General features: G+C 40.2%; 25 protein-coding genes, 1 long non-coding RNA gene and 1 other non-coding gene across 44 annotated transcripts; 17 read left to right on the top strand and 10 right to left on the bottom strand.

Moving 5' to 3' along the window:
* Positions 1-14,878: 14,878 nt before the first annotated feature.
* LOC111608121 (B-cell receptor CD22-like) lies at positions 14,879-24,630 on the top strand. 3 transcript variants are annotated; one of them, XM_023330957.1, is made up of 19 exons: positions 14,879-15,017; positions 15,109-15,174; positions 15,878-15,976; positions 16,219-16,330; positions 16,401-16,546; positions 16,628-16,748; positions 17,359-17,492; positions 18,151-18,273; positions 18,876-19,022; positions 19,173-19,278; positions 19,489-19,652; positions 20,379-20,528; positions 20,644-20,775; positions 21,542-21,623; positions 21,739-21,787; positions 21,992-22,078; positions 22,159-22,292; positions 22,819-22,937; positions 23,864-24,006. In XM_023330957.1, exons 2-18 carry the CDS (start codon positions 15,126-15,128, stop codon positions 22,913-22,915), a joined length of 1,932 nt encoding a protein of 643 aa, XP_023186725.1. In that variant the 5' UTR covers positions 14,879-15,017; positions 15,109-15,125; the 3' UTR covers positions 22,916-22,937; positions 23,864-24,006. The 3 variants fall into 3 exon arrangements, with proteins under 3 accessions (XP_023186725.1, XP_023186726.1, XP_023186727.1); XM_023330958.1 differs by lacking the exon at positions 22,819-22,937 and having other exon boundaries at positions 23,864-24,630; XM_023330959.1 differs by lacking the exon at positions 23,864-24,006 and having other exon boundaries at positions 22,159-22,308; positions 22,766-22,912.
* A 463-nt stretch (positions 24,631-25,093) lies between these two features.
* On the top strand, positions 25,094-29,878 carry LOC111608122 (B-cell receptor CD22-like). Its single transcript, XM_023330961.1, has 9 exons — positions 25,094-26,281; positions 26,377-26,715; positions 26,791-27,015; positions 27,731-28,021; positions 28,098-28,176; positions 28,890-28,920; positions 29,094-29,237; positions 29,318-29,406; positions 29,532-29,878. The coding sequence occupies exons 1-9, from the start codon at positions 26,242-26,244 to the stop codon at positions 29,593-29,595; spliced, it is 1,302 nt and encodes a 433-aa protein (XP_023186729.1). The 5' UTR covers positions 25,094-26,241; the 3' UTR covers positions 29,596-29,878.
* Positions 29,879-31,036: 1,158 nt separating this feature from the next.
* Positions 31,037-45,075, bottom strand: hpn (hepsin). Of its 2 annotated transcripts, none has more exons than XM_023330960.1 (13): positions 44,632-45,075; positions 43,463-43,644; positions 34,821-34,976; positions 34,676-34,717; positions 34,337-34,466; positions 33,701-33,820; positions 33,498-33,538; positions 33,115-33,280; positions 32,757-32,947; positions 32,065-32,160; positions 31,814-31,956; positions 31,546-31,710; positions 31,037-31,312 (listed from the first exon to the last, which is right to left on the bottom strand). In XM_023330960.1, exons 2-13 carry the CDS (start codon positions 43,497-43,499, stop codon positions 31,268-31,270), a joined length of 1,332 nt encoding a protein of 443 aa, XP_023186728.1. In that variant the 5' UTR covers positions 43,500-43,644; positions 44,632-45,075; the 3' UTR covers positions 31,037-31,267. The 2 variants fall into 2 exon arrangements, with proteins under 2 accessions (XP_023186728.1, XP_005799063.2); XM_005799006.3 differs by having other exon boundaries at positions 34,869-34,976; positions 44,632-45,070.
* Positions 45,076-45,292: 217 nt separating this feature from the next.
* On the top strand, positions 45,293-50,144 carry LOC111608123 (sialoadhesin-like). The gene is made up of 8 exons (XM_023330962.1): positions 45,293-45,602; positions 45,719-45,861; positions 46,050-46,120; positions 46,216-46,421; positions 47,522-47,785; positions 47,948-48,250; positions 49,345-49,438; positions 49,702-50,144. Exons 1-8 carry the CDS (start codon positions 45,551-45,553, stop codon positions 49,796-49,798), a joined length of 1,230 nt encoding a protein of 409 aa, XP_023186730.1. The 5' UTR covers positions 45,293-45,550; the 3' UTR covers positions 49,799-50,144.
* Positions 50,145-51,355: 1,211 nt separating this feature from the next.
* LOC111608036 (carcinoembryonic antigen-related cell adhesion molecule 6-like) lies at positions 51,356-56,799 on the bottom strand. Of its 4 annotated transcripts, none has more exons than XM_023330288.1 (8): positions 56,546-56,799; positions 55,473-55,596; positions 54,250-54,594; positions 53,944-54,165; positions 53,023-53,310; positions 52,783-52,861; positions 52,639-52,675; positions 51,356-52,548 (listed from the first exon to the last, which is right to left on the bottom strand). In XM_023330288.1, the coding sequence occupies exons 2-8, from the start codon at positions 55,507-55,509 to the stop codon at positions 52,510-52,512; spliced, it is 1,047 nt and encodes a 348-aa protein (XP_023186056.1). In that variant the 5' UTR covers positions 55,510-55,596; positions 56,546-56,799; the 3' UTR covers positions 51,356-52,509. The 4 variants fall into 4 exon arrangements, with proteins under 4 accessions (XP_023186056.1, XP_023186054.1, XP_023186057.1 ...); XM_023330286.1 differs by having other exon boundaries at positions 54,250-54,597; positions 56,546-56,798; XM_023330289.1 differs by lacking the exon at positions 56,546-56,799 and having other exon boundaries at positions 55,473-55,634.
* A 445-nt stretch (positions 56,800-57,244) lies between these two features.
* LOC102234509 lies at positions 57,245-59,830 on the top strand. 2 transcript variants are annotated; one of them, XM_023329456.1, is made up of 6 exons: positions 57,245-57,433; positions 57,961-58,071; positions 58,808-59,034; positions 59,131-59,278; positions 59,373-59,495; positions 59,612-59,830. In XM_023329456.1, the coding sequence occupies exons 2-6, from the start codon at positions 57,996-57,998 to the stop codon at positions 59,656-59,658; spliced, it is 621 nt and encodes a 206-aa protein (XP_023185224.1). In that variant the 5' UTR covers positions 57,245-57,433; positions 57,961-57,995; the 3' UTR covers positions 59,659-59,830. The 2 variants fall into 2 exon arrangements, with proteins under 2 accessions (XP_023185224.1, XP_023185217.1); XM_023329449.1 differs by having other exon boundaries at positions 57,247-57,433; positions 57,948-58,071.
* Positions 59,831-60,597: 767 nt separating this feature from the next.
* Positions 60,598-67,763, bottom strand: LOC111607607. Its single transcript, XR_002752368.1, has 4 exons — positions 67,677-67,763; positions 67,527-67,595; positions 63,214-63,296; positions 60,598-61,849 (listed from the first exon to the last, which is right to left on the bottom strand). It is a non-coding gene; the product is annotated as an uncharacterized LOC111607607 (long non-coding RNA).
* LOC102234682 (FXYD domain-containing ion transport regulator 11-like) lies at positions 65,922-69,785 on the top strand. The gene is made up of 7 exons (XM_005799007.2): positions 65,922-65,970; positions 67,693-67,748; positions 67,928-67,960; positions 68,633-68,647; positions 68,867-68,941; positions 69,070-69,094; positions 69,203-69,785. Exons 2-7 carry the CDS (start codon positions 67,715-67,717, stop codon positions 69,231-69,233), a joined length of 213 nt encoding a protein of 70 aa, XP_005799064.1. The 5' UTR covers positions 65,922-65,970; positions 67,693-67,714; the 3' UTR covers positions 69,234-69,785.
* A 252-nt stretch (positions 69,786-70,037) lies between these two features.
* Positions 70,038-81,931, top strand: LOC102234943 (phospholemman-like). The gene is made up of 8 exons (XM_005799008.3): positions 70,038-70,221; positions 76,892-76,949; positions 78,277-78,318; positions 78,516-78,539; positions 78,703-78,777; positions 78,886-78,922; positions 78,999-79,042; positions 81,258-81,931. The coding sequence occupies exons 2-8, from the start codon at positions 76,916-76,918 to the stop codon at positions 81,275-81,277; spliced, it is 276 nt and encodes a 91-aa protein (XP_005799065.1). The 5' UTR covers positions 70,038-70,221; positions 76,892-76,915; the 3' UTR covers positions 81,278-81,931.
* LOC111608118 (killer cell lectin-like receptor subfamily F member 1) lies at positions 81,296-86,057 on the bottom strand. Its single transcript, XM_023330955.1, has 6 exons — positions 85,969-86,057; positions 84,642-84,745; positions 84,417-84,446; positions 84,030-84,312; positions 83,694-83,830; positions 81,296-82,944 (listed from the first exon to the last, which is right to left on the bottom strand). Exons 2-6 carry the CDS (start codon positions 84,673-84,675, stop codon positions 82,598-82,600), a joined length of 831 nt encoding a protein of 276 aa, XP_023186723.1. The 5' UTR covers positions 84,676-84,745; positions 85,969-86,057; the 3' UTR covers positions 81,296-82,597.
* A 26-nt stretch (positions 86,058-86,083) lies between these two features.
* On the top strand, positions 86,084-91,213 carry LOC111608119 (synapse differentiation-inducing gene protein 1-like). The gene is made up of 4 exons (XM_023330956.1): positions 86,084-86,166; positions 87,333-87,503; positions 89,015-89,230; positions 90,870-91,213. The coding sequence occupies exons 1-4, from the start codon at positions 86,104-86,106 to the stop codon at positions 91,014-91,016; spliced, it is 597 nt and encodes a 198-aa protein (XP_023186724.1). The 5' UTR covers positions 86,084-86,103; the 3' UTR covers positions 91,017-91,213.
* An 8,834-nt stretch (positions 91,214-100,047) lies between these two features.
* Positions 100,048-114,702, top strand: LOC111608206 (proline-rich transmembrane protein 1-like). Of its 2 annotated transcripts, XM_023331592.1 has the most exons (4): positions 100,048-100,346; positions 103,128-103,352; positions 113,627-113,755; positions 114,477-114,702. In XM_023331592.1, the coding sequence occupies exons 1-4, from the start codon at positions 100,218-100,220 to the stop codon at positions 114,480-114,482; spliced, it is 489 nt and encodes a 162-aa protein (XP_023187360.1). In that variant the 5' UTR covers positions 100,048-100,217; the 3' UTR covers positions 114,483-114,702. The 2 variants fall into 2 exon arrangements, with proteins under 2 accessions (XP_023187360.1, XP_023187359.1); XM_023331591.1 differs by lacking the exon at positions 114,477-114,702 and having other exon boundaries at positions 113,627-114,245.
* A 4,353-nt stretch (positions 114,703-119,055) lies between these two features.
* On the bottom strand, positions 119,056-127,476 carry sdha (succinate dehydrogenase complex flavoprotein subunit A). The gene is made up of 15 exons (XM_005799010.2): positions 127,401-127,476; positions 125,230-125,313; positions 124,955-125,116; positions 124,680-124,823; positions 124,331-124,495; positions 124,088-124,236; positions 123,881-124,005; positions 121,918-122,086; positions 121,639-121,834; positions 121,371-121,542; positions 121,144-121,262; positions 120,937-121,048; positions 120,717-120,847; positions 119,833-119,946; positions 119,056-119,752 (listed from the first exon to the last, which is right to left on the bottom strand). The coding sequence occupies exons 1-15, from the start codon at positions 127,461-127,463 to the stop codon at positions 119,666-119,668; spliced, it is 1,992 nt and encodes a 663-aa protein (XP_005799067.1). The 5' UTR covers positions 127,464-127,476; the 3' UTR covers positions 119,056-119,665.
* ccdc127 (coiled-coil domain containing 127) lies at positions 119,972-131,126 on the top strand. Of its 4 annotated transcripts, none has more exons than XM_023330727.1 (4): positions 119,972-119,992; positions 128,311-128,445; positions 129,477-129,721; positions 129,810-131,126. In XM_023330727.1, exons 2-4 carry the CDS (start codon positions 128,316-128,318, stop codon positions 130,254-130,256), a joined length of 822 nt encoding a protein of 273 aa, XP_023186495.1. In that variant the 5' UTR covers positions 119,972-119,992; positions 128,311-128,315; the 3' UTR covers positions 130,257-131,126. The 4 variants fall into 4 exon arrangements, with proteins under 4 accessions (XP_023186495.1, XP_005799068.1, XP_023186493.1 ...); XM_005799011.3 differs by lacking the exon at positions 119,972-119,992 and adding an exon at positions 127,725-127,803; XM_023330725.1 differs by lacking the exon at positions 119,972-119,992 and adding an exon at positions 127,729-127,803 and having other exon boundaries at positions 128,308-128,445.
* A 683-nt stretch (positions 131,127-131,809) lies between these two features.
* LOC102221107 (telethonin-like) lies at positions 131,810-133,768 on the bottom strand. The gene is made up of 2 exons (XM_005799039.2): positions 133,513-133,768; positions 131,810-132,340 (listed from the first exon to the last, which is right to left on the bottom strand). Exons 1-2 carry the CDS (start codon positions 133,644-133,646, stop codon positions 132,001-132,003), a joined length of 474 nt encoding a protein of 157 aa, XP_005799096.1. The 5' UTR covers positions 133,647-133,768; the 3' UTR covers positions 131,810-132,000.
* A 2,458-nt stretch (positions 133,769-136,226) lies between these two features.
* mrpl32 (mitochondrial ribosomal protein L32) lies at positions 136,227-138,074 on the bottom strand. The gene is made up of 3 exons (XM_014468752.2): positions 137,896-138,074; positions 137,504-137,700; positions 136,227-136,694 (listed from the first exon to the last, which is right to left on the bottom strand). Exons 1-3 carry the CDS (start codon positions 137,990-137,992, stop codon positions 136,443-136,445), a joined length of 546 nt encoding a protein of 181 aa, XP_014324238.2. The 5' UTR covers positions 137,993-138,074; the 3' UTR covers positions 136,227-136,442.
* A 400-nt stretch (positions 138,075-138,474) lies between these two features.
* On the top strand, positions 138,475-142,106 carry psma2 (proteasome subunit alpha 2). Its single transcript, XM_023330899.1, has 8 exons — positions 138,475-138,562; positions 139,061-139,137; positions 139,313-139,445; positions 139,726-139,848; positions 140,528-140,609; positions 140,777-140,850; positions 141,178-141,235; positions 141,338-142,106. Exons 1-8 carry the CDS (start codon positions 138,522-138,524, stop codon positions 141,452-141,454), a joined length of 705 nt encoding a protein of 234 aa, XP_023186667.1. The 5' UTR covers positions 138,475-138,521; the 3' UTR covers positions 141,455-142,106.
* Positions 142,107-142,199: 93 nt separating this feature from the next.
* On the top strand, positions 142,200-159,602 carry atad2 (ATPase family, AAA domain containing 2). 2 transcript variants are annotated; one of them, XM_014468762.2, is made up of 30 exons: positions 142,200-142,795; positions 143,903-144,057; positions 144,136-144,173; positions 144,258-144,435; positions 146,250-146,337; positions 146,441-146,522; positions 146,699-146,857; positions 147,030-147,150; positions 147,418-147,426; positions 148,276-148,377; positions 148,556-148,664; positions 148,954-149,069; positions 149,328-149,502; positions 149,676-149,764; positions 149,923-150,082; positions 150,619-150,709; positions 150,823-151,000; positions 151,081-151,217; positions 151,303-151,435; positions 152,239-152,425; positions 153,493-153,678; positions 153,762-153,897; positions 154,645-154,841; positions 154,942-155,101; positions 156,070-156,192; positions 156,502-156,669; positions 156,754-157,404; positions 158,887-159,020; positions 159,127-159,255; positions 159,423-159,602. In XM_014468762.2, the coding sequence occupies exons 1-30, from the start codon at positions 142,598-142,600 to the stop codon at positions 159,450-159,452; spliced, it is 4,419 nt and encodes a 1,472-aa protein (XP_014324248.1). In that variant the 5' UTR covers positions 142,200-142,597; the 3' UTR covers positions 159,453-159,602. The 2 variants fall into 2 exon arrangements, with proteins under 2 accessions (XP_014324248.1, XP_023186666.1); XM_023330898.1 differs by lacking the exon at positions 147,418-147,426.
* On the top strand, positions 152,561-152,694 carry LOC111608214. The gene has a single exon (XR_002752603.1). It is a non-coding gene; the product is annotated as a small nucleolar RNA SNORA5 (small nucleolar RNA).
* A 2,734-nt stretch (positions 159,603-162,336) lies between the features above and the next one.
* Positions 162,337-175,999, top strand: zhx1 (zinc fingers and homeoboxes 1). The gene is made up of 8 exons (XM_014468766.2): positions 162,337-162,829; positions 164,844-165,148; positions 165,707-166,179; positions 167,145-167,363; positions 167,451-167,666; positions 168,390-168,554; positions 168,769-170,022; positions 171,154-175,999. Exons 2-8 carry the CDS (start codon positions 164,947-164,949, stop codon positions 171,436-171,438), a joined length of 2,814 nt encoding a protein of 937 aa, XP_014324252.1. The 5' UTR covers positions 162,337-162,829; positions 164,844-164,946; the 3' UTR covers positions 171,439-175,999.
* Positions 176,000-178,635: 2,636 nt separating this feature from the next.
* On the top strand, positions 178,636-181,501 carry LOC102221904 (fucolectin-5-like). Its single transcript, XM_023331353.1, has 5 exons — positions 178,636-178,846; positions 179,099-179,125; positions 179,201-179,507; positions 180,288-180,433; positions 180,899-181,501. Exons 1-5 carry the CDS (start codon positions 178,813-178,815, stop codon positions 181,246-181,248), a joined length of 864 nt encoding a protein of 287 aa, XP_023187121.1. The 5' UTR covers positions 178,636-178,812; the 3' UTR covers positions 181,249-181,501.
* A 22,228-nt stretch (positions 181,502-203,729) lies between these two features.
* Positions 203,730-206,849, top strand: LOC111608076 (fucolectin-4-like). 2 transcript variants are annotated; one of them, XM_023330493.1, is made up of 6 exons: positions 203,730-203,826; positions 203,925-204,002; positions 204,198-204,227; positions 204,318-204,600; positions 205,032-205,177; positions 205,351-206,844. In XM_023330493.1, the coding sequence occupies exons 2-6, from the start codon at positions 203,969-203,971 to the stop codon at positions 205,371-205,373; spliced, it is 516 nt and encodes a 171-aa protein (XP_023186261.1). In that variant the 5' UTR covers positions 203,730-203,826; positions 203,925-203,968; the 3' UTR covers positions 205,374-206,844. The 2 variants fall into 2 exon arrangements, with proteins under 2 accessions (XP_023186261.1, XP_023186260.1); XM_023330492.1 differs by having other exon boundaries at positions 205,032-206,849.
* Positions 206,850-207,103: 254 nt separating this feature from the next.
* Positions 207,104-210,524, top strand: LOC102222167 (uncharacterized protein C8orf76-like). Its single transcript, XM_005799043.2, has 8 exons — positions 207,104-207,336; positions 207,503-207,604; positions 208,057-208,200; positions 208,767-208,817; positions 208,897-209,041; positions 209,128-209,239; positions 209,832-209,964; positions 210,058-210,524. Exons 1-8 carry the CDS (start codon positions 207,232-207,234, stop codon positions 210,214-210,216), a joined length of 951 nt encoding a protein of 316 aa, XP_005799100.1. The 5' UTR covers positions 207,104-207,231; the 3' UTR covers positions 210,217-210,524.
* A 948-nt stretch (positions 210,525-211,472) lies between these two features.
* Positions 211,473-215,399, bottom strand: LOC106699617 (protein FAM83A). The gene is made up of 6 exons (XM_023331380.1): positions 214,776-215,399; positions 214,576-214,692; positions 213,904-213,998; positions 213,616-213,783; positions 213,371-213,495; positions 211,473-212,754 (listed from the first exon to the last, which is right to left on the bottom strand). The coding sequence occupies exons 1-6, from the start codon at positions 215,071-215,073 to the stop codon at positions 211,563-211,565; spliced, it is 1,995 nt and encodes a 664-aa protein (XP_023187148.1). The 5' UTR covers positions 215,074-215,399; the 3' UTR covers positions 211,473-211,562.
* Positions 215,400-215,582: 183 nt separating this feature from the next.
* tbc1d31 (TBC1 domain family member 31) lies at positions 215,583-229,017 on the bottom strand. Of its 3 annotated transcripts, none has more exons than XM_023329494.1 (23): positions 228,623-229,017; positions 228,293-228,433; positions 227,716-227,831; positions 227,391-227,569; positions 226,592-226,743; positions 226,327-226,486; positions 225,131-225,331; positions 224,871-225,041; positions 223,850-223,929; positions 223,619-223,765; positions 223,384-223,517; positions 223,162-223,295; positions 222,591-222,770; positions 222,260-222,492; positions 221,306-221,378; positions 221,107-221,186; positions 220,886-221,021; positions 220,671-220,763; positions 219,777-219,905; positions 219,440-219,634; positions 219,173-219,242; positions 218,225-218,338; positions 215,583-218,103 (listed from the first exon to the last, which is right to left on the bottom strand). In XM_023329494.1, exons 1-23 carry the CDS (start codon positions 228,691-228,693, stop codon positions 217,961-217,963), a joined length of 3,132 nt encoding a protein of 1,043 aa, XP_023185262.1. In that variant the 5' UTR covers positions 228,694-229,017; the 3' UTR covers positions 215,583-217,960. The 3 variants fall into 3 exon arrangements, with proteins under 3 accessions (XP_023185262.1, XP_023185254.1, XP_023185248.1); XM_023329486.1 differs by having other exon boundaries at positions 218,225-218,377; XM_023329480.1 differs by having other exon boundaries at positions 218,225-218,380.
* A 1,408-nt stretch (positions 229,018-230,425) lies between these two features.
* On the top strand, positions 230,426-238,297 carry derl1 (derlin 1). Its single transcript, XM_005799014.2, has 8 exons — positions 230,426-230,758; positions 232,708-232,819; positions 232,896-232,960; positions 233,542-233,568; positions 234,947-235,042; positions 235,165-235,217; positions 235,329-235,439; positions 236,328-238,297. Exons 1-8 carry the CDS (start codon positions 230,606-230,608, stop codon positions 236,476-236,478), a joined length of 768 nt encoding a protein of 255 aa, XP_005799071.1. The 5' UTR covers positions 230,426-230,605; the 3' UTR covers positions 236,479-238,297.
* Positions 238,298-241,004: 2,707 nt separating this feature from the next.
* Positions 241,005-267,080, bottom strand: zhx2 (zinc fingers and homeoboxes 2). 3 transcript variants are annotated; one of them, XM_005799045.3, is made up of 13 exons: positions 266,569-267,080; positions 249,782-250,194; positions 248,880-249,599; positions 247,875-248,087; positions 246,909-247,160; positions 246,554-246,769; positions 246,310-246,394; positions 246,004-246,189; positions 244,657-245,063; positions 243,410-243,662; positions 243,161-243,317; positions 242,843-242,959; positions 241,005-241,413 (listed from the first exon to the last, which is right to left on the bottom strand). In XM_005799045.3, exons 2-12 carry the CDS (start codon positions 249,878-249,880, stop codon positions 242,845-242,847), a joined length of 2,703 nt encoding a protein of 900 aa, XP_005799102.2. In that variant the 5' UTR covers positions 249,881-250,194; positions 266,569-267,080; the 3' UTR covers positions 241,005-241,413; positions 242,843-242,844. The 3 variants fall into 3 exon arrangements, with proteins under 3 accessions (XP_005799102.2, XP_023186903.1, XP_023186904.1); XM_023331135.1 differs by lacking the exon at positions 266,569-267,080 and adding an exon at positions 265,512-265,604; XM_023331136.1 differs by lacking the exon at positions 266,569-267,080 and adding an exon at positions 264,603-264,623.
* Between the last annotated feature and the right edge of the window lie 9,840 nt (positions 267,081-276,920).

Below are 276,920 nucleotides of genomic sequence, written 5' to 3' on the forward strand. Positions count from 1 at the left end.
TCTTGGTCTTCTGGTCAACTCCTTTCATTTCCAGAGCCAACCCTGGATGCATCAGCCGGGTTGTTGGAGCTGACAGAGATAAACTAATGGCTGCTTCAACCTTTAATCATTGGCAAATGATTTATGTTAACCGGGTCTGTCTACTGTAAAAGGCAACAATAAATAAAATCCTGCACACCACAGTTTTCCAAACTTTTAGGGCTTTGGTTGGCTCTGATATATTCCATGGTGTAATGACTGGCTGCCTCGGATGCCAGGGAGCTCACATCACCAGAGGACAGACAGGGGGGAACAAAAAGGGAGAGTTTACAGGGAAATGGAAATAGACATGGGTACAAAGTGATTATGATTTGACTGACTGAGACTTGCAAACCAAATTGCAGTTTTTATGATAGAGAAGGAGAAAGAGGGAGGGAGAGCGAGAGAATAAAGACACGAGGCACAAGAGAGGCACTAACTGTCAGTCTTTCTGGAAAAAAATGGATGACAAATATTCACATCTAGACATCAAAAAAGTAAACCAGGCTTATAGTTGGGAGATATAAATATATACAGGCTATTTACAGATAAGATATAAGCAACATATTATAAGTTAATATCTGCAGTCTTCCTTATTTCCGTTCTAGAAATAAGCCAATCAGCGCCAAGAAAAACAAACACAAGTCCCGGATTGGCTGCTTCACAAACGCCAGCCAATAATGTGTAAAGGAGTATTGTGCATGAAGAGCTGCACTTGATACATATTTTCTGAAAATATTTGTATTTTCAGACTCTATATTGTTAATTTAATTGAAAGCGAGTGATTAGGCTGAACCTGGACTTTTATAGAATCTACAAATAATCTATCAATAAAAACCCTAATATGTTTTAATATTTAATTTAGTAAGGATGCAAATCAAAACATAAAACAAAAAAATTGGCAACTCATAAGAGAAAATTCTGATGTCTGAATGGCGTACAGAGTGAAACTGAGCATCACCGTCTGATCAGAGGATTCATTTTATCAAATATAAACAATTGCTACATTAACAATTGCCACATGCAGACTGCTAAGATTGCCGAAGTCTGCATCTAGTTTTTTAATTGTATTTTATTTAATGGAGATGCATTTTATGCCAAAATCAACACGTTCAAGATGGAGAAGAAAGACACTGTAAATGTCAGTCACCAAAGAAAGCTTTCGTTATGTTACAAAACTTAATGTGGATATGTATTACAAATATCATAAAGTGTGAAGGCAGTTTTAAGGCAGGTCAAGTGCAAACATTTCATACTTCATACAGAGTTTTATGACGGTTCCACTGCTGCGCCTCAGTCAGGCGAGTTTCACAGAAACGTCCAGCGAGAGTGAAAAGTAATCCTTCTTTAAAAGTGTCACTGACATCACCGGACTGCAGGAGGCTGAAGAGACGAGGTTTCGTTTTTCCTTATCAGCTGCACTCATGCACCTGCTGAGCCCGACGCTGAATGACGGGTTTGTCTTAGATCATCGCCCTGACTATAACCAGTCTGCATCTCTTTACTCACAAAAAGGACAAATAAATCCTGTAAGCTACACTGGACATGACAAAAGCTGTGTTTAAAAATGCTTCCGGAGAATGAACGGTATGCTAGGAATGGATGAAATAAGATGAGCTCTTTTGATGAACTTGTTAAGGGACTCTGAGGGATCAAGTAAAAGATGTGTCAGACCCGCGTGCTAAACGCGCGAGAATGCGTGCGTTTGATGTTACACCCTTGTAAACCCGCAGCTGGAGAGGGCTGCACCCTGTGGACCATCGCAACCTTCTAGTAAACCTCACAAAGACGCGCGCACCCCCCCCCCACACACACACACAAGCGCAGACCTTAATAAAGTTGTTGCTTGGGGAACAGGCCCGACACGTCCAGTCTAAGGCAGAAGTGACGTGGCTGCTATTGAATTCATATCATTACAAACGATTCTTCAGTTATAAACAAAATAGACAAAAAAATGCTGTTATATTTCAGCTTATATGTGCTGTTATAACAATTTATCCCTGGTTTAAGTGTATAAAACAGTACATTTACTGCAAAACTCCACCATACAGATGTGGAGTTATAGCTACAAGCCTCACCAGGAGGGGACACGCAGTCTTTAGAGAAGGGGAACACCTGGCAGACCACCTGAGCTGAGCGCTGCACTGTTTTACAGTGCAAAAGTATCCACACTCCTTGTACTTTTTCACATGTGGTTACAATGTCACAGTAAATGTTGGTTTACTTACACCAACATAAGGTGGCGTGTACCTGTGACGAGGGAGGAGACATGTTTTGTTAGAATTTTCTACAAAAGTGTGAAAATTGTGGCGTGTGTTTGCATTCAGCCTGTCTGAGTCAACGCTTTGGAGAACTTCCTTTTGCTGCAATTACAGCTGCAGGTTTTCTCGCTTATGTCTGATTCTGAGTCCCAGTTGGCTCAAGGCTTCGACTTTGACTAGACCTTTACAACGCTAAGAGTCATATTTGCCTTCAGATAAGATTTCTTTAGAGATGCGAATGTTAGAGGATCTTCACAAAAAAAAAAAAGAGAGAAATGTCCATTTCAGGAAATGTTTTTAATTTTTTAAAGAAACCCATTTTAGTTTTGTTTTTAAGTTTTAAAATAAATAAACATAAAACATTTGCAGAAAAGAAGATGGATACTTTTTATTTTGTGGGATGTTGAGACTTACTGGAAAAAAATAAAAATTAAAAATTAAAAAGTAGTTTCCAGCTTATGGACAAAAAAAAAGTATCCAACACAATATCACTTGTACTTTTTAGTGTGATTCTAAAAAACTGCTTAAACTAGCATTTATTACTAAATTTATATATAAAACATAAGCTGATTCTTTATCCTTTTAAGCCAACATTACTAAGAGCCATTGTGGAAGGCCTGAAGAGCCACTTGCGACTCCGGAGCGTCAGGTTGCAAACCCCTGGACTAGACCATTCTAACACATACGCACATTCCTTTGGTTTAAAAAATATATATTTTTTTGCCCATTAATTCTGGCAAGTTTTCTTTCTAGAGAAAAGCTTCCCCACAACATGATGCTGCTGTGGCCATGTTTGTTTTGGTAGGCTAGAAGTTGTGCCACACTCTGTCCATTTTATGTTGATAGAATAATAAACATCATGAGTCATTCAAAGAGCAACATGTGGCCTTATAAACTCCCTTATGCTTCTCCACATCGTTTGCCCTGGCCTGTACGATGTCGACCTCGGTCTTCATGATGCTGTTTGTTCACTGACTAACCTCTGAGGCCTGCAGGTGGGCTGTATTCACTAATTAGGTGCTCTTTTAACGCATTTGGGTGAATTAGATTTTATTTAGGTGTATCAGAGTAAAGGGGATGATTACAAATAAGCGCCACACTTTGGGGGACGCTGGGGACTGAATACCTTTTATGCGTTTTAATTTTGGACAAATATTAACGGTGTTTAAGACATTCTGAATAACAATAGGAAAACAAAGATGCTACTTTTGTTTTTGTAGCAGTTTATCCCACACAGAACACAAAAGTCAGGTGCAAAGCAAATTTACAGCAAGTCTGTGTTTAGACAAATATTAGTGGCTGACAGAGCTCTAAATCAGTCAGCACAACAAAAATCTAAGACATTAAGTAAACCGCTGTGCTTTGCAAATTCACCCATTAAATATCTTTTATTTCCCCTGATTGTAGAAATTATATTGGATGAGGTCATGCCGCAGCTGACTGCGAGCAAACACTCCTATTTTAAAGCGGTGGATTGTTTCCAGGGTGATGATATAACGCAGTCCAGATGAGTCCCTTCAAGGATTGCCTCATTATCGCACATGCTGCAGCTGCACCCACTCTGTGTGTCTATGAGGAGCTATGTTTATGTGAGAGCACGTGCATGCATGCAAGCTGAGCTTGTGTGCATGTGTCTCTGACTATTTAAACTCTACTTGCAGTCAATTACCAGAAAATGGCTTGTGCGGTTCGCTTTTTCCCTCCATAAGAGCTAATTATAGGGTTTGGGTTAAGGTTAGAATTGGGGTTGGGAGAGCAGGAAAGTCCTGGCTGGAGGAGTCTGGTCCATCCAGAGGACATGAAACCAGGGGGTGTAGCCGAAGGACCGCCAGGGAGTGACTAGGCACCAGACGAATCTGATAGCTGCCTCTATGTGGCACTTCAAAGTCTGCTTTTAGCTGGGGTTAGGCTGTTGCCATGCTCGTGTTCTCAAAGCCAAGAAAACACAACTTCGTCCAAAATTTACATTGCTGAATCACAACAATAATATCCAAAGCAGCTAGAGGAGAGTTTGTCAAAATTAATGTCTAAAGATGAGATCAAAACTTTAAAATTGAGAAATCTCTTTTTCAGCATACAAGCAAAAGAAGTAGCACTTTATGCCTGTAACTCTTACCTTATGACCTATGCAGCTCTAACTTTGTAAGGTAAAACTTAAGAAGATGTCTATAAAATGTCTGCTGATGCTGTCACCACCCCCATTGACACTTGTTCCTGTGAGATGGTTGGTGATGCTAATGCCTAATTCATACCTCCCAATTTATTTTGCTGTCTGCTCGACCACAAAGCCCAGTGTGACTTAAACTACATTATTTTCCAGTGTGGATGATTCGTCCTTCAAGGTACAGCAAGGACACTAAAGCTACCTTGATATTCTGGCGAAAAATCATTTTATTCTACACGTTCTTTTATTTTTCTCCTCTTCCGAGTAGAGAGCTTATAAACCAGCGGATTAAGAGCCTGTAATAAAAAATTTTATACAGTGGATTTCTTTTTATACGTTCAATTCCCAGATCCTGTCTGTGTTTTTGCTGGGTGGAAATCATGATGCCCTAAAACTATGGTCTGGACTGGGTCCGGATCTGGACTTTCAGAACCACTGAGTAAGTGAGTGTTTACAACTGTCTCTAAATGATGTAATTAAAACACACTATAATCAGCCGCATCATTACTGAGTCATACTTTCCTCTAATAAAGTGCTAACAATGATAATGTTGTTAGTGCAGTTTGTGTGAAACACAAGAAAAAAAATAATAAAGTCGACGGAAGATAGGGGAAAAAAACATATATGTGCTATTTAATTATATTATTTAAGTTCCCTTTGGGATCAATAAAGTGTTTTTGTATTTGAATTTTCTATACAACTCACCATTTTCTCCCCTCATGGCAATTCTTGAGGGAGATTTTTAAAGTTTTTCGACCTGCAATGGAAAGCTTGAAACTGGTAAGGTTGGGACCAAGTGATTAAATTACCAAAACCAGTGACTGGTAGGATGGATGACCTTCCTCGATAAATACGACTGAATAACAACAACACTTAGGGCCTAGTTCAATTCCTTACCAATACAAATTTAAAGGTAGAACGGTAAAAATAAATAAAGTTCTACGGCTGAACTTCTTATTCTGAAAGGATCCAAACTAAACAGCAAATCTATAAAAGAGTGGTTTAGAATGGAACGTGGCCAGAATGTATTTAACGTACTGAAGCAGGGTGATCTCATCTTTTTATTTAGTGATAGTTTCAGTATGTGCAATGAGTATAAAACCTATTTATAAAGCCAAGAATGAGCCAGCAGAGGGAAAGGAGGACGTAGTGCTAGCAGAGGACGGATTTCCGACAGTAGCCTGGTCCTGACAGCTTCCGTCATATCCGACTATACTCAACCTCATGCAGGGACTCTGCACATGGTAAAACTATCACAGACAGAACACACACACACACACATTGTCTCCCACATACAGTGGACACACATGTTCTCTCTCAGTCTCAGCCAGGAAACGGCTTTCATTTATATTTGAACACTGAAGAAATAAAAACGGACAGCTTCAGAAACAGAAAGTCATTCGGCTCCCAGCAGAGAATTTGTGCCACTGCAGGCCGGGATCTGGATTCCCAGCTGGGAATATTTAGGAAGCAGACAGTAGATATGAACAAGGTGAGCTGAGTTCTCCCCACACAATCATTTGTCACTGAACCCCAGATTTTCCTGAGACAGCTTAATTTGTTTGTGGCTGCAGAAAGGCTTCTCAATAAAACACGTGGCTGGGAATTCATTGCCATCTCTGCTGAAAAAGTTCCCAAGCCGAACAGAAAAATCTAATTGACTCACATAATTACCTTTTTATTTATTTTTTTTTATTGCGCAGCTAATATCAAATCATCTGGTTATTTTGAGAATTTGATGATAACTGCACGTAACTTAAGCACCAGCTCAAAATCTTCGAAAGTATGTCCGTTTCTTTCGCTGCTGCTACGAGGCACTCTGTGGAAACAAAGGCCGTCCTGCACAAATTAATATTATGTTTGGATTTGTTCGCGCTACCAAGAAATAACAGCCTGGGGTTAGTTTGTATTTCTTGGACAAGCACTACTGATGAATCAACCTGATGACAAGACCTTGGAAAGTTGAAATGTATCCAATATAATAACATAAAAATCATTTCAACAACTAATTAGGGAGATGCCTGGGGTTGGTAATCGTCCGTTGCCTCAGAACGCAGGACGTACATCAATGAGTATATCAAAAATGTTTAACTAAACAACAGCTTAGCATTCACTAAAATGTTAAAACATTACTCTATGTTTTCATGTCAAACATTTCTTACTTTACCATGAAGCCGATGATTGGACAATAATTTAGGGTTTCAATAAACAATTGCTGTTGAGCGACAAGACGAGCTGTTTTCTACTTCATACAGCAAAACCATTTAATAAAGTTCCTGCTAACGTTGGACCCTAAAGGTATCGTATGGGTTGTAAAGAAGATTTTCAAGAAAGAAAGTCCAGTTTCAAAATGGCTGCTACTAGTTTTTCTCACAATGCTGCGAGAAATAGAGAGATATTATTAGCAGATTTGGGAGTTTTGAGTCCCATAGGAAAGGGTGACAACGAGAACAAAACATTTATGCTTTCAATCTTCAATCTGCGGTAAAATTGAAATTTCAAATGACTATGGAAGAATCTTGTGTTAGGTATTCGGATAATTCATAAAGTGGATTATGTCAACTCTGAAAATTACTGAAATTGTTTACTGCAAAGTAATCAGAGTGAATCGAAAACTTAATGTTTTTTTAATTAATACAAAAAAAATCTTAAAAAGAAAAAGATAAAACAGGAAAGCTTTAGTCTGATTTGATATTAGGCAGACTTTTCTGTCCTTTTCAGTTTTGCAGATCTCAGATGAGTAGTTCTTATGAATCAGTAAGAACTGGAGAATCAAATAAGTACAGTTTGTTCTGTGTTTTAAGGTACAAGATTCATTTTCATTTTAAATTTGTGGTGCCACAATAACAACAATAAGGGCCTGTGCATTTCTTGTCCTTTTCTCCTTTTACAAACATGCAAGTAAGACATTATGATTCCTACCATCTAAAACATAAACTGTACTGTGGAAAATATTAGACACGCTTAAGATGCTTGTCTATTTGTCATTAGCCATTAAACTTGCTGTTTTTCAAAGACAAAAGGTTCTATTTTTAGCTTAAATTAGTTACGAATTCAGTAAAGTTCTATGTTTTCGTTTTACAAATTGCTCATTTCCAGGAAGCTCACTGTGAATATTTCCTTTTTTAGAGCTTTCTTTGCCATCTTCGATGCTGTCAGGTATTCTTACATCACAAGGCAAAAATGCGCTCTTAACTCATCTTGCCCGGTTAAATGAGAACCGCTCTTCGTCAGCTTAACTGGACGAGGCTCAAAAAACATCATGTAATTTTTGTCTGCTGCCACTAGACGGGGTGAGAGTCGGAGGGGGTGAGCCAAACGCCTGCCCCATAATAACCACCAGACATGACTCATTCAGCGTGGAATACCACAGCAGCCACAAACAGGTCTCTGGCAGACAAGGAGCAGAAATCCGACCCCACAGCAGAGTTTGTGAATGGGACAGGAATGAGCGAAACCAGGCTAAATTTAATAGAGCTCCAATACGTTTCAGAGATTTAGGAGTTTTAAGAAATCACCAAATGTTTAGTTTGGCTTATTTGTAAAGTCAAGTGTGTAAGTGACTAAAGGCTGTGTGTTTTAGCTGTTGATATTAGTTTAACCGAGAGGAAACTCGGCCTTTCTCTCCACCTCACAGTTTCTCTTTATTTCCTTTCCTAAATTCCCCCGCCGGCTCCGTGATTCTTTTGGCAAAACGTCCTCTCATCGAGTCGTCACGCGCAGCTTTTTAAAAGACAGCGCAGGGACGACATATCACCTTGTCAGATATGATTGCAGCTCTGATCATCGTCATCCTTGCCCCCACCGAGCGCGCCGCTCAGTATGAGGACTAACACATGTTGGACGGCCGAGTCGTTATTCGCGGCCGTGGAGCTCGTCCAAGCCTGGAAGGGCCTGGAGAGCTCTGAGTCCATTCCGCGGGCATAAGAAATAACACAGAAATAACATATTGTTCAGCTTAAAGTATGGCGGCCCGGGAGGGGGGGAGAGCAAACTGTGAGTGGTCACATTACATGAAAACAGCAGGCAGGAAGTGTTTTGCAACAGCGGAAAATCTTCAGGTCCAGTCTGACCACCAGACGGTCACACTTCATCTGGCCTGCGGTCAGTGGATGGATATCATCCCTACTGTACAGGGCTGGAGACGCTGCCCGGCATTCGTCTTTTACCCTTTTTGCACGCTTTTCAAAGTTTACACCTTATCCTTCCATCACTTCCTCTGCCTCTCCTGCTACATCTTTCTTCTTTTACAACTACGTCTGATCATGTTTAGTGCCCCCCCTTTACCTTTCACCTCAAGCTTCCCCCCCACGCCCCTTCTCTCTCTCTCGCTCTCTATCTTACCCGCTTTCTCTCTCTGTTTGTGGTCAGTCACACTTAATCTAGCTCCATCCATCTGTTTCTCTTCACTCATTTAGTCCGGGCTGCTTTCGATTAAGATTACATCAGGCTTTGACCTATTAGTGTGCCATGATCCTTTTGAAGTCATGCTGTGGTTACAGGTTAAGCTCAAAGCCCACCAATCTTCATACTCAGTCTAACACAGACAGCAATGGGAAAGTAAAGAAAAAAAAATGAGCATAGGTTTGTAAAAGTTTTCAGCCCGGGACCAAAGTCATTGTTTTTTTTTCTCTCTCTCTCTCTCCGGGATCTGGGATCATTAAACGGTATAAGAGTCGTGGTAATGTGGACACCCAATAGAGACCCATTTTGGACTCTAACCCATAATCCAACCAACCAAGCTGTGAACTGGAATATATTGTTCATTTAACCCCATATCCTGAAGATTTTTTGAGACTTTCTGTTCCCTATTATGGTTCCTGTTTAAAATTGGACTCACAGTTTCCACTAAACATAATCCAGACCGCTTTCATAGCTTTAGGAGCCAAATGAGGAACATATTGAGGCTTATCTACTAGGCTAACCCTCCACTTATAAGTCATTTTAATAAAGCACTAATACTTTTATTTTAATGATACAAAGACCTATAAAACCCGGCAGATGTGAAGTTCTCCCAGATTAAATAATGTTTAAGTTGTGTCCCCTGCTCGTTCTCATGATTCACTTCTAACTTCATCTCTACGAAAGAGAATTAAACATGAGGCGTTAAAATTATTTACATTTAAATGAGGTGTATTAAATTACAGGCTGCACAATCACACAGTTGTTGAAATTGGTGCCTAGCATAAAGAAGGTTGTGGGTTTGAATCCTGGCATAAAGTCTTGATGTATGTATGTTGTTTTTTTCCAGGTAGCCTGGCTTCCTCCCCCAGTCTGAAAAAGGGGATGATAAGGACTGGAGACAAAAAAATAATAATTAAAAACATGTATTTTCCCCTTTAATAGCCTGTAATTTAATTGTTTAGTTTTGGTATTTTTTAAGAAAGGAACATGTAGACCTGTTTTTTTTTGTTGTACTTTTTAGCATATGCTAAGATCTGCATACTGATTGAAACAAAGGTGCTATACTGAGAGTATCAGGTTTAATGACTTGGCATCCAATGCTTTGTTAACGTTAGTGTTTGATAATAACTGTTATGCTGAGTTGAAAAGAAAGAAGAAAAGAAACAGTTACATTTCGGTCCAGTTGTTGGAAAATTAGCTTGTTTTTGACGTTATGACCGTTATTTTTTTTAAAATGCGATGATACACATTCGGTATCCATGGATACGCTGAATGAAATGCATTAAATATTTAGTATTACTTTAAAAAGCATTTTTAAAAATGTATATTCCCTATGACAGACTATGATTTAATTGTTTAGTTTTATTATTTTTTCAAGATAAGTGTTGATCTGTTTTGTTTTGGGTTTTTTAGCATAGCCAGGAATGCTAACATGGGTGAATTGATTTGAAAAAGCTAAGTGGTGCTATTTAATCTAAGAGTATCAGGTTTGGTGACTTTGTAGTCCAATACTTCACAATTTTGTTGACTTCTTGGAAATATATAGCTTTAATTGGTCTCTTTTGCATTTGTGGGATGAAACAAATTTGTGAGTTAAATGGTTTTGTGACTTATTTGTTAGCTTATTGAAATTTGTGGATACATGTCTGGGATGTTAGCACTAGCGTTTAAGAAAAATTGTTATGCTGGTTTGAAAAAAAACAAAACGGGAAAGCTAGCTTGTTCTTGACCGTTATTTTTCTTTTTAAATGCCCTGACAAAACAAAATTTGGTTTCCATGGCAATGACATCAGACTTGTAGAGGTTTATTAGGACACTCAAAGACGCTTTACATAAAATCAGTAATTTCCATTCATGCGCACGTTCAGACACTGATGATGATAAGCTAATGGATTATAGCCACAGCTGTTGTATCAAGCCACTGGACCTTCTGACCAACACCAGCAGGAAAGGTGGGAGAAGTGTCTTGACCAAGGACACAACAAAAGAGGCGGGCCATTGCAGGGCAAACTCCTACCATTGTCGCCCCCAGTAATAAGCATTTTATGTGTGTGTGTGTGTGCGCGTGTGTGTATCTGTGTCGTAGTGATCATCAATCAAAGCTGATTTTCATAAACAAAATAATGATTTCCTTGTGAAAATCAGCTTTTATGTCTTTGGTGTCCAATTCTTAGCAAATTGAATGGTCCTATATTTTGCTCCTCTAAAACAGCACTATTCTCAGGGTTTTGTGACGGGAACAAATCCATTCGTATGTCCCGCTGACTCACTTGACTTCACCAGGTTGACCATCACATGTCGAACGTATGATTCACTTCATGTGCACATATGCCACAGAAGTGAGAAAAGACAATCAGCCTCAGACGCTGACATGCTATAATCAATAATCACAAGGGTCAAGCACTGAATACTGCAAAGTATATAAAATGCATATATGGCAATTTCCTGAATCCTTGTACACAGACCTGAGTGTTTGCCTCTCGTGACGGCAGCGCCGTCGTAGTCCTAATCTAGTCTGGAGTGGTCTTGAAAGCCACCTTTTACGCAAAGCTTTCTTCCAGTGGGGGAAGCCACTTTCTGCACTGAAAACAAGATGATGCATCTCCAATTTTAAAAATAAAAAAGCATTAGTTAGTCACAAGTACTTAAATGAAATTTGTAGAAGTTACTTCACTTACGTTGGTTTACAATGACAGCTTAATAAACGTAATAAATTAATGTGAATAAACTTCTTTTTTTTTAGTACTTGTGATCAATTAAAGCAATTTTCTTTTCAAGCTGGAGCTGGATTCACTTTTCTCAGTGTGTTCTAAATACCAGGGACTTAGAAGTCCCTGGTATGAAGTCCCTGGAGAAATGGCAGCCGGCATAACAAAACACCGATGAGGTACTCCAACCTTATGTAGTCGACTCACTGGGCGACCTCTTGCTGTTGTCATGTTGTATCTTGGACAGGCTTCACAAGACCCCCCGCTCTTGACTGCAAATCAAATAAAGGATTGGAGTCAATTAAGCATATCCCTCGAGTTTTCATTTTTTACTGAAATTCACTGGAATTTCACTACAATTTACACAATGAAAAGCATACCACCAGGTCCCAATGGAGCACATCATCCCTTGACGCCTACACAGAAGACCATGCTCCATACTGGAAAAAAAAAAATAGAAAAAAAAAATATATATATATATATACAGTATATATATATACCTGGGAAATAAATATATTTCCCAGGTTTCTGCTTACCATCTTACAGAATTAGCACTGAGAGTTGACTGGTGGCTCAACAGATCGGAGGGTTAAGTCCCCAGCTTTACTCTGGTTGTCAGTATCAGAGATGCTCCTGCCCCAGTTTGTGGTAAGAGCAGAAATATGTGTCATAATAGAATCCAAGCATGTATTCAGTTGAACCAGGACCACATTATTATTCATTTAAAGCTGAAGGAAAGACTTAAAGAAAATATAAAAGTAGTTAGACATGAACGTTTTCACTATGTCTAATGTTAAATCATATACATGTTTGTAAATTGTATTGTGTGTGTCAATATTACTGTAATGTTTGACAGTGACAGAGAATATGTAAAAAAAAAAAAAAAAAAAAAAAAAGCACGTCTATGTATCAGGCAGGAATTAAGCAATATTTGCCCACTGCCAGCTCCTGAAAATGAGGTTGAGACAAAAAGTTGGTAAAGAGCAGGGCACCTCTTCATCAGGTCAGAAATAATTTAGAGTAATAGCATTCAGCGATGTAAACTCTGAAATGTCACATTGTAATCTTATGAAATGACACTTAAGCTCAGTGAATTCTAACACCTCATGTTGATAAGACTGACCTTTAACATAATCGCTTTGATTTTTATTAGTTTTATTAGTTATTTTTATTAGCGCGCCACCAAATCTAACCCTACAAAGGGCCTTAGTTAGCATTAATGTTATTTAACGTTGGCTTTGCTTTTTAATTTTCTGTTTGTCAAACTTAAGCTCTATGAAAGCTGTTAGTAAACAGAGATTTATGATTTACCAACATATTATTCCTGTAGACTGGCATGAATTGGTTGAAAGATTTTCTCAGATTGTCGTGAAGCGATCGGTACACTAACTATCGACGTGTGAAGCAAGTAACATCAAGTCTTGGAAAAAAGGGAAAGAACAACATATTTTTATAAAAAACAACAAATATAGACAAAAAGAAGCTAAATTTTTTTTTGAGATCTTCCATCTTAGCATGTCTTATTTACACCAATCTTGTTTGATTAGGGAAATATGCAGCAGCTGGTGGACTTTTGATACCTACGAGAAACTTTTAGTCCTCCCTTCAAAATGATATTGGCACAAATGTTTGACACAAGTTTAGTTAGTTTTGGCCAAATAAGATTTCGACTGGCTAAATTCTACCAGGTTGCTTTATCTGTGCATCCACGGTTTCATTTCCGTGGACGGCTTGTGAGTAGAGATTGACAGAAAAGCTAAACTGCACATCATCATTACTCCTGGGTCAGAGCTGGGCTAAGTAGCCAATTGGCTAAAACTGACATCTTTTGGCCAAGCCGCAGCAGGGTAGGATGTTAAAGTCATTTCGACTCATCAGGCTAAGTGGACACAGTTGACTGAAAGGTCTCGAACCTCCACACGTCTGGCTGCGGGTAGCTTTCATTGCCAACAGTTCTCAATTAGAGCAGAGGATAAGAGGACATCTGGGCGGCGGAGTCAAAGTCTGTTTGACTTATGTATATTAATGTCCGCCCACAGGCCTGGTTTCATTTCATAAATAAACCTTACATGGAGCTGCAAATGTCAGTCACTCTGTTTACAGCTTGGACTGATGCTGAGACAATATCCAAGCAGAGGGAGAATCTACCGACTTTTACTATGATAACTTGCCTCACTAACTCCTTTACATGAATAAAGTCAAAGTACTTTTGCATAATATACTAAAACAAAAATACAAAGCCTGCCAAAAAAAGGCAGACGATCCAAAGGCCAGATGTTTACACAACATCTGTTAGTACTAAATGAATTTTTTTACAACCTTAACTTTTCAGCCTTTTTATGGTTGAGATTATTTTCTTAATTACTCAAGAATTAAAACTTTGGTTTTCATTCGAATTAGATAATGTAAGCAAAAAAACCCCCAACAAATTCTAATGTACAGTGAGCAATGATGAAACACTTTTATACATGCAATGCAGTAAACTTTCCACTGTTTTGTTTTTTCTTTGCATTTTGTTTGTTAATCCTTGCTGTGTCTTTTGCACGACTCAAAGCACGTGCAAAAGATGCACATGCTTTGAGTCGTGCAAATACCTATGTGCAGGTACTATGCAGATAGAAAGATGCATAGCACCTGCATTTTTCTATGTGCTTCTAAAAAAATAGCTGTAGGTTTGTTTGTATTTTTAACACATTTATTGGGAGCTTTAGTGCCAAAACAATCATAAAAATTGTTTTATTTCTCAAATTGCAGTGGCATAATAACACTGAAAACTTCAAGAAAGTTAGGAATCACGTGTAACTTTGTACATAATAACTGATGCAGTATTGAAAGATACTGAATATCACTGAACCATTTTTAATGCTTTATTTTAAGGTTGATCAGCATTTAGGAGCTTTTACTTTGGAAAGCTGTGAATTCCCATGAAGATGCCAGGCTGTCTGTAGCCCCCACCTGTGAACCCACTAAAGTAGTATTGAGCCTTTTTTGGTGAAGTTAGCTTTAAAAAACCTACTACGAGTACGTTTTTCCTACCCAAGAGTGAAGGAGCAGAAGAAAAGGGAATAAAGGACTGTTACATAACAAGTGAATCTAACACGTACTACAGGTTAATGACATTTGACTTGTAGCACAGTCTCTGAAACCGCTGCGGAAGTGATAAGATCACATGGATGTCACAGTTTCTCCTTTTAGCTCATCTTTTGAGACAGATTCAGATGGAGAAGTGGAATAAAAAGCAACAGTGGAAATGGGTCAAACAATGACGGATGAGGAGCTGATCACTTTCACACCCACCTCTCACCCCATCCGCCTCACTCCTCCTCCCATCTGACGGACGCCAAACACTGAGCCTCCCTCATCGCTATAAAACCTCCTCACCTTCATGACTGTCAGGGACATAAACATCCTGAGGTGTCCGTGCTTATCTGACTGGCTGAGGTGGATGCAGATACTCTGAGGGTGAGTTCTTGAGATTGAAATAGTTTGATGACATATGCTGTGATCAGTGAGTTCTTCAGCTCTCATCTAATTGTTTATGGTGACATAACAGAGCTCGTGTCAGCGGAGATGTTGGCAGGTGCGCTAGTTCTGGGCACCATCCTCACAGCTTTACCAGGTATGAGACGAATGGTATTATTCTTTAAAGTGTTGTTTTTTTCTTTGCATTTTGAAAACTAGAATCAAGGCGTGTTGAGCTCGCAGATTTTTTGGGGGGAAAATTGTTCAGTTACAGATTAGTTTTTAATTTAGGATTTGTATTATTTACTTTTAAGTTTTAAAATCAAGTGGCAGATTTTTAAGAGCCATTATGTCGACAATATCCTGCAGCCAGGTGCCCTTCTCTTTACACTCCGACTTATTTATAAGTATTGATTGTCTTTTGTGCAAGGTAGTCAGCCAGGCCCACAGTCAGCAGCACAGGACGACACCACGGCTGCACATCAAGGAGAACGCTTCCTGCTTAACTTTGAAATGCTACTCTCTGAGATTTCATGTTTGAAATATATTAGGAAAACAATTGGCCATGTACTTGTTGCATGTCATCACCCTGCTTACAGTCGAGAGATGGTAATTCAGGTGAGAATTGTAGAAAATGCGGTGGAATATGTGCTGATTTTTGTGCATTTTTACCAATGGCATGCACATACATTTTGAGAAGAGGTACACAAGTGGACAATCATGTAACCATGATTTTTACTGTAACATATATGTAACATATGTATACTGTAACATATGTATATGTTTGCTTGTATTTTTTGTGCTTAGATTCCTAAATTAGAGCCCTGACAATTGAAAGATTCAAAGCGTTTGTCTCCTAGGTGCTCAGAGCAGGTGGAGTGTGTCGTTTTCCAGAAGAGTGATCTGTGTGTGGGCAGGAACTACAGTGACTCTGCCCTGCCGCTATGACTACCCCTCAAGTTGGTCATTTGTTCATTTTGCACTTCTATAGATGGACGGTTCAAATTTTTGTGAAAACAAGTAAATGTACTTTGTTGGGGTTTTATGTAACAGAGTATAAGAAATCTGAAAAGTTCTATTTTTCTATTCACTAATAGTAGGTTGTGTTGGTGTATCTCATTAAGTATCAGTAAAATATGGTGTTGTTTATGGCTTTAGGATATGTTTAAGTGAACAACAGCATTGTGTAAAACTACCCCAGGTCACACTGTGAGGCGCGTTATGTGGTTCCGTGTTTCTACTGAGGGCCGCAGGGAGTTTGCTCACCACACCGACCCCAACCAGATCAGCCCGTCCTACCGCGGGCGCACGCGGTGAGAAGAACTGCAAGTGCTGTTATTGTTACAGTAAAATTACGTTACTGAATTGCTGCCTGGATTCTAGCTACACCGGGGGAAGCTATTCCAGCTGCTCGGTTCAGATTCGGGGTGTGCAGCTGGGCGATGCGGGCCAGTATCACTTCAGGTTTGAGACAGACCAACCGCTGGGGAGATGGACCTCACCTGACACCATTACTCTGGATGTAACAGGTAGGTGAACAGAAACTAAAACTGCTGAGACATCTCAGAAAAGTTGCCGTATTTAATGACGTGTGTTTCTGTGTGTCACAGAGCTCCAGGTTCAGGTGCATCCAGCTAGGCCAAGCAACATGTTTGGATTTGGAGAAACAGTCTTTGTAGGTTGCCAGGCCAGAGGATGTGCTGCCCCGGGGAGAAGCTTGGCACTCTACAGGTAAGTCTACATAAAGCCTGTTTTATTATTACAAGCAGCCATCTACTGTGACCAGACAGGGGTCAACAGGACACGAAGGAGACACAAGACACACTGTTAAATAATCACTGGGTCAGAATTACTTTTTAAAAGTAGGTTAAAAAGGCAAATATAAATTGGTAGCAATAAGTCAGTCAGTGATTTTATCCAGGAAAGAAGATGAAGCAAAAGCAATAAACCAGGAGTACTTTCTGTGAGAAAAACAAAGAGAATACACACAGTTAATGTCAGCAATAGCTCTGTCAGTGACTGTGTACAGGAAAGAGGCACAACTAAACCCTGGTTAGGTGTATCTTTGGATGCAAAAATAAGAGAGAAAAAGGTGAGAGATGAGAGAAATGGCACTTATTTGACACAACTAAAAAGTGGCACCATTGAGCTAGTTCAGGCCATCCACTACAGCTGTGCTATCTGCCTAGCTAGCCCAACGCTAACTGGCTAGCTAGCTGGCTAAGTAGCCCAAAGTTGGCATTGGGTCGGGTTTTCTTTCCACCCCCTATCCCTATCTCTTACTAGCTAATGGAAAGAAATCACAGTTTACCGTCAGTTCCCTTATCGTGTGATGTTTTAGGAACGGATTGAACCTCGGCTCGTATGAGAAGAAGATGATTAACCGCTTTGACCCGCAGCACGCAGGCGCGTACACCTGCCGACCAATCCCACCGCAGAACGTCCAGTCACCGTCGGTCTCCCTGACGATGGGGTGTAAGTAATGTCAGCCAAGAAGAACAGAAACTTTTAGGATTTTTAAAGTTTTACACTGTGGAGATGCATCTGGAAGTAATGGACAGGGGGTAATATTTATTATGCTCTTGTTCATAGATGAGGACAAATGTCTTACAATTTGAAGAAAGCATGAAGCAAAGAATTTAGGAAATAATAATCATGCAATTTATTTCACATAATAAGCTGTAATACCTTGCAGCCTTGCAGCAAGTAGGTCCTGGGTTCAATTCCCGTGCTGGGGTCTTTCTGCATGGAGTTTGCATGTTCTCCCTGTGCATGCGTGGGTTCTCTCCAGGTATTCCGGCTTCCTTCCACAGTCCAAAAACATGACTGTCAGGTTAATTGGTCTATCTAAATTCTCCCTAGGTGTGAGTGTGTGTGTGAATGGTTGTTTGTCCTGTATGTCTCTGTGTTGCCCTGCGACAGACTGGCGACCTGTCCAGGGTGTACCCCGCCTCTCGCCCAGAACGTAGCTGGAGATAGACACCAGCAACCCTCCCGACCCCATTAGGGACAAGGGTGAACAGAAAATGGATGGATGGACGGACAAGCTGTAATATATATAAATATATATGTGTTACAAAAGTTATTCATATTTTGTCCTAAAGCATGCTTTTTCCATTGTTTCTCACTACAGATAGTCCTCGCTCCACTTCCATTGCAGTGTTTCCTGCCGGAGAGTTGTCAGAAGGGGGTTCAGTCACTCTGACCTGCAGCAGTGATGCAGCCCCACCTGTTGAGAGCTTCGCATGGTTTAAAGGTAAACAGCGGGGAATGTTGGTCAGTTGTAAGCGTTGAAGATTGTCTTACGATTGCATGCTATCCTGCCGACTCAACAAGATGTCGAGATCGATGTGGCTCCATCTGATCTAGTGGTCAGTTGCTGAAAGAAATAGGCCGCTGTGTCACATCATGTTTATAACCACAAGGAGACTTATTAAGAATTTCCAGAAACTTCAGCAACTCAGTAAAAAAAGTAATGTATAAAGAAAGAAAGTGCTTCAGTTGCATGTGTTTTGTATAGATAAATAGGAGTGACAACAAATGTACCACCAATAATCTTAAAGTAAAACATTTACTTCTTAGCCCATCCATCCATCCATCCATCCACCCATCCATCCATCCATCCAGCCATCCAATTTTACCTATTTACTTAAAAGTGAATAAATAGGTAAACAAACAACGTTCCAGTTTGTTTACCTACAAAGTGAAAGGGATGGGTGCACTTGATTCTTTGTAAGCCACACACCCATTAGGTGGAGATAGTAAAACCTTTCAAATTGTCAGAATTTCTGGTTTGAAATGATAGTCATCATATTTTCTGTCCACATGTAAACACACATTTTTCTCCTTTCTTTGCAGACATGGAGAGCGGCAGCATTCCAGACAGCTTCCGCCCTCAGCTCCACCTGTCCTACCTAAAGTACACAGACAGAGGAGAGTACTACTGCGTCGCCCGCAACTCCCTGGGAACAGAGCGCTCCGGATCACTTCTTCTCAACGTCAGCTGTGCGTGGTCCAAATGTGTCAGAGGGGCACAGCAGGAATATTTATGATAATTAAGTATTCCGCTGGCCAGTTGCTCAGCTGGACTGCGAAGATTAACATCAGTCTTTGCCGTTTAACTTTATGTTTTCTGTTCCTGCTCCTCCTGCGTAGACTCTCCCAAAAACACACACGTGTGGACGAGTCCTCAGAGGGACATCAGAGAGGGCTCGTCTGTAAACCTGAGCTGCAGCAGCCACGCCTCCCCTCCTCCCAGCAGGTAAAACATCACCTTGAATCAGCCCCATACAACTTTGCTACTTCACCATGTCATGCATTTGTTGTGGCCTTATTATTTTAAATAAGGCCCTCGTGTCTTCCTGACCAACTGTATTACATTTCTGTTGATTTGATGATGTCAAAAATCTGTTGAAATTACTAGGCCCAATGGTCACCATCATCATCATCACTTCCTTGATTTCCTCTGCAGGTATGTTTGGTATCGAATCACAGGTGACCAGGTGGTGCCTAAAGGTCACAATCAGAACCTGACCTTTCCTTCAGTGGGGGCTCAACATGCGGGTCAGTACTACTGCATAGCAACAAACCGACTGGGTTCCCAATCCTCTCTTGTTTCTTCGCTAACAGTCCTCTGTAAGTACAAGACGCATCCCTCCGCCTTTTTCTTTTTCATAAACCTTTTTTTTTTTTCAAACAAATTAACATTGTCTTGCAAAAGTATTCATACCTGGTGAACTGCTTGAAATCAGACATGTGGAAGAAGGCTCCTCGGGTTCTCTGCGATGTTTTGGGTCAGTAATTCATGGAGCGTCCAGCAGGAACTCTACGCTGGTTGTCCGTAAAGTTTCTCTGAGTCAACATGTGAAAGTCCTTACCCACTGAACTAAAACTGAACTCTGACTGGGATCATTTCAGATCAACCTGAAGAAGGAACTGGAGCTTTTTTGTAAAAAAAAAAAAAAAAAAAATCAGTCTTTAGATGGACAACATGGCAGAGACAAACTAAATATTGATTTTTAGATATTTTCAAATGTATCATTTCCATTTTTAGACCCATGACTATGTGCTACTTTGTGTTAGCTTTACATAAAGTACACATCACTTTATGGTTGTAACAAGACCAGATGTGACAAAGTTTGAGGGCTGCGAATACATTTGCATGACATTTGATGAGTTACTGTAACGGTATAACTACTGGCCTTTGCTTCACTCTCTGGCTTCGCTTGTCTTTGATTTTAAACAGTAACAAAACCAAAATGATTAGAACTGCATGTTGAACTTCAGCTGGTGTTTGCCTTGTTTTTATGAAAAAATGATTTATAAGAACATTAATCTTCTTTTCTTCCCTCCTTTGTGCAGATCCCCCTAAGAACACCTCAATTCTGGCGCGTCCTTCCAGCGTGGTGGACACGGGCCGACCTCTGACCCTGACCTGCAGCAGTCAGGCCTACCCAGCCGTGGACAACTTCACCTGGCACAGACTCGCTGTGGATGGTGGCACTGTACACTGTTAGCGCTGATTTTTTACTCTTTTTTTTTTCTTTGTGGTGGATGTTTGCAGTCACCGTTTGACTTAAATTAAAACTGTAAAGCTTACCTTTTTTTTCTGTTCTTCATGACGCAGCATGGGTCACCAAGTCTGGGCCCGTCTTCACCTTCTCCGAGGTCAGTCCTGGTGAAAGTGGTCAGTATTACTGCGAGGCCAGGAACCGAATCGGAGCCCACAGCTCTCCGGTCCTGACAGTCAGAGTCAGAGGTACAAATCAGCTCTGATGGATCATCTTGAATGTTGCCAATTTCTTGAAAATCTAATTTCTACTCTTACGATCAGTCCTGTTTTATTTGTTTAATTCCTCTTTTTATTTTCTAGCTATGATGGGCAATCTTTCTCTTTTAAATTACCAGTATAATCTATTAAAGTGCAACCAGCTTAGCATTCAGCATTCAAGTGTTTATTTCTGTTAAGTGAGAATGGGAATACTATGTTTCACTGCAGTGAAACCCACCTGCTGCATATTTACAGCCATGTTTCTGATCATCTCAGACGTTGCAGAAGAAGAAGAAAGAAAAAAAAAAAACGGCCTCTGAGTATTTGTCAGTATTTATATCACTGAAGGTTTTCAGATATGGTTTCTGTTTGTCTGCGGCGATGAGCGATGAAGCCTCCCGGTCACCGTCGCAGTGGTCCGTCCGGCCTCTGGCTTTCATTGTTTTTCTATGATTCACCGTGAGTCATGCAAACCACTCTCACTATTAGGAGAGGAGGTGATGAGGTGCTGCGGAAAACTGCTATTCGAGTCTAGACAGCTGAAGAAATGGAGCTTTGGAAAGAAGAAGTGGAAATACAAGACTCGAGTCCAGACAGGCGTTTTCTGATGTGCAGATCTTTAGCTCTTCAATCACTTTCCTTTTCTATTTTTATGACTTCTGTTCAGTTGTAGCCGGCTGAACTTCCTGCTTTTGCGTTTGGCGACAGCGTGTTTCTGTCGTGCCGATGACGTTTGCGATGTCTCCGACTGCAGGTCGTTTAAAGGCGATCGCCTTGGCTTCAGCGGTGGGCGTGTCGGCTGGTCTCATCACGCTGACGGTGGCCGTCATGATCAGGTGACTGGAAGTACCTTCGCCTCTGCAGCAGCTGTTTTGGTTTTTTTCCCTGTTTATTCATCACTTTTCTTCATCAGTCTTGTCACTGACTGCGTCTCTCTCTCTGCGTTCACAGCAAGAACATGCACAGAGTAGACACAGAGTCCGTAGACGATGTAAACAAGGTACAGCTGTCTTTGTCGTTGCTTTTAATCAGTCTTAAGAATAATCCAGCATTTTGTGTTTTACTGAAGCTGACAGTAGGAGAAAACATGGGTTTGAAGAATGACCCCGGTTACCGCAGTAAAGTCTGGAATGATTTTTCATGATTTGTGATCCTATTTATCTGGTTTATCCTCTGAGGTTTGTGTCTTTCCGTTTGACCCCAGCATCCAGCGGCGACATCCGACACCGTGTGCTGCGAGTCAGCCGAACAAACCCTCCCTGTCAGAAAAGGCAGGATGTCCGACATCCCGGTGAGCCGCGCTCAGCGTCACCTGGGGAACGTCCACCAATGAAAGGGAAGAGGAATTAGATGTTTTTCATGTGCACACAGGAGGAGTCGGAGGATTTAAGTGACACCTCCCATCCCTCCATCGTTCCTCTGATGGACGCTCCGCCAATCAAAGAAGTTTCAGGCCGCAGCTCCGCCTCCAACTTCATCACTGTGCATTACTCCAGGATGTCCAGGTAGACACTAACCAAAGTATCCTGCTGTTATTGTACTTAATGTTTTGGGGTTTTTTTTTTTTACAAAAAAGTACCAGCAACACCGACAAATTATTTCACTTATAAGTATTATTTTACATTGTGACTGAAAATGTGCTCCTATATTTGGTTGACAAGTTACCAGTTAGTTTTGTCTTATTTCAAGTGTACTAAGATATTTGCACAAGAAACTAGACGAAAAATACTTAGTAAGTTTTTGTGTTTTTGCAGTGTAAAGAAATGTTTGGGAGTACTACTAATTGTGACACCAGCGATCAAGTTTGTGAAAAATTGTTCTTCCCCCACTAAGTGAGCGTAGTCACATTAAAGCTTGGAGTTTGCTAGATTTGGGAACATGGCGCTGCGATGCGAAAGAATTTCATGTTCAGGCATTTTGCGCTTCCTGATCAGTCACTGTAGAGGATTTTTCTTAACGTCGTCTTTTTGTCTGGAAGATCGGGTTTTTGTGAACTTTCCGATTTGGTGGTGCCTCATCTGTTTCCTGCAGCCCAGATCAGGTCCAGGTGCACAACATGAGAGGAGAGAGGAAACCGAGGGATTCTTCCAAAGTTGTTTACACTTTACTGCCCCAGCCTGGGCACTAAGCAGGAGGAAACGCCTCGTTAGGTACGACTCCTCACAGCACACACTGCAGAGGATAAAACCCTCTTCTCTGACGTTTTTAGCTTTGAGATTGTTTCGTCAACATTTCACAAATGCAGCAGAAATGGTAGCATTTACGTAACAGTGGAACGAGTTTCCTGAACGATTAAAGTGGCAGAGTTGACCATTGAAAAGAGGAATCAAATTCCAATCTCATATACCCCTGTTAGGCTGTAATCTAGTTATTTTTGCATCTTTTTAGTTTAAATGTATTCAAATCAGGATAAAACTACGTTCCTAACAGTGTGTTGGTACGCCTTTTGCTATTGAGGCATGGGTTTCACAAGACCCCTAAAGAAACAAGAGGTTAGCAGCAAGTGCTTTCAATCCAATACGTTTTGAAAGAGAGCGTCCATACATAAGTTGTATGTGCAGCACATCCTGCAGATGCTTGATTGAGATCCTGGAGACCAAGTCAACGCCTCATATCAGCCACTTCTTACTGGTTCTTCAAAAGAAGATCTGCTCCAGCAGCGCTAGAAAAGTTAAACACTGCTCATACTAAAAGAAAGCTGGTGCTTAAGAACTGATTTAGAAATGCTGTGTATGGATTTAGTGAACACTGACTGTAAACACAGCTCTATAAGGTTGGTGTTAGTGCAAATCGGGTTATTTACTAATTGTTGAAACTGTTTTTACTATGTCGTCTTGATCCAGAATAAAGAAACTCCAGAGATTTAAACATGGCGCCTTCGTAATTCTGATTGGTTATTGGTCCCCACACTCCCAAATTGTTACACTCATCTGTTTTTCCTGCTTCTAACTCTTTAAGGACAAAACGTCCACCGTCTGCCCTGGGTACCACGAGGAAACATTCACTTTACCCGCCATGTTATGTGTGATTAGTGTTCCTCCTCCTGATCTGTTGCTCTGTTGTCTTTGTCCCACAGAACACCTGGACCAGCCTGGTGTGAACCGCACTCTTTGCTTTCATCACCTGGTGGCCCAGAGCGCTTCCTGTATCAGTGAATCATGTTACACCATTCCAGTTCAGGCAGCGGAGGACCTCTCGGTGAACCCGGCTCCTGAACTCTGCTGCATGTCTTCTCCTCTTTTCTTTCAGTGCATCCCGGAGTGGCATGCTGTCCAGTGAAGTGAAAATGCTTTAAAGTTCTTAAAGGGTAAAACACAAATATAAAAAAAAAAAACTTCACGCTGCCTGGCTTGCACATTTTGGCACTAAATGTATATTTGGTATGTTATTTTTTTGCTTTCTCTGATCATTTAGACTGCTGAATGTTTGTATTCTGACATAATTGTCTGTGATAAGACTAATGGTGTGAAATTAGGAATATTAGGGGAGAAAACCACAAGAACAAGGCTTGACATTATGTCAACCTTTGAGGTACATTTTGACATCGCAGTGGTTGGGATCTGATTCCTTACTCTCTGCGTCTTTGTTGAATGCAGATTATTTTAACTAACTGTAACCTAAAAGGTGAAAACAAGGATAGTGAGGAAATATTAAACTGAAGTGACTTCTCACTTTGTTCTTTTCTAGTTTACTACTGATTGTGAATTATAGTTTGGCTATAAATAAACGTAATCTGCTTATCGACTGAATTACTAATTATAACTGTCAATTTGACTTTTTTCACAACACATTTGAGAAATTCCTGTGACTCTGACCCGCTCAAGAATTTGTTGCCACATGGAGGTTTTGTTCTTTTTGTCCGTCTTACAACACAGATATGATGTTACAGAATGTGGGGAAATTAAACACGGCAGCTACATTACTTTCGTTTTGCAATGATGCTCTTTGGTTGGTCAAAAATGGAAACGAAAAGCAATCACTTGCTTACTCAACTTCTGTTTCCTCAAATTTTTGTCTCGACCTGATCGTTTTATTCAAATTTCATATGGCTCGACATCAAAAGAAATGAAAGAATATTAATTTCATGAAGTAGAAAAAAAAAAGCATTTTAATTTTTACATTTCCTTTATAATGCAGAGATTCAACTGCAATGTTTTAAGAAAAACAGTATGCATTGAATGAGTATGAATATAATTTAGTGGGTTTTTTTTATTATTATTACACCAAGATTATATGAATAGATTTAAACAAGAACTCAGGTTATATATATATATAACACTGGATAAAATGTGGAATCAAATATGTCAAAAAACTATGAACAAATGGTAAACATCAGACTGTCAATTAGACATAGTATTTTTGAATAATGCCTTATAATCCTACATGTGACAAGATTAAATAAATTAAAGGTTAAAGCTGAATAAGCCATTGAGTTTAAGCACATTAAATAAACTTACATACAGTAAAAACGGGGGGGGAAAAAACTTCATCAAACGAATGAGAGTAAAGCTCATCTTTAGCCGTGTTTAGGGATCTAAATGGATTTCTAATAGCGGCTGTGTGGATCAGTGTCTCCCCCTGGTGGACACAGAATAGATAAAGCTGGCATTAGTCAGCCAGCGGGTCAAAAGGACAGGGAGGGAGACGCGTGAGGTCGTGACTTTATTAAATCACAATCTTTACTTTTGTTTTTAACACTGGAGATTTTTATTGACCTGTCAGAATGAGAGATGCGCTTCATCCCAGATCAGTTCGCTGTAAAACCTGAAAAATATTTGAAGTACCAAAAAAAGTATCATACAAATCATACCAAACAGCCCACGTTGTTCATATTTTCCACAGTAAAACTGACTTTGTGATCTTTTTGGTAGCGGCTCTTTCTCTGTGTCAAGGAATTTGAAGTCTAGCAGTAAAATAGTGCTGAAGCACACATCCCACGGTGCAGCGGGCAGCTGTGGCCTGTCAGCAGATGAGTAGCTATAACCCTTCTAAAAACATGTCCAGTAGCCACATGTCTTTTACATATGCTACATAAACATCTCCACTGAGACATTTTCTAAAAGAAGAAAAACAGTGAAAACCAGTAAACCGTGCGTGTCTTGCTTTGCATAACCGCAGTGTTAACGCTGCTGGATGCTGAACATTCTGTACTCTGTCTCAATGCTGTGGTTCAACAAATCAGCTGAATCAGTCTTCTTTCTCCACATCTTAACTCTCTGTGTCTTTTGCCAGTCTATTTTGTGGTATGAAGGTGTTTAGCTGAAAGGTAATTGTAACTCAAAGTGTCCCAATATGATAAAAAGGAAGCAGGGGAAGGAAGACGTTCCACTTCTGCTTTCCACTGACCAAAAAAAGAAAAAAGAAAAAAACGCCCCAGGGATGTACAGAGTGAGTTCTTGCTCCTGTCCTCAGACTGTACTCTACAATTTCATGACTTACTGGCTGATTTAAACTATGGGAAGGTGGATTATCATTATTCTGGGATTAATTCCAGGTAAGATAATATTTTCTGGATTGTTTTTGCCAATGAGTTGACATTAATTGTATCTCTTTTGGTTTTGAAAATGTTTTTTTATATATATACCGAAGGTGTCTGGAGTGGAAGATGGGGAGTGACCTATGAAAACCAGTGCGCTCTAAGAGGGACGTCAGTAGATTTGAAGTGCAAGTACGGCTATACTTCAGGGAATTTGGTCACCAGGGTCAGCTGGTCTAAAGCCCAGCAGGTCTCTAACGGATGGGTTCAGGTTCCCCTCTCACAACTCCCTTCATTGCCAAACCACTTTACATACATTGGCGATTACCACGGCAACTGCGACCTGAGGATCAATAATGTTCAGCCTTCAGATCAAGGAGCATATTATTTCAAATTTGCCGGAACATTTGGGGGATGGACAAGTGACACATACGCTTTCTTGACTGTGAGAGGTAATAACACAGGAACATATAAACACACATCCAAGACTTTGAAGGGACTCATGTGTTTCTCTGTCTCTGTGGCAGAGCTGACCACAGTGGTGGAGCCGAGCATTGCCAGGGAGGGGGACGCTGTCAAGATGACCTGCATGTCGGGCTGTCCTGAAACTAAAAAGATCAGCTGGTTCAAAGATGGGCGACTTGTTTGGAGGCCACAGTTCCAGGCCAGGAGAGAGGATGCTGGGAGCTACTACTGCGCCATCCAGGGAGAGGAGACGGTCCGGTCGGCCTCTGTTGCTCTGACTGTTCACTGTGAGTGTATGAAGGATGTTAAATATTAAATATGTCAACTTGAAAGCACGTCTCGCAGACCCAGCTTCACAGTATAGTGTATATTTCTTATTCCTGCTCTGTGTGGAAAAAATGTTACAGTGCTTCCCCTTAACTTCCTGAGTCACGACTGCCTTCTTGCACAAACACAACTGACTCATTGATGGCCATCTTCTTGCAGAGACTTTGTGTTACTTGGGACGACCTGATGAGGATTATTTGGTCTAAATTTGTGGTTTTGCTCACAATCGACTCACTCACCGCTGGCGTTCAGAACGCTGCGACATCCATTTCTCTTGACATTGACATTTTTCTCCCGATAAAAGTTTCAGCAGGACGTACAGCCAACGTCTTCAATAAGCTAACCATCTGATTCTTATGGAGCACATTTTTATGCAGAGGATTTCCGAAGTGAAACATCAGCATGTTTCCTCTCATTGGTATTCAACTAGAACATGTGGTTTCAGTTCATCATGTCCAGGCAAAACTTACAGAAAAAGTCCTGCTTTATAAACTTTTATTTGAGTTTCTGCAGCTTTTTCCCTCACAGAGGTAACAGAAACAGAAGAGCTGCTGCAGTCAAAACAGTCTCTCTTTCATTGTGAATAATATTTTAAAGGCACTCATGATTGTGTACAGGCTAGGATCCAGCTCTGCCAGCCCTGTACGAAAAATGAATTACTCTTTTTCTCTCCAGATCAGCCGACGAATGTTTCAGTTTCAGTGAATCCAGAGCATATTGTTGCGGGCAGCGGCGTCAATCTAACCTGCGTCAGCGATGCGAACCCTGCAGCAGACAACTACACCTGGTACAAAAGGGCAGAACCGACCGACTCCCACTCCCAGGTCCATGTGGGCTCAGGACAGGTGCTGTCCCTTCACTCCATGGAGTCGTCCCACAGCGGCCTTTACGTCTGCTATGTGAGGAACAGCCTTGGAGAGGGCAACTCAACCGAGGTGGTCCTGGCCATGGCAGCAGGGCAGAATGGTTTGTGGCATTCCTCTTTCACTGCTGCTAACTATTAACTTTATTAAAATCTAAAATGACTTTGTTTGCTCCGCAGGCAGCCAGTCCCTTCCCATCTTAGCTGGAGTTGGACTACTTCTTTTAGTGGCGTTAGTTGCCGTGCTGCTTTTGTTCTGGTGAGTCATCAAACAATTAGGAGTTTGGGCGACTAATTTGAGTTATGCGGTTGTTACTGTTGGCCAACTTACAGCTTGTATGACTTCATCGTCTGGAAATCTCCTTTTCTGCTTGGGACATTGCCTTCCGACAAATTTCAACACACATCGTGGCTACGTAGCATGCATGCGTCGTTTGAATTTCTATTTTTGACAACCAGTTTTAGTCACAGCAGGCAAAGAGCGACATAGAGGTCACTCAAAGTGCCTTGCAAAAGTATTGATACATCTTGAACTTCTTGATTTGTGGTGAAGTAAAAACCACAGCCAAGCGTAAGTTGTTCTAAAAATCAGGAAGGGCCAACATTTCAGTCTCTGGATGTGCAAAGCTGTTAGACACATTTCCTGTACCTGGAAAAACACAAATCAGAACTTAAACCCCCAACCCCCAAAAAACACAAAAAAACCCCGTCTGTTTCACTCTCTATGAAAACATAACGTGATAATTCAGATGAATGATAAAGAAATATTTTACAAAACTGTATTTCTTGTACTTTTTCCACATATCTCCTACAAACAGTAAAACAATTATTTGTATGTAATCTGAGTGTCGACTAGCAGTCGATGTATTTACCAATATTGCAATATCGGTTAAAAAGATGGCACAAGATAAAGCAAAAGTAAGGAACACGCTGTTCAGTGAGGTTAAACATTAATTTCTCTTGTTTTTCCAGGAGGAAACAGAAGTCTGAGGCGGACAAAAAAGTGAGTGCATCTACAATAAGCTGTAAAATTACATCCCAGCTTTCCGAATTCAAAGAAGTGAGCTGTGGCTTGCCCTTTCTTCTCAAATAAAGTTTTATGTGGCGTTTTGGGGAAAAATTGAATTAGAATTTTAAAAAGGAAAAACAAAGACTTTTCTCTGGTTCATCCGTCAGACTCATTTAGTCTCCAGACTCCATGGAAGAGCATCAAACCCTGAAGAACCGACAGAAACTGTTTATTCCAACATTCACATGCCTCCATCTTCTCCTCCACCCGCCTCTGACCCCTACAGCCCTCCAGCTTCACGCGGGAAAAATGTAAATATGTTTGCATGCGTTTACAAATGACCATCTCTAATAGCAATCTGACTGAGATCGTTCCATTCTTTTATTTTTAGACTCCTAAATCTTCTGAGGCTGAGATTATCTACACCACAGTGACAATCAAACCCAGAGACCGGAGAGCAGCACAACACGAAAACTCCTGGTAGGTTTATATGTCCAGCAGTATGTTTCCATCATTAAACAAATAATTCACAATAAAATACAACAATAGCAATATCAGCAGGTCTTAATCGGTGGATTGATTGAGCTTCATGATCTTCTGCTCAGGTCTAAAGGCAGAGAAGACGACAGCTCTGTGATCTACTCCTCGGTCGTCAAATCCAGCAGATGATTCGTCTCCTGACAACATCTTTGTTTTAAAATACATGCTCAACACGTTTCGGGAGAAAGAGGCATTAAAAGCTAAAGAATTCAGAATTTTAGTCAAATATAGTTTTTATTTATTTCTTTTAATATTAAATTTGGTGATTAAAAAAACTGTTGCTAAAACTGTTAAAACTATATTGTGATTAAAAAAAACATTTTTATCTCATTTTTGGACAGCATGAACCACATCATGTCCATTCTGCACACCTGTAAATATTGTATTTGAAAATAAATCATATTTATTGTGATTTTGACTCTTTTTTTCAGAAAACATTCAATGTAGCAATATGTTTATCAAAGTTGAATTAAAAAAATGAACAATTTTCAGTGAATGAAAAGGAAACTATATTCTGCCTTCATCAGTCTCAGAAAATGACCAGTTTATTATTTATGATCAAAAACCATTTATATTTACAACTTGCTCTCAGGACACACACACTGATAATTCCACTGTTTTTTGCATATTAGGTTATGTCACTTTTATTTCTAAAAGGTATAAAACGTCATAACAATGCATTATTTGGTAAATGAAACACAAAGAGGAACAATATTACCTTGCTAAAAATATTTTTTTGTTTATGGTTTTGTGGTTCAAGTTTAATATGACAGTTCTGGGAATATCAATACACATACGAACAAACACATGCCAATATATTACATTCACAATTCTAAAAACAAAATCACCAGTAGAAAAATGTTTTATGAAACGGGAATTTAATTATTATTGCACACTTGAATGGCAAGATCTGTCAGTATCCTTTTTCCTTTCACCTTGCAATTATTCTCTATTATGTCAGTCACATAAGGCTCCATTAAATTACTTTGAAGTTTGTGTTTATAACATGACAAAAGGTGAGAAAGTTCAATAATTTGAACAAAGAGACAGGAACAGACTAATATTTACAACAACAAAGCACTGATTGGGGTGATTGAAGTGGATTTAAAGTATAAGGCACATACTGAATGCTATTTGGAAATGTTATAAAATATGTTGTAAAAGATAAAATGTGTATCACATGAGTGAATGTGAAAGCAAAGAAAACTAGCATTTCCTCTGTGAGGCAACCTCAGAAAATAATTAAGCATTTTTTAAATCTTTAGGTGTTTGGTTGTCTGCATTGATTTGTTAGCTTAAATATAGTGTCGAAGTGGACTTAGCACTCCTACAATACGCACTGAGTGGTGTGTCCAGCACTGAGGACAGCGACTCATGTAAAGAGTTGATCAAATCTTCTTTTAAAATCAACTTTACTTCCAGAATAGCTCTGATTGATTGAGCTTCATGGAAGTTCATATGTCCAGTTATCCATACTTCAAGTCCAAAGTCTACTTCACAGATATGAGAGAAAAATAAACTCAACAGATTTCTCAAAAGTAGAATTCAGTTAAGTGACAATATTTATGTGTCTTTTGCTTCCATATCTTCATAACAACTGGTTAAACTGGTTTCCTATCAGTACACCTTCAGTGAAGCATAAGGCTCAGGAAGTGGGGAATGTTTCCGTCATAATAAATGTCTGAAGCCATGATAAAAGGGGACGGTCACAGTCTTTCACTTCCCTGTCACGGGGTCACAGTATCAGCGACGCAAAATGTTCGTATTGTCATCCAAAAACAGAGAGATGGATGCAGGGGTGTCATGGTCGAGCCAGTTTGTGAACACCTGGTGAATTGTGATAGTTCTGCAGAAAGATGAGAGCAGAAAGGTTCGTTTACAAGCTAAATGAACGTTCTGGTGTGCTGGTGTAAAAAAGCTCAAATGAATCAGTTGCTGGTTTCACTAAAATTAGGATAAAACAGATTAGTGTTTTTAGAAATAAGAAGAAACATGTAACACTACATAGTTATTAGCATTTCAGATCCAGGTTCTGCTGTATTTGCGTCTAGAAGGGTACAGATAAGGCATGACTCTTACCCTCATGGCTGTGGATATCCACGGCAGAAACCTGGAGACTCTGGTGTAGACGCCTGGTTTTTTAGCCATAGCGCAGCCTGTTCCCCAACTCACCACTCCCAGCAGGCGATAGCGGCTGCTTTTAGACAGGCAGTCAGCAGCCACAAAAGGACCTCCGCTGTCTCCCTAATGCCACAAACAATTACAGCCAACACAGTGAAATAATCACACACAAAAAAATCCAAAGTTGTTGACACGTTTGAGTTTGATAAACCCATTGATATCCGACCTGGCAGGCATCAATGCCTCCTTTCTCATAGCCAGCACAGAACATGCTGGTGGTGATCTGGTTGTCATAGTAATCAGGAGCGTTACACACAGCATCACTGATGATGGGGACGCTTGCTTCCTGGAGAACGTCTGCCAGGTGACCTGTGGGAGAGAAAAAAAAAGAATGGCAAGAAAATGAAAAAAAAAATTGAATGTAGCCCTTAACTAAAAAATAAAAAATCTCAAAGTATGTTAAGGGTTTAGACCCACCGTAGTATCCAACGTTTCCCCATCCTGTCACTGTTCCCATCTGTCCGTCTACTAGCCGTTGTCCATATGCTGGCAGACAGACAGGCTGGATGTACTCTGCAAACATGGACAGATAATGCATTATTGCAGATTAACTGAACTTTTGTGTTTAATTCTTGTTTTTGTTACATCCCCTTAAAAGTTTTTCTTACTTTAATTCAGAGCATTTACTAAAATTTAAAAATAATTTCACAACAAGTCTATATTTAACAACACTAGATGTCATCCTACCCAGTTTTGTACTGAAACTAAAAACCAAACAGAACAAACTGAGTAAAAAGATGGATTGTCATAAATCTTTTTTAATTACATATTTTGGAATATTACATTTCAGTTTATTCCAGTTTATCTGGCACCAATTCAAAACAAGGCTTACGAGAAATATCCAGACCATCACCGTCTTATGATTCAAGTATTGATTTTGTAGTTATCCACGGTGAACACTAGATGTCAGTCATGTCCCACTGAAAAAGGTTGGTTTTCTATCCTGTACTGCAGCAGTGCACACTGCACTCTGAATGTAACTAAACTAATTAGTCAGAAAAGCGGTTGTTTCAACAATCTTCGCAATGTTGACAAGTTAAAGAAGGTGTTAATCATTACAGACATCAACATGTCAAAAGAACATAGCTTGTTTCTTTATAATGTCTTACCATTGAAAGTAAGCGGCTGTGCGAGGGCCAACACAGCGATGTCTCTGCTGTTGTCATCAATATTGGCATCTACAAAGGGCAGGTAGCTACTGTGGTAAACAATGGTCTTCACCTCGACCACGTTAGCATTGACAGGCTTGTTGTAGATGGAGCCCAGCAGCACGCGCCATCGATTAATAAAACGATTCCGCCTTGGAAAAAAAGAAAAAAAGTTTTTTTTAAGCTCTTCACAGACACATTAACTAAGCACACTTAAAATATCTACATGTAGATTTTGTAAGCTTATAAATTGTGAAACACTGTTTAACCAGTTCGTAAAACACAAGATGTCCAACTTAGCAATAATTGCCTCACTTACTCTGGGAAGCAGTGAGCCGCAGAAACAACCCAGCGATTAGAGATGATGGATCCTCCACACTGGTGAATGCCATCGTACTGTAAGCTGACCTGCCAGGGCCAGCTGCCCTGCCTGGCATCCACACCCCCAACTATACGGTCCGCCGCAAAACTACGCCTGCCACAGTCTGCAAAGGAGAGAAATAAGAGGGATGAAAAGGGAAGAAAATAAATTCAACTTTTAGAGATAAAAAGTTTTCTTAGGAATGAAAATGGAGTCTAAAAAAACAAGGTCGAAAAGAACCAGAATCCACAAAAACATGGTAATCTGGTAGCGGTGTAGGGTGGCAGCACTTGAATTGTGCCAGTGTGCCACACAGAATGAGTCCAGGCCTGACCTCTCACCTTGGCATAACAGTGTAAGAACTTCCCGGCTCTCACAGGCACTGAAACAAAGACCACCAGAATTAATGACCGCAGGATACTCAAAAACCTCTAAGCATCTTTCATAAATGTTAAAAGAGACCAAATTCATAAAAACACACAGAGAACCACAGAGAGGGCACTGTAGGAGACGGATTAGGAGATAAACCAGCGGTGTGAGTTACCATGGGTACAATGAGTCTTTGATTTTCTTTCCATAGCTGAGCTCTTCCTGTCTGACACAGAAGAACTCTCCAACGTCACCACTGGCTTCAGGCACCGATACGACCGAGTAGTTCACCACGCTGGAACAAACACTGATCATGAGTTATGTCTTCGAAATGACTGGATTACTGACATTTAAAAATGAAACCATGGGAGCGAACTGAGCCCACCGCATGAGAACATGATGATTCCACGTTGGCCCCTTGTCTATTTTCTGACTAAAAAAACTTTTACTAAATTTCATCTGTTGTGGAAAATCTGTTTTTGAAATGTTTTATTACAAATGCAATTTTCAAAACAAACAGAATGATGTGCAACAGATTAGTGATGCTGGTTTGGTCCTGGTCGTTTGTGCTTATTTTTATATCTATGCGATCTAAATGCCTGTTTGCTAAGTTTCACTCTGGGTAACTCTTGTTCTTTTAATTAAAACAAATTGCATTGGGAGAAACTTTTTTTTAAGCAGGATTTGCGACCTTTATTGAAAAACAAGCAGAGTGATCAGTCACTCGTAAGGCCAGCAAATTAAATTCCCATTATATTCATAAAACCAGTGCATAAATAAAAAAAACATGACTTGATAACAATGATCTCACCTGACAAATCCAACTTCCTCACAACTGATGCTAGCAAGAAGCTCATTGGTTGACGAGGAACACACCTGGCGCCACCTCCTCTGAGCAGAGTCAAACACTCTGAGATGCTGGTCAGGTGAATTTACCTGAACTGCAGGAAAACAAATGACTTCAGAGATACTTATTATTATTCTGTGGTATTTTTTAAATATATTAATTAATAACTAGATGTAATAGCTTCACTGTGAACAATAATACAACATTTGATGGCATATTTATGTTTGTGATTTAACACAACCCTTACATAAACTGTAATAAGTTGGTTAATATTAATGCATTTTCATATCTTATCCAACTTACCATCATACAGTCCTGTGTCCCCCTCCATAGTGCAGAATGTAACTACAGAAACACAATAAGCAACAGCAGGTCAGCACGTTCTGATTGGAAATCAAGTGAAAGCATTAAGAAATATCAAAAGCAGCTGATTATTGTCGTCACATACTTGGAGAAACGTGTGATATGATTACGTATGAAAGCAATGTAGTCTGACCTACGGCCCAGACTGCAGCACCGAGGGCTCCAATGGTCATGAGTGTTGCACAGACGCCCATCAACCTCCACGGGGTCAACACACAGGTCAGAGAGATGCCTCTGTTCCCTACACACACACACACACACGCACACACACACATAATGGACATTCAACTTAGTTCTGATGGTGATGGGGCATAGACTTCACAGATTGCGTGGACATGGGGATATTTACATCCAGTTGTAACAACACATAACTCTTTCGTTTCTCACTGTCTGACATTAAGTCAGATTAAATGTTTCTGGTTTTGGGTCAGTTTTAATTAAACAAAAATTATTTCTGTTTCTAGATGCAACAATTATGATAGACGTCATTTTGGGAGGATTTTTCTTCAAAATCAGCAGCTTTTACACACATTTCTGTGGTATTTGCCAGGATTGGCCATTAAACTGTAGTGGTCACAACAACTTTGACCAAATCCTAGAGAAAGAACTGTAATAAACGAGTCCACCTTGGTTCATGCATACGTTTTCTGCTCTTCTCACACATTTTCTGGAGTCATCTCTGAAGAAGAGTCTCTTCATTTTTTTCTCTCCAAATGTAAAAATTGTCATTATGGTCAAATAATTCAGTTGTAGTTTCCTCAAACCACTTGAATTGCCTCCAAAAATGACAGTCTCTGTTCCTGAAAGCATCTCCAATAAATAACCTTAGTTTTTATGCTTCATTTGAAGCAATGTTTTATTCCTCTACAAATGACCGTGTAGATACAGAACTTGTTCTGCTGATTAAAATGACATTAAACAGCCAGCATCTTTTGCTTTTGTTCTGGAATCACACATTTTGCATCCAAACACTCTCAACCAGAACCCGACTCCTTCCTGAACAGGATGGCTGAACATTCCCGTGCTGTTCATATGTCTGATATATTTAGACATCTAGAAATTATACTAAAGGATGAATTATACTAGTGCAGTTTCACATCCTGATATAATGACAGATTCATTACAGTTTCTTTAGGATGTCTCTAAAGGAATCGCTGTGTTTGGACGTATGTGTGTGGATGTGTTTGAGGCAATTGAAAGAGATTTTATTTATTCAGAGCCATGACATTGTCCTCTGGGATTTCTTTAATCTAATTATTCAGGTATTAGCAAAAATAATAACTTCTGTAATCTTAGCATCCTTTTTATGTCAATAAATCTTAATTGCCATATTGGTGGCTAATCTTTAGCTATAGGGTTGAAAATTACAATTTCAGTGAAATTCTACACAGACTTAATTCTCCTGTTGTAGCAAGTTTAGTCTGAATAGTTTTATTTACTCTATCTAGGTTAAAGTGCATTTATTCTGAAACACTGACACCTTTGTTTTACTTTGTACTTCTGAAAAAATGAACAAAAAGGTTGGACTAATGTTTAATTTAGACAAAACAATTTTTGGACTCCAAGCAGCCCAGATGGCTACCCCAATGTGAAGAGGCAGACAGTTCATGTGCTGGCACAACGTGAAGAGTACAGATCTGATCAATAGTCTAAAGTCTAGCATTTACCCACAAAGCAAGAACAAACTCCTAAAACTAGGATATAGTGCCATGTCTGTCCCAGGAGTGTGAACCTGTGTACCCATGCTGTTCTCATCAAGCCCATATTAGCGATGAAAATATTGTAATTTGAATTTTACATTTCAGTGATCAGGTTTGTCTGCTCATTGACTCTTTAAAAGGGAATTTCACATTTTATGTTACAAAGTGGAATATATATTTTATCCCTCTGACTTCATTTGGGGCTAAATTGAATTTTCTAAATTGAAGTATGCACATACACTTTCCCACACAGAAGTTTTTGATGTTTTATTTTTTTACTTTTTATATAAAATTTGAGTCTCCGGGACATTCTGTTTGTCTTTCAACACAGGTCAGCTGCTATCACTTTCCCACTTTACATCACATCCCATCTACGCAAACCAGTGGCCAGTATCGTTATCAAGGTTAGAGCAACAGAGCAGACAATAGCCGGGGCAACCCCTCCAAACACAGACGGACATTAAATCACATCACACAGCCTGACCGCTTTTTTGATAGTTCAGTATAGCCAAAGCTTTCTCTGCTCTGTCATCATCTGGAAAGGACAAAGGAAGGAAATGTAGCTTGTTTGTGTTTCCTTAAACATTTAACAATCATCTTTTTACTCTTCTAATTATTATCACTGGCTCTGAGAACCTCTGGAGACGATGGTGCAAAGAGGTATTCTTAATAAATTAATAAACAACCTCCTCTTTATCAGATGGTCATGCAACAACAGAGTCTTCAGTCAGAGGCTTCTTCAGAACTGCTTTAAAACAGGCTGCTACAGCAGGTCCTTCCAGCCTAAAGCAACTCTTTTAATAAACTTATAAAATATGAGTTAAAACAATATTTAGCTTCCCTTTGGGATTATTAAAACATGTTTATAAGTTGAATTCATTGTTTAACTCTTCTTCTAAAGTTGGTTGAAGCTTTAGATGTGGAAATAAGGCCTGCCTTGTGAGAAACTCAGCACACTTACAGTTGATGCTAAGCAAGTTCACTTTTGTTTAACAAAAGCTTCAATTTCCTTACTTCTTTCTTTTTAAGTCATCTCTTTCCTAATCTTTCAACTTTCAGTCTTCACACTCTGGATTCTTTCTATTAGCTCCATCACAAGGAATCCTCAGTAGTAACTTATGCAAAAGTGCTTCATAAAAGGTAATAACAGAATGAAAAGTATATCCAATTTTGTGGTGAAACATGCACAAAAACAAGATATCTGAAAAGAGTTTTAACAGCTCCTGGTTGTTTTCATGTCACCGAGAAAATGTTGTTACAGATTGATTCGCATCTAAAACCAGATATACAAATCAGGGTCAGATGAACACATAAATCGCAGATTACAGCCGATATGACTAATATCTGTCTTCCAGATATGAAGAAACTAAAGCTAAAAAGATGAATTAAAATAAGTTACTATATCAGGACAAGAATGAGGAGAGAGATTCACAGAGTTTCAAATGTACATTTTCAAAATGAGAGAACAAAAGCAGAAAAAACTTTTTGCATACAGTTTTACATAGCTGGAGGGAAACATATAGAGATTATGATTTTTTTTTTATTTAAAGTCTTGCAGCCAGACTAAAAGCCTAAATGCTCTCCTTTTGAAAAAAACAAAACAAAACATTGATTTATACAAGAACAACAAAGACAGAATCTCTCTAAACCCTGAATTATTAATTTAAAAAATTGCATCAAGTGAGCCTCACTGGTTTGTAAATATCTATGATTTCAGTATTTAATGAAAGGAATCATTGTTCTTCAGATCAAGCCATTTCACTGGACAATCAGGTATGTCGGTACACTAACAAGCCGGTATGAATTACAGGTTTATTCAGTAATGTAGGTAACAGAAAAAATGAAATCAGCATCTTCATAAAGTTTGTTGTGAGACAGAAGGATAAAATAATCAAATCTTTTTTGTAGACAGCTGTGCTGACTTTGGATTTTCAAATTACTTTCAAGTGAAAAGAGGATGTTGGACCACTGAACCAGAGTCGAGTACTTTTAGCATCGTCTCTGATTCAGGAGGCAACATGTGAAATACAAGAACTGTAGGCAGAATAGGTAGGATAAGAAATAAAACAGAATTTGATCAATAATAGTGACTCACAGCACACATTATTAGCAGGACATTCTTCCTCTGTTTGGCTGGAAGCATCACAACCTTTCCTCCACACCTCGGCATATTTATTCTAACATGAGAGGAAAGCCTGCCTAGAACCAAAATGTCCATTTTTCTATCTAACCTGCTTTTTTCTCTCATATGACACAATTTCCAATAACACAAAACAAGCTATATTTTCTGTCTACCTCTACCTGAGATCGTGTGTGTGTCTATGTGTGTGCGTGTCGGGGTGGGAGTGGGGGTGTGTGTGTGTGTTAGAAAGTATGAACCTATTGGTGGAATCACACCTTGAATTGCTCCATTGGCCAAGATTGTGTGCACAAACAAGGAATACGATTTTGGTGTTACATGTTCAGAGTGTAAAATCAAAGTCAAATTACAGAGAAACATACTAAAAGACTGGATTATATGGTAAAACACTCCAATAGCATACGTTTAATACATTTTTGCCAGAAGATGTGAACCAGAAAGACAGACAAAAACATTAAATTAACAAATATTGCCACCATTTCAACAGGATGTAAAAAAAAAAAAAAATCTGTCTGGTGCAGATATTGTTCTACACCAGATCTGAAAAATTATTATAGCACTCTGAACTTAATGCCATGCTGTGCTGATTATGTGGAAATTGGAAAGAAATATTATAAAACTGAGTCACGTCTCACACTTCAACCTAAACAATCAGCTGAACAAATGATTACAGAAAGTGAAACAGATGCCGGTTTAATATCACATAACCCTCACATCATTAATGATCCACTTTGACAACATTATCCTAACTTATTCCAATGAGAAACATATGGTAATTTGTCGTAAATCTACTAACTTATCAGCTCTCTGGCTCAGTTATTGTTCGATCAGCCATTGTCACTTAAGGAAATAAGTAATGGCATCAAGCTGTCTCGAACAGGCACCAACTCAACACATATTTTCCAGTTTTTCAGGGATTTCTCTTCACAACTTGTATCTATTCAGAAATTAATCTAGGATGAATCCCTGATATTAACTCAGGCCATTATCTCGTGTTTGCTTATTAAAAAGCATAGGGACCCATTTCAGAGGGGCTCTTATTGGCCAATTAGGCTTTTATGTTGCAATTACAAAAAGTCCTATCCAAACACACAGATGTTGTTCCTGGGAACCAAACATTTTTTAATGTAGGAAAAAATGCTTCACTTACACTCAGTAACACAATCTTAAATTATTCTAGGTGTTAATCGTGAAAAGCTGTGCTGTATTGTAAATCTGATGCTAATTACAACTCACTGCTCATTATTAACTAGATTAAAACATTCACTCTAGCAAATAGATTTTAAAGCCAGTTTAAAAAGGAAAGAAGGAAATATTTTCATAATAGTTTTTCAAAGAGTTTGTAACTTGAACACTTGTAAATAATCCCAAGGCTTTTATCTGGGTGAGGAGAAGTGGGATCAAGCAAAGACCTACCACTGACTCTCACAAAGAGTTGGAGTAAGAACAGACTGTGAGTCATTCATGCAGTGGTCATCAAGGAACAAAAGTAAAAATAAAAAACAACCATGTGAACGAGGAGTACTGCTCATGTCTGGGTTTTCCTGATTGCTCACACCCACATGATAAATAACTATGTCGCGAAAGATATAAACACAGATTGTCTATAAAAATAAATAGCAACTCTTTTGATTTTAGCCCAGAACAAACAAAAATAAGCCAGGCGGTGCGTGCCACTCCTAAACGAGGCTGTTTTTCCTCCAATTACATGCAACATGATTCACTCTGGGTAGACACCCCTCAGTCAAGCAGCTAAGCAAGTCATTTCAAGGGCTGAGACCATTTGCTGACAAACAATAGTAGAAGTTGTTTGTGGTGAAGACAACTTCATTTCATTACGGATTAAAAGGTACCGTATTTTCCGCACTATAAGGCGCAGCTAAAAACCTTCAATTCTCTCAAAAGCCGAGAGTGCGCCTTATAGATGGACCAATATTGAGCCACAACAGGTCTCGCAACTACGGTAAGCAGCCGCCGACTTCATTTTCCCCCGTAGAAGAAGAAGCGCGCGGAGCATGCTGGGTTTTGTGTAAAGACCCCAAAATGGCTCCTATTAAGAGACAAGCTGACGACGCAGAGTTTAAGCTCAAGGCGATCAGTCACGCAGTAGAACACGGAAATAGAGCAGCAGCCAGAGAATTTAACATGAACGAATCAATGGTGCGGAGGTGGATATATATTGTGATTGCACTAACGTTTGATTTACCGTAACAGTATCAGACTGTTTTTTACGTGTTTATTGAATCGAGGAAAAGTTTCCCTCCACTATATGTTACACCTTGCTGTTGTTAAAAGATAAACTGTGTCATGAAAATACCACGTCACTTACTTTACCTCGGGGAAAATAAGAAAACAGCTGTTTATTCATTTTGGGAATGAACAGAGTTTTCAGAACGCTGGTTTGTAATCTATTAATAAAGTTTGACTGACCTATCTGACTATTTTGTTGACATTCCCTTTAGCGCAGTTCCATCTAATGGATGCATAACGTAACCCCAGCCTCTACTGTAGCGTCTATTCTATGCGCCTTATAATGCGGTGAGCCTTATATATGAAAAAAGTTTTAAAATAGGCCATTCATTGAAAGTGCGCCTTATAATGTGGTGCGCCTTATAGTGCGGAAAATACGGTAAGTTAAGTTATGTGCATTTTGTGGTTGAATGTAGCAAAACAGCTAAAAAGGTGTAAGTACCTCACTTATTCAGACAGTCAGCTTTAGTTTTCAGTGCAACAGAAGTTTGATAAACATTTTTCTGTTCAAACCCGTTTAATAATTTCAGTTTATACAAACGTGTACAAATGTGCTTCCTGTACATACAGTGGTCTCACTTCAATAATAGCCAGTTATAAGAGTGAACTCGTTTGGAGTAATAAGACAGGAAGATATATAAACAGTGCTGCAGCTAGTAAAACTAAGACAGATTTTTGTTTCCTTCTCTGTCTTCCTTTGGGCTACAATGATGCTAGTAGCACTGGACTGAGATTATGAAGCAAATTGTGTCATTTATTATACAAGATGGATGATAGAGCAAAAACATTGTGTCATTTTTTTAACATGGAAATCACAAATCTGTCAAGCACAACTGAAATTTAATAAATAAGCCAACGTACTTAAAAAGTTATTTCAGATTTTTGTAATTTATCTTTTACTAAGTAATTATCAGTTTGAATATTAAGTACATCCTCGAAGGCGGTCGAAGTCTAGCAATCTAGTCAGATATCCGCTGTATCAACACAGCTGGCTTGGCGAGCCAGCTGATTGTGAGTCTGTCTGGATAATTTTTGAGATAACATCACTGATGCCACTAAACAGCTGACACAAAATCCAAAAGATGAATCTGTTCCTGACAAAGTTGAGGTACACATGGGTTGCAGATGATCTGGAGGAACCAAAACACCTGGCAGCATCAACCTACAAAACTTCACAAAGAAACATGGCGGCTGCCTGGCTGGAAACAACAGCAACAATTATAAGAACAGTCCGTTACGAAGTTGTATACTTTTAATATCCACTTCCATAGCGCTGTATTCCACTAATATTAACTTTTTCATTTTGAATAGATTCAAATTGCTAAAGTCTGCTAAAACAGGCAGTTTATGCCTGACAAAAAAAAAGCTCACAGTGATCTGACATTGTTTTGCTTCAGGTAATAAAAGAAAATCTGAACTAACTCTTTAAGACTTGAAGCACAATCTGTGTAAAACTGTTTAGTCTAACTCAAAAATATTCAAATTTAAAAGATAAAAGGTAAAGTGCACGGCTTCTACGTTTGCATACGTGTTATTCTTAAGAGTATCATCAGTTGTTCTATTAGTAATAATGTTTTTCTGTCATTTCACACAGACAGAAATTAATTCCCTCACCAACACACACAAATTATGTTGTGTGAAGAAATTACAGTCTCATCCAGGATGTGTTTCTATGAGCAGAGTAGACACTGTTACCTGCTTTAGAAACTTGTTTTTTTAATGTTTTATTGCAAAGTCTTGACGTTGTTTCTTAGTTCATCGTCTTGAGGTCAGACGGTCTGCTAACTACTTCAGGCATAAAGCACAAGGAATACTGATGGTTAATGCCTTCTCTATGTACTAAAGAAACAAAAAAATACAGGAAGTTGTCCTTGGACAGCTACATGTTGCTAAATACAACTATATTGATTATGTCTGATTGCTGACATACCAGTTCTTTACTTTTACTCACTTCTGTTTGCGTCTGTAGCAAAACCTCCAAGACCTCCTTCTTTCAATGATCATTCAAAGAGCCACAAATACATATTTAATGTTAACTTAAGAGCACTGGTGTAACATAAATGTTAGCTTAGAAAAGGAAAATTAAATACAGATGTACAGAATGAGCCCAGCCCAAGGCATGTTCTAATCTTTCACAATATGTCATCATCATATTTCCCAAAACTGGCAGAGAGTCATGTGGCCTAAAAGTTGTTATGGTATATTTAATAGAGCATGTCATTCTTTTCCTAAATATAATGAGTACTAATATTAACAGATGTTAATATTAATTTGCTATGATCATTATTACTATGGATCCTGGATCTATTTGGACTAAAGAGACAACTAAATGAAACAAATATTACAACATATACAACTAGTATACGCTGACCCAGCTGAAAAACAAACGTCATAAAAAAATTCAGGGAACATCAAAAAGACAGCAAAGCAGTTTTGAACAGGCCGGTTAATCGTTAACTGTAAGGTGGACTGATGTCTGGACACAAATACAGAAAACAGGCTGCATGGGCAGCAGCATTGCACAGCATTTTGATCTGTGCATGAACGTGTGTAGCATGGGGTGTGTGTGTGTGTGTTACAGGTGTTCTGTTGGGTGAACGGCACGAAAACAAGCGTGTATTTAACCAGGCCACTCACCCATCTTCCCCTCTGTCACAACTTTCTCAGCGTACATCTGAACCCAGGAGGAAGCAGAAGGCAGCAGTAGACAATGATGAGGGTAGTTCCCCCTTCCTCTCCTCTCTCAGTAACTACGCTGGGCAGGTGGTCTGAACTTTAGGCTGTCGCCTTTTAGCTTGGTAACGTAACACCAAGGGTCCCTAGAGAATAGAAGGATAGATCACAAAACATTAAATCAACAAATATTTACTAAATATATACATAAACAGACAGGATTAAGTGGGAGCCTTCATTTTTTGCTACATTGCTACCATTTTTTATTCAGTGTACAGTGAAATTCTATTTCAAAATCGATTTTGATGTGTATTTCAAATCATAAAACATAACTGTGTCCACGTTCACACATCTGCCATCTATCACCTGCAATGATGGTAAATTAGCTAAAATGTACAGGAACAATTCAGGAACTACTAAGGCTCAAGCCTGTCATAAACAACAAGATGCTGTAACCCAATGTTGCTGCATGCGGCAAATCATGATGGATAGAGCACATATAAAACACATTTTAAAACATATACAGAGAGCAACACTATCCATCTGGATCCGCATCAACCTCACCCCTACTGAATATGTATGAACTATGACTAAAAGACGCCTATGGCAGTAAGGAGTGGTTAAATATGCAGCCAGAGCTATACTTGTTGATGGCTTCAGAAACTATATGGCATGTTTGTAATTTGCCAGGGCTTCTATCTAAGTATTATTGGGGATGTGTAAATGTTTTTAGTACATAATAAAAATATACTAACCGCTGAACAGATGCTAATATTAATTTTGCTCCATATTAACCAGCACTGAGGAAATACAAATACATTGTCCAGAGGATGAGTGAGTGAGAGTGAGTGAGTGAGTGAGTGAGTGAGTGAGTGAGTGAGTGAGTGAGTGAGTGAGTGAGTGAGTGAGTGAGTGAGTGAGTGAGTGAGTGAGTATGTATTTATGTATGTATTTATGTTACGTTTCAAAGCATGAGTTGCTTCCACTCATAATTTCTGTTTAGTTTGTTTTAATTGGGGATTAGCTTAATCTGACCAGGATTAGCGCAGTGACTTAATTAATAATGAACTTAGTTGTTACTTGTTACATACTTTTTAAAGCCAGTAATGCGTTTTTCCCTCAAGGTGACTCACCTGTATATATTCCTTAACAGCAGGTGAAATGTTGTTGTTGTTTTTCCTCTTTTGAAGTAAAACAAAACTGTGCTTTGGAAGTCCCGTTTAATAAAAAACAAAAAATATTTGAAAAAAAAAAAATAGAATTTTACCCCTCCTCCCGACTAATTCTGCTAATGTCCCAACGCGGGCAAATCCTTGTTTTCCAGTAAATCCTCCTTTTTTTCCCCCTCTCTTCACAGGTTACTGACCCCGGAGGAAAAAGTGAAGCAACGTTTCCTACCAAAGTTTCGCCCGCGTTCATCAACCAAAACCACCAGCGCCCGCTTCTAGCTGTAAGGAGAACAACATTTGAAGGTCTGGGCTCGTAAAAACGATGTTTGCCGGAGGGGGGGCTTTGGATGAAGTTCGTCGCTTCTTCGTGTCTTCGCGGTCGGCTCCTTCTGTGGGCGCTCAGCTGCGCACGAGAGGGGTGCGAGTGACGTCAACGGTCCTGAGTGGACGAAGTGGACGCGAGCTCTCCCTCTGAAGTGACCGAGTGGATTCACTGTCCCACCTGAAAACATTTTCCTAATTAGGCACATTTTAATAGTGACTGTCGACAAACAGCAGGTGGTTTTCACTTGGTTAACTCAACAGGTGCCTCAGACACACGCAGACAGGCGCACTCTGCAGGAGGAAGAAAGCTTAACTTGGATGTGGTCATTTCTTTGTAATGACATGAAAGCACTGACATTAGCTAAGTTCGTCGTGGGTGGAGAAAATAAAGGGGAAGCTGGAGACACTGGACCTATTGGTTCTGAGACAGAGAAGTGAACACCAGACACTGACAGAGAGCAGTGGGAAAACAAGCGAAAGAAAAACTGAGGCTAGTACAGGTGAATTTAAAGGAGGGTGAACAGAAAACCACAGCAGGAGGAGAACATCAAGTGAAGTCATGGCACAGCATCAGCAAAGCTGCTGCTTTCTCATCATTCTGTGCGTGAGAGGTAAAAACATCGCTAATGTATTCCAGCATGACAAAGTCAGTGAGACTGTTACAGTTTGATGACTAACTCCTGAGTTATATTTCGTAGTAATGTAACACCTACTGTTTCTTCTGCAGGTGTTCTGGGTGGTGATTGGTCAGTTGTTCTCCCCTCTAGTCCCATTTGTGCTGCGGTTGGTTCTACAGTAATCTTCCCCTGTTCCTATGACTACCCACTTAACTCTGATGAAGTCCAGACAGATGGGCAGCTCTCCGCACAGGTAATAAAGGAGGCATTGTTTCTTGTAGCAGTAGAGATCACTTTCTGTGTAACCTTTCTGTGGTCAGAATAAGTAGATATCACCATGCCATGGTTCCTGTCAAACTCTAGCAAAATAAACTGTTCTCATAAGCTTTCTGGTAATACTTAGTGGGGATGTCTAGATTGTAATCTGCTGCTCTTTATTAGACAGGAAGCAGTGAAAAGAAGGTTTTGTCTAAGATGTGGTGTCTCGGAGACAGTCGCTGCTTAACGAAAAGGTACAACACTCATCAGAGAAAAACAAAAATACATCACAGGGCTTTCTGCAAAAACACACAGTTTCTAAGTTTACGTGTCTGTATGTCTGTGTCAGCTATGTGTTCCACAGTGAAGGTATTTTACAGGATCCATCTTATCAGAACCGGGTGAAGTACCTGGGACAACCAGGAAGCAAGAACTGCTCTCTGAGGATTTCTAATCTCAAAGAGTCAGACAGTGGAACATACGTGTTTTACCTCATCACCAACCATAAGACACAGAAGATGCCTCCACAGACTGGCGTGCAGTTCTTAGCGGCAGGTGGGCACATTCGCTCCATTCTGTAAGATGCATGACAAACACAGTTTTAATATTATTTCAAGACAGTTTTATCCATCTGTTTATTCCTTTTCCTAACCTGGAAGACTTTGAATTTATTCTTCCAGTGGCTGTTGCTTAATGTAGGTCTATTGGTGAGTCTCACTGTTGGCGAACAACACAAGGTCCACAGTGTGTTTGGTTTGCCACAAAAACTGATCGCTGTTAAATAAAAATGAAAACAACTGATTGATAGATATTTATATCTAAAATATATGCAAAGCAGAACATTAGTATTTGTATTTTTGTGTTGACATGTAACCGTTTCCTTTTTGAAAGCTTTGACTCCTCGTGCTTTTCGCAGGAAGCAGAACTGAAACCTGCCAGTGGCCTTTTGACATAATAATCACTATATATAAACCCCTGGCTTTGTATTACTTCAATAAAGAAAACCCAGTCAGAAACAAATGTTACAATGTTGTTGTTTTTTTAATTCAAATTACAGTATCAAACCCTGTGAAACCAAAGGATTTAAAAACTGAAATTATCTCCTGACACAAAATGAGTCAAGTCCTGGTGGGAAGAACCGCTTTCTGCTTTTGTCTTTTTAACCACACAGACATTCCTGTCTAACTGCACGTAATAACAAATACATCTGTAGGTAACAGCTTTGTGGCTTCCTTGTTTCTAATGTTGTTTTGTCTAATGTTATAAACCTCAAGCAACATTTTTAGTCTGCATTTTATAGGTGAAGCCTAATCTTTGTTTTGCTGTGTGTAAAATGCAAGCCATCGCCCCAAGCTTTGAATTATAAGCAATTAATTTAGCGAAACGTCTAATTTATTCCAGAGTAGTAACTAATATGTTATCAAAATACACAAATGCTTCTTAAAAGATTTATTTATTTACCAAAAAAAAACCCACTAAATAGAACTGATGATAAAAAAATCATCTTAAGTGATGATATTGCCCTTCATTGTTTACGATTCTATCAAGTCAAAATGAATTAAATTTGCTGTGTACCTTTATCGTTATGTAGGTACGCTCCTGAAACACGAGGTTCTTCATTCAGGTTCCTTTTCTCTCCCTTTTTGTCACTGCAGCTACATGCACTGCAGTTGCGGTCATGGCGAGTCCATCCCGTTTCGTCCTGGAGGGGACAGCCTTAAACCTGGCCTGTTGCAACCCAGCTGCCACTTCGCTAAGCCGCTTCACATGGTACAGTACCAAAGGTGCCAGGTTGGAAGGTGCTGGACCGGTGTGGAAGACCCGCAAAGTTACAACGGCTCATTCTGGCAGCTACTACTGCCAAATGCAGACTGGAGACGAAAAGCAACGCTCAAATGTTCTGGAAATCGATGTGCAGTGTGAGTGAAATGTAACTCTGAAACCAATCTACATCATATTTAATTATACTGAAAACATGTTTAAAGATATGTTTGCATCTGTCCACTACTTGATTCATTTTTCATCTTCTTTAAATCTCGTGATATTTGACGTTAATGACCTTTAATGCCAACCTCCTGTAGACTCGCCTAGAAACATAATCCTCTCCACCTGGAGAGCGGAGAAGGATCATCGTGTGACTCTGACCTGCAGCAGTGAGGCCAACCCACTGGTCCTCACCTACTTTTGGTACCAGGGTGCAGCATGTCTCCCAGCAGCAGACGTAAGCTTTTATCGAGGAAGATCCACCCAGGCTACATTGACAGGAAGAGTCCCAAAACTCACCAGTGCCAACATCACCACGGAGGACGATGGGGAGCACTGCTGTGTGGCACGCAACAAACACGGCTTTCAGAAAGCCAGCTTGATTCTGCCCAGCTTCGAAGGTAGGTCAATGCAGAGCCTCGAGATCACATTCAAGGGATTTTTTTTTTCAAGTTCTCTGTTATGAGTACAGGATTCAGAGTATAGGATCCTTCAAAATGTGTTTTATCTTTAGATACTACGGCACTGTGGATTCAGGTATTGTTGGTATAATTTTTCCGCATGTCAAATTGAACTATCTTTACATGGTAATCAACCAAATACGGCCAAATATTACCTTAAAATAGCAGTCATAAAGTTGGTAATGAGGTTGCAGCATAGTAGTGTTTACAATGCATCTCAAAAGTACTTATTATATTGAAAATATATATTTCAATATATTTTAGTGAGATCTCATGTGGCCGATTAACGCAAAGTACAGTATATTTGTGACGTCAGAAGAAATTGTTCATGGTTTTGATGCTTTTTTTTTTACAAACATAAATCTTAGAAATGATGAAACACTTTGACACCTTGTTCCTATTGGGTTATACAGAGTTAGCAGCATCATGCTATGGAGGTGCTTTTCTTAAGAATGGAGTGATCTTAGAAAAAAACCTGTTGTAAAGTACTTATGACTCGGGCAGAGACGGAGCCTTCAGCAGGACAGTGATCCAAAACATACAGCCAGAGCTACAATTTAATAGTTTAGATTGAGTGAGAGTGGCCTAGTCAAAGTCCAGAGCTAAATCTAAGTGATAAGATGTGGCAACATTTGGAAACCCATGTCCTATTTATACAATCCTGTGGGGGTTTACTTTCATTGGAGAGAAGAATAACCTTCGATTTCAGTCTCAAGATGGAGGGACGTGGTCTCAAAAGACCAGCAGCTGTAGCTGCAGCGTAAGATGTTTCTGTAAACTAGCCGGCTGAAAAAAAAGCATGTCACTCTATTCAGACTTTTATTTGTAAAATAATTGGAAACTATCTATCATTCTTCTTCCACTTCACAATCATCCACCATTTTGTTGGTCTGTCTCTTAAGATTCTCAATAAAACATCGAATTTTATTTTTGTATAATGTGACAAGACATTAGAGCTTCAGATGGTATGAATATTTTGTTAAGGCTCAGTGTATGTGTGCATTGAGTTCTCTGTAATCTTCTGCTCTTTGCAGTGGCCGACTCTCCAGAAAGGACAATTTTGGTGACTGGATTAACTATTGGGGTCGTGCTGGCTAGTGCTGCGTTAGCTGCCTTTTTTATGATAAGGTGAGTGATGTCTTTGCCGCTTTCACGATCATCAAGTCATATTAACAAGACCGGGACTGCTGCTTCCAATAAGCATCAGACATAACACAGTCCTATTTATAGACAGTATGGTTGTAGTTCTTGTCTGGATGAACAAAACAAATCAACTTTTGTGAAGGTGTGGCGTATCCAAAGCTATGCGTAGATGACCAAAAGAGTTACAAAAAAAAGGAGAAAAGAATAGTTACACTTCCTCTATAAATCTGTGTTTGTTCTGCTTTCAGGAAAAAGAAGAAAGCCAGAAGACAGCCAGACAGTGTCGCAGACACTGTCACAGTTGTCCTCACTGTTGTCCTCACTGGGACAACTGTGACAGAGTGAAGGAACTGCTTTGATTATGTGTGCCAACATACACGTTGGGTAACACAATGTTGAGACCTAATGGATGCATGAGATGTCGGATCATCCTGCCCTGTAAACCCCCCATATTCATAAAGTTACACAATGCAACCTATTTTGGGATTTTTGAAACAAAAAAGGACCAGAGTTTCCTAACCCTGGTCCCCAAAGCGCGCTGCCCGGCTTGTTTTAGAAGTGTCTCTGCTTTTACACACCTGATTCAGATCATTACTGTTCAGCAACAGGCCTCTAACTCAGGGGTGTCCAAAGTGGGTCCTGGAGGGCCGGCATCCTGCATGTTTCAGTTCTCTCCCTGGTGGTAGAAACAGCCTTCTCAGCATGTCAGTGTTCTCCTGAGGCCTCTAACGAGCCATCATTTGATCCAGGCGCGTTAAACCAGGGAGAGAACTAAAACACGCAGGATGCCGGCCCTCCAGGACCCACTTTGGACACCCCTGCTCTAAATGACGTTCCCTCTACGGAGGGCTAAAAGGGCCACAATTCCACCCAAAAAAATGAAATAGTAAATACAATTGGGAGATTAAATGAAAGCTAAAAATAGGTATTATATTGAACAAATATACATATTTTACCCAGTCCAAGTGTTATCCCTTCCCAGACTTTACATAAACCAGGTGACTGTAAATAATTAAGTGGTCCTTTTAATTATTAAATAACTTGTCCTGACCTGGTATTTATCTGTATATTTTAAAGGTCTAGATGAGTTATTAGAAGTACTTAGATGTGGGAATCTAATTTCATTTTGAAAATAACTATGCAGCATATTAATTTATATGGGTTTTTTTTTTATATATCCATATATATTTTTTTACATGAATAGATATTTCTTTTACAATTTTTTTATGTTTTGCATTTAGGCTGATTTGGCCCATTATAAATGAATACTTGAAGGTGCAAACTGTTTGTGTCTGGGATTACTGCTGTTGATATTTGAGCTCAACATGCCAAATATCAACATGGCATGGCATGTGTGCCTAATCGTACTTGTAGCAAATTCATTTATGATGTCTTTTCAGTCTAGTTTCTTGGGACATTGACTTTCTGTGGGAAGAAGAGTTAATTTTACTGATGTATGCATAACTTCTTCTTTCTCTACTTCCTAGCAATTTCTTGCCTATGATCAAGTCTAATCATGAACCTCTTATAAAAAATATTTCTCATAGTATCCTTCAAACCTTTTCTGTGCACCACATTTAAATGAACCTAGCATTTTAAACGTTACTTCATGGCTCAATACATTAAAAGTCAAAAGTTGTCAGTTGTTATTTTTGTGTTGGGAGCTCGGTGCTCTTAATCAGTTCAAAAGATATTTAGGAAAACCTAAATATTTCATAAACAGACCCAAATTGAAATGATTTGTTATAAATTGATGTCGGCTTGGACCAGTTGTACATCTGGTTTTGCTACTTTGAACTGCTAGCTCCTTGGAAACTGAATAATTTCTGTGTTTCACTATATGGGCGCTAATCTTTTTTTTTTTTTGTCAGTGGATAGCTTATAAGAAAACAAATAAACACATTTGTTGTATTTATTTCTTTAATAGAAGGAGTTTTAATCCTCACAGTGATCTAATGCATGGGTATTGTGAAGGAAGAAAAAAACAGATGTGAATACAGGAAGTCCTCCACAGATCGTTACAGATGCAGACCACGAACGACATGACTTGTATAAGAAAGCTATTTTCAATTTCCTGAAGAGGCTCTTACTGAAAACCTGATGTTTCATGTTTAGTGTAATAATGATGACAGAAAACATAGTCATCACAACCACATAAAAAAAACAACCTCACAGTCAGATTTATTTCTGTATTTAGAGTAAACTTTAGGGTTCAGATACTGAGCAGGGCCTGAAGAAGAGCAGGGCGAGGATGAAAACCTGCTTCCCGCCCAATCAGCTTCAGGAGGCACCTGGATATTTTAGTGTCAGTTTATTTTTAGAAGAGGCCTTTTCAACCAAGACTGATTATGTAAAGTGCTCTCTCTTTTTTGTGTGAATGAAGTTATATTATCTGTTTTATTCCCCCCATTTCACCTTTTCCATGCAGTAAATTCTCATTTTAAACTTTGAGCTGCAGTACGCACATTATGGAAAGTACAACATGTCCAATAAATTAAAAATAAGAAAAATTAAAGGTGTGAAAGTTATGTGCGTTAAAAACAACACATTTGTGAAGCTGTAAAATTTCAGTTACCATTATAAACAAACTATAATAAAAGATAAATCTTATCGGGTCTAATTGAGACCACTGGACAAATTTCTTAAATATTTCTATAGGGGAACACATAATATTTGGCAAAGTGACGGAACATTTTCATGCTTGCTGAGATATGCAGACATGAATTCAAACTCAAGGGGGCAGTGTTGCGTGTCTTAAAACTGAACCATTTCTACCAATGACTGCAGCATAAACCAATGTTTGAATTTAGCGTACAAATAACCAACCTACATAAAAAAACATCAGTATTGTTTGAAATAGCAAATATCCATTCTATGTTCAAAATCCATTCAATGTTGCAGAGAAAAAAGAAAATGCACAATGCAGATCGTCCATGCAGCTTAGCTAAGCGTCAGGAAGCATTTTCTGTCCACGTGTTGAGACTTGGCAGCAAAAAGTCATTTTGATTCCTGTCCTTTGATTCCTTACTCATGCTAGGGATTTTAAAGCAGTTCTTTCATCCAAAAATCCCATTTTCATAGTCATTGCTGGTATTCTGAAGAATAAAGGAGACTAGATTAGGCGTCACATGACTCTGGTATCATTTCCTGTTTTGTTTTTTTCAAAAACCTGTTCCTCTTCTCACCTCTTCGTTCGTTGCATGAGGACGAGACCGACACTTCCTTTAACAAGAAAACAAGAAGCTTCTATGAACAGAGTTTATTTTCTGGTGTCCCAATTCAGCAAAGCAACCAGAGCCAAATTCAGAATGACGTTCTGTGTTACCTACCAGACCCAGATGAGAATCGGTGGCAGCACAAGCAGAATAATCACTTTAATTCCAATACCAAGGACAATCAAAGGATGGACTGGGGGGAAAAAAACAAGGAATAAACCACTAGAAATAATTAAAAGTAGCCACATATGTTTTAAACAAACCCCCAGTATCTTGAAGCTCTGAAGTTCAAATTAACATGAATGAATTAAAGCTGTAAGAATGCGAGTTCTTCCCTTCCTCCAGGATTCCTACCCGTTTCTTCCACCGCCAGCAGCAGCTCAGCTGAACGGCTCTGGCCCGCGCGGTTCTGGGCCTGGCAGATATACGTCCCTGTGTGGGCCAACTCAACGGAGGAAATACTCAGCACCTGCCCTGAGCCCACCTGGAGCTCGGTGCTGGAGTTGGAGACGTCACTGCTGTACCACCAGGTGTAAGTAATTGCAGCAGGGCTGGCAGAACCTCTGCAGGTCAAAGTCACGCTGCTGCCGACCAGCAGAGGGTCAGAGCGGTTCACCTCAACGGATACGTTCAGCGGAGGATCTGGAGAAAGAACACAACCGTGGTTCCAGTAAAAATAGGTTGATAGTACATACACAGTGTCATGCAGAAGTAGTCATACTATTTGAAGTTTTCTTTTACATTTCATCACATTTCAACTACAAGCCTCGTTTTATTTTATTGTTTTCCGTGACAGTCAAAGCAGCACATGGTTGAAGTGGAAGGAAAATGAGAACTTTCACCCCATTTGCAGATCTTTTAAAGCCTCCAATAGGTTTTATTCCAGGATTGTCCAGTATTTGTTTCACCCATTTTTCTATCAACCCTTACCAGCTTCCAAAATATCCCCACAGCACGCTGCTGCCACTACCATGCTGCAGCATGGCTAAGGTGCGTTCGGGGTTATGTACAGTATAAAAGTCTTTTTAATATTCTTCCAGATTTGTGGTGGACAACAAATGATTGCCCCACCTGAGATTAGATGTTTAAAGCTTTGGATATTTTTCAATCATTTGTTTTTAAACATTGCCACGTCTTTCTCCTTGACCTGTCTGCTGTGTCTCTTGGTCTTCTTGATGGACTTTGTTCATTGATGTTCTCCAACAAACCAAACAAATTTGATATTGATTAATATCAAATGTATTCATCTTTATGTAGCATCATTATAGTGCTTACACCAAACATCCAGAGCCACAGGATCTGATTGCGAGGATTTTAGCCCCTCAAAAGCACATGAATAGTTTCCGGTATCTGTAGTCTGAGCCTGAAACGTTGGTTCTGCCACCGGACGTCCGTCTCTGAACCAGATTATTTTGCCGTTTTGGCACTCTGTCTGACAGTCAAGGGTCACGCTGTCTCCGAGTCTCACTCTGTCGGGGCGTACGGTGGCTCTCAGCCCTGGAGATAAGCAAAGGCAAGACTTACACCACAAAAAGACATTCAACCAGAAAACAGAAACCTGAGAACATAAATCTGCTTTACCTGTGACAGAGAGAAACACTGACGTCTTACTGCGCCGTCCAAACTTATCTGTGTCAAACCAGAAGTAGTAATATCCAGTGTCGTTCTCCTGCAGGTCACGCAAAACCAGGCTGCAGTTGTGTGCATGATCACCTTGATACTCAAAGCGACCATTATATGACGGAAGGCCTGAAAGCCTGACGCGTTCCCAGACGCCATTTTGATTCATTCCTCTGTCCCATGCGGTCCCTCTGACGGATTCCTCGTCTGGGTAGCTGTACGAACACCTGATCTCCACTGAAGACCCCCTCAACGCACAAATATCCGGGTTCTCAAAGGTCACCGACCAGGCAGCACTCACTTTCTCTGCTAGTGAAAACACAAAATTAAACTTGTGATGACCGTTTTTAAATCATTTATAAGATCATGGGGAAAAGAAACTCAATTGACTTGGAAAAAATAATACGCCCCATGATTCAGCAGAACAGCCTTCAATAGCAATAATTTATAAAGTCGTAGTTTTTGGCATGGCTTCATTGGACTCTTTCATGTACAGTAAAAGCAGTTAGCAGCAGGTGTTGCTACTTTCCCTCTGAAACTCTATAAATGCATCACAGGAAACAAACAAACAAAAAACAAAGCATAAAGAAAAACACACTTCCAGCCTTATGAGCCAAGCTTTGTGCTTGAAGTTCATTTCACTTGCTTGTTCCCCCCCTGAGCCAAAAATCATTTAAATAAACATAAAGCTAATTTAACATGACATTCATAGCATTGCATGTGGGAACAGTTTACACAGGAAGAGCATTTAAATAATACATATCATGTCATCAACATTAATTTTGCAGTGGGAGGTATGTGGGATGATGCATTTGTAGATATGAGAAAAACAACACTTTTCAAAGTGTTTCCAAGCCTAAAGTGAAACTTTGACAGAAAACAACGAAACTGAAGAGCTCCCATCACCATGGAAACGCAGCACTGTTGCAATAAAAGGTAACAGTTCAAGTTGAGGCTCAAACAGAAAACGCAGCTCCTCTTCAGTTTGTGTTTCCTAGCGTTGGTGCTTGATTCACAGACTGTATTTAACATATTTAACCTGGAATCAACGTTTTGAACAAATTCTTGGTCTAAGTTCAGAAATGATCAAACATTAAGATGAGCCTTAAGAGGTTTGCTGCTCTTGCAAATGTAAAAGATTTTCAAGTAGAAATAATATTTAGAATAACTATATATTTACTTACCCTGCTGCAGCAGAAGAAGTATCAGCACTTGAATCATGTTCTACAAGAACAAGAAACCGAGTTGATAGTTCATTTCTCAAAGCAAGCTGTAGTGATCGGGCCAACCCACGGCTGCACAGCACTTCTAGAAAATAAAACAGATTTGAAGAAGTTTTAGGTGGAAGTTTGTCACAAACATGATCAGTAAGCACTATGTAAATCAGCCAGGATAGGAAGGGAGGAGTTTGTTTGTCCCTGATCACATGGTGAGTTTGAACCAGAATCTGATATTTAAGGTGAAATTGTAGAATAAAGAATGAAGATCAGTGAATGTCCTAAGAGATAGCTGAAGAGCTGATGGAGATCAAATGGGGGCTGCTGATGTTTCTAGGGTGGTGAAGTTTCTTAAGTCTCCCGTTAAAAGAAAAAAAAAGAAAAGAAAAACAACAGGGTAAACTTGAGTTTTGTTTTGTTCTTCAGTTCCTAAAACAAATTTCGGTCATTATTTTTCCTCTTGTGGTGTTTGAGATATAATAATCTCTGTCAATGACACAGCAGGATCTTGAACGCAGGAGGTCTCAGTTTCAGCATGGATGACTGGAGCCAAAACCAGCTTTCATCTTTCACTACTGAATCAGAGTATTTTTAGAGTTTTTGTTTTTCTACTCCAACCGTTTTAAAGCGGCTGCCCATATGCCACCTACCCCCAATTCTGTGGCATTACAACTTCCAACTTCAGGATGTCGAATTGGGATTTTAGTGCAGTTTGAACCCCGTCTCTCAGTTTTCCCAGCCACCCCTGAACTCATCGCTTACTCTCTCCATGATTCCCAGACTGATCACACCTGATCTGAGGCGTGTAAAGCTCACCTGTTTTCTCCTGCCCTCTGCTGGACTCATCTGCAGCCCAGTCTTAGCGTTCCAGAAATTAGCTGAAGTCTCTGGACTTTGACTGGTCCATTCTAACAAGTGAATACTCTCTGATCTAAGTGGTTTATTTAATTTTTTGCAGCTACTACACATGTTTCCTCCAGTGTTTCCATTCATGACAACCATCTGCTCAATAGCGTGAAGCTTGTTTCTCATCTACTCACGTGAAAAGATGCCTCCGCCTGAGCCGTGGCTCTCTGCAGCTCCTCCAGGGTCGTCTTGGCTGCATCTCTGATTAATGCTTCCACGTTCAGTCAGTCGACCATGTCTTGATACGTTTGCAGTTGTGGCACACTCTTCCTGTTTTGATGTGTTGAACAAAACATTACGTAACCTAACCCTGCTTTGACCTCTCTGCTGCCGTCCTTGAGCTTCATTAATCCCAATGAAACTCTCAATAAAACACATCGAAGTACAAGTCAGAAATACTAAGAAAAAGTACAAGGGTTGCAAAAACCTTTAAAAGTCGATTGGGCCACACATGTTGATAGCTTGGTTTCATCAGTGGGCCTCTTAGCTTGGTATTTAGGAAAATGTTTAGCTTGTTAATTGTCAAGTGAATTCATCTTTCCTTCAGGCTGCAGCAGGACGATGAACCTGCTGAACAAGTACGCTGGAGGTGTTTATACTGTATGTAGCACTGTTGATGTTGGAAGCAAGTAAAAGTGAAATCTTTTCTTGGCAAACATGCATGTGGGCACTAATATAAAGGTTTTTCATGGAAGGTTTTTATATTTTCATTCTCAAGAGAACAAAAGGTTTTGTGATGTACTTTTGAGCGACGCAGAAAGGAAATGGAGAGCAGAGGAAACGTAAACATTTTTGACTGCGTAGCGTTTCTTGGTTGAAAAGCTCCACAGCTGCTCGACCTGTTTGCTGTTCTCAGAAATCTGCCCGGCTCGTCAGGAACTCTTCCACATTCCTCCAGGTGCCTCGGTCGTCTGACGTTCCTGTCTTGCTGGGGACAATTGAAGAGACCAAGGAGGTTTAGGCGCAGAGGGAGACACGAGGCGCCGGTTCACAGAAGCATCTGCATTCGGTGCATTTGTGAGGTCAGAAAAAAAAAGAGATAATTTTTATATCTGTAAATAGGGAAGCTGTCTTCAGAGCTAGGGAGGAATTTCTTGTGTAATCAGATTTCTCTTTCTTTATCTGGTATTTAACTAGAATGTGTCTGTGCCTTAATGTAGAAAGAAGGAAGCCAGGCTATAGTTTTGTTTCAGCAAAAGCATTTATGTAACATTATGAGTGCCTGAATGTGTTCTTAAATGTGATTCTACCAACAGTAACTTTGCGGCTGTTAATTATAGAAAATTAGTTGATGTAATTCATGTTGATTAATGAATTTACTGTATCGGTTTAATATTTTGGGATTTACTGAAGTAAAACCCAGTTCATTTCAGTTTATGCCAGGGAGGGTTTGAGTTGACAGAGGTGTCTAAAAACGCATACATGTCGTCACAATGTCTAGCTGCAACATTTTGGCAAACAAATGTGAAATTTATTGCCGTGTTGGTTATTTAATCTTTATGAAAAGAGCTGTGTGCATTTTTCTAACTTGCCCAGAGGTTATCTGTAGGGAATAAGAGAAACTAACTGAGTCAAGCAGAAGAAATGGCAGAGAAGATAAAAGTTTCTCAGATCTGCTGGCTGCTCCTGGCGGTGCTTCAAATCACTGCACCTTCTTCAGGTAAATAACAACACGAACGTCACAGACGCGTTAGCAGCTGCCTGCACTGAATGCTTTGCATTGTGTGCGTTGAATTTGAGGCGTAGATGTTATCACCGCAGCAGAAGTAAAGAGGTGACCTGGCATTTTTCAGTCTAAAGACTCATGGTGCAGAGAATCTTCATTATTACATGTTAAAAGTAACGTTAGCAGTATGTTACATTTAGTGAATAAAGTGCCAACTAGACTGTAAATCACAGATTATTATTATGACAACACATTTTACACAATGAAGCCAAAAATTATTCTTATGCCTTAAATTATTATTATTATTATTATTATTATTATTTTTTATGTTACCAGCATGTTTCTTAGGACTGGAACTAAATGTTTTATTTTTAAAGAGTCCCAGCTTAAATATGTTGAGGACCTCAAAAAACTTGAAGCTCTTGAATCCCCCCCCCCCCCACTAACTATTAAGATGGATATCAATCTTCTAAATGTCATTTTTTAAAATAAAATGTTAATTGTTTTATTCTTTCAAACCCAATCCTGAGTTTGCATTTTATTTTTCTTTGTGCTCGTCTCGTTTCTCCTCAAAAACAAATTTCTAGTTTAAACAAAAATTCAATTCAAATGCAAATCTGCAGTTACATTTCAGATGTATCAGCATGTTTTGGTTTTTTTAAATAGAAAAAAACACCCTTTCACCCTATTTTGATGTGCTTCTTTTGTTTTTAATCTTCACCTGCCTCAGCACAAGACGCCACGACCTCCTCGGCGAACTCTACCGACACCTCAGCTCCAAAGAACGTCTCTGGCTATCGGACTCTTCCGACTGATGTCAGAGTGGCCGTGGGCGAGCCTGCAGAGTTCAGGTGTGGAGTGCCTGAAGCCTCCAAAAGCCTCACATTCACCTTTTACAGCAGCCATGGAAACTACACCCTCTCCTGCCCCAACGGCAAGGTGGAGGACATTCCCCAGGTGAGACGGTCACGACGTTGAAGCTGTTCGTTCACCTCGTACAGTAAAGTTAATTTCTTCAACTGCGAGCTTTTTCTTCTCCCTCTGTCGCCTCAGGCTCCGTATGGGCGTTGTGAGGTGAAGGGTGGTGAACTGGTGGCGATTTGGACCCTCAAAGGAACCTCGTACTCTGACAACGACACGCTGGTCGTTTGTCATCAGTCAAACGATCCAGAAGACTGCTCCGCTGTCCTGCATGTCTATGGTGAAATCAGGAAACATTGTGTGAATTACACATTGCATATGTGATGTGATCAGTCGAAATCATTCTGCTTAAACTTCTTCACACCTGCCTGCAGATAAAGGTGCCAGCTATGCTACCCTCGTTGGATGTGTGATCGGAGGATTCTTTGGGGTCCTTTTGATTTTCGGCCTCATTTTTCTCCTGATGCCAAAATCCATGACGATTCAGAACTGCCTTGGTAAGCAGTGACTTAATGTTTATGTGGCAAATGTAGAAACAATAACAACAACAAAAAGGAGAGCAATCTGACAAAATCTTAAGGACTGATGCAATATGCAAAATTGTTGTTTTTAGATGAAGAGGACATCATCGATGACCTGGACTCAATCGTAAAAGAGTGAACCAAGAGAAAGAATCGAAGCAAAGCTCCATTCATCTGCCAGTTTTTACTTCTAATTCCAGTTGAACCATGTTATACAGATGATATTGGCTTGTCTCTACCTGCCGCACATCTTCCTTCTACATTCAGTCATTGGATGACGGCCATCATAATAATAAAAATAATAGATAATACTGATGAGCATTGAGTCACTTAAATGCACTACCACAACCTTTCCACTTGAGGGCAGCACTTTTATGAAGACAGTCTAAACCACAAAATGCAAAACAAGAAACACAAGTTGCTTTTCTGCACTAATATTGGGGATGTGAATAGTGATTATTATATTTTTTATTGTGGTTTATGTGCACAGCATCAACAAAGTCACAAGTATCTGAACTAATTTGCCTTTTTCCCCCCACTTTTCAGTATGAGTTTGGAGTTTATTTTAAAACAGTTCACAAGCGAACACATCAGTTTGATATGATCAAGTCAGCAGGCGAGTAGAAATGTACAAATTAAAGCGATCTGTTGCATTTATGGTCGACGCCCATTTACTGTCAAACCTTATCTCAGAGTCTTTGTTTAGGACACATTAGCAAGACAGAGGATACATGTACAATTCTTCAAACTAAGCTGGCCTCGCCACCAACTCAGTCACCGATAACTAACTCAGACCTGCGTATTTTACTGTTTTGTTACTTATTTAACATGCACCCAACTTTCATTTTAAATCAATAATTTTAGATTTTATCCAGTGATTAAATTATCTTCCCATTGTTATTGTTGATCCTGTCAACTCGCTCTTCCGTGGTTTAGGTGGCTTCTATAACAAAAAATAAAGCTGTTTACTGTCACAATAATGCCACTCAGCTTTTTGTCAAACCTTAAATTGTTGGGTAATGCAGCAAACCGTGAATTCTGAAATATCACAAATTCTTGTTGTTAAAGACAGCGTTAAAAAAAACCTAATAGCCCATCAGTAACAAAGTGAATTATGTTGAATATGTGAAATCTGAACTCTGCTGCAATAATGTTTCATATTTACATAAAAAGGCACACTGAAATGGAGTAGATTGTAAATGTGAAGGGAACAGAAGAGTGATGCCCCCTAGTGGTGACAGTGGTGATGTAGCGGTGATAGTGGTGTTTATATTTATAAGTTATTGCAATCATTCCTCAATTATTCTTAGATTTTTATACTCTGCAGGGAGAGTTATTATTCACAAATGATATAATCTTGAAGTTTCCAGCCTACTACAATTATTCCACGAGCACAAAGACCTGTCTCACATATCCCAAAAAGCATCTAATGTTCCACAAGACCTTTGAGGAAATATTCTATAAACTGCTAAGACAAGAGCGGAACTTTTAGGAAACTTTTTTTCTTTAGGAAAAGAAAATCATATCGACAGCTATACAAGGTGGTGGTAGCATGGAGGCCTGGGCCTGTGTTTCCTCTTGGGGACTTAAACAATATGTTGTAAATGATAGAAGCATTAATTTAACTCTCAATTCCTGAAGGATATCAACCAACTATTAGTTTGTGTTCTTAAGTTTAAGCCTACTTGGGTTATTTAGCAAAAATAATAATCCAAAGAACACCATCAAATGCAAATCAAACCTTAAACAAACTCTTAAATATGGTTTAATGAATAGTCTCCTTTCAAATGACCCCAAATGTTTGATGGAAGTTGTTGCTGCAAAGGTTATTGGGTTACTTTTTCACTCAGGTCCAGGTTGGTTTAGATAAAAAAAATCATCATTTGAAAACTGCATCTTGTATTTTCTCGGCTTGTCTTTGAATTGAAATTTGCTTGCCGAGACAGAAAGCAAAAGCAACATGTATGGGGGGCAAAAACACTCTCAGAGTACCATACCATGAGATCTGAAGTGGAAAAGACACACACACACACACACCCGCCCACGCACACACACACACACACAGGAGAGATTTCAGCGGGAGAGATTTCTCCCTGGCCTTTTAGCTGATACAACAGAGTTGGTGTGGAGCAATGTGTTGATTCAGCTGCTCATCAACTCCTTGGTTCACTGTGTGCTGGATTCTGTTCCTCAAATCTGATTCTGGTAAAGTCAGAACCACCGAATGGGAAGTCTGCAGTTGTTCCAGGACATGACAAAATAAAGGCATGTGTGTCGGAGTAAGAGAGGTCATGCTAGCTGCTGGGCTGCTCAAAGGGTTCTGGATTTGACTGTGAAAAAAAAAAACATCAACAAAAAAACAAGTCTTTTAAGTCTGCGTAAAAGTAGTACAATACATTCATTTGAAAATGAAAAGGAATGGATGAATTCCTGCACATCTGAATGGGATAGTAATATGAATTCAAAATGTAGCTGATGTTTTTCAATAAATAAGTGTATAAACATATTAATGCAAACAAGGGTAATGTTTGTGGCCAACACCTCTTCCTTTCAAGGTTAATTTCTGTGACATTTTACCAAAACCTAGCAAAGATCTTCTGCTGATTGACTCACTACAATGTGACTTAACCTGTGCTAGGACCTTTACTAGTGCTGTTTATGGACAAACACACTTCAATACCACCATAACAGAGGTGTGTGTCTGGCCAGTGAGTGTAAGATAACCTTCACTGTTTCCTGTGCACTCATACTGTGACCTTTCACTGACAATAAATGACTTTGGGGACATCATGTTTACCAAATATCAGGAAACAACGGTCAAAATATTCCAGAGGAAAGTCAAAAACAAACGGAGAAAGGTCAGAGGTGGAGCTGTTAATTAGTTTTTGCAACTTTTAGTAAAACTGTGACCTTCTACTGATCTCTGTATTTGTTTTGATTGTCGTTTTAGGTTACATAGTGAAGGCAAAACAGAGCTCTGCACGGTTCAGAATATTCTTTAACCTCAAAATATATTTTAATGATTAAATGTAAAGGACACATATGTTGATTGTAGCTTTAGTGTGTCTATAGGAATAATAACCTTTGATAATACTGTCACCAAACTACTGTAAGTGTTAATATGGACAGGAGCATCTGCAACAAGAGATCCACTCTATTCATACACCATAAACTTAATACTCATCAGCTATTCATGAAATATACTGATCAATATTCCAGTTATTATTAACTCTAAATAAATTAGTATTTAGCCTTGATTTGAAGAAACTCAGCCTTTCTGTTTCAGTTTTAACAGCAGTATTCCTGCATTGAGTATCTCCCGTACATTAAAGCAATCATCGTGTAATTTAATCTTTGGCATGAGAGATGTCTTAGAGCACAGTGACCATTATCTAATCTCATTAGCAGGAGCAGTCAGATAAATGGCCGTAGAGCATTCGGATGTTTTCCTTTTCTATCCCACAGAGGCGACACACGCTGGACTCGATTTCAGTCTGAATATTCCAGCACTTAAAGTCTTAGATATTTGGTAAATAAACCTGAACATTGTTAACATTTATGGAATAATGTGGTAACAAACAGCAGCAATGGCCAAACAATGACAAGGTGATTAACTCTGGGTTTTCTCTACTTTCTCCAATGTCATCAGGTATCAGCTGCTAAATGATGCTGATATCATCACTTGCATACAAACCTTGAGGTATTTCTTTGTCTTTGTCTTTGCGTCTCCTTCAGACGCGTCCCAGCAGCTCTCGCCTGTTAAGACGCTGCTTCTTTCTGCGTGACAGAGGCAGGTATAAATAGTCACGAGACTCAGACACACCGACCTGTATATTTTTGCACTTTGTGGTCACGTGCGTTGTAAGGAGAAGCGCCTGAAGATCTAACAAACTGAGAACAGACCGCTTCTCGCAGTGTTAAAAGCCTAATGCGTCTCAGACCATTTTTGTAGGAAGAAAAAATAACCGCTCTCTCCTGCTCAGGTAGTTAGAAGGAAAATGTCTGCCCCGCACCAGGCCAGCAGAGTGAAAATTACTCTACAGGGAGAAGGGCGCCGGGTGATACCTGGAAACCTGACAGAGCCCCAGAGACCAAAACAAAAACAATAGCACCTGTGGAGGAAGGAAAGAGAAAGAAGGAGTGGAAAAATACACAGTACAACACAAACTCCTTCCCTTGTGTCTTTGTGTTGCTTCTACATGAAACAATCTCACTGAAGATGAAAGCTTTAGGACAAAACACAAGAATATGACTGTAAATCATATCCTTATTCTGATGACTCAATTGTGGTGAATAGTTCATGGAGTTTCATGTTTTAGAGGAAAAATCTCTGGCAGTGATGGATTTATAGTTTGTGGCTAATGAACCAAAACGTTTGGTGATGAAGATGCAATGAGGTTCACGAATAGGAGAGGTTTGTCATTATTTTTCTGTGGCGATGTACTCAGCAGCTGAGGTAGGATGGAAATAGGATAACTCCCCAGACAGGTTGGGTGACTTCATCATCTGAATATGTGTTATAGTGAGCCATTAAAACAAAGACGAGGATCAGCTGAACTGGGCAGCAAAAAGATCATATTCAAGGATTCACCAACTATTTACACATCCTGCGCTTTATATTCGTGGACACATTTATTTCAGAAACATATGTTTGAAGTAAATAAATAAATGAGATTTCAGGTGTAGTGGAAAATAATACAAGAACAGAGATGATAAAGCCTGCCTGTCGGTTTTACGTTTCAGGTTGGCGTAAGTGAAAGGATTTGCAGCTGAGTGTGATGCTGACAGTGTGAAGCAGCACCTCTAGATCGCCAACACGTTCGCTTTATTGTGTTATTTTTTCTTAAAACTCGTCAGTGTTGAAGTGTACTTAGAGTCTCATGTACTGTATGTCAACTTAATTACTAAATGTCAATTAGGCTGGATGTCATTTGTCAAAATGACTTGAAATCTGTCAAAAAATAATGTTTGTCCAAAATGGCTTAAGCCTTTCTGTCTCTGAAAAAAATATTTATATTTATATTATATTTAAACAGAAAAGTTGTTAAATTGTTCATCAAAGTTTCTTTTACGGTAAATGACCTTGATATAATATTTTTTGCCCACCACCAAGGACACAATTTAGTTTAGTTTTTTTCTTCACCTTTTTCATGCTAATTGATCCCCCACTGATCTTGGGCTGACGGTTCGGTGCTGCATAATTTGTCTGAGTCGTATTTATTTTGAAGCGGTCAAATAACTATTAATGAATTTGATCAGAAAATAGGTCCAACTATCCTCCAAGCATTCGCCATGCTGAATTGAGTGAGTCTTTCTCAGCGCAGACAGTGCATCAGCATGAGATTTTTATTTAGTAACTTATGCTTGATTTAAACAGTATTTAAGTAGATATAGTTAGAAATTGGGTTTATATGGCTTACTAGTTCCAATCAAAAGTTACATTATCAGATGTACCAGTCAAAAACCCTCTGGCAACTTTGGAGGACAACTATTTGTTGAGCACAAATATGGCAAGAAGAAAGCAGCTGTTGAAAGAAAGCCAGAAGAATTGCTGTTTGAAGTTTGCAAAGCAAGTTTGGGGAACCACAGCAAACATATGGAAGAAGGTGTTCTGGTCTGATGAGGAAATAAATTTACCTACTTTCCGTGTATGTGTGGTGGAAAATAGCAGTGCACATCAATTTATAGCCATATAAAATAAATGCTAACATGCGTTCCTATGGGGCGACGTGACAAAAAGGTGAAGGTTCTTGTAGAACAACAACCCTAATGATAAAAACAAAGCTACAATAGAAGGATTTCTTTCACGTCTGAGTCATCCAAATCCCAATCCAATTAAAAATCTGTTGCAGGACCTAAATATTGATGTTTGCAGAAGCTCTCCATCCAATCTGACTGAATTTGAGCTATCTTGCATATGAAAGCTAGCCGGACTGCCCTAAATGATTTGTAGCTCTAGTGAAAGGTCATCACAAGGTCATCAGCAGGCTGTGTTTCAGATGCATGGCACATTTTACAAATATTCTCTAGAATATTCTCACCTCCCATTTACACTACTTTATGTATTTCTATCACATACAAAACATGTTAAAATACATCGACTTTGTTAGAGTGTGACAAAAAGTGACGTCAAGGGGTTTTTGCTACTTTTTCAATGGCCTGCAGTCTATCAGGTGTTAGTAAAAATACATTTTCTCAAGCCTAGCTTTCTGCTATGTAATCACACTCGCTGATGTTTGTGGAATAGAACTACAACTGGCCTTCGATACACACTCTACACATCTCAGGCCAGAAGTCATGTCCCGCTCCCAATGCGGTTGTGCACATACAAATGTTTCTACCCCAAACAAAGAGGAGGAGCTGAGAGTACTTATTCAGGTAAAAACAAAAGACACTTTTAACCTTGCACAGTCTTCACCAACGCTCCTCTGCTCCTGAATCGTCACCTCAGGTAAGCCCAGGTAGGGTGGGGTGAATTCGAAGTTAAACATGGAAGGTCAGGCTTTTCTTTTTTTTTTAGCACAGAATGAGTTTTTTGTTCTTTTATCGTTGTTTGATCACAAGTGGTATTTTTTTTTTGTGCAGAGGGAATACGCAAAAAAAAGATTGTGTAGTAGACCGTGTCTGTTTGTGAGTACGCACGATCGTCAAGTGCTTCAATGAAAATGTAAAGTTTCCTTCAGGAGTTAAAAAAAAACAGATGTATCCTCTCGTATGTATTTATTTTCTACGCATGTACATTTAATCGACGGTTGGGCAGATTCCTGCTAGTTCGATTTGGCAAAATCCACTGCTGCTTTAGGTCGCATGATAAATGTTTTCATGTTGTGCGAGGCGGGTTTTTTTTTCTTTTACACATTGCATCTAGAAGGCAGAAAAAGTCTTTGTCAGCCTTGGCTTGTTAAGTGCAACATGACACTGACATTGAAAAGTCACCTGACGAAGGTCATAATGGAAGTGACGCAAATAGAGTCACAACAAGCCTCTGCTTTGTCATGGCGCCCATTTGGTGCCCAGCAGGGAGGATGCCGATGCAAACTCTCTTTTTTCGCTAACGAGGACGCAGAGACAAAAATGTGTTGAGGTTTCAATGAATCTTCCCATCAAACAAAAAGAAACGCATTTCACGAATTCGCTTTTGCGTCTCCTGGTCAGAGTAACAAACGGGGTACTTTAAATCCCAAATGATAAATGCACTTTAGGCAGAGCGAAGACAGAAGAGACAGAAACCAGAACACATTTGATTTCCCACTAGCCCAAGGTCAACACCAAGTGAGAAGAGAGACTTGCTGCAGGCGGGAACAGGTTGGCCATCTGGGCGCCAACCCACATAGATGGTGTCCAGGTGGTTATTTATCTGAAAATCTATTTAAATCTTTCAACAAAACTAATGCACAGTGTTTTACTTCATAATGTTAGCAACCCACCTTTGCTTTTTGTCATGTAGCAGATAATTAGCGTCAAATGCAACATAAACTGGCAGAAAGCGTATTATTAAGCCCAAGGAAACCCGAAAAGTTTGTTATTAACTTGTACTACGTCCTGAATGTATGCTGGGCAGCTTCAATCACTGCAAAGCAAATTTACCAGTAAGTATTGATCAAAATCAAACTGTTACTGGTCGATAATTGCCGAAAATCCACTTTGGTTCATTGGCAAGCTCAAAAAACACATTGCAATACATGTGTAGTCAATATTGTCTTTCATTATAACTGCCAAGTTGACTGATATTTATAAAATGTCAGCCTAATGACAAGTAATATCCTGAAATAAATGCATATTTCCCATGTGAAGTTCCAAATCAGATAAAGATCCTGAGAGGTTGAACAGAACCTGTTCTGTACATCACATGACTGACTTGGCTGGATGCTACAACACTTTCCCCACTCAAGTGCGAGTCGTAGGAACGTTTTCTATAGACATGCTGGGTTTCGACCCATAACAAAAAGCGATCCGCTGTTTACTCTACAAATACCCAGAATGCACCCCTGCGGATGAGGCGCTGACCTCTCTCAGCACAAGGACGTTCTTCCCGAGGAAAGGGCAAAGTACACGGTGTTGCTGGTCTGCATGAGTCTAAGAGAGCGAGCAAAAAAGAAGTGATGAGAAAAATGTCTCACGATGCTGATATGTCTCTCTCTCTGTGTGTGTGTTTACCTTCGTCTCTTTCCAGCTGACTGTGTGTTGTGTTCAGGATGGGACGTCTCAGTCTGGTCACTTTGCTGGCAGGTAACCTAAACCAAGCAAGCATATGTTATAGGAGAATGTGTTAAAATGCATTTACAGCAGGAAAAACACTTTCCTGTGTGTTGTCATTAGAACAGATGGATGAAATGAAGAATTTTCAATCGTCATTAAGTTGTTTTTGAATAACGTGCCATTTGTTTTTTCTTTTTACTTTTTTTCAGTGCTGTTCTCCATTTTTATGGAAACTGAAGCAAGTAAGGCCATAACTTTTCTTTTTTTTTTCCCTCCATTAGCTTTAGCTGATCTGGGAATAAACCAGTTCAAATGAGACGTCAGACTCACATTAGAGTGGTAACATTGAGTGAAAACAGATACGATCAAATTGTTTTTATTTGTAATGTAGACGCAGCATCACTAACAATGTAACATTTATAATAATGTTATTGCTCAGTTTGAACTATTGCTATTTTTTATTTACATGAGACAATTTAAACTAGAGTTTGTTGTGCAGAATATGGTCTCTGTTTTGTTCTTCGTAGAGTAAGATGATGGTGGGATTTTATTAACAGATTAGTAAGTCAGGTTATTTGTTTAACCGGCATGCCAGAGCTTTCAATCCTAAAAGAGAGACTCCTCAATATTAAAGTGTGAGCAGCTTTTTTCCTATTCTTAACTTTTTGCATTTACGACTACTATAAATAACTCCAACCAGCTTAATTTGCCTTTTCTTTAAAGCATGAAAAAAGCAGCGTTGTACTCTTTCAGCTGGCTGACCCGTTGTGTGCAGCAAAAGATGGGATTAAGAGTCTGCAAACGCCTCATATGATATGAAAACTTCAGGATTTCCTCTTGGATCCTGACGGATTAAAAACTGTAACTAAACGTGTTGCTTTCTTTTCCATGTATCTCACTGCTGTTGTCTTCAGATCCATTTGTTTACAGTGAGTGTGAACCCTCTTTTTTCCCCCCCCCTACACGCTGAAATATGAAACACAGTCTCACATGATTAAATATTTGATTACAACTCCATTTGCGCACTGCAAATCACTGATTGCAAAAATGTAGAAAAGTGAAACTTATTCAGAGCTTTGCCTCAAAATATGACATTCAACAAAACTTCCAACTCAAACACTGGATGTGTGTGCTTCGTTACCTGACAGACTACGAAAGGCTAAGAATAGGAGGCCTCGTCTTTACCTGCTTGCTGATAATTGGAGCAGTCCTCCTTTTAGTCTGTAAGTGCTCCAAAAACAAATAAATATATACATACATTTTCATCTTTTCCTCTTGATCCAAACTGTCCAGATATGTACAAATCTTTTTTTTTTTTTTTTTTTTTTAAAAAACAACTTTTCTGTCCTAGACAAAGACTGCAGCAGGAAACTCAGGTGAGACATTTCTACGGATCTTGAGTTTGTCTGAAATTAAATTTGCCGGCTCTTTCTTTGCAAGCTGCCTTGTTAACTGCTGCCACTCCCTTCTTCCTCTTTATCCAGTCGAAAAAGGGATAATGACGGTGATATCTGATCTGGCTCCCGACAAACCGGTTCGGAAAGAGGAGCTGGGAGGCGGCTGGCTGGTGGAGAGACAAACGGTGGGAAGAACATCAGCTCAGAAGATCAGGCATAACCTGTACAGACATAAAAATAAATAAAATAAACAGCAACTGGAAACCCCAAATTTATATTTTTGAAACACCATCAGCAATCAGCCTTATATCATGGTTTAAACTTGTTGAATCTAAATATCCTATGTGACATTTGACCCCTAACACGAGACTTTATTTTGTCCAGATCTGTCCTTAAATGTCTATTTAATAACTATTTCCACTGTTTGTAAATATAGACTAATTAGACAGCATTATTATTATTATTTTTCTTTCATAGGCATTACTACAATGTCGCATTAAAATTATGCCGGCTAATTATAAGCTTTATGAAACGGTGTCATGGTGACATGCGATCAGTCATAGATACATTTAGTTACATTTGTCCAAGTATTTAAAGAATTTGGGAAATAAATGTCGCCGACCTAAATGCATGTAGAAATTCTAATAAACATCTCTGTTGTAAAAGTTAACAGACGTGTCAGTGTGTTTGTTTTTTGTTTCCCAGAGTATTGTTCAATGCAGTTCAAGGCACAATAAAGATTGTGTCTTTATTTTTAAGCAATTAAACGTGAATAGCAACAGTCTGCTCAGCTTAGCGCCTCTTATATCCGACGTTTTCCCGCGGGCTGACTCTGGATCAGCTTCCCCACCCACTCGTGTCCGGTCGCTCGTCAGCGGAAACCGACCCGGGACCAGAAACTCTTTAACAAAGCTGCAGCAGCGCGGCTCCCCCTCCTTCTCCTCCTTTTCTTTTTTTTTTTTTAAATGAAAAGCCAACCTGTTGAGTGTCAGAGGGACGTGTTGAAGGCTGGGTGTGGGCAGGCTCACTGGAGAGAGGACGCTGCTCCAGAGAGTCACGCATTGATATCCGCTCGCCTTCTGCTGCTGAATTGACCGAGTTTCAGGGTAAGTTTTCACCAAAAATGACCCTTTGGTCTCAAATGTTCTCTCTACGTTATCCGTGTTGTTTATTTCCTCTGACAAATTGGACAGTTTACTCCATTTTTTTTTTTTTTTGGAAAACTTGAAACGAGAAAAGGCGTGTTACGACTTTCTTTTTTTTTTTTAGATAAGTTGCGTGCGCGGAAATCTCTCCCAAAAAACTTGATGAAGCACGCACACAAAAAAAATCACATTAAATCATTTTTATCGGTTGTTTAAAGAGTAACAAAGGCTCAAGAAAAACATTTACCGCTACAGTTTAGTATTTAGACACATGGTTAAAAGTGAAATCTAGTCTAAAGCAATTTCTACCTTCAGTCCTGTTTAGTTTCTGTCGAGGCCACCAGTACAAGTGATCGCACGCAGAGGCGGTCCATGTATGAATAGGGCCCGGGTGGCCCCTTCTCCTTCTTTAATGGTGCCTTTTGTTGCTCTGTTTTCACTAACAGAGTAAAAGTTTCAGAAATTCAAAACTTGTGAGGAATCTATGATTTGCGTAGGATAATACATTTACATTAGGTTTATATTTTCTGCATTTCACAGTTTACATAGTTGTCAGTGAAAATGAGTTTTAACAGCTTAAGCTTCTGCAATCATTTAAAGACAACGATTCAGGAGTATTCAGTGTTTGTCAAATTTACAAGGACTTGAACGTAACGCCTTTGAGCCAGAGGTTGGCTTTGATTACCGCCTAAGACAGGACGGACAGCTCAAGATAACAAGTCATAAATCATCTTTAACTGGATCCAAAACTTTTTGTCTTCACCACATTTTCTCTCCATATTCATTCACACTTTGCTGTTGCTGCTGTACACAGTAAAAACAAAAGCCTTTAAATCAAGAATTTGATTAAAAGCACAAACAAAGAGGGAAAATTATAGAATCCTGTTTGAGAAGGGAGATTTTGTTATTTTGACTATATAGGAATTTAGAACAAAAGGGTCAAACAAATAATTACAAAGTGACCTTAGCATGCTTTCCCTGTAAGTGTCAGACAGTATAGTCCAGGGGTGGGCACTCCTGGTCCTCGAGGGCCGGTGTCCTGCAACTTTTAGATGCATCTCTACTTCAACACACCTGAGTCAAATAACGAGGTCATTAGCAGGACTCTGGAGAACTTGACTGCACTTAGGAGGAGATTCAGCTGTTGGATTCAGGTGTGTTGGACCAGGGAGACATCTAAGAGTTGCAGGACACCGGCCCTCGAGGACCAGGAGTGCCCACCCCTGGACTATACTGTATGTATCGTTAGTTTAATTTCACTAAAAGGTCTAACTGGAAGTGCTAAATGTTCTCTTATTTCAATCCAAATATATGAGCAACTGCCTAAAAATAAAATAAACCTGATATAAAATGTGATTTCAAATGATTCGATCCATTTGGAAACGTTTTGCTCCTAAACCTGATGAAGCTCTCCTGGTAGCCAAGCTGCAGCTTGGTTTCACGAGCGTATAGTGGAGTGTTGGTGTGTTTGCGAGTGTGTGAGAGACAGAAGGCCAGCTGATAAGAGCAATGGTGACTCGTGTTTGCCAAGTGTCACAAGGACAGCCTGGGAAAAGGACAAGGGGACAGAAACCGTTGGTGAAACTCTTAGCAGTTCCTCTGGTGGATGTTGATGAAGGATTTAGATCAGGATGTCGTCGGCAAATTCCTTCTGCATCAGTGGAAGTCAGAGGGAAATTAGTGTTGCTTAAAGTTGTCAGGTGGGATGTAACGATATTTACATTGGCAGTTCCTATCTGTGAGCCATCGTTGCTGCTACAAACTTTGCATTTGTAAAGAAAGAATCAAAAGAATCGCAAAGCAAGTTAGCAAATTTGAGCCAGAAATTAAGTTCTTGCTCCTAAACGTGCTTCAGAACAAGTTATGCTTATATCTCTTTCCCAGTAACTATGGAGTTAACAGCAGGATGGAGTTTGGGATCCAGAACGAGGTGATAGAGTTATTTATTCTTTCACAGATGAGACAGACTTAGCTCTCTGTCTTCACCTCGCCTCTCGTGATCACAGAGAAATCAACGAGAGAAACCGAGAGAAACACTTTGGCTTTGTAGGAGAGGAACAGAGAGCGCTCAGAGGCGCCCGCTCCCTCCTCACCTCTTCACGCGTCACTTTGCGGGCAAATTTAGAAACCCGGACGAGGAGGCATTGATTTTATATCGGCATCGTGGCCGTGACCTTCACTGCTTTCACCGTTTGACCTCAGAGCTGTAAAAGCTCTGCTCCGATGAACCACAGCTAATCCTTTCAAATTTAGCAGCCATAAACGTTGGCGGATAATGCTTTTAATTCTGTAACTATTGATTCAGATCTTGGACTGAGCATGTTTTTCAACTGAGGTCTGGTTGAATGAAATTATAGAAATGGACTCCATCCCTTCGTCCTGTGAGTGTGGCGGCAGAGCTAGGCACATGAAGTCTGTTGTTAGCGCTTGTGGTTTCCATGTGTGACTCATGGTTGGAGTATGCTGCACTCCCTCGTGCTTTCTGCCTGTGTCCCTCCTCCTTTCCTCGGTTTCTCAACCTCACTCTCCCTCGTCTTCTTGCCTCTCTCCTTCCCCGAGGCCTAAATTCCTCTCTCCTTCTTTCCTTCTCCTCTTCACTCTTTACTTCCCTTGAAATGTTATGAGCTTCTCCTTTTCTTGTGTCACTTTATCCTTTAACGCACCACCTCCACCGAGTCTGGCCTCTTCCTTTCTGTCTCTGTTGCGTTTTTTTTTTTTTAATGTCAACCATAAAAAAGTTGCTCCATTTGTTGGAGCTCATCCTTGGTCAGTATGGATTATCTGGTATCTAGCGGACACGTTTGACAAGTCTCCAGACTTTAAGGTTATCCGTTTTCACTTTAAAATCCTTAATTCCTGACTCTTCTCTCGTTCCAACGATTACTGGAAACTTAGTCATCAAAGAAATCGAAGCGGACTCAGCCGTGGTCAGTGTGTTCAGGCTACATCAAAAACCTTCCTCTGTATGTGTGTGTGTGCTCCCTGAGGATGTGTTGCACACTGGAATGCACTGATGCTAATTTAGGCATAAAAAGACACCGCTGAAAATAGACAGCTGCCTTTGTAGTGCAGGAACACAAACACACATGTCTGGGAGTTCAACACGTTGGAAAAGTACTTCCAAGCTGGACATACATGCTGTGCGCGTTTCAGTCACACCAACCGCGTGTGACGCAAACAGGGAGGTTTTCACCGCTCTGAGTCAGTTTGCCATTTCACCAAGTCATGCTCCCATTTCGTATTCTCGTGTTGACTTTTTTTTTTTTTTTTTTTTTTATCTATTCTTACTCCCATTTCATAACCACTTCGGCCCCCGAGTCACAGCAGCTGTGGACACCCACAGTCTGTTCTGGCCAGGCTGTTTTACTGCTGTGGGCGTGATCCAAGTGATCGCGTCTGTCGTCTACAACTACAACCAACAACAAGATCAATGTTCCACTAGAAACATTAAACCTGCTGTGTTTTTGTTTCCAGTTCTGAGATGGAAAAGGGTGATCGACTTGAGACATTGTGAAACATTTTAATCGCTTATTTTTGAGTTATTCAGCCACCTACCGATGTAATGCATCGGCTGAATCAACTGTTTTCTAAACTAGTTTACAATTATCTTACCCACAATGCACGTCATCCTTATCCTTGTTCATATCTTTGTAGAATATGTCTAATACTGTCTATTTAAAGCGGTCCTAGAACCGCTTTAAATAGGACCACTATGACCAGCGACCGCAGTGAAGACGATCTAGTTAAATGTAATAACACGATCAACTGCAGCCTTAGGAAAAACAACAGCTTTATATAAGTAGACTATGCAAGTTTGTAAATCTTCCACACGTTCCTGCATGTATGGTCTTCCGGGGGCGAGACAGGCTTGTTTATTTCAGCGTAAACATACCAGTTTTGCTTGCGTACCACCGTATAGGTGAGTTACGCCTGGATGGTTTGTGCAGCGTCACTGATGTCAGAGAGGAGAAGAAGAGAGGCTGGACTGCAGAAACTGATTATGGGCTCAAGAGCAGAAACCCTAGAAGCCCTGCCTCTGGGACTTTGTAATGAATAAATGGGTTGAAAAGGCTGAAGAGAGGGAGGGAAGGGGAAAAAAGGGTACAAGTAAAGGACAAGTTTAAACAGAGTGTAGAGCCAAAGCTGATCCAGTGAAGGAAAGCAGTGGGTTATAGTGGTTTTAAACAAACAGGCAATTCTTTCAGCTTTCAGATTTGGCGAAAAGAAAAGTAGTGAAAGAGATACGTGAAGCAGGAAAGAGAGAGACAGGAAAAAAAAGGGAAAAGTACTGCTGTGAGAGCTGAAAACAAAACCCAGTCAGAGACTGGCTTAGCAGCATGACAAAGCCAGAACAGAACCGTCTTTATTGCTGCAACAGGCGCGGCTGGAGTCGTCGCTGCGCAGGGGGAATTCAGGCCTTGGGAGTAAAACAAACCTCCCCATCAGCTGTGATTTCACAAGATTCATAATAAAGTCGCAAGGAGGACAAAACAAGATTGGAAGCTAATGATGCTTTTTAAAGGATTCAGCATGCAGACAGCAGAGCATAGATCTGTCAGGAGGGGTTTGGTGTGAGAATTTGTCGTATTTCCCACTAGGAAGAATCGGTAAGATGTGTGAGACATGAAAGGCTGGAAAATTATAAAACTCCTGCAAGATAAATCCCTGAGAGATTCATGTTATCCCAATGGGAAAGTCAGCTTATCTTTTAATAAGTGTTGCTCTTGTTTTCCTTCAAACGCTCAAAATGATGTGGCTCATGGTTGGAACTTTCTTGTACAGTCTTAAGATGTTCTTCTGACAGTTTTCACTTAAGCACCTTGTGTGACAGCACGGCTCTTTTCTTTTCAACCTGCTGCTTCATGACGTGTACTGACTGCACTCTGCTCTCCCATCAAGTTGCTGGACTTTTACCTTTGCTTGAGCACAAAGCCTCCAGCACTTTCCTCCCATGCTCCACCCTATACAAACATCTGCTGTAGAATATGATCGTGCTGGTGGAGGTGAGGTGGGAGCTTTCCTCAGGCTCCTCTCCGCTTTCCCTGCTGCGTGCTCTCCATCGCTCTTCGTCATCCGTCTCTTGCACGTCTCTCCCTGCTCTGTCTTCCTCTGCTGGTCGCCGGCCAGCTTCCCATCCTCTGCATTCCCCCGGCGTCGCCCGGGGTTGCTGTGGGGAGGCACCAGGAGAGAAGCGCTCATCCTGTTGTTTTCTTCCTCCCCTCCCCGTTGCCAAACTCCGACCAGCAGCCAAGCGGGAGGAGATACTGCTTTTATAACAGCCTTTATTCTGATCCCATCAGGCTCAGCTTTGGTTTGTTTTACACCTACAAACCTTGGCAAATTCATTTAGCTAAATAAATGAGACAGTAGCTGTCTTGGGGATTGTTAGGTTGGTTCTACAGAGCAGACTTTCTGCCGCTGTAAGTGTTGCATTTTCACATACCTCACTCACGTGTGTGAATCTGCTCCCGCTCGAGTCTGCTCTTCCCTGTGATGCACCCAACGCGGAAAAGTGCAGTAAGCGGAAAGTCGCTGTAGACTGAGGTGTGTCACCGCACCGTTCACATGGTGCGTCTGCCGTTGCTGCCCCGACGTGGCAACCACCGCAGCAACAAACAACATGGGAGCTGATCCGCTCGGATGACGCGTGGAATCTAAATAAAGCGCCAGGAAATGAGTTAATAAAGGAAGATTTAAAATGCCCTGCAAAAATGTTCATACCCCTTGTATTTTCTCTTTTTTGAAACTGTTTTTTTTTTTACATGGTTTTCAAAGTTTCTGTAGATATCAAATCTGTAAGGCTTGCTGTACATTATGTTTAACCCATTTTCAACCTGATAACCCCAAATAAAATGATGATCCCACTTTTCTTAAGCTAACTAGAGTTAATTTGAAGATAGATGGAGCTAAATGTAGGTCAATCCTGGAGAAAAACCTGATGAAGCCTTCAAAAGATTTGACACTGAGGTGGAAGTTCAGCGTCTAGCAGGACAATAACCATCTAGATCAAAACATATCTCTGTGTCATAATGGCCCATTGACATTCAGGCTTAGAAAGTAGTACAATGAAAACTAGCTCAAGGCGTACATGTAGTTGTCCAAGGCATTTTATTCCTGTTACAATGATTTATTAGCATCAGGAGCTAGATCTGAGAACATCTGCACAGACTGAGAGCTCTTCTAATAGAATATCAGCATTTTTATGCTGATGCATTGCAGAAAACAGGATTAATACATCACTTCAGAGCAAGAAAAGCTTTAAAAGCCTGAGGGCTGGATAATAACATTCTGACAGACAGCTGCACTGAAGCAGGCGCAAAGAAGATTACAGTTCTGAAGCTTTAACATGGGAACCTTGTAATGAATGCAGTTACCACGAGATATTTAAGGCCTTCATCCCTTTGTGACCATGAAAATCACCCCAATTTTCAGCCCATGTGAAATAATTGGATTTCTTTGCTTGCGAGCGAATGTTTATTCCTCAGAAAACGGTGATGTTCTACCTAGATTATCGAACAAATCATCATTTCCACTCAGTTCCTCAGGCTTTTATTTATATTTGCTGCCAGAGCCTGACAGAGATCAACAGTTTGCATCATAATTAACCTACTGTACTTATTGTCTTTTTCAGATCTAAACAGAATCAGGCCTGAAGATGTCAAAGATCCTCACTTTGGTGTTTATGACCTGTGAGTAAAACAGACTGTCTTGATTTCTGCTGAGTGGTTTTAAACTGTCTTTGAAAAATAGACGTTTTTCTTAAAATGTATTTTTAAAACATGAATAGTAACTCGTCACACACAGCACCCTTCGCTCTTTGCACCCCAGGTTGAACATGCATACTAAAAAACACAGAAACCTTTATTGCTGTTTTCTGTTTGTGACTGCAGGGTAGGCCCCTCGCTGTTTTTAATAAGTATGAACATCAAGACACATTCAATTTACTTAAATGTTGTGTTCTGTTGTCTTTCCCATTTTGAAGAGGAGCTAAGACAATTCTAATTGCCATATTTATAGCCGGGGAAACGGGATATTATAGACTCACATATATAAAAGTTTCTTTAGGCTCTGACAAACTCAAAAGAAAGATTTAGTTTGATTTACTTTACAGGATTTATAGGAAGGTTTTTGTTAAAAACATTAGAAATATTTAGTCATGTGAATCTTTCTTCTCACTGAAGAAGTCAAATTAATGGTTGGATTTTTCTGATTTTTTTTTTAGTGTGACATTATGAAGCAATAAAATGTGACTTTATTAGGGGTCCACCAATAAATCTGCCGCAATTTCCGTATTTTTTTGGGAGATGGCTGATCGGCTGATACGTACATATGAAGCCAGTCTTATCAACCAACCTTATTTACCCCGGCAAAGGTCTAAAAATCAACCGCTGTCCTATTTTGCTCCCCTGTTAGGGAGGTTTGACTGACAGACCGATCCACCAGGTCATGTCTGGACGTTTTCAGTTAACATTACTCACCCCACTTTTGCCAACTCCATGACTTCCTTGCTATATTTAGCAAAATTTCAGTCGAAACAGAAAATTTATCGGCCAAAATCTGATTTGCCAGATCAGACTTTTAAAAGATCAGTTCTTGCCGATTGCCCAGAAAGCTGCAGTCGGTACAAACACCTAGACTTTATTTAACCTTTTTTCACACATCTCTACCTGTGGTGCCGGTACTGTACTAAAAATATCACATTGACAGTAATGAGGGCACATCTGTGCACTCTGCTCTGAATTGTAATGTTTTAATTAAATATATATTGTTTATAGAGGACCTAAAATGTACTAGTAGTGAATATGCAGATTGCTTTTATTTTGTTATTGAAGTATCTTTGTAAGAACCTGCCTAAATTGAACCATATTTACACTAACATTAAATGTCAGCTGAAGTACTGATCCTGCAGAGGTTTGCATTTTCTGTGCAGCTCTTGTCTTGTTGGTGAAATCGCGTGAGACGTTTCAGGCTGTGGTTCACTGCACTGATGTGTATCTCTCTTTTTTTGTTTTTCAGTTTTGTCCCTGGTGTCTGTCAATGCAGAGGCCACGAACGACAGTAATGTTTTTAAAACATTCTTATGCCTTCAGATTAGGTTCTATATCAGTTCAGGACAACAAATGTGTTAATGCTGTGACCTATGAAAGGTTCAGAACGAGACCACCATGCTTGCTCATCACACTGTTTACATTGTGTCACTTATTAATGTCACTGTGCATCCTCTCTCTGACCTTTCTTCTTTTCTGCTCCAACAGACGGCGAAGACGCGTTTACATTTGGTAATTCATCGTTCTTCTACGACTACTGCAATAACAGAAGTTTAATTAGTAACATCAGCTCTTGAACCAAGATGTCTGGGGAAATTAGTTTATCCAGTCGGGACATTTTGCTAATATTTGTTTTAGCTTACTGTTTAATGATGAGCGCCATTTGTTTGTGCAGACTACCACAGGCTGCGGGTTGGAGGCCTCATCTTGGCTGCTGTCCTCTGTCTCATTGGCATCACTATTCTGCTCAGTAAGATGCATACTATACACACACACACACAGAGAAACGTCTTGGTAAACATGTGATATTACTCAGAGATACAGCCATCGTAAACAAAGAGCTTCTTTTGTCTTGAAGGTGGCCACTGCAGGTGCAAGTTCAACCAGAACAAGAGGTGAAGCTTTTAAAAGCACAGATATAGATCTGTGTGAAATTAGAGTGGAAACGCTAAAGCTCTGCTCTCTTTTCAGAAGGAGGACAGGAAGCAACGCTCAGCAGATGCTCAACGACCAAGGTACTCTAATTTACACCCATCTTCAGTTAGTTGCCCATCAGCCAACAGATTAATATCAAGATGTCCAAAAATAAAACCATAAGTATTCCTCGGAACTGTAATCTCGCTTATTCGCCTGTTTTACATCAGTATACCTTTAGTTGTCTTCTAAATTAGGTGAACAACACAAGATTTTTGTACTTAATATATTATCCTCCATATTTATTTACTCTATATTTATTGAGCTGTTTGGAATCTAATATATTTTCACACAATGACATATAAAGAAGTTATTATCTTTACTGTAATACAGTATTGCAGAAATTTTATCAGGGCATTAAATTCTTATTTCCAGTGCAGTATATAGTAAAACTATGTCAGCTGCATTTATTTTCTACAAAAGGCAGGAGAGTCATTAACTATAGCACTACTGATTTTATATTTTAAAATATTTAACATAGGAGGGGTTTTTTTTATGAAAAAATTGGATTTTTCTACAATCTGCCCAGTAAAATATTATTTATTTAAAAAAAAAAAACATTCCGTCTGTATTACGAATGCCAGCGATTGTCCATGAGCTGACAAAAGCTAAAAAATATTGCAAAGAAAACATCTCTTATTTAAAATTGTCAGTCAGATAAAACAAGTATTTTCATGGAATATAGTGTATCAGATTTGCCAAGTTAGGAGGAATATTGATGGATTATTAGCGAATGCAAAAGGCGTAATAGTGTCTTAGATATTCTGTGTTTCATCTCCAACCCAGTTTAATTTTTCCGGTTAAAAGCTGAATTTATTCCGTCCATCTGTTTTGCCACAAACACACACACACACACACAGCCATGCCAACACAAACTGGTCGGCGCTCGCAGAGCTGGCCTGAGATGCCTCGGACCTCGCTGTTCAACAGGTGGCGGGACGCCGGGCGTCCGTGAGGTGGAGGAGGGGCGCAGGGAGCGGACTGGGGCTGCTGGAGGTCACCACACTTGTGCTGCAGCAGCTATAAAAAGATTCAGCAGTGAACCCCTTGGCGCGCACTCTGCCTGATTGTGCATGACTCTGTCATTGTGCATGACTCGATATGTCCACAGGTTTTAGATCTTATTTACAAAGGTCATAAAATATCTTCTGTTTCAGTTAAAGTGGCGATTTAATAATTATTTGCACACCTCGCCTGTTGCAACGTTGCAGGGATTTTTACCCATCAGTTTTGACGACAAACATCCCAACAGTTCTTAAAAAACGTTCACAAGTCTAATAGAGTAAAAAAAAAAAAAAGAACTGGCCGGTCATGATAAATATATTTTCGTCACAGAAATCTACAATAAAGAATGTATTACATGATCCAGACATATTCACTATTTGTTTTCTTCTCAAACATACAGGAAGAGTAAATTGTATTGTTTTTTTAAGTGTTATGTGTTGGATTTCCTTATAATTATGATTTGTAATATGATTGATATTATCCATGTCTAGTAAGGACTCCCTCAAAATGAGATGAGACATCTTAAGAGGGTTATCCTTGGATTGAATGAGCAAAAGATAAGTGAGAGTCTGTGAACTTGTAGGCATCATGATTTCAAATTTATAAATTGGTCATCTGAGAAAACGGCCATAAAACGTACCGGTTCTTGTGAAAGTGTTGATCTTCAATAGCTGCTAATATAGCGTCACGTCCTACAACATTTTGTTTTCGATTTGCTTTAAAATATCCTAACCTAGAGGAAAACTATCACTGATAACTTTACCAGCTATCAAGTAGAAAGCAAAAACGGATCTTCCAGGTATTTATATATTCATATAACCGCACATGTATCGTAAAACAAAATGCAGATAGCCTATTGCTGCCTGTGCTTTGTGAGTTTAAGATGGCCTGACCAAAAGGTTGCACAGCATATCTTATGAAAACGTGTTTGGTAAAACCATGCAATTATTGCAGCTTTGATGTAAACAAAGTACAGCTGAGACCCACATGGAAACAACTGGGTAATGTGTAAGCATCTCTTCACAGCGCCTGCAGGGATTCACTGCAACCATATTTTCCACTTGCATTAGCGGAACCATACCTGCTCTGTCTCTGTCCTCCTCCCTACCAGCTTTGTCTTATTTACACATTTGTTCCTTCTTGCAAATAGTCTTATTTTAGAGTCAGTGTTGACAAATTTTTAGGTGAAGATTACGATTGGGGAAAAAAGTCGATTGGTCTCTGACTTCTCTTTCCATGTTGTGCTTACAGGTCGTGCCTGCGACTGCTAGACAGAAACCTAAACACACCAACTTCTCAAACGTCCGGCCAACAGAAGCCACAGAGCAGCAGCAGCGGGATTTATAAGACCAAGCACAGGCTTTTGCTGTTATTTAGAGAAGTCCACAGAGAGCAGTCGGCATGCACCGGATATTAGGTGTGAGGCCTTTTGCCTGACAACTGAACTACTGACCTGCAGCCTGTTACACTCAGACATATTGTGCATAAAACTGTCGCTTTCATTTCACTCAGCTGAACTCTTGTGTATTTGAGAACCTGCTGGGCTGGGATTGACTGAGAGACCCCAAAGGTTTGTGTAATCTTCCAAAAAGAGAGCAAACATTTCACAATGCGGCTTGTGTCGGCTGACTTGGCTGACTGAAATGAAAGTGGCATGGGATTATAATGCAAACATACCACCAAAAATGATCGTAAAGCTCCACATATACTGCAGGCTGTGTCTGTCGTCACTTCTGTCATGTATTCTGTATGTGTGAGGTGAACACTGATGTAGATATTAGTCACCAACCTAACCTGCAGTCTGTGTTTTGTGTCGAATCCGTGAAGTGAGTGATGTTCCTTCCCCAAGTTTCAGTTCATGGAGGAGAGTAGTGGATTGTACTGTTTAACGAATCCTGTTTCTATAAAATAACAGTTAAAACACATGTAGGAGTGGACCTTTCTTTTGTCTGTGTGCAGTGATGCTGCGTGTGACGCACCATAAATGAATTAAACTCTAAAGCTTTAATGCAACGTTGGATTCTGCAGAGCACATAATAACCACAAGAGGGAGCTAATCAAGTAAGTTTATAATTTCTATAAATCACAACACGTTAAAAATGGTGTACAACTTAAATGAAATAATTGATTCGATATCAAACTTTTCATTTTGACAGAGTGGGCTCAAGTCATTGTTTTGCTAATCCCAAGAAAAAAAAAGAAACTGGACTTATAAAGTAGAATGCATATGAAGACTAAATAAAATGTTTCTTCATTCTGAAAGTCAGCACAAAATTATATCACTGTTTATTTAATAAATTCTGACATATAAAGGTGATTTTGATGTTAGCATAAAAACATTACAGGTTGTAAAGAATTAAGAGCAGCAGAACTGCAAGACATTACTAAAGTAAAAATATTAATTCAAAGACTAGTTTGAAGGCTTAGAGTTACTTCATAAGAAGGCTACTCGAGTACTGAGTGACTGATCATAACATACAGTATTACGCAAATGTAACTGAGTAAATGTAATATCTTATTTATGATTACCAGAACATAATAAACACGCTACTGAAGCGGGTTTATTATGATCACACATTACAGTTGATTTTTTATGATGCACAGATAAAATTAAACTCTTCATCGTCAGACTTGCTGAACCAGCGATGGTCTCCTTCTTTCTCCATGCCTCCACTCATGTCACAGTCTTCTTTATAACCATCCCTACCCCAGCGTTTAAACTCTACAACGTTGTCATCAACCCAGAACCAGAAGTCCAGAGTGCAGGTGTAGCGAAGTCCGATCCAAACGAAGGGACTGTTGGCTTTCTCAGCCTCCAGCTCAGCGAAGGTCTGCATCTGTTCATCCAAGATGGAGGCCAGATCTCTGTGGTTATCCCTGCAGTAGTACAGGGCTTCTTCCCAGGTCTTGTTTTGGTCAATCAGTTTAAAGGGAGATTCTAGAAGAGCAAATATACACATAAAAAAAACATTAATTAAAAATGAAGAATCAGCACATTGTGGAATAAAAAGTACACATATGTTGTTCAACCAGTGGAACATTTTTTAGCTTTTCATATCCAGTCTACTCTAATGTTTAACCACCACATTTCAGTAAATGAAATAAGATGTGAGGATCTTAACTTGTTTTGGAGTTTGATTTGATTTTAGTGTCTGTTTTTGATTCTGTTTTAGTTTCTCATTTTGATTAGTTGAGTCTTGTTCCTGTTTTTTTTTTCTCTTTAAATGTTTTTCGACCTTCTTTTCTTTTTTCGTTAATTCACCAAAATCTGCTCAACTCCTCTGCCTGCTGCATCTGGCTCCACCAACACAGCCTGCAGGCTCGACACGAGAGACTTTAATCTGAATGTGACAAACTCACAGGCTGACTCAAAGGTCTGAACAGGACACTGAAAGTCCCTTAATGCAAAAGATCTGATGCACCTTAGAATGAAAGGAAGACTCGCGCAAAATTTTCCAGGTTAAATCCAACCTATACGCAGTCCAATACATACAATAGCATCCTTTCTGATTTGACTAAAGCTGGTAATTTGCTTTAAATCTTCTCACATTGCTCAGTTTGCCAACATTTAGCTTTCTTTGATATGCTCAATGTTCACACTGATGAATGTCGAGGTGTTCGACGCTCAATCTTCTCTCATATTTCAGCCAACGAGCCTCATTTATGGAGGGAGACATTAATCATTACCTATCTTTTTGCCTGTGACGTTCACTTCACATAGAACTAAAGGGTTTGCTGGCATGACGGTCACATATCGCCCCAGCACCGGATCAAATGAGCAGAGATTGTTTTGATCGATATTGAAGTCGGTGATGTTATAAACCCTGAAACAGAAAGAGGAGAGGTCGAGAATGGTGATGTGAGAATAATCCTGGCTTTATCCATGAAGTCATAGGTGTGCGCAATTATATTTAGATTCCTCGCTGTAAGATAATTCAGACTTTATGTTAGTAATGTTGGCAAGTGCATAAACATAAAGCTGGCAGCCTAAAAATACAGAATAAATCAATTTAAGGCTCTTACAGCTTGTTGTTGACGTTGTTGTTCTGTGGAAAGTTCCCAATGTAGATTTTTGCCCCAGATATACCAGAATGGTCAGCCTTCTTGTTGTATATTGAGATGCAGGAAATTTCGTAAACACCCTGCAGATCAACGCTCCACCAAGAATAAGGAAGTTCTCGAGTGTTTGAACATGACGACTGATTTCCATCAGTGGCTTTGGCAGAGCTGTAGTCGTCAGAAGAGTAAGTTGAAGACTGGGAGGATTTGGAGTTTGTTAGATCTACAGTTTGAGTGTTACACTGAGCTGCAGAGGAAAAAGAAACAATTTGATTTTAGAACTTCAAAATGTCTAAAAAGGTATAAGATGTGTCTACCAGCGACGCATCTGTTGGATACATTTGGTCCTACCTGTCATCTGCTGGGACATGCACAGCCTCCCTGTGAAAACATTTATTTAGACATATCCTCAAACTGGACTTATCATTCACCCATTTCATTGTTTAAACTATAACCTTCGTGGAAAGTAACAGAAGCTTTTCATATACATGAAAAACCTACGAAAAGACGGCAAAACTGTTTCATCATGATTTTCATTTTTCCTGGTGCCAGAAGGGATCAAAATGAGCCACTTACCAATCAAACCGATGAGCAGCAGACACTGCAGCATGTCTGAAAGCGCACTAACAACAAAAAATCAAAGTAGGAATGACGACGATTTGTGCATAGTTGTCCTCCGCCTGAAAAAACAAACAAAAAAAACAATAGAGAATAAAATAATATCTGTCAGAGCAGGTTATACTTGCTCCCGTAACTTTGGCAGGAGATTTCTAACTGAGGTGTTTGCCACGTGTCTGCATGTCCACAATAAGCCTCGTTTATTGGTCACTTTCTGAACTGCTTCTGTTCCATCTGCTCGTATGAAAGCAACCTTTTATCACAGTCACAGGGTCACGGTCAGACATGTATGTGGACATTTGCATTTTGTCTGCGATGGGATGCAAGAAATTTGCTTATTAGACATCAGATTACGTTTATTAGTCAACATCTAGTGAGTTGACTCTTTGTGTGAACTATCCTAGCTATTAAAATATTTTCTGAGCTGTATGTAAAACAGACTTTCCACAAAGCTACGCTCATCGTGTTTCTCTTGTACTTTTTTCATATGGAAATATTTGGGCCCTATGATGACCTTGAGCTGACCTTTGAACCAATTAATAAATAGCATAGAGATGGCTATGGAAAATGTGGCAACACTTTGACGGGGTGTGCATAAGACTGACATGACACACATAAGCAGGACATAATACCTGAAAAGTTGCATTAAAATGCATTAAAAATGTCAACTTTGCATTGTTTGGTAAATAACCGCACTTTTAATGCAGAGTTTCATTAAAACTTGGATTTTAGGTCTATTAAAATGGTCAACTTTGCATTAAAAGTGTAATTATTTAGAGAATGATACTTAATGAAACAGTTGTAAACATTCATAAAGACTCTTTCATGTTTATGACACAACAAGACAATATTTGAATATTGTCTTGAATATAAATATATATATATACTGTGTATATATATATATATATATATATATATATATATATATATATATATATATATATATATATATATATATATATGTATATATATATATATACAGTGTATCACAAAAGTGAGTACACCCCTCACATTTCTGCAGATATTTAAATACATCTTTTCATGGGACAACACTGACAAAATGACACTTTGACACAATGAAAAGCATTTCTGTGTGCAGCTTATATAACAGTGTAAATTTAGTCTTCCCTCAAAATAACTCTAAATACAGCCATTAATGGCTAAGCAAAAGTGAGTACACCCCTTAGTGAAAGTTCCTTAAGTGTCAATATTTTGTGTGGCCAGCATTATTTAACAGAAAACTACTTTAACTCTCCTGTTACCAGGACAGTTCACCGGAGCTCACCGGCTGCCACTGGAAAGCTTTCCCACTCCTCCATGATGACATCACAGAGCTGGCGGACAGTCAAGACTCGGCGCTCCTCCAACCTTCTGCTTGAAGATGCCCTAAAGATGTTCTATTGGGTTCAGGGCTGGAGACATGCTTGGTCAGTCCATCACCTTCACCCTCAGCCTCTTCAATAAAGCGGTGGTCGTCTTAGAGGTGTGTTTGGGGTCATTAGTTTCCAGAGGGAGGGGATCAGTGCATATTGAAGGTCAGGAAACTTAACTCCCCAACACCTGCTGCACTCATGCAGCCCTAGACCATGGCATTCCCACCGACATGCTTGACTGTTGGCATCACACACTTATATTTGTACTTCTCACCTGACAGCTGCCACACACGCTTCACACCATCTGGACCAAACAAATTAATCTTGGTCTCATCGGATGACAGGACATGGTTCCAATGATTCATGTCCTTTGTTGACATGTCTTCAGCAAACTGTTCGCGGGCTTTCTTGTGTACAGACTTCAGAAGACACGTCCTTCCGGGGTGACAGACATGCATGACAGACTAATCTGATGTAGTGTAGTTTGGTCTGAGCACCGACAGGCTGACCCTCCACCTCTTCAATCTCTGCTGACAACGCTGACAGAACTCCTGCTCCTATCTTTCAAAGGCAGCACTTGGATGTGACACTGAGCACGTGCACTGAGCTTCTTTGGACGACCAACGCGACCTCCGTTCTGAGTGGATCCTCCTCTTTTAGAAAGCTGGAGGATATTGGCCACTGTGCTGCAGGTCGGTTCCAGGGTGTTATCAATCCTCTTGTAGCCTTGGCCGTCTTCACGTAGCGCAACAATTCGTCTTTTGAGATCCTCAGAGAGTTCTTCGCCCTGAGGTGCCATGTTGGAACTTTCAGTGAGAAAGTGAGAGCTGTACTACAAAATATAACACACCTGCTCCTTATGCACACATAAGACCTAGTAAAACTTACTAGTCACTTGACATTTTGGAGGGAAAATGACAAGCAGTGCTCAATTTGGACATTTAGGGTGTAGTCTCTTAGGGGTGTACTCACTTTTGCTTAGCCATTAATGGCTGTATATAGAGTTCTTTTGAGGGAAGAATAAATTTACACTGTTATATAAGCTGCACACAGAAATGCTTTCATTGTGTCAAAGTGTCATTTTGTCAGTGTTGTCCCATGAAAAGGTGTACTTAAATATCCGCAGAAATGTGAGGGGTGTACTCACTTCAGTGATACACTATATATCCTGCTGTGTATTCAATGTGAAAGACATGACGGGAACCATGTCGTGTCTATTACATCTCTGCCGTCATAAACCTGAAGATAAGGACAATTTCTGATCCGACTCTCACAGACCAGCACCACAGCTGCAGAGAAGCAGGAGGGAAGAAGTTGTCTCACTCCTTACAGCTGCATCATGGATTACAGCAAGTCGATGGGAACTCCTTCCACCAACCAGCCGTCCGCTCCCCCATCTTACCAGGACATCTCCTTGCATCCCCCCCCGTACTCAGCACAGCCTCAGGTAACCACCAGCATCCAACAACACACCTCAGCCTAATAATTTGACCCATATTCTCTCCCGACAATGTAGGTGAACAGATTTGAGACAAAGGCAAGCTGGAGAAAACTAACATTAGAGATGGAGAGAACACCTTTTCGGTTTTCTTGCATTTCGCCAGATTGTTTCTGCTGTGATCTGTTTTGGTTTTCTGCAGCTGGATTCATAATAATTAATTGGAAATATGTCTTATTTAATATCTACTTCATAAAATATTCCATGACCGCTTCAGTGATGTAATCTGTATTAACTATGTTAACCACATAAATTGCCTAGAGAAGCAGGCAATTGAAGTTAACATTAAATTTCAACTTTTACTTGTTTTCTGCCTTGATAGTTCAGTGAGAACTGAACCAGAACAGAGCCTGGACTTTGGACCGGCCTGGATCATTTTATTAGAATTACAGGAAGCCATAATGATAGTGCTTATTAAGTGAGTACATGTGGAAACGAGGAAACGCAACACAAGAAAATAACGAACATAATTCCATAACCTGAAGCACAAAAATCCTGTAAAACTGGATATTTGTTTAGGCTCTATCAGTTTGTATTAAGTGATCACCATGCATTTGATATTTTCACAGTTTTTAACAGTTTTTCTCTCGTCTCTGAGCCACAACATCCACTTCCTCTAAACGACCAATGCAGCCACAGTTCAGATTTTCTCTAAGGTTTCAAATCCCATATTCTTGCAAACACGTCGTTTTCTTTATTTCGTAAACTGTTTTTGGTCTAAAGCGCTCACTGGCATTATTTTCTCTCAGCTATCAGAGTGTTGCGTAAAAGTCAACTTTTATTGAACATATCTAGCCTCACACTGTTATCAGTGTCTATGTCAATTTATTCCAGATATTCATCTAATCAAGCAGGTCAGCTCATAAAAGCTTCATTATACTGACTGAGTGTGGAGTCAAACATAGCGCTGCAATTTATTTATTTATTTTTTACAGTTTTCCTGCTGTCCTTCAGTCTAAAAATAAACAACTCACACACTTAACTGTGAGTTAGCTATGTCTGTTTCAGGTCTGATCCACCAGATTAACATGATTCAAAACAAAGAAACATTATAAAATACATAAAATGACCTGCAGTGAACTACATATTAAAACTGAGCGTATTATGGATTTTAACTGTACTATCCCATCTGACTGACCTGTCGTGTAAAAATGCTGAATTCTGATTCTGTATCAGGGTTGTAAAGGTACAGAACTTTTTCTTTTTTTGTAAACCGTCCATTCAACTCCAGTTGTATGACTTAAGCCTCCTCAAATGTACGCCACTGACATAAAGCCTTACTTTGAAGACAAATAAAACCTGATGCGAACTGGCAAAGGCGAATTAAAACACGTGAAAGGAGCAAAAACTATCAAAAAAAACTGAACATTTGCCTTGAAGGTTTAATCTTTTACCTCTGCCTCTTTGGGGAAGGGTCATCTTAGAGAGCTAAAGATGTATTTTATGTTGCTTTCCTTCAGGGTTACGGATTTTCACAGCAGTATGTCACAGGCATTGACCAGCAGCTGAATCAGCACCACATCCAGCAGCCTTTCTCCATTGGCCAGCAGCAGCATCCAAGCGTGGAGTCAGCAATGCAAGAAAGCCCCGTTAACGACTACTTTAGCTACTCCATCTTCACCATGGTCTGCTGCTTCTTCCCACTGGGAATAGCTGCCCTTGCCAACTCCATAGCAGTACGTACATCTTAACTCGTATTTTGTCAACGTTCTTGTTAGGCGTCGGAGAGTGTGACCCACACACAGGTCAGCCGAGGAGCGCGTGGTATCTGTGGCTGAGGTTGAAACTTTGAGCAGTTTTAAGTCAAATGTAAATAGAAACAACAAAAATGTTAATAAAAGTCAGAAAAGCTGTTAATTTGTTTTTATTTGGACATAATTAATTACCTATAGGATGCAGTGAAGATGTTATAATGGTATATATAAATATGACTTGCAGATCAAAAATAAAATAATAAAAGTTAGTTGCTTTGACGTTTCCTCTGTTCTAGTCGCAGTAATGATTGGATTGTCGCTTCAGGAGCTTGAGGAAGGATAATTATTATACCTTCTTGCATCTAAGATATTTGGTGTTTTTGTGTTTCGTCCGCATCTAAATTGCTTGTATCTGTCAGATCCGCAGTCCAAAACAAGCCAGAATAGACGTTGTACCTGGACTTTCAAAAAATCTGGGATGAAGAAAAAGTCCGGTCAGACGTTTTTATGCAGTCATCACAGGGATGAACGTAATGTTCATTTTTGCTTTCATTGCTGCATTTTAATCACATTTTAAATGTGGACCGCTATCACTATCCTGTTGGAGCAGCCATTCGGGTTCAACTTTTAAATAACTGACCCAATGTGTCACACCTAGGTAAAAGAAGTGGCAAGACTATAACCTGACATTAAACACAAATAAGAACAGAAAAATGCTAGTTTATGACCATTTCCATCAAAATTTTACTTAAAATAATTTTGACAAAGTTCTGATAAACTCAGATGAGTTGTAAAGTCTAAGGTCACTTGGCAGGAATTATTTTCCATAATCCAGATAATCAGAGCCATTAAATACCCGGATCCCATGTAGGACAGGACCCAAGCCTCATCATGTCCACGTCCTCAGGACCAAGAGGTTCTAGAGCACATGTGTCAAACTTAAGGCCCGGGGCCCAAATCTGGCCCGCCATAGCTTTTTGTGTGGCCCTCGAGACTCCAGATGCTAAATTACATCAGCGAGTCCACCCAGTTTTCTGTGACTGTGGAAATTCACATAAAATCAACAGATTCCCACGTTTTTTACCCGCTAATTCATAACTGTGAGTGTATTGCAAATTTTTGGCAAAAATGGTCAGAAATATTGGGTTGAACTGACCACAAACTCCTTCCTGTATTTTGAACATTTATGACACCGCTGCCTCAGCCTTATTTGATGTCAAGTTACTAGTTTGTCTGTGATCGATATGACAACAAACAAAGTCACAATCAACATCATACATAAACGCAAATATTGCAAAATTCCTTGAATTATTTCTATATTAGTCCCACAAAATTTGTCATTTTATTTGCAAAAAAAATATCACAATCGTAAAATCGTGAAGGGGCTGAACAACGTAAAATGATGTTCAATTTTAATAAGTACTTATAAAATGCAGAGATGGGTATTTATTTATTTTGTAACAAATTGTTAATGGGTATTAGCACATTCTGGGATGACCGGCCCTTTAAGAACATTCATGATCTTGATTTGGCCCAAAACAAAACTGAGTTTGACCCCCGGTTCTAGAGAGCAGATGTAACCATGTCCTGTTTGGTTTTCTTTGCTTTTTCTGACCCTCAGACTCGCAACGCCATTGCCAGAGGTGAAAGGAGGATGGCAGAGCTGAGCAGCAGATGGGCCCTCATGATGAACCACGCAGCCCTGGGAACTGGGATTGCAGTCTTTGCCATCTCGACTGCTGTGATTATTTTCCTGCTTGTAGAATAATAAGCAATTTTTCTCATGCTTTTCTCTGTCTGCATCAGACAGACTGTAGGAAGTCATCTGGCCATTATAATCTGACCGGAAGCTAAAAGTGATCTGATTAAAGATTTTTCCACTTGTTACTTTAATCTGTTTCAGCGTTTCTATCTTCAGTCTCCGAAGACAATCGCAATCAGTCATGTTTTCTTTAAAATTAGAATTCTGCAAATGTATTATTATTATTATTATTATTATTATTATTATTATTATTATTATTATTATTATTATTATTATTATTATTATTATTATTATTATTATTTCAGCCATAGTGGCATTTCTGAAAAACTTTTTGTGACTTTAATGACTGTGTCTAGTGTTCTCACTAAAACCAGGAAGAAGAAGAAGAAGAAATACCGTTGTTAATTTAGAAATCACAGAACAGCTTAGCGTTAAAATATATAAACTATTGCAACTCCCTTCTGTTTGGTCTCACCCATAAATCTCTTCATAAGCTTCAACTGGTCCAGAACTCAGCTGCCCGTATCATTACTAAAACCCCATCCATGCACCACATCACTCCTACCTTGCAAAGACTTCATTGGCTGCCTACCAAGTTCCGCATAGAATACAAAATTCTTCTGTATACTTTTAAGGCTCTTTACAATCTTTCCCCACTATATCTTTCCAATCTTATTCATATTGCCACTCCCTCTCGTTCCCTCAGATCATCCTCATCTATCCATTTGTCTGTCCCCTCTGTCCGTCTTACTACCATGGGGAGCAGAGCTTTCAGTCGCTCTGCCCCCCAACTCTGGAACTCATTACCACCTCACCTTAGAAACATAAATTCATTCCCTAAATTTAAAACCGAACTTAAAACACACCTTTTTAGATCTGCCTTTTCAACATGACACAATTGGTTTGCTTGATTTTTATATAGATTTTTTACATAGATTTACATATAGATTTTATATAGATACATTGTTGTGTATTTATTCTACCTATTTTTAATTGCTATATTTTATTGTTTTTGCTATTTTTCGTTCTCTGTACGGTGTCCTTGAGTGCCAGAAAGGCGCCTTTCAAATAAAATGTATTATTATTATTATTATTATTAAAGACCTGCTGCTGTTGCATGAACCTTCCAGACCACTCAGGTCTTCTGGTTCTGGTTCTGGTTCTGGTTCTGGTTCTGGTTCTGCTCTGCAAACCCAAGAACCAGAACCAAACAGTGGAGAGGCAGCATTCAGCTTCTACGCACCACAAATCTAGAACAAACTTCCAGTAAACTGAAAAGATGCTGAAACACCGAGATCCTTTCAATCAAGACTAAAGTCCCACCTGTTCAGAGTTGCCTTTGATAAATAGCTGGAACACTGATTAACATAGTTGATGCATATTTGACTATGATTATTCTTGATTTATATGGTGGTATTTGACAAAATGCAATGTTTATTACTTGTTTCCTAATTTTTTAAAGCATTTTTATGGTGTAAAGCACTCAAGTGCTTTGTTGCTGAAATGGGCCACAGAAATAAACTAGAGTTGACTTTACTTTAACTGAGCATAGTGCATACTTGATTAAAGCAAACATGACTCTCCAATGCTAATCTTTTCAATAATGTGATATGACCTGCTTAGTTCTGTGTAAATACTGATTATCATTGCTCTTAACGTTTAGCTAAAGTTAATGAAGATGTTTTATTTTTTTTTATGAGTGTCAATTTATCTTTGTTCTTAAATGATTAAATGTTTATGATGTATGAAAGAAATAAAACAAGTACCCAGATAATTCTGTTTTTTTCTTTGCAAGGATCAGTTTGTAGGTTAAACAATTACAGGAAATTAAAGTTGGAAAAATGGGTATTTCCCAATTTTATTCCCCATCCATCCATCCATCCATCCATCCTTCCGTGGATCAATGAAATTTTAAAGGTCATTTTGATTTAGCAAAAATGAGGGGCCTTGTTGACCTTTTGACCTTTAAACTTTCATTAATATCTTCAAAGCAGCACAAACGTAGTGGAGTTGATTGACACCAATTTGCTGATTTGCAGAAGGAGGAGGTGGAGGGGCCTGGTTGACCTTTGATGACCTCTGGAAACATTTATTAATGTCTTTAAAATGATAGCGACACAAAGATTTTTGCTGCATAAGCGCAGCACAAATGTAGCACAAACATTTGACACCATTTTTGTCGGATGAGAAGAAGGTGGAGGGTCAGCTTCACTCAGGTCACCAGCACCCCTGTGACTTCGCACGAATAAGTGGGAAAATGAGTTTCCAGATTGAAATCTAAGGAGCAAAGTCCCTGTTTTTTTTAAAAAAAAATAAAAAAATAAAAATAAAACAAAGGCTTACTGAGAGGTTCCATTATTAGAAGGATTTAGCGTCATGTTAAGATTAATCAAAAATCATTCCAGAAAAACAACCGATCCACATGGGATAACAGGAAACACTCTGCCAGCAGGTGTCACCCTCGGGCAAAATAAATGACATTTTCAGCAGTGAACCATTTTTTTAACCCAACGGTTCTAAAGTGTTCATAGATTCATAAAGCCTCGTCTCTCCATCACTGATAAGGAGTAATTAAGCTAAGGTGCTGATGAGAGACAACTAACAAACAGAACAGACACAAGATCTCCTAAAATAATAGACTATACCAAAATGTGCAGTCAAAAGAATACATGAAAGAGCTCAATAGAAATGAATGAACTGCTATGAAAAGATGTTAATGGCATTTACCTTTCCTTTGCAACACTGATTACTGATTAGGGACAGCAGAAAACCTGGTAAAGCCCTCAGTTATTTAAATCCTGACTGTCAACTAGCCTGTCTTGTCAGCATCTCCTGCACAGACATGGTGCTGCTTTAATAACTTTTAACTGAGTGAATGAAGATATTTTCTTTTATGAGTGTTAATTTGATATTACATATTCAATATGCAGTCTTAAATGATAAAATGGTTACAAGTATGAAAACGTAAATAAAACAAAACCTACTTAATTCTGTGCTTGCTTGGCCTGTATCGGTTTGTAAGTTAGACATCCATCCATCCATCCATCATCCATCCATCCGTCCATCCATCCATCAATCCATCCTCAGATTCTCCTTTTTTTCATAGTTCCATATTTAGAATCTAATCACTGTAGGAATTGTTACACATCCGTAGTTTCGGTTTCACTTATCAAAGTTTACTAATGGAGGTAAAGCATTTATCAGGTCGTGGCCCCCTCTGGTGGACACATTTAAAAGTGCTCAGCTTTACAAACTATTGATGACTCCCCAGTGAACCAACCAATTTAAATCTCTTGCTAAAATACAGTCAAGAGTCATCAAATAAATAAGGTGGAACTAAACTTAGTTCAACTAAGTTTAGTCTTCGGGACTGATGATTTAACCTCATCGGCCCCGAAGACTGAGATCTGTCAGTGTGAACCACAGAGGCTGTAAACCAAAAGGCCTTGAAGTGTCAGTCTGGTATTGTTGGGTAATAGCAAGTTTTGTTTTCCTGTCAATGAATGGATGTTGCCAGGTGTCCCACTTTAACTTCACCCACCCACCCACCTGCTGGTTCCAGAAACAATAGAGGAGATAAATCTGTATAAAGCAGACCCAAACAAGAACTAAATGACTTTAGGGAAATGCAGTGGAGTCACCTATCCATCCATCTATCCATTATCTAACACACTTATCCTTCCAAGGATGAGTGATACGTCTTTCTGCATGTCCCCTCCAGGCAGAAAAACCTCAGGCAGGGACATTTGCCCACTCTATTACACAACCGACTGACTGGTTGACCGACTGTAGTCAAACAGAAATCTAAAGCAGTTTCAAAAATAAAAACAGATTTCAACTTCGAATGAGCACAATTTTGGTGCAGTACTAATTTGCACCAAAATTGCAAATTAGCAAGCAAAAACACACACGCTTCTCTCACCTCACATCAAAATCATCGTTTCTCAATACTTTCTGGATTGAAAAATGGGTAAGACATGAAAGTCAAAGTCCAGTCACCGGAGAAAAGGAAAAAAAACTCAACCTCAAAATCAATATTAAAAAAATGCATATTAAGACTTTTATTTTGATAGAGACCAAATGAAACGAAACAACATATCCTCCATGTGTACATACAGTCTTAAAGATACTCTTATTGACCAATCAGGGAAAGCCAGTCATTATGCTGCTGTGCTTTTGTGATGACAGCCATGAGAGGAACCCTGTCATCTCTATTGCCCATATTGCTCATCATCATCATCATCATCATCGTAAACCTCAAGATAAAGATAATTTCGGATGCCTCCCTTCAACTTTCAAAGACTAGTAGCACAGCTGTAAAGAACCAGGGGGGAGAAAATTGCATAAGTCTTTACAGCTGCATCATGGATCACAGCAAGCAGATGACATGGAGCAGTGAGATGGAGCGGTGAGAATCCCTCCATGAACCAGCCCTCCTCTCCTCCGCCTGCCCAGGACTGCTCCTTTCCCTCGTACTCAGCACAGCCACAGGTAACCATCAGCATCCAGCAACATAACTTGATCTAATAATACTGTTGTAATTTGTTCCGGTGTCCTGAATCTGGATTTGTATTCATTTGGTTTAATGGAAAATATGTCTTATTTGACCTCTGCTTAACAACATCTATAACAGCCACAGTTTTATACACTGTATAAATTATATTAAACATATATGTACACTGTCTAAACTGGTGAAGTGTGCAATTTAAATGAACATGAAGCTTCAACTTTTTTGCTTTTTTTCTCCTTTTTTTTGCGTGATATATCCTCTATATTTCATTAAGTACTGAACCAGAGCAGAGCCTGCACTTTGGACCAGCCAGAGTAAATTTAGCCTCTACTTATAATTACAGGAAGACATGATGATAGATGTAATATGTTGGACATGTGGGAATAAGGGTAGGAATCACTTTGGACATAAAATTATAAACAAAAACACTGAAATCCTAAAAGAATATCTGCTTAGCCTAGAAATTCAATAATTTCCTGCCTAATCAACATTGTGTCAGTATTATATAGGATTAAAATAATAGAAAACCAAGAAAATTGATAAAACACATAAAATAACTGTGGCTTAATGCTGTGAAATTAACTTGAATAAATAGATTTTAAAGTGATCTGTACTTTCCCAAAGGACTGTCGTGTTATGTAATAATGTAGATTCCTGTTTGGTCGGTAAAATTTGTAAAATTTCTCCTTTTTTTAAATCAGGAAGATTTTGCCTGGGTTTGGTGCTTTCACTTTAGAATTTTCAACTTTTGCTTTTGCGTAAATTCGATTTTTTATTTTTTTATTTTTTTTTGCTGAAAAAATAATGTTGTTTGCGCTGCTAAGAGTGGCGACGTTGTTTCAGAAATACTCAGAAATACTGAACCAAAACCCACTTGCAGTTGAAGCCAGATATTTACATGCATCTTCCAACAACCTCTCCATAGGACTGAGATCAGGGCTTAGTGACAGCCACACCAAAACTTTTATAAAGCCACTTTCCCACAGGCCTTCTCTCCCACAGATTTGTCTTGCAACCTCACTGCCTAGAGTTACTGGAGCAGCATTCAAACAGTTAGGTTACTTCAACCTCCTCAAATGTACAGTGTTAATTAACTGGCGTTAATCCTTACTCTGAACCCAAATGAAAATTGAAATGAACAAGCAAAGTTTAAAAAAAATAGCACCAAATTAAATGTTTGCCTTTAATTTTAATCATGTTATTTATTTCTTCGCCTTTGATTCTTGGTGGAGAACAACTGAGAAAAAGCTTAAGATGTATTTCATATTGGTTTTTCTTCAGGGTTACAGACTTTCGCAGCAGCATGGCTCAAGATTTGACCGGCAGCCTTTACCGCCCCCTCCCGCCCCCAACCAGCAGCCTTTTGGGCCGCCTCTTCAGCATCCCAACCAGCAGCCTTTCTCCACGGGTCAGCAGCAGCCAGGACAGCCAGGCGTCTTCATCGTGCAGCCAGTACTGCAGAATCGACTAGCGGGCCGTGCTAACGACTACTTTTGCTACTCCATCTTCATGCTCTTCTGCCGCCTGCCAGTGGGAATGGTTGCCCTTGTCAGCTCCACTGCAGTAAGCCTATCTCTCTCTTATTTTGTCTACATTCTTGTTATGCATCAGAGTGTTTGACCCACACAGATCAGCTGAAGAATGTGTGGTATCTGTGGTACAAACATGTTTTCAACAATAGTTGAGGTAAAAAAAATAAAATAAAATTTAAACTTTATGTAATTTTCCTGAAGCCATGGTGGTGCCCAAACTTCTGGCTCTAAGCTAAATAACATTCACTTCACTCTGAGTTGGCTGATTTTTATCTTTATTAATTTGTCGACTCTCTGGTCTTGGTGAAATAAAAAAAAGCAAGAACACACAGGTTTATGGTGCATTTTGTGTTCATTGTAGAGCTACTGGTAGTTCTAAACTTATTGCTGTTTGTCTATGTGGTTGTTTTTTTTATGTAATGTCCTGCAGAACCAAGAAATATTTACCACATGCTGAAGTTTACAACCTTATAATGCTCAAACCTGGATTATCTAGCTAACTTGCTGAAGGCCAGACAGAAGTTTATTTTAGCAGTTTTTAGACTTGTAATAAATCACTGAGCACAACATTTGCACACCAGGCAGTTAAATTGGTTAAATCGAGACAGGAAATGTAGAAAAGGGTCTACTGTTTTATTATAGCCATCAAATAAGCATGTTAAGATGCAAGTGTTTGTGCTGGATTTTATTTAGGATCTGTTTTGTTTGTTTTCTCTCACCCTCAGACTCTTGACGCAATTGCCAGAGGTGACCGGCAGGTGGCAGAGCGGAGCAGCAGACGGGCTCTGGGAACTTAATTGCAGTTTTTACCGCCATCATTGTTGTTACTGTTATTATCTACACAATATAGTAAACTTTTTACCTCACATTTTTGTCATCGGTCATCCATCTGACTGACTAGAGATTTTTCCGCTTGTTAATTTATTCAGTTTGTCTTGATATGTTTCTAATTTCAAGCTCCTCAGTCGATCAAAATCTCAGATCTTTTGTTTGTTTGTTTGTTTGTTTGTTTGTTTGTTTGTTTGTTTTCGTCAGAGTTAGACACGGTCATTATTTTATCTGTATTGTTTCAGCCAAAGAGCACAGATACATAGACTTTTTGTCCATAAAAAAAAAATCTTTTCAATAATGAGGAAAAGATCTTAGCGTACTGTTGCCAATAACTTATCAGCATTTATTTATTATCAAGTACAATCATTTGCATTTCTCAACTTTTATGAAGTTTTATGAATGAGGATGTTTTATTTTTTTATGAGTGCTGATGTAACTTATACACATTCTAGTCACGGATGTAAATAATTGAATATTTAGGATGCGTGGAACAATAAAACGTAAACCAAATACCCAACATATTCTGTTTTCTTGGCTTGAACAAGTTTGTAAGTTAAAGACCTGCATCTGTATGAGAAAGTGAATTTACCAACTTTACTCCCTGTTATATTGCGCATCCATCCATCCATCCATATTTAGAATCTAACAACTATATAAAATAATTAGAAACAATAAAAATCAGCTGTTATACAGATCCATTAAAAAAAATAGAATATTACTGAAAAGCCCATTTAGTTCAGGAACTTTATCTCCAGCTGGCATTACCTATAATGAAAACACAACATTTGAAATTAGAATATTACGCCATAACAATAAAAACTTATTTCAAAGAAACACCAATGTTTGCTTAATAAAATAAATCTATGTGTAATAAAGGTTGTTATTTTTGCAAAAGCACTTTTAATCTGACAGACGGACCTCTTCTGAACGCATATTCTAATTTATCGAATGACTGTACATCCGTAGTAATAAAAAAAAGAAAGAAAAAACCAGGTAGATCTCTGGAAGTTGGTATGAAAGTGTTTACTTTTGGAGATAAAGGATTCCTCGGCCACAGAGGTCTTGATTTCCTCTAGCGGACACATTTAGCAGGTGTTCCCTGCAGAACCAACCAATTCCAGTCTGTGCTTTGAACGCAGTCAAAAAGGATCAAATAAATCGAGCCGAGGTAAAATAAATGAGTCGAGACAGTCGACAGTTCCTTAGAATGAGATCACTAAATAAAACAATGTGGTGGCTGTGAACTAAATTGCCCCCAGCGGGGGTTTTGTCATTTCCAGTTTTTCCTGTAAACGTGTGAATGGCGCAAGATGGCCCACTTTAACCCCACCCACCTGCTGCTGGCTCATTTGGGCCACCAGCAAAAAAAAAAAACAGACCGCAGGTACCTGGGGTCCAATATCAGCGGACCCAAACAATGGCTAAATTATGAATGGATATTCATAGAACTCTATTGTTTTCTTGTTGGTTTGTTTTTTTGGCCATTTCTTTTGGGCATATTCCAAACAAAAATACAATAGGATAAAACACAAATTTCACTGTTAAGATGAAAATCTAAATGTCAGTAAAGGTGGCCCACTTTCTGGGTGGGGTGAACATATTTGAAGCTTAAAGTCTGGGGCCCTGGGGAAGGAGTGTGGAGTTTGGAGAACAAGGTATGTTTCCCACGGACACACCTCAAAGGCGCACATCTTTGACTTTGAGTTCGCTCAATAAATGCTCGGATGCTCGTGTCGAGTGAAAACCATCCTAATAAATCTCCATCGGGCGTTTAGGATGCCGCTTTTCTTTAGGGAGGTTCACTCACTAATATAACTCCGCGTATCCAAAGCGGAAATGTAAAAAGTTTCAAAAGTAAAAGCAGAGTTCAGCTTCAATTTGATTTCAAATCAGCACGCGGGAGGATTTGACTCCTGGTTTTACTGCTTCCTCTATTTCATACTTAAATATATATACATATTTTTGGTTTTTCAAAAGTTTGATAAGAAGGCTAACTTACAAAAGTCATGGCCACTGTTTTCGTTTTTAGCACCACTGAGTGAGATAAGAGATGCTGCGACCTCAAACAGGCTTAACATTTTTGTGCAGGATTTTATTTTTGAGAGCCGGACCGGAAGTGTTGCTTTGAATTCAACACACTTGACGCAGCTTGTAATTATAATTTTTGAGCACCCCGGTTAGATCGTTTACTCCAGGTGCCTTTCGTGTGGAGGACAGTCTTAGCGTCCTTGGAAGAAGTGGTTAGCAAACTATTCGGGAGGGAAAAGAACGTTCCTTTTTGCTTTTTCTCTTTTTTTTAAAGTGATATTTCTGACAGGTGAACTCTGTAATTCCATGGATTCTGACAAGTCAGCGACTGCTCCATCCTGGGACAATGAGAAGTCCTCAATGGTCCAGAACCCACCTCCACCTTACTATGATAACCCGGGAGTCGCTCCGCCGGGCCAGGCTTACCCCCCGCAGGTAAGAAAAAAAAAAAAAAAAGTATTTATTAAACTTTACGACTTTGTCTAGTTTATTTGTATATTTAAAAAAAAATATTTGCAAAGTTTAACAGAAATAAAACTTAAATTGTCTTTGCTTTAGTTATTAATTCCTCACACTTTCTCTGTTTTATTCCTCCTACTTAAGTCTTAGATTGTTTTTTTTTTTTTTTGTCCTTCTAAACCTCAATTATTATTTTTAATTTTAAGAAAAAAATAAATGATCCAAAAACTATAAAGTAAACTTGTTATTTATAATAATCAGTTTAAAAAATGTTGCTGAAGCAAGACCCAGCCTAAATGATGGATTGCTCACTTCTGATGCCTAAGTGAGAATTTACTCTGGCGTAATCGAGACGGTTGGTCTGTGACCAAGAGAAATATACTTTTGGTTTCAGTTCACCTGTAAGGTTCAGTCCCTTTCTTAACCGTTTTCATCTCATTTTTCACTGTGGGAAAACAGCAGCATGGCGCCTGTGAATGAACGGGCGTGGCCGTGAATGATGACGCCATGGTGTGATAAACCTCAATGAGTAAAATAAGTTTCAGATATTCCATATATAGAGACTTTTCTTACTCACAGAAGACAATACTACATGTCAAATATGACATAAATGCAACCTTGTATGACGAAACATAAAGGAGTTATGAGCATCTGCTTGTTCTCATCCGGTGATGAAGGTAACAAAAACAAGTGATTATATATTTATATATATATACTGTATATTTATATATATATACTTTTTAAGATCCTTCCTTTTTGAAGGTAAAAATGTGTGCGTGCGCAATGGTCAGTTACCCGCTCATCGTTTAGTTTGGTGCCTCGCCCAGCTGGGCAAACAGACAACCATGCACACACGCGTGAGCAATTTGGAAACGGAACCAAATAATTTAGCAGTCCTGTTTTTTTTGGACCAAAGGAGGAGAACCCGCCCACACGTGGACGGAGAAAACATAGCAAACACGACACAGAATGACGCAGAACTTTGTTGTTCCAAGGCAAAGGTTTGAACCATTGCAGTGGATGGCAAAGTGATGAAATAAATAATAAAGACAGATGTTTTCTATCTTTCTTAACATCCCACATTGGTTTTTGGTCTCTTTCAGATTGTTAAAAAATAAAAAAAAATGTAAGTGTGCAAAGGTAATGTGATCAGGTTGAAGTTTTTATCCGTTCTGACAATGATTCATTGATTTTTAGTTTAAAATTGAAACTAAAAATCAAGTGAAACTTAGATTTTGGGTTTAATTACTGGTTTCTGATCCAGTTACCCAAACATACACAGACTCTTTATTTATCTACAGTATATTTCAGACCATTTATCTTTATAGATAAACTGCAATGTTTTATGTTTTGACTGTTAAGCAAAAAAAAAAAAAAATTTTAAAAAGGGACTTTTGGCAGCATATAATATGGAGGAGTTTTTGGTCAACTGAAATAGTCAATGAGTTGTCCAGGTGTCTCCAAATAAGTTCATCCAATTCTCGATCTGCAGCTCTATTTTTAAATTTAGTCTCTGCCATTTGCATACTTCCTTTATTCCCATGTACTTATGCTACTGTGTTATAGGTTAGTTTTTCTTTGTAGAAGGTATCGGAGTAATGTGTAGAAATGATACTGAGTCACAAGTTGGTAACTCATCTTATATGCATAAAAGGTACAATTGAAACCTCAAAAGACCAAATTTCAGAGGCCCTGTCAAAGTCCTTTAGTTTCAAAATGAGCACAAATCATCATCGTCATCTGACTTGCTGTGGAGTTGATACGAAGAGTTAACGCCCATATGTGTGTGCTAATCTGTATTATTGCCCAACAGCTTGGCTTTTGCCTGAACAAGATATTTTGTAGTTTGCATGGAAACGTAAGTCTAAACGTTGCTATGTTCCTTGACTCACCAGTCCTGAAAAGATGCAGGTTTCACATCTTCTGTTTCTCACTTTTAAATGAGGAATTTCATACTTTCCGACCTTCAGCAACACCTCTTTAAATGTTTGAAGTATTGGAATATTCCAATTAGGTAAAACCACCACAGCCTTCACCTTTTTCCAATCATGTCCGATCATGTGAATTCCCTACAGATGCTACTGCATTTTTATGACTGTAAGATATTTCTCCCAACTTACTCATAGGGAGGAAAGAAAGTGACATAACAGATTTTTGATGACGTCTTGTGTAAGAGCTTCCTTTGGTTTCTCCTGTGCAATGTTGGAGTTCGGAACGGTTCTGCTGTCCCAGTTTTGCATATTTCACGCAAGTCCAGTTTGCAAACCAAATAAAAGGTATGTATATATATATATACATATGTACCTTTTATTTGGTATATTATATTATATATATATAACCAATAGGATTCCAACAAATGATAATGCATGCACTCAATGCCAGTAAGTGGCTCTAACAGGAATGGTGACCTAGGTAAGTGCGCTGTTTGTAACCACAGCTCCTCTTCCTCATTCCCATTCTGCACACAACCAAATGAACACACACACACACACACATCCAACACACCCCACCCAACTTATTGTGCTTCTGATTTTCGTCTTAGGCAATCCTAACGTTGAAAAGCATTTTTTTGTTTGTTTGTTTGTTTCATTGAACCAACACTTGGTTTCAAGAAACTCTGGTTGATGTGGTATAAAACAGTTCTATACTTTAGAAACCAACACTGGTAGTTGCCTGAAACATAACAATGAAGAAATGTCCCCCTCCATTGTCATCCAGAAATATGATTCAATTGCATTTTATTCTTGCTGCCTTCAGGGTTATGGATACCCCCCGCAGCAAGGCGCCGTGTACAACCAGCAGGCATACTCACCGGGCCAGCAGTACCCGGGGCAGCCGGCCCCCATCGTCATGCAGCCCACCGTGTACGTCACCCAAGGCCCTCTGACCAACCCCGTCAACGACTACCTGGGCTACTCCATCTTCACCATGATCTGCTGCTGCCTGCCGCTTGGAATCGCTGCCCTCATCTACTCCATCTCGGTGAGTTTCTTCCACCGGTAATCGTTTGTTCTCTTTGATCCCTGCACCGCCGGTGAACATGTATCTGATTGTTTCACCCCAGGAAGAGATGAAACGCCAGGCTAGCCCCTGGTTGCATGTTCGTGCAGGCCTGTGTGTGCGCAAGCTGATGTTACTGCACTTGTTCAACCACATTATGGCAACAAAAGCCGGATTAGGAGGAGGATTCATTTTGTCTTGTAGGGTCTTACTTTCAGCTCCACTTTTGTCTTCAACGACAAAAAACGTTGTCTGCTCTAGCAGGTCCAGGTGATTTTTAATTATTTTTTAAAAGGGTATTTATTCAGTTTAGTTCAAACCAGACACCTTTTTAGTGTAAATATTACCAAGCAGAGTCAGGTGGAAGATGGATTGTAAAAATAAATGCTGTTTTTCACTGTGACTTTTAACTTCACTGCAACCAAATTGGATTTTCAGTTTAACTGCTAACTTAAGTTAATTAAATAGAAACCAAAACGTAAAGACGGTATGAGATTAAATTACTCAATTTACAACACAAGTGATATCTTAAAGCACAGGGCTTTATTATAGAAGTGTCAGATTAAGGACGCCCCTTCTTTTTAAAGAAGTTTTCGAAAACTGTGTAACCTTTCTTTCTTTTCTTTTTTTTTGCCAGTTTATGATTTACCACTTTATGTTATGAATTCAAAATGTCCCGTTTTGGAGAAGTAAATGGCATTTACTGGAAGAGGAGTGTGGAAGTGCACTGAAAGCAGAAGGTACAGAACGTGCATGGAGTTCTCCATTGTTGAGTTGACTTCTCCAAGCCATGAAGGCTTCGTGAAAGCTGAGGGTGTGACAAAACTGCGAGTTGAAATATGCTTCAGCCTTGCTAGTTTACTCTACTTCCCCTGCTGCAGCCAGCTGGCCCCACTGTGCATCAACCAAGGGTGGCAGGAGACGTGCTGTTGACAGACTGCTGGGCCGTTCCCTCAGCAGCAGCAGCAGCAGATGACGGTCCACATATAGCACCAGCAAGAATTAATGTCGAGGCTTGGAGCCCCACACTGCGACATAGCGCAGGACTCTCCTCCCGCCCTGGACATTTAAGTGGCTTTAATGTACAAACTGTCCTGCGGGTTTAAAATGCCTGCAGGTCGTTGGGAATATCTGAGGCGCTCTGCGGGAAACTGTGACCTACAGCAGTCATTGCCCTCAGGTGGCTACTTTATCAGTGGTATTTAATGAATCATTAACTTAAAGATAAACATAAACTCAGACACCAAAACATTGTGATAAGTAAGATTTTAACTTGTTTCAGCTGGAGACACTCCTGTTAAAAGTGGATTCTGAAAATGTCGACACGTATGTGACTTAGAAAAAAATACGGCTTTTTCATGTTTGTTAAAATTTTCGCCATTTTGTGACGGTTTAATATGAGAAAGACAATCTCCCTTGCCTTTACCTCGTACTCCTACTGCCATCTGCAGGAATGCATCGATCGGTCAGAAACAACCAATCACAGCCCGGAGGAGGGACTTAGTGCAGTCAATCATTCTTGTGTATGCTGCTCTCAACATGTTTAAACATAAAAAGTATATCTGACTCAGTAATTGATTAACAAATCAATAACGGCACACATGAGAATAGCTTGTAGCAACATTAATTAGCTTAACATGACGGGGCTATTACTAGCAACTAGCATGTTAAACAATTCCAAGCGACACATAAATATTAATATAACACCCTACATGAACCATTAGCAAAACTTTATAAATATTTTGGACTGTTTCTTTACTGTTGAGCCAATACTCACTTACTGACGACCCAAAACAGCAACGACTGAACCGCACCTCTAAAACAACGGTCAGCTCTCGACCAGACTTCACCACAGTAACGCTTGACTGACAAGGATGGCTGCCAAACAACATAGCTGGAACTGTTCTAACTCTTTATCACAAAGTTGGGTGATTCTTGCTCTCTTGTGTTGATTTGGTGATGATGGAGTGTTTTCTTTAGGGGAAAAAATAAAAGCGGAACAAAGCAAAATCCAACATAAGCCTACAACTGCATTCCCATTTAGCTTGTTTGAGTGAAGCCCTGTGGAAATACCCATCATGACTTTTGTGTTGCTGCGTTCAGACGTTTGCTGAGATGCGTTGAGAGTAAGCCCCGAGATGTCTAGAAAAAAATCGTCGAGTCGCTTCTCAATTTGAATTCTTCCTTTTCGGGAAAGAATTTGCTAAAGCTATGCAGAGACTCTCAGCTGTTTGGGCCTTTTTTTTGAGACGTCTCAACAACCTTCAAGGTTGGCTTTCCTTCCTCGATAGATAAGGGCTTTTTAGTTTTACTGTCCCAAAGCAGACAAAAAAAAGATAACGTCGCCCCGTCCGCTCCAGGTTGCAAACACAAAAAAGGTTCATCTGAACCTTAACTCTGAACAGCCCAGGACGTATCACTCAGATTAAACTTTTAACCACCAATGAATGGAGTTGTGTTGATGTGATCACATTACTCCACAATGACCTTGTTGCCGGTTAAAGAACATTACTAAGGGCGCAAATAATCTTCGACACAGAGGCACCAGTTCTCCTTTCTTCCTTGACAAAGAAAGGGAATTGACCAATCCTTGTAAAATAACACACTTCCTGTTCCCATGGTTGCCTTTAGACAAAGACCAGAGGTTTTTGCTCACACAGTGTTGACTCAGGTGACCTGCTTTATAACTGGACATTGTACAGTTTTTATGCCGTCCTAAAAGAATGTGCAGTATAAAGAAAATCTTTGTTTCGACTCAAGAAGTCAGTCGAGCATTCGTTTCAGAAAACCTTTGGAAATATCGGCTGAAGTAAGAGTTTGGTTTTGCTACAAGAAAAAAAAAAATTTGTCGTTTAAAATTACTGGTCACATTTCACTGTGAAATCAATTTTAAATCACTTTAGAAATGGATCATCTTTAGATCAAAATGACATGCACGGTTTTTACATTTGCTGATCTACTTACCTGTGAATTGTTGAATAACAAGATAAAAATCTTATCTTCCAAGCAAGCTCCTACCTCTGCTGACATCACACAAGGCTACTGATTAGAGTTCATTGGTGGTTTTTCTTGCTATTTTTCCCTCTTTATTTGAACATCTGTGAATTAAGTAGGAAATTTCTCCAGCATATGGCGACATTGTGATGGAAGTTTATGTCACGGGCTTTCATTTCCAGAGATCCAGGCAGCTCGGAAGTAGAAAACACTGTTGCCGTGCACTCCATCAGCAAACGATTTGTCCTTTTGTAACTCAAACAAAGTGCATCATCTGGTCTCTCTCAGAGTAATGGGGTAATTGGTAATGGCATAATGATGTTTATTGCATCTCTTCTGGGATCTGCAGTGTTATCATCTTACCAGAAGAGCATCGAGACAGGAAATGTTTTCCTTTCCACAGCAATACTTGCAGGAAGAGAGGCCGCTGGAATGCTGTTCGGAATGGAAAAAACTGGAGTTTGTTCGAAATGAACAGCATTTCGAAGAAACCGCGTTTGCTTTCGGGACCCTAAAAAAAACTTTATTCTCCTGCGTGTCCTACAGAAGAGTTTCCTGCTTTGGTTTATGCATTCTCCTAGGCGTCGCTTCGTAGTGGCTCTGCGTGATGAATATGTTGTTTAGGGTTGATATATACTGCCTTGCAAAAGTATTCAGAAACACTTGAACTTTTCTCCATTTTTTGTCACATTACTGCCGCAAACCTCAATGTAGTTTCATGTGATCTTTTGTGAGAGTCTCTAGTTGTGGTGTGCGACACAAATCTAGCCGGGGAAAGAGTAGCAAGAAGAAAGCCATCACAGATAAAAAAATAAAATAAAAAAAAGTCGTCAGATGTCTTGATTGCCCATTGACGCAGTTCATCTAGTGGCCACGGAAAATATGTTGAAGAAGGAGCAAAGACCAAAACTGAGATTTAGAAACATGCAAAGGCATGTCTGGGGGAGAAACTAGCGTAGCACGTTAGCCTGATGGGAGGATGGATGCAAAAGACTTCAGGCTGAAGTAGAGATCCACCTTTTAGCACAACAATAATGCAGTCAGAGCTGGTATCATCAGAGTTGGTTTAAGCTTTTTCAAATTGTTGTGTTTATTAAACAGTCCCATATTACTGAAAAAGATGGAGGAGCCGCCAGCGCAGAAAGTTAATCACATGAAGAGCTACTTGTCGGCTAAGACTTAATCATTTATGATCTGTTTACATTCAATTGTGAAGACGCTGTAAACACAACGTGGTTTGGGATTCGACCGTTAGGTTTTTCCCTTATTAGGACTCGCGTCTGAGGGCTGAGATAGCAGCAGGCGGAGACGGCAACAGGATGCTGCAAAACAAACTTCTTAATTCCACTGAACCCACGGCCATCGGGAAAACGTCCTGAGTGGTTTTCACTCGAGTTGGCTCCTTTTTTCTTTTTTTTTTCTTCCTGCAAAGACAGTAAAGTTGTTTTACACCGGAAAAGGAAAATAATGGCAAAAATGGACAAAATCTGCTGCAAATCAAGTTCAAATTAATTTTTTTTTTTTTTGTACTGTTTTGAACAAGTCTGATCTCAGATTCGGGTCAACGCAGTTTGTGCGGAACGTCAAGACAAGGAGCGTTTTGTTGGGAATCTGAGCTTACCGCAAGCCGCTCTCCGCCTTTTGTGTTAGCGCCATGAAAGGGTTGCTTTCTTCCTCTTCAAATCAGCCTTTTATTACTGCATCAAACCATTTGGGGTCAACTGTCATTGCGTGCGAGGGAGAGGGTGTTTTTCGCCAGGCGAGAAACTCCAGCCTGGGATCATTTCCTCTTGTCGGTCTCAATGTGCAACCCGTGGTTTCACTCTTGGTGAACACATGGGAAATGCAGCCCTCCTTTAAACTTACTGTTGGCAATTGCTCAAGAATTTCAACATTTGCAGTATGTTTCTTTATCATGAGCGTTTTTTGGGGGTTGGGTTTTCTAGAATGCAGATGTAAAGATTGAGTTTTGCAGTCTGGTAAATTGAGGCTTGAATAACCTGTTCATCTGGGGTTTTTAAATCAACTGTTCATCCTGTCCTTCAGTGTCTTTGAATATGTTTGAATAAACAAACTCAATTATTGTACATGGTTGAACAAGTATGCTTTTCCCTTTCAGCGCTCCAGGCTGTTACTCACAAATTACCAAAACGCACAATGGGGAATTTTATCTACAATCTTGACTACGTGTGGCACCTTTCAGTTCTCTCCCTCCCCCTCCAGCCTCTACTGGTTTTTCATACGTTACTGAGCTTGCTTGAAAATGACAAAGCAATATTCTTTTACAGCCAATATAAAGTTAGACAAGCTGTAGGTCTCTCCCCCTGACGGTAAGCATAATAAAAACCTGATATAAAAGTTGATGAGCGAAGGTTCTTTCATGTTTTTCATGATATTAAAGTTTTTCTTTCCTCTCCATTTTGTCATATGACAAACCTGAAAAATGCACTCCTATCATAAAAACCCAGAGTCCCAGCAGAGAGGTCAGGGAGGGACTTTAAAACTTTAAAAACAGGGTTCGATGACACTGCTCAGGCCATCATTTCAACGTGGAAAGAGTGTGGCACAAGAGCAAACCTACCAAACGGTGGCTGCCACACCTCGGGTTGACTGGATAAATATGAGCTGTTTTGTTGGAAGGCTTTTAAAAAAAAAAGAAGACATTGGAAAGCTCTGTTTACGTGTAGGGAACAATAGACGCTTGGAAAAAGACTTGTTCAAATAAGACCACAACTAAACGTGTTTTACCACAAGTGAAAAAAGCTACACACGTCGTTCCTACTGTGAAATATGTTGGTGAGAACTCTGTTTTTGTGGGCTGCAGAGGGGGGCGGGGGGGGGGGGGGGGGGTTCAAGGTTGTTTCAGGACTGACTTTCTGAAACAACAAAGTCAAGCTAATTTGTTAGTAAGTGGGGAAAATAACCTTCCCTATATGTAGTAAGGTTAAAGGAGACTCTTGGAAATTCCAAATGATGGTCAAAATGAGTAAAAAAAAAAAATAAACAATTGAGAAACAAAATCCCACTGAATGTAGCGTCCTGTTTTCTTCTGAGAACAGGACGCTCGAAGCTCATATCTTTCTGTCTTATTCAGATTTCTGTTTTATGCATTTTTTTCCAACCCTCTTTTTTTATTCATTTCTTTTTTTTAAACAAGGAGATTGAAAGCAGTGAGGCACATTGCAAAGACATGGATGAGTCAACCTTCCCTCGCCTTGACTCACATGGCCGAGCCACTTGTGAAATCTGATTTTCTTTTTGCACTCGCTCCTCTTTCATTTGTTTACATCTCTCGTAATGGGCCTTCCAGTCAGGCCGGCCTCTGCAGACCGAGAGAACAATGGCAGGAGCAGCATTATCGCGGAAGCGTTTAAAACTCAATTTAATAATGGAGCTGCAGTCAGACCCAACGGCTGAGCGAGCGTTTTTGTTTTTGTTTTGTTTGAACACCACATCCGTTCAGCATGGTTCTGTCAGACTGTGGGAGTGGGTTAGAGTTGGGTGAATAGCTCTGTGGATGCATCCTTACCATCTCATAACATTCCTCCAAATTCAAGGCCAGCAGCGTGGCAGCTTTAGCTGGGTATTCATAGAAAGACATCCACCCTGAAGCTAAATGGCATGCATGTTGTCTTTGTTCTGTTAACTAAAAGAAAACAGTCTCAGGCAAAAGAATGTATCCGATAGAGTTCTGTGGAAAGCTTCCTTCGCTCCCACACTCCCTCACAGATTCCTTCTGGGACTTTTTTTTTTTTGCTTTGTTTTTTTTTTTTTTTTGGCCGCACTTACATGTTTCAACTCATCAAACTGATTCAAATCATATCAAAGATAACCAGAGTAAATCAAAAAGGAGTTTATTTATCAAGAATGAAATCCGTCCACACCAACCTGGACCTATGGGAGAAAAGTGAACATAATGATTGTGACGTTGAGGAGTTGCGATGACTAGCAATGAGTCACCGGCGCTGGCCATGGGGGGATTTTGGCAATTTTGATCACAACTGTTTCAAAACCTTATAAATCTGGATTGATAGATATCAGTGAGTTTGTTTCCTAGTTGTTAATTTCTGTAGATCGGGCTGTGATCTGTTTCTTTTTTTTTTTTGTAACTCTTTTAGGCGACTTCATGACTCTCTTAGTGATCAGGATTGGATGTTTGGATGCTGCTTCTGAAATTAAACTCCGATTTTCAAACACTTTGGTTATTCACCTGTATTTTACGGCTTAACAAAAGAAGGGATTACTTCCTCACACTTGGATAGCGCTCCCTCCTGAGAAGTTAAGCCATTTAGTGTATTTTGTATTTTTTTCAGGTTGTTTTTATCTCAACACTTTTTGACGACTTGACGGAAAGTTCATAAATTTACGCAGCTGCACGTAAACCTTAATGTGTACTGAATTTTCCCACCCTGAGCAAATAGTTGAACATTAACATGTCTTTAGATGTCAGCTGGGAGAAATGAAATCACTCTAATGGTCAAGCAGCCTTTATGGTGGCTGCAGAGGGACATAACTCTGACCGGCTCGGCCACGTTTACTGTAAACGTGACGCTACTTCCTGGATTCAATCTTTCTTTGATCAACCTACATGCATTTTCACATGAAACTCAAAGGAGATTCAAACTCTTGCGGGTTTTTGAAGTTTTTTTATGCTCATGCACTGTAACATTGTAGCAGTGCAGCTTGTTGCGTTTGGCTTCATATCACTTTAAGATGAGATCCAAGTGACTGCACTGCAAAAACAAAAAAATCTTACCAGGTATTTTTTTTTTTGTTTAGTTTCCAGTGCAAATATCCTAGCACACTTGAAATAAGACGAAACTACATTACAAGTAACTTTTCATTAGGATAAAAGAGCTTGATTTAAATCAATAATTCCTTAGTATTGATTAAAAAGTTCAATTTACGGATTATTTCACCTGTAACGACATTTTTCCTGTTATAAGTGATGTCATATGTCATATCTGCACTAAAAACTAGACTAAAATGACTTGGTATGATTTTGTGTTTTTGCAGTGAATTCCTGAAGTCCAGTAAGTCCAGAATGCTTATATTTGTGTAAATGGTGACCTTTCAGTCTTGATTTTCATTTTTCTCTTCTTTTTTTCGCTTGGAACATGCAAGATTACGTAGACACTTTGCGAGACAGACGACCTCGCCAAGCTTTTGTGTTTTGTTCTGCTTTAGTTCGTCTCCACGTAATCATACATTCTACCCACATTAAACAGCTGCTTAAGCTCATCCACGGTGGCCCCGTTCTCTATCAGACAATGGAGAAGAATGCAGACTCGGACCGAGCAGATCATTGGAAGGGGGCTTACGGTATTTACAGCACTTGAGCAAACACAGCCTAATCCACGCGAGACGAGTGCAGAGGCAGGAGAGTGACGAGTGTTGCAGAAGCATCCCAGGAACGAGGCTTGCAGGAGACAGGAAGTCGCAGTCAGGCTGGAGCATAAGCAGACCGCCGAGGAGCACAACACGATAAAGTCAGAACAAAGCTGATGATCTGTTGTAAGCAAAACCCAAAACGTCGGCTGCTTGTTCTCATTGTGGTGCACTGTGTGCTGTACGCAGAAAATGTGCGGTGCAAAACTAAGAGTGTAAGAACACTGAACCCACCATGATGGTGGAAAACTAGAGCTACAGCCGCCCCGGGGCGTTCTGCCGTACACCAGCTGGCGAGAACACAACGACATGGGCGGACGGAGAGGGAATCGAACCGGCAACCCACCAACTGGGGGAACAAACTCCTACCACCGTCTCCACAAGACCAAAAAATAACGTCTTTCAGTCAGAATGTTCCCAGATGAGAAATACTTGGCTGTAACTGTTTTAAAAACATCTTGCCAACAATCATCAGAGAACGTACAATGAAAGAACAAATGCTTTCAATATCATTATTAAGGACAGTTGGTTTTGAACCTAAAAATTCAATAAGAAAAAAAAAAACCTCAAAACTTTGAAAAAAAAACTTCGAAGCTTGTTATAGATTTTGAAAAGTCTTCTCAGGGTGTAGTTTGCTATTCACACACACACAGTTTACATTTTGAAATTGATTTCAGGATGACCTCACTCTAGCCTGAAAAAAAAAGAACATTTCAAATCCATCAATAAAACCAGTGGCATTGATGCCCATGGTGGGGGTGTGTGTGTGTAAACTCTTCATTGGAACTCCAAGTGACAGAATTACACTGCGTGTTAAGTGGAGGCGTGTGCGTGTGTGTGTGTGTGTGGGGGTGTGTGTGTGTGTGTGTGTGTAGTGGGAAACCCTGCTTGTTTTTATACACACTACTGGAATACACACCACAAACATTTCATTTTCAGTTCTGTAAGGAGCAAGATGAATCACCCCTTATTTAAGAAAAACAGATATGCTGTAGTTGGAACAAAAATATATCATAAAAAACAAAAGTGCCTAAAACTGCTGTACCAGTCAAATCTGTGGTTCTCCTACAGATGTATGCTGGGGCAGAGCTGCAGATGTTTACAGTACAAACATCACATGCCTGTAATGTACTGTAAACAGCTGCACACTGTACAATTACAATTTTTACTTACCATTTAAGTTGCTATATTTTTCCCATTAGGAGTGTAAGTGCTGCGACCTGTTAGCTCCCCCCCTCCCACATGAGCATCCATTTAATTATACACCTTTGAGATCGTGGAGCCTGAAGATAAAACCATGCGGGTTCGGTGTTTGTTTTCCTTTGACTGTTTTGTAGTTGCGTTCGTTGTAAGCCGACTGATGGTAACTGGATGCTAAGTGCTGATTAGCATCGTTTACATACCAAACTCTGGGTTTTCTCATGGTCAACGTTTGTCCTCCTTCCTCTTGCACTTCTCCAGGTTGGTGTGTAGTTTCAGTGGCTGCAGTACATACAGTAGATGTTGAGGATTTCAGGTGTTTTTAATTTGTCACCTATACTCTGCTGAGAAGCATGAATCAAGGTTGAGATTTTTTCCCCGGATAGGCATATCATGTGTGTGTCTCCTGTCCAGGCAGCCGAGGCAAACACTGCGGTGGGTCTGGTTCCCTTGCAGTGTTGGTAAAAAAAATTCTCTATTAAAAAAACAGGGGGGGAGGGGAATGAGATGTTCCTCTTGTTGCACCATTAAACTCACTGACTGGATAAAGCGGCAGTTTAATATTCTTCCTTTGTGTGCCGTAGAAATGAGATTTACTTTCAAACTCCGATTGTATGTGCCCGTTTTATTTTATTCAATATTTTCTTGTTTTTTTTTTTTTTTTTTGCCTCCAGGCCCGTGAAGCCAACCACACCGGTGACCGAATGTCTGCAGAGAGGAACAGCAGGACCGCCAAGACGCTGAACCACGTGGCTCTGGGGCTCGGGCTCGGATCCCTCGTCCTTTGCATCATTTACGTTGTGGTAGTTGTCGTCATGGCTTCCGCACACTAGCGTCTCTGTTTCATACCTTTACTGCGCATGCCTCTGTTACATAACGAGAAGCTGCCCTGCAATTGCATTACCGAATAATTGTGTTAAAGAGAATGTAACCAGTGTGAATCTTTTCCATCGTTGTTTTGTAATCAAAGTGATTAAGGACCTGCTACTCGTCTGACAGTTTTATTTTTGTATAAAATGATTTTTTTATTATTATTATTTTTATTATTTCAGACAAAGTGGGACAATCAGTCTCACAAAACCAGCATAAATTTAGAAAAAGTGGAGCTGCTGTAGCGGACGCAGCTTCCTCTATTGGCTCTGACTCGATCTGATTAAACCGAATTAAACCGAACCATTCCGACGATTTGGCAATGATTTTATTTTCCCTTTTTCTACTCTTTCCAGACCATGCTTAAAGGGCTTTGTTTCTCAATAAAGAACACCTTTATAAATAAAAGCGCAACGTAAATCATTTTGAGTCCTTCTCTTTCCGTTTTGCTTATCCAACTGCAATAAAAAAAAAGAGAGAAAAATTGTCCATTTAAGACGTGAGTTTGATGTAAATTTAAAGTTGAAGCATTTCTGATCTTGTCCTCCGACGTCTTCTTGCTTTTAAAGGGAGATTAATGCTTTTTTTTTTTTTTTTTTTTACCCCTAATACTGCAACAAAAGACGAACATTGATTTTTATTTTCCCTCATTAGACATGAACAGACAACATTAGATGCAAAGAGAACAAGACATGACTCAAGTCTCCAAGATGTCTGCAGAGGCCTGAGAACGTCCATGGATTCCTTTCCACACGCCGAGCCTGTTACAGTAAACGTTTTTGTCTCCACTTGCCCTGCCCTCGCTTCCTCCATTCACTCCTTCATCACACGAGTTCATGTCCAAACTGATGTTTCAATAAACTTCTGCAATTGCTGTTCAGCTGTTCCTTTTTTTTTATTGCCTTCTTCAATTTTAAGTCCTTGTGCAATACAGTGGAACCATTTCTCTCCACCATTGCCATTACTTAGTTCCATTTTCTCAAATCTGTTCCTTTTTGAGACCGTGGGATTCCTTGTCATCGCCTCGGATTTTTCTCGAAGATGGCTTAGGAATAACAACGGAAAGCCTGAGAGAGAAATGTACAGATATAGAGACTTGCAAAAGTATTCAGTTATAGTTGGGTTTTTTTTGCCATATTCCATACTCAATGGATTTTCTTTTTATTTTATGTGTTACACCCCCCCAAAGCCCCGTCCCCAACTCCTCTCGATACTTTGCAGATCCACATCCAGAGACTGACATTATTGCACATTATTTTTATTTTATTTCATCTGTAAAACCGTCTAAAATTAGTCAAACTGGATGGAAGTAACTGATGAATGTCAATTTTCAAGTCTTGTCACAGAGTCTCAGTTGTGTTTGCGTTTGGCTTCATAACATTGACCAAAAATTTTAAAGACCTGAGAAATATTTTTAAGTACAAAAGGGAAATAAAAGTTATTCCTAGCTTCTTTTTATATATATATATATATATATTTTTTTTTTTTCATGCCATATTTGAATCAAACTTCAACAACCGAGAGAAACTGGCCATATTTTTTTCATTCTTTTATTTTTAGTCAGTGAACTAAATATTCTCTTAAATTTCCATGAATATTGAAACAAAATGTTTGCGTTGTCTTGTCATAAAAGCTTGGCATTATCCTAAATCCCAGGGTTTTTTATAGTTCTTTAACTATAAAACATAATAAATAAGGTTTTATGAAAATATGAGCAAAAATTGCTCTTTGTAACGTAGAGGTAGTTTAGACCCCTGGTCTAAACTACCCCACTGTATGTTTGAGTCCTGCTGGAAGGAACAGCTACGCCTCGATGTGTCTCAAATGTTTCTGCATGGTGACTTTGGTATTTAACTCCAGTTAAACTCTGACCGACCTGCTGAAGAAAAGCTCAGCAAAAACATGCTGGTGGCAGCAGACAGACCGTCCACTTCCTCAGTGGGCTTAGTTTAACGTGGACATTCTTGGAGCGATCAAAGCCAATGGTGAAACTTCACTAAATATCCAGGAAAAGTCTTTATAAATAAGGGAAATCATTCATTGTGTTCATATGTGTTTTAGCACAGACGTCTGCCTGCATCAGCACAGGATCTCAGAGCAAAGAAGTACAGTGAAGTGATAGAAATCGGTATGTGGCCTCCCTCTGCTAAATCAAAAAATGTTTAGCTCTGAAGAAAAGATGGAGAGATTAAAATAAGGCAATAAAATTGACTCTTCAGAAACTCTGTCATCTTAAAGGGCTGACTGAAGATTTTGATTCTGGCTCTTGTCTGTGGCAGTAAGACTTTTGTGAGAAACGGTTCAAGTTTGTAGTGCTCTGTATTTTTTAGCGGCTTTATTTGCTGCGTCCCTTCTCTCATAATGCTGCCACCGTGTCTCACTGGGGTGACGGCTGTGGTGTTCTGGGTGATTTTCTGTGTAGGGCAGATTTTGTCTTTGTAGTTATGGTTGAAAGAGGTTAAGTACAAATGCAAGCCGCACTGTGTGGATTTGTAATAGTAAAACGTTTTCCTTCCGCTCCGCGTTGGACCGTCCACACAGCACCGCATTACGGAGGTTTGCGATTTTAATGTGGTCAAATGAGAAGGGGGAAAAAAATTAGAAAGGTATGAATACTTTTTAATATACTTTAGTGTAACAGTTCTGTTCAGGTTGGATATCCTTACCTGACCTGCCTGATCTACTGAAGAGCTGTGGTTGTGAATGTCTGACACCTCTGACACCACAGGTATCAAGTTTCTGCAAAAACCCTCCAAATGCAAGATCACTGACATGTATGGGTGCACTCAGCTTTTTTTTTTTTCCGGGATGGTTGTGGTGGGCCCCTCACACACACACACACATGCGCACCCCTCCCCACGCCTGCACGCACACACATTCTGTGAAAGTGGAGCACTGCTAAAGAAGACGGTCTCAGTACTTCTCACTTTCTCTTTAAGAAATGTTTTTGACACGGTATTCAAGCAGGTATTTTTCTGAAAGTAAACAACTAAGTGTGTTAACAGTGGATTTAAAAAATATACTCTTGATCTTTATCTTAATTTTACTTTCATTTCAGATTTTTTTTAATTTTTATTTCTTTGGCGTAAACAGGTTGTGAGTTTAAGAAATCTCCTCAGGGTTATGATATCATGCAGGCATTCACTTCCACTTTTGAACTCCCAGAGTGAATTCAAAAGTGTTCAACAAGTCTAAATGGGTTTAAGATGTATGTGTGTGCGTGGGGGTGTGTCGGGGTGTGTGTGTGCGTGTGTCAGGGTGTGTGTGTGTGTGGGGGGGGGGTGCATGGTTGGGAGTGTATTGGCTTAGCTCCGGCTGTTTTGTGACTGCAGTCACAGCGGATGCTGTGGGTGGAAAGAGATAATATTGCCCCACAGGAACTTGCTGGTTTCTTGCCCCACTTCAGAGATTATGAACTGAAGAGACAAAAGCTGAACTCTTTGCGAGGTGTGTGTGTCCCATTAGATCTGACGTAAAGGTAACGCAGCGTTTCAGAAAAAGAACATCATACCAACAACCGTATGATGTTGGTATGATGGTAGTGTGGCGTTCTGGTTTTGTTCTGCTGCTTCCAAGACCTGGAAGACTTACTGAGACAAATGGATTCTGCTGTCGGCCAAAACATCTTGAAGGAGAACGTCCTTCCATCTCAAGCTGAAACCAACCTGGGTTCCTGAGCAGGACGATGATCCAAAACACACCAGCAATTGCGCTGCTGAACGGCTGTGCTAAAAAAATAAATAAATAAAATGAAAAGTTTGGACTGGCCTAGTCGAAATCCTAACCTGAATCCTATTGAGATGCTGTGGCATCATCTTGAAAAGTCTGTTCATGTTCAAAACCCTCCAATGTGGATTATGACAAATGATGGAAAGATGAGTTGATGAGTTGGCCACATTTCCTCCACAGCTGTAAAAAACTCATTGCAAGTTATTCTAATAGCTTGATTTCAGCTGTTGCTGGTAAAAGTGGCCCAAGCAGTTATTAGGTTAATATGCTACCGGGGGGAGGGGAGGAGGTGACGTTAATGACGGGTTAGCGCCTCCCGCTGGCCTGGTGACCCCAAATAGTCCACTCATATCTCTGGCTCACCTGGCGTTGTGGCTGTGTAGGGCCCCCTGCTGGATAGTCTGAGAAACGGAAACACACCGCACCTGTAAAAATACTAACAAAAAGAAACGACCTGGTGTTACGTTTCATCATTACACACTTTTTAATGTAACTAAAGAAGTAAAAAAAAAAAAAAAAACCACAAACCCTCTAAAGCCTGATAAATTGTTTCAAACATTTTCCAAGTGTATTGACGTATTGTGTACAATTCAAATGAAAACCAAAGAATATTTGGTAGAGAAAAAAACAAATGTTAAAAAGTTAGGGTGTACTGTGTGGGAAGATCTTTATAGTTCAAGAGACGCTCGATCGTGAACTGTTATTCTGGCATTTGCTCATTTTTATAATTCACCGTTTGAAGAGAGGTGACAAAGTAGCCATTTCTCCCCTCAGGCCACCAAAATAAAACTTGCACATAGCCGCAATTTTTAATTGACCTATTGGAAAAAAGGCAACAAAATTTCTGAGATATTTTACAATAGAAAGCAAAAATGTTTGACTCCAAAATGTGAGTTTATGAGCAAAGTCCCAACTTTGCTAAAGATGTTAGTGTGAGTGGTCTCAACACTCCCACTCATATTTTCTTAAGTTGCACCCATCACTTCATTTTTCATTGTTGCTTTTAATTCCACAAGGTAAAACAAAGAGCTTTTGATTCTATGCATAGCATAAACTTTATTGAGTATATGAAAACAAATACAAATGGGGAAAAAATAGAATAATGTCACTTTTCCCCCCCTTAAACAAGAAAATAACTTAAGTCACCCTTTTAATCAATTCAAAACATAAAGAACAATGTGCATTTCATTTCTTCTGAACCGAGCCTTTCTTCCACCTTCAAATCCATCGAGACTTCATGGGTTTGGGTTACGTCTGTCCAGGTGTAATTCAACCCCAGACATGCGCAGCTTTGTTCCGTCTGCTGAATGGAACGAGCATTTTTCCCTGTAGTTACTCCGACAGAGGCACTCGCTGACCTTTTATGCAAAATGTCCTCAGAGGAGGACAGCAGAACATATAAAGGAGTCCTTGTTCCACAAGCTAAGATGCAAATGTGGTTGAAGATCTTCAAACTGCTACTTTTGGTTAACATTTATACCGATACTGAAACAGAAAGCTGAAGCTCACTCGGGACTTTTAGCCGGTTTATTACTGAACAGAAGCCGTGTGGAGATCACACACCGGCAACATGCAGATGATGCAACGGGTGCGTACATCTGAGCACATTTATTGAACATTTCTGAAATATTTACACACTTAAAAACCTTCCCGCTCGTTCAGCGACGCGTGCGCATCGAATTGCATTCATCCCCACCGCCTCTTTGAGCCGAGATCATTTTAAATCGCAGAGCTACTTAGAACGACACAAGCGTGAGAAAATTGTGTCACAGAAAGCAGAGCTCGACTACTGAAATTTGTTCGCTGTTGTTTTTTCTGTTATTTAACGTTAGTCAGAGTTCAACTCATCAGCGTTTCTAATATCGACAGGAACCGAGAGCTCCGGCGGTGTGTGAGAATCCACCGGACCTTTGCTGAGATAAGTCGAGGCTAAACAGGCAAGAAGGACAGAAGCAGGAACGTGACACCAAGGTCTGAAACTGGCAGTTTTTATGATCAGCATCGCTAAATGGGTACAAATGTGCAACATGAACCGCCTTCTCTGTTAAAAGAAATGGTGTTCTTCTCTTAAATAGCCGTTTATGATCCTTCTGTGTGGGGGGGGAGAGAGCTTCTCAGTACGAGCGGATGGCAGGAGGAACGTGGGCGCAGTCCTGTTCGTTCAGAGAGCTGTCGATGACGGGGCGGTACCTCAGCGTCACCTGGGATTGGTCGGAACGAGAGAGGCGCGTTAGACATCGCTAATGACGGTGAGCTGACGACAAACCAGAGCACGGGATACCTTTCCAGTTTTGGGGTCTACGTATGACATGGTGTGCTTCCTCCAGTGCTGCTCGAAGGGCTTCTTCTGCTGGCCCTGCAGGGGCTTGGAGTAGTCGTACTCATCGATACGATCCTGAAACACAAACGAGCCGATCAAGTTGCCATGGCGACGGACTAGGGTGAGAGACGGACACGTGCAACAAACATTTTCACACAGTTTTGTCGTCTTACAGTGCGTGTTGGCGTATCTGGACATGCTAGATTCCTGGCTTTAAATATCATGTTAAACATTTTCTGAAACAAGTTCTTTCAAATATCAAGTACGTTAGCTAGGATGGATTCTTGTTTTGACTACAGCAGGGGTGTCCAAGGCGACGGGGCCATTTCAGCCATTTTCTACAGATAACATTTTCTTTAAAAGAGCATCTTAGGTACAAAAATTTGGTCGAGTTTGATCAGATTTAACATTTTTTAGTTGGTTATTGAGCAGATAAAATGAAATGAGGCACAAAAAGCTAATCTTAAAAATGTTTTGAAAAGCAAGCACCCCAAGTGCTTTCAACTGAAAGACTTTGGCCCTTATGGCAAAATGTTTGGACACCACTGGTCCAGAACGTGTGTATTAGGATGAAGGGTGTGAAATTCTACCAGTTAAAATGGGTTTGATGTGAAGTTGGTCGTATTTTTAACTCCACTTTGACTTTTCATCAAGAGTTGGAAGCTCAGTCCCTGGGCGCCCCCAGGTGGTCAGAAAATGAAGCTACATTTTTCTAACAAATCAGTCTGATATGCTTTTTATCATGCTCAACTAATCATAGTCAGATGAAAGTATGAAGTCACAATTACTAGAAACGGAAATACAAAGGTCAGTAACGTCAAAGAAATATAAATCTAAGGGCTAACTTTGAAGTCCTCTCTGGCGTGGGCGCCCCTGCTCTCCTTTCTTTGCTCAGCAGCGTTGATGGTTTGGACGCCGTTCAGCATCAGGTTTTGCAGTTCCAGTGACTCCACCAAATCTGTGTTCCACACGATGCCTAACACACACAAAAAAAAATAATAATCCAGCTTAGTCAGTTCCCCACACAGCTGGACCCAGAGTACACAGACGACGGCAGAAGCCTGCCTCTGTCAAACGTTTTGATCTTCTCCATGCTCTGGTAGACGTCGGCCATCTTATCGCATCCCTCCTTCAGAACAGAGCCGGTACGGAAGACGGCGGCGTGGTTCTGCATGGTCTGGACGCGGGGAAACAAAACGATTTTAGCTTTTTGGAAGAACACGTCCTACCAAATTCACGGCGGACTGCCGAGTGGGTGTTCAAAGTGTTCACCTTCTGCATGTTCAGCCTGATCTCAGATGTTCTCAGACTTCCATTAGCAAACCTCAGCTTGTCCAGGTTGGCCACAGACTCCTCTCCTGCGCTGGGCTTCAGCGGGGATAGCTTCTCTCCTAAAGCGACGTAAAGAAGTGTTAGCAGTGGTTTCACATGGAACACTGCTGATTTAACATATTGACCCCTCAATCATGTTGTCTGTCGTAGAAGCGGGGAAGTCTTACCAGGTTTGTGCTCCTCCGCGATCGTCAGCGCGCAGGCTCTCCCGAACACCACCAGGTCCAGCAGGGAGTTAGCGCCCAGCCTGTTAGCGCCGTGCACGCTGGCACAAGCCGCCTCACCGCAGGCGTACAGCCCAGGAACCACCTTGTCCTCGCCGTTGGTGTGATCGATCGCCTGAAGGTGGGGGGGAAAAAAAAAAAAAAAAGAAATTCACCGTTAACGGTCTGAGGAGACATTTGAGAGCGGCGAACGGGATCGGGGGGAGCGTACCTGTCCCTTGTAGTTGGTGGGAATTCCTCCCATGTTGTAGTGAACCGTGGGCAGGACGGGGATGGGCTCTTTAGTCACGTCGACTCCAGCGAAGATCATGGCCGTCTCGGAGATCCCGGGCAGCCTGGTGGCCAGCTGCTGCGGAGGCAAGTGGTGGAGCTGCAGGTGCACGTGGTCCTTGTCCGGACCCACACCTCTACAGAGAGCAGGGCGGCCGTTTTATCGACCGCTTCATGCTTACAGCCACGAAGCAGAAAAACTGTGTGCGTCCTTCCCTACCTGCCCTCTCTGATCTCTATGGTCATGGAGCGGGACACCACGTCTCTGGAAGCCAGGTCTTTGGCGTTGGGGGCGTAACGCTCCATGAAGCGCTCGCCCTCGCTGTTGATCAGGATTCCTCCCTCGCCACGGCAACCCTCCGTGATCAGGCAGCCAGCCCCGTAGATCCCTGCAAACATTCACGTGTTAAACTGCTGAGAAAGCATTGTTCATATAACGCCTCCAGTAGGGTTGAAATGATTAATGGAATTAATTATGCTTAATCCATTATTGACTAATTTAGTAATCGATTAATTGGAATATGCAGACTCTAAAATTGCCCATTTGCTGAAAGAAGAGTCAGAGCACTAATTGAGCAACAACTGTATACAGAATATATATGTTTTGCATTTAAGATAAAAAAAAACAACAAAAAAAAAACATTTGTCTATAAATATATCCTGAGAACTCCTCAGGTATCATTTCTAGCTTCACCTGGTTCAAATTCTGCTAAACCAACCTTCTCTTAGGCACATTTTGCTTTCAATTTATTAATCCCCAATAATCAACACAGTAGACAGTACTTACTACAAGTGATCAAGCTTTCATTAAAGGAATACTACGTTATTGCATTGTAAAAAAAAAAACCTAATTATTTGCATTTTTTTTAATATTTCAAATATTGTGTAAAAAAAGGTTTATGTGGTTAAATGAAAAATCAGAACAATGTGCCCATTTTTTTTATCCGATTACAGTCGTCAAAGTAAACAATAGAATAATCGACAATGAAAATAGTAATTAATTCATTGCAGCCCTGACTTCCAGGAATTATTTTCAAGAACTAAATGCCTTTTAGTGTCATTTTATAAATGTGAGACACTAAAGGCTTGGACAGGTTCTCCAACTGCAAGTCTTACATTACTATTAGATTGACACGTCATTGTAAAGTCTCTAAAAATGCACTCGTTCAGGTTCCATGTAAAAAAAATCAAAAATAAAATCAAAAAATAAACTTGAATACTTATGTCATCCTTCGAGTCGAGTCGACACATTCTGCTGCATCGTTCCTTCACAAAGCTTTTTATACCCTTCAGTTCCAAGTTAAATGGCAGCTGTAGTGGTGGCCTCAATGATCTACGCTCATCACTGTAAATCCAAACTTAACTATTTTTGACCCGCACTATTTAACTGTGCTTCTTTAGCCAACAGGTGAAAAAAAGTATAAAGATCAGACTATAAGAGGAAAGACAAACACACAGCCTTCAATACGGTGGAGCATGACTATGAAACGTCACCGTTGAGCCTGGTGTCAAATATCTGGCAGAAACAAAAATAAGAATGACCTTCAGCCACACACACCTGTCGCATTATACGTCTGAACACAGAAACGGTTCAGTCCGTGTCCAAAAGCTGGACACAGATGATCAGAGGGGCAGAAATCGAGCAAAACGTAAAACTATAACACACACACGGTGAAAGTTGTTTAAGTGAAAACATGCAGGGTTAAGACTTTTGTTCTGTTCTGCAAAACCTGGACCAAGTCACTGTTTACACAGTTTTTCTTAATCTTGTCTAAAATATCAAGTTAAAGTAGTTGTGGCATTATGTCTGTCCACCTGTACGTCTCCAGCTTCACCTTCTGCTGCAGCCTTTGAGTTCAAGGTCTACAAAAATCAGCCAACAACAACATCCAGCATGTAGGGGGAAAAAAAAAAACATGGTCATGTGTTTTCACCAATGTTTCTGCACTGCTGGAGTTCATTCCCAGCAGAATCAAGGAATGCTGCTTTTCCTTTCAATTAATCAACAAGATTGTAACTCTTAAGTGCTTTGTTCTTGACTCTCTTTATGCCGCTCAGTGAGATAGCAGGGGCAAAGTTCCACACATGTAAACATTAACGCTTTCTTACAAGATTATGCCAAATTTCTGTGGCACTTCAAAGCAGTTTGTCTCTCCTCCGACTCTGGTTGTGACTTTTCTCACCAGTGGGATGGAACTGCACAAACTCCAAATCCTGGCACGGCAGGCCGGCTCTGGTCACCATGGCGTTTCCGTCTCCTGTGCTTGTGTGGGCAGACGTGCAGCTGAAATACGTCCTTCCGTAACCACTGAGAGACACACATTTAAATCTTGTTATAACTGTGACTCCTGAGCTGACAACACTGAGCTGCAGCCGAGTTCCTGCCGTACCCGGTGGCGATGACGGTGTTCTGGGCTCTGAAGCGGTGGATGGAGCCGTCCTCCATGCAGAGAGCAATAACTCCTTTACACTCTCCGTTTTCCATCAGCAGATCCAGGGCAAAGTACTCCACAAAGTAGCTGGTGTCATAGCGGAGCGACTGAGGGAAAGGCAGTGGAGAACGACGAGTGAAATGCAGTTCAAGCGAAATGAGCTTCTCGGTCTGAGCTGGAGGGAGAAGCTGATGTCCTCACCCTTCCATAAAGCGTATGCAGCAGGGAGTGTCCCGTCCGGTCCGCCACACAGCAGCAGCGGTGGGCCTGGCCCCCCTTACCGTACTTGAGACTCTGACCCCCGAAGGCTCTCTGGTAGATCTTCCCGTCTTCGGTGCGGCTGAACGGCATGCCAAAGTTTTCCAGCTGAGAAAGATGAGCAACACGAGTCTCATATCGATCACTGTGACTCATTCCTACTCGAAGGCTTTCTTATAGAGTTAAAGAAGCTAATATTGCAGCGCCATCTTGAATAATCGTGGTTTCTTTTGGAAGAGTCAAATATGTGCAAAATAACATTTTTTAAAAACTCGTCAGAGACAGAGCTGACCTCCACTACGGCTGCAGGAGCCTGCTCTGTCATGTAATGGATGGCGTCCTGGTCTCCCAGCCAATCAGATCCCTTCACCGTGTCGTAGAAATGCCAGCGCCAGTCATCCTGCTCCATGTTACCCAGAGCCGCGTTGATCCCACCCTGGAAACAAGAGGAATATTTTACCAAACAGCACCGCTCCAAAAGAACGAAAGACGCAAGTAGAGTCGAGACAAAACTCCTCTCCAAAATGGCCGACGGCCCTGTTTACATACGCCATCGTGTTGGGGTACCTGTGCAGCGACGGTGTGAGACCTGGTGGGGAAGAGCTTGGTGACGCAGGCGGTGTTGAAGCCGGCCTCTGATAGGCCAAAAGCGGCCCGAAGGCCAGCTCCTCCGGCTCCCACCACCACGGCATCAAACTCGTGATCCACAACAGGATACTGAGTGGAGATCTGGAGACAGTCGAGATAAAGAAGGTCTATTTTTTAAAACTTCTAATAAAGAGGTGATTTGCAAAGGAGGGAGGAGGAGTCCTGATTTTCAACACACACAAAGAAGAACTCACATCATCTGCTACTTTGGCGCTTTTCTTCTTGCCGTAGATGGAGAAGTGAAAGTTCCTGGAACCCTGAACTGCAGCAGCAGGGACCTGAGAGAGAAGCAGAACAGCTAAAAACTCACAAAGATTACATGAAATCCACTGAAGGTCGTGCTCCTATCAAAAAGACTCTAGAGGGACGTGCCGTGGTGGCGTAAGGGGTTGGCGCGACCCATATTTGGAGGCCTTGAGTCCTCGACGCGGCCGTCGAGGGTTCGACTCCCGGACCCGACGACATTTGCCGCATGTCTTCCCCTCTCTCCTTCCCTGTTTCCTGTCGGCCAACTGTCATATAGGGGACACTAGAGCCCACAAAAAAACCCCTGGAGGGATAAAAAAAAAAAAAAAAAAAAAAGACTCTAGAGGCAAATGAAACAGTGACCGTCTGGATGTTGACAACGGAGGAAGGAATCCAGTTTGTCAGTAAATTATGACACAAAGCAATGCTATGTACTGGTTTAACAAAGCAGAACTGCAGCTCAATTAAATATTTTCCTACAACTTCAGTTCAGGAAACAGACAGTAGATATCATTAGGAGTTACCTAATCTATATTAATCAAACTATTACAGCTGCTAAAAATCTGTTCTTCATCTCCATGGTTGCATCAGAAAAACACTAGGATCATACAATTTTTCTAATCTGCCAGATATGTTTTGATCGGATCTGATCAGTGACTGGCTGATTAAACACTCAGACGTCAGATATTTTACTTTCTGTTCCATGAAGGACTTGACACACTAAACTACCATTTTCTGTCTCTACATTCACTAAACGACAACATGGAATTTAATACACTGCTTTGAGTTTAGTTTAAAAATATATATATATTAAAAAATACATTTTTAAAGGATAAACAGGGATGACCTCTTAATCCTACTTTTGTTTCCAAACTACCGTCTCTACCATCTAAAGAACCAGTAGTGGATATTTTCCCTTGAATCTCTATAAATCCTTTTTTTTTTAAAAAAAAAAAAAAAGCTGATAGATATTGTTTCACACAAAGATGTTGCACTTAAATGTTTAGCTATAAGTAGACAGTAATGGAAGTCTGCCTGAGTGTGCTCCCCATCATCTCTGAAACTTTCATCACAAACAAACCAACGTGGTCTTGTCAGGATCATAAGATTGTAAATAAGCAAGTGCGTCAAACCGTATTTCCACTTTAAAAACAAACAAAACAATGTTCCTATTAATATTTTCACTAAATAGTAATTCAGTTTCCCCCTTTGAAATGTTTGCAATCCAAAGCATAACAATGTATAAAGTAATGCACGTACAAGTTTGGACCTTTTCATAGCCCATCATTGAGGATCTCATTTACTTCATTAGGATTGGGTCCAATAGTTTCTAGTAGAAAACCAATAAATGCCAACTACTATCATCTTAAACCAAAAGATGCCTGTTCTAAACACCATGTCCAACAAAAATAAATCAGAAACAACAAAACTAAGCTTCATTATCTATAATGCTTCATTATAGATAATGAAGCATTCATTATCTATAATGAAGCGTGACCCACAACAATGAAGTTTATTTAAAACAAGAGCTGTAGTATAACTCGCATCGAGCCATGGAAATAGAAAACTGCATTTGATTAGCTCTTCACAATGGGAGAGGAGCTAGCGAAAAAGAGGGCAAATATGGATTTATAATGCATAACACTGCAAGATTACATAGTAGAATTATTTAAAGACGCTTGGAAATTTGTATTTTACGCCAACATTTGTTCTGCTTGGTGATAAACCGCTTCTTGTCGTGTGTGCATACATTTACTTATGAAAGATTAGGAGCATGCATGTCCACGTAAGGATTATAGAGTTCTTAAATACATTTTTTAAAAAGCAATGAGCCATACGTTTCACAAATATTGCTCTAAATTGATCATTTGCAACACATAAATATGGAATAGTTGGACAATAACAATACTTTTCCTCGGGCTGGCAATAATTATATTCCTTGAGGTGTCACATTGAGACACCCTACGCTATATAATAGGTTACGCAAGCAACAATTCGGCGATTATGAAAGCGATACTTGTTTGCTGCCCATCTAAATATGATGACTCAAATGTACACACATAATTAATGTACATCTACATAAAAACGTGCCCAATTATTTTTCAATGTGGCTACTAACCGCTTTCGTGTTAGAGAGCACCCTCTTGGAGAGGAGACGGGACGCCGCGCGTACAGTCGCCATGTTGTCGGTTGAAAAACTGTTGCTCTGATGTCGGGGGAAGAGATATGCTGTCGGACTGGACGGAACCACTGTACGAAGAGGGGGGGTTATCTATTTTATGCCTAATATATTTTACTTATAAAAAAAAATATTGCATTGTTTTCAAGAAGAAGATACAATCAACTGTGTAAGAAATTTTTTAAAAAAGAAAAAAGTTGTTGTTTTGTAATATTTAAATAAAGTTTTATTCAAGTCGGTTTAAATCAACCACCCTGTCCAGCTGTGTGCACAAGCAAATGGTTATTATATAAGCGGAGTATGCAGGAGCAAATGTATAAGTGACCTAGGCATTTCATTCAAGGTGAGAGGCAGCTGCATACACAATGCAGGAAAAAAAATATGGTGTGATATAATTATGGTGCAGCTATATTTTCCGTTGATAGTTTGGTGTTAAATACTGTAGCCGCAAAGGCAAAGCTAAAGGTTAGCCAGCATGCTAGCTGGTGCTAGCTTTGTTTTTGGTCAAGCTAAACGGCCAAACCTCCTCAGGCGTCATCACCACAGTCTGTAAAAACATGTCTACAATATACGCAGGCCTGTTTGTGGTAGTCACGGGCATTTTGTTAATGCTAAAATAAATATTTACATCTAATGACGAACACTGAACTTAAATTTAGGGTTTTGAAGGTAAATAAACTACTAATATGAGCTGTCAATAATCAAAGCTGCCAGGCCACACTTGTCTGGAAACTGCTTTATTTATAACTGCAGACAAATGTGTGAATCACATTGTTAGCTACAGAAGGAATGAATATAAATAAAAAATGTGTTTTTGTTGGATTATTTTATTTGTTTGTCCTTCCAGCAGCCTCCATGAACAACTTGAATGACCCCCCCAGATGGAACATCCAACCAGAGCAGGGAGGGGGGGAAGCAGGGGCCGGTGGTGGCCACCAGTGGAACTACGCCCTGCTGGTCCCCATGCTGGGACTGGCTGCATTTCGTAAGTTGCACAATTATATTCCTCTGGAAGTGTTAGGATTGGGTGTTTTTTACTCTGGATAAAAAAGTAGGCAGAGTTATGTGGTTTCCTGACTTTATTTTAAGAAAATTACTTTAGCCTTTTATGGAACCTGTGCATTTAGTTGATAATCTTGTTTGCAGATACTAAAAAGAAAAATATTCTGCCATTTTATTGCACAGTCAAGTACCGTAACTATATTACCTTAAGACACAGGTGTCAAACTCCAGTCCTCAAGGGCCGCTGTCCTGCAGTTTTTAGATGTGCCACAGGTACAAAACACTGGAATGAAATGGCTGAATTACCTCCTCCTTGTGTAGATCAGTTCTCCAGAGCCTTAATGACCTAATTATTCCATTCAGGTGTGGTGCAGCTGAGGCACATCTAAAAGTTGCAGGACACCGGCCCTTGAGGACTGGAGCTTGACACTCCTGCCTTAAGATGTTCTAAAAATGCTACAGACATATCAAATAAGACTTAAAAAGAAATTTGACTTTGGTGCCTCGCAATTGGGCCTCTGTCTCTTTAAAAATTCCGTCTCCTTCTGAAATTTCACCTTCAGACTCCTCTATTAACCCTTTAACAATATTTTTTGCAAGCTCTGCACTGCAAAGTAGCTCGCAAAATGAGCTGATGTGCTGCTCCACCCGTTGTTTGCTAATTGCTGCTGGCTAATCTGAAGGAGCTGAGTGGAAGAATAGCGATGGAGTTTGAAGACTGCTGCTTTTACACAGTTACGTGGTTGCCCAGGGAGATTAAAGTATTTCTCAAACATGCATGAAGGATTAAAGGCAACACTCCATGTATGTTTTTGATGAGAAAATAACATCATAACATGACATAAAGCTTTAAAAAAAAGTCAGTTTAACTTAAAACTACCCCTTTAAATAAGCAGTGACTGTTTTTATGATGGTTTATAATAATACGCTTAATTTCAATTTCAGAAAGACCAGATTAGCTAGGTATAAAATGCTCCCCTGTGGCCGTATTATTAAAAACTGTTATTTTTAAAGGCTGGATATGGACGAGGGACTCTCAGAATGAGATCCAGAAGGTCAAAGTCCAGTACGACAAAGACGTTTCCGTGATAAAAAGCGAGATGGAGGCTCGCTACCGGGACACGCTGACAGAGAGCCGCAGGGCGGTGGCTATGCTCGAGCTGGAGCTGGAGAAGGAGCAACAGAGGGTGAAAGGATACCAGCAGGCCCTGGTCTCTCACAGCCAGCATCTAATCCAGGAAAGGAAAAAGCTGGAACAGGTACCCTGCCTTTAGCTCAACCCGCTTTTACGTCATTCTTGTTCCTTTCCTGTTCTCTTTAAAGAAAAACGTATTTTTTTTACGCTAGGAGCGAGAGGCGCTGAACGACGAGAAACAAAAGCTCGTCAAATCTGGCGCCGCCGGTGCTGCGCTGCGTGACGCCCTGGAACGGGAGGCCGAGTGGCACCAGCGAGCCTCAGCCACCCTGAGGGAGCTGGAGGGTCTGCTTGTTGAGCGTCAGAACGCCTACTGCTCTCTCATCCAGCCCCGGGATCAGCGGCTGGAGATGGAGAAGAACATGCTGCTGAAGGTGGTCAAAAACCCCGTCGCTGCGGAGCTGGGTCTAGAGTCTGACTTGCAGGATATCTTCAAGAGAGACAAGCACTGTGCGGATCTGATGAACATGGACAAGAGGAAGAACGGAAGCCTCATGTGGGTTTACTTGAAGTACTGGCAGCTGCAGATCACTCTGCAGAAACACAAAAGAGCGGAAGAAGCCATATTCGACGGGAGAATCCAAGGTCACGGAAAGTGACCTCCATAAGCTGCTTTTGTTATCGTTTTTGGCTTTGATGGATGTTAAGTTAATGTGGAACAGGGATCATCTGATAGGAATGTTATGCAAATACCTAAGAGGTAATCTTATTCCGATGTTTTTCCCCATGTCATTCATGATCTCTGAGTTAAGGGAACATCATAAAAGTATGTCTAATTTCTGAGGCCTCAATTCAGACTTGTTAGCTTTAATTTAACCACGGGGTAAGTTAAAATGCACTTGGATACATCCGGTGGTGTCCGGTAGCACTTTAAATCAAAGAAATTGAGACGTTTTTTTATTTTTTACCCTTTTATCTCATAGAGAAATCCGGGTTAATGCACACATCTGATAATGTAGTTAAATTCTTTGATTTAATTTATAGAAGTGAAGTAAAACACAGAATGTTGATAAAACACATCATTTTCTACATATTTTAAAGCTGAGTGGAGGTTTTCAATAACTTGTCGATGAACTTTTGTGGGAGGTAACGGTGGGACTTGGCTTCAACGTATCACCACTTCCTCAGTTTTTAATCATTTAAAGTATTTTCCATCGAAATTGAATTAGTCTTATTGGGTCTGAAATGTTTGATTTTGTGAGATATCTTGGTGATGGCACTTTACTGACGCTGCATGTGTAAGTAAAATAAAACTTCAATAAAAACACAAGAATGCTCAGATGGTTCTGCACTGTAATGCTCATGTAAAATGAATTCATATGTGTAGCCTTTTTATTGGGAACCAGGCTTTATGCTTTTTTTTGTTTTTTTACTTTGTTAAAGTGCTGGATTTCATGTCATGAGTACACATGTATTGATAACAACAACTATGTGCAATTATCTGAATATATTTTTTTCCAAGAACTGAACATGTTTGTGTTGTTTGCTTTTCCCCCTTAAACCAATGACTGGTGTCCACAAGGGGGCGCTCTCAATTTAATTGTTTGCAGAGCCTTTAATCTGGTGGTGTACAAACTTTTTGCAACATGGGCTAGAATCCCAAAGTAGAAAGTACTCAGGGGGACAAATAGTTTTTCCAACTTAAAAAAAGTCAATTCTGTTCTAATCTTCTCAACAATAAATTAAACAAACAATGTTTTAATGAAGCAAAGAGCTGTATTTTTTTTTTGTCTTAATAAAAGGCAGACTGTTTCTTTTAGTTTTTGGGCAAATATTTGAGTCTATTTCCTACAAATGAGAACTTTCTCCAACAAAAAACTCGTATGTTAAAGTTTATAGCCCCACTTACTGTGAAATTAAAAGAAAAATACTCTGTGCCCAACAATTTCCATTATAGAATAATGAGATATGTCATTGAAACTCTTATTCTAAAAATAAAAATGACAAAAGTGGCCACTGCAGGGTCAAATTTGTACAATTCTTGAACTGCAGTCAGGGGCCACAAAAAATGTTCAGAGGGCCACACTTTGGACACCCCTGCTTTAATCCAAGACAGAATTTGTTTGGAAGCTCATATTGCACAACTATAATGAACAGGAAATTCCAGTTATAATGAACCCAGGTCTTCATGTGAGACACAGTTGCAACCAGATTGTGTTCATATCTAGAGTTTTATTTCAACAATATTAATCCACTATTGAATAGATATAAATATGAACCCATGAGATGAGACCTACTGACATCCTGGTCAGTACTATCATAACTGCAGTTTTCTATAAATAATAACAGCATGTTGCACCGTTTAGACTCTTCAGCTGCAGTTCTAATCTCATTTCCCTTCCTTCACTCTCTCCTCTGCTCTCGATGAGACACGTTTCTCGGAGAGGACATCAGCCTGGAGGCTCTGAAGTTCTCTCTGGCCGGCTTGCAGAGGTCCCCAGTGATGGAGGGGGTTTCATCTGCTGTGAGATTTGCCTTTCCTTCAATGACGGGTTCTTCTGTGTCGGAGGCTCGCTGCGGCGCTTTGGTCCTGTTGGAGAACGGCAGCTGGTACTCTCTCATGACTCCCCCCTCTATGCCCAGCTTCAGGGTCTGGCTGGGCCTCCTCTCAACCATTAGGTGGACCACCTGCTGCTGCTTGTAACTCTCTCTGCGAGCGCTGTCGGTCTCTGACAACGTCATCCTGAAACACAGCGCACACACACACACACACACACACACAGCTAAACTTTATGCTGCTTTAAGATGTAACAAACGATAAAAACAGGGAGACGTTAAGGTTTTCTGAACATCGTGCGGCTAAAACCTTTCTAGAATGATAAATTTCACGTGAGAAAAATGATACAGTTTCAGACAAATATTGGACCAACACTGTTGAAGGATGTTATTTTAGCTGTCATACTTGTAAATATGTAATTTATTGAATTATGTTTGGTTCGTGACTGAAAATATAGTTTCTTTTTTCCAACATTCTGATATAACGCTGATCATTTTAGCCAGAAGAAGGCCTTTTGTTAGGTTGTTGTTTTTTTTTTTCTTTTTTAGTTTTTTACAAAAATCTATCTATTTGATGAGAGCGGATTTATAGTTCATCATTAATTATCCATAGTCAAATATTGCTCTTCATCTAAAGGTAAACAGTGTTTTGTTTTTCAGCAGTTAGATTTTCCTTCAGCCAGTTCTAGATCGAAGCATTGACTGCTGTGTGTTGTCATGTTTATGTTTATGCATTTGGCACATGACAAATGAGAATATAGCGATTCAGTTATTATTAAAACAATGTTAAGCCAATTAGACAGATAAACCAATTCTGTCAGAGGTGATAAAGGTGTCTGTGTAGCATCCAATTTCAGTTTCTATAATCTAAAGATGTAATTTTTTTCTTTCAATTTGTAAAAAAAGTAAATATTTGCAATTGAGCCCAAAATGATCCGTACCCCTGTCTGTTTAAGATTGAAAATAGCAAATCAAACCAAAAATCTTGATTTGCTAAAACATATAACCATATGAAGGTATTGTTTATTTTTCATTTGAATTGGGTTTTCTATAATTTTATTGAAAACAACACGTCAACAACTATTTACATCCATATTCCAATTCAAATTGATGGGGAAAATTGTGTCTTTGGTTAGATTAGAGATAGACATTGAATCTGTCTAAGCCGTTCTGACCAGCTTTTAACATTCTTCCATTGGTATTTTAACCGTTTAGCTTTGTTAATGTTAGTTCCAGTCAGAAGAAACCTGTTGTTATGAAAGATTCCTGTAAAACTCTTCTCTGTGTTCTGTGAATTGGACTACAAGGCCGTAGTCTCCGCAGCGTATGGAGCCGTCCTCAGCATATTGAACCGCTCACCTGTACTCAGGTCTTGTCTCCAGCACCATGTTTAGCCAGCAGGCGCTGTAGCTCTCCTTCTTGCACAGGTCATCCTCCTGAAGATCCGAGTAGGACTTCACCAGGCAGACCCTTCCTCTGCTCACACAGTGCATAGTGGACGTACCGTATGTATGCCGACGTTTGGGATTCTCGATCTCTGCCGAAGCCGACGAAAACTTAAGGGAGAAGATCGGACATTGAGTCGCCTGAGATGAGTTTCCCTGTGTTGCGGTGTCTTAAATGTCCCGTCTTGTTACTATATTTACTCCTCTGTGTCACATTGTTGTGTATTTGGTGAATGCCCCCCCTCAGGCTTTCTGCAGGTTGGTTTCCATCTGAAAAGGAGCTTTATGAAAGCCTCCATGATGTCGGCCAACTGGATTATCGGAGTCAATTTAAGCCTTGATATTTGTAACTTTACAGACCTTGGAGCAATAAACAGGTTGAGTTAATGTGGTTTCAGATATCAACTTTGTGTCTACGTGTAAACAGGTAGAATTGGTATACCAATGGAGAGGATGTTCTAGCTTTGCAAACCTATAAATTTATGTGTGCAGACAGAAATATTAAATGGATTAGAGTGTGATCCCATTTGACCTAAGATCAAATGTCTGCTGGCATAGTTGAGGAGAGAAAGAAGCTCTGACTGCTTCTTTAATCGGGCTCATTAACTCAGAGCTGCTTTCCAAGCTGCGAGGCGGAGCAAAGGCATTTTAAACTTCAATGTTGAACTTTTTTTTAAACATTTTGTCTCATTACAAGCAAAAGAATTCAACTTATCCTACTGGATTTTTTTTTCTTCTTCATATTGGAATATGATTATGAAGTGGAAAGAAAAGGGCACATTTTCAAAGTGTTTTTACAAATAAAAAACTGTAAACTCTTGCCGTGCATTTGCATTCAACCCACTCTAGAGCTCGAGAAACACAGCAGAGATATCAGGGATTGAGTTGTGAAGTTTAAAGTAGGGTTTTAAAACAACGTGTGCAGGTGGAAAGATATTCCAAAAGGACAACCATTGAGTGTGCTCTACACAGATCTGGTGTTTTGGACAAAGAAACAATTGTTGAAGAAAGCTAAAGGAATCTCTATCACCAACAGCTTCGCAAGCCTGGTCAAATATGTCAGTCAGTGCAATGGGGAGCCAACGTAAAATAAATAATAAAGAAACTGACAAAAATATTCCATAACATTGCTTCTCTCAAATGGTTTGTGATAATAGGAATCGCAAATGTCATGTAAAACAAATAATAAAGTTCGTCCAGAGCACAAAGTATAGAATTAGATGTGATAGATCTGCCCTCATGGATCAGGCACATTGTCACCGATATCTAAGCTATAATTTTTTTTCAATATCCCGATACAGATATAAATATCGGATCGGTGGAGGAAGGATATCTGGTCAGATGGGACCAAAATGTAACTTCTTGTCTTTAATGCTAAAGGCTACATGTAGACATCGCCGCTTTTTACACCGTCACCTCTGTGAAACATGGTGGTGGTAGAACCACGCTGATAGGAAATGAAGTGAAGCTACGGAAAGTTAGAGGATGATCCCGTAAAGCTGCTAGAGGCTACTGAAGACTTGAAATCGATTTCTACCTCACCTGGTGTTTCAAATGACATTCCTCCAGCAGGAGGACCCCTTGCAACCCGAATCTGATCAGAATGAAACTGAATCAGAAAGAGCGTGACGCTATGATGCGGCAGGAGGAAGCATGCTGGACTCCGACCAACAACACCCGGCTCCGTGACACCAGAGTCAGCACCGCATGACTCCAGTCCAGGCGCTGGTCCGAACACGTGTTGCTGTGGTGACAAGGATTCACATTCCCCCAAACAGATTAACCTTTGGTCACGTCAAAGTGGCATTAAGTGTCCCGAGAGGGAAAGATGTATCACTTCATGCGGTTTCTATATCTGAGAAGAAAACATGCTTGTGTCTCTAACAATGTTGTTCTCCCGCTGTCCGCCCTGAACTCACTCATCCAAACAGGAATCATTTGAATGTTGGAAGTGGAAATAATTGGATGATTAACAAGAATAGCAATTATTTGTGTAATCAATTAATCTATTGATTATTATGACGATGAATAGGATTAAGATATTGTCACATTTTGCAGATTTTCACTAAACCAGTTAAGATTTTTTGTTACACAACACTTGAAGTATATTTAAAAATGCAAATCACAGAATTACTTTTTTGAATAAGAAAACAAAGATGATTTTGCCAAACATCCAATAGCACATTATTCCTCTAATGAAAGACTGATCATTTGTAGTAAAGGCTGCTGTTAAAAAGTACTGACTACTAAACTGTTTATTTATTTTATTAATAAATGGACAGCAAAATGTGGTTAATAGGATTTTTTTGTTTTTTTAACTTTGAACAAGATTAAGCTAAAAATGCCACTTGAGGAGTTCTGGTTACAACATATTTACAGACAAAGAAGGTTTTTTTTAAATCTTAAATGCAATATATATTTTTGTACAGTTTTGGCTTAATTACTGCTCTAATTGTGTTCTTTCAGCAAATTGGCATTTTTAAGATTCTGTGTAGTCGAGTTAACAATTACTTGATTACAATTATGTCAATGATTTATTAATTACATTAATTGCTTCAGTCCTATTGTGAAATAAGAGACAGTTTATCACTTTTAATCAACGGATATAAAGAACAGATCCAAACAAAGTTTTTTTTCGGACTGAATAACTTTACTTTGTTCATTCACACATCTTGTTCCTCTGACACTTTCATCTGTAAGAACTTTTTAAATCAGGGGAAAGCAGAAACGCATGAGAAATGTCTATATTTCTTAAAACAAATGTTCTGATGAAAAACCAAAACAACATACACACTGACACATGTCGTTTATCTCTGTAAAGCTCATATCACCCAAGCCTCAGCATCAGTTTCTGAACCAGGCGGGTCTTTTCCTGGACCGCTCCACTATCCTCTTCCCACCTTCCTGCTCGCTCGGCGTTTCCCCCTCATACAGGACGACCGTCTCCACGGTCGGGGCCCTCAGGGGGCCGCCTTCCATTTCCTTGATCTGCTGGCGTATCATAGAGGTCTCCTTGCAAATCTTGGCGTAGCAGAAGCCGCAGAGGATGTGGCTCTGCTTCAAATGGCCGCACTCTGGACACGTCTCGATGTTTTTCTGGTTGAGCAGACAGAAACAGCAGAGGGAGTAAATAAGTGATAAACCACATAGAACACAGCATGGTCAACTTTTTTGTACATCTCTTTAAAAGTAGTATTAACTGAAGATGAATAGGTTCATATTTAAGTATTTTATGCTTTGGAAAAAAAATATTATAAAACCATATCATTACTTTACCATAAATACTGAATGTAATGATCTTTTCAAAGCAATAGTGGGAAATTTGGGTTTAAATGGTTGGTATTGTCATCTGAGCTGGTGTGACAAAGTGAACTACAGAATGTTTAAAGTTGAAAAAAAACTTTAAACACTTTAAGCATTTTTTTTCCTTTTTCATAAGGTAAATTATTGCTGAAATATGCAGAGTTTTACTTTATGTATCGTACTGAAGCAGTTCATGCTGTGTCTTGTCTCAGGCTATGGACTCAATAATGATTGTATCTAAATAATCAATAATGAGGGGAGCAAAGGACAACTTTGCTCAACAATCCAAGAGAGATTTGGTGCTGAACAGTGTGGTGGAGGACAATTGCCACAAGGCAGAAGTGATAACTATAGTTCCTGAAGTATCGAAACCTTGAGATGGTGGGTCCAGGGCCAGGAAACAAAGATCTTAAATCCAGTATGAACATACTGAAGGTTTTATTTATTAAATTTGATGTGTTTCTTTAAATGGTTTAACGCCGAAACACTGACTGTACATCTAAAATGTTACATACCACAAACCTTAAGCTTACAGGGGTGTGTCTATGATGGAATAGGAGCTCTATTAATACAAACTAAGAAACCGTGGCAGCTAGATGTACCTTAACTTTGGGGAACTTTCTTTCATCTCTCCTTCTGGTTCTGTTGATCTCTATGGTGCGTCTCTTCTTGGGGGCCGCCATCCACAGGATGCTGTCCAGGAGGCCGGGGGTCAGCTCCGGGCTCTGCTCCTCGTCCTGTTGGGGGTCCTGCTCGGTCTGGGGCAGAAGGCTGGGGCCATTCACTGCCAGAGCTGGGGCTATACACGGACAGAGAAACAGCCACATGTTTTACACGGAGTCAGGCATTAAACAGCTTACACCATGGACGAGCACCAACACGGCGACAAAAGCTCACATTTGTTATTACAAAAGGAAGTGGGATAACAACAACTGAATTAGGTTTGTGATTTTAAAAAAAAGCTGCAGCCTTAATGTTTCCGGCCTAATCTCACCCAGCTGCGTGTCCAGTCCGGATATTTGGAGAAGTCTGCTTTCAATGCGCAGCAGAGAACATCTGAGGCTGTGCACCAAGGCAGGTAAGTTCATCATTTTTACTTCAGCACGTTTCTTCTCCTTCAGACATTACAAACACCTCACGGTCACCGGGATTTCTTCTTCTTCGTTGATTCGATGTGCGATTGCCATCTAGTGGGGGTTTGTCCAAACTGCATTTATTCCACCCACAGCGTTTTATTTGCACGAGTTTTTGCATCAAAACGGCTCCTCTTACATCAATTCAATATCCAAATGTTTTTAAAATGTCTTACTCGGTTAGAAGAAACTGAGATTGTTCATTCTCAACTCGGCAGACCGTCACAGAAAGAATGACAGAACGCCATTTCAATTAAAGTTGTATTAGTTACATTAATATGAAGCATATTCCATTTAACTAAACTAAGCAGCCTTCTATCATTTAAACATTAAGCTGCGATATTCGTATAATCATAATACAGGCGTAATGAAGGGCAGAATTTATTTCACATGTATTTTATGAAGTTTCCCCCAGAGGGCGCTATACACCCGTAAGTGTATTTGGAGTTTCCTGTTCACGCCTGCACAGAAGAAGAAGAAGATCAAAATGGCGGAGCGTGGCTATAGTTTCTCTCTCACCACATTTAGGTAAACTTTATGAAAAAAAGCAAGATAATCTTTCTCAGAAATTTCAAGTTGCGACGTGAAAATGTTTTCTTGAATATTAGTATGATTTAGAGCTTCAATGTGGTCCGTTTAAATACTGAGATGCGTTCTTGCTAGCGGCTGGAGTTGATGCACTGTCATTGTCGTCCAATGAATCGGCTATTAGCTTAGCGGCTAACTCTTAAATATTAACTTTTAAGATATTTAGAGTCAAATTCCATCAGTTGATAAAATAATAATAATTATAGATCTAATTTGCGATTGTAAAGAGTTGAAAATAGCTGTGTTGGAAGTTTGCTTTGCTAACATTAACAGAAATTAGTTTCTGATTTTACTTTCAGTTTCGTCTTTGTCAGGTAGTTTATTTTTTTAAAATTCTTTAATGCATCGACAGGTGATAGTTTTGCTTGCACGTGGATGATCTTAACTCCCTTCCAGCCTTCAGCATAATATCTAAGCGTGATGTTTGTGCTCCTGCAGCCCCTCGGGTAAACTGGTCCAGATTGAATATGCGCTGGCAGCTGTAGCAGCAGGAGCTCCTTCAGTTGGCATCAAAGGTAGGAATCATGGAAATCTGGTGCTCTAACGTAACTTCATTGAGTCGAAGGGGACATTATTGCTTCCCTCCCGCATAAAGAATTGTCGTTGAGCTAAACTTGTGACTTTTGAGTCGTATTTTCATGTGGATACTCTGCTACTTTGGATTTGATCACACTGGTTATCTTATTACAGCTACTAATGGAGTGGTCCTCGCTACGGAGAAGAAGCAGAAATCCATTCTGTATGACGAACAGAGCGTCCACAAAGTGGAACCCATTACCAAACACATAGGCATGGTCTACAGTGGCATGGGACCTGACTACAGGTGGGGAGACTTTACCCGTCTGGATGTGAAATCTTAACAACTTGAGGCCTAACATGGATTTAAAAATAAAACTACAATTAAAATGAATTTCCAGTCCATGCATTGTCATGCTTTTTTTAACTGCACAAAATCAAAAATATTTCTAAAATGTATTTTGTTAATTTGCTTTGTAAGGTTAAGGAATTTACTTTATCCATAGACGATGACATCATTGTTTTGGTAATAAAACAGCTCAGTCTTGACCTACACAGACAGACAAATATGTTTCTCATTATGACAGGGTTTTAGTGCGACGAGCCCGGAAGCTGGCACAGCAGTACTATCTGGTGTACCAGGAGCCAATTCCTACAGGCCAGCTTGTCCAGAGGGTGGCCTCTGTAATGCAGGAGTACACACAGTCTGGGTACGTTTGGGTAAACACTCATTATACATACTAGCGGTCATTTTATTTAGCAGTAGAAGTTGGAAATGTCCTAATTGGGATTGTTTTTATCCTAATTATTGTCACCTAAAATGCAAACAGCTTTATTTTTTGTTTCTGAAAGCGCATCTGACTCACACAGCTGTAGTCTTCAATAAACTTGCATCTTGTTCCTGCTGGGGTTTTTTTCTCTCATTTTGTTTGTCGGAAAAGTTGGGCTAACATTAACATGTTTACTCTGTTTATAATCGACTCATTGATAATTCTGCTCATGGAATATTTAAGGGTGACTCCAGTTAAGTTACAGAAAAAGTAAAGATTTTTGCTTTGAGCATTTTAAAGTTTAATAATTAGCTTTTTGACAGCTATCTGAACATGACATTTGGAACAGATCGTATCCATACTCTTTCACTGTGAATGTTGCTATAAAGCATGAGGTACAGACTTGTAAATTTTCCTAAAGTTCACAGTTTTACCTGATATGCGCCAAAGTATTCACTTTCTTCACTTGCGTCCTGTTTTGGAGAGGATGCAGAATGAATTCTTCACAATTTAGTTCATCCTTCTGAAAATCTTACTTTGTCAGTTGTGCTACTTCACGGACAGGAGACTATTTTTAAATTTTATTCCTAAATAATGTGCATTTTTTTCTCTCCTCTAGCGGAGTGCGCCCATTCGGTGTGTCACTGCTGATAGCTGGTTGGGATGAGGATCACCCCTACTTGTTCCAGTCTGATCCCTCTGTATGTTGATTTATTTTCACATTGTCTGATAAGTTGTTTTGGGCTTTTGCCAGCAGTATGTTTAGAAAAATGAAAGTTGGATAATTAATTTTGCTTATATTTGAAGGCTGTATCTGTCATAAACATGAAAGGCCCCCAAATATCAGTACTCTGTTTTTGTATTACAGGGAGCATATTTTGCATGGAAGGCCACAGCCATGGGAAAGAACTACGTCAATGGAAAAACATTCCTTGAAAAAAGGTACAGGTTGAGAATTAAATATGAAAGTTAGATCCAATACATTGTCAATGGATATACATTATGAACTTATGTGTGGAGCGTAACATAAGTTACACAATGTTCAGCATTCTGTGGTCGTCGTTCCTTAGCTCTTTGTTTTTCTTTTCAATCCAGACCTAAAGAACAGGTCATTTTTAAGAATTTAAGTCATGATTCATTTTTATGTTATTTTCTATTAAGCTCTTTAAAAGTCTGAATCTTGGAATACTGTTTTTAAATAGATTAATCATAATAATGACTGGTTTATGAGTGAACATTTTGTGTTGTCTTTTTTCTCTCTCTCTTTAGGTATAATAATGACCTGGAGTTAGAAGATGCTATTCACACAGCCATCCTTACATTGAAGGTAGATCACATCTTATCAGCATTGCTGGAAGCATTAAAACACTTTTGCTATAGTGTTTACTTTCAAATCCATTATTAACATTTGTCTGTCTTTGTGCTTTAGGAGAGTTTTGAGGGTCAGATGACAGAGGAGAACATTGAGGTGGGAATCTGCAATGAGGCCGGGTTCAAAAGACTGACCCCAGCAGAGGTGAAAGACTACCTGGCAGCCATCGCGTGAACACACCCTCTCTGAAGGGCCATCTGGCTACATTTCGAAACAGATTTAGCAGCACGGTGGCCAATTGACACAAGGAACAGAAGAGTATGTCCACAACAACATAATGAAGACATGCATATCCCTATTGACCATTACTACTCAATGTCTACACAAATGTTTATTCTTATGGACATAAGAAAATAAATGAGCTTTACCCTAACACGTACTCTTGATGTCCTTTGTGACAATTGGCTTGTGTGCACGCTGAAAAGGTTTTGAGTTCTGAGAGAAATCTCAGCTCTTCCATTGAATCTTCAATTCTTACTCCTCAAAGAACTGCGCTGAGTTTGAGGACACACCTCTTCTGCATAATACATTTAGCTAAAAAACATATTTGTGTAATAATCAAACTTCGAGGTCATGACAAATGTTTTTCTTTACACTCAACAAAAGATATTTTTCATTCTTTTAATACATTTGAGTTAGATTTTTAAAAAAAGAAGCAGGTTTTGGAGGATTCAATGGCGAGGCTTGAGATTTTACAGTCAAGATCTGATTGCTGTACTACCGTTTTACATGATGTACTTTTTTTCAGGCTTAATACAGTTCTTAAATTTGTATTTTCTCCACTGTTATGTGTCGCTTATTCAAATAAAGAATGGTGAACTGTTGACTCATTGCTTCTACTTATTACATTTTTATTTTGAAAATATTTTAAAATGAGTTTAACAGCAAAAATTTTTTTTTTTTTTTTTTTTTTAGATGAGCGCGCTCTAACATTTACCGGAGCACCTTGTCAAAGTATTTATGTATCCCTCCGCTTCTATTTTGTTTCTGTGTTTTTTTATTTGCTGTGAGTTGTACGGTAGTGACTGTAAAGCGTATTCAACCGTACAACAGTTGTGTTCGAAATTTAAATGAAGTTTTCGATTTGATTTAGAGTGAAAAATTAGTCTGAGCTCTGTTTGTGTCAGCGGAGGAGTAAACCTCCTGTCCACACAACGCCCTGATGACGTTTATGGCGCCAGAAATCAAGGGTTCGTAGAGGAAACAGTGTGCGTCAGCTGGAGAAGACGGCGCGTTATTTGTATTATGTTGGCGATATTGTAAACGTAACAATCGTGGACAGGTTTCTCCACCGTTTGTGGTCGTAATAAAGTCAAGATGGTGGTCCTACGCAGCAGCGGTGGTGTCGGCGCTGAACCGGTGGCCGCTATTCCAAAGAGAAGAACGACGGAGCTGGAAATGAGCCCCGACTTTCTGTCGCTGATTCCCGCGTCGCAGAGAAAGTCCGCCCGGGTGACTCGGTCCTCTCGGTCCCTGAATGACAGCTTCAGCAGCCCCGAAACCAACTTAATGAACGTGAGAACATGCGAGAATGGCACTTGTTTGGACGATAAGTTGTGGTTAATGGTAACTTAGGTGCTACTTTAGCTAACGCGCCAAGCTAACTAGCTCAGCCTCTGCAGCATCGCTGCTCTGTCCTTCAGATGTAATAGAAACTTTCTTTGCGCTGTTGTTGATACGAGGGTAATGGTGATTCATGAGTTATGCAGTCAACTTACACAGTAACCTAATGCTTTTAACCTGTTTGTTTCCCGGTACTGTAAATATCAAACACAAAAATGCTGAACAATTATAACTATAATTGTTGTATCTTCCTTCATCCCCCACTTTTCAACCTGGATCTCAGACCCTAGAAACTGATTATAATCAAGACTTGTACTTTCTATAAAGTTTGAACTTGACTCAGCTCAGGTATGGGAAATATATACTTTATAAAGTGTATAAAGTATTTCTCTATACTTTATCTCATAGTCTAAATATTGTATTCACCTGGTTCTTTGCCCATTGTCCAATCTAATCTATTTTTGAGTTTTCATCAATTCGTCCAGTCTTACTGTTTGTTTTTTGCAATATTTGTACTTTTGCAATATTCAACCACCATCCACTTCTTTAACTTCATCCACTACTAAACTTTATTAAGTGCAATAGTTCACTTCTTTCCTTGTAAAATTCCTTTTACTTTCCTGTCATTTTAATTTACTTTATTTCTTCTTCCTGATCTCCTTCCGTTGCCTACGTTCCTTTGTTTCTTTGCGTATATTAATATTTCTTTCTTTCTATCCATTCTCCCTCCCTTTTCCTTTTCATTCTACGCCTCTTCCTTCCTTAAAGTAATTGCTTTTTTAATGTTTTATTCTTCAAACATTGTAGCTGTAGCAATATCTACCATAAGTTAATACACTTTTTGTGTTTTAGATCAGAACATAAACACAAACAGTGAAAGTCGTGACTGGAAATGTCTCAATTTTTTACATGGAAAAAATGTGCAGGAACCCTGATTTTCCAGACTGTGGAAAATAAGGGAATTGTAGGGAGTCTAGATATCTTGAATGTCCTTTATGAGATTAAATCATCTAAGTTTTTGGTTTAAATATAAACTTAAGCTCTCCGTAACTGTCTCAGGGTCACAGGAACATGAAGCAGGACGATGGGGGTGGTCTCGGTCATTCCCTGAGGAGTCGAGGACAAAGAGTGAAACTGGAAGTTTCTTTTGCTGACATGGAGCCCAAGACCAGCTCTCCTGTGGATGAAGACAAAGCAGACGGCTGCTGCACCAGGTGAAACGTTTGTTTATTCTACATTTGAATTCTTCCAACACAATGATCTGATTTGTGTTTTCTGTTTCTGGTGACCAGGAAGTCCTCCAGGCTGCAGAGGGAGGCAAAACTCTCTGGTGAGGAGTAGCACCGCACCACTGACTGTGTGAAAGCGTTCTGTTTAATGGATGGCTAACCCTCGATGTAATCCTTCCTGCCAGATGTTCCAGATGAGGCAGAGGGGTCATCCACTCCCAAGAGGAGTCGTTTTAACCTGCAGAGCCGGGGAGTGGACGAGGAAGAGGAGGAGGATCACTCGGTTCGAAGAAGCTCCAGAATCACGAGATATAGACTGAACTCCCGCAAACAGTCGGCGCTCTATGATCGCCTCATTACCAAGTGAGTCGAGCAACATCCAAACCAGTTCTGTCGATTCAGCCCGCCTTTATTTCTCTAATTTGATCTATGACATTCATATTGACCCATAATTGTACTGAATGCTAACTTTACAGTGCCATTCAGAAAGCATACATAACATGTATTTGTTGGCATTATGTGTGATGTACACAGACAATCACCTAGTTTTTAAATAGATAGTAATTTTTTACAATATTTGTACAGTTTTTTTTTTTTTTTAAACTTTATTTTTGATCAGATTTTTATACATGGCAAAATACAACCACAACACAAAAAAGGAGAGGAAATAATAGTAATAATAAAATAAAATAAAAAAAATCACAACAAGTACAATGAACTGCACACAGAACTGAAAGGTCACCAAGGGAGGGGGACAGCAATACTACACACACAAAATAAAATTAAATTACAGACAGAATTCAGGTGGACAGGTCACAATGTATGAAGAGATCCATGAAGAGTCAAACAGGAGAGAGTTTCTTTGCATAGTTACCAAGTCCTGCAAAACTTTACAGCGCCAAACCTCAATTACCACCCCGAATAATTAATTAATGATACTCAACTTGCTTTAGCATTCCTATAAGATAACCATTTCGACCAATATTTTTGAATTTTGTTTTCCTGGAGTCTTATGGAGTTGTACAGTTTTATAACAGTATGTTTATCATTTGTTTTCAACTCCCCCCCCTTAACTTGGACGCTGCAAAATAAAGTTTAGTGCAATTGACAATGACAACTGGACTCGAAAAACCTGGATTGTTGTGGAGAAATGGCGTTAAAAGAGGCAAAAGTTGTCTCTTTTGCAATCTGCCTAAAGTCATTTGGAGGACACAAACTAGATCTAGGTCTGTCGTCACTACAAACTTTGCTGGAAAAAGAAATTATTGCATTAAAATGATAATATTGTCGTTTTTGAGACCGCTTTTCAAGAACCATTTTCAAGGGTAGTGAAGAACAAAGCTTGGCTTCAGCCTACTCATTTTTATTGTAAATTATTGGTTTGCAAAATAGCGATTTATTGTGTTTCCTTCCTTTGTAATGTTGTAAATTTGCCAAAATAAAACTAATCCTGATCTGAAATATAATAACGCCACACTGGTGCAAGTACGCCCTCTCAAAGATTAATAAACTTTTAATTTCTAAAGAACAGTTAACACTGGGACTGAAAGACATTTCAAATAAATAACCAAAAAAAAAGGTAAATAAAAACCAAATGTAACCAAAACCATAAATATAATGGTTACGTCAGATTATGAAGTCTAATGTAAACCGAATTGTACTTCAAAAAATATCAATCATTTGGCTCTGACGAGGGTAAACCGGTAAAACTGCCAGTCAGGACCTTTGGGATTATTGAACTCATTCGAACTTTTCAAGCAATTTTTAATTAATTCATTGAGACAGGCTTAGCCGGAACTTGGCCTCTTTGGTTACCATGCAACATGCGGTGCAATTCAACCTGAAAATAGGTGGTGGCAGCATCATGCTGTGGAGATGCAGTTCTTCAGTAGGATGGACCTAAACGGAGAGCAATACTGGGAAAAACAAAACCTTGTTAGAAACTTCAGAAGACTTGAGATCTGGAAGTTCACCTTCCAGCTGGAGAATAACTGTAAACATGCAGCCGGAGCTGCGATAAAATGGTTTAGACCAAAGCATAGTCATCTGTTAAAATAGAATCAAAGTCACGATGTAAATCAAATTAAAAATATAAAGAAAGAGGAGACGTTTTGTTCTCTGAGCGTTAAGAGACATTCCCCACACAAAAATAAATCTTTGCTCTGATTTCTTCTCAGCACCGCTGAAGCGGTTCTCCAAAAGATGGACGACATGCAGAAAATGAGACGCCGGCTGAGGAGCAGAGACAGAGAAAATACAGAAGAGGTGATGTTTTTTTTATTTATTTTTTTTTCTTTTACATTGCTCCTTGAGTTTGAGCTCTCCGCTGCGTCGGTCGTTTCAGGTTTTTTATGTTTCGTCCTGACAGGTTGGAGTCTACGGCTCAGGCAGAATGAGGCGGTCCCTGAGGACAAATACCAAGAGTAATAAAACCGAGGAGAAGAACCAAGGTGAGGAGAGGAAACGAGGCGGAAGTGCTTCAGAGACGCAGTCGGTACATGCCGGGATACATCTCGGCGTCGGAAAGACCCGATCGGTTTCATTTACTTTAAATGAACCTCAACTTCCTGAAGACTTTTATGTCCTTATTTACACGGTCTGTTTGTGTTTTCATTCGAAACTCAAGATGATGAAGAAGATGATGACAACAGTGAAGATGGAGAAGATGAAGAGGAGGAGGATGAGGACGGTGAAGATGACGACGAGGAAGAAGAAGAAGAAAACCACCAACGATACGACTTCCGGCAGAGGAAGACTGTAGTTCTCTACCAGGCCCCGTTAGATGGTACCGCATCTGTTCAAAGGAATCACTTTAATCAATTATTGATCTCTGAAACTTGCATGAGTGTCTGTATAAAGAGCACGGCTTTTTAATGACCAATCTAAATGCGAGATAGAACCACTGCTGAGGCTTACCAACAAGCTCTTTGTAATAAATAGTTGTAATGTTCTTCCAGAACCGCGGGAGCCCAGGAAACGCAGCATGTACTTCAAGGAGCACTCGTCTCCTACGAGGCGGAGGTTCAGGTTCAGCTCCACGGCCCCCAGGAGCCCCTATAACCAAAGGAGAACCAGCAGGTTGGTCTTCTATTCGTCTGGACGTTTTTTCAGACTTTAAGTTATCAGAAGGGTGCGACGGAAAAGTTTAGCGGTTTTTAAACTCCTTTGACTGTAACCTCTGCAAAACCAGAAACAGGTAGCTGACCCATGCCTAGATCTACTTCTCCTTTATTATAAAAAGTTAGCCCAACTTTCCTGAAGATCTCTACCAAAAATCTCTCCAATTCCTATTTGTCTGTTTTTTTTATTTTTTCTCATTGGCTTCCCTCCCAACCTCTGGAGTAGTTCTGAGAGGTAAGACCTTTACTGTGTCTTTGTTGGGCTCTCGGTTTGTCTTGGGGTGCTGGATGTGTTTGTTAGCATTGTAGGTGTTGGTGATGGGCTCTTTCTTCTTTTTAAGCACTTCTGTTGTATTAATACTAATGCGGTCTTAATGCGTCTGAAACGATTAATCGTGAAGAATAAGTTTTTGAAATAACCGTCAACTAATTTAGTAATAATCGATTATTCGTTAACTGTACCTTACAGACTCAAAAAAAGGCCATTTGCTGAAAAAACGAGCAGTAACTGAGCCAAAGCTGTACATAGTATATCTATATTTTGCATTTAACGTGAGATAAAAACGCCTTTGTTTGCAATTATATTTTACCCAAAACTTCTTAAGCGGTATAGTTCTAGCTTCGCCTGGTTCAAATTTACTACAGAAATGCTATGTTGTTGCATTTTAGGTAATAAAATCTTTTTCTTATTTAAGACAAAAATGATCTGAATTACTTGTTCATTTGCATTTTTTAATGCATTTCTAGTGTTGAATAAAAATGTTAATAAAAAATCAGTAAACTGCCAATTTTTTTTATCTGATTAATCATCAGAATAACCGATTAGTAAAATAATCTTTAGTTGCAGTCCTATATGTTAGGCTGTCACTGGAGTCCATCATATTGACTGTCACCCAGGGTTGCACAATACAAGGAAAACATACAACATGACCATGTTGGTGAATGTTGCGATGCCGATATGTTTAGGCATAAACGTATTTGGAATTGGAATTGGAAACAGGAATTGTTGGATCAAGTTTAATGGTCTGTATGTTGCATCGGAGTGAGACAGGAAAACTAATTTAACATCTTTTCTACCTGACAGGAGAAGACACGCCATCCACAGCAGCGACTCCACATCGTCTTCCTCGGATGATGAGAAATTCCAGAGACGAAGGAGTAACAACCGGAGCAGGTCGGTCAACAGGTGAGAGAAACAAAAACTGATGAACCCAATTCTTGATTTCTATTTTGAACCTCATTCTTGAATTTTTAGCACTTGACAATGTGTCATCTGTGACTCTGTGATTACATCAGATAGAATCATTAAAATTTTGCGATCTAATGGGGTTTTTTTGTTTTGTTTTTTATTTATTTTTCTGAAGATGCCTCCCTATGAACCTCGTGAAAGAAGACCTGCTGGGGATCCAGAAAGACAGGATGAAGATCGGAGCCAGCCTCGCTGACGTTGACCCCATGCACATCGACAAAACGGTGAGCTGCAGGAAGGATGAAGTAATGCATCCAAATGCTAAACCTATTTTTTCAGCATTTTGAATGTATAGTTACAGGGTGGGTTTAGTGTGAAGCATAAGTAAATATTCATACTCCTTGTTTCATAATGGCCACAAACTTTAATGTATCTCATTGTGATTTTAGTTGACAGACTAACACAAAGTGGTCTTCACCAAGGAAATGGAAATGAGATGTATAGATTTTTTTTCTTCTAACGGAAAAAGCATGGGGATGAAATCCTGACAGAAGTTTGTTTCTCCTGCTCCAGGTTCGCTTTGACAGCATTGGAGGGCTGAGCAGGCACATCTCGGCCCTGAAGGAGATGGTGGTGTTCCCTCTGCTCTACCCAGAGGTGTTTGAGAGGTTCAGAATACAGCCACCGAGGTAAAAGACATGAGTCCTGTGGAAATGGGAAAATAGTGCTGTTTGTTGGCTGAATAAAAATGCTTCAAGACGGAAGCAGTAGTGTAGTGAACTCTGATATCCATGAATTTTTCCAAAATGGTAAACTTTGGTGTTTATGGTCTCTTCTTGGTATGTTTTATGTCAATTGTTTTACGAATGAGGAAAACGTTTTCCTCCGCTTTACTGCCATCATGTCTCCTCCACAAGCATCATTTCTGTGACCCCTCTTGTTTCCAGGGGCTGCCTGTTTTACGGCCCTCCAGGCACCGGGAAGACCCTGGTAGCCAGAGCGCTGGCCAACGAGTGCAGCCAGGGGGAAAGAAAGGTGGCCTTCTTCATGAGGAAAGGAGCGGACTGCCTCAGCAAGTGGGTGGGAGAATCAGAGAGACAGCTGCGGCTGCTGTTCGATCAGGTAAACCTGAGCTCTTTAAATGACATTCTCTTTTCATCATTGTATATTTAATTAACAACCAGTTAGAAAAGAAAACACTTATCAGTAATTCGTCATGCATAATCTGACTAAATAAAACCAGTTTGTCTCCTACAGTTATGAAGTCATGGTGACTGTTCCTGTGTTTGTTTCAGGCCTATCAGATGCGTCCGTCCATCATCTTCTTTGATGAGATCGATGGTTTGGCTCCAGTCAGATCCAGCCGGCAGGACCAGATCCACAGGTTTGGGTTCTTCTTTTGATCCAGCTGTAGGTTTGAGTGGAACCTAAACATCAAACTAGATGCAACTCCATATCCTGCTGTTTCTACGCTTCTTTATAAGGAGAGGAATTAGAAACCTGAGGATTTGTCGTTTAAAGTTTGCTCCTGTGTCTGTGTAGCTCCATCGTGTCGACCCTCCTGGCTCTCATGGACGGGTTGGACAGTAGAGGGGAGGTCGTCGTCATCGGAGCTACGAACCGCCTGGACTCCATCGACCCAGCTCTGAGGAGACCCGGACGCTTCGACAGAGAGTTCCTGTTCGGTCTGCCAGACAGAGAGGTGGGGAAGTTTTTAATCAAGCAAAAAAAAATGTGCTGGGCGATAAATCGGTTTGATCAATTAATCAAATTTGCTGTTTCTGAAGATTTACATTTTGGAAAATTGAGATTTTCATTTTGACTTATCCACTTGTAGCTTTGTAGCGTCCTTGAACCTGGACTACAAAATCTTAGTGAGAAATAAAAATTGTGGAAAAATTGTAGATTTTATTTTTAAGTCATATTGCCCAGCCTGATAGTGACAGCAGCAATAAAACAAAACATCAACAACAATCACCTGTGTCTACGCATTGTAACTTGAAATAACTCTTGTAAGATTTTATGCTTTGTAGATCATTTTTGGTTTTTTGCCAAGTTTTATTTTTCTTTCTGCTGTGTAACATTTAAAGTTGATTTGAAATTTATTTTAAGACAAAAAAAGTGTCATTTTGAAAGAAAATGGTTAGTTTTGAAATTGTACATTTTTTTTATGTTCAAAATGTGCTGTTAGAGTTTTGTTTCTGGACACTAAACATCTTGCTTCTGTATAATTCACAGGCAAGGAGGGAGATTCTGAAGATCCACACCAGGCAGTGGACCCCTCCACCCTCTGAGGCCTTCCTGGAGGAACTGGCAGAGAAATGTGTTGGTATGTTTTTATGTAGAGGCAGGAAACCTTTGGAGCAACAACAGAAAAAAACATTCTTTCTTTTTTTTTTATTTAAATACTATACTGATTTACAAGTGTCATCCCCGTCTAAGGATACTGTGGAGCAGATATCAAGGCGGTTTGCTCCGAGGCAGCATTGTGCGCTCTGCGGCGCCGCTACCCACAAATCTACTCTTCGTCCCAGAAGTTGGTTCTGGACGTGAACTCCATTGTCATCGCTAGCAAAGACTTTAAGTGCGCCATGTCCAAGATGGTACCAGCTGCCCAAAGGTAGAGCAAGGAAACTTTGTTTTCTCCATCGGCTCTTAATCCTGCAGACGTTTTGTTGAATTCTTCCTCTTGGTCTTCAGGGCGATGGTGTCACCAGCGAAGGCCTTGATACCTGCCATCCGGCCTCTGCTGAACGCCACCCTGCAGACGGTTCTGCACACGGTGAGGCGAGTCTTCCCGCATGCAGATCAGGGACTGAAGAGGAAGAGAGAACCAGGTGCCTTTTGTTTGTTTTGGTATTTTGTCCACTACAAAAAAGAGCATCAACTTTATTATCATTCTGTGTGGTTCTTTGTTTGCAGATGTGGGCTGTGGGACGTCAGATGAAGATTTGATGTTTAGTGAGGAAGAGGAGGGTGACGTCGTCTCCAGTGGGCCAACCTCCCAGTCTCAGTTAAAGCTCCCTGCCACCAGCGGCCTGCTGGACCTCAACGGGTAAATCAGTCACTCTGCCTCATAAAATAACTTGAAAGTATTTATTTACTTGAAGTATTGTGTTGAGTAAAGCGTAAGGCTGAAAAGATTAATCGGATTAATAGTTATGAATCGATTACTGAAAAAATTGTCAACTAATTTGGTAATAGAGTAATCATTATTTGGAATTTACACAATAAACGATAAACTGCCATTTGCTGAAAAATGACCCACAGAGTAGTCATTAAGCCAAAACTGTACAAAGATTTAAAAAATAATGTTTTGTCTGTAAATATGCTTTCCTCAGGACTCCTCAAGTGGAATAATTTCAGTTTCATCCAGTTGAAGTTGCATTAAAAAGTCATTAATTGTTTAATCCAAAAATTAGTCATTAGATTATTCCAACACTATGTTAATGTAAAGTGAAGCATAAAGCCTGAGCTTTTCACATGTTGATGTTGAAAGTATCTTTCAGCTGCAAATGCATCCTGTGCTACAAATGATCAAGCGCTCACTAAAGAAATAATGCATTCTTGCATTTTATGCACTAAAATGTTGATTTTCTTATTTAAAAAAGGAATTGAATTATTTGTTTGGTTTCTTTTACTGTATTTTTAATATTGTATAAAAAAGCTTTAAGTGTTTTCTTTATCAGAATAATCATGGTGTTGCAGCCATAGTAATACATAATTTAAATATAAATATTTCCTATAAACTGTTAAAATATGGGATTATCTTTAGTGTAGCCGTTAATAATAGCCTTGCATGATTTTTGGTTAAATGTCTAAAAGTTACTCCCCGTTGCAACCCGTCCTCCCATGCAGGAGCGTGCTGAGTCAGCCGACGTCGTACCGTCCCAGGCTGCTGCTGGAGGGCCGGCCGGGCTCGGGTCAGAACTCCCACCTGGGCCCCGCTGTGCTCCACGCTCTGGAGAAATTCACGGTGTACACCCTGGACATGGCCGTCCTGTTTGGAGCCAGTGCGACGGCGCCCGAAGAAACATGCGCAAAGGTGAGAGGGGAATTTTCTGAATGCACTCTGATGTCAAATATTGTCATGAAATATGTCTGCCTTCTCACATTCAAACATAACATTATAAACAACGCTCTAAAAGTCACAGATTCTTTTTTTTTTTTTTTGTTCTTTTGCAGCCTTGTCAAATTCAGTGTGTCTCTTTGGTAGACCTCACTGGCCAAAATGGCTGCCACATAAACTGTAGTTCATGGGCCCCACTGCCTCTCATAATAGCAAATGGGGACAAATCTGTACTACAGACAATCTCGTCTTACATTCATCTGAGTGCTGAAAAGGTGAACATGGGAACTTCAAGTTTAAACTGTTTATAAAACCCTCCATTAAGCTTGCTGCAATAAACCAATTAATCACATGAAAAATTAATACAAGCTCGCCGGTTGCCATTTGGATGATTGTATGTTTTTCTCATGTCTCTTTCTACCAAAAACTGGATGGCAGAAACTTTCAGTCTGGTGCGTTGGTCTCAATTTGCCTGTTTTGAAGGCTAACTCTGTTTACAGAGACTCCATTTCCCATTTTATATGTTTTAAAATGTCTTCCAGTGTTAAATGTTTAGGTAAACTATTCCTACAAATGTATTCTTGCGCTATTATGTCATTAACATTATATTACTTGAAAATCATCTCAAAGCAACAATAACCTATATGCCCAATCGCAGCTCTCTCATAAAAATGTATTTTTTTGTAATATTTTTTTTTTCCTCATAACATGCCTCTCTCCCGGGACCAGCACTGGAGAATCAGGGTGCAATAATTTCTTAAAAGAAAATTCAGTTTGGCATAAGCTGAACAATTCTGTTTTAATAAACAGACCAGGTATATATGGATATCTTGAACTTTTTTAGTCGTCTAACTTTTCCTGACTGAAAAAATACTATTTTTTAAATAGTTTCTAATAACCTGATCAACCAGTATTTGCTTGGCTTTTTTTCTTTTTGCTTTAATGTCCAGAATCCATTACCGTCGTACACTGACTCTTTGCGTCCTGCTTCCAGTGAGTCTGAATAGCACAACCAGAAACTGATCCAGTTTGATGCTCCCCAGATTTTTGTTGAGGCCAAGCGAACCTCTCCCAGTATCCTGTACATCCCTCACATCGGCCAGTGGTGGGAGACGGTGGGCTCTGCGTTAAGGGCCACCTTCCTGAGCCTCCTCAGCTCCGTTCCTGCCTTCTCCCCCATTCTGCTGTTGGCCACCTGCAGCGTCCATTACGACCAGCTCAGCATGGAGGTACGCCGCTGCTGCGTTTCTGGTGAGAAACGTTTATTTTATGAAAATGAGATATTAATCTGCCGTCATGTTCTGCGTTCCAGGTGCAGGAGCTGTTTCGGGTCGAGTACGGGGAAGTTTTCCGTGTCCCAGTCCCCACCAGCCAAGAGAGAAGGGACTTCTTTGAGGATCTCCTCCTCAACCAGGCTGCAAAAGCTCCAGTCTCTAAAAGAAAAGCTGGTAAGAAAAAAAAAAAAAAGAAAAACAGGGTTTGTTCAGGTGCTTGAAAGGTTTGGAAAGTATAAAATGCTTGACGGTGCTTGATATTCAAACTGCACAGTTTGTTGCAAAGTGGAATCTAATGTGGGTTTTTTTTTAGAAAATGTTATTTAAAATTGAAACCTGATATTTTCATACATCCAATAAAAACACAGATAATTATTTTTTCTCAGTGACTGAAGTTAAATCAGACTAAATTTTTCTTGTTTTGCATCAGTTATAATCACCAAAATTATTTCTATTTGCCAAATGCCAACATTTCTTTGTGACTTTCTTTGTATAAAAGCATTTAGTTTTAGCTTGAAGGTCATTTATCTTAACACAATTTGTTTGGATTGTTTCAATGTAATATTTCTAACAACTCATTGACTTATTGATCGTCCTACAGTTTACACATTAAACAAAGTTCTTTTTTTGTGCTAAATTTGTGTTTTGTTCTTGGACCAGTCAGGTGTATAATGCGCGTGAGTGTGTGTGTGTGTGTGTGTGTGTGTGAGAGAGAGAGAGAGACTTTTCAAAACTTAAAATTTAAGACCTTGTCAGTGCTGTTGAATGTGGAATGCTATCACAAAAATTAACAGTAATAAATTATATATAATAGTGAATCAAATGTCCTTTTTTAGTTTTTATCTTCAAAGTGTGGTGCTGGAAAAGTTTGAAATTCACATTTTAGCTTAATTTCATATCTTCTGAATCCTTACTTGTCAGTGCTTCGTGCATTGGAGGTGCTGCCGGTGGCCCCCCCGCCTCCGCCTCGACAGCTGACGGAGGAGGAGAGTCGGCGGCTGGACGAGCAGGAAGAGGACACGCTCAGGGAGCTGCGGCTGTTTCTGCGCGACGTCACAAACCGCCTCTCTCAAGACAAGCGCTTCAAGGCTTTCACTAAACCCGTGGATTTGGACGAGGTAGCCGCCCAGGCTTCTCTCCTCTTGTCACTCTCAGTGACATTTTTCTCCCCAGAAGTTTAGCTTATCCTCTATAAACGGCGTCACGTGTGTTGCGCAGGTTCCGGATTATGCCGAAGTAATCAAGAAGCCCATGGACCTGTCCACGGTTCTGTCGAGGATTGACCTCCATCGATACGGCACGGTCAGAGAGTTTCTCCAGGATGTTGACCTCATCTGGCAGAACGCCCTGGAGTACAACCCAGACAGGGACCCTTCAGGTACCAAATATACACAACATGTGCAAACCAACACAGAGTGGAGCATAGGAAAAAGGAAGCAGTGTAATTAATCTTTACAACAACAACAGAAAAGTGCGGCACAGAGTTTTATTTAGCGGCAATCCAGTCCAACCAGTTGGCTTCAGGAATGAATGATCCAATTGACAAATAATCCATCTGTGTGATTTAGACTCTGTATGAATACAGCTGTTGTGTAAAGGTTTTTTAGAGGACATTAAGGAACAGTTTGATCCATTAAGGGAAAAGAGGAAAAAAGTATGACCCAACTGCAAGCGTGCCGAGACATGGCTGCCCGCTTGAACTAGCAGTGCAAGCTAAGAGAGTAGCAAAAAGAAACGGATTAATGAAATGCTGTCAAACATTTTTAGTAAACAAAAATGCTACTCTATGATTTCTTTTTCTTATAAATGTGGAAGCAGCAGCATGCGAAACTGAATGTGTGGAATAAAAGTCCTGAACACCATCTGGACAGTGAAGAAAACCCCCCAAAACTCTGAGACTTAGAAATGATGTTAAGGTTCTACCTGGACAAACGCCCTACACACATAGCCAGAGTGATTTACGTCAGTGTTTTTGTGTCGGAGTCAACGCCTGAAACTAATCGAGAATCTGTTTTGAAAACTGACCTTCTGCCTCCACTCAGTCTGACTCAGCTGGAGCTTTTTAGGAAAGAAAAATTGCTAAAAAGTGACTAGATGCACAAAGCTGGTGCACAAAGTGGTCAAACACATTTTTGCCTCTGGATCTTCTAAATAGAGCTGCTTTTCATTTTCCTTCTCTTCTCATTTACACACGACTTTATGTTGCTTGAGCAAAGAAAATCCTGCTGAAATACATAAGTTTGCTGTTGTAAAAGAGAAAAGTTTTTCAAAAGATGCTTTATAGATTTTTTAAAATTATTATTATTTTTAAACGAGCGCACTCTTGTGCTACTGTGTTTCCTGCAGATCGGCAGATCCGTCACAGAGCATGTGCGTTGAAGGACACCGTCCACGCCATCATCCGAGAAGAACTGGACGAAAACTTTGAGAAGATTTGTGAGGAGATTAAAGAGTCTCGTAGGACAAGGGGTCAGTATGTGGCTGCTTTTCTCCCACAAGTTGCCACTTAACAGTTGGCTTTTAGGATCTTAGAAGTTTCTAAAAATTGCTAAAATGTGGAATTATGATTATTAATGTTATTTAAAATGAGGCAAACACGTTAGTTTTAGTTACTGAATAAAAGTGTGATTCAGGCAGGCTACAGACAAAGAACGCATTAGTTTGATCTATAGTTTAAACCAATTGGCCCATATTATAAAAAAAAAATAAATACATGAACATCACATTTAATTTTCTTTTAGAAAGAATTGTATTTTATTTTTATTTGAACCATTTTAGGTTGCTCCACGGCCCGGTTCGCTCCCTCTTTCTACCACGTCCTTCCTAAACATCCCAGATCTGCTGCAGGTCCCAATAATTTCCCCCCACAAAGTGAGCCGGTTGAACCCACTGTTGCTGCTGCCAGCAATACAACAGTTTCTGCTGTTACGACACCCAAAAACACAGGTAACAACATGCTTAATTAAAAGGGGAAAAAACCTGCATCTTAAAAGTTTTCTGTGATATTTAAATATTTTTCTGTTGCCTCAGTGCATAAGAAGAAGCGTCGGAGAAGCCGCTGGTCTACTGGGTACATAGCAAAGAAGAAGCCCTCTTCGTCCCCCCACGTATCCAAGGACGACGCTTCCGATGAGGACGAAGACGATGGAGATGATGAGGACGAGGCTGGGAAAGAAGGAGCAGCAGAGAAGCCCAACGGAGGAATTAAAGAGGGTCTGATGGACGTCGAGCCAGGAAGTGCAGCAGATCAGGAACGTAGTTCTGAGCCAAACGGTCAGGAGGAAGAGACGGAGAAGGAACCAGGTGCTGAAGAGCAGCAAATCCGACATGACGAAGACGGACCGGAGAAAGACGGCGGAGCTGTCCAGCATCAGTCAGAGCAGTCTGAACCTTTCACGGGAGGAGACGCAGACGAGGGCGTCTCTGTCCGCACGAAAAGGGACGACTGCGTGGAGGGAGAGGGAGACGCTCAGAACGCCATCACGGCAAACATGAGTACTATCGATCAGTCCGAGACGCAGGTGGAGAGGAGTCACTCCGCTGACCATCAGAAAAGCAAACGGGTCACAGGAGATGAAGCAGAGCTGGACAAACCTGCTGAGCCCATGGTGGTGGATGCAACAGAAACATCCACCACCGATGCAGTGGCCGCTGCCAGGAGTGAGACGGACACATGCGCAGGTTGGTTATTCTTCGTCATGTTACAAACCACTGAACAATCTGAAAAGTGTGGCATGCATCTGTATTCTGCCCTTTCGCAGCCGATACTTGGTAGGAGCCATCTTTTGCAAACTGTTTCAGCTGCAAGTCTTTTAGGGAGTGCGTCTGACAGCTTGGCACAATTTTCTGGACCTCCACAGATTCTCAATTAGATTTTGATCTGGACTTTGACTGGACCAATCTTTATGCTTTTTATATAAGCATGCGGTGTCCAAACCTTTTGGACACCAAATCGAAAGTACTGGGGCCAATATTGTTTCACCAGTTAAAAACAAAAACATTTTGTTTTAAATATTCTCTTTACTCTGTAATGAAAAAAAATAAGACATGCAATATTTAATAAAACCAAATAAAAAAAACAGAATGAAAGAGAGTCTCAGATGTTTCACTTAATAAGACAGACGCACAGATTCATAACTTTTTGAATCACATCTTTGTATTTATTTATTTATTTTTAGTCTACTCCCAGCGACAAAATTTAGAACTTTGTTTAAAAAAACCTTGCTGTATTCAGCCCAGCTTAGTGAGTGGGTGTATCCACGCCTGTTTTTACGTCAAGACTCACTTGATCTTTGTGGCCCCATTCAACTATAATAACAAGAAAGAAAAAAACATGGCAAATAAAAAAATAATAAAAAAAGGTCTTGAGGGGCGTGCCGTGGTGGCGTAGCGGTTAGCGCGACCCGTATTTGGAGGCCTTGAGTCCTCGACGCGGCCGTCACGTGTTCGACTCCCGGACCCGGCGACGTTTGCCGCATGTCTTCCCCCCTCTCCTTCCCTGTTTCCTGTCAGCCTACTGTCATATAAGGGACACTAGAGCCCACAAAAGACCCCCTGGAGGGGTAAAAAAAAAAAAGGTCTTGAGACGATCACAAACCATCTGAATTCATCCAAATCCATCAGTGTGTGCATCTCTAGAAGGCAAACACTGGTCATGTTTGTAGGTTTTACAGTAGTCCACTAACTTCTGTTATTATATCACATAAAGTCAATGTAAAATACATTGAAATGTGGTTCTTTAGAAACAATTTTTTAAAAAGTAAATAAAAACTCCTGCAAATACAGTTAGCCCGTTATCAGCCAATCAGATGATCAGATAGAATCAACGTCCTATTTTCAGCCCCCCTCTGTCCCTTCACACACTCGTCTGTTTGCCTTTGGGACTCGACTCCCAACACAACTGGCATCCAGTGCTTCAGGTCTTGCAAATGGGATAGTGATGCAAACAGTAACATTACTGCGAGATAGCAGATTCATACAGACTAATTTGTATGTGCCTGAGTGGTTTTTCGTTCCAACAAAAAAGTAAAGAGGTGCTGTTCTTATTTCCTGAAAACACGCCAAATAAACACTCAACGTGCCGCCTCTAGATATTGTTAGAAATCAAGGAGGAGATTAAATGGTGCGTATCAGTCAGCGTGCCTCTTTTGTTTCTTGCCCCAGAGAGAAACGTGAGACGGATGACCCGTGCCCTGAAAAACACGATGCTGCAGCAGCACGTGATCCCAGTGGACAAAGCTCTGCAGATTCTCAACGAGGAGAATCCTCCTCTGGTCGTGGACCGAGACAAGTTAAAGGTTTGTGATGTCACAAAAAAATTGTACTCTGATGGGGGTGGGGGGGGAGCATAACAACATCTCTGATTGCCTTGATCCGTTTTTTTCTTCCTTTCTTTTTAACCAGGGGCTACTAGATAAAGTAGTGACAAAGACGGAAGACTATGAAGTCTACAAGCTGGAGAAACTCTACGCTCTGCTCTGCCAGAGCATCTACAGACACAGACAAGACTACAACAAAACAGGACTGATACAGGTTAGTTTGTCCTTTTTTATTGATTTAAGAAGAGCACCATAGGTCAAAACGTGATATTCTGTTTTTGAGTTTTATTTCAAGTCCGACTTCTGTGATGTTGTTCATGGGTTAACGTATTTCATGCTAAGTAGTCGTATGTGTGCGATTTATTTTCTTGTTTTTCTCAGGAGTTGGAGCAAGAGATTGAAGACTTCTGATTCTTAAGAAGAAAAAGAAAAAACAATCTTTTTCATACATGTAAATATTCAGACAACGGTCCTATTTTTTTGTAGAAAATGATTATATCTGTGTTTTAGCTCAAAGTTTGTATCACTTCTTGTTTATATGTAATTAAAGGGTTTTCCACCTGTTATTGTGCGCTTTCCCTTTGTTGCGCGACAAAACGTTTGTTTGAACAGACTGCACTGTCGCTACTGACAAAGAAGCTTTTCTCCGTTTCTAGAAAATCCTTTTTTGCACTTTACTCAAAGCAAGACTGAATTACAAAGTATTTGTCGAGGATATGCCACCATTGTGTAAAGTTTGATATAAACGCATATTACTGGCATCACTGTTTAAAAACATTTACAGCACTGCAATGAAATACAGTTTGCAATGCAGAAGCATTAACTTCCACTGCCAATTTTGAAAAACATAACCTTTAATTAGAGTACATTTGAATCTTTGAAAATATGAAATGGATCATTCTGGAAACAACTGGGTCATTTTTGAATCTTTGATTTCTATTTGCCTTTTTTGTCTTTTATCACATCCAACAATGACCCAATTTCAGTTTCATGTTGACCTTTGGCAAAGGAAATGACCCAGAGATCCTCCTCTGTACTTCAGACAGCATAAAGCCATATACTGTATATTCAATGCTACGGATACCAGGATGACTTTGTTTTTGTCTTGGCTTCCATCTGATCAAAGCACATAGTTCCAATGTAAGCCAGAGAAGAGTTTAGTAGATGTTTACGTTTGTGATGGTAACACAGAAAATAACTAAGCAATCAGCAGCAGCATCTAATGGCGGCTATGGAGATTTGACAACCTCAAGATGTCAATGTATTGAAATTTACCAAAAGTAACCTTTGATTATTTTTGTTTCAAATCTATTTTTACTGACCTGAGCAGAAAACCACTTTTAAATTCCACTGTGGGTTTATCCAACTGCAATAAAAATTAGTTTTAAAAGCATCTTTACCAGGAGTGCCTGTACATAAAGCTGGTACTGTAGCACACATTTCTGATAAAATGGCTAAGAAATAACTTAACAGCCACAAAAGGGGATCTATCATATCGGCTTAAAGTGTAAAAGATCAAACTGAAAACATGTCTGTAAAGTTTAGTAAGGGATATTTTCATTTATTTCTGCCAGGAATCAATGGTTGCATCAGGCAGTGTGACAGTATGAGTGATTCTAGTGAAAGTAGGTCAGCAGACTGGTGACCTATCTCTTTCTGGACGTGCTCAACGGAGACGATCTTAATGAAAAGCAAATATTCTCCACCTGGTCAGGTCACACAGAACAGTTCCTGTTGGCCCCTTGATCTTTGTCACATTTGATCAGGTATTGATCTAAATATGGATACTATCGATTGAGTCCAAGGTGAATATTGGTATCGGATGGACACTAGCATGATGAAATCACTACTTTTGTTTAAAGTGCCTCTTCCATATGTTCTGCAAATTACTCGAGTATCCTCACAGAATTCATGTTGCAGGGATCAAAATACCAGATAGTTTTACTTATTTATTTCTGACCTTTGGAGTGTTTGCAGTCAAAATGTCTGCTGTCTTTCAAATACAATTTGTTTAATTATCCTATAAATGCAGTTTTGAAAAAAAAATCTTACTGCAGCTCGAAAATGTACACCTAAGGAAAGATGTATACCTCAAATCTCAAATATGAATATGGCTGAACATTAAGTATTGAAGGGAAATATGTGTTCCCATTTATATTGTATGCAAATTAAAGACTCGGTTATAATCAGGATATTAAGTTATTTCTGTCCTGCTACATTGTTGTCTACTAGTGTAGTTAGTTAATGAAAAAATATTTGCCTAAAGTCTCTAAGCACATAAAGATTTTATGCAAATCTTTATTTGCCTTAAATAAAAATCTTAGGCAAATAAATGTCTTGATTTATTTGATCAAAATCATAATCAACAAACTGAAACCGAATCAAGTTATTCAGTTACTTAGATTTTTTTTATTTTTAAGTATTGGTATTGACGATACTAGCCCTGTATTTGTATTGGATCAATACCAAAATGTACAGTATTACAAACTTCCACCTCCAAAACAGCTTCCCTGTTGAACTCCATATTCCCCCGCAGACTGGCGCTGCCACCACCATGTTCAACCACAGCACAGTGTAGCCAAAAAGTGGTTTCAACCAGATCAGACCATCTTCAAAGCATCAGAGACGAGGAGGCAGAATAGAAATGCATGCCACACTTTTCAGATTTCCATATTTGTAAACGCTTAAAACAGTTTTTTTTTTTCTTTCTCTCCTTCCACTGCACAACTATGGTGCACATTGTGTTGTTCCGTCACGCTAAATCTTTCTAAAACACCTAAGGTTCGGTTGCCAAAATGAGAAAAAGTTCAAGGGGTGTGAATACTTTTGCAAAGCACCGTATACTAACTATAGTGTACTCTTTTATATATATATATATATATATATATATATATATATATATATATATATATATATTTAAATCATACTAAACACACCGAGGCAGCCAGCCTAATGTAATGAAAAGCAGCAGCAAGGAGGATCACCTTGGCTGAAACTAGCGGCGTGTCCTTAAGTAGCTCTCATATTCTGCCTCGCAGGTCATGTAAGGACATTTTGGCACCGAGCCGAATCGGAAACGAACGCGTTTACGAGCCTGCGCGCTGATTGTCCGGCACCCGGCGCCTCCCGGAGCCCACCGTGACTTAACTCATTCTGAAACACGGCCTGTATTTGCATTAAAGTGGGCTTTTTTTTTTTTTGTCCCCCACCTCCCTCCCCCCAACCATTAACTGCTAACATTTTTAAGATCCCCCGGAAAGTCGCCGCGGAATGACGTCAAGACGTATTACATTGAATGATGACGTTGTTTGATCATTAAAAAAAAAAAAGAAAAAAAAAAAATCAGCCGTTAAAATATTTGAGAAATAGGTCATCAAAAAAAAAACGAAGCGCCGGGAGATTCTTTCCGCGAACAGCTACGACGAGCCCAGTGAACTTTTATGAGGAGCCGCTTTCTGGTGGGAGATAAACCTGCCCGGACCAGCAGAGATGTCCGGTGTTTCCAGCATCAGCAGAGGAGGGCTGTAGCCGTTAAAGCGGTCCGTCTGTCTCGGCTGGCTCTATTTTTTTATTTATTTTTTAATAAGGGAGATCCAAATGCTTTAATAACTCACGTAGACGCCGCAGCCGCCCCGGCCGGGCTGAAAGCTTTAGCCCGAGGAGAGAGCAACACCGACGGATACCGACAAGGGACCACCTGGAGGCAGCTCTGCCGAGACCCAGGAAATCACTCCTCGCTTCGCCTCTCCAAGCCTGGTAGCAACACAGGGCGCATTACTGTAGTTCTTGTAAGTTTACCGCCAGACCTCATAATGACCGGCCCGGCTAACACGGGCTAGTTGGCCCGCCGCATTAAAACGCTCCTCTGTCGCTGAAAAACAGCCTTTCGTGTTGCCTTTGTAACATACGGCCACGCTTTATTGCTACTTTAATAATAACAAATGAGCTAGCTGACACCTCCACATTTTCGAGGTGCTGGTGTTAAAACCTCACAGTGGTAGCAGCAGAGCAGTGTGAACACACAGTAGTTATATATTTATAAGCAGTGATACATTTTGACGCCATTAAGTGATAAAAATGTGACCCAAAGCACTTTACAGTGTGTTTACAAAGGCATTGGTTTACACATTGGGCAAGTGGATGAAGCGGTGAAGGGGGTCTGCAGTATTTCTCCAAACAGCCTCCTAAACAAATATCTATGCTTGTTATTTAAGCTATACCACACTATCCTGAACTGTGCATATAAAACAATTGAATTTTGTAATAAAAAAAAAAAGTTGAATATTTTGTTGTTTTTTCATGAAGTGAAAATCATAGATTTCTTACACAAGGTTTCAAGACTTTGTGCCTGATCTTTTCCCTCACATGTAGCGAAAAGCCAATATTCAGTGATTCAAAAAAGTAGAATATAACATTACAAGATCAACAGAAAATTGTATATTAAATAGAAATGTCTAAAGTATGTTAATTTCTACCCACTCAGTACTTGGTTGGGCCTCTTTTTACATAAATTACTGCATCGATGAGGTGTGGAGTGGACGAAATCAGCCCTGTGGGTCTCCGGAGGTTCAATGGAAGCCCAGATTACATCAATAGCTGCCTCCAGGTCATCTGCATCTCTTGGATCTGGTGTCTCTCATCTCTCTCTTGACAATAACCTTACAGATTCTTTATGGGGTTCATGTCAGACCAGTTTCCTGGCCAATCAATCACAGTGACACCACAGTCATTAAACCAGCGTTTAATGACTGTGGCAACTTCACACTCGACCTCAAGCGACGTCGAGTGTGAAGTTCTGCTGATTCTGTGCCTCTCCACTCTTCCTACAGACTCTGGCACCTTGATTTCCAAACGAAATGCAAACTTCATTTCCAAATGAAAATAATACTTTAGATCACAGAGCTACAGTCCAGTTATTTGCTCCTTAGCCCAGGTAAAACGCTGCTGACCCTGTCTTTGGTCCAGAAGTGGCTGGACACGCAGCCTGTAGGGGTCAGCTGTGCGGAGTGGATCTTGCAATTCGCTCTTAAGATTTCTACCCTATTTTCTTGAATGGATTTAGTTTGACAGTTTTCTTGAAGCTGTAGTTATCCTTCCACTCAACTTTCTGTGAATAGGCTTGGATACAGCAGTCTGTGAACAACCAGCTTCTTTAGCAAAGACCTTCTGTGGCTTACCCTCCGTCATTGATGGTCTTCTGGACAGCTGCCAAGTCAGCAGTCATCCACATGATTGTGTTTCCTAAAAAATATTGAACTTCATATTTTTTTAGATGTACCTTTAGATGACACTCAAATGCAGGTGTGAAAATCAGGTTTTCCATGCAAAGGAATAACTTAAACCTAGTAATATGAAGATGTATTACAGTTTTGATGGCCTACTCAGTTTTCCTCTACGCTATCCAGCATGTCAGAGGCTGAAATGCAAGTTTAGTCTGTGCAGCTTTATGGCCAGTTGGCTGGACGATCTTCATCTTGGCCAATGCTTCACTTCTGCTGCCAACCTATGCAGTTTATTTATTTGCGATTTTCTTTTTGGTCCATTCCTGTCACGACACAGTTCTGAAATTTCATTCATAATAGTATTAAGACGGTGTTAAAAAAAAAAAAAAATCTTCCATTTGAGTTGGTGAAACCTGCAGAAACCCTGAAACACCTACTAGGTTACACTCACGTCCACTCCCACGCAGCTTCCAAGCTGTCGCAGGAAGTTAAGGAATCATGAATTCGATTACTGAATCCCAGTGAGGGGAGGCATGTATGCGACCTTAACATGTCCCCTTTATTTGTGTTTTCCATTCAGAGAAACGGGATTCCAAGAATCCAGCTCGTCAACTCACTGTCCTGCAATATGTGAACCTGGACAGCTCGGCCGCAACACGAGTACGAGTCAGTCTGAATCGAAGATGTCGAGCCGCCGGAAGTCCACCACGCCTTGCATGGTGCTGCCTTCGGACGTGGTGGAGCAGGAAGCCGTAGAGGAGAAGCCGGAGAGAACAAAGGAGGACGAGGCAGGGGATGAGGAGGAGGAGGAGGAGAGGAAGGGGAAGGAGGCGACGGAGGAGCTTGGTCAGGCGGTGGTAGTTGTTCCCACTCCACCGGACGCAGGTAAAGCCCTCACAGAACTGAGTGACTGTGGAACTTTGTTACTCAGATCTAGAGAATTAAGATACGAATGTGAACAGGGTAGAACACGTCAAAGTTAAGGCTTGTGGGCCAAATCCGGCCCGCCGTAGCTATTTTCTGTGGCCCTTTAGCTCAGGCGTTTTCAACCTGCGGGTCCAGAAATATCATGCGACTCTTAATAAGTTTGCTCAAAAATGCTATAAAATTGGTGTTTTAAAATGTAAAGTTAATTAAAAAAAAATACTACTGGTTTTCATGTAACAAATCCAAATAATTTTCAATAACGAAGGATATTCTCTTTTTAAAAAAGTAATTTTTTTTGTCGTTTGGCTGCCAAGTATGAGCTTTTTTTCTATTAAAAATTATACGTACTATTGAAAAATTGTGTTCACTCCTTTTGTGTGAAAAAAGTTTGAGAACTGTATTTTTAAACCTAAAATCATGAAAAATGCTTTTGTTTCGAGCCACTTTTTTTTATAACCTAAGCTAAATAGGCCCCAAATGAAAATAAGTGCAGAACATTATTATCCCCCCCTGCAGATGAAGCCGGCGTCTACAGCGCCGATGACCTCAAAGTCGTCGGCTCCACGCCGAAATCCAGACCGAAAGATTCGCCGGAGGGCCCGAGTTGTGATCAGACCGCGCAGGAGCCGCAGAGCGACTCGGCCGGGGCGGGAGGAGCGGACTCGGCCGCGGCTTCGGCCATCTCCCTGAGCAAGACCCCGATCATGAGGATGAAGACCAAGTCCGAACCCAAGAGGATCGCCGTTTCCCTCAAATCCACGGACGAAGGAGCGGGGGAGGGCGCGGGGGGAGGAGGAGGAGGAGACGGGGAGCTGGGAGGGGAGCAGGAGCCCATCGAAGCCCCGCTCGGACCAATGACGCCCGTGGAGAAGCTGCTGCACGACTCCATGAAGTTCGGAGGAGGGGGCCTGCTGGTCAGCCCACCGTCAGAGCAGCTGAGAAAATCTTCCATTTTAAACCCCACAATTCTGCCTGCTGGTCTGGCACAGGTAGAGAAAACCTCAAAGATTTACTACTTCTTTATTTAAACATACAGCTTCAAATTTATCACTTCACGTCCACGCCTTTCTTTTTACCGGGATTTTTTTTTTTCTTGTGAAACCTTCTAGTGGAAGAGAAATGATACGTGGTGTTTAGGGCTGAAACGATGAATCGCGTTAATTGAGATTAATCAGTTATTGAAATAATTGGCAACTAATTTAGTAATCGATTAATCGTTAGCTGGAGTATTCAGACTCAAAAATAGGCCATTTTGCTAAAAGACCAACAGATTTAATGTTGTAATTAAGCTAAATCTGTTAAAAAATATACACATTTTGCATTTAAGATAAAAATGTACTTATATTTTACCCAAAACATTTTTATTTTTTTTTAGCTGCAGAAGCATCCTTTGTTACAAATGATCAAGTGTACACTAAATGAATACCGTTATTGAATGGTAGGTAATGAAATATTTTTATTTAAAAAAGGAATTTAATTATTTAAATCTGCAAAATGTGCAGATTTTTTAAAAATCCGGTTAATCAGTTAATTGTCAGAATAATCGATAGATTAACCGATTACTAAAATAATCGCTAGTTGCGGCTCTAAAATGAGTATTTTAGTATAAATACAGTGAGTATATGTGTTTTGTTTCACATCGGAACCGTTTCATGGAATCCTGATAAAATCCATCAAAGTTTGTGGCTGTAACATGACAAAATGTGGAAAAACTTGAAGGCCTGTGAATATTTGTGCAGTGCTCTGTTGTAGAACCTAAAAACCCACTTTGAGCTTTGGGAAAAGGACAGATAATTCACAGCTGATTCAGTGTCTTGTTCAGGGCCGATACCTTTTCCTCATACCTTTGATACTAAATAGCAAACATCGGCAAACATTTATTTGATACTAAATAGCAAACATCGGCAGCAGCTGCTGTGTTTAACGGTTTTCGCCCTCTCTGTCGTCACGCCAGGTGCTTTCAGCGTTCCAGGCCCAGCAGAGTGCAGCAGCCGCAGCAGCGGCCGTCTCTCAGTCCCAGCTGCTGATTCCTCTGAGCAGCATCCCCTCCTACAGTGCAGCTATGGACTCCAACCCTCTTCTGATCAACACTTACAGGAAGTTTCCTTACCCCTCCCTGGCAGAAATAAGCAGCCTGGCATCACAGACGCAGTTTACAGAAGAGCAGATCAAGGTAAAAGATCACATTGTTTTTCATAATCAAAAGTTGTTGTTTTTTTTCCTGTCTTGCTTGAGCTAGAGACACTCGATCTGTGCGCAGGTGTGGTTCTCGGCCCAGCGTCTGAAGCACGGCGTCAGCTGGACTCCAGAGGAAGTGGAGGAGGCCAGGAGGAAGCAGTTTAACGGGACCGTGCACACAGTGCCTCAGACCATCACCGTCATCCCCGCACACCAACTGTCCGCTGCGGCGAACGGCCTGCAGTCCATCCTGCAGACCTGTCAGATTGTGGGCCAACCTGGCCTTGTGTTTACACAGGTAGGCAAAGAAAGAAAAAATGTTCCGCATTTCAATGAGCGGAGATGCGGCTCTTTCAAGCTTGCTGTGTGAACATTGTCTCAGTCGGACTGAGCTTGAGCTTAAAAAAACCAAATCTGGAACATACTTCGTGCCTTGATTCTTCCATGTGTGTTTGAGTGATCCTTTAAGCTCCCTTGGCAACCATTCAGCTGAGCAAAACGCCTGGGTGGACTGACTGCCTCCTTGGAGCTTCACTTTCCAAGTCTTCAAGCTTCCGCCTTCCAGAGTAGCCCTCCCCCACTCAGTTCCTTCAGACTAGCCAGCAGCAATTAGCATTTCCACCTAGTGGAACTGCACATCTCCTGCGCTCATCATACAAGCTACTTCTCAGTGAAATGGTAGTGAAAACGTTGCTAAAGGTTTAACAGAGAGGCCATTTTGTGATGACTTCCTGGATGTGGAGTTTCAGAATGAGCAGGAGCTTTTCAATAGACATATACATAGAACATTTTTATAACACAAGGTAATGTAGTTATTTGATTTTGTTATAAAATGGCACTGTGCGGTAGAAAAACACATAATACTGCCCCTTTAGTACATGCTCCTTTCACAATTATGTCAAACTACTTTTGGTGGTTTGTGACATTAAATCCTGCTAAAACGTCATGATGTTTGTTGTTGCAAAGTCATAAAACATGCATAAGAACCAGACACAGTGATCGCTGTATGTGTTTACCACAGGTTGGTCCAGGTGGGAATCTTCCAGTGACTAGTCCAATCACGTTGACTGTGGCAGGTTTGCCCAGTCAGTCTCAGAGCTCCAGCAGAGTTTCCTGTCAGTCCACGCCGACAAACAGTGAGCTAAAACGGGCTACCACAGTCCAGCCTCCCTCTCTGTCTCCCCAGGTTGGGACACCTTTCACATCCGGATGTGCTTGCTGTTTTAGTAGCAAATTTAGGATTTTCACCATCTAATTACACTGATGTTTCTTAAACGTTGCACTAACTCCTTGTTTAGAGTTTACATCATTTGCCTTTCTCCTGTTTGCTACCTTGTTGTGTAAAATGACCCGACAGGAACACCGTGTTGATGGCTAACTTTTTCCCCTCCCTCACCAAGGAGAACTCAGCCCTCAGTGCTGACTCGTTCAGCCTGAGACCTAAGAAATCCAAAGAGCAGCTGGCAGAGCTGAAAGCCAGCTACCTGAAGAACCACTTCGCCTCCGACGCGGAGATCGCCCGGCTGATGAAGCTCACCAATCTGACGAAGGGCGAGATCAAAAAGTGGTTCAGCGACACCCGCTACAACCAGCGCAACTCCAAGAACAGCCACGTGATTGTTTTCCACGACGGAGGGGGCCGAGGGGGAAGCAGCTCAAGCAGCGCTGCCAACACCCCCATAGTCATTGACTCGAGTGACGAGACCCCTGCATCCCCTCACCCTCCAAGCACTTCCCCTGTGAAGGAAAAGGAGAAGGAGAAAGAGACCCGAGTCAAGACCTGGAATCCCTTCCCAGACTTCACTTTGCAGAAGTTTAAGGAGAAGACTCCCGAGCAGCTGGTGGTGCTGGAGGAGAGCTTCGAGAAGAGCAGCATCCCATCGGATGAAGAACTGAGTCGTCTGAGGACAGAAACCAAACTGACTCGGAGGGAGATTGACGCCTGGTTCAACGAGAGGCGGAAAGTCCCCGCCGCGAGTACATCTTCCCCGGAGTCGTCCGAGGGAGGGAAGATCGAAACGGATAACTCGAAGGCAGAGGAAGCAGGGGAACTAGGAGGTTCAAGCAACTCGCCTCCGACTGCCTCCTCATCTCGAAAGGGGAGTCAGACTCCTCCAGGCGGTCGCAGCAAGCAGCTGTCCGGCGGCGGCGGCGGCAGCAAGAAAGACCTGAAAGAAAAAAGCAAAAAGACTCCAGAGCAGCTCCACATTCTAAAAAGTGCCTTTGTGCGGACGCAGTGGCCCACGCCGGAGGAGTACGACCAGCTGGCGGAGGAGAGCGGCCTCCCCCGCCATTACATCGTCAGCTGGTTCGGGGACTCTCGGTACTCCTGGAAAAACGGGAACCTGAAGTGGTTCTTCCAGTACCAAAGTGGCAACGTCGAGGGACCGAGCGAAGGAGGCGGCGGCGGCGGCAAAACGGGGGGCGGCGGTCGGAAAAGACGTGGCCGGAATCGCGGCTGGGGGCGGTCCAAAACCAGGAAGCAGCCAAAGAGGTCCTCCTCCTCTTCCAGCGCAGATGTCAAAAGGTCCCCGCCGTCAAAGAAATTCAAGACCGGGCGGGAAATCCTGAAGGAGTACTACCTGAAGCACCACTTCCTCAGTGAGCAAGACTTGGATGAGCTGGTCACCAAGACCAACATGAGCTACGAACAGGTAGGTGATGCAGATTTTAAAAGAAAATACCCAGAAACTAAATGCATAAATGGGGTGTTTGCTGTTTCAAAATGGGGTCTGGATTTTTTTATTATTTTTTTTTCATTATGTCGCAATAGCTTTAACTATTAGTAATGAATGTTCAAAAATCGAGACACACTGTACCAGTGGTTAAATAATTGTAAGCTGAAATAACCCAAAGTTGGTTAGAGCACCATTCCTATCTGTCTCCATCTTTCCCCTTCCTGATTCAAATACTGGAAAACCGAAACTTGTTAGACTAGTGCTTACTAGTGCTTAACTATGCAAAAACAGGATATGACACGATAAAGAGACAATTCTGCTTCGTTCACATTTTGTCTTTCACGACAAAATCTGGCCGATTGATGCCACTTTATTACAGCTAGCTTTAGCTGACAAGGGTTCAGCTGACGAAACAGCAACACTTTCGGCAAACTCCTGCAAAGTAGAAACTGTTTTACTGTTTGCAATATTGAGCTGCATCCAGTGAAAATGAACATTTTCAGGTATTTTAAGTGGCTAAATTCTGCTTAACATGGACCGCAGTCTGACTAGCTCTTGGCCCTCAGCTGCTCGGGGAATTTCTTCAGTTCTTTATAAACGTATTGTAATTGGATATGTTCCTGCAACAGATAACTATTACAGATAATAGCCTAGTAGAACCTCTCTTCAAAGAATTAGAACTATCTTTAAAGTCAGTAGTGACCTTTTTGCTGTTAGCTAGCAATGCACAAGCTTGTCTGGGTAGTTTTCTGTTAATATTGAGTAACAGCTCTAGTGGGTCAGGTAATTATGGGGCCCCAAAGTTCAAAAAATAGTGCAACATGATCTCTATGTGACATAAACTGAACACAACCCAATAAAGGAGAACATTGTACCGTCTGCCATTATCCTTACAAATGTGCTGTTGTGACTTTTTAAAAGTTATGAGCCGTAATATTTTAAGCGAGTTGCTCTTGTGACGCAATCAGTGACCATCGGTCTTCTGATGTTGCAGTTTCATTCAGGCAGCATGAGATATTATACAGCTGGTCCAAATGAAAGAAAATATTTTGCACTAGTTCCATGTCTTATTTGATATTTTAAAGCTGTGTCTCTGTTTGTGGAAAGGTGAGGGAGTGGTTTGCTGAAGTCCAGCGACGCTTGGACTTGGGGTTAGATCCCTTCCTGGAGCCGGCTGCAGGGAGAACGGGCGGGGACAAAGCAGCGCGGGACGAGGGGGAGGAGACGCGCGGAGCGAGATCGGAGAACACCGAGGAGCCGGCGGGCGCAGGAGCGGGAGACGAGGAGGACGACGAAGACGACGAGGAGGACGACGGCGACGAAACGGACGACAGCGAGGTCTGGGAGCCGTCACGTAGCGTCAGGAAAAGCTTGTCCCTTTCCGAAGACTAAAGACTGACATTTGGCCTGAAAATTGACTTGAGTTAGGCCGATACTGGTCAGTGAGGTAAATTAAGATTTATTTGTATCCTTGTTTGTTTGCCACTGACGTGCATGAACAAGAACTATTTCACTGTTAAATCAAGTCCACATGAGACTAATACATCAATTATTAGCTTTAGCTCAACCTTTGAAGGAAAGGTTTCGATCAAGATCAAACTGTGACAGAGGTCATAAAGCAGCTGCTGCAAAATTAACTTTAGAAAAAAGAAAGTGTTAAAACTGAGCTGAGAATGAAAACTCCCACTATATGTCATTCATAAATAACAGATTAAAGCAAAAACTAGCTGTCTAGGAAACCTGATATAGTGAAAAGCACATGAAAAATCGATTTTTTTCAGAATAGTGAAGGTAGTCAATTTATCAGCTACAATGATCTGTTTTTGATCTCTTATAATCAAGTTTAAAGACTGACAGATAACCATACCTTTTTACGTTAACGCTAACATTTCCTGCTTTCTGAAACTGACAACAATTTCGTCACACTGACGTTAAAGTGTGTTAAATTCAAAGTTAAGCCTGAGTTGCATCAAAATGCGACATTAAGACTAAATCATGAATCTGAATGCAGGATTCAGCGTGGATATTTATTCCAGCGTCTGAAATTCATTTAAAACGGCTGTTTTGTTTGCGCTTCACCAGGAGTTGCATTGACATTTTAGGCCGAGGCTGAGGCTTCACTTGGCAATAAAACGAGTAGCCAGATGCTGCATGAATGCAAATGCTAAAATGCTCTTAAATAGTACGGAATGTTTTCCCTTTATACCGCCTTACCGCTTCATCGATACTACAAGTTTTTAACTGAACATCTGCAAATTTGATGGCGGAGACGCCGCTGAATGTGTGTGAATTGAACTGCTGATGATGTTTTTAAACTTTTTCCTTTCTTTTTTTCCACTTTTTGATAAAAAAAAAATATATATATATATGTTATGTGCTTTTTTGACCCTTTTTTAAAAGAGATACAGAAAACATGCTGTGCCAAAGCTGAAAGTGGTGCCTCCCGTGCAGACGGCAATTTGTGGCAGGAGACACTGGAGAACAAAGCAATGCCCACTGTGAGGTTTAAATCTGCTGAAATCAGAGACAGAAAGATCATGTCGCGATTCTAATTAGAACCAAATGACTGACTCGCGATGTGTAGATCTTTGTGTCCTGACCCATACTGTAAAAAGAACATGTTTAACAGTATTTGAAATTATAATCTGAACCCATTCTGCACTGAACCCTCTCCCCCCCCCAACCTAAAGCACTTAAATTCATCTTTAAAAGTTTGCACTTTTTCCACTTGATTAGGCACCTTAAGTCTCACATTATACCATGAAATGGCTCTGAGAGACCAACCCTGTTTTTTATGACTAACCAGTATTTTGCCTTTTATATTCCTTCTGTTTTCACGTGAAGGGATATAATCAGTGTATTGATTTTTCTATTTATATACCACGTGTTTTAAAGAGCTGGACGTTTGTAACTGCTCCATAAAAAAAGAAACAACAAAGAAAAAGAACAATCATGCACCATTATTTCTGCACTAAAAATAATGTCGTATTAGCCCTACGTTTTGATAACTTGTCGATTTGACGAAGCCTAAAAGTTGTTTTTGTTGATTGTCTCGCTTTAAACGATGGGAGCTCGTTTTGGTATTGCTCCATTCGCCCCTTAATGACTCCTTATGCCTTTTATCGAGTCTTTTTTTTGTCAGACCCATGACTAGACTCATGATGTGCACGTCCCAGCAGCGTTCCGTTGGGTTCCCTTTTATCGCAGACTGACACGCTGGGGAAACCAGAAACCAAAAGACTGAAAACTGCTCTAGTAAACATAGAGGATGGCCTCGGTTGTGATGAAGAAGCAGGACGGCCTCCTCTTTTCTGTGGAAAATCTACCAAACGACGCCCCTGTTTACTGCTTTAAAAAGAAACGGTACGACGATCTAAAAGCTGTCCCAACTACTGTTCTTCGGTGACCCCGATGACTATTTGTTGCTAAACCTTCGTGCCTACACGGCTCCTACACTTGTTTGAACTCAAGTTCATAAACTCTTCAATGTGAAAATAAAAAAAAGCAACCTTTTCTTCAGACTAAATAACGTTCAAACTCTGCTTTCCTCCGACATTAGAAGATGACCGGAACCTGAAACGGATTTCAGAAAGTCCTCTTTTTAAGTCTTTTAATGAAGCTCCTTGTATTTTGTCGCCAGGCACTTGTCACAACCAGACATGGAAACGTTCAGTTTCCCTCGCAGCGTTTATATGATCTCGTGTTGAACACTTTGACTGTTGGCTGTAATTTATCTTGATTTTAGGAACTGACAGAGAGCTGACTTTATGCATTTTGTCGTTCAGTGACAAGTGCCTGTCCATGAAACGAATAACCTGTAATGTTGAAGTGTACTTTTGTCAAATGTTGCATGCGATAGCCAGAACAAACATCTCATGTTGTACATAAGAAATGTGAGGTTGGTTGGACTTGGGACAGCCTGATCAGGGCTAAGCTGCTTTTGTGGTTTTAATAAGACCTGATACATTTTTCTCATTAGGTTGACTTCACCAATGAGTTAATTGTCATGAACATGGCTCTAGAGATATTTGTTCAAGGTCAAAGTTAACTCCTTTGATGAAAACTTAAAAAGGTACCTTTCCACTGTGTTACCCTGAACCTTTTCCTCCAAGTACCTGCAGTATTTTCCAGGGACCTTTTAGATGTCCTCTGTCTTTTTCTTGAGTGTGTTTCCAGCGATGAGTTCAAAACCATTGTGTTGATGTAAACGAAGCCTTTCGACAGCAAGTGTTAATTTGTTCCCACGTACAAAGACGGAATACTTGTTTTTGTTCTCAAGCAGCATTCAAACTCAATCGCTGATTCAGATTTGTCCGTCCGTGGATACGGATGCCAACCCACAGCAGCAGCAGAGGCAAAAATGGAATAAAGAAATTGTGACATTTAACTCAATTCGAAAATACTTCATAAATCCAAAAGCGAAGTATTTTATTTTATTTTATTTATTTTTTAATAACTCAACTATCCCAGGTTTTTGGAGAACAGAGTCAGCTTGTTTAGCTTTTTAAAGTCCCTGGCTCTGATGCTGCTACACCAACAAGAGTTGGCATCAAAGATTGCATTCTTCACAAGAAACTTATAAAGTGAAGACCTTGAACATATTCCCGTTTCTCTATAAATCCACAGGCATCCCCGTTTTTTGTTCACAATTCAAGATGAGATGATTGTTACCACACCAAGCCACAAAGTGGCCCACCAGCTCTCTGTACTCAGCTTCTTGTCCATTTCTGATCCACCTGGTAACAGCAGCATTGTCTGAGTATTTGTTTCTGCAGATGACAGGACTGGAAGGATTAGGTTTACAGAGTGGTTTGAATGTTTGCAAGCAAAAATAGAAACTGTATGACCAGCAAATAGTCACTTTCAGTTTGAATATGCAAACCAAACAGCATTTTCTTTTCCAGTCCAGATGATATGGATAAAGTAATATCTTCATGAGAACAGAACCTGCTAAGACGTTAGCGCTCTGCCAGCTGCAGGCTCCAGCTGGATTCTGAGACTTTGCTATGGAGACGGCCAAAATAAAAACACAGCTTTCTCCTTATTTACAGACGTCCACGCTCTGTGCTGGTGTACTCGCTGCTGTGAATCATTTAGTTAGCCAAGGGGCAAGCGTTAAGAGGAAGAAGGCAGTGGTTCAGTCTACAACCCGCCGTCCGTCTCCGTACTTGCTGCATTATGTGACTTGACTGTAATTAGTTCTGAATACGTACAAAAAGAAGCGCTACCTCTCTACCTTTAGGGCAGTGTTTTGGAGTAAATTCCTACTCTGGTAATGTGATTCCATCCTGGTTCCCTCAGTGGAAACGGCAGAGGTAAAAGGTTCCCGCGGTGAGAATATGCTATGAATTACAGTGTACAGCAGAACAATCTCTCTACTTGGAGCTGCCACGTGTCATGTCAACAAACGCCTGGTACCGTTTCAGAAGTGCTCGACTAGACGTTCCCACAGACAGACAGTGGTTTAGTCCACCGGTTAGGCCTCCTGCTCCCAGGTCTTCAGCCCTCACCGTTTTACCGTGTGCTATTTCCTTTTCATAATAATCTGTTCCGAATGGCCGTGTCCGTTTCTGTACATACAAAAGATATTGTCGTCACATCGCTATAGACATTGAGTGAATAGATGTTGAACAGACTGACTCCTGCAACATTTGGTCTGTCCAGGTGGCACATTTGTGCGCCGCGTCGTGATTCTGTCCCCGGCCCTCATCGTGTATCCCAGCTAACTTTGTGCTGATGATCTAAGAGCGAACATTGTGATCTGAATTGTTTACCTGCTGTGTCATACCTGTACCCTTTACTGTACTTCTGCTGTAGTCTTCACTTGTTTAATTTAGTCGGCTAGATGGTGGAGCGATCCTCACAGCAATCAGTCATCTTTAGACGAACCCCGGGTCCATCCTGTCAGAGGGTCAACGATGTACAAACAAAGTAAAATGTCTTTTTGAAACCATTTTGAGTGCTGTTTTCTTTTACTGTTTGCTCTTTAACCTTTTCACCATTTGCTTCTAAATCTGAACACGTCAGTAATTCAGTTCATTTCTGTCTAGTTGTAAATCATCAGTTCACAACAAATGTCATTTCATTGCACTTTGTGTAAAACAATAATACAATTTATATACAGAAGTATATCAAATCAATCGAGTCATGTACCGTGACTCCTAAACCTATGCATTCTCGCAGCAGATTTGGATTTAAAATTATTTTTGTGTTTTTTGGAAAATGCAGCAACGGAAAAATAGATATTTTCACATCCAATCTTCGAGAAGCCTGAACAGATAGAAGAACAAAGGTGTGAGTGAAAAGCTTATTGCCGATAAGTTTTCCATGAAACCAGAGGACATAGAGGACATTTCTTGGAACAGTATCAAAATATTAGGATCAAATCAGATGCCAAAGTTCAGGTTAACCTGAGTTATTAAGTTAATATTTGCACCACAATATCACAGTTTACATTTATAAAGCCAACCACAGCGCTGTCTAACCGTTGCTCTATTGATTACTGAGAAATAAAGTTTAACACCCAATTTTTTCTGGTCCATTATTTCATTTCTACCTTATGAGAGACTTTCCTATCAGAAACAAGCCTTTTGGTTTGAATGAAAATGATCTAGAATCTAAATCGGCCAAAGTTATGAATACATTTGGACTTAACTGTAATGTCTTGTTAAATACAAAACTTGACCTTAATTATCACCATTATAATCTTTAAAGACTACAGGAGCCTGGAAATCTGAATAAAAAATCAGACATGCCCTCTGGCTCCCTCTAGTGGTTGTTTCATCGGACAGTTGGTTTCTACTACGAGCTCCACAGATGCCCTTTATAAATTAATGTTCTGCATTACAGCCTTCAGAATAAAATCTCCTTCTGAGCTTCGATAACCATGAACCCAGTTATATTTATATAAATAAATGACTGCCATCATGTAACATCAGAACCTGGGTTCAGTTCTTTAAAGTTCTCTCTGATCAAATTAAATACCATTAAGCTGCTGCCGTTCACATATTTCCCCATATCTGTCTATAAAGTGGATCTGCTTAAATGTGGGGGCTGCACAGCGGCGCAGTTGGTAGCACTGTTCCCTTGCAGCAAGGAGGTCCTGGGTTCAAATCCCGGCCTGGTGTCTTTCTACATGGAGCTTGCATGTTCTCTCTGTGCATGCATGGGTTCTCTCCTGGTACTCCCTCCCACCATCCTAACACATGACTGTCAGGTTGTTGTTTTTTTTTTGTTTGTTTGTTTTTTTTTAAACTTTTTTATTCAGATTTTCCAGTGCATGTCACATCTCACACATCTTACAGGTTACATGTAGAAATTCACATGTTATGTTCTAAAAAGGGTTTTGTTTGTCCAAGGTCTTAAAGAAAAGACAAGAAAAAACAATAGTAATAGTAAAAATAAATAAATAAAAAATAAAAATACAAAGAAGAATCTCCCATTCATTAATCGTAATTTCCATCAGTTGTGGTTTGAAATGAATGTTTGAATTGATGACCATTTTTCTATAAAGATATCACTTTTCATCTGAAGTTTTGCCGTAATTTGTTCCATATGATAAACCTCCCTCACTCTATTCTTCCATTGGGAAATCGTTGAGGGCTGAGGCTTCAGCCTGTCAGGTTGATTGATCGATTGATTGGGTGTGTTTGTCCTGTCTGTCTCTGTGTTGCTCTGCTCTGTTGTCCATGGTGTCCCCTGACTCTCATCTAAGATCATGGATGAATATTTAAATGTGATCAAAAAGTAATAACTCAGGAACAGGAAGAACAGAGGAGTGAGTGAAAGCCTTTATTCATACAACCCCTTCTGCAAAGCGCAAAGTATTTGCATCTCTTGACACAATAACTAAATGAGCACGGTGCCACATGTCTTATTCTTTTTTTGGGAGCTGATGGAAATAAGATGCAAAAGTTTGTATTTGACTGAACTTTGGAACATTTTTACGTTTCTATCATGAGCATCAGCTTGCAGCGAGGACCATCGGCTGAGGTTGGTGTGGTTATCATGACCTAAACCTAAACTGAGTTATTTTTGTTTTGATGAAGGAAGAATCAGCTGCCAGTTTTTTGTTAAATCTAAGTATAATATTAGAATATTTTCATAAGCTGAGACATTTAAATCAGCCAAACAAGTTGGGGCCTTAATGCAGCCGTCTGGGCTCTGATTTCCAATCTTAACATCATATCCACATCTTCTCTCCAATTTCCTCTCTGCTTCCTGTACAATAAAAACCAGAACATGTGCGAACAACTGTCCAGTGTGAGAATGTATTTGCTGTATTCCCTATGTCTTGAGTTATTTCATGGATTCTCCTTGCAAAGTCCGAATGTTTTATTAAAGTAATAAATTATTTATTTTATGATTATTATTTATTTTCTTATATATTCCATTTTAGAGTTGACACGTCTCACTTTGTCCCACACAAGCAGTCTGTGTCCCAGTTGTTAGGATCTAATGCAAATTAGATACAAAAACAAACAGCAGTAACCACGGACTAGAATATGTTATACAGTTGTGTACTTTGAAATCCTCCATCATGAAGGAAGAGGAATATATTCAAATTCAGGTGGAAACATGAAACTGGATCTTATCTAGAGAGACAAACATCCTGAAAGAGGAGAGAAGCTGCATCAACACGAACTGACTCTTATTTTACTTATTTGTAGAGGAGGAGTCCTGCATCAGAAAACATCCTCTGGTCTGAACACAGTTTAGTCATAGTTAGTGAAGAAAAAGTCATTTTAGTGTGTTTGTCCTCCAAAGATGCTGTGGATTCTGTTCTTCCTCTGTCTGAGTGGTAAGCTGCTCATTTACCTTATAGTTTGATGTTTTAATGTTACAAATATAAAAACAAACTGAACTATGAAGAGTTTAGTTTTACTGTCAGTGACCTTCTACTTTACCGCACAGAAAAAATAATGTCACACTTCATAATGAGAGTTTAATTTCAGGGTTGAAGTTTAATAACTGTATTCAATCTGAAAATGGTTCTGACATTTTCCACTATAAAAAGCAGATTTCCTCCCCCTCCCCTCATTTTTCTCTGCAGGAAGGCTGTGTGCAGATGGGGACATAAGTAGGTCCAATGTGTTTTTTCTTTGATATCCATTTAATGTTGAACTTTTTATGTTACTTTTCTGTATTTTGAAAGTTTCACCCCCAGATTACTGCAACACACCAGACATAAAGCTGACTGACAAGAGAGCATACCAGTCTACAACCTATGATGGGTTACTAACAAAGTACCCTGCTGACAGAGCCTTTGATGGTGATCAATCAACATGTTCTTACACCGAGTATCGGACTAACTCCTGGTGGATTGTAGACCTGCAGGGTGTTTACAACATTTCCTGTATCTCTATTTGGAATAATAACCATTGGTTTAGCTATTCGAACATATCAGGTGCCAAGATCTACATCGGGAACTCTCGTCAGAACAACGGCACCAACAACAAGCTGTAAGAGTCTCATGTTACCTTTAACTGATTTATTTTACATTTTAAGGCTTTTTCATGTGTTTCGTCCAGTGCAGTCATTCTTTTTCTGATCTTCAAAATACATATTTAATCATTTGGTTGTTATGATCCGAAGAGCCAGGAGGTGATAATCAGCAATGAGAATAAAGGTGATTAACAATATTTATTGGTTCCTATTAAATTTATTAATCTGTTGTTAATCCACTAACATTTGACGAGAATTCAAACACCAGTTCAGACGGACAAACCCTAAAATAGTTTGTTGTAAACCTGCATGATGCACTTAATTCACTGCAGAATACATGCAATCTAAACCCAAGATAAAACCACAAGCAGGATCGGGTCTCAGATATTTAAGACTAAATATGTGAGTGCTTATCTTCAGGAAAGTGACCCGAAAACAAAAACACAGGACAAAAAAAAACAAACAAAGAAAAACAGTTAGTACGCCTTCACATATACTAAGGAGAAAAAAACAATCAAAAGTTGGGCGGACCAACAGAAAGAGAAAAAACGTCTAAGGACAGGAGGCAGCAGTAGCTGTATTTCTATTACAAATAATATAACTGAGTCAAATAAGGCAACACTCAGTCAAGGCCAGATCCAAAGGATCTAGTGTAGCCCTGCAGCGTCAAATAACCATATGCCTTAACATTGGGATAAATATGAAGTTACATCTAATGTCCAGTTTCTACTTCATGGCTATTGAAGAGTTTATTTTGTCATGTTAACAATAGGTTTAATTATCTCTCTCTTATCCAGGGTCCAAAACATCACAAACTTCAGAACAGACCAGATTAATGTCTATAAGTTTCCTTCATCAGTGTCGGGGCGATACGTCACTGTGATCATACCAGAAAAAAAATATATGGCTCTGTGTGAAGTGAAAATCACTGGCACAAAAATGGGTACGTGATCCATGTTCATTAACTTTCACCATCAAAACACTACATGATATGTTGTGTTAATTTCAGCTTTCTGAGGAACTGTCAGGCTGTTGACTAATTCAGATATATTGGGTTACGCAGTGCTTCTCAATTCCAGTCCTCAGCCCTCCCTGCTCTGCATGTTTTAGATGTGCCTCTATTCCAGAACAGCTGATTCAAATGATTGCATGGCCATCAAGTGCTGCAGAAACCTGTTGATCACCCAAAGATTCAATCCAGGTGTGTAACAGAAGGGAAACACCTAAAACATGCAGGGCAGGGGGGGCCTGAGGACTGGAATTGAGAAACGCTGCGTTACTGTAACATTTACATGATGCTGCATAACCTTATTTGTATCACCTGTGTTGTGGAATGTTAGAATTCAATGTGGTAATTTTATCTTAATTCACTGGCTATGCTTGACTTTAATTAATTGTCTTGTTTAAGCTTCACCTTTTCTACTGATTGACCAAAACAAGTCGTGGGAAGAAGCTCTGAACTACTGCAGAAATAACCACAGAGATCTGGCCTCCATCTTGGATGAACAGATGCAGACCTTCGCTGAGCTGGCGGCTGAGAAAGCCAACAGTCCCTTCATTTGGATCGGACTTCACTACATCTCCTCCCTCCATTACTGGTTCTGGGTTGATGACAGTGCTGTGGAGATTAAACACTGGGGTTCCAGTGAACCAAAAGAAAACTGTGACACCAATGGAGCCATGCAGAAAGGAGGAGACCATTTGTGGTTTAGCAAGTCTGATTATGATAAGTTCAATTTTATCTGTGCTGTAAACTAAGAGCTGCGACGTCTGAGTTACCATGGCTTTACTTTCAGTGTATCATCCAAAAAAAAAAAAAAAAAAAAAATCACATCTTGTGTTATTGAATCACTTAGCATGTTTGATTTTCTGTATTGCTCTATATTGTAGACCTTTTCTCTAATCTCTGAGATTTTTTTGCCATCTATGTAGATTTGACTAATTAATTTAGGACGTCCCTGGATAAACTAAGTATGTTCTCATCCCTGGCAGATTTATTTATTACCTTCTAGCTGGAATGGAAAATATATATGTTTTTTTAGCTTTATATCATGTTATAAAGTTATTCCCTCATCAGAAATATACCTGAAGTGTTTCTTTGATTCTTTCATGCACATTTAAGGAATGAATGATTATTCCACAGGTTAAATCTCCCATGGGAACCATTCGGCGTGTGTAAGTGCTCGCTCCTGCAGGAGACCACCTAGTACCCCACAGGCTCTGGCAGAGCCCCAAATGCTGTTTTGTATACAAAATATAAAAAAAGAACAGTATTCTTGTGAAAGAATAGTGTCAGAATGCCTTAATTTTATCTTATGTGTCATGTTCAGCAACAAGCCAGAGCCAAAAAAAACTTTTTAGAGTTTTCTTCCAGACAAACTGAGTAAAGTAAAGTAAAGCTGCTGCATGCAGATAATGTTAGCTAAATGATGACTACATGCCAGTGTTTCAGCAGGACGATGATGCAGGGCCTTCCTGGGTTAAATGAGGAATACAATTTGATGAGAAAAAGGAGAAGGGATGCAAAGGTTATGTGGAGCAATTTAAACTTTTTTTGTAAGACTATGATATGGCAAAAATAAAGCTGAAGAAAATTGGCAACTTTTTGCAAAATCAATCATTTTAAGCTGCAACATCACAAAAAGCTGCTTCATTCAAATATTTTCCTACTTTATTTATTCATTTATTTCAAACAGGTTTTGAAAAACAAGCAATCAGTTGTATAGAGAGGACATGTGCATACATAACCAAGAACAAAACAATTTGTTTACTGCTACTTACTCACCTACTCAGTAATAATCAAAACCTGTAATTAAAACCATGTCATAATGTTCGTGTGCCTGTTCAATATACGGTGCCAAGAGCCAACAAATAAATCATATTTTGTAGACAAAATGGCTACAAACTATAACTCTTATAACAAGACAAGAAAATCTATGGATGATAATAATGGTAATAATGACAACTGTAAATAACAACCGGACATACGTCATCAGAATAATTATCGACTCCTTGCCAAAGTACATCTATAAATTCTTCTTAACACAGGTTAACAAAGAATAAAATAAAAATCAGAGGGAAGAAAACCTAATAATAATAATAATAAGATAACAATAATAAGGTATCAATAATGGCAATAGTAATACAGAGGAATTAACATAAAAGAAAGCGGTTGTGGTTATATATAATCCCCAAATCCTGTGATGCTGTTTTGCATAATATATGATGCATAAAAGAGAAATTGTGAAAGCTGATATTTTATTGTGAAGAAAACATGCAAATATCTTCTGGTTCCCGTATAAATTAAAGTTTCTAACAGTGTTTGCTCCCAAACAGAGCTCCGTTTAATGAAGTCAGGAAGGAAGAAGAATCTCAGTGTAGAACCGGAGACACCAGCGAGGAGAGAACATCTTCTCAAGGAACAGAGGACGAGACACTGTCCACATCACACAAACACAATGAACGAAGATCAGAGACAGAAGCTTTTCTTTCTTCATGAGAGAGAACTGACAGAGTAAATAAAATCTGTTTGCAGTGTTATTTCAATGCACAGATGAAATTGAACTTTTCATCACCAGACTTGTTGGACCAGAGATGCTCTCCTTCTGTCTCCATGGCTCCGCTGGTGTCGCACTTATTATATTGAACATTACATTCATCCACCCAGAACCAAGACTCCAGGCTGCAGTCGTAGTGAAGTCCGATCCAAACGAAGGGACTGTTGGCTTTCTCAGCCTCCAGCTCAGCAAAGGTCTGCATCTGTTCATCCAAGATGGAGGCCAGACCTCTGTGGTTATCCCTGCAGTAAGACAGAGCTTCTCCCCACGTCTTGTTTGTGCCGATCAGCTTAAAGGGAGATTCTGGTAAAGGAAGGGGAAGAGAGGAAATGAGTATATTTACAATTTTGTCCATATTAGAATAATAAATGGGGCACATTTTAGCAATCTGGGACAGGACTAAGTTACGTCACTGCATTTAGAGATGCTGCTGTTCCATTAGCTTCCATGCTAGCCTGAGTCTTGTTTCTGCCTCTGTTGTTCTTAAGCATCCCAACCAGTCTCCATTCATTGGAGGTGAGAGTTTGGGTGAGATGGTTGAAACTTTGACAGAGCTGGTTGTTCCAACGGGACAAAGAAACACACATCAGAACGAAAGCAGCCGACCTTCAAGTCTACTGAAAGTCAGAATATCTGCCAGAAAACCAACCAGCTTGATAAAAGTCTACTGTTTCTATCAAGAAGAGGTCCAGCGTTAGCTAGAATTATCACAGAAAGTTGTAAACAGAGACAAAATGTCTGTGATCAACATGCAACTTGTAGACGGGACATTCGTCAAAAGTTTAGTAGAGGTGTGTGTGAGGGTGTGTATACATTTCTGCTTGTATGGAAAATCTTCATTGAAAATCGACAACGAGGCTTAAGCTATATTAGTCTTTCAGTCTAAAAGATACAAACAAACAAACATAAAAATCTGTTCCGGTGTATCATTAGAAACTCTAAATGTAGAGTTTTTGATTCCTGCCTTTAAAGAGTGTATATAAATCTCTGTTACTAGAATATTAAAATTATGGACATGGTTCAGACAAATAATTGCATTTAACTGGATTACAAAATTCATCGGGATATAAACATCTTTTCTCTGACAGAGCATTTCACAGACAGATTAATGCAGCACTTTAAAGTGAGAAAATGAGTACACACAAAAGATGTCCAAATAAATAAAATATTATCTATATATTGTATCAGTAAACATGACATAAACTGAGACCAAAGCATTTTTGGTCTTTGCTTGAAAAGTAATGGAGAAATTTGAAAGTCAAATCATCTTCAGCTTCCAATTAATTTATTTGCCCTAATTTAAGGCTGAGAACTAAATGAAACATACCTCGCTCTGTGCCAGTGATGTTCACCTCACAAAGAACCATGAATTGGTTTCCTGGTCTGATCACAGTGACGTAGCATCCAGACACCGATGTGGGAAATTCGAAGACATTTATCTGATCTTTTTGGAAGCTTGTGATGTTGAAAACCCTGAATGAGAGGAAAAAAAACACATTGCTGAGGTGACATTGAATACAACTGAATGGTATTGCAAATGGAGATGCAGAAGGTGGAACCACCAAGGAAAGCAGAGAGTTTCCTCCCAAAGGAATTAATATGGGACGTTTGGGAGGAATTATAATGGGACATTTGGGAAATTCCCCCCAAATGTCCCATTATAATTCCTCCCAATTATCCCATTATAATTCTTCCCAAATGTCCCATTATAAATCCTCCCAAAGGAATTATAATGGGACATTTGGGGGGAATTTATTCCCCATTATAATTCCTCCATATTGTGCCATTATAATTCTTCCCAAATGTCCCATGATAATTCCTCTGAAATGTCCCGTATTAATTCCTCAAAAATGTCCCATATTAAATCCTCCCAAAGGAATTAATATGGGACATTTGGGAGGAATTATAATGGGAAATTTATGAAAAATCCTCCCAATTATCCCATTATAATTCCTCCCAAATGTCCCATTATAATTCCTCCGAAATGTCCCATATTAAATCCTCCGAAAGGAATTAATATGGGACATATGGGAGGAATTATAATGGGAAATTGGAGGAAAATCCTCAAAAATGTCCCATTATAATTCCTCCCAAATGTCCAAAATAAAATCCTCAAAAATGTCCCATTATAATTCCTCCCAAATGTCCAAAATAAAATCCTCCAAAATGTCCCATATTAAATCCTCCCAAATGTCCCATTATAATTCCTCCCAAATGTCCCAAATTAAATCCTCCCAAAGGAATTAATATGGGACATTTGGGAGGAAATATAATGGGAAATTTGGGAAAAATCCTCCCAAATGTCCCATTATAATTCCTCAAAAATGTCCCATATTAAATCCTCCCACATGTCCCATTATAATTCCTCCCAAATGTCGAGCTGATCTAGCGTTGCCCATAATAATCCTTGGACATGTCCCAGACTCCTTGATAATGGAGGCAGGGACATGTCCCACTCTGTGTGGGCCATGTTCCACCCACTTCCTCCAAAATGTGTCTAAAGCACTATCTTTGTTGTTGGTCAGTTGTCACTCTGAGCCCTACACTGTATTCGTCCCGTTTTTCTGTGGCTTTTTCATAAATGTAGATATACCCATTGCTGCAAACGTCAGCTCCACAGTCGATATTCTCCAGTGATACCCGCTCATCCTCCGCCTTAAACACCAGTTCTCCACACACCAGATATGTATAAAAGTTACTGGTGTCAGAAGTAGTTTCCTGTCTCCTGCAAATGACGGAGGACAGATGATATAACTGTGTTCCATTTTTTACAGGAACCTCAAGGACTGGGTCAGGTATCACAGGATTTCTGATATCGTCTGGACTGTCTGGCCATGGCAGAATCAGGGTCATCACATCAGTTTCATTAAAAAAGCAATCCCTCCTTTTGTTGGACTTGCAGGTGTCGCAACTTTCTGACATTCCACTCCAATAATTCTCCAGAAGAGTTGATGTGGTGTCATTTTGTTGTTCCTTTGGCAGAGGAATGACAGGACCAAGGTTGCGAATAATTCTTGAACACTTCTGACATTGTTCACAGTAGTCAGTTGTATACAGCTTAGAGTTGGTGTAGATGTCACACTGGGCCAGATAGTGCAACATATAAAACAAAAGTACTCCTGGCTTGTCCTGATGTTTAACATCCTTAATCTTCAAAGTTTCAACGAGTTCATTCTGAACAGCAAAGATCTCATGTGGAGGAAAGTCTCTTCCTGGATGGTACATTGCTGTAAAGAAACACCTCGCAAACAATGGTGTCTCTGCAAAAAGTTCCGAAATCTCCTCAGGATACTGAGCCACAAACCTTCTGACAATAGTCAAGTTCATGGTGCTTTGTGTTGTGGCATTCATCCAGCTGTTAAAAAAGGAGTTGGAGAATTTGCAAAAGTACATTCCTGGGTAAATATTTACATCCATGGTGTCGAAATCATCGGTGTCGTTCTGATTTCCATCTTCTGAGTTTTCTTCTTCAGAAGACGATTCCTCTGAAGAAGAAAACTTATACACTTCTCCAAACTCTGTCCACATATCCTCTGCATTTGGGCTTCCAGAACAAATTTCCTCATCCTTAGTGGAAGCATCAACATCCTTAGCGTAAATGCTATCGTAATGGTCAGGTTCATTTTCAGTGTCATCTATAGAGCTTTCTTCATCTGAAGACCATTCTTCTGATGAAGAATACTCAGACACTTCATCAATATGTGACACGACCTTTGCAGCATTTCTGCTTCCAGAGTCAACTTCCTTGGGTGAATCATCCATATATTTAGTGTCCAGGTTCTCAAAGTGGTCTGTGTAATTTTTAATTTCACCCATCGACTTTACATCAACTGAAGCGGTTTCTACTGTTGATGGATTTTCAAGGACTTTTTCAAAATTCATCAGATTTTCCTTGCTGTCACAACTTTCTTTCACAGCCATTTGTTCAACAAAATCATCAAAGTATTCTGGGGTGTCATCAATGTTCATTTCTGTGTCCCCAGAGTAGATTTCAAATTCCAGCTCCATTTTGTTGTCAGGAAGACAGACGTTTTCCAAAGCAGCAATGTCTCCAGATGTGTTGACTGTCAAATGTGTATTGATGGCAACTTCCTCAACTTTAGAGGAAGCATCAATGTCCTTCTGACCTTCAGGAAAAATGTCGAAACCCAAGTACTTTCCTGTCTTATCCTCTTTGATTTCTCCTGAAATTCCATCGACTTTTACATTGTCTTCTGCAACAATGTCCAATCCAGAGTACTTAAATTCTTCATCTTCAGATGATCTCTCTGCTGAAACATCACTGTGTTTCACATTGTCTTCTGCGACAATGTCAAAACCAGAGTACTGAAATTCTTCATCTTCCGATGAGCTCTCTGCTGAAACAACCCGGTGTTTTACACAGTCTTCAAAGAAATCTTCAAATCCAAAGTATTTATCTCGTTCATCTTCAGCTGATCTCTCTGCTGAAACATCACTTTGTCTTACATTGTCTTCGGCGACAATGTCTAAATCAAGGTGTTTTGAACTTTCGTCACTTGAGCTCTCTGCTGAAATGTCTTCATCTTTAATCCGATATCCCAGCAACTTCTCTACTCCCTTCGTGACAAGAAACCCAAGGCCCCAACCGATAGTTAAAATCATTTTGACTGCAGTTGAAATGGTTTCTAAAATCACTGTCCGAAATCGTCTCTCTATCAAAGTGTTGTACCTCCAACGGCGTTGAAAAGCAAACTGAGAATTCTTGTATTCCAAATGATAATAATAATCATTTGAACCTTTATGACATCATCGATGAGAACATCGATGACATGATGATGTCAAACGACCTGCCAGGTTCTTGTTTGTTTCAGTTGCTATGGAAACACAAGGAGTTATGTATGAGCTAAGACTACTGTCAATTAAAAATGCATGCGTAGACATCTAAATTTGTGAATTTAAGTCAATAAATGCATAAATGTAAGTTTTGTATTTATTGACTTAAATTCACAAGGTGTTTGTCCTGTCTGTCTCTGTGTTGCCCTGCAACAGACTGACGACCTCCAGGGTGAACCCCTGGAAAGGGTTTTCTCTCGCCTCTCACCTTAAAAGTTAGCTGGAGATAGGCACCAGCACCCCTCATGACCCCACTAGGGAAATCTCAATTAAATCTGTGTTCTCCAAAAAAGTTACTCATAAATATGCTCATTTCCATGGACTTATTCAATTTGTAGTCCACCTGTATGTATGTCCAGATAAAGTGTTTCACACAACTGGAGGAAAAGCACAAAGTATCAAGTTCTACAGACAAGATGCTTGGTGTTGCACAATCTGCAGCTCAGCATCAAGAAGAGGAAGCAGCTCAGTGTAAGAGACTAAAGGGAGGAGAAAACATCTTCTTAAGGATCAAGAGAAGATGAGCTGGCCACATCACACAAACATTAACAAAACACAAAGGCAGAAGCTGTTTTTCTTCAGCAGCTATTATATTTTGTCATTGATTCAAAGCTGCTGACCAGAAGCTGGTGCATCATTCAGTGTTGCAACACGCTGCATCATAGCCTGTGCCACTTCCACGCCTATGAAATGAATATTTCCACTTCCAATGACTGGAAAAACTGTTTTTATTCAGCCACTGTTTTATGTGTTGAAATTAATTGTTTCTTTTCACATTAAATTATGAACACTGTTGACAGTGATGTAGTTAGAGATGCAGTTTATTATTTTAATAACTAAATCGTTGAAGTTCAGTCTGTCTATAAAGTCAATATATTTAAATGTGTTGAGCAGTTAGCAGCTGCTTGGTTGCCTGTCAGGCTGACTTGTCTCTCTAAGTTCTCCCTAGGTGTGAGTGTGTGTGTGCATAGTTGTTTATCCTGTCTGTCTCTGTGTTGCCCTGAGACTGACTGGTGACCTGTCCACGGTGAACCCCACCTCTCGCCCATTGACCGCTGGAGATAGGGACCAGCACCCCTCATGACCCCAACAGGGATAAACATGTAAGATCATCGAAGGATGGATGTTAAAATGTGAGCAAAAAGTAATAACTCTGAAACAGGAAGAAACAGGAAGAACAGAGGAGTGAATGACAGCCTTTATTCATGCAACCCCTTCTGCAAAACACAAAGTATTTGCATCTCTTGACACAATAACAAAACAAAAAGAATAAGACACAGTGCCACATGTCTTATTCTTTTCTGGGAGCTGATGGAAATAAGATGCAAAGGTTTGTATTTGACTGATGCATCTAAAAGCATTTCTATCAGGGAATATATCATAAGCATCAGCTTGCAGCAAGGACCATCTGCTGAGTTTAGAGTGGGTATTACATAAACTGAGTTATTTTTTGTTTTGATGAAGGAGGATGCAGGATCCAGCGACAGTCACCTGTGTTAAGAGCAAATATTCTAACCCTTAAAATATTTCCTAACCGAAAACAGTGTGAAGTCTTTTATTTGGTAAGCGGCTCACATCATTCACATCTAAGCTGGCACTGTTCATATACAATATTTAAATATTCCAGTAAAACAACCCAGCATCTTTAGTTTCACTGTGAGCTTATTCCAGCCTCACTTTGGGTTAATCAGGTTCTTGCTTGAAATGTACCACCTGTATTGATGCAGAGGAAGTAGCAGACCCGCCTCTCCTTAAGAGGCGAGCCAATCTGGAGGAAAGATTTTTGAAACCTAATAGTATGACCTTACGATATTTTCATGAGCTGAAACCCGTAAGTGAGACAAACAGATTGGGATCCTTGATGCAACCGTCTGGGCTCTGATTTCTGATGTTACGATCGCTGCTGCATGTCCTCTCCCTCTATCTTTGCCCATTTCTTCTCTGCTTCCTGTCAAAAACAACAACAACAACAACAAAAAACTAGTATGTACAACCACCGGCCACTTTATTAGGTACACCGGTTGGCTGCACATCCATGATGCAAAATTCGCGTTCCACCACATTTGTCCCATTATAATTCCTCACAAATGTCAAAATATAATTCCTCCCATATTAAATCCTCCCAAAAGAATTAATATGGGACATTTGGGAAATTCCTCCCAAATGTCCCATTATAATTCCTCAAAAATGTCCCAAATTAAATCCTCCCAATTGTCCCATTATAATTCCTCCCAAATGTCCCATATTAAATCCTCCCAAATGTCCCATTATAATTCCTCAAAAATGTCCCAAATTAAATCCTCCCAATTGTCCCATTATAATTCCTCCCAAATGTCCCATATTAAATCCTCCCAAATGTCCCATTATAATTCCTCAAAAATGTCCCATTATAATTCCTCAAAAATGTCCCATTATAATTCCTCTCAAATGTCCCATATTAAATCCTCCGAAAGGAATTAATATGTGACATTTGAAGGAATTATAATGGAAATTTATGAAAAATCCTCCCATATGTCCCATATTAATTCCTCCCAATTGTCGCATATTATATCTTCCCAAAAGTCCAAAATTAAATCCTCCCAATTGTCCCATTATAACTCCTCAAAAATGTCCCATTACAATTCCTCCCAAATGTCCAAAATTAAATCCTCCCAAATGTCCCATTATAATTCCTCCCAAATGTCCCATATTAAATCCTCCCAAATGTCCCATTATAATTTCTCAAAAATGTCCCATTATAATTCCTCAAAAATGTCCCATTATAATTCCTCCCAAATGTCCCATATTAAATCCTCCCAAATGTCCCATTATAATTTCTCAAAAATGTCCCATTATAATTCCTCCCAAATGTCCCATTATAATTCCTCCAAAATGTCCCAAATTAAATCCTCCCAAAGGAATTAATATGGGACGTTTGGGAAATTCCTCCCAAATTTCCCATTATAATTCCTCCCAATTGTCGCATATTATATCTTCCCAAAAGTCCAAAATTAAATCCTCCCAATTGTCCCATTATAACTCCTCAAAAATGTCCCATTATAAATCTTCCCAAATGTGCCATATTAAATCCTCCGAAAGGAATTAATATGGGACATATGGGAGGAATTATAATGGGACATTTGGGGAAAATCCTCCAAAATGTCCCATTATAATTCCTCCCAAATATCCAAAATTAAATCCTCCCAAATGTCCCATTATAATTCCTCCCAAATGTCCCATTATAATTCCTCAAAAATGTCCCATTATAATTCCTCCAAAATGTTCCAAATTAAATCCTCCCAAAGGAATTAATATGGGACATTTGGAAGGAATTATAATGGGAAATTTGGGGAAAATCCTCAAAAATGTCCCATTGTAATTCCTCCCAATTGTCGCATATTATATCTTCCCAAATGTCCAAAATTAAATCCTCCCAAATGTCCCATTATAATTCCTCCCAAATGTCCAAAATTAAATCCTCCCAAATGTCCCATTATAATTCCTCCCAAATGTCCCATTATAATTCCTCCTAAATGTCGAGCTGATCTAGCGTTGCCCATAATAATCCTTGGACATGTCCCAGACTCCTTGATAATGGAGGCAGGGACATGTCCCACTCTGTGTGGGCCATGTTCCACCCACTTCCTCCAAAATGTGTCTAAAGCACTATCTTTGTTGCTGGTCAGTTGTCACTTTGAGCCCTACACTGTATTCGTCCCGTCCTTCTGTGGCTTTTTCATAAATGTAGATATACCCATTGCTGCAAACGTCAGCTCCACAGTCGATATTCTCCAGTGATACCCGCTCATCCTCCGCCTTAAACACCAGTTCTCCACACACCAGATATGTATAAAAGTTACTGGTGTCAGAAGTTGTTTCCTGTCTCCTGCAAATGACGGAGGACAGATGATATAACTGTGTTCCATTTTTTACAGGAACCTCAAGGACTGGGTCAGGTATCACAGGATTTCTGATATCGTCTGGACTGTCTGGCCATGGCAGAATCAGGGTCATCACATCAGTTTCATTAAAAAAGCAATCCCTCCTTTTGTTGGACTTGCAGGTGTCGCAACTTTCTGACATTCCACTCCAATAATTCTCCAGAAGAGTTGATGTGGTGTCATTTTGTTGTTCCTTTGGCAGAGGAATGACAGGACCAAGGTTGCGAATAATTCTTGAACACTTCTGACATTGTTCACAGTAGTCAGTTGTATACAGCTTAGAGTTGGTGTAGATGTCACACTGGGCCAGATAGTGCAACATATAAAACAAAAGTACTCCTGGCTTGTCCTGATGTTTAACATCCTTAATCTTCAAAGTTTCAACGAGTTCATTCTGAACAGCAAAGATCTCATGTGGAGGAAAGTCTCTTCCTGGATGGTACATTGCTGTAAAGAAACACCTCGCAAACAATGGTGTCTCTGCAAAAAGTTCCGAAATCTCCTCAGGATACTGAGCCACAAACCTTCTGACAATAGTCAAGTTCATGGTGCTTTGTGTTGTGGCATTCATCCAGCTGTTAAAAAAGGAGTTGGAGAATTTGCAAAAGTACATTCCTGGGTAAATATTTACATCCATGGGGTCGAAATCATCGGTGTCGTTCTGATTTCCATCTTCTGAGTTTTCTTCTTCAGAAGACGATTCCTCTGAAGAAGAAAACTTATACACTTCTCCAAACTCTGTCCACATATCCTCTGCATTTGAGCTTCCAGAACAAATTTCCTCATCCTTAGTGGAAGCATCAACATCCTTAGCGTAAATGCTATCGTAATGGTCAGGTTCATTTTCAGTGTCATCTATAGAGCTTTCTTCATCTGAAGACCATTCTTCTGATGAAGAATACTCAGACACTTCATCAATATGTGACACGACCTTTGCAGCATTTCTGCTTCCAGAGTCAACTTCCTTGGGTGAATCATCCATATATTTAGTGTCCAGGTTCTCAAAGTGGTCTGTGTAATTTTTAATTTCACCCATCGACTTTACATCAACTGAAGCGGTTTCTACTGTTGATGGATTTTCAAGGACTTTTTCAAAATTCATCAGATTTTCCTTGCTGTCACAACTTTCTTTCACAGCCATTTGTTCAACAAAATCATCAAAGTATTCTGGGGTGTCATCAATGTTTATTTCTGTGTCCCCAGAGTAGATTTCAAATTCCAGCTCCATTTTGTTGTCAGGAAGACAGACGTTTTCCAAAGCAGCAATGTCTCCAGATGTGTTGACTGTCAAATGTGTATTGATGGCAACTTCCTCAACTTTAGAGGAAGCATCAATGTCCTTCTGACCTTCAGGAAAAATGTCGAAACCCAAGTACTTTCCTGTCTTATCCTCTTTGATTTCTCCTGAAATTCCATCGACTTTTACATTGTCTTCTGCAACAATGTCCAATCCAGAGTACTTAAATTCTTCATCTTCAGATGATCTCTCTGCTGAAACATCACTGTGTTTCACATTGTCTTCTGCGACAATGTCAAAACCAGAGTACTGAAATTCTTCATCTTCCGATGAGCTCTCTGCTGAAACAACCCGGTGTTTTACACAGTCTTCAAAGAAATCTTCAAATCCAAAGTATTTATCTCGTTCATCTTCAGCTGATCTCTCTGCTGAAACATCACTTTGTCTTACATTGTCTTCGGCGACAATGTCTAAATCAAGGTGTTTTGAACTTTCGTCACTTGAGCTCTCTGCTGAAATGTCTTCATCTTTAATCCGATATCCCAGCAACTTCTCTACTCCCTTCGTGACAAGAAACCCAAGGCCCCAACCGATAGTTAAAATCATTTTGACTGCAGTTGAAATGGTTTCTAAAATCACTGTCCGAAATCGTCTCTCTATCAAAGTGTTGTACCTCCAACGGCGTTGAAAAGCAAACTGAGAATTCTTGTATTCCAAATGATAATAATAATCATTTGAACCTTTATGACATCATCGATGAGAACATCGATGACATGATGATGTCAAACGACCTGCCAGGTTCTTGTTTGTTTCAGTTGCTATGGAAACACAAGGAGTTATGTATGAGCTAAGACTACTGTCAATTAAAAATGCATGCGTAGACATCTAAATTTGTGAATTTAAGTCAATAAATGCATAAATGTAAGTTTTGTATTTATTGACTTAAATTCACAAGGTGTTTGTCCTGTCTGTCTCTGTGTTGCCCTGCAACAGACTGACGACCTCCAGGGTGAACCCCTGGAAAGGGTTTTCTCTCGCCTCTCACCTTAAAAGTTAGCTGGAGATAGGCACCAGCACCCCTCATGACCCCACTAGGGAAATCTCAATTAAATCTGTGTTCTCCAAAAAAGTTACTCATAAATATGCTCATTTCCATGGACTTATTCAATTTGTAGTCCACCTGTATGTATGTCCAGATAAAGTGTTTCACACAACTGGAGGAAAAGCACAAAGTATCAAGTTCTACAGACAAGATGCTTGGTGTTGCACAATCTGCAGCTCAGCATCAAGAAGAGGAAGCAGCTCAGTGTAAGAGACTAAAGGGAGGAGAAAACATCTTCTTAAGGATCAAGAGAAGATGAGCTGGCCACATCACACAAACATTAACAAAACACAAAGGCAGAAGCTGTTTTTCTTCAGCAGCTATTATATTTTGTCATTGATTCAAAGCTGCTGACCAGAAGCTGGTGCATCATTCAGTGTTGCAACACGCTGCATCATAGCCTGTGCCACTTCCACGCCTATGAAATGAATATTTCCACTTCCAATGACTGGAAAAACTGTTTTTATTCAGCCACTGTTTTATGTGTTGAAATTAATTGTTTCTTTTCACATTAAATTATGAACACTGTTGACAGTGATGTAGTTAGAGATGCAGTTTATTATTTTAATAACTAAATCGTTGAAGTTCAGTCTGTCTATAAAGTCAATATATTTAAATGTGTTGAGCAGTTAGCAGCTGCTTGGTTGCCTGTCAGGCTGACTTGTCTCTCTAAGTTCTCCCTAGGTGTGAGTGTGTGTGTGCATAGTTGTTTATCCTGTCTGTCTCTGTGTTGCCCTGAGACAGACTGGTGACCTGTCCACGGTGAACCCCACCTCTCGCCCATTGACCGCTGGAGATAGGGACCAGCACCCCTCATGACCCCAACAGGGATAAACATGTAAGATCATCGAAGGATGGATGTTAAAATGTGAGCAAAAAGTAATAACTCTGAAACAGGAAGAAACAGGAAGAACAGAGGAGTGAATGACAGCCTTTATTCATGCAACCCCTTCTGCAAAACACAAAGTATTTGCATCTCTTGACACAATAACAAAACAAAAAGAATAAGACACAGTGCCACATGTCTTATTCTTTTCTGGGAGCTGATGGAAATAAGATGCAAAGGTTTGTATTTGACTGATGCATCTAAAAGCATTTCTATCAGGGAATATATCATAAGCATCAGCTTGCAGCAAGGACCATCTGCTGAGTTTAGAGTGGGTATTACATAAACTGAGTTATTTTTTGTTTTGATGAAGGAGGATGCAGGATCCAGCGACAGTCACCTGTGTTAAGAGCAAATATTCTAACCCTTAAAATATTTCCTAACCGAAAACAGTGTGAAGTCTTTTATTTGGTAAGCGGCTCACATCATTCACATCTAAGCTGGCACTGTTCATATACAATATTTAAATATTCCAGTAAAACAACCCAGCATCTTTAGTTTCACTGTGAGCTTATTCCAGCCTCACTTTGGGTTAATCAGGTTCTTGCTTGAAATGTACCACCTGTATTGATGCAGAGGAAGTAGCAGACCCGCCTCTCCTTAAGAGGCGAGCCAATCTGGAGGAAAGATTTTTGAAACCTAATAGTATGACCTTACGATATTTTCATGAGCTGAAACCCGTAAGTGAGACAAACAGATTGGGATCCTTGATGCAACCGTCTGGGCTCTGATTTCTGATGTTACGATCGCTGCTGCATGTCCTCTCCCTCTATCTTTGCCCATTTCTTCTCTGCTTCCTGTCAAAAACAACAACAACAACAACAAAAAACTAGTATGTACAACCACCGGCCACTTTATTAGGTACACCGGTTGGCTGCACATCCATGATGCAAAATTCGCGTTCCACCACATTTGTCCCATTATAATTCCTCACAAATGTCAAAATATAATTCCTCCCATATTAAATCCTCCCAAAAGAATTAATATGGGACATTTGGGAAATTCCTCCCAAATGTCCCATTATAATTCCTCAAAAATGTCCCAAATTAAATCCTCCCAATTGTCCCATTATAATTCCTCCCAAATGTCCCATATTAAATCCTCCCAAATGTCCCATTATAATTCCTCAAAAATGTCCCAAATTAAATCCTCCCAATTGTCCCATTATAATTCCTCCCAAATGTCCCATATTAAATCCTCCCAAATGTCCCATTATAATTCCTCAAAAATGTCCCATTATAATTCCTCAAAAATGTCCCATTATAATTCCTCTCAAATGTCCCATATTAAATCCTCCGAAAGGAATTAATATGGGACATTTGAAGGAATTATAATGGAAATTTATGAAAAATCCTCCCATATGTCCCATATTAATTCCTCCCAATTGTCGCATATTATATCTTCCCAAAAGTCCAAAATTAAATCCTCCCAATTGTCCCATTATAACTCCTCAAAAATGTCCCATTACAATTCCTCCCAAATGTCCAAAATTAAATCCTCCCAAATGTCCCATTATAATTCCTCCCAAATGTCCCATATTAAATCCTCCCAAATGTCCCATTATAATTTCTCAAAAATGTCCCATTATAATTCCTCAAAAATGTCCCATTATAATTCCTCCCAAATGTCCCATATTAAATCCTCCCAAATGTCCCATTATAATTTCTCAAAAATGTCCCATTATAATTCCTCCCAAATGTCCCATTATAATTCCTCCAAAATGTCCCAAATTAAATCCTCCCAAAGGAATTAATATGGGACGTTTGGGAAATTCCTCCCAAATTTCCCATTATAATTCCTCCCAATTGTCGCATATTATATCTTCCCAAAAGTCCAAAATTAAATCCTCCCAATTGTCCCATTATAACTCCTCAAAAATGTCCCATTATAAATCTTCCCAAATGTGCCATATTAAATCCTCCGAAAGGAATTAATATGGGACATATGGGAGGAATTATAATGGGACATTTGGGGAAAATCCTCCAAAATGTCCCATTATAATTCCTCCCAAATATCCAAAATTAAATCCTCCCAAATGTCCCATTATAATTCCTCCCAAATGTCCCATTATAATTCCTCAAAAATGTCCCATTATAATTCCTCCAAAATGTTCCAAATTAAATCCTCCCAAAGGAATTAATATGGGACATTTGGAAGGAATTATAATGGGAAATTTGGGGAAAATCCTCAAAAATGTCCCATTGTAATTCCTCCCAAATGTCCCATTATAATTCCTCCAAAATGTCCCAAATTAAATCCTCCCAAAGGAATTAATATGGGACGTTTGGGAAATTCCTCCCAAATTTCCCATTATAATTCCTCCCAATTGTCGCATATTATATCTTCCCAAAAGTCCAAAATTAAATCCTCCCAATTGTCCCATTATAACTCCTCAAAAATGTCCCATTATAAATCTTCCCAAATGTGCCATATTAAATCCTCTGAAAGGAATTAATATGGGACATATGGGAGGAATTATAATGGGACATTTGGGGAAAATCCTCCAAAATGTCCCATTATAATTCCTCCCAAATATCCAAAATTAAATCCTCCCAAATGTCCCATTATAATTCCTCCCAAATGTCCCATTATAATTCCTCAAAAATGTCCCATTATAATTCCTCCAAAATGTTCCAAATTAAATCCTCCCAAAGGAATTAATATGGGACATTTGGAAGGAATTATAATGGGAAATTTGGGGAAAATCCTCAAAAATGTCCCATTGTAATTCCTCCCAATTGTCGCATATTATATCTTCCCAAATGTCCAAAATTAAATCCTCCCAAATGTCCCATTATAATTCCTCCCAAATGTCCAAAATTAAATCCTCCCAAATGTCCCATTATAATTCCTCAAAAATGTCCCATTATAATTCCTCCTAAATGTCGAGCTGATCTAGCGTTGCCCATAATAATCCTTGGACATGTCCCAGACTCCTTGATAATGGAGGCAGGGACATGTCCCACTCTGTGTGGGCCATGTTCCACCCACTTCCTCCAAAATGTGTCTAAAGCACTATCTTTGTTGTTGGTCAGTTGTCACTCTGAGCCCTACACTGTATTCGTCCCGTCCTTCTGTGGCTTTTTCATAAATGTAGATATACCCATTGCTGCAAACGTCAGCTCCACAGTCGATATTCTCCAGTGATACCCGCTCATCCTCCGCCTTAAACACCAGTTCTCCACACACCAGATATGTATAAAAGTTACTGGTGTCAGAAGTTGTTTCCTGTCTCCGGCAAATGACGGAGGACAGATGATATAACTGTGTTCCATTTTTTACAGGAACCTCAAGGACTGGGTCAGGTATCACAGGATGTCTGATATCGTCTGGACTGTCTGGCCATGGCAGAATCAGGGTCATCACATCAGTTTCATTAAAAAAGCAATCCCTCCTTTTGTTGGACTTGCAGGTGTCGCAACTTTCTGACATTCCACTCCAATAATTCTCCAGAAGAGTTGATGTGGTGTCATTTTGTTGTTCCTTTGGCAGAGGAATGACAGGACCAAGGTTGCGAATAATTCTTGAACACTTCTGACATTGTTCACAGTAGTCAGTTGTATACAGCTTAGAGTTTGTGTAGATGTCACACTGGGCCAGATAGTGCAACATATAAAACAAAAGTACTCCTGGCTTGTCCTGATGTTTTACATCCTTAATCTTCAGAGTTTCGACGAGTTCATTCTGAACAGCAAAGATCTCATGTGGAGGAAAGTCTCTTCCTGGATGGTACATTGCTGTAAAGAAGCACCTCGCAAACAATGGTGTCTCTGAAAAAAGTTCCGAAATCTCCTCAGGATACTGAGCCACAAACCTTCTGACAATAGTCAAGTTCATGGTGCTTTGTGTTGTGGCATTCATCCAGCTGTTAAAAAAGGAGTTGGAGAATTTGCAAAAGTACATCCCTGGGTAAATATTTACATCCATGGGGTCGAAATCATCGGTGTCGTTCTGATTTCCATCTTCTGAGTTTTCTTCTTCAGAAGACGATTCCTCTGAAGAAGAAAACTTATACACTTCTCCAAACTCTGTCCACATATCCTCTGCATTTGGGCTTCCAGAACAAACTTCCTCATCCTTAGTGGAAGCATCAACGTCCTTAGTGTAATGGTCAGGGTCATTTTCAATGTCATCTATAGAGCTTTCTTCATCTGAAGACCATTCTTCTGATGAAGAATACTCAGACACTTCATCCATTTTGTCATCTGGAAGACAGATGTTTTCCAAAGTAGCAGTGTCTCCAGATGTGTTGACTGTCAAATGCGTATTGATGGCAACTTCCTCAACTTTAGAGGAAGCATCAATGTCCTTCTGATCTTCAGGAAAAATGTCAAAACCCAAGTACTTTCCTGTCTTATCCTCTTTGAATTCTCCTGAAATTCCATCGTCTTTTACATTGTCTTCTGCGACAATGTCAACACCAGAGTACTCAAATCCTTCGTCTTCAGTTGAGCTCTCTGCTGAGGCATCACTGTGTTTCACATTGTCTTCTGCGACAATGTCAACACCAGAGTACTCAAATCCTTCGTCTTCAGTTGAGCTCTCTGCTGAGGCATCACTGTGTTTCACATTGTCTTCTGCGACAATGTCAACACCAGAGTACTCAAATCCTTCGTCTTCAGTTGAGCTCTCTGCTGAGGCATCACTGTGTTTCACATTGTCTACGGCAAAAACTTCAAATCCAGAGTACTTAAATCCTTCATCTTCAGATGTGCTCTCTGCTGAGGCATAACTGTGTTTCACATTGTCTTCGGCAATAATGTCAAATTCAGAGTTCTCAAATCCTTCATCTTCCGATGAGCTCTCTGCTGAAACAACACGGTGTTTTACACAGTCTTCAAAGAAATCTTCAAATCCAAAGTACTTATGTCGATCATCTTCAAATGATCTCTCTGCTGAAACATCACTTTGTCTTACATTGTCTTTGGCGACAATGTCTAAATCAAGGTGTTTTGTACTTTCGTCACTTGAGCTCTCTGCTGAAATGTCTTCATCTTTTATCCGATATCCCAGCAACTTCTCTACTCCCTTCGTGACAAGAAACCCAAGGCCCCAACCGATAGTTAAAATCATTTTGAATGCAGTTGAAATGGTTTCTAAAATCACTGTCCGAAATCGTCTCTCTATCAAAGTGTTGTACCTCCAACGCCGTTGAAAAGCAAACTGAGAATTCTTGTATTCCAAATGATAATAATAATCATTTGAACCTTTATGACATCATCGATGAGAACATAGATGATATGATGATGTCAAATGACCTGTCAGGTTCTTGTTTGTTTTAGTTGCTATGGAAACACCAGGAGTTATGTATGAGATAAGACTACTGTCAATTAAAAATGCATGTGTAGACATCTAAATTTGTGAATTTAAGTCAATAAATGTGCATAAATGTAAGTTTTGTATTTGTCCTGTTTTTCAACTCATACGTACGTGTAATTTTACCTATGAGAATACTCGTAAGCAAATAAATTGATACAAGTGTTTTTGATAGGTTTTATAGAGAGTAAGTATTTTTCTAGAAGTTAGACACACATCAGTCACGTTTAGAAACTGGCTCTAAACCATCTGCTTGATCTATTTTGAACTGGGAGTGAGGAGGATCCTCTTCAACTTATCATGTCTTGCCTTAATTACTTGCTCTGTTCATAAGGAAAACATTTAACAACATCTAATAATAACATTATTTTTTTTACATTTGAATTCAGTGAAAAGGATGATTCACCAAACAGATCATCAGCCAAAGAATTTTATGTCTAATCTCACCTTATTTATTTATTTTTTACATTTTTCTCATTTTCTAACACCCCCATCTCAGCCTCTTCCCTGTGTTTTTATGAATCGCCCCTTTCAGAGATCTTCTGTTTATTCTTACCACTGCAGCATAAAGTGACACCCTACCCAAAACATGTACAATGGAGATTTTATTCTTGAGTTTAGTTCTTTGGTTGTGTAGCGTCCCGGTTGAAAGGATGGTCTCTCAAACTGATGGTTCACAGTCCTTTATTCTACAGCCTTTGTGTGTGAACACACCGTAAGAGCTACAAAATATACAAATAAAATACCATTAGTAACTCAAACAGCGTTGTTCTAACCTTTTACCTTAACATTGAATCTTTTACCTTATGTAATTTATCATGCTATAATTATGTGTTACAATACACGTATTTATTAAACTCTTAACATCCCTGTGTCATGAAATAAAATACAACGTATTTCAACTGTTGACCGTTGACCAAAGTATATTAGCACCATCTAGTGGCAAAACAAAACCGTCACACTCAATAGCGAACTACAAGTTCCGCAGGAAAACTGAACATATATTTACACAACAAAACACTCACATTGTTCCCTCATCAACCAAGCGCCTATTAACTGATTGTCTACAAATAAAATTTTAATTACTCCGTAATGATCTCCCTTTCGCTCTGACGTGCGCGCGCTCTCTCCGCGATGACCGAGCAGTTGTCAGTTTGCCACCTTTCCGTTCCAAGCCCTTTCACAATAAAAGCATAGACTGTCATGTCAACAAATACTCCTTATTTACACGAGGAAACACAAAATACTAGTAAGGTCGTTTACAGATTGCATTGCAAGACCAGTTAATGTGGTTCTTCCAGGTTAGCTGCGTTTTGTCGCCCTCTCCTGGTCATTGTTGAGTAAATGAGTTTGTTTTTTTTCCCTGTTGTGTAAACATGTACAGTAAAATTATAGCAAAAAGTTAAAGATAATTATGAAATTAACTTAAAGTTGTTAAACTAGATAAAAGTGGATCATTCAACACATTTCTCTGGCACTTTACGGGACGGTCATTTGAAACTCAGCAGACAAAAGATGAGGCTCAATTTGAAAGTGCTGAACTATTGAACTTGATCTTCTACAAATCCTGTTATAACGTTGTAAAAGTGCAGATCAGATCTTCCATTTTCATTGAATTGCATTTAAATAATTATTGAATTACTGTCATTTCCTAACACAAGATGTCTCAAAGCCACGTTATTTCACTGAACGGTGTGTGTTTACTAATGATAATATGTCACATCTTAAACGGATGTTTGTGTGAATCCTGAATCTGCTCCAAATGTTGCCACGTTTTAAAGTTTCTTCTCCAAACGTATTGTTTTCTCACTGGCTGATCATTTTCAACTTTTTCATTCAGGCCCCATCCTTTCTCTGTTACATCTGATCTATATTTTGTTCCCCTTTTATTCAGACTTAAAAACTTTACTGAGCTGGTTATCTGCATCAGTGTTTGGGTGTAACAATACTGTTCAGGACTATTTGATGACAATCAGATGTTTGTTTCACTTTTTCCTTAATTCAGAGCTTACAACGTCACAGAGTTCCAAAAAGGCAAAATAAATGTCTTCAAAATCCCTAAATCAGTGTCCGGCCGTTATATCAGTGTTTTCAGACCAGGTGACACTGACTTCAGGAAGTGATGACTACAGCGTTTCTCCACTAATCCTTTCAACAGTTCTGAGGAGGATTGGATGTGCTGACCATGTGTGCAGTTCCACCAGTGGTTTGCTAATTGCTGTTGGCTAGTCTTTTGGAGCTGGGTGAGGTTCCTCATCATATAAAGACCTTAATTACTTTATAGCTGTGGAATTACCCAAAATAATTTGAGGGGTTTTGTCCAAGACATCTCCCACCTTCAACATTTGCCGGTTGTTAGGTGTTAATGTTAGTTTCTGATCATTAAAAAATTGTTTAAAACCAGAAAAGAAACTACTGGAAAATTTCTAATTGAGAATGTTTCAAGTAACCACAATTACAAATGCAGTCAGATGAAGGTTTGGTTAAAGTTTCATCTTATTTTAATGTAGAAAATAAGATTTCAGTTTCAATTAACTACTTAAGAAAAGGATAAAATAACCTAATTGAGTCAATCAGTCAAGTTTATTTGTATAGCACATTTCAGCAGTTCAAAGAGCTTTACGTCATACAAAAACACAATAAATTATTGCTCAATAAATATAAGTCATGTTTGTTCATTTCTACTTTGTACTACATTTCTATCCAGTCTGGCAGTGGTGGGCCGTGCAATTGGTTCATGGGCCTTCAGAGGGACCAATTTAAGTCACCACTGTAATAAATTGTTAATTACACAAGTCAAACATTTATGCAAATTCAGGTGCACAGCATTTTTGAGGCCACTGTTGGAGGTTGGTATGACAATTGTGGTTTGCAGAATTCAGATTCCCAACAACTTTAGGAGAGTTTTTTTTAAAAATCTGCAACTTTGAAAACATGGGACGTTGCAATTTAGGCTGCAGGTTACTTCAATTTAACATTTAACTGTGAAAGTCAACCCTCGGTACAAGCCCTGTTTTAAAAATGTTTGAAGTTACGGTCATAAGTTAAAGTTTCTTTGGTGGTGCATGTTGTAAAAATATGAGAACCTCTGTTGCAGATGGAAAGATATAGTCTACCAAAGGCTCATCTATCCGAAACATAATCGCAGAAAAAAAAAATGAATGCAGAGCTCTCTGTTTAAAGAGTCTCTTTGTCAACCAGCCAGGACAAATTTACATCTCTTCATGACAGGAAAATGCAGACGAGTCATGAACAGCGGCACTGTCATTTGTTTCTTTTTCCACTTATGGAAATCAGATGCAAAAATTTTTTTAATATGTACTTCTGAAGTAAAATATCTACAGTATATTTGGATCAGGTTGGACAACATTCTGTTCCAGCTTAGAAACATTTGCAAATATAAGCCGAGGTGAGAGTGAGAGAGAACCATAAAACAGCAGAGAGTGATCGACGTCGTCCCAAAGGTGAGTGAATTCAACATGACTAGATGAGACAGCTGTTCTTGGTTTCATAATGGAAAAGGCATTTGTACAAATAACTTTTTCCCTCATATCTTATTCAGTCCTGTGATTCATTTATGAAGAACAAATTCAGAAACCACCTAAGATGATGTGGAGACTGTTACCCATCTTACTGATTGGTGAGTTGCTCATTTCATCCATAGCATTTCTATATTTTTGGAGATAATGTGTTTAAAAAAGCATTTGTACAACAGGACAGAGGAAATATATGAATGACACAGCCAAGCAGTGAAAACCAGAGAAGTCAGGATTTTGTCGTTATAAACTAAAAGTAGTTAAGCAATTAAAAATGAGACTTTTACCACACTTCACAGGAAGGCTGTATGTAACTCAGCAGACAACAGGTGAGACCAAATAAGTCACCTTAAGTTTTTTTTAAATTATGTTATGAAATTTTGAAAGAACGGGTCTGATCGTCTCTTTTTTCTTTATAGATTGCTGCAGCCAGCCAATGATTGATCTGACTGACAAAAACGCATCTCAGTCTTTGAGCTCCACTAAGGAGTACAGCCGACTGACCAACGCTGACAGGGCCTCTGACGGGAATCGCTCCACATGTTCTCTCACCCTGATTCACTCTAACTCCTGGTGGAGAATTGACCTGCAGGGCGTTCACAACATCTCCTGTGTCTGTATATACAACAGGAACTGCTCGAGTCTGAACTTAAAGGCTGCCGAGATCTACGTAGGAAACTCTCCAAAGGACAACGGCAAACTGTGAGAGCCTCGTGTTTCCTCGATGTGTTTGCATTTCACATGTTCAGGCTTTAACACGATGTAAAATGCAGGTACAATTCAAAACAATTGTATTTTTCGTCATTCCAGAAAGTGAAACTAATGGAAAAAATATAGATTCATTACACCAGTGAAATCTAAAGAGGTTATGTCTTGTAACTTATGATCATGGCTTATAGATAGTAAAAAATATGTGTCTCAGAAAATGTAAATATTGTCAACAAATTTTTTGATAGCATATTTATAGACAGTAGAGTGAATGAAAAAATCAGTTGGGAAAAGGTGGGGTTTTTTTCCACTCCCAACACTTGAAAACAGGTTTTCTGGGTTTTTCCGCATCACTGTTTGGGTGTTTCATTGTTGCTCAAATTGTTTTGATGTTGGTCAGCTGATACATTTTGTCTTTTACTCAGAGCCTGCAACATCACAGAGTTCAACGAAGGCCAGATAAACGTCTTCAAGTTCCCCAAATCAGTGTTTGGACGCTACGTGACGGTGGTCAGACCAGGACAAAAAGCCACGGTTCTTTGTGACGTGAACATCACTGGCACAGCGTTACGTACGTTAACGCTGAAATATGGAGTCACACATTACTTGATAGCAACGCTGCTAATGAATAGGTTTTTAAAATGTAGTTTACTTGTATGTATTTCCCATCACTTCTCCAAGCGGATTATGTATTTCATGTTGACTGGATTTACATGAGGAAACTTTTTTTTTTTCTTTTTCAAGAACCTCCATTCTGTGATGACTGATTGTTGTGAGGAATCCCTGAAAAACTGAGGAGAAAATCAAAGATCGGTTCTGAATCCTGGATGGACAGAGGCAGACAGAACGGCCCTCTGTTTGAAATGATCATTTTAATTTCTGTCCTTTTTTTTGGGTGGTTGGTTTGATTTTCCTTCTTTGAGCAAAACTTATTATGTCATAGTAATATTTATTTGAATGTGTATCGGGAGGTTCTGGGTTTGTATAGTGTCATTCTCACTGATATTATGAAGTATTTGTGACGTTTAATGCTATAAAGCTTGTTGTAAATGACCGCTGATGACCATTGCTTATTAGGTTGTTTTACTGTTTTATCAGAATAAATGGAGAAGCACAGTAAATGTTTGTTTTTCATTAAAGTATCAAACATCACAAAGTATTTTACACTGAAATAAATGTCCAAGTTTTGAAATTCTGTACGTCACTCATTTAGAGAACTGATTTAGCAGCTTTGAGTGCTTTTTTAATGGTAAAGAGACGATTTCAAACGATTTTTAGAAATTACTTCAACTGCAGTCAAAATTATTTTTGCTGTCGGTTGGGGCCTTGGATTTCTTGTCACGAAGGGAGTAGAAAAGTTGCTGGGATATCGGATTAGAGATGACGTTTCAGCAGAGAGCTCACCTGCTGACGATGAAAGATTTAAATACTTTGGTTTTGACATTGTCGCCAAAGACAACGTGAAAGACGATGGCATGCCAGTAGAAAGCAAAGAGGACTGGAGATGGAAATACTTTGGTTTGGACGACATTGTCCCTGAAGATCAACAGGACATGGAAGCTTCCTCTAAAGTTACCATCAATATGGATTTGACAGTCAAGACATCTGAAGACACTGTTGCTTTGGAAAGCGACTGTGCTCCTGAAATCAAAACGGAGCTGCACTTGGAACATGTGATGATATCTTTGAGGATTCATCAGCGGAAGAAACCTCTTCAGTTGACACAAACTCAAAAGATGAAGATGAAGCTCTGTCTTACTGCAGAGATAACCACAGGGATCTGGCCTCCATCTTGAATGAACAGATGCAGACGTTTGCTGAGCTGGAGGCTGAGAAAGCCAACAGTCCCTTCATTTGGATCGGACTTGGCTACACCTGCACTCTGGACTTCTGGTTCTGGGTTGATGACAACGTTGTAAAGTTTAATTGCTGGGACTGGGGTGGTTATAACGAAGACTGTGACATGAGTGGAGGCAAGGAGAAAGAAGGAGATCATCGCTGGTTCAGCAAGTCTGACTATGAAGAGTTTAATTCTATCTGTCAGTACCAGTGAGATTTAGGACTTCTACTTTATTTAAATTGTGGTATTCCTTTGTGACCCGGTTTTTGTTTTCAAGAATCTAAAACGTTCAAATTAAAGATAAAACCAAGAAAAACAAATAAATCAATAAAACACAAAATTTGACTTAAAACACTGAGTGGACATGTTTGTCTGATATCTGCTGGTAGATTGTTCCATAATGTTGATGTCTAATATGAAAAGAAAAAAAAAATCATAGTAATGTAAAATAAAATCTTCCATGTGTTGTTTTATGGGGGGGAAAAAGAAGCAATCCAAACATTAACACACCAAAGGGTTCAAATTTTACTATAAATAAATAAATAGTGTTTTAACAGAGCTGTTAACTTAGTCCGTACTGTCCTTTATTTATTCGTCCCTGCCCCCTTACTCCCGGGAATCTTTCGTCCCGGAACTATAGAGTTATCAAGTTTTCCGTCGGAGCAGCTCATGACGGACCGAGTCACTGTCGTCAAAAACAAACTCGTGAAGCGTTGTTGAAATATTTGGATCAATTTTTTCTTTTTCGTTGGAATAGCATATTTGATGAGACCTTTTGCTTCTGGATGGAGATATTCGGCAGCACCTTTGATGACTCCGTGTTTTCAGAGGCCAGGGAGCGGGTGTGCGAGTCTCTGTCGTCTTACAACGCCAAACTGTGTGAACCACAGGTGAGACTATCTGCCAGAGGATGATTGGTAACTTTATGCTGGTATTTTTGCCTCACAAAACCTGTTATTAAAACGACTGGTAAGCTTGGAGAAATACGGGGAAAAAATAGATTGTGGCGCTACATGCTTTCATAATTTCATAACGTCCTCGTGTTTCTCCTCGCAGTGGTTTTGTGAGAGCGCCGCTCTGGACACGGACGATTCCTTGGAGAAGCAGAAAGTGTTCAAGTTCAGAGGCGACCTGGCTTTGAGACAAGGGAACTATCAGGTAACTGGAGTTCTTCAGTTTTCTTTCACTCAAGTGTGCATTTCTCTGCAGAGTTTGCAGAACTCACCTGCAGCTGGATCTGAAATCTGCGTGTAATGTGACAGCATTCTGATGAGGAATTTTCCAAAACTCTTTTTTTTTTTTTTTGGCTCCTAATTTGAATAGAATAACAGACAGGTGGAAAGAGGAGAAATATTTCTATAATATTTAAATAGGTGCTTATGTACAAAAATACAGGATTTATTCTGCATCACTCAAAGATTTTTTTTTTTTAATCAGGCCAAACTGGTTTGTAATCCCTAATCACACACCTTTAACTCTTCTAATTTAAATATGTGAAGTGATGCTTTAGATGTTTTATGCTTTTACTGCAGTAATGCTATCAAATCCAGCAGCTGTTTAAAGCCGAATCATTGCTTGACCTTCATTGTGCCTCATGCCGCCTCGTTCAGAGAGCCCTGGATGCGTACAGCAGCTGCCTGCAGTGGATCGCAGACAACAACTTGACCATCAGGCGCGACGTCCTGGAGGGAATGGCTCGATGCCGCACCAAGCTGGGACAAAGGGAGCAGGCGCTGGAGTTAGCTGAATTGCTGGTGAAGTTCTTTTCCTGCAGGTTTTTCCTAAAATTACCTGGTGTAGTTGTTCACAAAAAAAAGAACATCTCTGAATGATCATGGGGTTGGTTTCGATGATTTAAGTCAAGAACAGTTATAAAATACAATATATTTTTGATAGAGCATGGAAAAAATCAACTAGTTTGAACTTTGTATGTGGAGAAGTTTGAATATTAAATAAATCCACTGGGTGAAAACCATAACTGATCATGACATATATGTGCCAGTAAGGTAAATATCTGTTAGAGTTTTTTTTTATCTTTTAAATTAAGGTAGTTATGTCTTCCAGGACATAGAGAAAATTAAATATCTACTTATCTTCATCGGTTGACAGACATTTTAACCAGATTATTTCATGTGCTTCGTCACACACCTACAGTTCCTAAACACATCAGGCATCAAGGCATCAAACATTTTTACAGGAATCTGAATACTTTATGAACCCCTGCATTCAGGTCCATCTGGTGTAAAATATGACACATAGTTGTAAGCAGGTATCTCATGTAGTAAACTGCGTTCCTCACACTGCGTTCGGTTTTCTGCAGAACAAAGAAGCCTCCAACACCTGCCACCTGACCAGCCTCCTGCTGCTCAAAGTCTGTATCAAATAAAACCTTTTTGTTCATAATTCAGATTGGTGTGAGTGCTAACTTTAAATCCGAACACGCCCTGAAGGTCAGCATCTACCAGCACTTTGGCTGTGTGGGGCCTCAGAGGTCCTGTCTGCAGCAGCTGTGCAGTCTGCTGCCCTTTAACCCCTGGCACTGGTTCAACCTGGGTCAGACGTGTTTACAGCTGCTGGACTGCGACTCAGACATGGGTACAATTACCTGCTGTAGATAAAATATTTGTATCTACATGTATTTAGTTCAATATATATACAGACTATGTGCTTCTGTGTACCAGAACGTTCATCAGAGGCTGTGAATGGGGAGTCTGAGGAGGACCAGGAGGGGGCAGCAGAGCTCACTGAGGACCGGGTCTGGCTGAGAGCTTGCATGTGTTTCATCCGAACACGGTAACGCTTTCTGATGAAGCTGCTGCTTTAACATAGGCTAAATCACGCCCAGCTAATGAGACATTAACTTAGGGCTGGACGATATGGCTGAAAAACATATTACAATATAAGCATTTCATATCAGTCGATATTGATAATCATTGATTAGGTTTGTGTGTTTTCATTCCACGCTGTTTATTTTTACGCAGTTGTGAGGCACGGTGGGGAAACCTTAAAATGCTGCTGTGCAAGTTGCTCAACAGGTTGTTGCTTGGTAACCGGAGTGAATTAGTTAGCTGATGATACCAATCTTGCTTAGCTGGCAAAGCCTTTGCTCTGCCTACATCCCCCGGAATGCTGTGCGGTTCTGGATTGGAATTCAGCAAAATGATTGAACATTCTATCAGTATTATCTATTGATATTGATCACATGTCTATCGCGATATATATCGTTATTGATTTATTGTTCAGCCCTACATTAAACATAAAAACAATCTGAAAACAGTCATTTGTCATGTAGCAGCAGCAGGCGACATGAAATGACAGATTTCCTTGGTTTTAGTGTTTATGTGTAAATTATACACCTATTTTATGTTTTTTTTTCTTCTTAAAGGCTCTTGTTGAGAATCCTGCGCCAGCAGCAGTCCTCCTTTGTGTTGCAGCGCAGTGTAAAGACTCTCCAGATCACAGAAGAGGCTCTGCAGCGACTAAATCCTAAAGAAGCAACGCTGCAGGCTCTCACCGAGGTGAGCGGGATGAGTTTTCACTTTATTCCCAGAGAGTCTAGACTCTAGAGTCTGCTTCCACTAGAACCTTCTGTTGTTGCTTTGACGATCCAGGTGATGTCAGAGGACTTGATCCCAGAGAAGATGAGGGAGGACTACCAGGACGGGGAGAGCCTGACCTCGGTGAGCTTGCAGAGCTTCAGAGAGCGCTGGTGGAGCAACGTTTTACTGGCCGGAGCATCACAGATTAATGGACCACAGGCTAAACCTTAATGCTGCTGGAATCGATGTTTGCAGCCAAACTGGCAGAGGATTTCAGATCATGCTGAAGATGCTTCAAACGAATATTTGTTGCAAATATAGCATTGTTGCAGTATATTTAGGTTTTTTTTTTTTTTTTTGGATGACCAAGTATTGTGTTGCCAGTAAGAGTACCTATAAGTATTACATGTACAACATATTGTGCTCTGTGTAAACAGTTTTGTTTATATTTTATTATCCGTGTCTTTTTATTTCTTCTTTTCTTCAAAATTGTTATATGTTCTATAAATTAATAAATGTTGTTGATTTTTTTTGCAACATATTTGGTCTTAAATACTACATTCAAGTTCTGTACGCTTATAGAAAATGTCATCAAAAATGGTCCAAAAAAACAGGATTCAGATGTTTTTGACAAACTTTGACATTTCTCTGTGAGGTGCCTTCAGATGACCTTGGTAAATAAACTGAACTGGATTGAATTTAATCAAGTTTGTCCTCACAAACACTAAATGAGATGAGAAACTCCAGCCTGGCAGGTTATTCGATATTTAATGTTGAAGAGGAAAACTCAACACGGCAGAATGTTTTTAGTAGGAAAACCAAATCATGTTTATAACAGACCAGAAAGGCCATTCAAAGCCATTGGAACTGACACACAGTGTCGTGTTAAGGCACTTTTGAAAGACAGAATCAGATAATCTGTCAATTTGCAAAGGCAATAGCTGAACCAGAAAAGCAGTGCTTTGCAAATCGATTAATTTCCAGTGAAGTTTTCCCAGTTTTTCTTGCTGTGAGCTTATTCTCTTTAGGATTTTATGTGACAGTCCGACACAAAGTAAAATGAAGTGGAACCTAAATAATGATTTTTTTTCCTAATTAAAAATCGGTTTAGTCTGGTAGACATTTGTATTGCTTCCCTTCAATCAGTACGTTGAATGTCCGGAGATGGACATTTTTTCTTTTTTGCCAATTGTTCTGTCTAAAAATAATGTCCCATCAACTCTAACCAGCTTCCTTGTTGTTGTCACAGAAAGCATGATTCTACCACTACCATGTTTCACCATGAGAATGAAGAATAACGAGGTGGAAAACTAACGCTATGCGTTATGTGACATCCAAAGACCAGTGGTTGCAATAGATTTTTATCTTGTGGTATCAAAGTAAAGGGGCAAAGAAGAAATGCAGCATTTTCTTACGTTTTTTATTTTCTTACGTTTTGAAAATTATGTTCAATTTTTCTTTGATTTCAAATCGCTGCATTGCTTTGTTTTTGGTCTGCTTCTTGTTCGCTGACTGAATCTCTCAGTCCAGTGGAGCTCTGCTGCTCCATGGGCTTTTCATTAAAACTGTGGATGCATTCATACAGGGTGAAGTCCTGCTCCTCTGTATCCTGCTGGGCTTCTCTCCGTCAGGCTCAGGCTCCTTCGCAGCGACGTGCTGCTGCTGCTGCTCTGCAGGGTTCTCCAGCCTGCCTGCCCCACGCCATGTGCACCGCTGAAGGAGTTGTAGCGAGCCATCGCTCCGGGTCCTGCTGCCTTCTGTGGGCTCCGGTGCAGTCTGACGGGATGCAGTTGCATCGTGGCTCGAATGCCTGACAGGAACCTCTTGGACTCCGTCTGCTGCTGAGGACCGAGAGCGGTTCCTGTTCCTGCCGGTGCTGGTCTAAAGCAGGAGGTCACCGTGTGAGAGGATGAGTTCAGACGGCCGTGGTGTCGCTCCATGAGCCCTTCCTGCTTGCTGGTTCCTCTGAAGGCGTTGGGTTGGAGACTGGGTATGCACTCCCCGGAGCTCCTGAAAGAGACCTGACGGCTGAGGTTTGGTCGTGTTTTCTGTGACGACGGAGGTGAGAGGAGTTGAGGTTGATCACACTGAAGTTCCACCGTTGCGTGAGCGATTCGTGAGGAATCCAGTTGGTCTCTTTGTGTTTGGATGAAACCTACCGACGAGTTTCTGTTCCTTTGCTGAGAGAAAACTCTTTCACTGCTCCCATCTGGGAGAGCGAGGCTGTTTTGCTTCTTTAAGCCTGACTGACGGTGAATATTTTGCGACCCGTGTGTTAGGGACAGATCGTTCAGATTGCGCGGCTCTTGGACCTCGCCGTTCTTCTTCACAGTGGTGCTGTGAAGCCGAACATCTGAGAAGGTCTGATCGGGAAGATGTGGGTGACCGCGAATCTGGCTCTGATTCTGCAGCTCGACCTTGGCTCCTGTTCCACTCTCTGCTGCTGTTTGAGCCGAAGGCTTCAGAGGTAGATGTGGAGGTATTTTCTCTCTGGGCTGCTTACTGCTTTGAGGAGGCTGTAGACCAATCTCTCCATGTGAACATGCTGCTGTCACAGTCTTGTGGGGTTTCCAGTTACAGCTGTCTGGATGCTCATGAGATCGGGAGTAAAGGCAAAGACACTGTGGCAGAGAGATGAAAGTGACAAAGCCAGGGACCGGCTGGGAGCTGGAGTGAAGTCTGAGGAACTCCTGATGGAAATGTGAGACCGAGGCACCTTTAATGAGAACCAGAAGACTCTGATGGACCATACTGGACAGCCATGTGAAACTGAGGGAGACACCAGAAACAGGGATAGATCATAAGAAAGAGTTTTACAATAATGGAAGCATTAATAGAGAAATAGAAAACGTTTTCTGGAAGCAGTATACTGCAAAGACACCAAATATTACCAAGTATTTTTGCCTAGTTTCTAGTGTAAATATCTTAAAGGGGCAGTATTTCATCTTTTCCAGACTTATAATGATATTTTATAGCACAGTCAAGTAAATCAAGGGCTGCTCTGTGAAGCGGAAGCTTGGAAACTTGGAAAGTGCAGCTCTGAGGAGGAGCTCAGTGCAGCCGAATGGTTCCCACAGGAGACTCAAGGACTCCTCAGACATGCATAAAAGAGTCAAGGCAACACTCCAGGTATGTTTGTGATGAGGAATGTCATTGTAACATGATTTAAAGCTCACTTATAAGAAGACATTTTCCCCATGTTGCAGGGGGGAAATCTACCAGTTGAACTAGTGCTTTTAGCTCCTAGTTCCTACTAAAAAGTTACTTGTTAAGTTAGTTTTTGTCTTGCTTAAAGTGTCGTAAGATATTTGCACTAGAAACCAGACCACAAATACTTGGTGAAACTGGGTGTGTTTTTGCAGTGTATGTGTGTGTGTAGACGTACCTGTATGTACCAGTCAGCACCTCATCCCAGTCAGCGATGATAAAACTCTCCGCTATCTGACCTGTCAGCTTCCTGCCCGTCTTTGCGCTGTAGGTCTGACCTGGGACGCTTCGCACCGACACCTTCTGTACACACCAACACACGCGCTAACTATCACAAACATGCGGCAGCAAATTTTCTTCTCACAGTCTGAAGCTAAATAACTCCAGCTTTTTTCTTTTTTTTCCTGTTTTGAAAATATTTACCGGGAAGTTTCTGCTGACGAGTTTGAGTTCCTGCCACATGCTGACAAACCCCTCCAGGTTAAGGTGGTCCAGCAGGAGGTGAACAGACACGTTTCTCTTCCTGCTCGCCTCAAGAAGATCACACAGCAGCTCCGGGTCACTGAAGGCGTCCATCACTATAGCCAGGGCCTGAACACACACACACAAGTACACACCCCCACCGTCACCCGCATGCTTTCCAACCGTGTGGTACTACAGCAACAGGGATTCATGTCACACACACACACGCACACACACCTCCTATCGTACCATTTTAGTCTTTCTGAGGAACTGTCTGACCAGATCTTTCATGGCAGCTGCTGTCCTGTCAGACTGGAGAAACACCTCAGGGCTGGGATCCAGGGCTGAAACGATTAATCGGTAATGAATCGATTACTGAAATAATCGTCAGCTGATTTAGTTATCGATTAATTGCTAACTGGAGAATACAGACTCAAAAAATGCAATATGCTGAGAAAACCCCTACACATTCAGAGCTGTAATTAAAACAAAATTGTATAGCATACATTTATATTTGACATTTAAAATGACAAAAACTTTTGTTTGTAAATATGTTTTATCCAAAACTTCTCACGTGGCACAGTTTTAGCTTCACCCGGTTTAAATTCACTTTGTTGTTGCATTAATATTTACTTTTTTATTTAAAAAAGGAATTTAAATATTTTCTTATATTTTCATATTTTAATGTATTTCTAATATTGTATAAAAAAGGCTAACGTGCTTAAATGAAAAATCTGTACAATGTGCCAATTTTCTGTATATGATTAATCGTCAGAATAATTGATAGATTAATCACTAACTTTGCAGCCCTACTGGGATCATCCGACACAGAAGCAAAGAATTTCACGTCTGGGGAGACAGAAATTGGAGACTGAAGACTTCCAGACAGACATGGCTGCAGTAAAGCAAATTGTTTAGTACCTTTATCGATCTTCTGGTCCAAACACTCCACTGCGGAGTCGCTGCTCGTTTGGGACTCACAATGGGCAAATAGGTTGACAAACTCCTTGTCCATGTCATCTATTTCACCTGCATAATCTGTTAACAACACAAGACAGTAAAAAACTGAAATTACAAAAAAACAAAACAAAACAAAAAAACCCCCGAGAAGAACATCCAACCTGAGTTTGCATCTCTCCCGTTTTGTAGGATGTACAGCTTCTCCAGCTCTGACAGGAAGTCCACCTCCTCCTCCTCCTGCAGCACCTGGCGGTATCCGTCCAGGCCCTGGGAGAGCAGACAGTCAGCCGCTAACCGAGCGCTCTCGTTGTGGCTCAGGTCCGGCTTGGTTCCACTGGCCGTGTGGGCACAATGATAAGAGGACGAGGGGATCCGAAGGTCCTGAACCCGCCGCCTCACCTTCCCCACGGGCTTGGACCTTCTGTATGACAAAACTGAGATGTTGTTGCATCGGTCCATGGTGGAGGAACTTTGACAAAGGTTTTTCTGGTTGGAGGAACGGCTCTGATTCTAAAAGCTTCAGTCTGGATCAGCATAATAAGAGAAGAACTCGCTTCTGGGGTTCTGCTGCAGCTGTGTGGGAGAACTACTGATGTGGAAAGACAGGAGATGGTAGGCCCGCCTCTGCTGAGAGCCAGGTGATTTCCTCAATGTGATGAGATGTGACAGGTGAGTTTATTACACAGCACTTTGCAGAACTATCCACCATACTCAACTTTCATCTCCGTTTTTGGTATTTTAAGTGCTAGGTTACAAGTAATCATTACCATCATTGCTATTTGATAGTAAACATAGTAATGATTATTTATTATTAATTTTTATTTTTTTTAATTTTCTTTATTTAATCAGGTAAACCCCGTTGAGATCTAGATCTCATTTTCAAGAGAAACAAACTTCACTCCCCGTCGGGGAATCGAACCCCGGTCTCCCGCGTGACAGGCGGGATACTCACCACTGTACTAACGAGGAGACTTATACTGTTGTAATAATGACATATATTAATGATATGATATATATTAGTAAATCTAATATTCAGTTGAGTCAAGACTGTCTTTTAGCATATGTCACCACATCGAGGGACTTTTTGCTACTTTTTCTTCAGCTCAGGCTGAAAGTTTCTCAGTTGGATTTAGATATGGACTTTAACTATTTGAGGCAATAATGAAAGAAACGAGTGTGTTGTTCTTTTTTTCTTAGCTGTATGTTTAAGGTTGTTATGAAAGTGACACTCCCATCAACTCTGATCAGCTTTCCTGTCACTGAAACAAAAAAAGACTCCCCACAGCATGATATTTCCAACACCATGTTTCACAGTGGAGACAGAAAGCACACGTGGTATTTTGGATGTAGGTCTAAAAACTAGATATTGGTCTAAACTGGCCAGAGTATTTGTGTTCAGTACAGCCTGTGGCAAACCTTAAACTGGACGAAAAGTTTTCTGGGGGTTTTAGTTTTTGCCTCCCTAATCTGCAGATTTGCAGCTGTGCCCAGACTCTATCCAATTTTGGGCAATATATTGGAATTTTTTTTTTTTTTACATGAGATGGTTAAAGCTTGGGAAATTGTTCCATAAATTAACTCTGCTTTAAATCAGCCCAGGACTTTCTTCTGGCCTGTCTGCTGTGTTCCTTGGTTTTCGTGATGCGATTCGTTTTCTAAAAAAAACCCCAAACATCTGTAATCTTCATAAAACAGCTGCACAACGTCTCAGTTATGTGCTGCTTTGCGTTGCTCAATCACATTAAAAATGAAATATATTAAAGCTTGTGGCAGAATCCTGACAAATCGTGGGGTTCAGGAAGTATGCGTGCTCTTTCAAGGTTCCAAAACAGTTCAGCATCCTATTATGTATGTGAAGTTAATAAAAACAATTGAGAGGAATGTATATCTGTGTGTAATTAAAGGAAAGAAACACACTACTGCCTGTTTTCTTACAGGCAGAAGGAAAACATTCATGAGTGCCTCCTAATGTGGTTAATAGTTCAGCACAGCAGACGTAGAGTTTTGTTCCCAGGCCTGAAACAGCTTGATGAGCGCAGATTCAAGCTGGATGGACACGAATGAGTGACTGGAATGAAGATGGCTGTCACTTCGGCTCCTGTCAAAGAACGGCTGATTGGCTTTTGGTTCAATGGTAGACACACCTAGACATGGATTAGGAGCAGAGACACAAAAGCACAGGGTAGGCTGTTTCTTACACTGATGATGATACATTTAAGCAGATCTCCAGCTGACGGGCATCTGTTCTCGGCTCTGTCTTCAATGCAGTTCTTTTTTTCTTAACCTTTTTGGAGGTTTTTCTGGTTTGGTTTTGCTTTGCATTGATGCCACCTGTCAGATTTAAAAGTTCAACACGAGTCTTTGCAACAACTTCAGTAGATAATTGTAGCTTTTTGCTGCCCTGCCAAAAGGAGGATGCTTTGGTCACGCAGCGGCCGCTTTTGAAAAATGCTCAGGTGGCGTATTTTAGGTCAAATGTGAGGAAATCATTATAAAATGTGTCAAGATGAGAAAAATGGGAATCAAAAGTTACCATAAAACAGACCCAATACTGGCGACTTTATCAAAAATGACTTTAAACGAGACAAATATAAAAAAAAACACCTTCGATATAATAAAGATAATAAAAGATCAAATTAAAGCACTGGTGCTCTTACAAAAGAAAATATAAAATAAGTAAACTATAGTAGTTACGGCCACTTATTAGGGTTACAAGGGCTGCAAGAGTTCATACTGTACCGTTTACTGCAGCAGAAATCTGAAGTCAGACTGCTCATTGTGCCCCTAAATTATGCTCCTGTGTTTAAAGTTGTTGCTCCTTCCTTGTCAGAGGGTTTCAGTCTGTATATTACGCACGCTGAGGTCACAAGTACAGAAAATACCGGAGAAGTTCAGAGTGAGTAGGTAGTGGAAATCAGAAATGCAAACACATCACCAATCTGACACGGCTCAACTTGATCCATCTGGACTGCCTGCTCTTTGAAAAGTCCTTCGTCAGCAAAAAACTAATAAGTGTTCTTCAACAAAGACCGTAAAAGATGCAGGAACAACGTCAGGCAGGAGAAGCATTTTATCTTTTGTTCACAAAATGCTCCCCAGAACTGAAATAAATTAAACTTCTAACTGCGCTCAATGATGTTGTTAAAGAATCTTCTCATGCATGAGTTCGTCTGCGTGAAGTAAACCCACAACCTGTCAGAGATGGAAGGGCGGATGGTTCACAAACACGCAGCAGCCAGTCAGCACGCTCCACGGTCTGAGTCACTGTTTGTGTTTTGCTGCAGTGAGCTTAGGTTCAGAATATGTTTCCTTAAACGGGTAGACGACAGAAGGCAGCCGGTGGTCACTAGGACACCGAGGACGGCGTGGGCACAGACGGTGAGGAGGACTCTCTGGCTCGCGCTGCCAGCTTCTGTCTCAGCTCCCTGATTTCCTTCAGCAGCTCCCTCTCGCTGCTGTCCAAGAGGGCCCGGCCGCGGTCCAGGGAGACTAACAGGACACAAACAGAACCCTTAATTACTATTAAATAATCATTACCACACAAAAACACTGAAGAAGTGAACTAAAATGTATTTAATGTAATGAGTTTTAACTGCTTGAACCGACTCACAGTTGGTGGTGGAGCTCCCTGAAGGTGAAGTGCTGTTGAGACACACCATGCTGGCGCCTTCCTGCCTCTGGGTGGCGGCAGAGCTCCTCGTTGTGGCTGTATTTACACCTTTAGCTGCAACAGAAGCAGCTGGTCTGTGAAGAAGTCTCTCTCCTTCTGAGACAATATAAAATGACCAAATTAGATCTGTGTAGTACAGGTTTTCTGCACATCATTTATGTTAAAATTCAGTGGTGAGAGTTTTTTTTATCATGGTAAAAAAGACTGGAATTGATTATAATTGATTAAACACATCCTAAATATTATTTGAATTAATTATTTGGAAATGTTCTAATTTAAAATCCTGTAATGGTAAAAGGAAATGATTTTTAATCGATTTTGTGCAATACAGCGCATTTCTGTGGTAGTGACTGGCAAACAACTTGATACGACACTGCCACCTTGTGGTAGGGAGCAGTCTGAGCAGAAACAAGTCAGAGCAAAATGAAAGAGTGACGCCTCCCCCCGCGGAGGTGATGGAGCGCATGCGCAGAACGCACGGCTGTAGGGTTTATGTCACGCGTGCACGGGCTGATGATAACGAAAACAATGGCGGATAGCGTTATGCTACGTTGTACTAATAACTGGTTCAGTTTAACACGTTTCTGATAAAGAATAAATGTGTTACATGAGCTCTTCGCTCCTGGGAGACGGAGGCAGGTTATTGTTTACAATGAGGCGGAAGCTAATGGTGCGCGTTCGATGACAATCTGAAAATCACATCGCCATCTAGTGGCCTGACATTACAACTACAGCTGACTCGAGGTGTCTTGAAGGTGGAGGAGTTTTTCCCCCCGTCAACATCCGAAAATGTAGGCAGTTTCCGGGCAACTTTCTAGGGTAAATTTAAAGGCTGTTTGACCATTTATTAATGTCCACCTCTACTGTGACGTGTGTGTGGTGTGTTACCTGTGTCTGCTGTGGACCAGGCCAGTCGCTGCTCCTGTAACTCTGCTCTGCTATTCATCACTTCATCCCACTGCAAAATAAATACAGCAGTCACTCTCCATGAATGAAAACAGTAAAAAAAAAAAAAAAAAGACCTGAACAAATCCCACACTTCTCAGAGATGAAGCCTATTTTGAAGTCTGAGATCAAATTTCACCTGTATTATTGGTTTCTCTTCCACACTGTAAACACCGACAAAAAAAAAAAAAAAAAAAATCTTATTCTCACTTTTCTTCCTGCCACTTCTCTCACGGTGTGAGCCAGTTTCTCTTCCTCTGCCAGAGTTTTTCTTCGAAGCTCTGCCAGCAGATCCCTCTTCCTCTCCTGCTCAGCTTCGACCTGCTGCAGGCGCCCCAGCACCTCTCTCTGCCAGTCCGACTCTAGGCCCAGCTGGTACGCCTCTGCCAGGGACTCCTCCAGGGCCTGTGTGAGAGTTTATGTCGCATTGAACAGAAGGTAAATATTGCAGAAACTTGGACCAAAACCCAAGTTATGATGACTGCTTAGTGCTTTCCTTGGAAAACTGTTGTCAGGTGCTAAATTTCCAACGGGGTGTGTGGCTGACCTGCAGGTTGCTCTCTGCGCCGTGCAGCAGCTCTGGGCCAGTCTCATCTGCTCTCTCTGCAGCTCTCATTTTCAGCTGCACCGCCTCTTCAACCTCTCGTCCGACGCGCTCCTGCTTCTTCATCAGGTCCTAAGCAGCAGCAATTTTTTCAGGGTTTGTTCACTATTCCCACAGTTAAACATTAAGCACTTTTCAAGCATTTTCAAGGTACGTTTTCAAACGTTTCCAGCACCTCACTGGAGCAGGGAGGAGGTAAGCTAAAATATAACAACATTTTATGTTTTGAAATGTCTCTGTGACATTCACCCTGTTACACCTGACTGGTCCATCAACAACACACCAATTTAACAACAAAAAAACATTTATAAAATATAAGCCAACCTGTATTTCAGTTACACAGATCAGTAAGTAATTGAGTCATTAGGAATAATAAATACTCAAAACTAAAATAAAAAAATATATATTCTTGCTATATTTTCTGGTATTTAGCTAATTGAAATAATTTTGGTCATTCTAAGTTAATCTAACATTTAAAAAAAGTTCAGTCTGATCTAACTCCAGACCTTGAGAAAAAAATATGTCTGTCTTTCTTTAGTTCTTTAGTATGAAAAGATCTGGTCTCAACTATAAATAACATTTTCCAAATTTAGGCCTCTAAACAAACGTTAGATTGCAGTTTATTACAAAATTGCGCAGTTTGGAACTCAAGCACTCCTTCAAGGATTTCACAGAGAAATCAAGCACTTTCCAAATTGCAAAAATACCTAATTGAAATTCAAGCGTTTTTAAGGATTTCAGGCCCCTGTCCAAACCACATAGAGAACCACTAAACTAAGTGTTTTGTGATGTAAACGGCCCATATGTTCCCCATCAGACCCAAGAGGCTCTCGTCACCTGCTCAAGCCGTTTCCTCTGCACCTCCAGCTCCATCTGTCTGACTTCTAGATCCTGAACCGCTGCGGCCGTCTCTTGCTCCCGCTGATCCATCTGCAGCAGAGCGTGGGGGTTGAGCATTGAGGGTCATCATAAAAACAAAAAAGCTCGACGCCGTGGACGACATTACAGGCACGGCAGCTGGAGTGAGTGCGCTCAGACGCAGAGACGTTTACCTTCCTGTTGATCTCCTGGTCCAGCCTCTCTATCTGCGAGGCTCGGAGATCCTGTTGGTGCTTCAGGAAGCGCCTTCTGGTTGCGTCCAGCAGGTGCAGCTCCTTCACCTTCAGCTCTCTCTTCATAGCCGTCAGCCTAAACACCGTCAAAACTTTAATAACTAATGTTGCGTTTCCTCTTTTGGTAGAAACAATGAACACAGGAGAGCGTTATTGGATACTTGGTCCTCTGCTGTGCGAGCTTCTCCTCCTCTTGTGCCAGGATGTTTCTGCGCTGCTCCTCGGCTTTCTGAAGCAACTCCTATATTGAAATGGTTTAATTTTCATCAATCTGATTATTTCAGGCGATTTGTATTCAAATCTGAACACTTTGACACAATACAGTCTTTGCTCGTGAGGAAGTCTAGTAAATAAATCCACCTGCTGGATGTAGTAGGCTTTCTCTTCAGCTTGGCGGCACACAAAGTCAGCTCGCAGTGCCGACAACTCCTCCCTGAAGACGACACAAAAGTCGCTTTAAGTCTAAATTACTTAGGATCAGACTAGAGATGCAAACAATTAATCGACTTATGATTAATTGTCAATTAATGGTTAATTAGTTCCAATAACGGTCTCTTTGTCCATGTCCAAATGTTTTGCATCGAGGGCCAAAATAACCAACTTGAAAGTCCTCAGGGGCCAAAGTTTGTTTTCTCCTCCAATCAATAATGCAAAAACAATATAAAAGATTTTTTTCCCCCCTTTATCTGCACAACAATAAGTTAAACGAGTTAAAATAAAAAAATCAAAAAAACAACAGTATTAGGGTGACATTTGTCTTAGTGTTTACAGTTATTTAACTTTTTGGGTCAATTAATTTCTATAAAATATTTTTTTATGCTTTGTGGCATGACTATGAAATAAAAATAAAAGCAAAAAAAAAAGTATAATTTTTTTTTTTACATTTTTCATTTAAGATATAAACTTGGAAACAATGAGTATCCATCTGCACCGGCTCCATGTGTCAGAGGGCTAACTTTGAACATTTAAGCCCTTCCTGTTATGGAAAGACGGTCAAGAGAAAACTCCGGCTTTTAAAAAATCTCCCGCTTATTAACCATTAGTCAGTCAATATCAATCAACTTTAGATTAACTCGTTAACGCATCCTTAGCTCAGACAGGATAAATTGTCCTAAAAATGTAAATATATTGAATGTAAAACGGATGAATAAAAAAATCTCCAGGACAGAAGAAAGAAAGAAAAAAATAAGGTCATTCAAAGGTTGCAGTTGGAAAACATAAAAATATGTTTAACTTGCTCCGCTCACAGATGTCGTTACATCATCATGCAGCTGCGATGACGCGGTTACATGTGTGCTATTGAGATTAGCTCGCCTTTCTTTTAGATACTCCATCTCCTGCAGCCGTATTCGCTCCCTTTCCCTGCTTTGGTATTCCACTATGAATTCTGGGTACTGGTTGAAGATGGGGTACTGGCCGCCGGTGAGGGGCGTAAAGTCGGAGAGCAGGGTTCGGGGGTGGATAGCAGCCGGTGTGCTGCCAGTAATCCTGTAAGTCTCCTTTATCATCGCCCCAACGTCCAGGTTGTTACGATGGTGAAAAAAGTACTGAGGAGGACAAAGAGGAGGAAGAGGAAGAAGGGACATTTGTGAAGCGGAAACAACAGATCGCAGTGGTGATTAAGATGGAGGGGCAGAAAGTGTACCTCAAAGTCCTTCTTCTGGGAGCACAGCAGCAGAGGTTCCCGGCAGGAGATGACGTAGGCCACACAGGCCATCAGCAGGAAGGACGGATGGTTGGAGAAGACGTTGTCAAACAGCCGGAGCCACTCGTCGCGCGTCAGAACCTCGGAGAACATGGTCTCCAACAGCGGCCACACGTACAGCTGGGACCAGACAGAGAGACGGAGGTCAGGGTACGTAGAAATGAGGATAAACCCGCCTGATCCGTTACTGTGATGTGCAACTCTCTGAGCGTCTAGTGTCTGACGAGTCTCCTAACATTCAGTATGTGAAGATTATCAACTTGACCAGACGGAAAATTCTGAGTTGCTTGTGGCACATTTTGACAGAATGAATTGAGAAGATGAACAGATTAACAAATGGTGGCTTATGGACCATCAGATGAATAGATTATCATAAAAGATGGATGGACAGATGGATATTGTGACATTAATTAAAGTCTAGGAACAGTGGAAACTATTCTATCCCATCCAGACCTGAAACAGCAAAAGTCTCTCTGTGTTGCCCTGTTGTTGCTGCTGCTGCCGCCGTTACCTGCGAGGTGATGCCGCAGTCCATCAGGTGCTGCAGCAGCTCCTTGTCGTGATGAGCCAGAATGTTCTCCGCCATGCTCAGGATGTTCAGAGGAGGGTTGGGGAAATACTCGAACCAGTGCTGGCACCAGTTCACTAAACCAGCACACAGTGAGTCAGCAGAAATGACAGAGGAAACCTGCATTAATCGAATCTTTTAAACACCGCCGCAGTAAAGACGTACCGATAACGGTGGCCACCACCTCAAAGCAGAGCATGGGGTTGTTCTGGAAAAGCTTGACAAAAGGAAACGATAGCAGAGGAATATATTCCACCTCTGCAAAAATGGCTGCCCAGTGAGCTAAGGCAGATAGAAGCCTGCAGACGAGACAAAAAAAAAAAAAGATTTACACAAAAATCACTCCTGCAAATTTGAGTAACATTTGCAAATTTGAGTAACATTTGCAGGAGAAACAGACCTTTGCAATCCTCTCTGCAGTTTGTGGCTCTTGATTGGGTACTTGTCATGCAGAGTGAGGAAGGCTGAATGCAGGCCTTTGTCGGTCAGGCTGCTGTACGCTGCGTGGTTCTCTGGGAGACACAGCAGAGACTTCCACACGAACATCCTGCAGAAACCACGCAGAAAATGATTGTAAAGTATCAAGATGCCGTCAAATACGGCAACATCTTTAGCAGAAAGAGGTTTGCACCTGTATTTAGCTGGAAATTCCCCAAAAGCTTTCAGCAGAGCTACAAGTCTCTTCTTGTTCAGGCCAGCAGGTAGTTCGTTCTAAATCACAAAATGAGAGAAAACCAAATGATCAGTGAATCTTCTTGCTTGACTGAGGAAATATATTGGATGATAAACATTTAGTCATGTTAAAATCAAACTGTGGTATGTTTATCATGAGTTAGACCATCGGAAACTATTTTATAACTGTGAAAATAAAGAATAATACAATTAGATGCATAAATATTTCATTAATCTCAAAGGGAACCAGATTTCTTCTGGGTTTTTTCCCCCAACAATTGAAACTTTTGTTGGTCTACCACATAAAATAATGATTAAATGAGATTAAAAATTAGGGACGCACCAATCCTAATTGGACGCACCAATGTCTGAGGTTTTGGTATCGGCTGGTACCGATAACAACCGTGCTAAATTGATGGAAAACATTTCTTCTTTGAAACACAGACATAACTTTACCGAGTTACAGTTTTATTTGATAGCTCCGCATCAGTCCAGCACATTTAAATTCACACTTCACAAGCTTGGTCAAATATGTAAAAACAGCACAACTTTAATTTGTTCAGTCAGAGTGTTTAGGAGTAGAACAGCCACAGTAAATAAATAAAGAAGAAACTGAAACTGACAAAAACAACAGGTTGACTATTTTGGTCAAACGTGTAAAAATAAACTGCACCAAACCTTTGAAATTGTTCAGAAAGTGTAATTAGAAATTCTAAATATAATGTAAAATAAATAATAAAGCAAGATGTCGCTCAGAGCACAAGGCATAGAATTAGACTGACTAGATCTGCCCTGGTGGATCAGACACTGATACCCCATCTAGAATTTTTTTTTTAAATATCGAGACCGATACAGAGATTAATATCGGATCGGTGCGCTTCTGGTAAAAACAATGGTAGAATTTGCTGTATTATAATAAAATAATAAACCAAACGTGCAACAAGCATTAATAAAAATGATTCCTTCTGTGTTTCTCCTACCTCTTTGTCCTCAGCTGAAGACCCTGCAGGGGGTCTCAGTATCTTCACCTGTGTTCCTCTGCCTGATCGCCTGGCTGGTCGGACCGCCTCTGACCTAACCTTCATCTTTATGTTGGAAAAGTCGTGACCAGCTCCGCCGCCAGAGACTACGGCTACCCGAGACGGAAGAGGCTGTGGCGAGGACGCACAGATGCAAAACGAAGCAGCCTTCAGTGACCCAGTGAGAACACGTGTTCTGTGGCAACGTGTTTTACCGTCACCTTGCTCAATTCCTGCGTCAGGCTCTGGACGCTGTAGATGTTGATGCGTCCGTTGTCCATGATGGCTGCGATGTGTCGGCCGTTGGGGCCGACGGCGACGGCGGTGATGGCTTCGTCCACGGAGCCCATGTGGAAGAGAAGCTTGCATGTGTGAATGTTGATGAACCGCATCACACCGTCCTGGCTCAACACCCCTAAAGTCTGTGGAGACAAAACAAACAAAAAAAAAAAACATGAAAACTGCAGAAAAGAAACAGCAGACGGTTAATAGAAGTACAAAAGAAGGAAGCTGTTCTCTCCAATTGATTCTGAAAACATCAGACGGCCGTTCCAAACATCAAGCCAGAATGATTTAGTTCTTCTCTATTTGGATTATTCCCTCCATTCTAGTACATTTCTGCTTTTTGTCAATCTGCTCGCCTTCAGCACACGATCATATCAGGACATCCAGCTCATCAGCGTCTGGCACCAGCCAGAAAATATGGCTGGACCTTCTTTTTGTCACCAATTAAAATATTTCTTGAAGTGAACATTTTGTTTTCCTGCCTAGAAAAATAGAAACTGGAAAAGAAACAAAGCTGTTTTCCTCAGAGAGGTCAACGGGAAAAGGAAAACAAAAGACATCCCACAGGAGGTGAAGCAATATGAACAATAAAATTTAATTTGTGCTTTTCTATAAGTGTGTGTGTGTTTGTAATGAGTAACTGGTCAAAAATGTGGAAGTTTGCCATGGAATAATTTCATTATGTTGTGAGTTTCTATCCCGCTTTTCATTTTTGTCTTTAGATATTCTGAGGTAGGACGGACTGATGTTTATGACTCTGAACAATTTGAACATCTTTTTAATAAATGCATTTCAATAAAACACATATTGAAATATATCAGTCAGCTTGAATTCACATTTATTCACTGCTGAACAGCTTCAAAATAAATCTAAAATCTACAACATTAGTGGATATTTATGTCAAATGCTTAAGTTGTTCATTTTCTGGGATGTTTTTGTTTTTTAATCTCTTCAGTTTTATTCAGGACACGATGTGACAAGCACACCCAGAATCTAACCTGGTTTCTAAGTGTGGAGGCAAAGTGAAGAACATTGGTTGTGATGGAGGATGATTTTCATGTCAAACTCAGCAAAGTCAAAACAAAAAAAAAAGGAAGTTTTTTTTTTTTTTAAAGTCCTGCTGCTGGTCTACCTGGCTGGCTCCTCCATCAAAGTTTTCAGGCAGGAATTCCAGCTGCCTGACAGTTCGGACCTGAGACGGCATCTGGATCACCCTGACCAGCTGCTGGCTCTCCAGGCACCACAGGTGCAGCAGGTTGGAGCGGCCCCCGGCAGCAAGGCTTTTACCGTCCCTGTCGACACAACACCCAAGTTAAACCCTTCTGACCCCTGCAGAGTTTTACTGACGGCCACAAGCAACACTGGAGAGGAGCTCGTGGAACGGGCTGGAGACCCACCGTGTGACGGCAAAGGCCTTGTAAAAGATCCTGGGTCCGGAGTCGGGAACGGGGAGCTGGTACCTGCAGAACAGGGTGTCGCTCTCCCACGCAAAGATGGAGTCGTCGCTGAAACAGCTGAGGATGGTGTTGCTGAGGGGGAGGAAGAAAACCTGAAACGCAGGAAACAGAGCGTCGCTGCAGAGCTGTCAACCTCACAGAGTGACTCTCAGTTGCACCGTAATGCAAGAAATTACAACTTAGTTAGTCAGAGACAACAGACCACTGTCTTAAACTGCTGACTCCTTTAAATCAGCGCTACAAATGAATTGCTTTATCATTTATTTTCGGTCTCAACTTAGTATTTCCAAAAAATATCCAATTATGTCTCATGTCTTTATGCTTTCATGTGATTTTGTATCAGATGTTGTTTCCTCCTGCGAAGCACTTTGTTTTACAAAGTGTATGAATGGAGCCACACAAATAAGCTTCTTTGGTAAGACTTTATTTGAAGGGGTTTCCATAAGACTAACATGACACAGTCATAAACATGAAGGAGTCTCCAGGAACGTTTATGACTGTTGTCGTGAAGCGTGATTCTGTAAATAATGACACTTTTAATGGACTTTTAATGGAGTTTCAAAACATGTACAGACAAGTTTAAGACCATTACTGAAACCTTGTTTTGGAGTAAACCACCAAAATTGTTGATCATGATTTTTTTTTTCTAGAAAGAAAAAAAAGACTTGAGATTTAAATCTAAATCTGCCAGAGGTATGAGTGAACTTGGGTCTATGTGGCGCCGCAGCTGTTTGTTTACCTTCTGTATGCCGACAGACTGTCTGATGTTCAGCTTCCTCTTCCTCTGGAAGGTGTCCAGGTCCCAGAGCTGAGCTGTGTCTGATGATGTCGTGATGGCGTATCGGCCTGAGCTGTGGACGGATATGGAAGTGACGGCTCCCTCGTGACCTCTCATCCAGCTGACCAGCTGCTTCGTGTCTGTGTAAGTGAACACACGGCATGGCACGACAGAGAAAAAAACAGCGCCGTGGTGAGGAGATGCTTACAACATGTTTCGGTCCGTCTGTCTTTGCTTCCGGATAGTTTTGCAGCTGAAAGGTAAGAGTCAGAAGAGTCTGTCTCACCTTTGTCGAAGCATTTGATGGTGTGGTCAACCAGAGCAACAAGAAACTCTGTTGTCCTGCGGAGGCTGAATGCCAGAGCAGTACAAGCTTGTCCTGTCCTCTGCACCAAGCGGAACCTGCCCAGAAACAAGGAAGGGGATGTTTAGACATCAAGTATCTGGGCTCTAAGTACTTAGCATTATTGTTCTATGCATAAATTTAAAAAAAAAAACTTTCATAGCTCCCTCTAGCACAAACCATCCCTCCAGTTGTGCTGAAAGACGTCCAGCACTGTCTTTCAGTGGGAACGATGCATTCAGGGTAATGTTCATTTGCATGTAGACCAAAAGACTTCAATTTGATCTCCTCTGACCAAAACACCTTCTTGCTGCTTGTGGCCACCTGCAAATGGCACTGACAAATCTAGCGCGTTCCTTGCGCACATAAATCCCAACTAATGACTCCTAATGCTGCGGTTGCGATGTGACAAAATGCAAAGCGGTTCGACTGGAAGGACTGATTTTGCTTTAAATGCTCATTTGTTTGCGTTTTACTCCGCAGCATCCCCTCACACCCAGCGGGACCCGCAGATAGTCACCTGTTTCTACTGATGTCAAAGAAGTAAATGTTGCCATGGTGATCTCCGGCCAGAAAAGAGTCCCCCGTGGTGTCGAAGGACACGTGGAGGAAACGCACCGTCTTGGACTGCTGAGCAGTGCGGACCACCGTCGCCAACACGCTGAGGAGGGGGAAACCCACGGACAGGATGCAACGAATGGGAAAATGACATATTAATGGAAATCGAAACTTTGCCACGTTAAACCGTCATCATGTCTGCTTTAATAACTCCCTGCAAGCTCAGTAGCGCTTGATCGCTGCTAATGAAACAGGTGTTTTAAAGAGGCATCCTGGGTATATTCAAACCTACCTTTTGCCGGGTGTTGGTTTACGATGCCATACTTTCCCTTCCTCTTTGTTTCCAATGTCCGTCACCTCCATTAAAAAAAAAAAAAAAATGTCTCTGCCGATTAAACAATCACTGGAATAAAATCCACTCTCGCTTCTTTATGTTCCCGACCTGACAGCGGGAACCAAACCTCCATAACTCAGAGGCGAGCTGAACAGAGGCGGAGGAAACAGCGCGAAATTTAAAACCAAAATCTACTGTCGAACTTTATTCTGTAAAAATATCGACAAAAAAAAAAACTTTCTAAATATCAGCATAAAAATCTAAATCTAACAAAAACTCGACGGAGCTCTAACAAATGAGCAGAAGTACAGCGAAACAGCTGCTGGTTAGACAGCTTACATGTTTGTTTTGAAGACGAACACTCGTCGCTTAAAGATGACGTCATTGGCGTTGAATCCTGGGAGTTGAAGTTCAATGTGTGGTTCTTTGTGGCGATTGGCATTGACTTATTACCATCACTTTCTAGAATGAAACCTGGAACGAAATGGTTTCAAAAATATCTGTATTATTATTGAGGTTTAATAAATATCTGGACACTTTAATTAGTTGAACTATACTGACATAAAATGTTGAGTTTAAATTTTATTAATTATAATTGTATATGTTGCAAAAAATACTTCTTTCAAGCTGTTTCCTGTGTCATCACATGCGTTGTAGCGTATTTGAAGACGTGTTAAGGGGGTCTAAACAAGAGTGGGATTTTATAAATGTGTGAAGGATTTGAGTTCGTTTGGAAGCTCTCGTCCTGAGGTGATGTGAAATTAAAAGTGCTGGCCAAGATCATGACCAGGAAGCGTTCTTGTCAGTAATATCACAATGCTTTTTTTTTTTTTTTGCTTTTTTTTTTAACATGTTAAGGCGAGGATGTTAAATTCCTTTTCATTTAGGGCCACATCAGTCCGGTTAGGGCAAGTTGAGAAGTGACGATAAGTTACACAAATTATTGCATTCATGAATATTGTATTGGATGAGTACCTCTTGAAATTGAGTAATGTTAAAAAAAAATCACACTGATGCAATTTGACACTGGGTAAATAAAACAGATTAAAAAAAATAAAACACATGAAACTTAACCAAGGTTGCATTTTACATAATCGAAAGCAAGTCTCGTGTTATAACACATTTCTACGGATATTTTACTTGCGATCTAGATCTTGTCCATATTTATCATCTTCTTTCAGTTTAAAATACTTCTCAGTTGCTGAGTCAACAGACAAATACACGCCTCTTTCTTTTGCTGGCTTCCTCTGAATGGTCAAGGGGGCGCTGTGCAAATTTGACAGGAAATAGAACATAAACAAAAATCTGGCATTATATCTTCAAAATACATACTTTACATTCAAATTAAGAGTGGTATTATGTCTATTTTGCAGATGCAAAGTATTGATTTTTATAGAAAGTATTTATTATATTATATTATGTATGATCATGTATACAACTAACTGAAGTAAAGCAGAAATTTAGAACCCTTTAGAAGCCTGTAATTATGTCACTTTAAAAAATTAAAATATAGCAATGTATCTTCTGACAATGTCTCAAGAACAATATAAAAACAACAATATATATCCGTAGTTTCTGTAAAATCAGCTTGTGCTACCACATATTACTAAATTATCCTTCTGACAACAAAGGTTTGAAAATTTCACAATTTATTATTTTCGCGTAGACTGAATGTAATTTGTTATAATTTTGTAGGCGGATATTATAGGTATAGTTGTTGCCTTTTACGATGAAAATCTGAACCGGAAGTTACCGCTCGGAGTTTTGTGACGTCAACAAATGCAAAACTAGCTCATAGTGATTAGCCACGTCATGTTAACTTAGCCGTGGAGCAGCTGTCAAACAAACCCAAGAAGGCTTGCACTTTAAAGCGAGTTTGAGTTATTTTTAAAGAACAGACTTTGTTTCGGCTTTATTAGTTGGCAGGAGTCCTATGGAAAGATGTCAGACATCGGGGACTGGTTCCGAAGCATCCCTTTGATCACCCGGTATTGGTTTGCTGCTTCGATTGCTGTTCCCTTTATCGGTAAACTAGGATTGATTGATTTTAGGAACCTTATGCTGGTCCCAGAGCTGGTCTTTAGCAGATTTCAGGTGAGTATATTATGATCGTCTCTCTGAGCCAAAGCGTTGGTTGTTGTTGAGGTTCTATTTATGTGTTCGGATTGTTAGCAGCTGGCTAAACCCAATAGGCCTTCTGCTACAGCCAATCAGAGGTCTAGACGTAGGTTGGAACTTCCGGAAGCGTTGAAAGTGTCCCCTAACGTGCTCACACGAAAATACTCAGTGAACCGTGTCATTCTAAAGTGTTATCAGTGATGAATTTAATGTTTAAATTTTTCCACGAATGTGATCAAATTTTTTGTTTTAGAAGGCTTGTAAATATGTTTATTTTTAGGGTGTTGTTCTGGTGTAGTCCACAAGGCGGCGACTGTACGACAGTAATCGCGAAAGACGTTCCGCTTGAATTTGTGCCCGAGGGCAGAGTAATTCAGACAGAAAATGATTTTTAAATGCAGCATTAAAAAACCAATTAATATCGTTCTTCATAATTATTTATAGAAAAAAATATCTAGTAATAATAATTGTATTGACATGTTCTTTTAAATGATAGAGTTTAACAGCAAACCGACATGTAATTTACATATTATATACTACAAGAGACTATATCATAATATATGCTTCAAAATGAAGTATTTTGCAAGTAAAGAATAAACTATAATCATAGCTCAGACACTCTGTTTACCTCACGAGTGTGTGTGTGTGTGAGAATGAGTATAATAAAACATTTCACAAGGGCACGAATACTTAAAGAATAATACAACCCACATTCATTTATCCATCAAATGTCATGAGCTGTGGTGGTGGAAGCGGTGAGGGAAACGCAGCAGACCCAGATGAGATGACTGATGGAAGTTTAATGATGGAAGTAGGCTCAAATAAATCCCAAAAGTCCAAAAAACCTGGCAGCACAGTTGAGCGGAAGGCTAGGGCTCAGCACTGGTAGCAACAGGCTACACGCATGGACAAGAACACATTGACAAGGACCAGACAGAGACACAGACACACAGGCGGCATTAAACACACAGAGGGTAATCACAGAAACGAGACACACCTGGGAATGGTCAAGGGGAGACAGGACGGCACAGAGACTCAGGGACACAGAAAACTCAAAATAAACACAGATAAAAACACATATCACAACATCAAAAATATAGCCAGTGTGCCTATGTTTGTGTGGATGTGTGTATATATTTTTTTATTTGAATCTCAGTCTTGACAGACACAGGAGGTGCAGTTTGGTGTGTATTATGGATTGGAGTTGCCAAAAAAAGACCCATACACACGACACAAAAATGAGACTAACATATATCTCTTTAAGATCTCACCAGATTATTTTTTACATCAGCTTACACACCTGTTTGTATTCGACTGTCAATAAAATAATAATAATAATAAAAAAATACTCCCTAGTTTTATGTAAGGAGATGGTTGTAACATGTGTATAACAGGTGTTACAACCCACTTTAATACTGTCAGCAATGGCTCAGCTAAAGAATAGTTTGAAACTAGCTTGGGGGAAAAATGCATTAAATCTTGCCCATTAAGATACAATTTGATTCCATGTAAGTCATATGATTTTTATCAGTTGTATTAGTACCAAACAAAATTTTGTGCTGACCAAAAAAAAAAAAATACATATTTCTATCTCATAATTTGGTTTCCATCCTTTGAGACCAAGTTGGAAATCAGTAAATCCTAAAATGACCAAAGGGCTGCTGCTGTCCCATCCCAGATTAATGGAATTGTTGGTGCAACAAAGAGAAATAATTTTTACAGGTTAATAGCTAAACCGATTAGCGACAATTGTTCCTGGATTGTTCACAGAGCTCTGTCCCTTCGGCACATTTTAAACGCCGTGTTGTTCCGATCGTTGCCGCGAAAGATCCATTAACACGGATAGAGATGGCTGAAAATGTATGATTTGTGATCCGCCTCGAGTCCGCATCCCTTTTGTTTTTTTGTTTGTTTTTTTTTTTCAGCTCTGGAGGCCGGTGACAGCCACCCTTTATTTCCCCATCACCCCAAATACTGGCTTCCTCTACCTGGTCAACCTTTATTTCCTCTACCATTACTCCACTCGGCTAGAAACAGGTGAGGCTGTCGGGCCACTTACACTTTCTGTCACCCTTTTTTTTATTTTAATGTCTTCTTTCTTCCCAATCGTTAGGAGCGTTTGATGGCCGGCCTGCAGACTATGTTTTCATGCTCCTTTTCAACTGGATCTGCATTGTCGTATCCTTTCACCGCCGTCGCCAAATTAAAACCTTAAAGGACTGAAACGCTGAAAGTTGCAGCCCTTTGTCGGCCTGTTTTCCACAGATCCACTGATGCTTTTGTTCCTCCTCTCTACCCCATCTCTCTGTCTCTCTCTTTCTCTCTCCCTCTCTCTGCAGCAGAAGCATGCCCATGTCAGGGTGGCTCTGCGCCAGTGGCCCAGTGTCAGTCTACCCTCTGCAGAGCAGAGAAACTTAATCTAGGTCACATGCCGCACCAAGCGGCTCCACAGTCCGGCTCGGTTTGTTTTGTCAGGAGTTCAGTGCTAATTAATTGACACCTCAGACTGAGTCACACAAAAATCGGGAGTATGAATTTTCCAGTTTTGACAACCTCAGGTAAAAACAGCAGGAAGGCGTGATCCGTCAAGGTCGGCTCCTTTGCTCCAGCGTGAGTGCCAGGTGCTCTTAGAGCTGAAATGGGGATTTAAGTGGGGGATTTTTTATTTTTTCCCCCCCCTCCATGAGTACCCTCTCCCTAATCCTGAGGCTGCAAATGAAACTGCCTACAGCTTGTTGTCCTTGACTTGGCGTCTCTAGATAACCGGGCTGCTGATGGACATGCGGGTAAGAATTCTCGCTGTGTTTACGCCACAGTACAGGTTTGACTGTACCGAGTTGTTGAAGCATGCAGTGCTTGTTTCCAGGTAACACCGAAAACCCAGGATACTGCTACGATAAGCTGCACAGTACCTTGCAAAAGTATTCACACTTCACGAATTGTTAGAAATGTTTTTGTAACAATACAGTCACAATCTTCAGTGGGTTTGTTTGTTTAATTGGATTTTATGTGATAAAAATCTGAAAAGTGTGGCATGAATCTGTTTATCTGATCTCCTTTGCTTGAATGCTTAGAAGAACCCAATTTGGCTCTTTTTACAGCCGCATATCAGACATGGATACATTTTGCATGTTTATTGTCCTGCAACCAACAGTTATTTTAGTAATTGATTATTTTGACGATTAATCAGATAAAAGAATGTGCTCATTCTGCATGTTTTCCATTTAACCTCTGAAGGCTTTTCATGCAATCTGTGAAATGCGTTAAAGGATCCAAATAAACAAATAATTTGATTCCTTTTTTTTAAATAAGAAAATCACCATTTTATTGCCTAAAATTCACCAATAGAGTTCCTTCACTGTACATTCGACATCAACAAGCTCTAAAGCTCAGGCATTTCTGCTCGACTTAACGTCAACACGGCATAGTGCTAATCTGTCGGGTCGAATAGGATTTTTTTTTTCTTCAGAATTTGAACAATGCCACCATGTTTCAGGCTTGAATACATTTACAGACGACTTTATTTTTTATCTTAAATACAAAACGTATACATTTTTATACAGTTTTGACTTAATTACTGCGCTGAGTGTGTTGTTCTCTCAGCAAATAGCCTATTTTTAAAAAATCTGCACACTTTAGTTAACGATTAATCACTTCCTAAATTAGTTGACAATTATTTCAATAATCAATTAATCAGATTAATTATGTCAACTCTAATCCGGTTTTGGTCTTCTGGACACATGGCGTTTCGTACGTACCGCCTTTGTCCCACATTTGCTGTGTCCCCTACAAGGTTTGTGGCAAACTTGACATATTGTTGTGTCTAGTTTATTTCAAGGTATCAAAGCTGGGGGAAGAACGCAAAAGCACACCACACTTTTCAGATTCGTACTCCATCGTTTACCGTCTGCTTTGCAGTTCTATTCCATTTTGTGTTGGTTTATCACGTAACTCCTCTAATCTCAAGGTTGTAACCTGACAACGTGTAAAATAGTTGACAGGAGCATGAAGACGTCTTGCAGTCGGATGTGCTCATTGGTCACTCGGACTCCTTTGTTCTGGTCCCAGTCAGGAAACGCTGCAGCGTTTTCTAGATCAGCGAACAAACGCCGAGCTTTAGTCGTGAAAGTTTGACTTGGCGTCGCCTTTTGTTGACATTTTCAGCTGCTGATGATCCCACTGATCATGTCGGTGCTGTACGTCTGGGCTCAGTTCAACAGCGAGACGATCGTGTCTTTCTGGTTTGGAACTCGCTTCAAGGTACGCGCCTCGAAACCTCGTTCAGCTCAGACACGAAGCCGATTGTTGGAGGGACTCCTGGTGGTTTTGCTGCTGCTTGCATGTAAACGTCCAGTTAAAGATGTCTGCCGCTCTGTTTGTAGGCACATTATCTACCTTGGGTCATCCTGGTCTTCAACTTTGTCATCGGAGGATCGTAAGTACCAACTTACCCGTTTTGTTGGATCCCAAAGGGACGAGCCGGACGTGTTGCAGCGGATCGGTGGTGTGAGGTCTCTTCAGTCTTCCTCTCTTTGCTTCTGTGCAGATTTGTGAATGAGCTGACAGGCAATCTGGTCGGCCACCTCTACTTTTTCCTCATGTTCAAATACCCCATGGACCTGGGCGGACGCTCCTTCCTCTCCACGCCGGAGTTCTTGTGAGTGTTCAAACAAAAGATGAGAGCAGAAACGCACTGATCCGTAACTTTCCGGTTCATTTCTAGTTTTTGTTAAAAAGGTCAATTCCTCGTCTAATTTCCGCATTAAATAAAAATGTCACGGTTGAAAATCTGCTAATACAGTAAAATCCTCCTGGTTGTGGGTCAGCTGTGTCTGGACGAGTGAACTCAACTTTAAAGGATTATAGCGTTTTTGTAGCAGCTACCTCAAAATATGCATCCTACACTGCAAAAACACAAAATCTTACCAAGTCTAGTTTCTAGGGAAATTATCTTAGTGCAGTTAAAATAAGACAAAACTAACTTACAAAAAACTTTTCAGCAATATGTAGGAGTTTGTTTTAAGTCAAGAATTCCTTAATATTGATGGGTAAAGTACTAGTTACAAGTGAAGTCTGCAGGTAGGACAAGTGGAATAATATGGCAGATTTTCTTTACTTTTATCTTGTACTTTTTCCATCAATATTCCTTCTATTTCCTGCTGAAAAGTTACTTCTAAGTTAGTTTTGTCTTATTTCAAGAGAAGTAAGACATTTGTACTAGAATTAGACCTGGTAAAATGTTGTGTTTTTGCAGTGTATAGTAACATGAGTCATATATACATCCTCTCAAAATAAACATCTTTAGCTAAAGCTGTAATTTATAACGCGTCAGATTCTTGAATCACTCAGTAACGTTTCGCCTTTTGATGATGTATCATTAATTTTCTGGTGCTTCTCTGAATAAAAACGAATGAAAGCTGTTCGTCTTCGTCTTAAAGCAACAACGAACCAAATAAAGTCGGGAATCTATTCTGACCTCCAGCTGGTTGCGGTTGTTTGTAGCCTTCGATGTTCAATAAATCGCCTCTTTGTTTTCCTCCTCCAGGTATCGGTTCTTCCCTAACACCAGAGGAGGAGTGTCGGGGTTTGGAGTTCCTCCGACCAGGAGGCCGGTTCCCCAGGAGCCGCCAGCGGCCGGCGGGGGAGGAGGAGGCCGTCACAACTGGGGACAAGGCTTTCGCCTCGGAGGAGAATGAGATCCACTCTCCCTCCGCTCCCTCTAACAAACAACTGAGCAGTTGACTTTTTTTTTTTTTTCTGCCTGAGATTTTTGCTTCCTCACAATTTTCTGTTTTGAGAGAGAGAGAGAGAGAGAGAGAGAGAAACTTTACCTCAAGTTTTATTCACATGTGTGTGTGCGTTAGGTTTTAAAAGATGCTGCAGGATGAAACCCGTGAAAGTGTGTGTATGTGTTCTAACCGGAACTGCTCCGCTCTGCACTACCGGACTCGGACTCTGACCGTAGGCTCGGTTCATGCCGTTTCTACTGCTGCACGTCTCTGGCAGACGGAACTTATGAAAATAAATGTCTTTTTTTCCCGTGGCGACCCCGAACGCCTCCCGCTCATTTCCGTCTTTCCTGTCCTCTTCCGCCGTTTTCCTCCACGACTCGACTGTCGACACGAGAGATGTTGCAGCTGCACGCTGTTGATTCGGACTCCTCCCTCCCTGTGATGCCATATCGGATTACATTGTAATTATCACTGCCGAGTGCGCCGTCGGCCTTCCTCCAGCAGAAGAGAAGGGAAGCTACAGCGCATATAAAAAAAAAGAAAAAAGTATTCACCTCCTTGGATGTGTTGCCCTCTTTATTGCTTTTACAAATCAATCATGATCAACAAAAGTTGGCTTCACAAAGAAGAAAAATCGATCCGTCTTCTGCAAAACGACAAACACTTAACATAAATATTCACCCCCCATTATATCGGCTGACCTAATTTAACAGAGATCCAGTCAATTAGTGCCAGCAATCTCACGAGAAGAATGGAGGTCACCTGAATGCGGGGACTCTAAAGCAGCATAAAGTAGCCCGTAGATGGAAGGTCCAGTATTCCGGCCTGTCATGACAACAGGAAGAGGAACACGCCAAGCAAATCAGAGTAAATGTTGCTTAAAGTATAAGTCAGGGGATGGATATAAAAAAGCTTCAGCCGCTGAAATGGTAGAGACTGCCTGTTTTCATCACTTAAAAAGCACAGGCAAGTGACAATGAGAAAGCCACTGTTAAAGAAAATTCATATCTAGGCTTAAATAGAGTTTGCCAAATGGTACAAGAGCGACTCCATGGTCCAGCGGAAGAGAGTAATTTAGAGTGGTGAGTAAAAGTGGAGCTTTTCAGCCATCAAACAGGTGGTGCATGGTGGCGGGAAGGCTAGTAAAGGCAGAAGGGAAAACGAATGCAGCAAAATATAGAGAAATGCCAGAGAACAATTTGTTTTCATCTGCAAGAGAACTAAGGAGCTAGAGCGACACAGAAATGGTTTGAAGATGAACAGAGTGGCCTAGTCAAAGCCCAGACTCTCTGACAAGAGAATTTTGTCAGGACTTGACACACAATCCCCAGCTGAGCCCCCCCCCCGAGTATCCTGACGGAAGATTGAAGAGTTTTGACAAGAAGAATGGAGTAAAACTCGCAGAGTCCAGCAAAAATCACGTCTACTAAATAATGACTTCAAGTGGTGAATGTGTGCAATCAGTTGTTTTTTTTTGTTAAAAGCAGTTTTCCCGCAGTCAATTTTTTAAAACTAAAACATTTGCCTTTTTTTCTGCCAAAAAGGTCCAATTTGTAAAACATCCAAGGGGGTGAATACTTTATTTTATATATAGAAACTGTATTTAACTTGTGTAGCTCCCAGGTCTGAGCTTGTAACATATTTTCGAGCCTTTGGTGCAAAGAGCTGGAAGTTTTTCTGACATGAGATTTAAATGAGGTAAAAAAAAACAAAAAAAGAAAAGAAAAGAAAAAGAGCTGTTGCTCTTTTTTTTTGTAAATACAGCACATTATTGAAAAGATCAGTCTGGGTGTGTTGATTATTTTTTATTGTTGCCTTAATGCAATACTTTGTTAAAATAAACTAATAGAATATGTACAGAAGGAACGGCTGAGAATTGTTTTATCATTACTATTTATGTTTCTCTGCTCTGGGACATAAGTGCTCGTTTTGTCCTCTAAAAGAGAAAACGCCGACATTTATTGCCCTCTGAGTCATCTTACATCGTTGCATTGATGTGGGCTGATTATCAGTTTTGTATCAATACATCGAGTAGAAGAGATGTCCGTCTACTGGGTCACGTTGGTAAGTGGTGCTGGAAGCAAACCTAAATATTCTCAAAGAACCCTCAAGCTTAAAGAGTTAACAGCAGTTTTTCCATTATGCTCAACATGGCTCTCTGTCTAGGGCAGCATGTTTTTGGGGGTGGCACAAGGGATTGTAGAAAAGCGAAAGGAATCTGCACACATTTAAGTTGGACATTTTAGTTCTGTCTCAAAATTGTGAGGCATCAGTCAGGCGTCAGGTGAGCAGATTTATTTGATTCGCATCCGAATTTCACATCAAGGAAGGCAAGAAATTAGATGAAATTCAACCCATTTATAATTAAATTTGCATTTATTTGATACAGTCCATATAGTTTCATTTTCCTTTTTGCCTAATCTAATGTTTTCCTTTGGTGTGCACGTTCAGTCTAGATAATTGTGTATACATTCGCATTACATTTCTTGTTTTATGGATTGGGACTGGTACTCTGGGCCCAATCTCCTGCATGGTTTACCCCCAGATACGACTTGTAAGGCCGACTTCGCGTTTCAATATGGCCGCTCCGCAGATGAAGATTAGGTGGAAACATATTTTACAAGACACGCATGTGAAAGTGCATCTAGAAATCAATCTTATATGTAGCGGCTCAATCTCCACTACTGATTGGGTCGCTACATGCAAGATTAAACTGAACATATTTAACCCTTTCATGCATAGTGGTCACTACAGTGGACAGCTTTCTAAAAGCCATTTTCTTGTGCTTCCTGTGGATTTTTATGTTATAAATGCACACAGACCACTGAAGTGGACACTAATGCATCATAAAATATACCATCAACTACTGGCCATCAGCTGCAAATGCAAGAAATTATTTTTGTTAAATACAATATGGCCGACAGACAAAAAAGCATGAGAACCGACCCGGTCCCTCCTTCTACTGTAGACGACTCTTGCAAGTAAAAAAAATATTGTGACATCAGATAACCCCTAAGGAACAATACTACTGATGTATTTCTCAAATAACAACTTTGTATTTGGACAAAATTACAATTGATCACATAAAAATAAAAAATAAAAATTATTTTTACAAAAAAAAATTTCCTACCTTTTTTATGCCTTAAGAAAAGAATTTTAAAAAATGGAAAAAAAATTCTGACACAAAGGATCATAATTCATGCATCAGAGGGTTAAAGTGGTGTCTGCTTATTAAAAGTGAAGCTTTCTAACAGTTACCACGAACAATGCCTACATTCATCGCCACGCTGAAATTCAGGCTTTTTAACTAGAAGCCGTTACCTCGGCTCTGACGCCAAATCTGACTCAGAGTTCCCAATTCATATTTGAAAAGTGTGGCAAGCATTTTTTTTTAAATCAATCTAATTAGGTTAGAAAAAAAATTAAAAAGTGTTCAAATACTTATCCAAAGCACTGTGTTGCTGTGTTGGCAGAAAAAAATCGCAATGATTTCAGATATCTAGCAATTTAAATCCTATTGATCTTACTTTTAAAAAAAATCATATTCATTTTATTCAGACTACCACCGCATTTTGCAGTCAACTGTGTTTTTATTGAATTGCATCAGACTTAAAAGGTAGAAAATGAAAATGCAAGCAGTAATCCTGTACACGTCAAAAACAAGATGTTGAGTTATTTGAGACGGTGGACCCAAAGCAGCAGGAACCAACATGCAGCCACGCATACAGCCATACACCTGCTGATGCCGAATGATAGCACCCTTCCCTCCTTCTGTGACTGAAAGAAAAAACAGATTTCATTCTTGTAGAAATAAAGAGGTCAATTTAAACGGCACTTTCCAGGATGAGTTTAAAAAGAGAAAAACGCTTGAAACTTTGTGACAGCTTTTGACTGCCGCGACATTCCAACCGCCTTTTTACAGCTCCGCTTTTGTATCTCCGACGTTCGTCGACGTCCGTTTGGAGCGTGTGCGGAAATGAAGAGGGGAATTAATCCCACCTCGACTCTAAAGCGAGGAAGCCTAGCTAGAGGACAAGACATATTTACAGCTAAACAAATGGATATATATATGAGAAGGCTCAGATAAAGGTGCTCAGGTTATTTAGAGTGCATGTAGGCAGCATGGTGTCCAACAGACCCTGCATCCTCCGGGATTTATCAGTTCTCTGTAGAAATGTGCACATCATGCTTCGCATCAGCTTCAAGAAACACGCCTGAAAAAAAAAAATTGCTTAAACAAGCTGCGGATATTTTTTTTTGTTAAAGTATTTGCACCACTGCTGCTAATCGGGGTGTGTGTGTGTGTGTGTGTGCTCGCTGCAGTTTGTTTCCTCAGCTCCACACTCCTCCTACTCGCCTGTTTTGCACATCTGAGTCAGCATTGTATCACCGTAAAGGCATTTGAAAAGCGGCCTGATACGGGAACATCTACCACTACGACAAGAAAAATATGCAAGTGCCATCAAAATCTACTCATAATGAGCAAAATGCAGCTAGTTTTTTTTTTTTTTAAAAAAAGGAGATTTCCAGCAAATAGACTATAATACATTTTTGTTCTTATTACAGCAACCAAAAACATTCCAGGCTTTGGGGCAACATTCATTCATCATGAAAATAAAAATTCAAAGAAAAGCTTGTCGCTCTGCACCTGAACAGACCGCTTACTCTGTATGACAAGAATATTTACAGAAATGAAAAAGAAAACTAAAAGTAGTAGTGGGAGTTCTGCATCAAGTCCAGCTTTGGCACTCCTCTTCACATCGGCGTCCGCTCTTCACCTCAGTGCTGCAATCGACCCTGGTGCTTCGTGATGACATCACAGACACACTGCGTCTCTGATTGGTCGTCTTGACTTGCCCCATGATGGCTGGAGAATCAGCATTTAAAGATTTGCCTTTCCTAGGAGAGGAAGAGAGTCATATTTATGATATTGGCCAATATTTTTCTGATAACCGTTAAGAAGTTTCACTCTCTTTTTGGAGATCTGTTTTTTTCTTTTATCCAGTACGCTCTTATTTACATAAACAAACCTTCTCTTTGCCCTTTCGTGACCATAATTATCTGCTTTTGTCTGCACATTTGATGCTAAATGGTGCATGCCATCTTTTTGAAGGACCAATCAGACATAATTACACACCAGTAACTTCCTGGATGGCTGCAGAAGCGCAGCTGTGCCCTGTTAAAGGAACAGTTCACCATTTAATTTCAGCCAAGTCACAATCTGTTCCTGCCACCCATTTATTCTCTACAGTTCGCCCTGTCAGGAGTCACGGAGAGCTGGAACGTCTCCCAGCATCCACAGAGGAAAAAGCTTGGCAACGCAGCAGCAGCGGCGGCGGCATCAGCAATAACTGATTCTGAGGGCTGCAGACTAAAGCAGAAAAGTAAAAGTTTGGTTTAAAAAGTGAATCAAACTTAAATTAACCACATCCCTTTGTCTATATATCTGCAGGTATATAGACGATGGATTTTACTTGTCGATCACATCTATTATGTTCAAATTTCTAGACATTTAAGGGGCGGTAGTATGTGCTTTCTATGTAGTCCCATTTTCTAGCACTATGTTACCCTCAGCTGTTAGAAAAAGTCTATATATATCAAATATGACTTTGTAATTTAACAACTTGAAATTGGGCTTCTGTCTCTTTAAAAACTCCTGCTCTGTCACGCCACGTTCAGAAAGTCATTACAACGTGGCTCCTCTATTAACCCTTTTACAATGTTTCTAGCAGCGTGGCACTGAGAAGTAGCTCCTATAACGAACCCAGCAGATGTGCAGCACCGCCAGGTGTTTGCTAATTGGTGCTGGCTAGTCTGAAGGAGCTGAGTGGGGAAGTCACGGGGGAGGCCTGCTCTGTAATTCAAACTGCTACAGGGCATCCTTCCTGCTCACAGCCATCACCATCCACAATAACTCTTTGAAAAACCTTATTTGATTTAAAACAAATATTTAGTTTGCCTTTGGCATCAATGAAGTATTTCTGAATTGAATTGAATACATAAAACTATGTACAACCAGTTGCATACAAGTTAACAAAACAGATTTGGATGTAACTTAATCTCACTGTTAATCCAGTTATTCTGTGCAGGGCTTAGGATGGAATACAAATGCACGCCACACTTTTCAGATTTGTATTTGTAAAACCGTGTATCCTTTCGATTCCAGTTCATAATTATGTACCTTTTTTTTGTTTTTGCTCAACCACAAAAGAGTCTAATAAAATTAATTAAAGCTTGAGATCGTTATGTGACAAAAGCCGAAAGTTTTCTAAAAGTGAATACTTTTAGAAAACGATTTAAAAACACACAGCTCTACTGCTAAACCTACCATCACCCTGTCACTCTTCCTGGTTGCTCCATAGTCATAACACCAGTGTCGGTGGCCAGTCTCTGTCTCTCCGCTCCTTCTGTCTCGTCTCCAGCAGCAACAGTGACCTTGACCCACCTGGCAAGAAAACACATGAAAAAGAAAAACCCTTAATTTAAGCTGTGCATTATTAGATTTTATTGACACGGAGAATAAATTCAGATTGAAGAAATGATGGTTCACAATGTCTATGAAGAATTACCTGATCTGCCTGTTTTTTATGCAACCAAATGTGGGTCAAAATGTTTTTCTCCAGGATGAAACCAATGTTTTTCTTACCTTCCTTTGTCGGATGCGCCGCAGCTGTTCTGGTCCTGCCCGGTTCGGCTCAGATTGCTCACACCCTGCGCTAGTTGCTTGGCCAGCCGGCGCCCTTTGTCTTGGCCGGACAGTTTGGAGTCTTCCCCAGCTGCTACATTCCCACCAGACTCCTCCACTAGGATCAACAAGATTAAATTTTTAGAGCCTCAGACCGGTGGAATAATAATGAGTCAAACAGAGAACAGAATGTCCTCCGGCGGGACTCACCATTCAGAGCCTTGACTTCCAAGGAAAGGGCCTGGTTGTCGTTGGAGATCTGGCCGTTCTGGTGCTGGCCCGCGTTCTGTTCCTCGGCGAGGCTTTGCTTCTGGACAGCGTCCATCCAGTCCAGGGTCTCGCCGTTCTTCAGGGCCGAGCGGTGGTCCTTGAACCAGCGGACGATGTCGGTGCGGCCCAGTTTCGTCTGGAGCTCCAGCTGGCTGTACTCCTCGGGGGAGGGCCACTGGGTCCGACAGAACATCTGTGGGTAAAAGCACAGCATGTGCATCACTAAATAAGGGACGCGTCTTTAAACGTCGCCAACATATGGATCCATGGGCGTCAGTAGCTGCGTTTTCATCGACCGCATAATTGCGCACATGGGAATTACGCGGCATGATTTTTAACGATTTACTGCCTCAGCAAGCTTATTCACGTAAAATTTTAGTTTTTATTTAACGATAACACGGATATTTAAAAAAACGTTCAATAGGAAGATTTTGCGCTAGGACCAGGTTGTTGTTAAATCGAATTGAAATGCGTTCAACAACCGAATGCTACCACTAGCGGAAACGACAAAGAAGACAACAGGAGGGAGGGTGATGACGTGGCATATTTTTAACAACTTATCACAATAATTTAATTGCAATTGTGAGGCAGGGGGCAGTTTTGACATTAGCGGAACATCAACAAAGTTTTTTGCACCATTTTCATGGAAATGCGGCTAATGTTTCATTGTTCTGACTAAAAAACAATAACATCACATCATGTTACTACTGGTGGAAAAGACAAAGACGACAACAGGAAGTGGTAGGAGGAATGATGACGTGGCATGTTTTATAACGATTTAACGCATCAATTTATTGTGAAATTGTGGGGAGAGCTTTTGACATTAGCAGAACTTTGACAAAGTTTTGCGCACATTTGTAAGGGAAATGCAGTTAATGTTTCATTGTTTTGCCTAAAAAAACAATGAAACATCTCACAAGTCATGTGATCATGTTTCTACTGGCGGAAAAGACGAAGGAGGCGACAGGAAGTGCTAGGAGGATGATGGTGTAGCATGTTTTTTAACGACTTATAGCAAGAACAAACTTATGTGATTTTAAATGCCTTATTTAAGGGAAACATTGAAATTACAAAATTGTATCTTTTTTGATATTAGCGGATCATCAACAAAATACTGAATACATTTGTAATGTTTTGGCTGAAAAATAAATACAATCCATTAAAGACATGCTTTCATTGCTTCTCACCTCCCTGAGAAGGGCAAGCGTGCGACTGGAGATGGGCGTTGGGCTTGAGGAGACTGGCAGGAGGGGAGGATGAGGAGAGGACGAGTTGAGTATGGGAGGAGATCTTGAAGAGGAATGGGTGGGAGGTTGAGGGGAAGATGCTGCAAGCACAGGGGGGGAGGTAGAAGACGAAGAAGAGGAGGAGTAGGAAGGAGGCGGGTGAGGAGAGGAAAGAAGAGTCTTCCTGTCCTGCTCTCGGTGAGAAGCCCCATTCAGCAGCGCCCCTCCCGCCCGCTCCAGCCTGTCCTCCGTGTTCCTGCAGGCCATGGTGAGCAGAACCTTCTCCATGTTGTCTCTCAGGGCGCGGCGCTCCAAAAACCAGCAGTCCACCTCCGTCTTGGACAGCCTCGTCTCCTGAGCCAGCTGGTCTGTGGCAGAAACAAGACTATGAGGAAAAGATGGTCGTTCCCCTTTTGACAAACCGCAGGATTCAGTCACGCTTCGAGGGGACTTGGAAAACGGGGCCTCATTAAAAACATTGCCGCTATTCTCGACATGGTTGCAGCCACGAGGGAGGAGCGCGCAGCTCCTCCGGGATGAAAGAAAAACCGAGTCACATGCTGTGGACTTTTGTAAATGAAAGAAAACAACCTGATTTCTTTTAGTGATGTGAAAGTCTAATTCATAGGCAGAAATGCCAGAGACGGCAGGAGCATTACAAGTTGCCAATTAGGCCGACCGGCATGCAAGAGAATAGATAGCAAAACTGTGATTTATTTATTTAGCACAAAAGTGTTCACACCTTTTAAATTATTTCATATATTGTAATGTCGTAACAAGAAAATCAGGAGTTTTGGCTGTATGTTCTGTGTGTCTCTGTCGCCCAGTGATGGACTGGCGACCTGTTCAAGATGTACCCTCCATGTATAAGAGGGTATAGAAAATGGATGGATGGATTAAAGTTTTTAATTTTGCAAAGGTTCCCAATTAGATTTAGATCTGGACTTTGACGAGGCCAGTCTACCAGTTGAATATAATATCAACTACACCTTTCCCCTGCAGCTCTGGCTGCATATTTAGGGTTATTGTCCTGCTGGTAGGGATTCTCCTACCTGAGTTAAAAATCTCTGCTGCTCCTCCAGAGCGTCTCTAGCCTCCTATAACACCTTCTAATTATTATTACTCTAAAATGCCATCTTCTTTTTCTTCTCACAATTATTCACTACTTTTGTGGGTCTTTTGTATGAAATCTTAACACATTATGTTTGAGTTTGTGACGTAACTAAACGTGGAAAAGTTTAAGAAGTATGACCACCAGGAAGTGGAAGTAAGAAGATGAAAGTTTATGCGCCTGTTTGGGCTCCTTACTGAGCTCCTTTTCCGTCGGAGAGCTGCTTCTCTGGAAACTCTCCTCCAGCGCCTTGAGCTGCTCCGATGACTTCCCCTTCACTCTCTCCAGCAGGGGGAACTGACTCGGGACGGCTTTCTTAACGGGGCCGTCCAGAACGGCCGGGGCCGCCTCTGCTTTCACCAGCACAGGTGGAGAAGCCACGCCTCCAAGAAGACGCACACAAATAAACATAAACTACATTTGCAAAAAGAACTTTTCCATCATGTAGAACAAGAAAACACAGATAAGATATTGTTTAGAGTGAATTTTCTATGCTTACATACTTTTGAGATTGAGCAGCCTCTGTTCACTGAACCACTTCTTTATCTCTCCCCTGGACAGCCCCGTGGTCTCTATCAGCCTGTAGATCTGCCACAGTAAACAGCGTTAAAGTAAACAGTAACTGTGGTTTACCCCTACTGATAGGTGTGGATTTAAGAGGAAAAACACTAAACTGGGAATCCAACCATTGGAGAAACAATTATGTTTATTACTGCACAAAAAGATGTCATTCCACTCACTTCTTACCTCATCTTCCTCAGGGAAAGGACACTGTGTGTAGCTGGAGCGCAGCACTGACAGCTGCTCGGCCGTTTTGTTCGGGTCTGCTGTGAAAGTCAGCATTTTGGGCGGCGCCAGCTTCGACGTGGCCGTCGACGCATGGATGGTCTGAATGATGGACGGCCGCTTACTCTCAGTTGCGATCACCGGAGTGGCCAGCGTCCGCTTGAGCGACTGTGCCACCTGCAAGAGTCAAAACGGCTTCTCTCACTGATCAAGTTGCGACAAGGTACTCCTAACGGGTCCAATCAGAATCTGCTGTAAACAACATTCACATTCAAGTTTTGACGTTTAAATGTCATTTCCACTGTTGGTCATCTACCTGGCTCGCCACTGTGAGCGCCAGTGGTGTGCATGTGACACTGGAGCCGTTGGCTACAGGAGTCAGCACCAGGCTGTTCTGGCCCAGGATCTGACAGGGGAGGGACTGCAGGACAGAGGCAGCTGACGGCAGAGGCTTGGAGGCGGTGCTGTTGGTGGATGAGCTGGAGCCCAGCTGTGAAGCCACAACAGTCAGAGTCTGAGGCACTGATGAGATGGTGCCGTTGAACATTTTCTTCCTCGCTTCTTCTACCTGAGACATAAAGAATGAGATCATTTGGAACGTTTTGGATCAAACTGAGCAAGGTTAGCAGGGTCAAATTTACAAGAACCAGGGCCCCTGGGCCGGAGCCAGATTTGGTGCCCTATCCGCTACAAAAAAATTATTCTACTAATGCAAATTACAAAACATTAATAGAACAGAATTATGAGGAAAATTATGGTATAACAGCAGCAACAGATATAAAGGTTCACACAAAAAGTTCCTGAAGTGTTAAAAATAATGTATAAAAAAATAAGCTTTATAATAATAATAATAATAATAATACTAGAATAAGTGATCTTTTACATAAATTGATGCATGGTTGGTTTAATGCATCTCCTGAGAAGTAGCTCCAGGTTGTTCCCAAAGAAATTACTGTAACTTCTTCATTTTTAAATACTTGAAATTTTTTGATGTTCATAAAACCCCCAAAATATTAATAGAACTAATCTGATATGGGACTATGAGTTTTATATAATGTACAATGCAAAACATGCATTCATTAAAAAAAAAAAAAAAAAGTATCGAGATGCCCCCCAAAAATTGGGCCCTGGGCTTCTATAGTCTGGACCAGGTTGTTAGGTTTTCAAATTAGGTAAAATTCAGGTGTATTTACTGTTGCTTATCTACCAACAGCTCACAGCTGTAGTAAAAACAGTAGCAACACAAACAGCAAACTAAGATAAAAAAAAAAGATCATTGCACCTCTTCAGGTGACCAGCTGATGCCCTGCTTGAGCCGCTGAGTGGTGAACCAGACTTTGATTTGCTCTTCCGGGTGTTTGGAGGCTGCAGTAAGCCAGGAGAGCTCGGCCTGCGTCGGGTAGGGGAACTTGTTGAAGGAGGAGATGAGCGTCAGGTTGTCGTCCAGGGACGGGTTGTATTTGGTTGTGTTCAGGGGCACTGCGATCTTCGGCACCTGAAACAAAAACGAGTGAAAAGGGCAACCGGAGGATATTTCTTTTTTTTTTGGTAAATTCTCACTATTACCAGTTAAAGGAATAATGACTAATGAAATACTATTACCTGATTCTGGATCGGCTATGAAAATACCCCTATCACATAAAATATAGTTTAATTTGATTGAATGACTTTCTGAGTTGGATGGTGGAGTGCAAAGTTTACACCGTTCTGAAATTTCCCTTAATAATTGCCAACATTGTTAGGCAATATTTTCACAAAATAACTTCACAGGCAATTCCAAACCAATGTCGGGGTCCCAAATAGAACCAGTGATGCCATGAGGTAACTCCTACCAATGCAGGAGAATCAATGAGGTCAACAACTGAGTGTGGCAGAGCGACTTCCTAACAACAATGATTTTCAGCAATGAAGCCATAACCAATGATTCTACCACAGTGACTACACTTTACAACTAAAAACTCACTGGAAATTGTGAATTTGTGGCAATTTGATGCTCTCTGTTCATTCTGGCTGAAACTGAGCTACTTTGTAAAGAAGAAGAAAAAAGAAGCACAAACCCTAGGTGTACAAAGATGGTAGAGATTCATATCCAAAAACACTTGCAACTGTAAAGGTTGTATAGGTTAGTCCTACAAAGTACTGACTTAAGGAAGTTTGATAAATGCAGAAAAGGCAGAAAAACCTATCTAACGAATATATTTTCTGTTGGGACGATAATAAAATCCCAATAAAATATATTGAGGTTTGTACATGCAACATGACAGCAGAAGTTTTCCCTTTGTCCTACCTGGGTATAATTTATAGGCTGCTGTAAAGAAGGCATGATGTGAGAAAGGCTGTCTGCTTTGAGCAGAGTCGACTCTGGGATGATAACGGTCCCGTTCACATTGAGCGCCGTTATTGGTTTCTTGGCGAGCTCTGGGGTCAGTTTACCCATCTGCAATTCTGTCCGTTTGATGTCTGTAGACAAAGTTTTTGGTTTAGCAGTTTTTACTGTGTTGGTTTTGCTAAGCGAGGAGCTCCCCAGTCTGTCCCCTTTGCCAGGAAGCGAACCCAACGTGTTGTAAATGACTGCATTGTTGCTGCAGCCCTCTATTGTCTGTTCCAGGATTGTCTGGTTGTTCATTTTGATGCGTTTGAATTTGAAGTTGCTCTCCCCGGGGTGACATCTCTCGTTGTGCTCCGTTAGGGTATCGAACTTCTTAGTGTTGAAGTTGCAGACAGCGCACAGGTACAGTGGGTTGAGGATGACATTTGGATGGTTGGAGTCCACATGTTCCTTGAAAGTGTTAAGATTCTGTGTGGAAAAGGGGCAGTATTTGCACTCGTAGCCCCCCTGCTGTCTGTGTTGAGGTTTGGAGGGGTCTGGCGGCTCCTTTTGTGGTTTGTCAGGACCTGTGGGAGCGTCTGAGGCTTTGCCTGTCCCATCTGAGTCTGTCGTTGGCTCTGCTTGTATCGGATGGTCTGTATTCATAGGCACCTCCTCCTGAACATGGTTTTCTGTTACCTAGCAGAAAGAGAAGGCAAAAGTCATTAGATTAGCTTTTTAACTTGTATATAAATATTTAGTTTAACCTTTTGCTATATAAATGATTGTAATTAGGATCTTCTTCACATATTAAATCCCACCAGGGCCTCCAAATGTGTAGTTCACATTACAATAAAAAAACTAAAAAACAATGCTCCTGCCTCCATATTGTGTGATTCCTCCTCATCATCATCCACCTCCAACTGTGTCTGCTCTGGTCGGATCATGCAGGGAGTGGAAGCTTTGCGTCGACTTGACATGATGTTTTTAGGTTGCGGGTCAGGAATGTGCTTAGAGTTGCTTTTGTCTTGGCTCAGGATTCCAAGATGAAGAACCACTGATTAAATACAGAATGACTGTCTAAAGCAGAGCCAGACAGATCAAACGCAGACCAGAACGGGACTTTCTGGGACTGTCAGAAAGAGACGCCAAAGAAATTTTTTGATATTTGTAGAGAGACCAAATACGATGATGGAAGATGAAGGACTGCTTGTAGAGCAGCGTGGGCTGGACTCGTTGACAGTGTCAGCTCCAACAATGGCGGCTCTTCTGGGTCTTCATGACAGGATGCTGCCTGGATGGGAGACAAAAAAAAGTCATCAAATGAGAACTGATTATTCCCAACAGTAGAAAAATGTTTTCACGCTCGTCTACAGTTCTACAACCTCTGTGCGAATAAAATGAAATCTTCTGCATAGCATAAGCAATGACAATGCAATCATTTGAAAGCAAAAGCCAAGATTAGGTGTCTGAATGTTGTCTGGTGTAACAAATTACCACAATTTTCAAGTTTCAAGCTGAATGTCGACGGGTACAAAACAGTAGCTGGCAAATGAACAGCACAGCAAACAGGTGGTCTACAGGTGGTCTGCTTCAGAAAAGTCTTTGAACAACAGAACAAAACTGCAACAATGCTTTATTTTTGCACAAACTACTGTGCAGGCAACAATCTTAAGGAGTACCTGTGGTGAACCACTGGAAGATTAAACAAAAGGTAGTGTGCTGCTTAATGAGCATTTGTTGTTTCATGCTGGGAGACTGGTGGAAAAGAATAGGACAAAAAAAAAAAAAAAACGAACAAAAATAGAAACCTTTTGACAATATTGTGAGTCAAAACTCCACAACTTCAGGCAAAGCACGAGCCAGAGATAATACTGGCTGTAAAGTGTGAGGAACAACTGACAGAAAACGTAATGTGCTAATTGAATGAAAAATTATTAAGTACAAAGCTGGGAAAGGAAAATTCAAATTGAGGGTATCAACTACTTGAACATTATAAATATTATTGTTTGTAAGTCAGATGATAAAGATGGTCTTATGTTAGGTTTTGGTCTGCAAACCTGCAGATCCACATAATAACTCTGTTGCATCACGGTGGCGATACAGTAGCTGGGATGTAAATATATTCAGATCTGCTGCTGTCAGGAACAAGAGTACTGTCCAAGGTAATGCTGAATACTTATTCAGCTGATTGGACCACAAAGTGTGAATAGAATGACAAATCAGAAATAAATTAGATTCACATTCGCATCTTGAAGAGCCAAGAACAGCTTTATTGTGGAAAATGACACCCCATCAAGAAGGAACATTCAGAACCATCAGAGGAAGTGTGAGCTGAGGAAAGTTTTCTTGCAGGCTAATGAGAGAGAAGCTTATCTGACTGAAAAGACCCATTGATATTCTGGAGGCCTCTCACACAAGCTTTACTCTCATATTCACATGAGTAAAAATCAAATGAGTTCATGCAGCTGTGGTGCTCTTCTATCGGGACTTAATGAGGTTCCATAAAACATGGCACAGAAGAACGAGTCCTCATTTCAAATTAAAATCTCACTTACACAACAGCGCTTTATTGCTCCAGTAATAAAGTAAAAATAAACAGAGGAAGTCTAGCAGAGACGACCCGATGCAGTTTCATCAGCTCTGGATTTACTTTGTAATCACCTCCGAGAGTCACAATCTCGACGCGAACCTCTCCAACATCTCCTCCATTTAGAAGAGCATTATAGCCTTTGAGGCCTAAATGCTGCCATCCCAGTCACTGTCCCAACGGGTCTCAAATCTTCCTACGTCCCACTGAAGCATCGGCAGGATGCAGCTGCATTGCCGTGGTGTCGCTATGACAACAGTGAACGTAAAGTACCACAAGCTGTACATACAGTACATCGTCCAACTGCATTCAGGTCTGTTTGCCCTATCTTGGAAGCAGAGGAGGAGTTAGAATAAACTAACACACCGGTTATGAGGTGGGTGGTTTGTGAAGTCTGGATGGAAAATTTATCACAAAAAACCCCCCAAAAAAGATCATTAACAAATTAAACAGTACACAAAGTGGCAACTTTATGCTGTGCTTTCAACCCAAACCAAGTAACAGTATATTTTTGAAAGGAAGTCAACTTTTCATTTCTGTAGGCAGAAAGGTTGAAAGTCTTGATTCATGTTTGTGTACCTACAATCTCCTTCCTGTACAACTCTACTTCTGTTGATGTTCCTACTGTGTAGCAGGTAGATTTTCTACGCAGCGACACCTACCGTTTAAGAAAAGAGGTGTGGCAATTGTAGCCACCGACAAGTTGCTCGCACCAATGCCGACATGTGGTTCTGGTGCCAATATTTTACAGACTAAAAGCCAGATTTGTAATTGGCTGATTACAGCTGGAAAGTTTGCAGCATGCGGATTCAAAAGCTTACACCTGCTGTGGGCAATATGCTGATAGGTTTAGTTTTATTTATTTATTTTTTATAAAAAAGGCCAATACGAGTGAAATGCCAGTTGTGAAATATTATGAAACGTTCTCGGAGCAGTCGCTGTACAAAATGGGGCGGTAATGAGATCTTGTGTCACAAGATATTTTTGCTTCACTTTTATTAGCCACATCCAGGTCTGGTTATTGCCAAATAATTTAATCAGAACCTGCATGAAAACATGAAGTAGGCAAAAAGATCTTAAAAAGCAACACATCTGAAGAAACAGATAACCCAATTCTGTGTTAAGTGGCGACGGGACGTAATTTCCCATTGCCACTGGTTACAGTAACTCCAGCATAGAACTGCATACTAGTGCAACCATACACCATTTGCTCCTTGAAAAGTTTGATTTGTTTCTCCTGAAATCCAGTAAACATCTGATGAGGAGGAATGGAGGGATGCATCTGTCAGCTGCGACTGAAGTGCCACTTCACATGACCTCCTGAACTTCAGCTGCCACACTGCTGACACAGCACGAACCCTTCTCAAAAGTGATGATGGGAGAGACAGAGCAAGCGAAGAGAAAAGTCATTGTGCTGCAGATGAATGTTTATCTCCTACAGTGGATCTATGCAAGCTGAGAGGGAAGATGAGCCATCCCCTTATGCAACACCTTTTAGTCACAGGAACTTATATGACAAGCACTTAGTGTCATCAACAGGATGCACGGAGGAGAACATCAGACACTGCTTTATGTAATAAAGAAGTTGCTACCGTGCCACATGAGTAAAAAGAAAGTATTCAAAACATGTCCGATTTTGAGCAGAAGTCAGAAAGGCAGACATTATCTTACACAATGTAAATACAACTCAATATACAATATACTCAACCAGGTTGAATTGTGGCAGTCAAACATGTGTGCCCACCATCTCAAACAGGGAGAAAAGCCTGAGCAAACAGATGAACGCTGGAGATGGACCAACACTCTTCTCTTCCCTTCTCAACATTTTCACTTGAGGAGGGGCGGCTCTCCTGCTGCTTCACCAAATGCCATTACAAAGAATCCATGTTGTTAATCATATCATATCTGCAGCCTTTATCTAATTTAATCATCTTTGTAATACACTAACAAACAGACTTTCAGTCTCAAGGTAAAATAATACTAAGGGTTTCTTGTCTGATGTCCTTGAAAAAAGATTTATTTATTTTTTTGGACTCTGCAGTCTGTTGCCTGAGTTTTAAACACCAGAAAAAGCCTGTTCTTCAAGCTAGAAAATGTTTATTAACTGTGATCTTTGCTCTAAAACTTGAGCTGCGTTCATAAGTTAGGTCAGACTGTCAGCCTCCCACCTGTTCCATTAGTGTGTCTAACCCAGTCAGCCAATGTGTGCAGAGTGAGCTCCGTGCCAGAGCCACAAACTCCCTACTGTCTGGATGCTCATTAAACTTGTATGAATACTGAGCCTGGCTGCCTCTAGCCTGGCCGTCTGTCAGTTTGTGCTGTCCTGTTGTTTGGCTGCCTGGTTGGCATCATAATAATGGAGCCATCTACCTGAAAATGTTAAGTAATGCGATGAAGAAGGACGGACAGTGACAAGGTTACGCTACAGACAGTAAGACAACAGGAATCAAGACAATGCCATCCGGAGCCGCTACGCTGACATATGAAGTCAGGACAGACGATCCGATACGTCAGAAACACAATAGGGCTATAGGAAGGATGTGCTATCAAACAGCACGGAGAGGCAAATGACACAGAACAGATGAGTCACAGCAGTACACTCAACTCAGTCCCTATTTCTGTGTGCCATTAAGGTAATCTCACACTGAGGATGGACAGATGCTTCTCACTTGCCGCATACAAGATCTGCAGCTTCAAAGAGGCGATTTAGCCGAACCTGTCATCATAAAAATACCCATCACAGCTTCTCTGCGAATAAAAATATACAGCTAGACTTGTAATGAAAGATCTTTATGTTGTTCTTTATGTCTTAAGACATTCTACTTAGGGATCACTATGGTAACTGCTGCCAATGTGACTAAGATGTTCTAGGAAAAAGTTGCTAGACATTATTATCTTGTCAACTTGTGCTACAAGGTCTCAAAATGTTACAAACACCCACATTTGCAGTCAAACTCAAGTCATCTGGCAGTGTGAGCTCTAGGCTTGTATTTGTTGAAGTAAAAAGGACATACTTCTTGAAAGGCCTAGTTGTGTTGAAAGAGGTTACGAGTGAAGACTACTAGTTAGTTCATCTAAAAACACTCAGTTGAATTAGAATCGAAGAAGTTTCCTGCATGTGGAAATGATCAATCCATCTGTCCATCGAACATGGCACCATGGGGGTAAAAGGTGCAGAAGAGAAACCCAGACATCCTCCTGACATTCTCCAATGCAATCTGGAGGATCGCTAAGGGTTTCTAGGCCAAAAGAGATATATAGTGCCTGCAGCATGTTCTAGGTCTGTTGAAAGCACCTCTTAAGGGAGGCGCTCAGAAAGCATCCTGATCAGATGCCTGAACCATCTCAAACTTTTTACAATCATTTCCTGGATGGCAGCACTCCTTACCCCATCTCTAAGACTGGACCCAGCTACCAGGCAGAGGAATTTTTTTTTTCTGCCACTTGCACCCAGTATCTGGTTTCTTGGGTCACGATCCCCATCTTATAACCAATAAGTAAACGTTGGAACATAGACAGACCAGCAAATGAAGGAATGCACTTTTTGGGTCAGCTTATTGTTCACCACAACAGACTGAAGGAAAGTCTGAACTACTGCAGATGAGCCCCAATTCTCCTTATCCATCCCATCATCACCCATGTACAAGACACTTCAACTCCTGGGCTACAGGCAAGGGCAGATCTGTGACCCAAAGGAAGCAATCCACCATTTCCCAGTTAAGAACCAGTTGTTTGGCAACAGGTACTCCACAGACAATTTGTGAGCACTGGGAACACTCTGACTGGGGAACCATGGCAACAATGTTTAAGTTGCCGTTTTCTTTGGACATTATCTACTGGCGCAAAAATAAAGGGGCAGTCATAACTTTTTTAATCATTTCTAATTCGAACTCTAAAACACAGAAAGAAGCATTTTGTGTATGTTTGACAGTAGGGTCACCTTAGAATTAGACAAGCACAATAATATATGGAAACCAAACGGCATTCTTGGTATTCCCACGAAATATTACCAATTTCATCCTCATGAACATGAATACATTCCTACACTCCTTGTGAACAACCATCCAGTTGAAAATTTGGTTGGGTTGCAAAAATCTCAATGGTGAAATCAAGGTGGAGAATTAACAGTAATGCAAAGATTAGCGGGTCAAGAAAGACAAACACAAAGGCATTTAAGTGAAGCCTCTCCGACTCCTGGGCATGAAGAACAAACCAGCAGGTCACACTAGAGTGCAGAGCAGAGTGAGAAAGCTGTCAAAATCCTGAAATGACTACTCTGTTTCTTTAACAAACAAAAAAATCTCAAAAACCTGATAAGCTTTGACATATCAGAAGCCATTTTTCTTTTTACTACAAACAGAGGGCGTGCCCTCCCTGCTCTGGTAGCTGGGCTCGGTGGGGCGTGTCCACCCCATCTCTTGTCCTTTTTTTGGAGCGCTTTTCCCCTCATGATCCACAAGTGAGCCACTGCAGCGCGGAAGTACAATGAGTGTGTGACGGCAAGACTTGTGTGGGTGAGGAGAAGCTCCGGCACAAACGCAACGTGTCCCAGAAGGAGGGAAATGGAGGCTGAATTTCGGACTGTCGCAGAATTAATTTAAATCTCATCACGCGGCTCCTCTGGAGCAAAGCGAAGTGCTGCACTGTGTCTGAGTGCTCGCTATGTTCTGCATAGCAACAGAGCAGTGCTACTTTTTACAGGCCTGCTATGAAGACTACTGTAAATGTGACTCAGTAGCAAAAAAATTATGTTTTCCTAGCAGAGTCTGGTCTGGAGCCAGTATTTACTCCATTAATATCTGAAATGACAAATCAGAAAATATGAAAAATAAGAAGAACATGCTGTACCAAGGGGCATGGTTTTACAGTACAGTGGTCTCATAAGATGAGATGTCAATACACAAAATAATCTTCAGCAAGATAAGCTTGTCTGGTGTTCATATGGATTATTCTTAGATACATAACATCTAACAATTACTGATGCAGATCAAACACACATCAATGGTTCTCGCCAGCGGCAAAGTTCTAAATACTGCCAAAACAAAAACTGTTTGTTCTGACGTCAAACATCCCAATCTTTTGAAAGGCTTATTAAACATGAAGAAGAATCATTTTGCCTCAGTCCAAAAGACAGTACATGTGGAATACATAAGGATTTTTAAAGAATATTGTTCTGTTTTCCCCTTATTTAAAAAGCTGTTTAAATTTGACTCAAAACTTCAGGAAAAAAAAACACCCTGATTACTGCTTCACCTTTACTAAACCAACCTATATTCTGTGTAGAGGAAGCATTTTCCAAAAAAGCTGCTCCGAATTGGATCCGAAACGTTCGTCTCTGCTTAATCTGGCTTAGAAAAAAATAAAAATAATTAAAGAAAAGACACTATAAACAGACTACTTCTTCCTCTTTTCCCTTCACTACCTGTCTCCTCACAGAACGCACAGCTACACTGGGACGCATATACAGGGCAGGCTATAAAAATATCCAAGTGCGGATGGATGGGTTACTATGGCAACGCTGTAACCAACAGAGAGCGTGGTGTGCGAGTGTGTGCTTCCATCCTGGAGCAGAAACCCCGCAGAGGTCAGAAACCGTCACGACAGCTGCGATGTTTGAAATCCAGTTCAGCTACACCTTTCAGCGTGAGAAACCCGCAGCTTGCTCTGAACACTGACAACTTCATACGAATCTGCCTAAATAACTTGATCGCAGGTGAGGAACATCATGTTCAACAAATCAAGGCCACAGCTATGAGGGAGACTTAAGTTTTCTCTGTTTCCCTGTTTACAGTAACGCCATCTGAGGCCAGGGTTTTGGTGTTTTTCTGCAGCGTCTTGAAAAAGTATTCACATCCCTTTGATATGTTTTGAATTTTGCTGTTTTACAGCCACAAACATCAGTGTTTTACAGTGGGATTAAAGGTAGCATAATTACAAAGTGGAAGGAAATGGTTCCACTTCATAATGGTTCTGATTTTTTTTTTTCCTCATACAAATCTGAAAAGTGTGGCATGCATTTGTATTCTGTCTCATTGAGTCAAAACTTTAACACAGGATAATAATATCGCACTTTAGCTCCCATTTGAAGCTGGAAGAAAAACCTCCATCCCGGTTTCAAATCTTTAGCAGTACCACCCCAAATTTAGAGTCAAGACCAAAACTATTTACACCCTTTTTAAAATTCCTCATCATATTTTTGCTTTTCAATTATTTTTTTTATTACAACTCATCTTTTGCTACAACTTCCAAGTCTTTGAATTTTAAGTTCCTCCTTGCCATAACCCTAATCTTGAGTTCCCTGCAAAATTCCAGGATTCCCCATGGGATTCAAATCAGAACTCTGGCTGGGCTTCTCAAAAACAATACTACTTCCGATCAGAAGAAATGTTGATAAAATGTAAAAAAAAAAAATACTTTCAACAAAAGTATGTGAAGAATATTGGGCTTAACCTCCATATTCCTGTCGACTGACCCACCTTAGCTGTAAAGTTTCCCCACAGCATTATACTTCCACCACCATGTCACATTGAAGACGGTGTGTTTGTTAGTTCGTTTTCAACCACACATATTGTTTTGCATTTCAATCTGTCATAACTTCACCTTATGTCGCTTCATGTTGGTTTTATCACAAAAATAAAATAAAGTTTTAACAAAGAATCCGGTATTTCCTTACTGCTAGAATTAACCTTTGCTTCCCTTACAGAAAATGACCCTGATGAACAAGGTCAGCATAAGAAAGCAAGACTGTAAAGACTTTGTTCCTTTGACATAGTTCTGCTACAACAAATCCAGAAATACTGGATTAAAGCATTCTTGATTTTTTGGGGCCTTTAATATAAAGAGCCCCCCCCCCCCCCCCCCCCCCGGCAAGGCTCTGCAATCTTATTTCCACCTCCTGTTGTTTAGTCGAGCCACTCCTCCATTCTTCTTTTTCCCTCTCTCCCACGGCCTTGTTCAAGACCAGTCAGCGACAGCAACACTGCGTTATTCTCGCTTGATGGTCTCAAAGCAGTAATTTCTTTTTAACTGCATAACCCATCCGAGAATTCGCCGCAGTGTCTTTTTCCAAAGAGAATCTGACTGTTCAAGTTTGTAGAAACATTATCTAGCTCATTTCTATTAAATAAAGAGTTTCATAGAACTTCACTTGCACGTTTCCAATAGTTTAATCCCTGACATTCAGTCCTTCATCACTGCAATACGATCCAGTGTTTTTGGATTCCAGGTAAGCCCTTTGTGTTTTCCATGAACCTCCAACAGCCAGCGTCCCTGGGGGGCCGAATTTCCCACCTGTCAGTCTATGCCTTCGCTGCAGTAGGTGGGGCATGTGAGCGAAGGTTCCTAGCAGCTTCTTATTGGCCTCAAACGGACAAAAGGGGCACCTACGCTCTTCCAGTGGCAAACGGAGTGAAAAGCTCTACGGCTTGGACCCTCCATTTTCCCTTTTACCCCCACAAACATGAGATACAGAGGACACAGACTATACCACACATGTTTATGCATAAACCTCTTCGTGACATGCAGTGCCGCAAAAATTATTCACAACCCAGGAATGTTTTCACATTTTCTCATGCTACAACTACAAACGTCAACATACTTTACTGAAACTTTATGTAATAAAACAAACAAACAAAAAGTAGTGTGTATATATATATATATATATATATTTAGAGAGAGAGAGTTGAGGGAATATTGATTAGTTTTTTTCTTTTTCCACATAGTCCACTTTCCACTTATTTGGTAACTTCTAAAAACAATTTGATGCCATGTTTTTTTATTATTTAGGGTATGAGTAAAAGCATGTAAAAAGCTATTTTGTTTATCAGTTAAATAAATTTGGACTTAAAGACTTGGCCTATTTATTGCTTTGTGATACGATTGTGATATCAATAAAAATTGACAATAAGAACTATTTGTTACTTCTTCTTTAAGTAACTGAATGACTGTGAATGAATGGCAAAGCAATTATAGCTCCCCCCAAAAAACAAAAATAGTGCTCTTGAAAAACATATCCATCTGTGATATGCTGCTTTACGACGCCAGTCACATAAAGACTGCACACAGTAATTTGATCATATCTTCAAATGTATTGATATTGGTTGATATTCTCAATGGAGAAAATAGTAAAAATAACAGTTCAGACAATTAGCAGTTGATTTAACATTTAAGTTGAATTTATTGTGACGACAATAAATCAAGATTTTTATTACAAGAAGTTTTCCATATAAATAATAAACAATGCGATTGTTTAATGTGTTTAATTACATTCCAAAGAACATAGATTGCACTTTGTGGTTGAAACGTATCAGAATGTGGACAGTTCATACCGTATGCTTCAGAAAGGTAATGAAACATGGATTGCTGTGATGTTAATGAATGACCTGCTGGTTCAGTGCAGACAGCACAGCAAGAACGTCCACAACACTGCAGTGAATATGGTAGGAAAAAAAAGCTGCTGGGTCATGTACAGAGGGGAACACGACTTTAATACATGACTACACACGCATTTTGCTGTGCAAACTCCTCTGCACTCTTATGCTCAAATACAACCCAACCCCACAGTGAAGCTGGAAGGATTTTTAATGAATTAAGATGCTCCATAGCTGATGAAGAACCCGGCTCCAAACACTGAACCTGAGTGGGCGACCGTTCTCTCACAACAACAGTCTCAGTCGACTCTCGTTTCTCCTTCATGCTGCTCAGACATTCTGACTCCGGTGACTTTCTTTGTCCCTCCATGGTTCACTCAGAGTCACCTTTAGCTCGGTTTAGGGTTTTGAACGCATCGAGAAGCAGAGACGAAGATCTGCTTCTGTAGCAGAGACGGCGATCCCAACCCTAGTGAGAGCCGCACTGCGTTCATGGACATAAACTGTTGTGGACTTTTGTGCATTTTACCTGGAAATGTTGATGTGATGGAGCACTTCCAGGAAGTCTGGAGCCAGCATATCTAAGCCATTTACAATGAAAATTGACACCAACATGAAAAACTGTGTTTAAAGGTTAAAGGACATTAATCTACTTTTAATGTTTTCCCGTTTACCACCACGCATGATCACTTTTACAAACAGCGGGGTAATTGTCTCATCCTCAATTCTCTCACTCTCAAACATCACACCTACTCCCAGTCGCAGCCTCCACCGTTTGAACCCCCCCCATCGCCTCCGGCTCCACCTACAGGTGATGAGCTCATCTCTGCGGTTGCCTTAGTCACCTAACAACACGCCTGAGAAGCTGGCAGAGAGGAAGACCTGAACCAAAAAGCGCAGGAACAAAGCCCCGTGTTAGACGCCAGTGATGTCATCAAGAGGCCCGGGTGAGCACGGTAGGCCATGATGACAACAGCCTCCATCCTCCGAACCCGTGATGACTCACTCTGGCGCTCCACAGAGAGAAGGGGCAGCCATTATACAGCTCGGGATGAGATGTGGAAATCTAATGTGTGGTTATGAAACAATGGATGGTTCTAATCAGTATGCAAAACAAGAAAACATGTTCAACACCCCACCACCCCCCATTAGTTAGACAGCAGATTATACAAGCACACAATATTAAAAGAGCTCCGTTATAACAATCTCTGGACGCGCTCCATAGCTGTGTAGGATCAGAGTTCTGGATAAACGGTTTGATGTTGGAGACGCTCAACTTTTTACCCCAATCTACAAAAATAGAAGCTGGCCTTTCAAACTATGTATATATGCTGTGTATGCCAAACAGCGATCAAAAGTGAACACACCACGCTCCAGCGTAAGGATGTGCAAGAACAGATGATAAACAAAGTCACTGACATTTATCAGTTCTGAAAGAGCTACAAAACCAATTCTAAGGCTTTGAGTTGCCAGAAAAACATATAGATTATTATGCTGTAGTAAAAACACTCCCAACAACAGAAGATCACAAAATAACCAAGAAAGACATCTAACGCACTGCCAGGGTTTCTGCAGGCTTCACCAGCTCAAATTTAATTCATAATGGTCTTAAAAAGGTCATAACTTTAAGCTCTGCATATTTTATAAAGTAGTGCCAAGCTTTTTTGCACAGAATGCCCGTAGCGTCATATCGGTTGGTAACAGAAGTGAGACAGTGGCAAAGACAAACGTCGTCCAACCACCTGGCAATAATTCACACTTACCAATGATAGTTGCAAAAAAGCTAAGAGGCTAGCAAGGGTTTATTAGCAGCTAGTTAGCGGGAACCTCAACTGCACCAAGTCACAGAAGGTAATGAAGAGTTTGAGTCTGCATGAGACTGAAGTGTTTGCCTGACGGAAAAGTCTCACAAGAAAAATAAACTACACACAGAATATATAAGCAAATAGTCCTGAAATGGACAAATGTAAGACCTGTGATCAGCGTATTTAAGGTCAACTTAAACTTTTATATGAATTTCAGACATTTTAAGGCTTAATGAATTTAGAACTTTTTAAGGATGAATGGACAAACTGACTGCGTGTGTTCACAGTTAATGCAGGACTCTACAACAAGCTCCCCAAGACTTTAAGGAAAATATTCTGTGGACTGACAAGACAGGCGTAGGATTTACAGTACAACGGTGGTAGTGTAATGCTCTGGGCCACCTTTGCTGCTTCAGGACCTGGATGACCTGCTAAGCGATGGAGTCATCAATTCTGTTCTTTACCTGAAAAATCCTAAAAAAAAAATGTTTAGTCAGCCAGGTCACGCTTGGGTTTTGCAGCATAAAACTAGTACGAAACATGCCAGCATTCCACCTCTGAATGATTCAAAAGTACAAAATGTTGATTTTGGAGAGGCCTAGTCAAAGTCAAGCCCTAAATCTGATACAGATCTTGTGGGTTGACTTTAAACATGCAGGTTATGCTTGAAAATCATTTAGTGTGAATATTATAAAACAATTCAGCAAAGACGAGTGATGGCCTTTTACTGAATCATGGCTCTAAAAAGTGCTTCTCACCTTTACTCATTATCTTTGATATTAAAATTTATTTAATAATTTGAAACATCCAAGTATGATTAAAAAAACAAAAAATCTGACAGGAGGTAAACACTTTTTCACTGCATATTTCACACAATATTCAAAACTGAGCAAACAGACAGGAACTGTTTACTGTACATAAACATTGTTCTGTTTCAGGTTTTAGTCGATACCCAGATAAATAAAAAAAAATCCATTATAAAACTAATCATTTTGACTCATTAATTTCTGGAGTTAAAAGAAAACAGTTTTTTATTTAAATGACTTAAGTCACACTGATTGCATGAATGCTACACTATTCTTTGCTGCCCTTTGGCATTCACACAAATACACACATTGCTGGGTTGCTTCTCGAGAGGGATTTCCCCTCTCATTCTCAAATTCTCTGTTTAAAAATATGTCTAGTAGTGAAAGAAACAGCTCGACCGCCAGATGGGAACTGCTCACTCTTTAAGACAACAATGCTATGAAAACGAACAAATCTGCTACAGTGTCTGTCCGTAAAGTAAACAGCTCATTGCAGGGCTGCTAATGGCAGCTTAAAAGTTCAACTAATTTCCTTTACTGAACCTCCTGAAGCTAACAAATTTCAGAACATCAGAATTTTAAAAAGAATTTTAAAAATCAAGACGTTTTTTTTTCTCAATGGGTTTCTTTGAGAAATAATAAAAAGTGACGAAGGAACATTTTGTGCTGAACGTCTCTAAATCTGTACGTAAATAGGAAATGTAACTTTGATGAAGTAAATAAAAACCCAGACTAGTGGAAGCTAACAAGTCAGCCACATATATTCTGTATGAATGTGCCTCATTATTCAAACTAATTGCATTCAGTGCTTACAAGTACAAGATCCTAAAGTGAGTGTAAAATTGTTGTGGCATCACTTCTGCTCCCGATATAAATATTTTGTGACTTCTCAGTGGATTGAAGACTAGAAGAAAATGGACCTTCACACATCATCCGAAAGTTTTAAAGCAATAACTCAGAACAAAGCACTGCTACAACTAGTGGTACTGTAGGAAATCGGCAATAAAACTCTGATCTTTTATCAAACATGGTCAACGTGTTGCATTATACAGTTATGTAATTTACACTTGCCATATAGGTCATCATATGATCAAAGTCCTTCACGGAATCTGGACCTCGTTGTATGCATCACAACTACAGAAAAATTAAACAGTTTGCATGCTCTGCATTTAGAATACATTTCACAATTGTAAAATAAAAGCAGAGCAATAAAAGGAATTTTTATGACACAGTTTTCAAAATAAGAAAAGAGTTTTGGGAAGCCATACATTTTAAAAAGCTGTGCTCAATCAGAAGGCACACATTCAAATCCTGTTAACTTTTTCACTTGTCCTCTACTTCATAAACGTATTTTAAATCTCCCTCGAAAACAAGGCCTGATGCCTTATCGATCTCCGCATACGTTTCAGCAGGTAAACTTCCTCAAATGATTATTGACACGCGAAGCATCCGGCTGCACGGCAACCATCAATCATCTCCTCCTGCAAATCGCACTGGACTGGATTGGACCTAATCTTCTAGCAGGAGACGCAAAAAAGTCTTAAACAATAAAAAACAAAGTAGTTCTGATCACTGCAGGAGTTTCACAAAACACGAGCCCTCTAATCTACTGCTGTCAAACACAATTCCAACTTTGATTTAACAGCTTGCCTTTGGACTGCCTGAATAAATATGCCTAAACAGAACAATCTCTGTGTTTTTCCCCTTCCTTCCGCTGCTCAAGTCTGACATGAGTTTTTGAAGCCGTTTGATCTAAACAAATGTGACAGAGCGAGTCTTGTTCATTTTCCACCACCTGACTATGGTAAACGGATAAACGCCTCTAGGAACAAATAGAGTAGATAGCTTCACAGCTGGATGTTTTGACTGTGACATTCTGAAAGAGCACAACGTGTTGAGAAAGACCACATGGTTGGGTACAACTGGGAAAACCCCCCCAAAACATTACAATAAAACAAGAGGAAGATTTATTTTTACGCTGCTTCAAAAGGAAACAACGTGATGTAAATAAAGCCGGCAATTTTAGGATGCATAAGGCATTTTTTTACTCCCGGCATGTAATGAATATTGACTAAAAAGCTCCAAACAGCCCAGAAAAAAAGATAAAAGTGAAAAAAAAAAATCATACTTACAAAATACTTAGCATTGCTTTCTCATGTACAGAACTTGACACTGAACAGATGGTTCTCTAAATTCTGCAAAAAAAAAAAAAAACAACCTTGGATTTTTTTTTTTTTGCGCAATTTCAAATGGAGCCATCTGATCAACCGAAGCAGGTACACGCTTTTATCGTTTTGCTCCCCCCCAAAAAATACTTCACCTATCGTTTCACATTACATAACATCATCTCTGATGTAGAAGATCAAGCAGGAACCATGTGAAGAACAAACACGACCCAAATTTCTCCTCACAATTGAAAAAAAACAACACACACACACACAAAAAACCGGGAGTTCAAACCTAAGCGAGCGCAGCCAAGTTTATCCTCAAGGGAACAGCTGGTAACGGGCCTGACGGGAGGGTTAACTGCGCTGTGATCAAAATCACTTTACATCTTCTAGAGGGAGGGAGAGGAGGGTTGTTGATCAAAAAACGTAAAAAAAAAAAAAAAAAAAAGGCAAAATACAGAATAACATCAGGTCATCCAAGAGATGGGAGGAAAAAAAGACATTGGATGAACAACAGATTTCGCATGACGCACTGGATGAGAGCTTAGAGAATCAGAACTACTATTTTTTCCCCCCTCTGTCAAAGTGCAATGAATCATCTTAACCATCACGTTTAAAAACGCTTCTTTAATTTTACTCCCACAGGCTGATTGAAGTAGCATTAAAGGCCATAGCTGACGTCCTTGAACATCTCGATTACCGTTTTGTTTTCATTTTGAAAAGGCTTTATATATTCTTTACATAAATAGACAAATTCCAAGTGCTAGATGAAATATAGCTTTCAATAACAGGACGTCACAACATGTGTTTAGTAAAAGAAAAATGCTTTAAAAAGTGTACTGATGACGTAGTGTGTGTATTATCACTACTCACCAGAGGAAGTTTGATGGATTTTACAGTAAAGTCTGCTCAGTGGCTTCATATAGAAAGCTGTCGCATCCTCCTCATTGGAGGATGAATGATGACAAACCTGAGACCTAAAGCGGTTCCAGTTGTTATGGGAAACACTTGCAGGAGGTGATGGGCGGCAGGTATTGTGGCTGTTTATGTCACCTCTGTGACCTTACCTAAATAATCCTAATGGACGCAGCGGTGCCACCATGACTCCACAATGTGTCATTGGGTACATTAGGTACACCTTCCCTCTGGAGGAGGCTGTGGGACACCGAGTTCACCACCAAAGTTGATACAATGACAGGAAAATACAGAATCAGGGAGTTTTCGGGCTGTTCCTAGATCACTGCAGTGAGCGGACCCACACTGTGTGTCGGTGGGGAGGAGGCATCACCAGGGGTAACGTTCCGCCTACATCACAGAGCCTCCCAAATCAAAGTCGAGAAACAACCTCGGAGTCTAAAAGTTACGGTGAAACCTCAGCACCTCCAGCAGAGAAGCCGCTGCACCCGCCGCTTTGCGGACTTCGCCGGCTCCTTTCCGCCGGGCCCAGGCGAGACGTGAGAGTGGGGCGCAGAGAAACACGTTCTCTGCCCCCTCTCAAATGTTCCCCCTCTCGCCACCGACGTAACAACATGTCGGCAGAGACGGCCATGTTTTGCTGGTTATGTCGACACGGGGGAGGAGGAAAAGTAGACACGATGTTTCTCCTCTCTGCCTGCCGACGCCACAGTCGCCGCATATCAGAATGAAACTCTCACACGGGGCTCGAAAATGTCCACCTAACTTCAGGAGGGGACACGCTGTGTGTCCCTCCCGCGCGTACGCAGGTGTAAACGGCAGAGCCACGCAAAGTTCACGCGGCGAGACAACTTAAAATGTTTACACCGCGGCGTGTGGACGTCACGAAGCACCGAGAGGGACGCAAACAAACAACAACACGCAGCTTCAACTTGGGGGGGGGGGGGACTTTTTGGTAAAACAGAGCCGCGGCGAGTCGACAGAAAACCAGAGGAAGAGTTTAGCCGTTTCTTACCTGCCCACCCCGTTCCTGACGCGACGTTCAGGTACCGCGGTACAATCCCGAAGCGACCGCTGGAGCAGCAAGCTCGCCGAGTGGGTCGGAAAGAGTCTCGCGGCGGCCCAATAGCCGACGAGACAACAGGCGACAGGGAAGGGAAAAAATTGGCGATCACAAGGAGGATCTACGCCAAAAGCCACATGATCGCCGACGTCAGAGTACGTATTTGCATGTCGTACCGGAGCGCCGGTGTCCGTCCACAGCGGCTCCATAGCGATATGGCCGCGAAAAGTTTGGCCGCCGGAGGAGAAAAGTGGGACAACTCTGCATCCCGATTTCAGGAGGGAACCTGAAGTGTCGACCAGGCATGTCCGCAGCGCTGAAAATGAATGAACTGCGTGTTGTTGCCGTCAAGTTGCCCCTTGATGATGTCCTCTGCTCGGAGCTCATTGAATATTACATCCAGCGATGGGGCGTTTGTTACCACCCAAAGTCCCACCCTCCAGCCACGGCCACGCCCACCAGCCCCATCCCTCAGAAGCAGAGCTGCTGCAGTGCTTTCTCAGCTGGAGGCGGTCTCTTCCAGCATGCAGCAGGGGAAACCCGCATTCAGCTCTGCCTCTCCTTCATTCAAAGTTAAAAACGCACTCCCTGCTGAATCTATAGAGGTTAGTGTGAGGTCAGAGGATAAGTCAGGGGAAGTGACTTGAGGTCACAAGCAGACACGCAACACTGACCTCCTCTGGATTCATGCAAAAACTGCTGACCTGTGCTCAGGCATAGTCTATTTGATGATACGTTCAAGGATGTACTAAGGATGTGGTTGTGTAAGAAAAACACAGAACCAAAACAGTGAGGTGTAATATTACAGTAAAGTTTGAAACCTGTTATTTTCGTTGCAGAGTAATGAATTTCTCCAGACAGGTCTGCAGTGCACTTTGTGTCTGAAAGTAGTCTTTAGGAAATGTAATAAAACAAAAAAAAAGAAACGTTTTTCTACAGGTTTTCAAGTTAAAATTGTTGAAATGTCAAATAAGGTATTTTTTTTAATCAAGGGTGGAAATTCACTCAAGACCATTATGGGTAAAAACTTAGGGCCAATAAAATAGCTATGAAACAGAAGGATGGATTGTAAAAGGAGTAAAATGACCCTGAGCTAGCCCAGTTGGGTGAGGGTTATCTTCCTCTTCACCACTCTGTGTTGTGTCTATTTATTGTGTATACTTGTATCACAGTGGCTCTCAAAAGTGTGTAGAGTGCTAAGGACAGTTCTGGAAAACCTAAATAGGAAAGCCACATTTTTCTGTCAGGTGAATCAGGTTTAATATTACTGTTGGAGCTTGTTAACTCAAGAACACTTTCATGAAGTGACTCAAATGGTGCTTTATCAAAAGCTGGTATGTACCCAGTTTATTGCACCCTTGTTGTTTTATTTAATTCTAACAGATTTGCTTATTTTCCAGTTGAACGGCACATGGAAAAAGCATTTTTTTTTTCTGGCCTAATTTTGTCTACATAGACTAGACTTTATTGTCCCCAAAGGGGAAATTCTTTTCCACAAACCAGCCCCCGCACTCCCATCACCACGAAGACAATAACAACTAAGAGCTAGGTAGACAATAACATGCAGCAAGAGTCAAAACATAGCGAACAAGATTCAACATAAAATGATATCCTTAGCGTGTGCTATTGTTTAGGTTGGCTTTCATCAAAACGAGCCGTCCTGCACCGCAAAGTCCTCTATGTTTGCCCCAAGGGCAGTAAGGTGAACTTTTCCTGTATTGGATGAGTAGAGTCCCATGTTATTGATAGTACAGTGTCACTTAGTTCAGTCAGTTCTGCATTTTTCTGATTTTTTTTCTCCAAACTTCTTCATAATTTATTGAGAAAAATAACCGTAGGATAAAACACTTGCATGCATTGTTCCCTGGGTAGCTAATGACTATGAAGAAACAAGTGAATTGTTGAACTGACCCACATCAGACAGAAGCACGTTTACACTCAAGGAAGACAAAAGTATTATTTTTAAATAACCATTGTTCTGAAAAGCAATAATCATTCAGTTTAAAAATGCCTTAATGCCGATGCTTTTAAATGAAGATCAGGAAAGCCTTGGATAAATATTTACAAATGCAATACAAGATGGAGGATGGCTTTTATTTAAAGGATCATATTTTGTGTCAACAATCCAAATGAGGTTAATTATGGTTACATGCATCGATGACAGAAAAATCTTATTTCGAGGTGGAGTACCTCTGACCCAAAAAGTAATTGTGCCATATCCTTTTTGTGAATTGAACATAAATAAGGCCTAGTTTCAATTATTAGTTTCAGAAAACGTTCTCTATCAAACATGATTCGTGTGTTCTTCACCCAGATTTTCAATGGAAACTAAATGTTAAAAAGACGACTGTTTTTTTCTTTTATTTACTTGTTGCATTTACACGTGGCGAGACTCAACATATACTCTGATCTGTGAGTTAAATAAAAGGTCACTAGATGGTGCCAAGTGGCTGCATTGATACACACTGCACTGAACTCCACCTGTGTTTTCTCAATGGATTTGGATCAACAAACAGAAGTATGAATGACAAGTCTAAGGTAGCTTAGACTTTTAAATTAACCAATGCAGATATCTTGTTTATCACTTTTACCACAAGCTGACTTCTAAATACAACTGATTCCGTGTCACATAGACAATAGGAGGTGAAAAATTAAAAGACTGAATGGGGTCAACGTCTTTCATAAAACAATAACAGAGACAGCATCAAATGTTGTTTTAATTACAAAATGTTTTGCTGCCGTAGTTTGCTCCGAGCTGAAGTGACAGTGTCAGCATGTGGTCAGATAGACTTAGACTTAGACTGACTTTATTGTCATTCTGCATGCACAGGGTGTATACAGAACGAAATTTCGTTGCATACGGCTCAGGACAATGTTTTGAGCTTCCAATGTTGTGAGGTTACTCCAGAATAAAATAAAATACAGTATAAAATATGAATATAAATCTAAATATAAAATATAAAGTGCAGGACTGACAGTAAAATAGAAGTTATTTAGCTCTGTACATGTGCAAGGTATAAAGTGGAGACCAGTTTTTGAGTGCAGTCCAGTTAAGAGTTCAGCAGTCTGATGGCAAGTGGGAAAAAGCTGTTTCGGAACCTGGTGGACCTGCACCGGACGCTGCAGAACCTCTTTCCAGAGGGCAGCAGGGAGAACAGTCCATGGTAGGGAGGCAGGCCTGCAGGCAGGACATTTTCCTCTCCACTTTTCTCCTGTTAAGTGACCTATTAAAGTTTGTTTGCAATTTCAGATGTCACTTGGCTGTTGACATTTTTAAAGGCTTTGGATTTCCAGGAAACATTCAACTGGACTCTGTGGGTGAATGTAAGCATTTGTGAGCCTTTTTGTTTAATTTACACATAAAACATGCCACCAGCTGAATTTCATCAAGTATTTGTTCTAAAACTGTAAATAATAAGGCATGGGACTTCCTCTTGTGTTTATTCAAACACACAGTTTTCAGTTCTCAGTATAAAATCTGCCTTTACAGAAAGCAACTACAGCTAAGGCCAGATTTAATCATACCATTGGCAGATATAGATAAACAGTAACATTTTATTTTAACCAGCAAGTTTTAAAGTGTGGGAGTCCCAGTCGCTTTATGATTGATCATCTGTACAGGGACCTACATATGTATCAACCTCAAAACTTTTATGTCATTACCAATGATACATTTTTATAACAGTATTAGAAACATGTGGAAATATTGTCAACAGTTATAAGCAGTATTTATTGCCATAATGACAGTGAAACACTTTCCCACTTTGATAAGGGTGTAAATAATTTTCAAAGTGCCAATTTTAACAGCTAAAATTGTAAATAAAAGCAGATATATGGTAAAACATTTTAACTGTTTGAATTTATATATATATATATATATATATATATATATATATATATATAACCTATGAGAAACAAACTTTTTGACTGAATGGACATCATTTAAATTTAACTCTGCCAAGTATATGAATAGTTTTGGGTTTAACACTACATTCAGATTCACTTGCTATAGTGTTGCCCTGTGATAAATGTGAAAGCCATGCTGCACTTGAAAACCTGAATAATGAGTATCTGAGGATTTTAATTTTGGTTGCTTGGAAACAACAACTCAAGAGAGTTCACCAAATCACCCATATTGGTTCTGATGAATGGCTTGGGGTCAGTTAGGTCCTTTGCTAATTTGTTACCCTATTTAGTATAAATGCATTGCTCTTTGGTTCCTTTTCACTTTCTTTGAAATCTGAAAACACTCCATTTCAAAAACGATAACCATTGTGAATCAGTCTATTGCTCTGAAAAAAAAAAGACTCATCAAACTGGTCAGATCTCTGTTTGACATTATACTAGTTGTTTTTTTTTTGAAGATTTTAATTAAACCCATGTCTATTGACTGACAACTGCAGCCCTGCAAAAATCATTGCTGTTTATTCAAAGGAGAGGCAGGCAGAGAATAAATCAGAAGAGCAGCCTTTTTAACTCTGAAGAAGTTGTGTGTCACAAACCTGGCCTTGCAAAACGAAAAAAAAAACAAAGGTCATTGTCCAAAAAAAAGCTATGAGATGTCTCGTTTGCAATTTCCCACAAGCTAAATAAGAGACAGAAACATGTGCAAGAGCTACTCAGGTCAGATGAAACCAAAATTGAATACCTTACTTGCATACCTGCAAAATGCTATGTGCGCCAGAAAGCTGACACTACACAAGCTTCCTGAACACACCATCCTATAGTAAAACATGGCAGTCGCACCATGCTGTGATGTTAAACATACAGACAGAGCTACTAAATGTTCATGTAGAGTAAAGGACGTTTATTTGTTTGAATTGCCCAGTCAAAGTCCAGATCAAAATCCAATTAAGAATTGTGCTTTCAATTGAAAAATTGCTTTTCCCAAACATTTTCCACCCAGGATGTGTGTGCTTGAACTATTTTGCAAAGAAAAAAAAGAAAAATATTTTAGTCGTTAAAAGAAGACCCGAATGCTATAATGCTATAATAACGCACTTTTGGCTTATTCGTTAAACCCCCCCCCCCCAAAAACAAACATGTTCCATTTTTATTTTAGCATCACAATTATCTGCTTTTCTAATATGTGCAGGAACATGTTAAAAAAGTCAGTGGATGTGGTTGCCTTTGCAGTGCAGCATGGCTGGTAATATAGCTTAATATTCCTATTATAAATCTTTGTACCAGTTCAGACACTTCCTCCTAGATGTGCTCTGTTGCACCAGCTCTTGTAGCTCTGATGAAAGCAATTGCGCATTATGAAATGTGTGTGATTGTGTCTTCTTCTTCTGCATTTGGATCCCTGGTGAGCAGTGCTGGACCTGTCAGACAGCAGACAGTTGGAACACCATCAACAGACTGTTTTGGTAACATTTCCTTGAGAGAGCACTGGGAGCTATCAGTCCTGTTATCGCTGTAGCCTCAGCCTGGCTTCTCTTCCCACGTTCAGTTTCAGGTTCAGGTTCAGGTTCAGCCATGACACAGCTGTCGGCTGGGGCCGTGATAGTGCAAACAGAGCGGAGTGGAAACAAGCTTCACAGGAGTAAAAGAACAAGATGACGTTTTAGATAAATAGATGATCATGTCACTATTCTTCCGTTTGTTCTTGTATAGTAGTTTTCTACTATATATATAGTAGTGTATAGTAGTATAGTCGTTTTAGACACTATACAAGTGTCTAAAATGACAGTAAAGAAAACAGCACAAAGAGTTTAATTGTTATTCATGTTGTTGTAGAAAAACGTCCTCTTAAGACATCAGTTTTCAGACAGAATTCACTTGGAGGCTCTTATGCCTCACTTTACATCACTGGAACTGAAGATTTTGTAATTAGGACAGAAATCCTTAAAGGGATAGGTCAAATTATTTGAAATGAGACCCAGATTATAATCCAGATTAGTCGGTCTCACAGGCTGAAGCTAACAGATAAATTCAAGAGAGGCCAGGACTAGATTGATCTACTACTGTAAATCTTTATGTTTTGTGATTATTTACACAGAAGAGAATAATTATTCACATGTTCCTCTCATTATGTGTTTCACAAAGGAAGATTATTGGTACCTCACCTCTTCCTATGTCCATTTTTTTTGTGTAAATAATATTTTCCTTCCAGATAAATAACCCTCCACTTCAAATTACGACTTCTGTTTTGGTCTTGGTCCATCTCGGATTAGCTTTAGCCTCTGTCTCAGGGCTCAACTACATAATTTGAAGTTATAAAAAATGAAGACGCTAACATCGATATCTACTGTAGGTGAAATACTAACTGCGTATTATCTTGATTATTTCTTTAAGCCTTTGCCAGCATATTCCACTGTCAGATTATGTTTTTCATACGTTGCTTCGAAAGTAAAGGAGCTCCCCCAACCCTGACCCCATCAAACTCCTTTGTACAATACTCTAGAAAGTATTGTACTAAAAACCTATAGGTCCCAATATACACAAGCATCCATTTAATTTGATCAGTTCCTGAAATACTGCAAGTCATGATTATAAAAAAACCCCCAAAAAACATTTCAGTGTTCCTTCTTATGTGCCTCTCATCTTTCTTTGATTACAAACGTACGTAATTCCTTTGTTTTGCAGGACAAAACGAGCATTCTTTTGAACTGAGCAAGGCAACAACACAATACACAAAGCTTGGCATCGTCATGATTTCCCAAGGCACACAAAAAGAGTGGAAGAGCGAGTGTTTTTTTTTTACGAGCAAATCCTTTGCTCATTTCCATTTCTGTGAAATACTTATCCTTTGCGGTTCAGAGTACTGTCACTTCGCGAAAACCATGATATGAAAATATTCACTGCAGCGATATTAACCGGGAGGAGATATGAAACTGCTTCCACTCCGTGTTTCAGATTTTGCGTCTTTAGTCTGTAGTGGGCCCAGACCGGCTGCACATGTGTGTGTGTGTTTATGTGTGTTGGCGTGTGCGCATGTGCACGTCGGTGGGTGCCACCTCCCTGCGCTACAGTAAAGATTCTCAGAGTCTGACAGAGCTGCCACTGTAATGATCAAACAAACACATGGTTGCAATTAGCCCATATGGCTTCCAACGTCTAAGGGAGGGGTGGGGGTCGAAAAAATGGAAAGCAGAGATAGGAGAGGCAAAATAAGTGAAATTACAGTAATGCATCCAAGAGAGAGTGAGAAAGAGGAGAACAAAGGGATGGGAAGGAGATTAAGAAGTAGAGATGAAGAGGCTGGAGTTGGAGAGACGATAACAAAAAGGAAAAGAGTAGAAGGGCGGGGAAGGCAAGGGGAAGTTGCAATGAGAAATGGGTGGTTGCAGCCAAATTTTCATTCATATTTACTTTTGAGAAGAGGCTAATTAAGACGTGGAGAATTTGCTGATTTAAGTCGGCTTGGTTGTGTTGACCTCAGAGGGGGTCGAGAGCTAGACCGCCTAAACAGATGAACCACGCTCTCGTGAGCTTTGTTGCACCATTCACTTCGACTTAATCTCTTCCATGGGGACATAATCTGTTCCAGGGGTTTGAATGCAGTTGTAAGACAGGGGTCAATGACGCAAATCCATCTTCTGCATAAACCATAACTTTGCAACTTTTGGGAAAAGACCGCACATGGAAGAAGTTTGTCCTCAAGGCTTTCTGGCAGAACGCCTCTTTGTTTTATTTTTTTGTTTTTTCTCCATTTTTTTTTTAACAATTGTGAAGTTGTGAAACAGTCTGGATCTTTTCTAAACCCATCACCCTACACAGTTCACAAGCCCATTACTGTCACTTGGCAATAATAGTAAAAAACGCCATCGTAAACTGCAAGTTAAAAATAAGTCAACAGTAATTGGACTAAATAATATCATTGTGTTTGATAGCGGAGCAAGACCAGTTTTCTTTGTCACTCTCTATACGGCATAATTGTTTATGCAATGTCCTTTTCTCATTTTTTTACATTTTAAACAGATTTCGCGGTTTATTTTTGTTATTCAGTTTTCTTTGACTGTACGGAGCAGAGAAGGCCAGCACTGCTGGCCAGTCCCTCCAGTTGTTTGCAATTCTGAGATGAAGGAAATTTATGCCAAATCAACAGATCCTGACACTTTTGCGAGCAATTGCATGATTATGGGTTTATTGCAAATTTTCCGCAAGAATAGTTAAAGACGTTGCTAACTCCCACCTGCAGGTGGGGGTATATCTGACCACTACTGCACAGCTGCCTCATCTTTCCTAGCTGCCAAGTTACAGTCAGTGATCGATATGACAAACAAAAATCACATTTACTGTTATATATAAGTGCAAATATAGCCAAATTTATTTAGAATATTTAAAGTAACACCACAAAATAAAAAAATTACCATAAAATCCTGGTTTAACTGCTTGGTCTAAGAAGTGAAGAAATTTGCCTTTCTTCACTTAGTAGAAAGGCAAATTTGGCTGTTTGATATTATTATCAGTCACAAAAAACACAGAGAGTCATGTTGTGAGAACTAAAGGAGTTCTACCTGTTATTCCTTTGAAGGTATAATCAAGATTATATTCTGTTTTTTATATTTTGTTGCTTTAGTGGCCTTCATTTGCAGTAGTCAGACAGGAAATGTCTGACAAAGTAATTCTGGTCTTCACGGTATCGTAAATAAATTTCACTGATGGTTGCCAAAAACGTATTGTGCTTAAGATAAATGTTCCAAATTGTGGTGAATGTACTGCAGCAAAAAACAAAAAAAACTGTCTATGACTAGCAAGAATCTGTATTAAGATAAATTATATTGCAGCAGTTTTACTTTTCAGCGTGCCACTGATGCTTTCACTTACTTCGGTTTTAGTGTGTATACTCTGGGTTTACACATGCATGATGCAATTGGGTTGTTGGTCTGTAATCAGAGTATACAAGGACAACTTTATGTTCTCCGCTGCAATGTACTCGCGGTTTATGGGGGATGTTTCCCCCTTTGATTTTGTTGTGTATAGGATTTCAGAGAGAGTCCCTCGGTGATCTGGCCAGAACCCAACATACATCCTGCAGTAAAAGTTCGACAGATATAAACAGAGCCATGCTAGTATTTAGTAAATATGGACCTCAATAGTTCTTTGAAGTTTTATTGCAGGCCTTAAGAATCAGGGTATAATCTCCCGAAGAGCAGTACATCATCACAGCATTTATCTTGGTAGTTTCTGACTGTTTTTATACACAGTTCTCATTGAGTCATTTAACAGTTTCCTGCTTTCGCAATTCTCCTTTGTTATTATCATACCTCCAGATTTTTCAGTAATTCTGTGTTTTTTTTAATTTTTTTTTGCTATAATCTTATGCCACAATAACAGATACTTTGATTCTTTCTCACAGTTTCAGCAGAGAGCAGTGATGATATTCTATAATAAAACATCACAAAAAATACTAAAAGCAATCTTTTCAATTCACTGAATAAGCCTTGTTTTTTTTATTTTTTAGAAATCCTCCACTATGGCAAAAAAAAAAACAAAACCCAAACATCTCAATCAAAATATGAGATGTATTACTCCCGTTCACTCTCTCAGCATTGTCCTTCCTTTGTCATCACATTTCTTTTTCATCTATCCCACAGCATCAATTGTGGTAACTTCTGCAACAAAGAAATGACATTTCAGTCTTTAATTAGTAAGCAAACACCACACAATAATAGACCTTGCGAGATGAAAAGACGTAAATGGTCAAATGTTTTTGAAATCTTTCCACATCTTGTTCCCCTCATCCCCGTCTCCTTCTCTTTGACTCTTTGTCAGAACCCAAACATGAGCCTTCCAGCTGAGCGTCTTGCGTGTCAAGGAAAACTAATGGGGCTAAAGTGGCTTAATGAGCCTGTGGGCTAATGGTGTCCATTTACGGCCGAGAGAACCAAACCCAGCAAACGGGTGAACGGAGGCACTGCTGCGACCACAGCCTGAGCTGGTCAACTTGAATTGGGCTCAGTGCGGAAACGGGATGGATTCCAGCCACACTGGCTTAGATTTGATGATTTAATTGAATGTGTGACCAATGGTCGAGGAAGGTAGGTTAAACAGCTCGTTTGAAGCGTGGACAGGAAAGGGACTGAGCAGATCTGTGGTCACCGAGGGGGAAAATTGCTTGAACCCTGTGAACACTGTTTGATGTCCAGTATGGGATCTGGCGTGTTACCTGGTCTCATGCTGTTTCCTTTTGGTGTTTTGTGGAAAGTTCAGCTTCTGGTTGGTTGTTAAAAAGGTGGCAACAAAGTTTGGATGGATGCACACGCAGCACTGTATGTTTTGCAAGTGCAATGCTAATTGTTTCAGAGCACATTAAAGACACACAGACCGGTGTCCATAATAACCGATGTCTTGCTCTG

This window comes from Xiphophorus maculatus, chromosome 3, assembly GCF_002775205.1.
Source record: "Xiphophorus maculatus strain JP 163 A chromosome 3, X_maculatus-5.0-male, whole genome shotgun sequence".
NCBI lineage: Eukaryota > Metazoa > Chordata > Actinopteri > Cyprinodontiformes > Poeciliidae > Xiphophorus > Xiphophorus maculatus.

What these genes read in the sequence shown, in the direction of transcription:
- LOC111608121 (XM_023330957.1), top strand. Translation starts at nt 15,126, where the DNA reads ATGTTGGCAGGTGCGCTAGTTCTGGGCACCATCCTCACAGCTTTACCA. An exon ending in GAGCTTCGCATGGTTTAAAG is followed by an intron (nt 18,274 to 18,875) that starts GTAAACAGCGGG and finishes CTTTCTTTGCAG; the next exon opens with ACATGGAGAGCGGCAGCATT. An exon ending in GCAGGATGTCCGACATCCCG is followed by an intron (nt 22,079 to 22,158) that starts GTGAGCCGCGCT and finishes ATGTGCACACAG; the next exon opens with GAGGAGTCGGAGGATTTAAG.
- LOC111608122 (XM_023330961.1), top strand. Translation starts at nt 26,242, where the DNA reads ATGGGAAGGTGGATTATCATTATTCTGGGATTAATTCCAG. An exon ending in CATGGCAGCAGGGCAGAATG is followed by an intron (nt 28,022 to 28,097) that starts GTTTGTGGCATT and finishes TTTGCTCCGCAG; the next exon opens with GCAGCCAGTCCCTTCCCATC. An exon ending in CAGCTTCACGCGGGAAAAAT is followed by an intron (nt 29,238 to 29,317) that starts GTAAATATGTTT and finishes TTTTATTTTTAG; the next exon opens with ACTCCTAAATCTTCTGAGGC.
- hpn (XM_023330960.1), bottom strand. Translation starts at nt 43,499, where the DNA reads ATGTACGCTGAGAAAGTTGTGACAGAGGGGAAGATGG. An exon ending in GAGGAAGTTGGATTTGTCAG is followed by an intron (nt 33,821 to 34,336) that starts GTGAGATCATTG and finishes TGTTTGTTCCAG; the next exon opens with CGTGGTGAACTACTCGGTCG. An exon ending in GGATATCCACAGCCATGAGG is followed by an intron (nt 31,313 to 31,545) that starts GTAAGAGTCATG and finishes ATCTTTCTGCAG; the next exon opens with AACTATCACAATTCACCAGG.
- LOC111608123 (XM_023330962.1), top strand. Translation starts at nt 45,551, where the DNA reads ATGGCACAGCATCAGCAAAGCTGCTGCTTTCTCATCATTCTGTGCGTG. An exon ending in AGTCGCTGCTTAACGAAAAG is followed by an intron (nt 46,121 to 46,215) that starts GTACAACACTCA and finishes TGTCTGTGTCAG; the next exon opens with CTATGTGTTCCACAGTGAAG. An exon ending in GATTCTGCCCAGCTTCGAAG is followed by an intron (nt 48,251 to 49,344) that starts GTAGGTCAATGC and finishes TGCTCTTTGCAG; the next exon opens with TGGCCGACTCTCCAGAAAGG.
- LOC111608036 (XM_023330286.1), bottom strand. Translation starts at nt 55,509, where the DNA reads ATGATTCAAGTGCTGATACTTCTTCTGCTGCAGCAGG. An exon ending in ACTTCTTCTGCTGCAGCAGG is followed by an intron (nt 54,598 to 55,472) that starts GTAAGTAAATAT and finishes TGTTTTCACTAG; the next exon opens with CAGAGAAAGTGAGTGCTGCC. An exon ending in TGTGGCTCTGGATGTTTGGT is followed by an intron (nt 53,311 to 53,943) that starts GTAAGCACTATA and finishes TTCTTTCTCCAG; the next exon opens with ATCCTCCGCTGAACGTATCC.
- LOC102234509 (XM_023329456.1), top strand. Translation starts at nt 57,996, where the DNA reads ATGGCAGAGAAGATAAAAGTTTCTCAGATCTGCTGGCTGCTCCTGGCG. An exon ending in AGGTGGAGGACATTCCCCAG is followed by an intron (nt 59,035 to 59,130) that starts GTGAGACGGTCA and finishes CTGTCGCCTCAG; the next exon opens with GCTCCGTATGGGCGTTGTGA. An exon ending in GACGATTCAGAACTGCCTTG is followed by an intron (nt 59,496 to 59,611) that starts GTAAGCAGTGAC and finishes TGTTGTTTTTAG; the next exon opens with ATGAAGAGGACATCATCGAT.
- LOC102234682 (XM_005799007.2), top strand. Translation starts at nt 67,715, where the DNA reads ATGGGACGTCTCAGTCTGGTCACTTTGCTGGCAG. An exon ending in TCTGGTCACTTTGCTGGCAG is followed by an intron (nt 67,749 to 67,927) that starts GTAACCTAAACC and finishes ACTTTTTTTCAG; the next exon opens with TGCTGTTCTCCATTTTTATG. An exon ending in AGCAGTCCTCCTTTTAGTCT is followed by an intron (nt 68,942 to 69,069) that starts GTAAGTGCTCCA and finishes TTTCTGTCCTAG; the next exon opens with ACAAAGACTGCAGCAGGAAA.
- LOC102234943 (XM_005799008.3), top strand. Translation starts at nt 76,916, where the DNA reads ATGTCAAAGATCCTCACTTTGGTGTTTATGACCT. An exon ending in CGAAGACGCGTTTACATTTG is followed by an intron (nt 78,540 to 78,702) that starts GTAATTCATCGT and finishes TTGTTTGTGCAG; the next exon opens with ACTACCACAGGCTGCGGGTT. An exon ending in AAGTTCAACCAGAACAAGAG is followed by an intron (nt 78,923 to 78,998) that starts GTGAAGCTTTTA and finishes CTCTCTTTTCAG; the next exon opens with AAGGAGGACAGGAAGCAACG.
- LOC111608118 (XM_023330955.1), bottom strand. Translation starts at nt 84,675, where the DNA reads ATGCTGCAGTGTCTGCTGCTCATCGGTTTGATTG. An exon ending in GCTGCTCATCGGTTTGATTG is followed by an intron (nt 84,447 to 84,641) that starts GTAAGTGGCTCA and finishes ATGTTTTCACAG; the next exon opens with GGAGGCTGTGCATGTCCCAG. An exon ending in CGTCACAGGCAAAAAGATAG is followed by an intron (nt 82,945 to 83,693) that starts GTAATGATTAAT and finishes TTGCTCTTCTAG; the next exon opens with AATCTCCCTTTAAACTGATT.
- LOC111608119 (XM_023330956.1), top strand. Translation starts at nt 86,104, where the DNA reads ATGCTTGGTCAGTCCATCACCTTCACCCTCAGCCTCTTCAATAAAGCG. An exon ending in CGTACTCAGCACAGCCTCAG is followed by an intron (nt 87,504 to 89,014) that starts GTAACCACCAGC and finishes GCTTTCCTTCAG; the next exon opens with GGTTACGGATTTTCACAGCA. An exon ending in CCCTTGCCAACTCCATAGCA is followed by an intron (nt 89,231 to 90,869) that starts GTACGTACATCT and finishes TCTGACCCTCAG; the next exon opens with ACTCGCAACGCCATTGCCAG.
- LOC111608206 (XM_023331591.1), top strand. Translation starts at nt 100,218, where the DNA reads ATGGATTCTGACAAGTCAGCGACTGCTCCATCCTGGGACAATGAGAAG. An exon ending in GCCAGGCTTACCCCCCGCAG is followed by an intron (nt 100,347 to 103,127) that starts GTAAGAAAAAAA and finishes TGCTGCCTTCAG; the next exon opens with GGTTATGGATACCCCCCGCA. An exon ending in CCCTCATCTACTCCATCTCG is followed by an intron (nt 103,353 to 113,626) that starts GTGAGTTTCTTC and finishes TTTTGCCTCCAG; the next exon opens with GCCCGTGAAGCCAACCACAC.
- sdha (XM_005799010.2), bottom strand. Translation starts at nt 127,463, where the DNA reads ATGGCGACTGTACGCGCGGCGTCCCGTCTCCTCTCCAAGAGGGTGCTC. An exon ending in TGTGCAGTTCCATCCCACTG is followed by an intron (nt 122,087 to 123,880) that starts GTGAGAAAAGTC and finishes GAATGTTTGCAG; the next exon opens with GGATCTACGGGGCTGGCTGC. An exon ending in ATAGAGATCAGAGAGGGCAG is followed by an intron (nt 121,835 to 121,917) that starts GTAGGGAAGGAC and finishes TGCTCTCTGTAG; the next exon opens with AGGTGTGGGTCCGGACAAGG.
- ccdc127 (XM_023330727.1), top strand. Translation starts at nt 128,316, where the DNA reads ATGAACAACTTGAATGACCCCCCCAGATGGAACATCCAACCAGAGCAG. An exon ending in GCTGGGACTGGCTGCATTTC is followed by an intron (nt 128,446 to 129,476) that starts GTAAGTTGCACA and finishes TTATTTTTAAAG; the next exon opens with GCTGGATATGGACGAGGGAC. An exon ending in AAAGGAAAAAGCTGGAACAG is followed by an intron (nt 129,722 to 129,809) that starts GTACCCTGCCTT and finishes TTTTTACGCTAG; the next exon opens with GAGCGAGAGGCGCTGAACGA.
- LOC102221107 (XM_005799039.2), bottom strand. Translation starts at nt 133,646, where the DNA reads ATGCACTGTGTGAGCAGAGGAAGGGTCTGCCTGGTGAAGTCCTACTCG. An exon ending in GAGACAAGACCTGAGTACAG is followed by an intron (nt 132,341 to 133,512) that starts GTGAGCGGTTCA and finishes GCTGTGTTTCAG; the next exon opens with GATGACGTTGTCAGAGACCG.
- mrpl32 (XM_014468752.2), bottom strand. Translation starts at nt 137,992, where the DNA reads ATGATGAACTTACCTGCCTTGGTGCACAGCCTCAGATGTTCTCTGCTG. An exon ending in CGGACTGGACACGCAGCTGG is followed by an intron (nt 137,701 to 137,895) that starts GTGAGATTAGGC and finishes GTCCGTGTATAG; the next exon opens with CCCCAGCTCTGGCAGTGAAT. An exon ending in GAAAGTTCCCCAAAGTTAAG is followed by an intron (nt 136,695 to 137,503) that starts GTACATCTAGCT and finishes CTGCTCAACCAG; the next exon opens with AAAAACATCGAGACGTGTCC.
- psma2 (XM_023330899.1), top strand. Translation starts at nt 138,522, where the DNA reads ATGGCGGAGCGTGGCTATAGTTTCTCTCTCACCACATTTAG. An exon ending in CAGGAGTACACACAGTCTGG is followed by an intron (nt 139,849 to 140,527) that starts GTACGTTTGGGT and finishes TCTCTCCTCTAG; the next exon opens with CGGAGTGCGCCCATTCGGTG. An exon ending in TGTTCCAGTCTGATCCCTCT is followed by an intron (nt 140,610 to 140,776) that starts GTATGTTGATTT and finishes TTTGTATTACAG; the next exon opens with GGAGCATATTTTGCATGGAA.
- atad2 (XM_014468762.2), top strand. Translation starts at nt 142,598, where the DNA reads ATGGTGGTCCTACGCAGCAGCGGTGGTGTCGGCGCTGAACCGGTGGCC. An exon ending in TTCAGAATACAGCCACCGAG is followed by an intron (nt 149,070 to 149,327) that starts GTAAAAGACATG and finishes TCTTGTTTCCAG; the next exon opens with GGGCTGCCTGTTTTACGGCC. An exon ending in ACTGGCAGAGAAATGTGTTG is followed by an intron (nt 150,710 to 150,822) that starts GTATGTTTTTAT and finishes TCCCCGTCTAAG; the next exon opens with GATACTGTGGAGCAGATATC.
- zhx1 (XM_014468766.2), top strand. Translation starts at nt 164,947, where the DNA reads ATGTCGAGCCGCCGGAAGTCCACCACGCCTTGCATGGTGCTGCCTTCG. An exon ending in TCCCACTCCACCGGACGCAG is followed by an intron (nt 165,149 to 165,706) that starts GTAAAGCCCTCA and finishes CCCCCCCTGCAG; the next exon opens with ATGAAGCCGGCGTCTACAGC. An exon ending in CCAACATGAGCTACGAACAG is followed by an intron (nt 170,023 to 171,153) that starts GTAGGTGATGCA and finishes GTTTGTGGAAAG; the next exon opens with GTGAGGGAGTGGTTTGCTGA.
- LOC102221904 (XM_023331353.1), top strand. Translation starts at nt 178,813, where the DNA reads ATGCTGTGGATTCTGTTCTTCCTCTGTCTGAGTG. An exon ending in GTGTGCAGATGGGGACATAA is followed by an intron (nt 179,126 to 179,200) that starts GTAGGTCCAATG and finishes GTATTTTGAAAG; the next exon opens with TTTCACCCCCAGATTACTGC. An exon ending in AACGGCACCAACAACAAGCT is followed by an intron (nt 179,508 to 180,287) that starts GTAAGAGTCTCA and finishes TCTCTTATCCAG; the next exon opens with GGTCCAAAACATCACAAACT.
- LOC111608076 (XM_023330492.1), top strand. Translation starts at nt 203,969, where the DNA reads ATGATGTGGAGACTGTTACCCATCTTACTGATTG. An exon ending in GTTACCCATCTTACTGATTG is followed by an intron (nt 204,003 to 204,197) that starts GTGAGTTGCTCA and finishes CACACTTCACAG; the next exon opens with GAAGGCTGTATGTAACTCAG. An exon ending in TGTAACTCAGCAGACAACAG is followed by an intron (nt 204,228 to 204,317) that starts GTGAGACCAAAT and finishes TTTTCTTTATAG; the next exon opens with ATTGCTGCAGCCAGCCAATG.
- LOC102222167 (XM_005799043.2), top strand. Translation starts at nt 207,232, where the DNA reads ATGGAGATATTCGGCAGCACCTTTGATGACTCCGTGTTTTCAGAGGCC. An exon ending in CCAAACTGTGTGAACCACAG is followed by an intron (nt 207,337 to 207,502) that starts GTGAGACTATCT and finishes TTCTCCTCGCAG; the next exon opens with TGGTTTTGTGAGAGCGCCGC. An exon ending in CGCTGCAGGCTCTCACCGAG is followed by an intron (nt 209,965 to 210,057) that starts GTGAGCGGGATG and finishes TTGACGATCCAG; the next exon opens with GTGATGTCAGAGGACTTGAT.
- LOC106699617 (XM_023331380.1), bottom strand. Translation starts at nt 215,073, where the DNA reads ATGGACCGATGCAACAACATCTCAGTTTTGTCATACAGAAGGTCCAAG. An exon ending in TCCTCAGAAAGACTAAAATG is followed by an intron (nt 213,784 to 213,903) that starts GTACGATAGGAG and finishes GTGTGTGTTCAG; the next exon opens with GCCCTGGCTATAGTGATGGA. An exon ending in TCGTCAGCAGAAACTTCCCG is followed by an intron (nt 213,496 to 213,615) that starts GTAAATATTTTC and finishes TGGTGTGTACAG; the next exon opens with AAGGTGTCGGTGCGAAGCGT.
- tbc1d31 (XM_023329480.1), bottom strand. Translation starts at nt 228,693, where the DNA reads ATGGAGGTGACGGACATTGGAAACAAAGAGGAAGGGAAAGTATGGCAT. An exon ending in TTTGACATCAGTAGAAACAG is followed by an intron (nt 227,832 to 228,292) that starts GTGACTATCTGC and finishes GTTTCTGGGCAG; the next exon opens with GTTCCGCTTGGTGCAGAGGA. An exon ending in TTGATGGAGGAGCCAGCCAG is followed by an intron (nt 225,332 to 226,326) that starts GTAGACCAGCAG and finishes TTGTCTCCACAG; the next exon opens with ACTTTAGGGGTGTTGAGCCA.
- derl1 (XM_005799014.2), top strand. Translation starts at nt 230,606, where the DNA reads ATGTCAGACATCGGGGACTGGTTCCGAAGCATCCCTTTGATCACCCGG. An exon ending in TCAACTGGATCTGCATTGTC is followed by an intron (nt 232,961 to 233,541) that starts GTATCCTTTCAC and finishes TGGCGTCTCTAG; the next exon opens with ATAACCGGGCTGCTGATGGA. An exon ending in AACTTTGTCATCGGAGGATC is followed by an intron (nt 235,218 to 235,328) that starts GTAAGTACCAAC and finishes GCTTCTGTGCAG; the next exon opens with ATTTGTGAATGAGCTGACAG.
- zhx2 (XM_005799045.3), bottom strand. Translation starts at nt 249,880, where the DNA reads ATGTCAAGTCGACGCAAAGCTTCCACTCCCTGCATGATCCGACCAGAG. An exon ending in CGCTCACAGTGGCGAGCCAG is followed by an intron (nt 246,770 to 246,908) that starts GTAGATGACCAA and finishes TGACTCTTGCAG; the next exon opens with GTGGCACAGTCGCTCAAGCG. An exon ending in CGCTTGCCCTTCTCAGGGAG is followed by an intron (nt 243,663 to 244,656) that starts GTGAGAAGCAAT and finishes TTTTACCCACAG; the next exon opens with ATGTTCTGTCGGACCCAGTG.